The sequence below is a fragment of the Phocoena sinus genome, chromosome 5 (genome assembly GCF_008692025.1).
Source record: "Phocoena sinus isolate mPhoSin1 chromosome 5, mPhoSin1.pri, whole genome shotgun sequence".
Lineage (NCBI taxonomy): Eukaryota > Metazoa > Chordata > Mammalia > Artiodactyla > Phocoenidae > Phocoena > Phocoena sinus.
Window position 1 is genome coordinate 28,504,458 of NC_045767.1, and position 288,358 is coordinate 28,792,815.

Sequence of the window (288,358 nt, forward strand, 5' to 3'; positions counted from 1 at the left end):
ATGTTAGTTTTCTGGCCTAAGCTCGAAAGACAGCAACTTGAGTATAAGGACATTTTAAGGATCTCATACTTTGTTTTTACCTACTATGTTCAGGCAGTGCTTGACAAACAGTTCTGAACAGCTCTTGTTTGAGTGTAGTAGACATGCAGTGAGGATCTCACATCCACTGCATGTCATATCTACTTCCTTGCAGTGTAATGAGCTGTACAATTAGAGGAGCCGTTGTAATTATTTGTATAAATGTCTATTTCCCAACTAGGTTATGAAGTCTTTGAAGACAAGGATGTTGTCTTACTCACCCTCGAATATACAATGCCTCAGATCCACAGTGTCTTTTATTTTTTTTTATTTTTTTATTTTTTTCGGTACGCGGGCCTCTCACTGTTGTGGCCCCTCCCGTTGTGGAGCACAGGCTCCGGACGCGCAGGCTCAGCGGCCATGGCTCACGGTCCCAGCCGCTCCACGGCATGTGGGATCCTCCCAGACCGGGGCACGAACCCATGTCCCCTGCATTGGCAGGCGGACTCCCAACCACTGCGCCACCAGGGAAGCCCCACAGTGTCTTTTATATTGAACTACATTTGAGTGTTCTTGTCCATCTTTCTCTATCTTTTTGAGCCAGTGCTCTTGGCAGGGCTGTTCTTCAGCCATCAGTGTTGGGGCAGTAGACTCTGGGCTCATGTTTCCCGTCTGGCTTCATTTGTTTTCAACATAACCTAGGGATTCAATAGTGTTTATTGAACCAAGAAATAAAGATAGAAAGGCTACACTGCAATTATTTCCTCTTCCTTATGGCTAGAAATATTACTAAAGGGCCATCAAACTGAAGGTGAACCCAGAGAGATATGTTTGTCCCTCCATTGACTCTTAATTTGGTAATTAAGAAATGAATTCTAAAAATTTTACTCTGTAATACGGACTTTCAATATGGCCACATGTAATTGATGCTATACTTTAATCTGAAAGAGACCATTTAGGAGTTAGGTATGGAATGCTTTTCATTTAAGGACTCTCTTCCATAAAGATTCAAAGGATTAAGATTTAAAGGTTTAAAACTCCTAGCTAAATTGCACATGACTCATACTCTGAAATGTTTCCCATTAAGAATAAAACTGATCTTATAGGACTTGGACTTCTTTTCTAAGTTGCTTTTTATGCTTTCAAAAGCCACTAGTACTCCATTTTACTTTCATGTGTAACTTTGTGCTAACAAACTTAAAAATTTATCCACACTATTACAAACGGCTAGTAATTGCTGAAGTGACTTTCAGACAAAGAAAAATGAGAAATAATTGCTTCTCAGTTCTTGCTGGTCCCAAATACTAGTAAAAAAGAATTGGTATGAGTGTGGGAAAAGCTTATGCCAAAATATACAGCCTCAACAAAACCAGAATAAATTGAGAAAGAAAAGCTGATACCTTCATTTAGAAGGAACTGCAACCTGTACCCTCCACCGCTCTCTAACGCCATCAGCCAGTTAGGAGCTATCTTGAAGCTAGAGCTTGAGAAAATGCAGCTGAATTAGACTGGCTGTGTTAGTGGCCTGCAGGCAACCAGTTTTGTGACTTAGTTCAAGAAGGTGGAAATTGAGTGGTCAATTTGGTGTCGTAATTAGGTTCTTAGCTTCTTTTTCTAAATTTGTCTATTTTTAACTGAAGGTTTGTTGTCGCAGTCTACAAAACCCAAGAATGTATAGGTGGAGTTCTTAAATATGAGAAAAATTGTATTTTCTTTTTCCATTTCTTAAAAATAACTCTTATCGAGATTAATGTAACTTTGCACTAGGGAAAGCTTTGCTGTCTTTTGGAAATGCGTTTTCCCCAATGTTTCTATATTTAATCCTTTCATAGCATGCCGTTTATCTTCAACTTTACTTGTAAGAAGTCACTTATATTTTTCTTAAGATTCTGAGACTTACCAGATCATAAAGAATCATAGAAAGCTGTTTGTCAGCTTTTAAAGTCCTGGCTTTGATTTTGGGAACTCTGTTTTTTTTCCATTTCTCATTAACAGACTGATAAGACAGATATCTTATGATAACTGTGGTGGGAAATTTTTATTTAAGTTATTTAAGATAGTACCAAATAATTCTTTAAAAATTTTAATTACCTTAGCGCCATCTTGTGGACCAATTGTGTTGTCTGTACGGGTCAAACCCATTAAATGTAATAAACTATATAGTTTTTTTTGGTTATTTTTGTTACAATGAAGACCTTAAGTTTCTTTCGATAAGATGGTAAAATTCTTATATTCTACTATATTACTCAAAAAATTCTACATATTCCACAGTTAGTTTTAGGAGGCAATCCAAAGGTTAACCTGATAAATCTGAGATTACTGTAATAAATAATTCAAACTGAGACCAGCCAGTAGAAACAGATGGTGCTTCTGGAAGAACTTGAAAATTTTCCACTCTTAAATGAACATAAACCTTCTGCCTGGAGCTGTGCAACTACATGGACTTATGAGCATGCCTGTAAATCTATGTAGTTACTTTTTTTTTTTTGTGGTTTCGAGTCACATTCTTTTAATTTGATGCCTCTCAAGGTATGGAAAGCAGAAGCTAACTCAAAACACAAGAGAACAAGTTCTGGTTATTCTCAGTTTGTAGTGTTATCTTTCCTCTTCTTGTGATTGCTTCCTGCTTCTCTGTTTTGCATGTGAGACTCTGTGTTCCAGTAAAGGACAAAAGACATTTTAGCAAGCTTTTATTATACCTAAGCCTGGGTTTAACTCCCAAAATAACTGAATACGTGTATAATCCTATGGATTTCTTAAGATAGTAAGTTGGGTCTAGATGGATTATGACATTTTTTTTCCCTGAGTCTTTTCAAATGATTAGCAACACTTCTGTGGACAACTGTGTTTGAGAAGTAGCACTGGTTTAGATGAATAATCTGAAGCAAAGAGAAAATAAATCTGCAAAATGAAAGAAAGAAAGAAGAGAGAGAGAGAGAAAGAAAGAAAAAGAAAACTAACTGAATGCATGTGATAACACTGTTTTTATCCATCTATTCATGTTGGTATGTTGATTTCTTTTGACTGAATTTTTACTCAAAAAACACAACAAACTGTTGGTAAAGCTGTAAGCTTAAGATATGGTTGGTGAAGATGAGCTTGTCAAAAGCTTTTTTTTATGGAGAATAAGTCATTGACTCATAAAAGTTACGTTAGAGGACCATATGAAGTAATATAGTATGTGTAGTTGTTACCTAATTTATTGTTTTCAATTTTATTGTTTTCAATTTTTATTCTTAGTAACTGGCCATCTTTTATTTTTCTGTAATTGAACAAATCATTTCACAAGGAAATGGAATTGCACAAATACATTGCCTGAATATTTGTGTCCTAGCAAAGTGCTGACATTAAAAATTATAGTTGGGTTCACCAAATGCTGGCAAGGATGCAGAGAAACTGGAACACATACATTGCTGGTGGGAATGTAAAATGGTACAGCCACTTTGGAAAACACTTTGGCAGGCACTTTCTTTAAAAACTAAACATCCAACTATAATATAGCCCAGTGATTGCACTTCTGGGCATTTATCCCAGAGAAATAAAAACTTTCATTCACACAGAAACCTGTGCATGATGTTTATAGCAGCTTTATGTGTAATAGCCAAAAACTAGGGAAAACCCAGATGTCCTTCAACAGGTGAATGGTTAAACATACTGTGGTACATCTATACCATACTACTCAACAATAAAGAGAACAAACTACTGATATATGCAACAACTTAGATGAATCTTCAGAGAATTATGCTGAGTGAGAAAGCCAGTCCCAAAAGGTTATGAACAGTATGATTCCAGTCACAGGCATGCCTAGTTTTATTGCACTTTTTTTACCGAGCTTTGCAGACACTGTGTTTTTTTTTGTTTTTTTGTTTTTTTACAGATTGAAGGTTTGTGGCAAGTGCATCGAGCAAGTCTATCGATGCCATTTTTTCCAACATTATTTGCTCACTTTGTGTCTCTGTCATATTTTGGTAATCCTTGCAATATTTCAAACTTTTTCATTATTATTGTACTTGTTATGGTGATCTGTGATCTCTGGTATTACATTTTTTTAGACATAGCACTATTGCACACTTAATAGACTACAGTATAGTGTAAACATAACTTTTACATGCACTGGGAAACCAAAAATTAGTGTGACTTGCTTTATTGTGATATCTGCTTTATTGCATAGTCTGGAACTGAACCCACAATATCTCTGAGGTATGTAGGTTCTTGAATGACAGAATTATAGAGGTGAATAGAACAGTATTTGCAGTGGTTTAGCATGGGGGAAGGGCAGAGGGGAAGTGGGTGTGGCTATACAAGGGCAACAGGAGAAATCCTTGTGGTAATGGAAATGGCTTGCATCTTGATTATATGAATGTTACTGTCCTGGCAGTGATATTGTACTACAGTTTTGCAAGATGGTACCACTGGGGCAAAGTGTGTGTTATATGAGATCTCCTTATTACTTACAACTGCATGGGATCTACATTTATCTCAAAATAAAAGTTTAATTGAAAATATATAGCAGGGTTTACCAAAAGATAACTCAGTGTTGGATTGATGAATCCACACTCAGGATTGTTTCCTAAACCTTCCTATTTAAATTAAGTCTATTAATTTATTAAAAATTTGGGTCATTCCATACAGCATCCTGATTGTGAAAGATATATAATTCAATATGCTGTCAACATTAAAAAATAGTTTTTACTATATCACTGTAATATTTATGTTGTAAAAATGGTTGTCTTACTATTTGTAAAGAGAAAGAAAGAAAAGAAAATTAGTATCTCCTAATGCAAATAACTTAATTCACTAAGAAAATAAATACTGGTAATTTTTGTCTTGTATGTGTGTTCATCACCACAGCTTAATCTTAATAATATTGTTTTAAACTTTTTCAATAAATTCAGATGAAACAGAACTGTTCTCTAATTAACTTTTTAGTCAAAGTTAGCAAAGCAACCTTTTCATATGTTGAGGGGTATTTATTATCCTGCCTCTATAAGTGGCATTACCATGCAGAAGACCCACACTGATCTTTTGTTTTTTTGAAGAATTAATGGATTAATCCTTCTTTTAAAAAAATAATTAATTTATTTTTGGCTGCATTTGGTCTTCGTTGCTGCATGTGGGCTTTCTCTAGTTGCAGCAAGCGGGGGCTACTCTTCGTTGCGGTGCGTGGGCTTCTCATTGCGGTGACTTCACTAGTTGTGGAGCACGGACTCTAGCCATGTGGGCTTCAGTAGTTGTGGCTCCCGGGCTCTAGAGCTCAGGCTCAGGAGTTGTGGTGCCCCGGCTTAGCTGCTCCGAGGCATGTGGGATCTTCCCGGACCAGGGCACGAACCTGTGTCCCCTGCATTGGCAGGCAGACTATCAACCACTGCGCCACCAGGGAAGCCCAACACTGATCTTTTTTTTTTTAATAAATTTATTTATTTATTTTTGGCAGTGTTGGGTCGTCGTTTCTGTGCGAGGGCTTTCTCTAGTTGCGGCGCGCGGGGTCCACTCTTCATCGCGGTGCGCGGGACTTTCACTGTCTCGGCCTCTCTTGTTGCGGAGCACAGGCTCCAGACGCGCAGGCTCAGTAGTTGTGGCTCACAGGCCCAGTTGCTCCGCGGCATGTGGGATCTTCCCAGACCAGGGCTCGAACCCGTGTTCCCTGCATTGGCAGGCAGGTTCTCAACCACTAGCACCACCAGGGAAGCCCCTGATCTTTTTTGATCAAAGTTAGAAGAGGAATTATTTCCTACATCGGCAGTTATTTATTTATGTTTTTAGATTTTTAATTGGGGTATAGTTGTTTTGTATGTTGAGAGAGCCAGGGAATTCAAATAAGCAGGGTGTCTGCCATATACAAACAGAATTAAAAAGTGAAATAGTCAACTTCGAGTTAGCTGACCATGCTGTTCTATGTATCTAAGGAAACTGATTTTATTTTATCAAATAGTAGACTGGATATTCCAGTTGTCATAAACTAAAACACAATTCTCAGTGAACTTTTAATCTCAGAATTCAAAAAGAATCAAAATATCTTCCTAGCAACTTAAAGACACTGTAGTGTTTACATATTTAATTGTGTCCTGCTTGGTTGAACACATCCTTCCAACCATGGAGCATTTGATGGCTATTTCTTATTACACTACCCTACAAGGTCAGCTTAATTTCATTTGGGATATTAGCTGATATAAGAAAAACTTACTTCAACATTATACTGGGATCTTAAAAATTAAGAAGAAATATATTGTATGTGCAAATATTGAGGAAAATTCTAAGGCAAAAGAAGAAATGTCCCCAAATGGGTAGATTAGTTAGATAATCTGAATTAAAAAAAAATCTTCTGCTAAATTTACTCATTTATTTACAATGCTTCCTAACTGGCTCCACCCTTAACTGATGGACAGACTTGATGTCTTTTAAAGTATCTAATCTCTTCCTGATTTATTGGCATAAACTCCTTGACAGTTGTTTTTGTTTGTTTGTTGTGATCTGTGACTTTTGGAAAGGGTATACCCCTGGTGGCAATGGTGCTGTTATATTCAGAGCTGTTTTTCTTGTGGGATGTATTTCTTTACAAATACTAATTCTGTGATTCAGATTAGAAGAGTGAATATATATTCCCATATTTCTGTTCTAAATGTCTTATAGGACTTATGAGATTAAAAGAGTTAATATACATAAAGTGCTTGGAATAGTGCCTGACACATAGTAAGCGCTATATATCTTAGCCATTATTAATATTATATTTGTTATTATTACTGTTATTTGCTTGGCTCAATTCTTGGTGAATATTCCCCTGCAATGTCAGTAATTTTAACTCATTTTCAAGCACATTATTGCAATATCAGATAGCTATCAAAATCATGTTTTGAATTTTAATTAAGTTCTAATGCAGAAGGTAGTTTAAAAAATCCTTGGTAATTGTAAAACATAACACACATACAGAATAGTACACAAAATAAAAATATAGCTTAATGATTTATTGCAAAATGAGCATCCATGTAATCAATTCAGGTCAAGAAATAGTACACTGTCGCTCCCCAGAAACCCCCTTCCATACTCCCTCCCAATTATTGCCCCCTCTATCCTTCCTAACGTTAATTAATGTCCTGGCTAATAAAATCATTTCTTTGCTTTTCTTTATAGCTGGACTCAAGCACATGTCCATAATTCCTGCAGTTTAGTTTTGTCTATTTAAAAAACTTTATGTAAATTAAACTGACATAAATTCTTTTGAATCTGACTTTATCTCAACAGATTTGTTTGTAAGAATTATCCATGTTATTGTCAGAGTGAAGTTCATTCATTTTCATTGTTGCATAGAATTCCATTGTGTGACTATATCATAATTTATCATTTTTCATTGATTGCCACTTGTGCTGTTTCCAGTTTTTCTTATATTACAAATAATATTGCCATGAACATTCTGGAACATGTCTCTTGAAGAACATGTGCACACATTTATTATTGGCTGTATACCTAGGAGTGGAAACGGTGGGTCACAGGGTATGCATATCTTCAAATTTAAAAGATAATTCTAAGCTGTTTTCCATACTATTTCTATTAACATTACTCCTGCCATCAGTGTTAGTATTCCCAGTGTTCTGCATACTTTCAAACATGGATATTATCAGACATTCTCATATGGGAGGTTGTGGTATCTCATGGTGACTATCATTTCCATTCCCCTCGTTACTTATGATGTTGAATGCTTCATATTTACAGGCCACTTAGATATCCTTTGTAGTGAAGAACTTATCTAAGCCTCTTGCGCATATTACTATTGCATTGACTTTTTCTCATTAACTTGTTGTGAATCTGAGTCTGTTGCTCACTGTATTTACTGTAGTTATCTTCCGAGTTTGTGGCTTGCCTTCTCACTCTCTTTGTGGTGTCTTTTGAAAAACAGAAGTTTTGAATTTAATGTAGTCCATCTTATGAATCCTTTCTAACATGATCTTTTATGGTTAGATTTAATGTAGTCCAATTTATCAGCCCTTTCTTTTATGGTTTTTCGGTTCTGTTTAAGAGGTCTTTCTCTACCTCTATACCTCTAGAGAATATATTCTCTAATATTATCTTATAGAAGCTAGTATAATTTGCCTTTCATATTTTTGTACATGGTATGAGGTAAAGGTCAATTTTTATTTTTCCCCACAAAGGCATTCATTTGTCTCAGAACAAATTGTTAAAAAGGTCATTCTTGGGCTTCCCTGGTGGCACAGTGGTTGGGAGTCCGCCTGCTGATGCAGGGGACACGGGTTCGTGCCCCGGTCCGGGAAGATCCCACATGCCGCGGAGCGGCTGGGCCCGTGAGCCATGGCCGCTGAGCCTGCGCATCCGGAGCCTGTGCGCCGCAATGGAAAAGGCCACAGCAGTGAGAGGCCCGCGTACCGCAAAAAAAAAAAAAAAAAAAAAAAATCATCCTTTTCCTGCTCTTTTGCAATGCCATCTTTGTTATAAATCAACTCTCCACAAATAAGTAAACGTTCCTTAGCTCTATATTGTGTTCCATAGTTCTATTTACCCATCCTTTTGCCAATACCACACGGTTTTAATTATGTACTTTTATATAAATCTTGATATCAGCATAATTTTGGCCTTCATTATCTTCATATATTGTACATTTAGGATCAGCTTGTCAAATCCTACAAAACAAAATAAAGCAAAAGCCTGCTAGGATTTTAATTGAGATTGTATTGAATCTATAAATGGTTTGGGGGTATACTGATTAATTTCCAAGGTAAGGGTTTTTTTCTAAAAATTGTTAAAATTTATTTTACCTTAATTGGCCAGAAAACATACCATAACTTTCAGTTTGTTAAAATTTATTGAAATTTGCCTTTTGGTTTAGAAGAGAGTCAGTTTTTACGAGAGTTACACATGCTTGAAAAGAATGCATATTGTCATTGAGGGCAGTGTTCCCTGTCTGTAAATTGGTTCAAACTTATTAATTATATTGTTCAAATTTTCTGAGTTCTTACTGATATTCTGTCTGTTTATTCTAACACTTACTAAAACATACATGTTAGGATCTTCCATTATGATTGTAGATTTGTCTAATTACCCTTGTAGTATTATCAATTTTTGTTTTATATATTATGAGGCTAGGTTGTAATGTGTATACCAATTTAGAGTTATTATATTTCCTGGTGAGTTAAACTTTTTTTTTTTTTTAAAGAGCATTTATTTATTTATTTTTGGCTACGTTGGGTCTTCGTTGCTGCACGCGGGCTTTCTCTAGTTGCAGGGAGCCGGGGCTACTCTTCGTTGTGGTGCGCCGGGTTCCCTTGCGGCGGCTTCTCTTGTTGCGGAGCACGGACTCTAGGTGCGCGGGCTTCCGGGCTTCCGTAGTTGTGGTTCGTGGGCTCTAGAGCGCAGACTCAGTAGTCATGGCGCACCGGCTTCTTTGCTCCGCAGCAGGTGGGATCTTCTTGGACCAGGCCTCAAACCCGTGTTCCCTGCGTTGGCAGGCGGATTCTTAACCACTGTGCCACCAGGGAAGCCCGTGAGTTAAACTTTTATCATTATGAAATGTGCTGTTTAATCTCTAGGAATGCCTTCAAATCTGCTGTGTTTTATATTAGTATATTATGTTTTTCGGTTGGAGTTGCATGGCATCACTATCATTCTTTTACTTTCCATTTTCTGTATCTTTGCTTTAGGTATGTCTATTATAGAATATAATTTAAAAAAGTTCAATCTATGATCTTTTTCTCTTAATTGGAATTGTTTATTTTTCACTTACTGTGATTAATAATTAACTTGAGTTTATATCCAGATATGCCATGCAAACACTAACCAAAAGAGAGCTAGTACTCCTGGACTTCAGCCTCTTTCCTTTTACCTCTACAAGACTATCAGCAGCACTGTTCAGCTTCTTAGCTATTGAGTTGCTTCTTCTGGATTTGTCAATTCCCTCAGAGAATAAGTAGTTTAAAATGCCAGGCTCATTTCCTTGGTCCTCAATCTCCCCAAATCTTGGCCTGATTATTCTTCACTATTTTTTGGCTTTCCAGTGCCTTGGAGATTATGTTTTTTATATTTTGTTCAGTTTTTCTAGCTGAGTATTTGTCCAAATTATCTACTCTGTCATTACTGAATTCCTACAATCATGTTTTTAAAAATCCTATAGAGAATGTGGTTAATTTAGTCAATAGAAACTCTCTGAATATCAAAGAAGAAATTATATAAGATTGAAATTGTTTTTCAGAATTTCAGTAATAATAAATTGCAATCTTTTTGTCATGATCCTTTTGCAATCTTAGTGCTACAGAAGCCTTACTCAAAGATGTGAGATAGTCTATACTAGTTAAGCAATACATTTTAAGGTTACAGTATGATGACAGATGCAGAAATCAATGTCATAGTATAATCTCAGAAGCCTAGGGAAAATCCGAAGTGCATTGTATTTATTCTTAGGATATAACCAACTAGTCCCTTATAAATAAAATGTACACTGTGATGTCATATGTTTCACTGTGCGATTTATCACAAGTGCTTCTTTTTTATAAATTTATTTATTTTTGGCTGCATTGGGTCTTTGTTGCTGCACGCAGGCTTTCTCTAGTTGCAGCGAGCTGTGGTGCTCGGGCTTCTCATTGTAGTGGCTTCTCTTGTTGCGGAGCATGGACTCTAGGTGCACGGGCTTCAGTAGTTGTGGCACGTGGGCTCAGTAGTTGTGGCTCGTGTAGAGCACAGGCTCAGCAGCTGTGGCGCACGGGCTTAGCTGCTCCACGGCATGTGGGATCTTCCTGGACCAGGACTCGAACCAGTGTCCCCTGCATTGGCAGGCCAATTCTTAACCACTGCACCACCAGGGAAGCCCACAAGTGCCTCTTTTGTAAGAAGCAGTTCTTTAAATTTAAACCCCATCTGCCTTTCCTTATTATTCTTTTAAAATTTACATTATGAAATTTCCCCAAATATTTAATTTGTATATATGTTTAAAGTTATTTGAGTAAGAGCCCAACACACGTTTTGAATTGGATTTACCAATTATATTTTCCCCTGGCGTATAGCAAAATTTAAATGGAGTTTTTTCTTTCCCCTGCTAGGACACATCTTTATTAATATATAGCTTTAAGTTAAATATTAATACATCTCATTCTGAAAATCAGTATTCAACTTATGCTTGGGCACTTCCAAAATTGTTCAAAATATTTAGAGTAACAAAAGTGTAGGTTGATTGTAAATATTCTACATTTTCTTGAAATACCCAACAGTAAATGTTAGAGTCCTGATACTATTCAAGAACCTCCAGAGTGAAAACCCTGCTGCAATAATCCTGCTTTACCTATGATAAGTGCTTATGCTATCAGTGTTACTTTATGGGCTCTAGTGAAGACCACTTTTCCCATTGGTGGAAATAAGTCAAAGTTCTTTTTCTAGCATGGGCTTTGAAGTCAGACCAGTCTGGTGTTTCAATCCAGGATCTCCACTGTCCAGCTTCACTTTGGGTTCCTTAACATTTTTAAAGTTTGTCTTCTTATTTATTAAAATGGAGAAGTCTCTGTGTGAAGGGTCCAGAAAAAGAAAACACTGAGCCACAATGACTTTCACAAATTCCAGAACATCAGTTTGAGACAACCTGGGGTCTATGTGTTCTGTTACAGGGTTTAGGTGTAGATAGTGTAGCAGAGTTCTGGGTTTATGCTACATTTTACTTGGATTAAAGATTTAAGCACATTAATGTATGCTCTTTTTACTTTCTTTAAGAGATAATTTTTTGGTAACTTTATTACTAATTAAATTTTATGTGGGGGCAATATGGTAAGGGGTTTTATCAGAAAATCTCAAGTGGCTACTGGTCTAGAACGGAGGTCAGCAGACTACATCTTGAGGGCCACATTTGGCCACAGCCTGTACTTGTAAATAGAGTTTTACTGGAACACAACCCATTTGTTGTGTAGTATTATCTAGGGCTGCTTTTGTGCTACAGTGGCAGGGTTGAGTAGCTGTGACAGAGACTGTATGGCTTGCAGAGCTTAAAATATTTGTTATCTGACCTTTACAGAAAAAGTTTTCCAAGCCTTGTTTAGAGGATAAGAAATAAAGTCGATCTAAGGTTGGTTCTATACTCTTTCAGTGGATCCCCTATTCGTTCATTACTTTCCGTGTCTGCCCTTTCTTCTTCCTCTCCCAAGCAGAGTACTAACAAGATTGAACTCTTCTGCCTTGTGCTTCTTTATTTCCCTAGAAAAGAGAACCTGATCAATCACTTACACCTGACTGAATTGACTTATGTGTGACTGACTGCTTTTAGGAGCAATTTTGTTTTAAAAAAAGGAATTGAATAAAGTTTATCCAATAGCATGAGTCTTTTAAAAGTAGAACTTCATTTAAAAAATATTTTTACACTTGGCCGTGCCTTCTACTTGTGGGATCTTAGTTCCCCAACCAGGGATTGAACATGGCCCATTGCGTTGGAAGCTTAGAATCTTAACCACTGAACCACCAGGGAAGTCCCAGAAAGTAGAACTTTAGACTTTTTGGCATCTGGGCAGGAACAGTTTTTAAGGGTCAACAGCATCTTCTTGGAATGCTCAGGTAGGCAAATTGTCATTTCATTTCAGTGGTCAGGTTTGTTTCTATAAAGTTACCATCTTTTTCTAATGCACCTATTGTATATATATCTCTAACTCTGTAAGTATATAAGCTCTATTTGTCTATCTACCTATATCTTTATTCTTTTTAGCTCATAGCTCTACTTACGCATTCCTCAGTACTTTTTACCCATGTATCTGAAAACTGGCTTAACCATGTCTTTAAGACAGAGATTTGGCTTATACCCAAAGAACTATACAGTATAGAGGTCAATAATGTAGTTAATATGGTTATGATAATTTTACATTATTATCATTATCTTTATCATCAATGTTTATTCAGATCCAAATAAGCAGCTATTTGTAACAGAGGTATACATTGTTTTCAGCAATGTGATAATATTTGTAGTTAACGTGTTTAATGCTTACTATGTGCCAGTACTTATGGTTCCAAGTACTTAATATATATTTTTATTCATTTTAACTCTCACAATAACTGTTGAGATGGATACTCTTTTTATCAGCCCCATATTTTACAAATGAGGAAACTGAGATACAGAGAGGTTGGTAACTTGCTCAAGGCTACATGGTTGGTACACAGAGGAGTCAGAATAAAATCCTAGAAGTCTGGCTCTGAAGTCCCTGCTGTTAGGCATCGTGCTATGTTGCCTCCAGACAGCTATGTTCAAATATAATATTTGCTTACAAAAATTACACCGAAGTATTCCTCTGAGTAATTAATTTCTTCAAGGAAATTAAACTTTAATTTACATAAATTACATAAAATGTGTCAAATAATTTGTTTTATAAAGAGTATTGCATTTATAAAATAAATACTGGTCTCCTTTACCCCCTCAGGTTTTTTTTTTTCTTACCAATTTTCATTCTTCCTGCATTTTTTGATTTACACATGCACCATCTTTTAATGAAATCCAGAAAAGGGAACTAAACCAAAAGTCAATACACCTTTGCCAAGGTTAAAATGAATGGCTCTGGGGTGTTTTCTGTGGAATGACACTTAAGGATTTACTGCTGCTCTCCTAGCTGCTCCCTTATCTCTCAATGAACCTCGTAAGTTGGAAATCCACGCAAGTACCCCAAGTCATATGTTGAGTCATATGCTGAGCTTTTCTCAGTATTGTCCTTCAGCCGAAAAGAATACTGATCATTGTGTAAGGATGCAACATGGTGTAGTGGAAAGAACATTGGATTTGGAATTTCACATCCTGGGTTCAAAATCTGATTCCATTAGTTACTAGCTTTATAACCTTGCACAAATCACTCAACATCTGAGTTTCAGTCATCGTATTAGCAAATGGGGATAATAATATCTATATCGTATGATTATTTCTGAGGATTAAGTGAGATAGCAAGTGAAAGTGTGTCCTAGATATTAATTAAACTTTAAATTATATTTTTTTATTCTCCTTTTAAGATCTTGATGAGGAGAGCACATACATATCAAATGAAACTGTTTGTAAAATACAAACCACATAACTCATCACTTTTCTTTCATTACTGCATTTAAATATATATTTTACTTGGCAGTATCATGCCACACATGTCAAAAAATGATAGCAATGAGAATAATCTAACCACTTCCAGGATCAGTTTTGTTCAGAGTAACACTCAGATTCTGTAATATCCAGATGGAAGCCTGTTACAGATACTTTTTTCCTTTGTTCCTCATCGACAGTGAAGAAACCAGTCACTGTCTCAAGACAGTCGTGTAATGTTGTCTTTATTGCCTATGAAACTCATAAGACACACGGAAGATATTTTAGATATATCATGTGTTGGGTAGTTTTTGTATCCGAAGAGATAAGGATTCTTTAGAGACTTAAAAGTGCTTACTTTTCATTATAACCTCATGATGTAATCAGAAAAATATATTCTTTGCTGCAATTAATAAATTAAGGTGGCAGATCTGTTTAGAAGAAAATATTCTGGATGACTGTACTGCTTGTTCTCCGTGTTCATGGGTATTAGACTTGGTGAGTAGCAGGAGGTTAGGAATGATTGCACTTTTAGTAATGGTTGTGAAAATATGGAAAGAAAATCAATCTCTGATCACCACAGGCTAAAGACTTGTCATAAAATATTCTGAAGTGATATTTTCTTTGAGATGGTAATCCTCTGACATGCACCAATGAAGTAAAGTCATGGAGAAAAAAAAATATGGTTTTTCTGTATAGTAACCAAATAGTTAATAGATGTTACAGCCACTCATTCAGAAAGGAGCCTTTCTAGACTCTGCCAGATAGTTCCCTTGGAGCTCTGAGCCTTCACAGAGTTCCTTCTGTTGTTAATTCCTATCAAGGTTGTCATAGGAAAAATAATAATGTCTGGTTGTTAATGTAGCAGTGCAACTTTACTTAGGGAATCTTTGTTGTTTGACAGAAACAGGGAATTTTGTCCCTAATATTTTCAAAATGGCTTAATGTGCCAGTTTCAAGGTGTTACAAAGCTAAACTAGCCATATATAGCTTCCTTTCAGGGAGGGCTATGGTTGTGTCTACAGCTAAAATCTCTAACAGGTATACCTGAGATGCTAAAACATTATTAACCTTATGATCTTTTGCTGGGAGCTATGGTAATTTGTAACCATATCTTTCAGGAATTTGTTTGCATCCAAAATAGGGGAAAGGGCTATGTGCTGTTGAACCCCAATCAGTCATTAAATTCCTTGTAATCAGAAGATGAAGAAGTCTGAAATGTCTCCTCTTAGAATTAGCCAAAATAATGAAAGTCTAATAGATAAAGTTTAGGGCTGTAATCTTTGCCTTTCAGGATGGCTTCACATAAAATGACATCATCTTGGCTCACGTTAGACTTAGTAATTCAATTCCCAGCCTTGGATATTCCTTGTGTACTCTCTCTTTTCATAGTATAAAAGTTTTTTTCTTATGATGTATATTGCTTTTGCAGGTATTCCTCCAAGCAATTCTTTGCCTTTCCATAAATTTAAAGGGACCATATAACAGTTTAACACATTTAATAAACAGACTTTATATGGAAATAATTTTATGATTTGTAGCGAGTTAAAGTTTATCTTAAAAAGTTCTGTTTTAGGTTTGCAAAGCAAACGAATCATTAGGTGATTTAAGAGCCCGTGGTAATGATAATTTAAATAAAAACTCTAATGTAAACCTTCTGCTCCAATATTCATTCACTTTTCCTTCAAGCTAATAGGGAAATCTGGACTATGTACTGGGAGCAGTGTTTAATAAGACAAAATATCTCTTTATAAAATTATTTTGCTTACATTTGTAAAAGTGGCAGCTTAAGAGGATACTCCTATAACTAACAAAAGAAGAGAGGAGTGGCAGGTCAAACAGCTTTTAATAGGCCATGCCATCCTGAGTTTGCATTTGTAACTTACAGGTTCACATTTGTTTGAGTCCAAGTTTTTTGTATAACTTCTTCTTAAGTTTATTTATATAATTTGTTCCTACCAGTGCCCTGGGTCATTTATTACACCTATTAACTTCTCTCTCTGAAGAGAATTCCTTAACAACCATCTCTGAGTCTGTTTCTTCTCTCCTTAAATTTAAGATCAAGGGTTTGCTGGCCCAGTGTGTTTTGAGCCTGTTTTGCTGCTGGCCTTATTACCTTTTTCTGTGGATAAATAGGGGTACTGTAAGTCACCAAACTGGTCCATTTTGTGTGTTGAAGCACCTTTCAAAACTATAAAACTCAAAAAAAAGTTTTCAAATCTTACATTCAGTGTTAGCTGGAGCAGCTTCTTAATATTATCTTAGGTACTTCACTGACTTCTAAGCAGAGTTTTCATTTTATATACCGTATATTTTGTTCATAGGTTGAGATGAGCCTTCTTTTATTATCATACTTTTGCTTTTCTTGAGAAAACAGACTGGGAAACCTTCACTCTAACCTGTCTTTGGCTGTGAGTACCTGCACTCTAATTATCAGAATTCCCATTTATTCAAGTATGTTTCTCTCCTAACATAATCTCAAAATTATATAATCATATTGATTAGAATTGTTTCATTAAAATGTAATTTAAAGCAGAATAGGATTGTACAATAGACTCTTAAATGGTGGAGGTAGTTTTAAAATTACATTTACATGACACCAAATTAACTGGTTGAAAAAGTAAACATTTTTAATGTTAAGTAACAATTTAATATTAGTTCAGTAAATTTAATTAATGCTATTTTAAGAAAATAATGTTGAGGTGTTTAAAATGGCTAAGTCATTTTTTAATCGGATTGTTTGTTTTTTTGATATTGAGTTGTATGAGCAGTTTATATATTTTGGATCTTAGTGCCTTATTGGGCATATCATTTACAAATATTTTCTTTCATTCAGTAAGTTGTCTTTTTGTTTTGCCCATGGTTTCTTTTGCTGTGCAAATGCTTTTAAGTTGGTCTCATTTGCTTATTTTTGTTTTTGTTTCTTTTGCCCTAGGAGACAGATCCAAAAAATTTTTGATATAATTAACGTCAAAGAGTGTTCTGCCTATGTTTTCTTCTAGTTTTATGGTTTCTGGTCTTACCTTTAGGTCTTTAGTCCATTTTGAGTTTATTTTTGTATATGGTATGAGAAAATGTTCTAATTTTATTCTTTTACATGTAGCTGTCTGGTTTTCCCAGTAACAGTTATTGGAGAGACTGTCTTTTCTCTGTTTTATATAATTGCCTCCATTGTTGTAGATTAATTGACCATAGATATGTGGGTTTATTTCTGGGCTCTCTATTCTGTTCCATTGATCTATGTGTCTGTTTCTGTGACAGTACCATATATATATATATATATTTTTTTTTTATGTTGGGGGTAGGAGTTTATTTATTTATTTATTTTTGCCGTGTTGGGTCTTCGTTTCTGTGCAAGGGCTTTCTCTACTTGTGGCAAGCGGGGGCCACTCTTCATCGCGGGGCGCAGGTCTCTCACTATTGTGACCTCTCCTGTTGTGGAGCACAGGCTCCAGACGTGCAGGCTCAGTAGTTGTGGCTCATGGGCCTAGTTGCTCTGCGGCATGTGGGATCCTCCCAGACCAGGGCTTGCACCGTGTCCCCTGCATTGGCAGGCAGATTCTCAACCACTGCATCACCAGGGAAGCCCCAGTACCATATTGTTTTGATTACTGTAGCTTTGTAGTAAATGGGCAAGAGGCTTGGATAGACATTTTTCCAAAGAAGATATACAGATGACCAACAGGCATATGAAAAGATGCTCAACATTGCTAATCATAAGAGAAATGCAAATCAAAACCACAGTGAGATATCACCTCACACGATCAGAATGGCTATTGTCAAAAAGAACACAAATAACAAATTTTGGTGAGGATATGGAGAAAAGGGAATCCTAGTACACTGTTGGTGCGAATGTAAACTGGTGCAGCCACTATGGAAAACAGTATGGAGATTCCGCAAAAAGCTAAAAATAGAACTACCATATGATCCAGCAATTCCACTCCTGGGTATATATCTGAAGAAAATGAAAAGATTAATTCAAAAAGATACATGCTCCCCAATGCTCATAGCAGCATTATTTACAATAGCCAAGATGTCGAAGCAGCCTATGTGTCCATCAACAGATAAATGGATACAGAAGATGTGGTATATATATACGAAGGACTATTAGCCATAAAAAGAATGAAATTCTGCCATTTGCAACAACATGGATGGACGTAGAGAATATTATACTTGGTGGAATGTCAGAGAAAGACAAATACTGTATGTTATCACTTATATATGGAATCTAAAAAGTAAAACAAATGAATGAATATAACAAAACAGAAACAAACTCACAGATATAAACAAACTAGTGGTTACCAGTGGGGAGAGGAAAGGGGACAGGGGCAAGATAGGGGTAAGGGATTAAGAGGTATAAATTATTATGTAAAAAATAAATAATGCATAAGGATATATTGTATAACACAGGGAATATAGCCAATGTTTTATAATAACTTTAAATGGAGTATAATGTATAAAAATATTGAATTGCTATGTTATATACCTGAAACTAACATAATATTGTAAATCAACTATACTTCAATTAAAAAAATAAATAAGTGGTCAGGCAAATATGAATTTCTTATAAATTCAGCCACATTGAGAAACTTTTAAATAGTAAAATTCCTATTTGTTGGCTTTTAACACAACACTGAAAAGATCCTGCTTCAGAGGTCTATACGACTTTGTTTTTGTCTCTAGGATAGTCTGTATACATAAATTATTTGAATGAATTTAGTAAAAATCAACACTCCAATGGTTGAACTTAGTAAAAGCAGCTACATGTCGTATAATTGGAACTTTTTCAACCAGGTAATCTGTGTAATCAGGGATTGTTTGAATTGGATCTCCTTCCTTACAGAAAAAATGTTGAGTTATCAAGATAATTGTGCTTTTAATAAGTTTTCCATAGATTTCATAGATGTGTAATAGTTAATTACTAAAAATAGGAAACTCATAAGATATACTACAGTAATATATTTTATGTCCAAGTTTAGATTCTGTTATGTGAGGGTTGCTTCTTGCTGTTCTGGGCATTGGTTCAGACATATCGCCCAAATAATATCTTATGGGTTTCTTGAATTTGTACTGTGGATTACATACTATATACATAAAGGTTGCAAGAATCATAAACATACGTATGTGAACTATACTCCTTTTCAAATTTTTAGCTTTATGAGGGGAGGGGTACAATCATGGCTGTGTAAATAAAGATTAAGATTAAAGACTGGGCTTCCCTGGTGGCGCAGTGGTTGAGAGTCCGCCTGCCGATGCAGGGGACACGGGTTCGTGCCCTGGTCCGGGAAGATCCCACATGCCGCGGAGAGGCTGGGCCCGTGAGCCATGGCCGCTGAGCCTGCACGTCCGGAGCCTGTGCTCCGCAATGGGAGAGGCCACAACAGTGAGAGGCCCGCGTACCGCAAAAAAAAAAAAAAAAAAAGATTAAAGACTACTTGTTGACAGAGACTATTGAGCACAAAAATTTGTTCTCTCCTTCTGTAATAGAATTATAAGGTAAATTATAAGGTGAACTAAAGACTACACAACATTAGCTGGGATATGAGAGACTACATGTCTCAGTCTTTCTCAGAGGTGGGAGTATCCACGTGTGTAAATTCTTACCGAAGATATATGAGAAGTTACGTGTGACTCTTCTGGGCTTGGGTCTTAAGACATATCTAATGAGCTGAAAAAACATGTGTGTCTACAGCTTCTTCCAGGCAGAAGAGGTGCTAGTGGAGTAGCAAGGTGGAAGAAATGTGGTTCGTGGACCATGTGGACTAAAGACACATGTCAACATGGACTACTGCAGCTTTAGACCTGAATATTACACCAGCATAACCTTCACTCTACCTAATCTTTGGCTATGAGTGCCAGAAGCTTAATCATTTTAAATCCCTATTTGTTAAAGTTTCTCTCTTTCCTAAGCAGATCTGGGGATGGCTCACAAACTCTTCTCAGTAGCCATTGTTATTGCTTCTCTATAGCGGCCTGAGCCAATCTTTTTGCTCTGGCTTTAGTTCTGGTGTCCTGTTGTGTCTCCCATTTATAGGACCTTGATATATAGCCTTGAAACCTCTGGCTATTGCAATGATATCCCTCCTGCAAGCCTGAGTGGTCCTCATTTTTTCTCCAAGCATCGTTCTTTCTGTGTTTGCTGAGAAGGCTCTGTTCTCATTATGGTTCCATGATTTTAATAGACATCTCCACACTCCCTTCTCTCTCACAGGGCAGACTTGTTAGAAAGCTTGTATTTGACTCATTCTATCTGACAGTTAACTTAGGACCAGTTCTTTGGGGTAAGACTGGTAGTCCCTTGTCATCCCTCACCATCAACTAATGCTCTAACGGGGAGCCTGAGCCAGGTAGCTGCTGTGCTATGCTCAGGATTTATGTAGATGAATCAACTCATAATGGTGTCTTTTTACTACTTCATTAATTAAATTCACTCAGAAGGCATTCATTACAACTTCTTATGTAATGGATAGTGTTTCTAACCTACTAATATTATTTCTGTCTTGAAGAAATTGTATGTTGTGTTCTTGTATATTTTAAAATTAAATAACTGACTCTTTCTCATCCACTCTGAATAAGAAACTTCTCTTTTTAATGTTTAGGGGGAAGCATGATGCAGCAAAAGAAATTCAAACTTAAAAGTAGGTACTTAGGTATTAATCCCAGTCCTTCCGTTTACTTCCTGTTTGACTTTGAGCAAGTCAGTTAACATTTATTGGTTTTAGTTTCTTTACCTGTAAAATACTACTGATAATTCCTGTCACCCAGAATAGTTGTACATCACAGGCTAAATTCTGACCTGGATTTAGAATGAGATCTCTTCAGTCGCATTTATTTCTAGGTCATTTGTTTTAAAGACTAAATGATTTTTATGTGCAGAAATATTGTATTGAAATTGAAATTAAAAAAAATAAGGCTAAATGACTTTCTACTATAATTAACATTTCTATCTTACTATACCCTGTTGAATTATGTATAGCTTCCTGGAAAAGAGATTGTCCTTAATTTTAGGAGCGTTTTACTTTCACATATATTTGCCGTTTTAATTTTATCCATGTGTGCGTGTGCGTGTGCGTGTGTGTGTGTGTGTGTGTGTGTAATGCCTATTTCCACAGAAAAAAGCACAGTCTGCTCTGGATTTTCACTCAGTTTATTATAGCGTAGTCTGTTTTATATGGTACGTGATTTCTGATTCCTAATCCCAGGGAGCCTTATAGCTTCTATAAGATCCAGTAGAAATTGGTGGATGGTTCAGGGTGTAGGATTTCCCATTTTGCAACAAAGACTAATTTTCGGTAGCCGTATGGCTGAGCTACTGACCAAGTGGAGCTGATTTAGCTTTCTTAGCTTGAATCTACCCTGCTACTCTCTTGGGAGGATATATCCTAGGAACATACTCTACTAAGAGGTTTAGCAGGGAGGGGGCTGCCATTAAACACTTCTGTTAAGATTATGTTGGAATCAATGATCTAATCCTGGTAGAAGTGAGTTATTGACTTAGTGTATAAGGGAGGCATTGGCTCCTTAAGTTTGGTGCACTCTGCTTCTCCTCCAGGGAACAGGGATCTGCTAAAGCCTTAAGGAATGTGAGGAGTTACCTCTTGTGGGAGGAGGAAGTTGGCTCTTTGAAAGTCACAAAGCAGGTCAGCATTTTTTCCTTCTGTATTTTCATCATTTAGGCTTAATATTTTAAGTGTGTCATCTATAAAGGAAGCATTCATTTTACATATATTGGTCCTTGTTTGAAGACCCACAAGTATGGCAGTAACCCAGCAGATGAAATAAGAGAAATCTGGTCATAAGGTATTTACAAACTTGGATGACCTATGGGGGAACAGAGAAAGATGGTGGTGTCTTCCTCAGCTTAAGAAGAACATATCAAAGGCATTAATTCTTTTTTCAGATGGAAATTGTGTTATTTTATTTTTTTGATTTGACGGATAATATACAATTGTATAGAAAATTCAAACAAAATAAAAAGTATGAAGAGGGAAATATCAATAGCTCCCAATACTATTATTCAGGCTAATATTTATTGTTCAAGTTTTTGTAAAGATCTGTTCAGATTTTTTTAGCAAACATATGTATAATAGAGTTATATACATGTATATGATATATATATGGTTATATATATAGTATAAATATATACATATATCTTTATCTATGTATATCCTCATACTATACATTAATGGTTTATAACTGGGGACTATGCGCCCCTCACCAATCGAATTGAGAATCAATGACTCAGTGAACCACTTTTCATTATGGACTCTAAAGGCTGTCATGATCTGTGACGGCAAAAAGTTGAAAATCATTGTCTGTATCCTGCTTTGTAGTTAGAATTTATACTCAGTAATCTTCAGACCTCTCTATGTCAGTGAATAGATCACCCGTTTTTAAGGCTATATATTCATTCATTGTGTAGCTACACTTTATTTAAAGTGTATTCCTTTTCCTTCTCCTTCCCATTATTAGCAATGCTTTGAAGAACATTTTTGTTTATACATCTTTATGATTCTTTCTCTCCTTGGGATATGCTATTAGAGGAAGGATGTCTGCAACACAGAGAAAACATTTAACATTTATGCATATTGTTACACTGCCTTTCAGAAAGATTGTATCATTTGACACTCCATCAACAATTTATGAGTGCCCATAGAGTACTGATAATCTTTAGGATCATTATCAGTTGACCAGGTGGAAAGCAGTACATTGTTTTTGCATTTGCCTTGGATTAATAATGAGGGTGTGTAGTTGGTTAGGATCCCAGGCTCTGGAGTCTGTGTGAGTTCAAATCCTATCTTTATCACTTACCAGCTTTCTGACCTTGTGCCAATTATTTAACCTCTCAATGTCTCAGTTTACTCATCTGTAAAGTGGTGATAATAATAATATAATAATGTAGGATTGTTGTGAGGATTAAATGAATTAGCACACATAAAGCTTTCACATTTCCTGGTAAACTCACTCTCAGTAGATGTTAGCTATTGGTATATTTTCATGTTAATTACTATTTAATTTTTTCATTCATTAATTGTGTATTCAAGTTCTTTGGTATACTCTGTGATGTTCATCTTGTATTTACTGATTTGATAGAGCTCTTTTATCTTTATTTTATTTTGAAAAATACTTATTGAAATGCTAAAGTTACATATATTGCCTCAATCATTTCCCCAACAAACCTATAAAGGAGGTATATTGACCTTGGCATAATGAATAGGAATACAAATTATGTTGTCAGGAGACTCTCATCATCCTACTTACTGGCAAGTAGGACTTTCTATACTTTATTGTGAGTACAGCCATATAAAGGGCCACATTAATGACATTGGAGTTATTAAGCACTGAAATGATTATGGCAATCTCCTCTGTCTCTATGTACATATATTTCAAAATAAAACCAATAAATCATAATGATGACTGCTTCTGTTTGTGTTGCTATTGTTTTTGTTATGTGACTAGAGTAGGAGCATCAACTATCAAATTCTTTATTAAGAAATGAAAATATTTATTTTCCTTCTAATAGTGTCTGAAATGAGAGCTCATGGTCAATCTGCTGATTGTTGATAGAGCTCTTTTACTATTACAGATATTATCTACTTGTCTGTCATACATGCTACAAGTATTTGGTTTTTTGTTTGGCGTATCTTTGTACCATATATGTTTTTACCATTTAATTAATAAAATTTACTCATCTTTTAAGATTTCTGGCTGAAAAAGCCTTCCTCATCCTGAAGATTATAAAAAAATTCACCTATGTCGTCTTCAAGGAATTTAACTGTTTTATTTTTTACATTTAAGTCTGACTTATCTTGAATTGAGTTTGATAGCAGTGATGAAGAAAGGATCTAACAAAAGCTTTACTCTTTGAGGATGATAAAGTGATCAGTTTGAGCAGTACAGGGACATAAAATATAGTAGAACTTCTAATTTTCCTTTGGCAGACAAAATCTAAATTTATCTTTTGGGAAATCTTTTTCATGATCTGAGGTAGGATTTTAATTTTCTTCTATTTCCCACTCTCATTTTCTTTTATGTTTTTCTCTTCTTTCTGGAAAACATCTGCTCTTGGGACTGCTATGAAAGTTTAACAGAGTTCCTTCCCAGGAGCCAGTTATTCCCACCATATCAGGATTTCACATCGAGATAATTGATTTTAAATGTTGGCTTTTTACAAGATTTAAATATTTCCACATAACAGTTCCTACTGTGAACATTATTTGGACTGACACTGCTAAAATAGTTGCTGATCAAGATGAATGGCTTTTACTGCTGATTCAAGATCTCTTTGTAATTTTGACTCCTACTGTGCATTGGCTAGAGTGATGATTGCATCAATTAATCAACATATTTAATAATGTCCATAAAATATAAAAGTATCCATAACAAACTTGAATGACCTATTTATTGTGAACATAACACAGATTTTATATGTACATGTATTGGACATCTCTTATGTACAACTGCAGATCCATTTGGCCTGATCTTTCATTCCAGTCATGGTTTCAGGGAACACTTTTGCACAGATGTTGACCTACTTTATGTGTAACCGGAATTGCCTTGCCTTGGCCCATATTGCCTTCTCTGACACCTGCAGCTTGGGATGCTTGAACACCCATGAGCAACCTGGAAGTGTGGGAGAGTTTGTAACCCAGGGGGCACACCTTGACCAATGGGGGATGTGAGTTGACAGATAAATGCTCCCCGCCCTTTCATTCTTCCATCAGATGATTTGGAGGTACAGTATATTCAATAAGTCTTTTCAGAAAGTCCCGCAAATCTAGCACCCAGTAGTGGCCAACTCCGTATTGCACCTTTGTATTGGCTCTTCCTCCTCTATCCACTCTTGTCCTTCCTGGCCCTTGTCTCTTGCTCTTGTTTCTGCAATTGCAGTTAAGAAACCACTTGTGCATCAGACTTCTCTCAGACTCTCCTTTTGGTTTCTTAGGCTGAGAAATTATGTTAGAAAAAAAAAATCTTGTTATTTGTATGGTGGTTTCCATGAATTATTTTCTTTTAGCTTAATCTATGGAAAGTATAATTACTGGAGAATAAACCTTTGAGATAAAAAAAGCTGCTGAAAATGATCACTTTTAGTTTTTTTTAAACCAGTTTTTGGCCTTTTATTTCTTACTCCAATAGTGTTAACTATTTTTTAAAATTTAGCAAAAATCATTCTTAAATTAACTCAGCAAGAGGCATAGAAAATTTACTTGTATATTAATAATTTTTTTACTGTGATTTATTTGAGATAATACAGATGTATTATTTGTTTACTTAGACTCTTATTAAAAATGTAGGTTTGGGGGCTTCCCTGGTGGCGCAGTGGTTGAGAGTCCACCTGCCAATGCAGGGGACACGGGTTCATGCCCCGGTCCAGGAAGATCCCACATGTCGCGGAGCGGCCGGGCCCGTGAGCCATGGCCACTGAGCCTGCGCGTCCTGAGCCCGTGCTCCGCCACGGGAGAGGCCACAACAGTGAGAGGCCTGCGTACCGAAAAAAAAAAAAAAAAAAAGTAGATTTGGGAATTCCCTGGTGGTCTAGTAGTTAGGACTCCCCACTCTCACTGCCAAGGGCGCAGGTTCAGTTTCTGGTTGGAGAACTAAAAGCAAGCTGTGTGGCATGGCCAAATAAATAAAAATTAAAAAAAAAATTGAAAGAATGTAAGTTTGATTTAACTATTGATATTTAATCTAAAGAATTGTTACTTTTGTAGAAGTTAAACCCAAAGAATCAAATTCTATGATTCAATCCTGTACTCAGAATAAACGATGGCTTTGCTGTAACAATTATAATAAATATTTTAAAAATCTAAGTAGTATAAGAAGGTCATTACATCAAGCTCATAAACCAATGATTGATGCAAAAGTGAGTTGTAAACTGTGAAGTACTGTGTTAATTTAAAATTTCATTAGCAATGTAAGATGGTGAATATGCCTCTAAATTAGAACGCCTACATGCCGTATAAAGAATATCCACTAGATGTCATGGAAGCTCCATATAAGAAACCGAGGGTGGGGAAGAGTTGATGGCTGAATTGCCCATTTTAAGACCAACTGCTTTGTTGCACAGAGGTGTATCCTTCTGTATCTTATAAATGTCATTTTACAAAATGCAGCATCATCTTCAGACAAAATAAAAATCCAGCTAGTACTGTATCTTTTTATGTGGTGATAGAATAAATGTGTTGATTAAGAAAATTACAATGGTTGAAAACCATTTAAAACAAATTCTGCTTTTGGATAATGTTGTCATTGTTCAGTACTTCCTCTAAGTCCATTAAAAAAATCAAAACAACCCCATGAGCATTGAAAGAGGAAAGCAAAGAGGAAGTTTCTAAAAACCAACTGGTTATAGCAAGACATACCAGTATGGGAAAAACTGGGCACAGCTCTTGGGCAATCCATGCGTGAGTGCAAAGGCAATATAGCATGAGATTAAAAAAATAACATGTAGTTAAAAAGATGAATTTCGGAGTTCCAAAAGCCTGACTTCTGATGTGGATCTTCTCTAATAAGTACGTGATGTTTTATCTCCTTATCTGTAAAGAGTTTATAATACCTCAAAGAGTTGTTTTCAGGTTCAAATAGGATTGTGACTATAAAGCTCTTAGCACAGTATCCTACACATTCAATGAATGGCCACTCTCATTTTGAAGATGGAATTTCATACCTAATGTTTTAAAATGAAAAGCCCAATACTTCAAATGCAAAGACAGCGTAAGCTTTAGTCAGTTTTCTAGGTACAGAATAGCCCTTAAGTGGAGTACAATATAAACAACCCCTCCTGAAGTAAAGCTATCATGGATGTTGAATCTACCTGTGACTGTGGCCATGGAAAGGAATTTTTCATTGAAGTAGCCCTTACTAATATTTGTGATGGCGAGAGTCCCCTTTCATTATTATCTTTTGTTACAGCCACAGCAGTGTTCACAAGGGTTCTTGCTTTTCCATCTCCTTACATTCCACCTGGGGGTTGGCAGTCCGAGTCAGATGGCCTTGTGCTCGGTCCACCTGTTTCCACTCATTCTGACAGTGGAGCATTTAATGTGGAAAGGGCAGCAGGGCATAATCCCAAGACTTTGCCTTACATTCCAGAGGGTCTGAACCAGAGATGATCCCATGACACCTTCCTAATATGCATGGAATAATGTGATATTGGAGGTTCCAGGGCAGCAGACATCTGTCTTTAAATGTGGCTCTTCCAAAATGGTGATGTATGTGATACCTAGAAAATAACTCATATTTATTTATGTGTATTTGGATAATGACCAGAAATAAAGACTTCGGTATTTTAAAAGCTTTTCAGCACATCATATTAACACGACTATATTTTAGAGGGATGAAAGGGGTAAATAAGAGGACGGGTGTGGTTTGACTCCGGTAGGAAAGGCAAGATCAATGAAAAATGGTGGAGAGAGAGGCTTCGCCATCCATTTGTATGGCTTTTCTGGCTTCAGTAGGATTTAACAGTTTGTTCTTCCCCTGCTTGCTACAGCCTTTGGAAAACTTTGGTGTAAAATCTGAACAAAGAGACTGAAGATGAGATAAAAAAAGGAAAGTCTAGTGAATAAAAGGATTTACTTCAATAACTCCCAAAATCCTACCACAAGTGAAATGATCATTTCAAATACTAGAAAGCAGAAAATGAATCAGCCATAGTACTAACGATTACAGGATGAGACAGTGATTCATATGAAAGGCAGCATAATTACTGTGAATATCAGATTAGATTTCAAAATGAGGAAAGAACATTTTAGTACTTTCTTGGCTGAGGATAAACATTGATTTATGAATAATATGAGGGTCCAGCTTATCTGGCAAATATATTGTATTTCATGTAGAAATGAGCTTAAAGGCATTTTTCACATTTCTATGTGAAACCCAATATTCACATACTAGGGACAGGAAGAGGAATAGTGGCTGGAGCCACTGAGAGATGGCAGCTCAGCATCACACATGCCGGAGCGCAGCCCATCTGCTGCATGGCAGTGGCAAGATCAATGGTACAGCCCAGCTTGAAAAAATGATAGGCGATGGTTTATTTATTCATTTATCTAGTTATTTAAAATAAAAATCGGATTTACTAGAAAGAATGAGCATCCTTCTTCCCCAGAGGCTATTCTAAGAAAATTTCTTCAGTCCTGCTTCACAGGGAAACTATGCACCCATCTAGTCCAGAGCACGGCACAGGTACCCTTCTGAAGTCTCTGTTGCACTATGACATTCTCACCAATACTGTGTTCAAAGGGTATGTGGGAGAAATCACATTTGGAAATATTTTATAAATAAAGTTTCCAGGTCCTGTTAGGTTCTTTGAGTCACTGGTACTGGAGTGACTTCGTTAAGTGGGGCTTATTTACGGCTCTGTTTATTTGAAGCAGGATGGGATAGTGGTTAAGATCAGAGACCCGTCAGACTTCCTGGGTTTGAATCCAGGTTCTGCCAAGTATAAGCTGTGTGACTTTGGGCAAGTTGAGTGGCACCTACCTCATAGGTCTGTTTGATGATTAATATTTGCAAAGTGCCTGGCACAGTGCTATGTGTTTGCTAAATAATAATCATACATTTGATCTTTTCAATAATCCTGTGAAAAAAAGCAAAACATACAGGATAGAAGAAGTTTTTGCAGTTAAAAGGGATCTTAGACATTATGTAGTTCAAATCGTTCATTTTAAAGATTAAAAAAAAGTACCTGATGTTTTATTACTTAATAAAGTAATATAACTAGCATCTAGATACAGGTTTCTTAATTTTCTGGAAGTTTTTTCCCCACCACATCACTCTGACTTCTCCTATAAAGAAATGTAAAGAAGAAGAGTTCTTAAATAATTTTTTAGTTTGAGAAAATACTTTCTGTGATAAATGCAGTAGTAATATTAGGAATTGGAGTTGTATAAATTATAAAAAGGCATATCGATTTTTTAAAAAGTATCTGCTACAATTAGGTTTAGCTGCATATAACAGCAAACTTCAAATGTCTTAAATAAGATAGAAATTTAGTTCTCTTCCATATAAAAAAACAGAGAAGAGAGCTCAAGGCTTTTGTTATGGCTCTGTGGTCATCAGAGACCTGGGCTCCTTCTGCCATCTTATTCCACTATTTTGTGGATGGCTTTCATTCTCAAGGTCACCTCTTGGTTCAAGATGGCTGCTGGAACTCCTGCACTCATGTCAGCTGTCCAGAATGCAGGAAGAAGGAAGGGAGAAAGGACAAAAAGGTATTTTCTAAATGAGTTAGTGTTCTTTCAGTAGTCTTCTAAGAAGTTCCAATATCATCTTCCACTTACATCTCATCATTCAGAAGTTTGTCACATGTCATGATGGGCTACAAGGGAGACTGCAAAGTGCTTTCAACCAATTATCAGTGAAAATGTGGGTTCTCCTTTCCTCTTTGAGAAAAGAGGGTAATGTATATGGGATGGTACCTAACGATCTCTGCTTTAGACAGGGATAGTTTTTTCTACATACTTTCCTCCTCACACTTCCTCGCATCCATGTAGGAGAAAATGAATTTTTTCTTTCTAAAAGGATGTTGTATCTGTATATTAGGATCTTACTGTTGCAAGAAGCAAATCAGTTTACTTTGGACTAGGAGGAAAAAGAGAAATCTATTATAAATAACAGTGGTATTTTGTGGAACTCAAAGGTAGGAATGAAGAAAGTCCAAGAAGGACAGGAATTTAGAACATGTTGGAAGTACAGGTAGTGTTTACTTTCAATTTCCTGTCTTTGCTTCTTTCTGCACATGATTCTTCCTTCTATTTGAAGGTATGTTTCTTATGTGCCCATGTTCAACCTGCCAGTAAGGACTGACCTGGGATATGCATCCAGATCTTCTAATTTACACTTTATTATAATCATTATTTTAAAGTTCTATTCCTCCTTCTCTATCTATAGAGCAACAGAATTCCTTCTCCTTACAGATTCACCGTCAGCTCCTGATTACAGTGACTTTTTCCTTTCTTTCTTTTTTTTGTTTTGTTTTTTGTTTTTAGGCCACGCTGTGTGGCATGCAGGATCTTAGTTCCCCAACCAGGGATCGAACCCGTGCCCCCTGCAGTGGAAGCTTGGAGTCTTAACCAGTGGACTGCCAGGGAAGTCCCTACAGTGACTTTCAATGTATTTGAATATATTAACTACTTGTGTGGACCAGAACCTTGAAATCTGACTTCCAGAAATGTTTTACAAGGTCAGTAGTGCTACTTGGCACTGCATACTAAGCAATCTTCCATTCTCAGATGTCTTCTCAACCTCGGTATTTTCATTGATTGATGTCAGATGTTTCAACTATCACATCACACTGATGATTCCAAATACACATTTCCATTTTAGACCTCCCTCTTTGGCTCCAGATCCTTATTTTTATATAAATATTGGTCACCTTCGCTCAGGTGTTTCTTAGTATCCCTAGTACCTTCAAACTCAACATATCCATGATCTCATTTTGAATTCTATGTCTTAAGCTGCATCCACCTAGGCATCAGTAATCTTCTTTCCCCTTCACTTCTACTGCCAGTTAATTGCCAAGTCCTACAGAATCTGTCACCTAAAGCTCTTATTTCTTATGTGTATTGCCATAGGTAATACCCTTGTAATCTTGTTTTTGTACAATTGCAGCTGCCTCCTAAATCTTATCCTTATCTTCAGGCTCATCTGTTCTCTACATTGTCTCAAGAGTAATCTCTTAAATATATAAATATGGTTATGTCACTTCTCTACTTAAAATTCATCAGCATTTCCCTTTTACCTACAGAACAATGGCTAAATTCCTTACTGGCCATAGAAGACTGTTTATTATCTGATTTCTTTATATCGAGCCAATCTCATCTCCATCAATTCCTCCATACACTTTGGCTTCATAGAACTACTTGCAATTCCCTAAATGGAACAGCAAATGTCACATTTGATATTTTGATATCACTCTGTGCTATTGCACATGTTCTTATTCTCCTTCCCTCTAGATGCCTGTATTCTGCTCTGTGGTCTTCGTGAACTTCTACTCATCTTATGAGACTCAGTTCTTCTCTGAAGGCCTCCCTGATTAGCGTGCTGTCTCTTCCCTCATACTTCCCTCTATTTTCCCTTCCAAAGTTAGTTTCTTTTCTTTGTTGGATCACGTATTGCGCATGTTTGAGAAGCCAGACTAAGGCAGATGCTACATTGTCTCCCAATGTTTGGTGGGTCCTTATGTAGTAAAAGGATTTAATCAGGCATATGGCTGTCCAAATGAGAACTGCATTTTCCAGCCTCCCTTGCAGTATGGGTGGCCATAGGACTGGGTTCTTTGCCAATGCTTTGTGCACAAAATGGTGTGTGCAATTTCTGAGATGTGCCTTTTAAAGTAAAGGGTCTGCCCTTGCCATACCCCTTTATCCTTCCTATCCACTGACTAGAACATGGGTACGGTGAACCATTTTTGCTTATGCAGATATGAGTAACACCCTGGGATGGCAGAGCAACAAGGCAGAAGAGGCCTGCATCCCCCATACTGTGGAGCTGCCATATCCACTCTGGACTGCTTATAGTTAGTTGTGTGCCAAAGAGGAACTTTATTATTTTTTCAGCCCTTGTTTAGGATATTTATATACTAATACAAATATTCAGATGCAGTAGGTTTTATAGCCTAGCTAACACACCCACTCCACTATAAGACCATAAAAGGAGTTCAGTAACTTGGATTTATTAATCTTGGCACTCTTAACATACAGAGCTTAAAACACAGTATGTCATCAATAAAATGTTGTTTCTAGAAGACATAAAGTTGTAAATAGGCACAAGTTACAGCTTGTGTGCAAAAAATGCAATATTCTTTGTTTTCCTGGAATTAACATAAGCTTACTCAAATCCCCATTTTTTGTTGATGAGGGCCAACTCATTGTTGCCAATTTAAGGTAATTAGCACTTTCAGTTAAACTTTAAGTCTCTTTCAGTAACAACTTAGTTAATTATGATGCTGTAATCTGGCCCTCTTGGGGGATGGTGATAGTGATTATCTGATGTTTCTTTCTGGCATTAGAAGCCAGCCAACTGGCCTGCTGGACCTCCCGTATGCTCTATGGCCTCCATTGCAGTGTCAGTCTTTTCTCTTGGTCTTGGGTGTTGGCCTCTGTCCCTGATGCTGAGTTCACGCCTCATCATGGGCCTCCAGTTCTTACCCCACTACAAGGCTTTTCTAGGGCTTTTGGCGCCCAATCTTATATGTACTCTGTCAAGGTTGCTGGGTAACTCTTGGCTGATGCAGCCCCATCTATCTGGAGTGCAGAGACTCTTATGAGGAAGCTCTCAGACCATCCATCTAGACACCTCCTTCAGCCACTGCTATTTCAGGTACAGTGTTGGACGGGGGACTTCTCTACCCAGCTCCTGGTTACACTCTTTATAGCCAGGCAATGAACTTTCTGTTCTAGAATCTTTTCAAACTCATCTCAGATTTCTATCAGTATACTATCCAGAGATGCCTCCTTCCCTTCTGACATCCTTCCCAGTCATTATTTAGCATAAGGAGATGGAACACTAGACCTTTTCTCAAGCAGCTACAATATTTATACTCTAGCAAGTTACCTTCAGTTCTTCCTTTCCTACCCACTGGCCAACATATAATCTTCTGAATTGGGGAAACTTCTCTTCCTTCATGATTAAGTTTTCTTTACTCTAAGGCTTATGGAATAAACTCCATTTTAGTCTTCCAAGCTGTGACTCTTTATATGCAAAACCAAGCTTTTTGTAATTCAAGGTACCTTTTTATCTCTGAAAACTTCTTCCCTTGCTTAAAATTTTAAGACAGCTGCCTCTGAAACAAATTGAAAAAAATAAAAGGCTTCAGGACTTCAGCTGACTTCTTCCTTCTGATCTCCATTCCTATGGCAAGGAATGGCAATGCCAAAAAAAAAGTGTTAATAAGGAAAACTTCTGTTATTATCTCAAAGTGCCCCCCATCCCATTATATGGTTGTAGTAGACTCATATAAAGAGTTCTGCTTTTGTATAGAAAGTAGCCTGATATCTATTTGTGTATGAAAGATATACATAAAAATAAACTCCTTACTCTCTGCCTCCTCATTTTCCTTTTGGGCATAGAGGAAGAGACATATTTCCCAGTAGCCCCTTGTGTCCAGGGGGTACTGTGTCACTAAGCTCTTTGAATGGAAAGTGAGTTGAAGTGATGTATGCCACTTCCAGGCCTGACCATAGACAGTCCCTGTGGGATCTTTTCTGCTCTTTTCCCCCAGCCACACAGCAGGAAGAGAAGGACTTTGAGGTGGTGAAACATACAATGGAAAGAGCCTGAATCCCAGGTGGACCACTAGGAACAGCTGCCCCAGAGATCTCCTGGTCAGGAACTTTAGCTCTGGATTTTACATGAGCAAGAATGTTGTATTATTGTATTAACTACTGTGATATTGGGGGTTGGGGCTGCTTATTACAAGTCAATATGGAATAATACATTTGGAAAAATCAGTAATAGGAATCGGAAGGATTAAGAGCTGCAGTTGGAAGAAAGTGATTGAGAGGAGGGAGGAAGGAAGGAAGATTGGAGCCTAGTAATGTGGTCTTTGGCTGAGCTCCATGGAAGGAATAAAGTTGGATGGAGAGGGAGAAGTTCCTGGAGGTGTTAATGGCTGTCAGAATTTTAAGAACTGAAGCGGCTAATATTTAGTTTAAATGTTTTAACTTGTTACATATGAAAGAGTATATAGTGATATTTAATTTTAATAATAAACACTTGTGAACATACCATCCAGCCTAAGAACCAGAATATTATCTTCATTGTTGCAGCTGAAACTGTATGGATAAATTTTAGAAACGTAATAAAGCAAATCAAATCTCAGAAAATTATATACTAAATAACAACATTTTTTATAAAACTGACCCCCCCCCCAAATAAAGTATTTAGGGATACATACATGTTTAGTTTTTAAGTTACTATGCTGTATTCTTTTGTCCTAAACCTTCAATAAAACCGTGTGTTTTGTTGGTACCTAGGATCAATAGCAGGGTAGTCTCAAAAGGGCAACAGCATGGGGAAAAGTCATAACATGCATTAATGTTAGAGAGTTGTGAGAAAGCAATAACTGGGAGCCAGAGATAATTAGAATCAACATAATTCACCCCATCAGCCTGAATCCCTAATAGAGATGGATTCTGGATTGCCTATCCTAAGTGGAAGAAAGATTCAAATGAAGAACAGGCTGATCTAATATAGTTGGGAGGACTTGGAGGCATCAGGGAGCTGGCACCTGGGTTACATTTGAATGAATTTTAGTTCTTTTTAGTTTCATGCTGTTGCCACATTTAGAAAACAGTATTTTTGCTTTTGATCTGTGTTCTTAAGAATTCCACCTAGATTTCTGATAAAAGTGAAAGAAGAATGCTGTTAGTAAAAGCAACCTTTGAAAAACCTATATTTGACAAAGTTGACAATTATTTAACTAGTTAATTAATTAATATAACATTCAGTAAGTGTCTACTGTCTTGGAGTCACTGTGAAAATACTTTAACTCTTTCTTCTCTTCATTCTTGCTTTAGGTTTAAGGTCTTAACATAAGTGGTACTTAACAAACAGCTACAGTCTTTCTCTTTTAGATTGATAATGTGGTTAGGAGCTGGGATAATGTGCACTACCATAGTGAGATCTTTGTAGGAATCTTGAGGATGGAGGGCAGGCGGTCTTCCCAACACAGAGGGACTGAACACAGAGCAGCCAGGGTGCACTGACAGCCTTTCCAGAAAATTGGTGGCTTTGATGTTGCTCGGGGTTGCTTGGCTCACCCTGCCCTTCCCTGCAAAGGGGCGATTTTAAATCCAAAAGAAGAGGGTTCAGGCTGGCATGAAGTGGATGTAGGTGATCTCTATCATATGGGTACCTAAAATGAGGCCAAGCACATAAAATTGTGATGAATGGAACAAACTAACTGGTGACTCCATCTCTGTCTGTGTTATCTTAGACACATAACTTCACTTTTTGGAGTCTGTTTTTCCATCTGAAGTGTATTAATACTGATCATAGAATATTTTGTCACACATGAAATAAAATAATAGACATGAATAAACTTTGTCAACTCCAAGGAGCTCTACAAATGAAAGGAGCTTAACATTAGAAATCTGTGGGAGTATTGTACTGAGCAAGACATCAGTTGGACTACATGAACTTTGAAATCGTTCCCGGCTCTGATTTTTGTTCATTCACTCAGCAAATATTTATTGAGCATCTGCTATGTCAAGTGTTCTTTTAGGCAATTGAGATACATCTGTCAAAAAAAAAAAAAAAAAGGCAGCCACAGATCTATTTTTACGTCTTTTCGGTATAATGTGTGCAGAGGTTTAATTCTAGAAAATGGTCATGGAGTCCTAAAACTTTGACATAAACCTAAGGGGGAGGCATTCTCTCTCTCTCTCTCTCTCTCTATATATATATTTTTTTTTTAATAAACATATTTTTTTGCAGAGAGAAACAATATAAAATATTTAAGTCATTAGAATTCATTTTTAGAGAAATATCTGACTAACTTTGTTGGCCTCCCATTAATGTAGCTTTTCCAGAGTGGTCTCCTAGTGTGAAAAATTTCCAAATCCCTTCTTTTACTAAGAATGTTATGGAGAAACTGACTAGGATCCGATGCCCCATTGAGATGTATATTTTGTGTATGTCTCCCTAAGAATGAGTGAATAGATGACTGTTATGCATGGGACTGAGATATGCCAAAGAAAACTCATATTGGGACCTGACTTTAGATCTAGTTTCAGTTTTGAGTAATTTTTTAGCCAAAACAATCCCTTTGTCTTTTTCCTTAATTTACTTCACAGATTTCCTGATTGAGAACTTTGAATGCTGTGTGGAGCCCGACTTGTTGACACTTAGGTGACAGTTCCTCCATTCTATTCTTTCCTGTGAATTCCCCTCAAATCTTTTCCCTGCAGATGTTGTAGCTTTTGAGGTTGACTCAGACTTTCACTGGACCCCATTCTCTACAGTTATGGGGAATCATGGTCCTCTGCTTTTGGCCAAATTCTCTGGAAGAGGACATCTGGAATCATGCCTCTGTAATGATTGGCACTGATGGTAATGTGCTACACTCTTCCTAAATCAATCAGTCTTTTCCAAACTCAGTTGTATTAGTAAATAGCATTCATGGAATTCCACCATTTCCAAGATGTTAGCTCCTTTTCTTAACGAGTCAGCTGGAAAAATCCTTTGAACAAGAGGCAAAGTCACATTATCCCTTAAGATTTTGACGAGGTATTTGGTGTATGTGCTAAGAAAATTTCCTTCCATGTCCTAACACTACTATTTATAAAACTACTGAGCATTTTGGAACATATGTATACCTTTTACTAATGTGTGTGAAGATTCTCAGATGTCTGGAACCAACTTAAAAGTCTTCTTGGCTTCATTTAATCTAAGCGTCCTTTCACTGATATAGTAATTTTAGCAGCAGCCATCATCCCACTTCCTGGTATTCATGCCTTTGTGTAACTACCTCTGCTTGAGTGTGGGCAGGACCTGTGACTTTTCTTCTAGCCAAGTAGATTATGGCAAAGGTGACAGGACGTACATGATTATGTTACATAGTGGCAGGAAATTAGGGTGGCCTCTGGCTGACAGCCAGCAGGAAACAGGGGTCTCCGTCCAACAACTTGTGAGGAACCCAATACTGCCAACAGCCATGTGAACTTGGAAGTAGATTCTTCCTCAGTCAGGCCTCAGGTGAGACTGCAGCTTTGGCGGTTACCGTATGTATAGCAGCCTTGTGAGACCCTAAGCAGAGGACTCAGCTAAGCTGGCCCACAGAAACTGTGAAATCATAAATGTGTATTGCTTTAGGCCACAAAATTTATGGCAAGCTGTTACCTAGCAATAGATAATTAAGACAGAGGCTAAAACATTGAGACCGGCAATCGTTTGACAGATCTTCAAACACAGGAAATCTGGATTGAAAGATTGTTTGCTTAGAAGTAATTTAACTGAGAAGATATTTATAAATCGATGAGGGAATTTTGGAAAAACTACCTTAAACTCTATAAAAGCTATCTTCATGTAATTACCTAACAATGCTAAGTGGCAGTCCATGTGATAAGCATTGGAGAGAATTTTCACTACTTTTTATGTCACTATGAAAGGTATAAAAGCAGGCAGAATTTTTCTAGGCCTCAAATAATTGTTAGAAATAGATTAAATGGTCAAAGTGTGTGAGGAAGCTGTATCTCAGGTAAGATAAATAGCATAAGCAAGGGTGATTGAGGTAGTGTTGTTCAGAATGTATCTGAGAGAAAATGATCAAAATGCATGATCCAGAAGTTTCAGGAATGGAGACAGTATGAGGAAGATAGTGGTTAAGGAATACAGAGGTTATTTTGTAGAACACCTTCAATGCAAGGCAAGAAGCCTAAACATTTTCCTTTGAACCCATGGTCTTTTCTCCCCCTTCCCTATCTTAATCCAAGTAACTCTACCTGCATCTGTTTTGTGTATTGGGCTTAGAAAGTATTTTATTTAAACAAAAGTTTCCACAGCTAAAAGCAATATGTGAATTTACTTTAGAAAAGTGGAGCCTTTTGTGCTTTTTTCAACAGTCGCTATTAAATTTTTATTTTACAATTCATCTGGCTGTAGTTTTCAGGTGGGATTAAAGGGGGGATAAATTAAAGTTATGGGGACCAGTCAGAAGGCTATTGTAGTTATTTACCCTCTGAAATGGATTCACTGATGTAGGCAAAATAGGATTTTACAGTAGGATTCAGGGATTTAAGAGCAGTGCTTAACCCAGAGCTTTGCACACTTGAGACTCTCAATAAATATATGTTGAATTGTAGGGACTTAATAATAGGACTTAAATCCAGGCAAAACAAAAAATTGCTAGAGAAAAATTTGCAGGTTAACCACATTAAAAATAAAACTTATTTGGGTGTGGGGGGTTGGATGGAGATACTTTGTAAAGGTAGTAAGAGTTCTTGATCATTATGTTGAAAATGTGGTTAGAAGCTTGATATTATAGCCTCAGATCTTCTAAAGGAACAAATTATTTTGCTATATGAATTTTTCTAAATGGAATTTTTACAATAAACCATAAACTCTTTGATTTGTTTGACTAAGTAAAATCTGCAAAGTTCTACAAGATGTGCTGTTATTTTGAAAGTTACAGGGAATTAAATTATGCTTATTTGAGGAGTTTCCCCATACTCATTGAGAAGTGGCTCAAAAACCAAGGTTTGAAAGATTTACTTTTTTTCTAGAAACAGAAAATTTGCGGGATCAATAACCTTCACTAAGTGATACCCATCAATTATTTATTTGTTTGTTTAAAGGGAATAGAGGTTTACAACTTTTTAAAGGTAGTCCCTTAAAAATAAAAACATATTTTCTGGGGATTGTCAATATGAATAATGAATATTTAAAATCAGAATCCTTTAATCTTCTTACGTATCCTGGTTCTTTTCAAAGTAATTTAGAATACATAGGGATTATATTTTCTTATTTTCTTTAGTTTCTAATTAATGACAATGTTAACTTTACAAAGCAAATGAGTAAGCATCAGCTTCTTGAAAGTAACTTCTTTTTCACGGAGCTAGGAATAGTACACAGATATAATGAGAGCTCAATTCATTTGACTGACTGATGTTGGAAAACAGAAATAGATGTCAATTATGGTTGGAGTAATTTCTCTTTATTGAGGAGAACATCAAATACAATGCTTCATTTTAATCTCTCCGTTCTAAATGTTAATTTATTTCTTCTGAAACAAGCATTTTATAAAATCCATCTCAGAAATAGAGGAATATTGTTGATATTTACAATAAATTTTTTTCCTGTATTACTTTCTTTATGGTGTCTTCAGAAAACATCTATAAGTGCACAGCCTTTTCCAATTAATTATGCAATAGTTTTTGAATTTAGGTGACCCCCTGGCTTGTTTCTGCTTAATAGTGATTGCATGTCTCAAGAGGCTGAGAAGTTAAAAATCCCACTGACAAATAGATGGAAAAATGTTAAATATACAAAGATACATTCTGAGTCCTACTATGTGAAAAAAAATCCACATAAGGTATGCTATTTTTCCTTTAAGAGAATACTTTCTAAAATATTTTCCCCTTTGCTAAAAAAAAAACACATTAGTAATAAATTTAAAGGAAAATAATGGAATGCTGAAAGACTGGTGTACCCTGAATATAAAAATCAGGTATTTGAACCAAATTATATATTATTTTTTGATGGCTAAATTTATGTGACTAAAATAATTACCTTCCCCAACTTTTACACGTGTGTGCAGACATATACATACAATTGTTGTTGTTGAGTGCTGTTCTTTTTTTTTTTTTTTTTTTTTTTTTGCGGTACGCAAAAGGCCACACTGTTGTGGCCTCTCCCGTTGCGGAGCACAGGCTCCAGACGCGCAGGCTCAGCGGCCATGGCTCACGGGCCCAGCCGCTCCACGGCATGTGGGATCCTCCCGGCCCAGGGCACAAACCCGCGTCCCCTGCATCGGCAGGCGGACTCTCAACCACTGCGCCACCAGGGAAGCCCCTGTTCTTGTTCTTTACTAGACTTTCTTTTCACCACAGCCCCTCTTATACTCTTACAGAACTGAGGGTGTCAATAAGATTATCTTTATAGGTACTTCCCTTGAAATGTGGGAAATTGATCTGCAGTTCTGAAAGTCAGTAGGAAAGAATAACCTGGAAGCCAGTGAATACTACAGATATCTCAACATGACTGAGAACAAAAATATTAGATAACATCTAGCAGTGATGATCTATAATTATTTGGGGCTTTTCATTAGGAGAGCAGAGAACAGACCACTCCTATCCATTGGGTGGTAGAGAGATCATACCTGGAATTTAATTTGCTGCTTTGTGAACTCTTAGAAAAGAGACACTGGAGGAAATCCAGAAATGAGAAATAATAGTGGTAAAGAGAACTGAAGAATCGATTTGTGAGGAGAGATTAAGGCAGCTAAATTGTGTTAAGCGAAGATTAAGTGGGCCCTGGTAACACGTTATGCATATTTGTGAACCCTAAATGAACACAGGACATATTTAGCATAAAATGCCCATAGTTAAGAATATGGCTTTCAAGGAAATAAATTCCAAGGGACTTATTAGAAGATACCCCTCAATTTTTTTTTTTCCCATGGAAATATTGGTTTTGAGAAAGTAGTAACTGTAAAATGATTTTATAAAATGAATATGAGATTGTAAGCTTCTTGAAGTTACCATTCAATTTATATAGGTTTTATAGTTATCTTATAAATCCTTATTCTTGTCAGCCGGGAACTGTTAGGAATTATCGGACAGCATTGGATTACAGTAAAAAAAAAAAAAGAGTCTCTAAGGCAACAGTTCTCAAACTTTTAGTCTTAGGACTCCTTTACACTTTAAAGAAGTGTTGAGGTTCCCAAAGAGCATTTGTTTACGTAGTTATAGTGATGGATATTTACCATATTAGAAATTAAACTGAAGATAATTTTGATATATTTATTTATTACTTCATTAAAAATAGTGATAAGCTCATTACATGTTAAAATATAGAATATGTTTTTAAGGAAAAATAACTATAGAGGAGAAAAGTGGTATTGTTTTACATGTTTGTAAGTCTCTTTAATGTCTGGCTTAATAGAAGACAGCTGGATTTCTATTCAGTATTGCAATGTTTTGTTTTAGGTGGAGTATATGTAGAAAGTCCAGCCTCACACAGGTATGTACTTGGTGAAAAGGGAGTATTTTAATTGTCTTTTCATATAACTGTGGATATCCTTTTTGATACCCACTAAAACTTGACTAGTTGTAGGTTTTTGCAGGTTAGTTGCAATGTAGAATCTGATACCACACCAGTAAACTTTTAGTACTCTTTTACATTAAACTCCATTGGTCTGTCTTGTGTTTTTAATGGATCTTTTATGATTTTGTAACACTATTCATTGGTTATTTGGAAAATATTTTCTCTGACTTATTGAGATCTTCTGAAGGTTGACCTTTTTCATCATACAATATCAAAAATTCACATTTGTTAATACTACCACTGATCTCATCAAGAAGTCTAAGTTTTAGAAAACTGTCAAGCTCACAGTGGTGGATACACATTTTAAAAATGTTGAATTTCTTCTGAAAGCTGGAATCTTATCATTGGCCACACCTACTGTTCCATTGTTTTTCTCGAAGTGACATAATTTATCTGTCAGTCATGTTTTTAAAAAGTAAAAATTAGTGTTCCATGAAAAATAAGGTTAGCTCTCAGCTCATAACTCAAGCAATCACACAAGTGCTTTTCCTTAAGTCATTGTCCTTTAGTGTGTTGCCAAAGTGCTTTATGTATCCTTCCCATTTCATCACACAGAATATTAAAATGATGTGTACTCACAGGTCAAGGGTTAATATAATTCACATTTTTTATGGCTTCATTAAAAGCATTCTAAAGTGTAATTGGCACTTTTTGTTTTTTCTTATTGTGAGTGCGAGGAGGTGAAGAACATAATGGCTACTAGTATAGTTTGCTCTGATTCATGATAAGCCACCAGCAGTTTTATCTACCTTCAGTGCAAATGTCAACACAGTGAAAAAGTCAAATAATATCTTAGCATAATTGTGAAAATAGTTTGACCTCATATACCCCCGGTAGCAACTCAGGGACCTCTAGTTTTGAAAGGCAACGATTTCGATAATGAATCATTGGGTGTTGAGAAGCAACAATTTTGATAATGAATTACTGGGAATTAGAGTGAAGGCTGCCACTTCTCTTTTTATCCTTTGGTCCCTGAACCCATGTATCATTTCTATGTGAAAAACAGTATCATATCTGGGTGCGGGTTCAGAATGCACACCACATGCCAGAGCATCCCATACCTTGGGAGGCATTTTCTCACAACAAAGGTTGCAACTGAGTCTTCAATAGCCTGTTGTAGCATGAAGCCAATAAACAAACTCTGGGATGGGTAAGGGTGTGTAAATGGCTCCACTTTGCTTTAGGAGAAGGTAGAGTGGAGATTTATATTACTAACTGGTGATGCTGTAGGCTTCTTCCTTTCTTCCTTCTGCCTATCATAGGCATCCCTTTCATTCAAGAGGCCCTGGTTTTGGAAACTGAGTTAGAGCTGATAATTGGGTGAGGGGCCGAGACTTTCCAGTGTGGTCCAGTGCAAGTCAGTTCTGTCAGGTTTAGAGGTTTTTTTTTTTTTCTTTTTTTCCAATTCTACAGATGTTATTGGGTTGCTCATCTATTTTAGTCCTAAGAATCCAAGAAGGTTTAGAGGTTATTCCTTTCACCCCCAAATTTAGAAATGCACTGTTAAAGGACATACGAGCATCCTAAATTATCATAGTTGTTCTCACTAGGTTAGAGCTGAAGATGGGAGAGGCTGCCATTGAAAGAGCTTCCTGTTCAATGAGGATCACACAGGATCCAGGAGGGGCAGTTGCACCACTTACTCAGGTGGTCATAATTAGCTGATAATTAGATGGTTACCAGAGGTGATAACCAGATGGTTACTACAGAGATCTTTGAGAATACCTACTCATTCTTTAGTTTGCTTCAGGTTCCCTCATCATTAACACATCACTAAAGGCATTTTCTTTTTCTTCATCCTCCTCAAACTCTTTTACAGTATTCCAGTTTTCATTTGAAAAAATGTTACAATTCAAATGTGTAAAGAAATTTTGCTCCTTAATATTTCAGAAGAGTAAACAAGGGTATACTTTATCTAACTAGGTGTATATATGAAAAATTATATACTGATCTGTAGACCTATCTAAACTGATCACTTCAACCAAATGGTGAAATTCAGATTACTCAAATATTGCCTAAAGTGTGAAATAATTAGAGGTGTGAACATGAGGTATGAACTCAGAGACCTTTTTCTCACAATGTAGTCATCAGTTTCGTAAAGCCTGAGATGGGGGTTGCCAAACATTTTTTCTATAAAGGGCCAGATAATAAATATTTCAGGTTTTGTAGGCCCTATGGTTTCTATCGTAACTACTCAACTGTGCTGTTGAAGTAGGAAAACAGCCATAGGTAGTATGCAAATGAATGGGTGTGACTGTGTTTTAATAAAATTTTATTTACAAAAGGAGGCAGGACTTTAGTTTGCTGACCCTTGCCCTAAGCTCATGGTTTACATTTCAGCATCGACCAACTTGAATCTCATGTTTTTTTGTAAATCCATTTGAATGATATACCCACATTCTCAAGTTAGTAGTTATCTGCTCTCTTATTTATGGTTAAACATTTGATTCCTAATCTCTCACCACGGAAAATTTCCTTAATGATATTATTAATTATTTATCATATTGTTACTGTTTACTGGTCAAATCCAGTAACCTCTTGGCTTTGGAATCCTAGCTTACCTTGATATCCTAGCTGTTTGTTTGTTTTTTGCGGTACGCAGGCCTCTCACGGTTGTGGCCTCTCCTGTTGCGGAGCACAGGCTCCGGACGCACAGGCTAAGTGGCCATGGCTCATGGGCCCAGCCGCTCCGCGGCATATGGGATCTTCCCAGACCGGGGAACGAACCCGCGTCCCCTGCATCGGCAGGTGGACTCTCAACCACTGGGCCACCAGGGAAGCCCTATCCTAGCTGTTTTAAAAGTGGATATTATTAGGGTCAGAGTCAAGACTTGGCTAAGCCTCTTAACCGCTGTCCTATCCAATAGAGAGTATTAGATAAATTAATGGATGTATACAGAACTGCAGGCAGCTGGTCTGATTAGTATTTGAGTTAGTGGTCTCTGTCCGCCTAGTGTCAACAAGTAAGAAATCGATAATACCTGGGACCCATAAATAATGGGCCCAGGGGATATTCAGTTTACTCAGAGGGAATCGCTGATGATTTCCAGAAATTATGAGCAGGGGCATTGGACTGGTAAGATGGGACTCTCCTTAGAGGCAGGGAAAGAAGATAAAGCTGAATAGGCCAAGCCAGCGCTCTCTTTAGAGGTGGAGAATGAGGATGTGGGAGAGGTGACAAATTCTAGGAGTATAAACATGTTAATAAATTTCATTCCAATCCCAGTTAAATGCAGCTAACTTAAATGAAGGCTTTCATAATGCACTATCTTAATTCCTAAGTAAAATTTGACTACTGATTTAACATAATTTGAAAGATAAAATGCACTGTAGGTGTGATAATTTACTGAATTATTCAAAAGATAATTAAGCTAACACTCTCAACACTAAATGTAATATGATTTTTGCCATCTTCATTTCCTTTTTTCTTATGTAAAATTACACAGTTTAGCATGATCTGGATAGCTTTTTTCAATTTTGAAAGAAAAAAATATATTTTTCTATTTCCCTTTCCCACTTGAATAGTTTTTCCTTCCCACTGCCCATCTTTAATGTACATAATGCATGATGTGGTAAAAGAAACTGTCGAGAACAATTGGATCAAATTAAAAATATCCAGCAGAAAGTATCCATCGCATACTTTGTAAAGTGTGTGGCTTTTTCTGAAGTAAGTGTAAAACTAAAACAGAAGTTCTTCGTCTTTTACTGTTGAGTCCCTACCGCGTGACTTAAACAGATTTCTGAAGTTGGTTGTTTTGTGTTCTATCTTCCATGCATATTGAATTAATTTTCTTGGCATTTTGCTGATTGTTTCACTGCCTTTTCATTTGAAATAGAAACTCAGAAAATGTCATTTACTTCCCTTTTTAGAATAAATTTTAACATTTCTTCCATTTTGTGATCAATCAGCATCACCACTATATTCCAGAGTCCCCTGTTCTCATGTGATTACCTTGGAGATGTTTCCAGGGGCGAATCATGGTTGTTGTATATTCATGCAATGGAATCAAAGTATTTAAAAAAAGAACAATCCTAGACAATTCTTTGGCTGTTAGACTATGTAAAACAAAGTTTATGTGTTCATTTGTTTGTTTCCTCATTGACAAATATTATTAAATACCACTATAAGGAAAGTATTATGTTGAGATGGGGGTGAGGAAGAGATAAAAAGATACATATATTATCCTTGCCCTCTGAGTACCATAGAATTTTGGAGCTTGAATGCATGACCTGGATAACATATTTCAATTCTGAAGGACAGTAACTTATTTTTATTGTTTCCCTCTCCTATTTTAATAATTTTCCCTACCCACCGCTGCCCATATTTACTGTACAAAATGCATGGTGTGGTGTAAGGAAACAGCTTTCAACTAGAAACCTATATCAACCTTTCCATCAGACATGTGAGAAATCATAGCTCAAAGGTTTTAAATGGCATGCTTAATGTCATATGACTTCAAGTGGCTCAATTAGATATGAATTCACATTCTAATAGAGGAATTTTTAGTTTCTTAAAAAAATGTTATTGTAACTAGAATTTAAGATTGATATTGCATTAAATCACTCAGTAGGGTCTGAGAATTCGATTAAGAAATTCTGAACTTCATTATTTCTTTCCAAAGGCATTATGAAATGCATTGTTCTTTCCACAGAGAGGTAAAGAATATTAACATTGTGTTTGATCTATTGGTGGTCCCTTCATGACCATTAAATCTTAGAAGTAATAAATGCAAACTATTTCCAAAATGCAGAAATAGAATGCTTTATTTTCATGTGATAAAGGCAGTCAGGCTAATTTAAATATCTCCCCCCCCCCCCACCGCCCTACACCTCCCATTGATATAGAATGGTTTTACTGGTAATCCAGATTGATTAGAAGCTTTAATTAATAGCTGTCAATTATGGAATGTCTACTATGTATCAAGTGGTTTATGTATATTCTCTTTTAATCATTATAAGAGGAGGCATTATCGTTCATTTTTTTAAACAGATGAGAACATTGTAGCTCAGGTTAAGTGTCTCAGAGAGGCTAAGTAACTTGCACAATGTCAAATAAATATGACCTTAACAATGCCAAAGTCTGTATAATTATAAAGCTTGCACATATTCTGCTATTCATCCAACCATTCATTCATTCCTTATTTTTTTTTTCCAGAAAGAATTCAAGGCAGTTTGATAAGGAGAATCTCACAAAACATGGTATTAGTGGGGAAGAATGATAACTGATAAAAGGGTCCTTGGAAACCTTAGTATTAGTAGCTCCAGAATATTTTAGAGGGGTCCCTACTCTCCTAATGCTTCCATGTTAACAGAGCTTGCCAACAAGTTCATTTTGATCTTAGTTCTTGCCAGGTGGATAGGAAAGAATGTTAATTTCCCTTGTTCCTTGTGGCAGTTTCTTTTGTCTGCTAGTGGCATTCAGGCTGATAATCGTTATGTACTGATTTATTTTTGTATTCTTTACAGTCTTACTCTTAAGTATACTCAAAACATGGAAATATGCAGACAGCGGATCTGAAATAGGAAGGACCAAGATAAAGGGTTAACTAAATAAAGATAGGACTCCTTTAAAGTCAGTAACATTATAAAAATTCCACGACCTTGTGGGAATGACAAGGCGGTTCCCTGATCAAGCATAAACCTAGGAGAACTTGAAGGTTTAATCCAGCTCAGTAATTGACTTGCCTTGTTGTCTCTCTTAATACTGTCAACAGTAGTCTTCTAACTGTGAAGGACAATGATAGATGTAACCACTGTTTTGATGCCTCAGTTTCCTTATCTGTAAACTAGAAATCATATTATTAGCTCAACTCAAAAGAATGTGTGTGAGGCTCAGAAATATAAATGTTTAAGAATAAAAAATGGTAAAATGGCAATGGTAAATGTCTTTGAATCTCTAGATATACTAAAGTTTATTTATGTACTCCTGCTAGTCTCTTTTTCAAGCTGTATATAGTTATATAAGAAAGTAGGCAGTGGTTTGGACAATAAGGACCTTGAAAATAAACCAAATAGGCCTGATCTTTCCAATATTTCCCATCAAGTATTTGATCTTGATTAATATTGATCTCAATTGATGAAAATCTTCTTGTCAGCTGATACTGGTTCTCAAAAAGAAAAGTTTTCTATAGAAAACTGGTCAGAAAGGGAATTACTGCCTGTGAGGCAAGGATATAAGTAAGTATATTCTCTGAAAGTGGGTTCTACTGAGCTCCTGTTTCTGTGTAGCCTTCATTAGGACATGATGCTCTGTACTAGTCAGTGTACTTTGCTGGGGAGGAGGGTGAGAAGCCTGCCTGAATGAAGAGAGAAATACCTTATTTATTAATATTTGCAATTTACTAATTTTTCTATCTTAAAAATACAAAGCATCCTAGCTACATGGTAAAAGAATGAAATTAGAACATTCTCTAACACCACATCCAAAAAATAAACTCAAAAGGGATTAAAGATCACAATGTAAGACCAGATACTATAAAACTCCTAGAGGAAAACATAGGCAGAACGCCCTTTGACATAAATTGCAGCAATATTTTTTTGGATCCATCTCCTAAAGCAAAGGAAACAAAAGCAAAAATAAACAAATGGGACGTAATTAAACTTAGAAGCTTTGCACAGCAAAGAAAACCACTGACAAAATGAAAAGATAACCTACTGAATGGGAGAAGATATTTGCAAATGATATGACCAATAAGGAGTAAACATCCAACATATATAAACAGCTCATACGACTTGACATCAAAAAAACTAACAATCTGATTAAAAAATGGGCAGAAGAACTGAATAGACATTTTCCCAAAGAGTAAATGCCGATGGCTAACAGGCACAGGAAAAAATGCTCAACATCAAGAATCATCAGAGAAATGCAAATCAAAACCACAATGAGATCATCACTTCACACCTGCCAGAATGACTATCATCAAAAAGAATACAAATAACAAATATTGGTGAGGGTGTGGAGAAAAGGGAACCCTCTTGCACTGTTGGTGGGAATGTAAATTGGTGCAGCCACCGCAGAGAACAGTATGGCGGTTCCTTGAAAAACTAAAAATAGAACTACCATATGACCCAGCAATATGATTCCTGGGAATATACCTGAAAAAAACACTAATTTTAAAAGATACATGCACCCCAGTGTTCATAGCAGCATTATTAACAAATTGCCAAGGTATGGAAGCAACCTAAGTGTCCATCAACAGATGAATGGATAAATAAGAGGTGGTATATATACAATGGACTACTACTCAGCTGTAAAAAAGAATGGAAATTTGCCATTTGCAGCAACAGGATTGACTTGGAGGGCATTTTGCTAGGTGAAATAAGTCAGACAGAGAAAGACAGATACTGTGTGATATCACTTCTGTGTGGAATCGAAAAATACAAACTAGTGACTGTAACAAAAAAGAAGCAGACTCACAGATATAGAGAACAAACTAGTGGTTACCGGTGGGGAGAGGGAAGAGGGGAAGGGCAGTCTAGGGGTAGGGGGAACAAAGGACTATTATGGCATTATATGAAATCATGTGTGTGAAACTTTTGAAAATTGTAAAGCACTATAGAATTTAAAGAATCTTTCATTCACTTAAAAAAAATACAAAGTGTCCTTTGTTTATGGTATTTTTTTAATGGTCAGAAAACACCTTGAATGCGTAAAACTGACTGCAGAGGTAGTTGGAGAGAATAAAAATTAAGATGTGACTCTATCTTATTTGCACTCACTTTTTGTGAGAAAAAAAATGGGTAGGTGGATAGTTTCTTGCCTGAGTTAATAATTATAGAAATTGGACTTCCCTGGTGACGCAGTGGTTAAGAATCTGCCTGCCAACACAAGGGACACGGGTTTGAGCCCTGGCCTGGGAAATTCCCACATGCTGCGGAGCAACTAAGCCTTGTGCACCGCAACTACTGAGCCTGAGCTCTAGAGCCCGCGAGCCACAGCTCCTGAGTCCATGTGCCACAGCTACTGAAGCCCGCGGACCTAGAGCCTGTGCTCCACAACGAGAGAAGCCACGACAATGAGAAGCCCGCGCACCACAACGAAGAGTAGCCCCAGCTCACCTCAACTAGAGAAAGCCTGCGCACAGCAACGAAGACCCAAAGTAGCCAAAAATAAATAAATAAATATATTAAAAAACCTAATAATAATCATAGAAATTAAACCTTACTAGTCAGCCCCACTGCTGCCATTTTTGTCTGGACCAGCTGCGTTAGCATTATAATATTGCTATGCTGTGAAGCTATAGACTTTTAGCTGGGCGGTGAAGAGCTGTTGTGGTTTCTCCCTCCCTGCTTCCTTAATCTCCAAGACTGGGTGGTGGACAGTGATCTCTGAGTGACCTCTTCACTGATGAAAATCTTCTTGTCACCTCTTTAATCCTCTTCAGGAGTAGCTGTATCACCTTGTTCCTTGAAGTTGAGTTGGGTTCAGAACTGGGTGACTCGGCAGCATCTTAAAGACGTCAGAAGCCCAGTTCACAGTAAAGGTTTCTGGGTTCCTCCCTCTATTTCTTACTGCCTTGCTGGCTGAGTTTAGGCTTAAGTCCTTTATTCTACCTCAATTTGTTTTTGCCATTTTCTGAAAAGGAGTGTAATAAAACCTCATACTTGAAAAGCTTTAGACATATTGATTAGGAGGTGCTACTGAATTACAAAGTACGGAATTCTATATCTAGGTTTCAGTTAAAAACTTTCCCCTGTTTTTAAGTTTCCCCTGTTTTCTAAGTTCAGTTAAAAACTTTTCCTTTCTCCCAAATTTGAGTTGGTGTAGTGCCTAGGACAAAGGCATATCTTCAGGCGAATCTGAGTTTTTCATGTGGTCAAGTGGAAGAGTGTGGGCAGTTGGAGGCCGGTGTTTCCTTAAGATGAGGTCTTCTGGGATGTTTTGCTGTGAATTTTTCACAGAGTTGCCTGCACCTCTCATTTTATTGTAAGACTTTTGTATTCTTGGAGTGGGGAGATCTGCTTGTGATACATACCTTCCTTGTCTCCACTCATCCTATATTTGAGAAATGAGCTAAGAAAAAAAGTCCCTTGTGATTTTGGGATCTGGGTTGCTTTGTTATTCCTCAGTATTCTATTCACAGGAGATGATACTAGTCTTTCAGACTAATTTTTTTTTATTGGAAGAGAAGAACATATTTTCCTGGTGATATAATAGTGAGAAAGATAGAACAAATGAAAAGGGAACAAATGAAAAGGGAAATGAAGCCCTCACTTAAGTGTAGTTTTCAGTACCTGCAACATGTAGATGTGAGTTGCTTCGGTACTGGGTTTACGTGAGGAGGTTCGTGATGAGGGTGGAATATATAACCAGTTACAGAGTTCTTGCCACCACTGGGTACTGTGGCAATGATTGGAGTCTGTAATTAGGAAAGCAATCAAGACTACAGGATTAGACCTTCCACTTTAGAAAAGAAAGGACCTGGTTTTATTTACCATGAGCTCAGCTTGCAGATGATCATTTTGCTGTGGTTTTTAGAGAAGACCACCTTGGGAGAAAGGCATATAAATCACATTTCACTGCTAGTTAAACAAATCAGTGAAAGTTGCAGGGACAATCCCTCCCCGGAGTGAAGCCCTGCAATAATTACCAACTGTCTCCTGAAAGGAGATGGAGACACACATGGCAGGTATGAGTCCTGGCTTGCTTTTTTGGAGTAAAAGAACATTCGTTTGAAAAACTGGTTTGCTTTTTATTGTGTCAGAAAAAGGGATTTCTAACAGGGAGATCTGACAGGCTAGACAAAAGGCCTGGTTAAGTAATCAAATGTTCATGCAGGTGCTCGAGTTTTCCCTGCAGCACTTGTACATACCAGATGAACTATGTTCTGGCCTAATGCACATTCTCCTTGGAGTAAGATCTTTGCATGCAAACATTTTTCATTAATGACCTATTTTTATGTAGCTGTTTACTACATAGAATATAAACATTTGTTTAATTTGGAGGATGAGCAGTTTTTTCCATATTTCATTAAACAGGCAATGAACATTCCTTATGATATACTGTGGTCATTAAGGTTTATTTGGGGGCTTGCTGAGTGTGCCATCAGTAACTGCACTGTTTGGCTTGCCTGTCAGGCTGTAGAGCAAGGGGTCATCCCTTTAATCTCTCCGCTGTTGCCCTTCTTAGCAATATACTGCCTGTAATGGTACTGGGCTCCATGTGCCTTGCTCTGGTCCAAGGCCCAGTTTTAATTAGCGTTCTTTTTGTTGCAAGGACTAGAAACTTATTCAAACTAGCTCAAGTAGTAAAAGTGTGCTGAGAGAATATAATGACTTCTTTTGGAAATAAAACATAGGAAGTACAACTCATTTCAAAGGAACCAGAACATTGTCATTTAGTTACTCTTGTTTCTTGTCCCTGTGAGGGTGTCATTATCTATGTGCATGGATGTGTAGTCTGTTATGCTTTCTCTGTAGGCTCTTTCTGTGTGTACTTAGCATGCTCATGACCATCCGTAATGCCATGTTATCTTTCAGTTGACTGCCTAGTGCCATATAATAATAATAATAATAATTGTTATTTATATGAGAGAGAGAGGGAGAGAAAGAGAGACAGAGACAGACTGATAGGTTGCTGTCCAGACAGTGAATCATCTTCCCTTATTTATCAATTAGGTTAGGCTAGTAACAAATGTGCTCAAAGATGTACAGCAAGCTTCATTTCTTGCTTACACTGCATGTCAATTATGGGTCATCAGAGAGGCTCTGTACATTGTAGCCACTTAGGGACCTCGACTGAAAGAGCGGCCACCGTTGTGAACATTGCTGGTCAGTATGCTAGCTGGAAAAAAGAGCTTTGTATGGTCTTGCTTTGCAATTAAATACTTGGCCCAGGTGATGCACACCACTTCCTGCTCACAGCACGTAGGCCAAAACTAATATTAGGCTCCCTCTCCCCAGCCATGTGCTTAGAAGGGGCCTAAATGGGGAACATTTGGTGAATAGCACTAACTGCTACCACACTTTAGGACAAGGGGTCTTATTCTTGTCTTATTACCTCTTGACATTAATGTAGCCATAAAAATATTTAACATTTTCTCTTCTCCACCAGTGTTCCGTATCTGTGAAACTGAGCTTGATAGAAACAGTGTTTACAAGGTTATATTTGACTACAGTCCAAGCTATTCAGAGGGTAATGATAATAGACAATTATGTATCTATTATATGCCAGACTGCTCACATGAATTATCTATAATTGTTACAAGAATCCTTTGATGTTGGTAATATTAGTGCAAGATTGACTAATGTTAAGGTTGGTATTATTGATTCTAAATTCCATGTTCTTTTTTGTTGCTCACATCGACACTAAAGGATAGTTTGGAAAGTAAAATGTCTCTGAATTTGCAACTGAGACTTCTCCCATTACTTTTTGTAAATGTCTCTGCCTTAGAGGTTTATCAGAAAATAATGCAAACAAGTGTCAGGATTTAAAAAATCCTAGGAAGGGCTGCTGATAATTTGAGTGCTCCATGAAGCATAATTAAAGATCTGTTTTGTCTTGAATACTTCTGAACCATCTCTCTTTTGTTAACTTTTGTTTTCCTATTTGCAACCAGGAAAGAAACATACACAATTTAAAACATTCTTGGACATCTCTGATTAACAGCAAAAGAATAGGAACACTTTTGTTGTCTTTCTGGTCCCCCTGAGTTGGACATTGGAAGGAGTGATGATGTCCCATCCCTTTGCTTGTGAGTAGCTCCTCTACTACCTCTGAGTATCTTGACACGGGCCCTTCCTAGTCGGCTTTCACCTTTGGGAGCACATCAAAAGCTCTTTGCCACCAAGTTATATTTTGCAAAGGAGCTGTGGGGACTTCACTGATTTTCCATTTAGTTTGCTGTACAAATGATAAGTCAACAGCTGTCTTACCCTTTCCATGTATAAGGAAGGGCTAATGTCTGTCATATATTATATGAAAATTAGATTAGTTAAAACTATAAATATTCCAGATTGTATTTATTTGAGATGCAATTAAAGCACTCCATCCAGAGATGGAAACACTCTGATTTGTGTTACATTATTTTAATGCTTCCCATTGTTTCTATGTGATGACCTTTGGCGCTTTCCTTTTCTTTATGGGTTAAATGGTTTCCTATTAGACCCACATGTGGAATTCTAATTACTCTGTATTATTCAATAGGTCTCTTTACTCTTGCAAAGTGTAACCGTGAACTTTATGGCTGATTGTTTAATATTTAATCTAAATTTTAATCTCTATCACAGGTACACACACATATACACACAGTATATAACATTTTGTATATACATATACAAAGATTTGAAATAATAGTAGCGAGCTTATAATAACAAAAAATTCTGACCAGTCCCTACCCCACTTTTCTCCAATTCCCATTCTTCAAAGCCATCCACTTTGAATTTTTAGCTAATTTTATGCTGTTTACCTCTATATTTTAAAACAACATCCTTAGACTTGATTTAACAATTTTAGATTAAATACTGTAGAAGATGAGGATTTCACTCTTTTAACCTGCAACATACCCTTCTTCCCTGCCCACCTGCCTTCACCTCAGTATCCCAATATAGTTATATCACACTTTTTTGATTAAAGCAACATTCAGTGTTACAACTAAGTAAATACTTTTTACAGCTGAGTCAAGTTGTTTACTCTAATTACATCATTTCTTGAAGTTAATAATTGCCTCTCTTTCTCTCTTTATGATATCTAGAGACTTTCACTAATTTATACTCCAGCTTTCTGAGAATTATAAATGTCCTTTCAATTTAGTCAAACATATCTTTACTTCCTGCTTCGTCCCTTCCCTCTCCCCTTCCTTTCTTTTTTCCTTCCTTCCTTCCTCCCTGCCTCCCTCCCTTCCTTCTTGTCCATCTTTCTGTTTTTTCTTTCTTCTTGGTTATATCCTTTATGGAGCCTTCTGTCTTCTTTCTTCACTCTTGACTAGTTGCTTTCTAGGCTCAAACTTTCCTTTATCAACATCCTAGAGTGGCCCTAGTCTTTCTTCCATGTTGGGTCTCCTGCTTTCTGGATCTCATGTCTTTTTCTTGATTTTTACTCTCATTTTGTTGGATCACATCCTCTAGTAGATTTCTGAAAAAGGTGGTGGGAATTAAATTTGTTCTGGTACTTTGCATATTTTTAATTTTTCTCTTTAAAATGTCCTTAATTTGACTGGATTAAGAGTTCTTGGTAGGAAAATCTTTTTCCTGAGAACTGTGAAGGTATTTCTTCATTGCCCAGTTTTGCTCCTGAGAAGATGACTTTTTGATTCCCAAGCATTTTTCTTTTCCTCTGGTACGCGGGCCTCTCACTGTTGTGGCCTCTCCCGTTGCGGAGCACAGGCTCCGGATGCGCAGGCTCAGCGGCCACGGCTCACGGGCCCAGCTGCTCTGTGGCACGTGGGATCCTCCTGGACCGGGGCACGAACCCATGTCCCCTGCATCGGCAGGCAGACTCTCAACCATCTGCGCCACCAGGAAGCCCTGATTCCCAAGCATTTTAATGTAACTTGTTTTTTTTCTCTGGAAACTTTCATCCTATCACATTTTATTTTTGTGATCATGTTTTCATCTCCAACAGCTCTTTTTTGGTCTTAGAATCTTTCTTTTGTTGTAGCATCCCTTTCTTGTTTCATAGACTCAATATCATTTTTATGTCTCTTTGAGGCATTCATATCAGTTTAAACATTCATATATTTAGATGCTCATGTTTAAAATGTTTGTGTATTTATTATATTTAATAGGCAATACATATACATGGTAAACCATACAAACAATAAAAAGATATTCAGTAAAAAGTGAACCTTCCTTCCTCCCTAGACACCTGCCATCCAATTTCTTAACCCCAAGGTAGTCTCTTTTAGACTGGTAAGTATCCTTTACAAGAATTCCAGTTTCCTGCTGGGAGGTGTGTAAGCCTAGGCAGTCAGTGTTCTGGGACCCAGGTGGGCAAAGGGATTACAGGTTTCCAGTGTTAGGTAAGTCAACTACCTCTGTTCCTTATGACATCTCACTCCCACTCTTAGCTGTGTGATCTTAAAAGCTTCTTTGGATCAATGGCTCCAGGGAGGGCTATTACTTCAGTCTTATTCTGAGATCGGGGAGAAGTAAGTCTGCTTCTTATAGAGGCTTTCAATACAGCTGCCTGTTTTCAGCCCCAACTTTCACCTTACATTTTAGAGGGACCTGGTTCTTCTAATTTCTCAGTATTTCTGAGGCTGTGCAGCCTTTTGCATAGTCAGTTTCAGATGTTTGATCTTAGCCTTACTTTTAGGTCTTAAAAGGTCCAGTACAAACCAAAGGAAATTCTTTCACAGTCTCTCATCCAAATCAAAGCTTCTCCCCTTTCCCTGTCCAGTGGCTCCATGGCCAGCCGTGGGCTAGGGGGATCTGGTGAACTATTGTTCCATTCTTCTTGCTCCTAACTTTCTTCTTCTTGCTTCAGGTTCCTCCAAGGTGGGGGAAGAAGAAGAAGGGAGTAGAGGATGAGAGATAAAACCCTTTTCACTTAACATGGGTTATTAGTGCTTCTATTCTGGCTCTCAAATACCTTTTCTCATGGCAGGAGCCCAATGCTTGCTCTGCCTTATGGACCACTTTTTTGGGGTGTTTTGGAGCTCCCTCTGCAGTGTATCTTGACACTGCAGCACCCCCTTTTCTGTGCCTGCCTCCCTCACCTCCCTACCTGTCCTGTGGTCCAACCACAGAGCTTCTATCTGCTGGTATCTCATGGCCCTAGAAAGTAAGCATGTTTTCCTACTTGCTTTATGCCCATCCATCTTTCTTAGTGTCAGTGTAATCCATGGGAACTTGGCATGATTCCACCAATTTACTCTCTTTTCATCCAGCTATCATGGATGTTCTGGCTAGCAGCCCATCCTCATTTCTCCAGTTGAGGTTAGATATCAGTATCTATACCCCCAAACTCCTGAGAACTAAAGGCTCTTGCTTTGTGCCAGCAGTGGTATAGGGTCGACTATGAGCTTCTGTCCCTCAGCAAGAATACTGCTAGAGAGTCTGCCCTTTCGGAGAACATCTTTTCAGTACTTCTGAGTAGTTCTCTTGGGGACCCTTATTTAGCTTGAGAAGAGGGGAGGAGACAGGAAATTAGACAGTGCTATTTACACACTAATGCATTACAGTCTTCACCTGGAGAACTCTCCATGGTTCTTCTATTTAGATCACTGGAGATAAACATTGCTGGACCAGTTTAATAACTTGCTAACAAGTTCTGCTTGGATGTGTCTTTACCTTTTTCTTTATATTTTGTTTCAATACAAGATCTGTTCTTTGCCATTATCTATCTTGCATTGTACTTCCATGAGGCTATTCCCTACAGATTTTATTACTTGGATCCTCCTGTAGCTGATTTCTAACCTTCAGTTGGATTTTGCCAGTAGGAGATCAATGGGAGGATGAGAAGAAAGAGAGGTCAGAGTGTTTACTTCCTCTTCCTCCTTTATGTCTCCTATGGCTATAGCTCCTACTACATGGTCCCACCTCCTCAGTGTTAGATCCCTCTGGGCTTCTGGAACACTCTTTCCTTCCAGTATTGAAGTCTTTGGGTGCCTCACCATTCTTTGTTCCATGTATCACCATCCCTTAACCCTGCCCAAAACTTATGTAAATTCTTGCTTCCTCGGAGTCTCTGAATTTGAATGATTTGGGGTGGATCTGTTTCCCACCAGGATCCCAAAGGATACAATAAGGGGTGTTAGTATTATGGAAAATAGAACCATAGACTCAGAATTTGAAATAAGACTTTGTCACTAATTGAGAATGGACTGCATTGCGGGAAGGAAGAATGGGAATACTCAACAGCCAGATGCTGAGAGCCACCACGCCCGTCTCTTAACACATCAAAACAAAAGCTTTCCTTATAAGTACGTGCTGCCTAAGTGCTGTTCCAAGCATTGTCTTGGTGAGGCAAAGGCAAAATGTGTAATTACAAATTAAGACTTTCTTGACTTTCAAAGGGAAATGGTTTCAGTGTTTGTCCGGTAAACTGTTTAGTAGCTATCATTTTGTTGAGATGATTTTTTTTTCTCTATTGACCTTTGATATTGTTGAAGGACTGATATCTTCATAGTTCTCACCCATGTTTCTCAGCTTTGAGGGTCAGGGAAAGACCCAATTCATCTCCTAGTTCATCAGCAAAACTCTTGTTCCATGCAGGTTCGTGAAATTATTCTGCTGGGTTAAATTCTGTCAGCTTTAGAGAATCTCCCCACGACTTTGGATATTTGCATGAGGGAAAAGAAAAGAAAAGAAAAGAAAAAGGAAATCCAGTATATTGTTCTTGATGAGGGGAAGGTAGGGGGAGAAGAAACAGGACCAGCCACCTGGTTGTGCAGCAACAAGTCTATGAGGTTCCTGGTGAATCTTGAGAAAAATGCAGCATGTGAGGGAGCTGATCTCGCCTATTGCCCCCAAAGGACAGAACAGAAATGGCTTCAACAGGTGTTCAGTCAGAAGCTTTTGCCAAAAGGAAAAATAATTAGATGTTTCGGGGTAAAATTTTAGAAGCTATATACAAATCATCTTGTCTATTTCATGGATGTTATGAGCATGTGCTCTTGGAGAAACTGGTTTATTTTCAAAAGACTGAATTAATCATAAAGTTGTAATACAACCCGCATGCTTAGTTTATCTCAAATACAAAAGTTCATGTCAGTTGCAAAAAACCTTAATGTACATATCAGTGTTCAATAAGGACCTCTCAAATTCAACACTAAGTAAATGTATGTAAACTACAAATAAATGTCATTCATTAATGAATTTGGTGGGGGAGGTGACATTTATATGTCATTTAGATTATCAACCTATTGAGAGGAAAGTCTGTATTTTGTCTTTCTTTGATCTGCCTGTGAACCTAACACACAAGGAAGTATTCACAAATGTTTATTAGATGAATTTTTATGTGGTTCTGATGGCTATTTTCCATCATTCTTCCCATTAAGGTAATTTCTATTCAAGGAACTACTAAGATAGCTGGACTCAGGAAAGGACTAAATTTGTAAAAATTTTCTTGAGGACATGTTATTTAAATTGCTTTCTTCGCTGACTGCTTCAAAGATCTTCATAAATATGTCAAGATACTTTATTTATTTATTGTCAAATTCCTTGATTTAGGAGACTCTTGGCAACTAGTCAGTGAATTTAATAGTTCAGTAGTTATGGGATGCTTCTGGATTAGTGGACGTTTTATGATTCAGCCTAGCACATAGGGTTTGTAAAACTTCTTAACATTTATTTGCTAAGTGTCTTTTATTTATTCAAAATGTACATTTATTAGTAACTTAGTATGTGTCATGAACACTTTGACTACATGTTTGGGTTAGAAATGAAGGCCAAGAAGATAGATTTATGTTCTCATGAAGCTTAAAGTTGTGTGTGTGTAATAGGAGGGGGGATACAGATCAATAAAATACACATGGAATTACAGTGTAATGTGATGACAAGAGCATAGAGGAAGAGCAGGTTGCTAGGTACCAAGCCCATCCTCTAGGGTCAGAGAAGGCTAACTTCTCAGAGGAAGCCATGTTTTAGCTGACAGGGGAAGAGAGGGAGTTAGCCAGGCAAAGAGGGCATGGAGGAGGTAGGGAAATGATACACGTAAGGTCAGAGACTTCAGGATGCCTGAAATATATGCACAACTAAGTAAGAAATGATTTTTTGGTCAATGAGATTCCCACTCTCGGGGGCAACAATATTGGCAGTAATATTGACAGTGATACTGACAACAATTGTGGTGACTTTCAGAACTAATGGCAGCATTTACTGAATATTTTTTATGTGCCAGATGCTATGCTGAGTATGTAATATGTGTCATTTTATTTAATCCTCACAATAGCCATCTGAGGCAGGTACTGATATTTTATCTCTTAGGGAGATTCAGGGTCAGAGAGCTTAGGAAACAGGCCTAACATGCTGAAAAACTGTGGAGCCTGGACCCAGGCAGGTCCCTCTCATTCTAGAGCCCATTTCTCTTAATTAGTATGGCTAAGGTCTGTCCGGATCTGGAAACTAATAAAGCAGCTTCAAGCACAAAATTCACTCCCAGTTAACAGCTTATGGTTGAAAACTTGTAATTTTAAAAATCAGAAAATATAGATTCTTTTCAAATGTGTTTTCTCTCAGTCGGACAATTCTATCACATTATAATGAATAAATAATGAGTTGATTTCAAATACTAAATGTAAACACGTTAAATAATACAAAACATGCATGAACACAATACACGGTTTTCGAGTCTAAGGAAAAATTAATAAGACTAAATACATTGAGTTTGAATGATTATTGCTATATCTTATGGCTAAAGAAAAACTAATATGTTGTCACAGGTTTTTTAGAGAAGTCTCTCTGAACTGCAGTTATTTGAAACGAGCCCGATACTAAAAGGCCATGCGTGGTGTTATTTTCAACATTACAGGCACCCCTTGGCTTCTGTGTGTTTGACATCTCAAATCCTGTATTAAGTACCTCACTGTGATCCAGCTTGGTCCGTTTACCAAATCTAAATCTCTGGAAAATTTGTTCCTGCAGAAAGTCTAGAAAAGATGATTTATTTTGATGCTGCACATTTGTCATTCACCTCCACCTTCCCTTCCTAGGGTCTCGCCAGGGTTTCCATCATCAGGTCTGACACCGCTGGGAATATCCTTTCTCGTTTGGTTGCCTGTTCACTTTCTTCTGTCCTTTCTATTAACTCCTTTATCTCTATTCATAATTCTGGTTTATCATTTGTCCTTTTATACACATATCTCTGGCTTCAATCTTTCCAGTTCCATCTCCTTTCACCTCATTTTCCTCTTGTCTCCCCTTCATTTCAACCTTTCACTTTGAGGTTCACTTTTGGAAAATAATGATATATACAGATTTGCAGCCTGGTGTTATCTAATTCCTCGCCTCTTTCCCTTCTTTGCATAGTCCGACTAAGTTGGACTGATTCACAACTCTGTCCTCTTTTTTCTCCCCTCCTGAGCTATATTATCTCTTGTGTGGTATTACTGCTTTGGAGGAGGCTGAAAGATTGCCAAGTGACTCCGAAGACCCAATTGGTGGTCTTTTGTTTCTTAGCACCTGAGAGACAGTATTTAAATTTCATGGGGTGTGAGGTCTTATTTTGGAGACTGTGCATCTCCTTTGGCCTAGAAAACCTCTCTGGGAAAGCGGACATTGAGATGTTTAAACTACGCAATGCTGAATGTTCCCTCCTTAACTTTCTTATCTTTGTACATCTCAAACAAATCTGTCAATTTAGACATGTGGTTACTGAAAATGATGTATGGCATTCCTATGTGAAAAAATTAAAATTTTTCTTTATAAAATAATCTGTGATCATTAAAAAGAGTAAAAGAAAAAATAGGAAGAAATTTCTATAGTCTCTAGTGCAACCATTGTTAATATATTTTTAGTGTTTTATTTTTTTATTTGCTTCAGAGTTTTAAAAATTCTGTTTTGTAACTCAACTATACTTCAATAAAATTTTTAAAAATTATGTTTTAAAAAAATTTTTGGTTTGTGACTACTGTATAATTGTAAATATTGTGTATACAATTTTGTATCTTTTACCTCCACTTAGGATAATGACTGTTTTTCTTTCATGTTTACCAAAGTCTCTAGAATCATAATTTAAAAAAAAACCTGCATAACTCCATAATATTTCATGACGTTCTGGCCTAGAGTATAATTGATTCAATCATTTACCTATTTTTCCACACTCCCTGCTTTTTAATGTGTGAGATTTCACTGCTCTATGTGCTCAATTGACCAGCTTTCTTTCATCCTTCATTGACCCTCAGTCACTGCATCGGAGTCCTATGGGAGTGATGACTCAGAAAGTACGAGGAATGAATCAATTAAAAAAAAAACTCAGCTGTTACGAGCTTCCTCCCAGTGATATCTGTTATGACATGGTAGCAAAAACAAACTGTGAGAAAGCCGAGGATTAACTATGATGAGAAATAGTGGAGTAAAACACTGAACATTTCTGGAAAGGAAAAATACAGACCAACAGCCACAAATCTGAGAGAAAAGTTATTGACATTCCACGCCATGTGAATAAGGGATGTTACACTGGTACCAAGAGGGTGTTCTTTGAAAGGATAGAGTAGTGTAAGATCGCTAGAGGGAGTCTGATTTTACATGTGTGTGAGTTATGACTGCAAGTAACAGAAAACAAAATTAAACTAGCTTAAACAAACAAATAAATATTATTAGCTTCCCTGCTCAAAAATTCAGAGGAGGCTAGCTTCAGTCTGGCTTAATCCAGTGGCTCTGGCTGGTTCTCCAAAGTTTGCTCAGCTGTACTTTCCTCTGTGTATTGGCTTCATCTTCAGGCTGGCTTCCTTCATGGAGGCAAAATGACTGTAGTTACTTTAAGCTTCACAACTCTGTTTCATGACTTTCAGAGGAAGTGAGAACTATTTTTCTGGTGATTTTTTATTGAGTGAGAAAACTTAGTTCCCAGGAGTTCTATGTAAATCTTTCTTTGTATTTCCTTGGTCTAAATTAGATCATATGTCCATTCCTGAAATAATCCTTGTGGCAAGGGCAGTGCCCGGTGCTTACTGGCTTATGTCTGTATTCCTGACCCATTCACTGTGGCCGACTTGTTGGGATTACCTTTCTACCTGTTGGGTTCACTCGTGGAGCTCAAGATGTGGCACTTGTGCCTTTATGCATTTGGCCTTATGGGGTAGAGATGGATGCATGAAGGAAAACTGGACCATTATTAGGAAAGGGAAAAATGGGAATGGTTGTAATGCAAATTTAACCCATGATAATTGTCTGTCTGGAACTTGTGTCTAGTTCAGGGCTTGATCACTTGCAGAATGCTAAAAACTTAGAAAATGTCCACATGAAGAGAAAAGATAATAAATCCTGTGTGAGATATAATTATGATAAAAAACTGATGTTATTAAATTTTGGAGAAGAGGTGGTTAAGGGAATATTTTATGGTATGTGGCTCTGGAGACATGTTTTCTGGGTTTTCAATTCTCACCTCCCTAACTAGCTTTGTGATCTTGGGCAAGTTACTTAATCTCCATGTGCTTTAGCTTCCTCATCTGTAAAGTTGGCTCCTGAAATATCTACTGCATAGGGTTGTTGTGAGGGCTAAAGGAGCTAAGCTTTTATATCAGAGCCTTGCTCACAATAGCACTTGATAAATGCTTATTCTGAATCAAATTCATAATATACTCTGATCAAAATTCCCTCACTGTCCATTTTGTTTGTCAGTTATTCATGATACCATATTTCCATAGAAAATTATTTGAAAGCATTAGTTTTTTCCATGATGTGATGTAGAATTATTTTTTTTGAAATATCTGGGAAATGCACATAGAAAAGTGACATATTTTACTTTGCTCAGTGCGTGTGTGTGTGTAAGAGTGTGTGTGTGTGAGAGAGAGAGAGAGCGAGAGAGAGAGAGACATGGTATATGCTGATGAGGTTTGTCAACACTCAAACTTTATTCATTTTTAAGTCCTTTTTACATTACAAAAATAATATATATGTACTGACTGTTGTCATCCACTCTGCAGAGGTGAACCCAACCCAAAATTTGATTCTGATGTTGAGACCCATGATGCCACACATGCACCAAGAGGGTATGAAAAAATTTATTATTAACAAAATGAGCATTCTGCGTGGGCTTCCCTGGTGGCGCAGTGGTTGAGAGTCTGCCTGCTGATGCAGGGGACACGGGTTCGTGTCCCGGTCCAGGAAGATCCCATATGCCGCAGAGTGGCTGGGCCCGTGAGCCATGGCCGCTGAGCCTGCGTGTCCGGAGGCTGTGCTCCGCAACGGGAGAGGCCACAGCAGTGAGAGGCCCGTGTACCACAAAAAAAAAAAAAAAAAAAAAAAAGAGCATTCTGCAAAGAGCAGGTCCAGAGATAGCTTGAAAGAGTAGGAAAAGGAGACTGGCTCAGTCTTTACTGTAGTTTGGGATGGGTCTAGGGTTTGGGTTCCTGTATAAAGACCAGGGACTGTGTGGTTTGAAATTCCCACCAGTACCAAAGGAGGGAGAACCTAGGATTTCTCACCAGCTTGCCTAAATGAGGGCCAGAAAGGGATGGGTGGTGATGGGCCTTGAAAGCTATCAGCAGTCAAAAATCATGAATGGAATTAGACCCTTTATTACAACCATAGTAAATATGAAAGATATAGAAATCATAATGCAGAAGTGAAAGTCTTTGGTGATCGTCTAATCCAGATACATTTACATGCATATTTTCTGCCTGCATCATTCTCTATTTAGATTATTCCTGGCAATTTTAACATCCTAGAACATGATCTTTTTTAGCCACTCTTTAGCCATTATGAATCATCTTAAGCCTCACATTGTGCTTACTGAACCAAGGAAAAAGGCTAGTTGGGCTGTAAATCTTCTGGAAGAATCAAATTGTCTTATGGGCTTTCCTCTTTTAAATTTCAAGTCATTTAAGATTGTCCATAGTAATGCTTAACGGATAATATACGTTTCAGTGTATTAACCAAATGACCATATAACTTCTGTTCATGTCATGTTGGTCTGGAGCTAGAGAATCAACATCAGTCAGCCAGACAAAACCCATACTTAAATGATCTAAAGTGTTTGTCTTTTTTTAAACTTTACTGATTGCCCATTTTTAGACTTATTAATTGTGTTTCATGTTTCCATCTTTGGTACTTTTTTTTTTTGTTTTTTGTTTTGACTGGGCTGACTCTGGGTCAAATTGACTCTAGAGGACTCTAAATATAGTCTAGTTTTAACAAAACTTTTTTTCCTTTTCATATAACTGTATTATATAGCTTAAAAGTGTAAAAATATAAACTCTATGGACGTACATTCTAGCCACATCTCTAGCATGCTTGCAATAATCAGATGAAGCTTATAATTATGCCATTTAAGGAAAATTCTGCCATAAAATTATATTCACTCATTTATTAATCATTCATGATAGGGTGTTGGTTGCCTAGAACACAATGGCGGCTAATATATAGTCCCTGATTTAAGGAACTTTCACTCTCGTAGGAGTAGCAGACAATTAAACAGTCAAATGCAATGGAGTATGATAAACATCAGGATAGAACAAACCAGAACCATATTATTAAGTTTGCTGTAGCACTCGTCAGTTGATAGCACTCACTTTTCTTTTAGGTGTGTGACCTTAGGCTTTTCTTAACCTCCGTGAGTCTTAGTTTTCTCATCTGTTATATATGTCTGATTATACCTGATTCATAATTTTTTTTGGGTAAGGATTAAATGAAAAAAATATGCAGAGTACCTAGCACAATGCTTGTATATAGTAAGTGCTTGGTGAACAGTAGATATCATTAGTAGTACTCAAAGTCATGATTGTTGTACCACTATTCATCTTAAAAAGGCTTTAGGAATATGATCTTAAAATTGGTAAGGGTGAAACAAAATTTAATTATGATTTGATTATGTCACTTACTCCCTTACTCCAAGCTTTTGAGCGGTTTCTTTTTTCTTGTATAATAGAGGCCATATTATTTTTCTCGCATTTGGAGGCTCTCAACAATTTATCTCTTAACCTTGCTTTTTCAATAGGCCTTTTACGCACCTCTTCAGCTATTACTTAAAGCACAATCTATACTTCCCTGCTTCTCTTCCTCCACTCTTAGTCTATAATAATAGAAGCTAGTATTTATTAGTACTATGTAGCAGGAACTGGATAAAGTACTTTACGTGAATCATCTTATTTAATACTCATGGCATCCCTATGATGTACTCTTATATTATCCCCATTCATCAGTGAGAAACTAGACCAAGTCATAGAGCTAGTAAGAGAGAGCACCAGAACTCTGACCATCACTTTGTATTGCCAGTTCTTAACCATTGCACTCTTCTGCCTTCACCCAATCTGCCTGATGAGATCCATTCATCCTTCATGGCATCCGTGCCACTTCAACTTCTGTAGAGTTCTCCAGCTGTCTTAAAAAATTAACCTTTTCATCCTACATGTATCTAGAACTTAAGTTTAAACCTCTATTACAGTGTTCACCTCATTCTACTTTCTATTTCTGTTCTTCATGTAAATACCCCCTGAATGGAGTTACAGACAACCTGAGTGGGTGCTAGGTCTTAATTGGTTTTGTGTTCCTTGGAGGACTACACGATATGCTTTACACTTCAAAGACAATCAGTGGATGTTTTTGGAGTTATAATTCAGTTACCCTAAACTGTTTATCTGAGCTCTGAAAATATTTTATTATCCATATTAAAGTACGTTTAATGAGTGTGAACTCAGAGAGCAAAAGAAAACGTTAGAATTTAAGGAGGATTATGGTAACTTTTGTTTTTAAACACTTCCACTCAATAAATAATGTGTTCACAAGGTGGTTAATGATGCAAGGGCCATACAGGTTTTAACAGTACTCTTCTAGTTTCAGTAGTCCATACTGAGACAATTATTTTCTTCATGCTAAACTAGACTACAGTGTTAGATGGTAAGTTCTGAGAGGCATAGGCATACTTGTCTTAATTACTAAGAATCCCCAGTTCCTAGAACTGTGCTTGGATGCAGTAAGCTCTCAATTCATATTTATGTGGTTGACATTAGTGAAATGTTGAGCCAACTTAAAGCTTTTGAGAAGCAAATGGGCTATCAGTAAGTCAGATGATAAGTCAAACAAGGATATAATTCCAAAGACTCCATTGCTTAAAATGTGCCATTTAACTGGCAACTTGTCTTTCTTTTTATATTGTTCATTCCAAGCTGGCATGTTACATTATTATAATTCAAAACGTATATATTCAGTTTTGTTTCTGTGCTACTGTCAAATGTACAGCAAACCAAAATGGAATATATTCATTTATCTGCAAGATTGCAATAACTCTAATTCTATGACTGTACCTTTCTCTTTGCCTGCCTCCTATCTATAATCTGGAGCTGGCCTCTCAGTGTAAATCCTTATCTGAAGCCTACACTTCACCACCACCTTCCTTTGGAGTGAGCGTGGCAGCACCATTTCTAGTTGTGGAACTGACAGAATCCTGAGTGATAACCAGATACATCAGTTACTTCCCATCATTTATAAAAATAGGCTTTGGGGAAGAACTTTGCCAGGGGCTCAAAATTACAGTGTGAGGGCACAAGAGTACTGGGTCATTTTAATGTATTTCCTAATGGAAAACACCTTTGTTGGATTTATAAGCAGCATGATTTTCTCTTTGACAATACAATAAGGCTATGATTCCAGATAACAATTGTCCTGATGGAGCAACCACTGTTATCTGCTGGCTGGGGAAGGTTTCACCACCTGTCTCAAGTGAAGGTGGGAGGAGAAAGGATGGGAGGATAGTGAATAAAAAAAGAGCCGGAGGGCTTCCCTGGTGGCGCAGTGGTTGAGAGTCTGCCTGCCGATGTAGGGGACACGGGTTCGTGTCCCGGTCTGGGAAGATCCCATATGCCGCGGAGTGGCTGGGCCCATGAGCCATGGCCGCTGAGCCTGTGCGTCTGGAGCCTGTGCTCCTCAACGGGAGAGGCCACAGCAGTGAGAGGCCCGCGTACCGCAAAAAAAAAAAAAAAAAAAAAAAAAGAGCCGGAAAGATGAATTTCTGGTCTAAGAATCCCTGCTTTCTTTTTCCTTGTTATCTTGAGGTTTTTGTAAATGTTCATAAATAAGCACAATTACTAAAATATTTCACGAAGAAGACTAATGCAATGAGTTCATTGGAAACCCCAGGAAATATGAAATGGTGAAAGGGTTTCTCTCCTCGCCCTTTTAATTTGATATGTGCTTCCCTGGCTGGTGGCCACATACTGCCAAACACAGCCTCTTTGAAACTGTCTTGTGGGAGCTTTTGGGTCTTCAGTTTTCTGCTGGACATAGTCACAGGAGCCAGAAGAAGTGAAAATAGAACTCTTTCTAAGTCACTGGAAGCCCCCTAGCAGTCCCTGGTAATAAATGGGACAGAGCAACACTAGAAAATGGATTTCTTTTAAGGCAAACACTCTAGGAGTCATTAAAAGTTTCCATTTTCAAGCACTGTCATAAAGTGACTTTTGTTTCCTGCATAACATATATGAACTACCTATATTTTCATCAGGTATATTAAGGTTATGTTAGATATTCGCATTTTGCAGTACTTAGAAAAGTCATTTCTTTTACTCAGTGCTCTGCAAACACAAGGCTACTTCTCAGACCAGAGTATTTGTGATGGAAAACTGCCCTCTAAGATTTTAAGACTTAATCGTTTAATGAAGACCAATATAGTCTATTCAAACTGGAGTTAATGGATTCAGACTTTATAGATTTCCTGATGCTTTTTAATCTTCTTGTTTGTTTAGCTCATTTCTGATTTCCTTTTCTTTTTCTTTGTGCTTGCAGAGTGCCCATACCCATAGGCAACTTAGTGGGAGAAGATGGTCCTATGAAAATGATTCTGAACATTAACTTATGTGCTATCATTCTTTGAACATGAACCTTAAAGATTTTAGTTTTCTTTCCTTTCTATTTTATTTATTTTTTGATTTTTGGTGTTGTGTTCCCTTTAACAGAGACATGTCCCACTGACCTTAGCTTACATATTCCTCCACCCCCACTCCATCCCTCGACACCTCCTTCACCCCATGGAGTCTGCTGCCTCTATCATCTTTCTGTGGTGCTGAATGTATATAGCTTTGAAACACTTTGGAATGAAAGGTGCTATGAAATTGTAAAGTGTTTTTATCACAGAGTTCTGCCAATATGTCTCGATCCTGACGGGCAACACCTCTGCTATTTCAGTGTTGTGACGGGGACACACAGCTGGTCCCAAGAAGGCACCGTACTCAGACAAGCATGTGAGATTGCATTTGTCCTTGGGGGTGAGCCCTAAGCTTTAGAGCATCTACCATGTTAGATAATTGTGGGCAATGTCTGGAAAGAAGGTTAGTGCCTTGCTGCTTAAAGTGTGGTCTGTAGCATCTTGTAGGAACTTATTAGATATGCAGGACCTGTGGCCTTGCCTCAGGCCTCCTGAACCAGAATCTGCATTTTAACATGATCTTTAGATTATTTGTATCTGTCCTGCATTCCTGATTCTGGTAACCACGCCTCCCCACCCCTTCTTTTTTTTTTTTTTTTTTTTTTTTTTTATGCGTTACGCGGGCCTCTCACTGTTGTGGCCTCTCCCGTTGCGGAGGACAGGCTCCGGACGCGCAGGCTCAGCGGCCATGGCTCACGGGCCCAGCCGCTCCGCGGCATGTGGGATCCTCCCAGACCGGGGCACGAACCCGTGTCCCCTGCATCGGCAGGCGGACTCTCAACCACTGCGCCACCAGGGAAGCCCCCCACCCCTTCTTAAAAGAACTTCTTCCTCTTTCTACTCAGGTGATTCTGGTGGGGTTGCAAGACATAGGGCCCTGACTTTTTGGCCATAGAGGTGCTCACGTAATTCAAGTCTGGACATTTAAGCTACAACAATTGGTCCCAGGGTGGCCACATGGGCTACATGGCCCAAACTGGGCCAGTCAGGTCCTACCCTGTGTTTCTTTACCCTGAAATTGGAGGGAGAAGGCTTTTCTCTCTGGAGTCATGAACTTGGAAGGAGGTAAACTTGGAACTGTCAACGGCTGTTTTTCCAGTCGACTAGAGAGTACCTGTGTACCATATATGAGAAAGAAACTAACATCCAAAGAAAAGCAGAGGCAAGAGATGGAGATCTGGTGCCTGATCCCTACAGTGGTTTGGTTATATGAGCTCATAAAACATCCTTTCTGCTTTGCCTAGTTTGAGTTAGGTTTCTATCCCTCACAAAGGAAGCAAAGATTCTTCAGTCCATCCATAGACATAAGAAAAGGGGGATTAATGTGAGAGGATTAAGCTTGCAAGTTCAAGTACTAGCTTACCACACAAGAAAACTCAAAGCAAATTCTGTGATCTAACATTTTACAGGCTTAAATCCTCTAGCATTCTTTCTTTATATATAAGAAAAAAATCTTATAAGATTTTTGAAAGTTTTAAGTGAAAGAATGAATATGAAACACCTAATATGGTGACTGACATATGGCAGATGTTCAATACATGTTATCTACTATCATTTGTTGTTGTTGTTATTATTATTTTTAATATTGTTAGTAGTAGTACTGATGCCAAAAACTCAGCCTCTGTGTACTGGTGCCAAATAAAATCTTGGAGACAGAGTTTTGGGTGAAGTAGAAAAGAATAGCTTTATTGCTTTGCCATGCAAAGGGGGAAGCAGGTTCATGCCTCTCGAAAACTGTGTGTCCCAACCTGGGAGGATTTGGTGAGGAGTTTTATAGCAGTGGTTCAAGGGCAGAGTTGCTGATAAGGATTAGGGTGTGTGCAGGGCCTGCACTCCTTTAATCTGGCCTCAGGTGGTCTCTTGATGAGCTTCTCTGATTATCAAACTGTGATCTCTGAAATGAAGAATGCTAACATCTTCCATTTGCTGGGGGTTTTAGTTTTGTAAAGAGCTCAGAAGATAACTGTTGTGTGTATCCCTTGAGGCAGAACCAAGACCTTGCCCAAAAGCTGCACTATTGTTTCTTGACTGCTCCTCCCTTGTCTCTGCATCCCCTCCCTTCCCTGATTAGCAACTGTTCAGAATCTGCCCTTTGGAACTCAGGGAAGGTCAAAGAGGCTGAAGTCTATTCCCTACAAACAAGAAATGGGGGACACAATAAGGCTTCCATGGCTAGGAGCCCCACAGGGTCCTGCTCAGTTTCACTACTGCCTCATATAGCTCCTTTAATGGGGCAGACTCTGTCTAGGACAGGAATCTGAATGTGACTTTACCCTTCTGAGTCTAATGCAAATTCAACTAGGTCTTTTTTTTTTCTTGTGGACCTAATTTTCTCTGAGATGAGAAGAATAACCAAAGATACTCAGGCTGGGTAGGAGCTCTAGGTGCATGAAGGGTTTAGAGAAAGCAGAAAGAGCTAGAGGGCCCCATGCAATGAGGCTTCTTTCCCAACAGACATTATCTCAACTCCAGTGGCCACCACCACTAACAGTGGCAGTTCCCTTTGGGTTCTCCTATTCTAGGTCAGCTCTCTTCCTCTGTAGAGCACAGGGGCTGTGGATGTAAAAGCAACTCCCAACTAGAGCTCACAGTGACTCCTTTCTTGGTGTCATTGACCCCCTAGGAACATTCTCAAGTATTCTTTATTTCCATAGTTGGAAACCTCAAGGTATTTTTCTAGAATGTTGCTCACAAAGGAATCCTCCTTGATTGTTGGGTTATCAAATGTTCAAAGCAGCAACTCCTTTGGGGAAATTGTTCAAAGCTGTCTAGTCTTGCCTTGGGCGAATAGGCTTTGTGACACCATATTTCTGATCGTCACTTTAATTCTTTCTATGTTTCCTTCAGGCAGGTGTAAACACACTGACTCTTTGGCTTAAGTTGGACGCGTCTTCCCAAAGGTGTTCTCTCAGGCTGCTGTAGGGTAGGGTTTATCATCACCTTCAGCCAAAGTTTGAGCTCAGGTATTTGAACACTTGCCAATAGCCCCAAATCCCTCTTTATGGGTTCCTTCATAGGGTAATGGTGGCAACTTGGTAAATCAAATTAATATCTAGAGAAGATATTAGGTAAATTTTGATGCTATTTTGTGCTGTACTTTCCTCTGTTATAGAAGAGAAATGGTTTTAAAAATAGTGATTGTAAGGAAAATAGAAAAACATCTTCTGAATCAATAATAACTAATTAAAATTTGCTTAGAATAGTTTTATTATTGTGTGTTTATGATTATGTGATTGATAACCTCTGTATGGGCAATGGAAATTCTTTCTTTTAAATTTTACACACATTTGTTGATTGACTAGTTTATCTGAGGCCCAGCGCTATAGGAGATAGACACTTGAATGACTTGATTCTTGCCTCCAGATGTTTAAAACTTTGAAAAATTTTGCCATTTAACCAAGTCAGATCAGAGAAAGCTTACTCTAGTAAGATGTTGGAGGAGGTCATTGAGAGGATGTAACCACCTGTTAACCCTGGAGTTGGACCCAGGCAACTGACGGCTCCTCACCCATTCCCCTGTCCTTGGAATGTGTGTTCCACTTGAGTTTCCTGCACTAGAAGTTGTCTCCAGGACACAGCATTTAGACAGTGTTGTTGAGATCATCCGGATGGTATACATGACTAAACTCAGTTAAGGCCTCTATATAAACTTTTAAGATTCTGGTGGACAGGTGTGGAGATGTACTTGTCTTGCCAATGCACAAGATAAGCCTTGTAAGTGAGTTCCCTTGCTTATTAAACCTGCCACCTCCCAATCTTAAGTGGTCTGCCTTTTTCTTGGTCTTTCCTTGCCCTTCATGTGCAAGGGCTAATCTTAGATTTCACCTGGAAACTCCCAAGTTTGCAAACCAACAACCTACTCCTATGACGCTGGAGTAGCTATATAATAGATATTTATAAAGACTCTTAGATAATACTCTTTGGACTTACTATTTCCTCTCCTATCATTAGCATTCTGGGGACCTATGACATATATAGTACAACTCTGAGTACAACTTGGGAATTGTAAAATTGTTGAGAGAGCCACTTTCTCTACAGGTATTTGGTATAGTAGATAAAATGCAAGTGGTATGTGAGCAGTACACATGTTAACTCATTGTTAACCCAAATGGATGGAGACAGAACATGATATAGTAGAGTGTTTCTGGAACTTTTTTTTTTCTCACTATTGTACTTCTAAGTAGAAAAATGAAATTAAATTTTATCCAGTGAGAGAAATTAAAGAATAAGATTGTGTCGGCAGAGTTGAACTTTGGGGGACCACAGATCATTGTAATATCTAAGAATTTTTTGACCTTCAAGAACTAATTTTCACTTCCTTGGAGGTGATACAGCTTCCTGTGAAACTGTTTGGCATAGTGGAAAGAACAGGTCTTTTATTGTCAAACAGACTTGGGTTCAAGTACCAGCTCCACCATTTATTAATTGGCGGCTTTGGGTAAACGATCTAGACTTTCTGATCTTCAGTTTCCCTATCTATGAAGTAAGAATAATAATACCTACCTTGCAGGAATGCTGTGAGACTTAAATATGTTGGTAAAGTTCTCAGCATTTTAATATGTTGTAACAATTACTAGTAAGGTTAATTGTTCTGAATGTCATTCTCTGATCTTGTCAGATAATAATGGGATGCAGTAATTATTTATCTAATGCCCACATGGTGGTATGTTAATCAATATTCTTATAAACCAGTGATTCCCAAACTTGGTTGCACATTAAATCATCTAAGGATAGTTAAAAATTCCCAGGCTCAGACCACACTGGGACCAATTAATTTGCAACCTTTGGTGGTAGAACATAGGCATTGGTATTTTTTGAAACTCCTAGGTGATTCCAGTGTGAAGACAAGTTTGAGAATACCTGCTCTGAGCATTCAGTCTAAAGTCTGAAGATAGCTAGATAGCTGTAGCAATTCACCTCAGGGACATGTTACCTGAGATTTAAAAATAAAATACCATAGACTAGTTGAAGGAATAGCAGTTGTTTTGGATTATTCCAGCACTGAATAAATTGCTATTAGAGGGAAGCCTTTATAAAATTAAATAAAGATATATTTTAATAACATGTGACTTTAAAATAGGTAATTTTCAGTTTCAGAACACCATGAGAAGCAAGCATACTGGGTTCACAGACTTTGTGGCATGTGGTATTTCTCTTTGTGAAGGGAAAGGCATATTTTCCAACTTGAGGCATACCAGAGCCTAGACAGCATGTCACAGCTGAGAAGTAGTTTATGATTCTGTCCTTTTATTGAAAGACCTGTTACATGTCACAGAAGACTGTGGCTTAACTGTAACTAATTGGCCTTGACCAGGTGAAGGAAAATTTTCCATTTAATAAGAGTAGAAATACATGCTGTATTTTGCATGTCACATACAATATGAGAAACTAGTCTGTTTATTCTTAGTGTTCTATGATTTGGTTTCCAGAGTTTCAGTCAGAGATGCTTGTCCATGGAGTGATAATCTAATTCCATCAGTGGGCTGATGCTCTGTCAACAGAGGAATGTCGGGAGGATCTATTACAGAATGGACATCCAAGATGAGGTATGAGGCAGACAAAAATGTCTGTGAGGACACCCTGCAGAGTCTTCATTATAGACGACATGCTTGTCCATATAAGGGAGAAACAGCTTTAAACTCAGGCCTCCAAAGATGAATGGACAGAATAAGATATAATTTCAGAGATATAAGAATACATAAGAGAAACAAGATATATTTTTGATAAGTAGCATATTATACAAACTATTCTCTAAGATAGAAAATACTTCATCATTAAACAAAATCTGATGTCTTGATTAGTTTTCTGGTACATATCATGTTGATTTTTTTTTTTTTTTTTTTTTTTTGCGGTACGCGGGCCTCTCACTGCCGTGGCCTCTCCCATTGCGGAGCACAGGCTCTGGAGGCGCAGGCCCAGCGGCCATGGCCCACAGGCCCAGCCGCTCTGTGGCATGCGGGACCTTCCCGGACCGGGGCACGAACCCGCGTCTCCTGCATCGGCAGGTGGACTCTCAACCACTGCGCCACCAGGGAAGCCCTCATGTTGATTTTTTGATGGAATTTAGGGATTGCTCATGGGTTAGAACTGAAAGGGAACCCTTTAGAACTGACTAGCAGAGCTGGTGTGAGAATTGAACAAGAGGTCCTGACCCAAGATACTACAAGAAGGGTTGGAGAGGATCGTATAAATAATCTTCTGTTTATTGATAGATCTATCACAATGCTATCAATGCCTTCCAGGTAGCAACTCAGTTTAAAAATGATTCAGTGAAAGTTTCTGGTATATTACAAATGCATGTTTACAAACCAAATGCAAAAAAGCCTTATTAATAGGGGTGAGAATTAGTTTGAATAAGAGGGAAGCATTTTCAGTACTTGAGAAATTATGATTTCATGAAATTAAAAATCTGATTTTAATGCATGCAAAATGGGCAGTTTAAATAAAGGTCAATTTTCTTACCAGATCAATTACTTCTGATAAATATAAGTATAAAATATTCTGAATAAAAACTGTTCACTTTGGGTTTAGGGACAAAAGCTGAACATAGAAAACATAAATCACTATTATGTTCTCTTAATTTATTCTTTCTCTACTTGTTTTGCAATTATATCCTTATTTTAATTTACGTTTCTAACATTTACATTGAATTTTATACACGGGTAACTGATTTCCTTCTTACAATTTTTCTTACCAGTGTTCCGTAGCTTTTAAAACTAATTATTTTATTATTACTTCTCTTGCTGGTTGGTTAGCTAAAGGCCATATCATTTGAAATTGATTGAGCATCTGCAATTTCTGGGCACTTGCAGGCCTTTCATCAGTTGCTAATTGTTTTGAAAGATCTTTCGATGAAAGAAAGCCTTTATTAGTTGCCATGAACAGTTGTTCCACTGCCTTTTGTAGATGAAATTTCCTGAAACAGTAGGATGGAGATGATTAATTATGCTTCACAGAGAAATTAATTAGCCTTACTCATAGAAATTGCCATGCACAGGAGCTAAAGTAGACTGCACCATTTTATTACATGTGAGAGATACTGGAACAGAAAGTAACTTGGGTCTTTAACCCAAGAATAAGTCACTCGCCTCATTTAAAATGAAATATATCATCTCTGTTCCTTTATAATCCTATTTTCAATTTAGCTAAAAGTAATATTTTCCCAAGATCATTTACAATCCTTAATTACTTACAATCAAAATATGGTATTAGTAGACTAATTTCTCAGTGAGGCACATTTTTAAAAAACTTAATTCACTCTGCCCAGGAGCTAAAACACATCAAATGCATTGACACCTTCATGGAAACCCATGGTACCAATTCAAGCTATTAATTTATTGAAATGACCAAGATGGTATGAAATTTCAGGAATAGTTGTTGCTGATGCTGGTCTTTCTCTTAAAAGGTATGAGCTTATCAGGAGGAAGGACAATATATTACTTTAAAATGTTATTAGAAAGGGTATAGATCTTGTTCATTCATCGAACATATATTTATGGAGCATCTGCTGTCATTTGCCAGCTCCAGTTTTCAGATGTTCATTAAATGTCTTACTCCACGCACTTGGAATAAAACAAACACGCACATAAACTCATACTCCCCCCCCCGCCGCACCCGCCCCCTTCATACACACACATTTCTTACTGAGGTGTGCAGTAGCTGGAGAAAAGAAGGGAGCCTGTTTAGAGGCAGGGTTTGAAGATGTACTTTGGGTTGAATGTTCAATCTTTGGAAAAGATAAATAACTCTTTGGGGTATTATTTGATATGCCACTCTATTTTATTCTGAGTTTGATAGAAATGTCTCCCCAGTAGTAGCAAATACTGAGAACAGAGGAGAGAAATTATAGGAAATGCTTTTCTGGTAATTGAGATAGCTAATATTCAATTACTGAAAACTCTCTTCTTTGCCCCCAAAAGAAGGCTTTTCTAATCTGTTGCCTATGTTTAAAAAAATTTTTTTTATGTAACTTTAGCAAGGGACTTTTTCTCCTAGCACCTGAAAGAGGGTAGTTCTGGACGGATCCATCCTTGTCAATTAACTCCCCGAATGCAGGTCAAGTCCCTCCTACTTGTGGGTTTGTTAGGAATAGAAAGAAGACAAATACCACCACCACCACCGCTACTACTCCTGCTACTGCTCCTACTAGTGTACCTGGTGAACGAAATGAATCTAGAAAGGATATGAGGGTCAGTTCTAAGAGTACGTAGAATTATTTAGGGACAAACTTGTTTTTTCCTTTTTTTTTGTTGGCCGTGCTCCAAGGCATGTGGGATCTTAGTTCCCCCACCAGGGATTGAACCCATGCCCCTTGCAATGAAAGCCCGGAGTCTTAACCACTGGACTGCCAGGGAAATCCCAAACTTGCTTTTTCGTTAATGATTTTGCTTTGGGTTTTAGGTTAAAAACTTAAGTTCTGAAATTCTTCTTCAAACCTCTTAGGTAAGTGCTAGAGATGGTGCAGTTAGAGTCGTGAAAGATGTTTCATTTCTCTAAGGCTTACTCAGAAGTAAGGAGATCTTAACAAGAAGAACTGACTCAGTAGCAAAAAGAACTGTGGCGTAGGGATGTCACCAGCGTGAATCTCTGCATTTCAACTTGTATCTCCACAAGTCCCCGCAAACTATTACCTCTCTGGGGGAGTAGATAACATACTAAGATTTATGAACGATTAATTTCTCCGTAAATTGTTGATCAGAGGAAAATACAGTTAGACTGGTGTAAGACTTGGGAGACTATGTGGATTGGTGACATGTATGAAAGTTTCTTGGATTATAAGCAAAGAACTGACTCTGGCCAGCCTTAGCAGATGGAAGGGGATTGGGAGAGTTCTTACAGAATTGAAGGGAGTGCAATAAGCAACATGTGGAAAGAGTAGAAGGCAGGGTGGGTATGGGTTTCCTGTGGGACAGGAGTTTGTGGTCATTCTTCATAGGGTGTTGCCATCAGTGTGAGTCACTTCCAAGTCCCTGTGCATCTCAGGTTAGAATCTCAAATACTAAAAGAAAGAGCATTGAATGGTACAGTTTGGGTCAGATATCTACTTATGTAACAATCAGCTATTTCTAGGGGGTCAGGGTCATATAAAGATATGTCCTCTCATATCTAATACCTATGTTTGTGACTGTTCCCAAATAGGAGAGAATTTTGTAGTAAGGGATTATTCCTTGAAGTATCTACCACAGAAGAACAAGAGAGTACATACAGATTGGTGAAGGTGAGAGGACTGGTTAGGAGGCAGATAGGTCCAGGGCACCAACACAGTTCATTGACTTTCCATTTGCCTTGGAGATTCAGATTAATGGAACTGCCCCATGCACCAGACTGTAAGTTACTGTCAGGTGCTATGCTGTTTTTAACAGCTTTCTGTGGCTAGCGGCAGCTAGTACAGTTACTGACACTGGGTAGCTAGCTGCTCAGTGTACTCTCTCTCTTGCAAAGCTTTCGCTAATCATTCCCTTGTGGACTCGGTTACTTTCCCATGAGCTCATAACACATTGTGTTCATGTCCACCATTTTTCTTCATCGTACTACATTGAACTTATTTTATTTGTGCGTTGTCTTACTAGGCTGTGAGCTCCTAGGGGGCCAGAGCCCTGGCTATTCATCTTTACCCCTAGAACTGCAGCTGTCAAAGGATCTCATTACACATTGGTTGACTGAAATGTGTCAGATGTCTGTATTAGTTTACTTATTTATTTATTTATTTTTACTGGAGTCTAGTTGCTTTACAATGTTGTGTTAGTTCCTGCTGTACAGCAAAGTGAATCAGTTATATATCCCCTCTTTTTTAGATTTCCTTCCCATTTAGGTCACCACAGATCATTGAGTAGAGTTCCCTGTGCTATACAGTAGGTTCTCATTAATTATCTGTTTTATACACAGTAGTATATATATGTCAATCCCAATCTCCCAACTCCTCCCACCCACTCTTCCCCCTTGGTAACTGTAAGTTTGTTCTCTACATCCGTAGATGTCTGTATTTGTGATCTGTTACATTAGGTCAGTGGTTCTCATCATGTGAACTTCGTATGTTGAGAATATGAAGAACTAATGATTGAACTAATGAATGTCTTGGCCAGCTCTGAGTATAAGCCTATGAAGTACATCAACATATATTGTGAACAGAAATCAATTTCAAAACCACAGTCCCTAAAGTAACCTTGGGGATGATTACACGTATTTTTAATAGTATTTCTGCCATGGTTAATATTAATATGACTTCTATACTTTGGGAAAATTTTGTTCTTCAGAAGTAGCATGAAACAGTATTACTCAATTATAGTGTTGTGACACAGGTCAGCAGTGAGACATGTCATAAGTATTTGTTACTAAACACAGTTGAAGTACTGAAGCTTGCAAATAATTTACATTTAAAAATATATTTAGAACAACTTCAAGGTTATCTCTGTGGTAACATCACTCTCACTCTCTCCCATGCTGATATGCCTTTTAGGAGGAGTGAAGTGCAGTATATCTAATGCCAGAAGTTATGTTTGGGAATATGTTTTACATGTGAGACTCACATGTTGAGAACCACTGCCTAGGGTCATGGGTTACAGAGACAGTCATTTGATAGATCTTATAAATTGTCCCCTCAATTTATACACTTCTTGTTTTTTCAGGCCTTAAAAGCAGGGGTCTGATAACTGTAACCCAGGGGCCTGAGTAGAAAATATCTGTTGGAAAGAATGAGGCTAAAGGGGCTATGGTTGCTACTTCATCCACTGACTCCTTTGAGAATATGAGGGATTCCACAGTGGTGTAAACGTGGCTCTGTCTTTTCTCATTTCCCCTCATGGTAACAGCAACACATACTCATACCTTTTGAATACAATAATACTAGCTTCTGGCAGTGTGAATTATATAATTTTTACTAAGATAATCGCATGTGTATTGAATAGACACAACCCAAGATTTATTTACCTTGGAAAAGGTGTTACTGTTGCCTTACTTTGTCTGAGCACATATATCCATCCTTCCCTAATTTTGGTCATGATATCTTTCTTTCTTTCTTTTTTTGGTTATGATATCTTGCTTGAATCTATGTGAAGTCTATATTTTTCACTAAAGCTCATCAGTTGGTGAGTGATTGAGAAGTCTGTTCTCCTAGTCCTAATTTTTATCTTTTTCACTTTTCTTCTCCATCTCTTTTCCTTCTGACAATCATATCCTCTATTGTAGTCTAGAAGTTTGACCCTTTTTTTGTCCTTTAAAATCAATCATTTCTCCTTATCTCCTAACCCTCTCAGCCACTTTGTATGGTGGTATTCATATGGCCCCCATTTAACTCACTCAGATTGTGACGGTGGAGAAAGGATTCCACACTCAGTTCTGCAGGGATCCATAGCCCACAATAATCTTTATCATTTTGCCTCTTCTCAGAGGCTTCTACTCCTTTTTCCAACATAATGATAAAACACTGAGAGTGCTCCTGAGGGAAGAGGGTTCTAAAGGGAAAACAGTTACTTTGCTTTGTCTTCAGTGAGAGGAAGAATAAAAAGGAAATATTCTACAACCGGGGTTGGTAAACTTTTTCTACAAAGGGCCAGACAGTAGATATTTAGGCTTTGCGGCTTGGTCTGTGTTGAAGCTATTCAATTGTGCTGTTGTAGCATGAAAGTGGCCATAGATGGTAAGTAAACAAATGAGCATTTCTGTGTTCCAATAATTATTTATAGACACTGAAATTTGAATTTCATATAATTTTCCCTTGTCACAAAATATTATTCTTCTTTCAATTTCTTTCCAACCATTTAAAGATGGAAAAGCCATTCGTTGCTTGTGGGCTGTACAAAAACATGTAGCAGGCCAGATTTAAGGTTTCCAGACTCAGCATTTAGTATTTGGGACATATTTATACTGAAAAATTATTTGTTGTTTATCTGAAATTCAAATTTATTTGGGAATTCTGTGTTTCATCTGGAAATCTTAGCTGGCTTTGGTCTTCAAGCCATAGTTTGCAGACCCCTATTCTATAATTATTCAGTTCTTGCCAAATATTTCCCTGGTTCCATTTGGTAGAGAGATGAGGGGGTTTAAGCCCACGTATGCTTTGCCCATTTAGTTTTAAATAGTAATATGATCATCAGGTCTAATGGTGTTCTCAGATGTGGAAAAATATTTAGATATTCAGAAACCAGTGTTTCCAGAAAAAGGATCATAACACTGGAGCTTATGTTTGCTGCAAAGATTAATAAAGCCAAGTGAAAATGACCTTAGGTATTCAAATATGATAAAGAGGATGTTTCAAGGGGGAAAGAGCAATACTATATTGAGCTTTCCTTCTACTAGCTAGGATAGTGACCAATTGCTGAAATATGGATTGTAAATGGTTTTCCAGTCCTTTCATATTCAGGCATTCAATGAGTATTTATTGAGTGCCCACAACTTGCTAAGAATATTCTCAGAGCTGACTGTATAGTAATAAACAAAATAGATAGAAGCTTTTGCCTTGAGGAAGTTTACATTCTAGTGGAGGAAAACAAACAAATGTTTACGCTGTTGAAAAGGGCAATGGAGAAAAATGAAGCAAAGGAGAATAGGTATTGTGAGAGAGGGGAGGGATTATGCTTTCAATACGGGAGTCCTTGGGAAGGTTACTGTGGACCAAAGACCTGAAGGAAATAAGGGAATGAGCCATGTGGCTAACTGGGGGAAAAGCATCCCAAGCAACTGGATGGGGCTAGTGCCAAGGCCCTATGTTTGAGGATCAGTAGAGATGCCAGAGTGACTCAAGTAGAGTGAACAATGGGGAGAATAGCAGGATATGAGTTAGGTAACAGGGTGGAAGATGTGGAGAGTGTGATGTGGAGATTATGTAGGACCTTGTAGAATTGTCTTTTAGTTTGCTGAAAGGGGTACAATTTTAGGGTTTTTACACACAGGGAGGACATGCTTTACTTAATCATCTGAATGTTGTGTACCTAATAGGCTATAGGGATCAAGGGCAGAAGCAGGAGACCAGTTAGGAGACTACTGAGTAATACAGATGGAGATGATGGTGCCTTGGATCAACGCAGTTGCAGTGGAGACAGTGTGAAGTCAGATGCTGAGCGATATGGAAGGTAGAATTGACAGGATTGGTTGATGGATATGTCAGGAGTGAAAGAAAGAGGAGTCAAGGACAACTCCCAGATTTCTGACCTGAGCAACTAGGAGCATAAGACTCCTATTTACTGAGAAGGGCAAGACTGTGGGAGGAGAAGGTTTGGGAGAAAGATATGAAGTTTGGTTTAGGACAAGATAAGTGTGAAATGTGTGTTAGGCCTTTAAATGGAGATGTCAAATAGGCAGCTGGATATATGAGTCTGGAGTTCAGAGGAGTTGTCTGGGTTCTAGATATAAATTTGGGAATCATTAGTGGATAGATGATGTTTAAAGCCAAGTAACTAGATGAGGTCATAAGGGAGTGAGTGTAGCTAGAAGAAAGGTGAAGTTCAAAGAGGCATGTTTTATATGAGTTAGTAGAAATTGCTTGATAGCTTCTGTATTAATCATAGCCACAAATATAATGACTATTAGGAGTATTAAAATTATATGAAAACATTAACTGCATTATGGTAGTAAAGGTCTTTCAATTAGACTATTGAATATTCAGATGCAACTTTTCTGTAAACAAAATTAAAATGTTTAAAAACTATCTGGACTTTTCCATTGGAACATCTAAACCATAGATATAAGATTTGCCCAAATTCATTGTTTGATTCTTTGTAAAGCCTAGAAAGACACATATCTTTTTGTTTGGAAACTACTGGTAGATGAAAATAAGTTTAAAAGAAATGGAAACTTTCGGATTAGTTGATACTTTTCTACTTATGTTTTAAAAAATACCTTTTCTTGCTAAATTAAAAAAATTTAAAAATTGCTACTTATATATACTTAAATATATATGTATGTGTGTACCTATCTATCTATCTATTTATCAATCGATTGATGGATAGAGTCTCTCAAGTGCCTTGGTGGGTATTCCTGGGGACAGTTGCTCCTGGACCTAGAGCCCTCCAAGCAAAAAAAAAACAAAACAAAACAAAACAAAAACCCTACCTTATTATGAGACTTCTTCTCTGGTTATCAAACTATAGAGTTAAAGCCTATGGGCCTTAGATATGAAACTAGCTGAGGAATTCTTCATCAAACAGGAGTTGGAATTTAGACCCCAATATTATTTTCAAATGTGAAAATATCATTGGCCTTTTAATTTGTGATTTAAAGGGCCGGTGGGTTATTTTTAGCTTGGGAGCCTCAGGTCCTGAATGTCTGGCCATCACTAATGAGTGGGCAGCCTGACCCCTAAACACCTGGTCACTCCCAATGTGATAAAACTGCCTTATTCTGGTTTTCATGGTCACTCCAGTAAGAATTTGTATAAGTTGGCCGGCCCCACAAGAAGGAGGTCACATGACACACATCTGCCATCTTCTGGCACACGCATCTTCTGGGACCAGCTGAAAGAAACGCTGTCCATCTTCAGGAGAGGGAAGAAATGACTTGGCTTTCCTAAGGTCCCACAGCTATTAGGACCTCCCCTCATATCCTGCCATACTGACAGCAGATGAGAACCCTGCCTGGAGGGTGAGCATCCATAATTGTCAGAATTTCTCTTTGGTTATAGAGTTTTCTCTTTCTTTCCCACTGGGGTTCAGAAGAGTCATAGATGTTTTACTCATACTCTACAGTTCTGTATGAAGGCTCCACGCCTTATCAAGCTCTAAGCCCCATTTATCCAGAAGAAGCAGCACCTGCTGTCCTTCCCCTCCTGATACTTGAAAATTAGTCCCTCAATTGACTGGTATATAAATCCTTCCTAATTAACCAGTGGGTATAAAGTTGATCTCGTGATCTGTCGTTTCATTCATTTATTTCTTGTATTATGTTTATTGCTGCATAAAAAAAATCACCCCCAAACCTAGTGGCTTAAAACAATAAACTTTTTTTTTTTAAAACAATAAACATTTTAAAACACAGTTTCTATGTGTCAGGAATTTGGAAGCTGCTTAGCTGGGTGGATCTGGATGAGGGTCTCTCAGGATGTTACATTCAGATGTTAGCAGGAACTACAGCTATTGGAAGGCCTGTCTGAGCTGGATTAGTGAGGGGCATGAGATCTAGTGCATGCATATAAGGACTGATTTTTGATAGGAGCGTTGGACGATTCAACAATGGTAGCAGGCAGGAAGCAAAGATGTTTGCTGATGCAGGCATGTGGGTAGAAGTGTTGAAGGGAATATGTGGAAATTGTTTTCTTATTGCTTCTCTTTTTTTTTTTCCAGTAGAATTGGAAGCAAGGTTATCAGCTTAGGATAACAGTGGGAGAAGAGGTATTGAGTACTTGAGAGGAGAGACTAAAATGGCAACCCACATAATTTAAAGAGTGTATGGACTATAGACATAGAGTATAAATGGTGGGAACACTTGAGGTTTATGGTCAAGTATTTAAAGAAAGACCAGCCATCCGGGTTTGTAATTTCCTCCACCATGTTTAGCTGCATGGAGGAAGGCTTGGAGTAAGCAGAAACTTGGATTTAAATGGGACTCTAGTTTTGCAAAGCAAGAGCAACAAGAGGTAAGAGATAAGGTAGAGAAGTAAGGGAGTCAGTAATCATTGACAATGGAATTTAAGTTGGGTAAGGAGAGAAATGAGGACACTGAAGGAGTAAGGAGCAGTGAAAAGATGATAGGATCAATGACTTAGCAGTATCATTGATACGGAAGAATTGTGCCATGCAGAATACAGAGAGAATGAGATGAAATGTTAGGAGTTGATGGCAGAGAGTAGGATGTGTGTAATTAACACTAAGGAGAAGATGCAGTTGTTAACAGTAACAAGGTCTAGCGTAATGACCGTGGGAGTGAGTGGCTAGGTTGGGTAAAGGAAATGAAGGGGATCCTTGGCATTTTGGTGACAAGAACACTGAGAGATCATGGGTGATATAATCTGATGACAGAGATTCAAAATGGGTGGTTTTGGGGAAAAGGGAGGATTGGAAGATTGTCTGAAAGCAGCAATAAGGAACAAGGAGGACTAGGATAGATTCACAGAGGCTAACAGGGGTTCAACTGTGGGATCTGGGAGGCAGCCTGGGAGCCTAGGGGTGGCCTGACATAGAATGGGAGAAAGGGCATGATGAGATCAGTCCCAGGGGGTCCAAGGCAGATGGTGGTAGTGAGGCTGTGAGTGCTGTACAGGGAGAAAGGAGGGGTCTGGCAGTGGGGTGGGCTCTCTCAGGTTCTCACTGCCAGACCCCACTGAAGTTGGATTTCAATCCAGGGCTCCTGAGCTCCAAAGTAAATGCCCTTTCCTCTATACCCTTTCCACTTAAAGTGTGCACTAGAGTCTAGTCTGAGAACTTGTTAGGAACGTGGACTCTCAGGCCTCAGTCTGGATCTTCTGAATTTGAATATGCATTTTAACATGATCTCCAGCTGATTTATGTGCATGTTGGAGTTTGAGCAGCTCTGCTCTACACTACATATTTTTCAATCTCTTAAAAATGAGTTTTTCTGTGTCTACTCAATGAGATCCCATGGAACAACAAAGGGAATGGAACTTTTTGTGATGAAGGCTTTCTGACCCTTTCAAGACTTCCCAAAAAAGTTTCAAAGTAAAGGTGAGCAAAAATTGGAGACAGATGGCTATGAGATAAAAAATGATTGTCATATTTAGTTAGTTATCTGACAGATGACTAATCCAGTAAAGTGTGTTATTTTCCAGAGTTTTAGGGCTATGTGAGGAGAAACCCCCAATGCACTTGAGGTTAAAGTCTTTCTAGTTGGATTCTGCTGTGGCCACCAGCCTGATTTATAAGTGAGCTAGAACTATTAGGACAAGGAAACGGGAGGGGTAAAATGAGTACTCATTTTCTTCAGCTATTATTAACCTAAGCTCTGATGCTTGTACCAAAGAAAGGAATTATTTGTATTTATTCTTATGGCTAGCTTGCTAGCAATAAATTATGAAAGGAAAAAAATAACCATGTGGGATAATTGACTGAAAAACAAATGTCAGTAAAAGTAAACAGAATGGACTCCACTAAACCTATTTGCAAAAATGTCAAAGGAGTTGAGTTGTTTTCCCTCACAATATTTGTGCTGGTATAAAGGGACTACAGTTTAATTAAATGTCTACATAGAGACTGGGTATTCCACTAGATGTCACTTTGAGATTTTGCTCAATGAAGGACTGCATTCTGATTAAGTGATGCAACATTTGTCCTTGGTAATAAAGTGGTGACAATTGACACCTCTCTTCCCCAACCCTCCCATGCTAAACAAGCATCAGGAAATGAGAAACACTTGCCACTGAGCCAGGACTCCAGAGGCTGAGTCTAGTCCTGCTTTGGTCACTAACTAGTTGTGTGACCTTGAGGAAGTCCCTTAAAACCTCGAGCATATTACGTATCAGAGATCTTGCTTTTCCAGTGACATACGTTCAACAGTCAGTTCTAAAAACCTCTGGCTCTAAAAGCCTCTGGTTCTGCTGTATCGTGTTATGTGTTACACAAATATACAGTCAATGAAATTTAGCAAAACGAAGAGGAATTTGGGGGAATTTTGAAGACTGACAAACAATTTATTGGGCTGGAGTCACCAGGTAATTGCATATTACTCTAGAATGAGAAATTCGAAAGAGTAATATGTTTATCTATACTTTTTAGTCTTAGGCTTTCTTTACCTTCGATATTTAATTTATTGGGTTTAGAATGCTTGTAACACTGACCTTTCTTGATATTGGCCATATTTCCAAGCTATTTGAGAATGACAGACAAAGGGTGACTGTATGTTATTTTCTTCCTTTTCTGAGGGATCTAAGATTTGTGGGGGAGTTTTAGATATAATCCCTTTTTTTTTCTTAAGGCATCAAACTCAGATAATTATAGACTTAGAGGTAACAACAGGCATCTGGCTATATAGAATTGTTATTTAAAAAAAAATTAACATTGGTAATGCCGCAAAAACAAGTTAAGGTAATTTTGGTTTGTTTTTTCTTGTGATGTAACTTTTATGTGGGAGAAATTCGGAATAGACTTGTTCATGAAGAGAGAATTGTAATCTACTGCTTGTCAATAAAATAAAGAATTCCTCTCAGTGAAGTAATCAAAGTGGTCTTTTCCAGGCAAGTGTGAAATTTCCTTTTGTTTATTGGGGAAATAAATGGGAACCAGAAAGAAACTCTGTTCATAAGAGCTTTTAGAGACTTCCTTGGCGGTCCGGTGGTTAAGACTCCATGCTTCCACTGCAGGGGTCACAGGTTTGATTCCATCCCTGGTCAGAGAACTAAGATCCCACAAGCCATGCAGCGCGGCCAAAAATAAAAGAAAAAGAGCTTCTATGGTATGTCCATTCAGTTGCCATGTCACGTGAGCTAAACAGCTGGGTTTGGGATGTTCAGAAAACAAAAAAATGGCAAACAAAAGTGTAAAGAAAAGAATATGTGTGAACATTAAATACTTTTAGCTTTAAGTCTTGCTAATGGGTCTTATAAAATTGCAAGCTACATAATATTTGTGCTATAAACAATTATGATATTTGCACCTATGCTCATTTGTTTACTAAATATATGACAACGGAGCTCAATTAAAAACAGATTAACCACACAGGTAACAAAGGAATGTGTAATCTATTGAGCTTGATAAACCTGGCTTTGCTAAACCCACCTAGGTTTTTTCCTAAGGTGGTGTATCATTTTGGTTTCTTCTGCTATGAGGTAGAGAGGGCCATAGATTTTAGAAAAAGTGATAATTAATCATGTAACAAATTAAACATATTCCAGCTGTTCAAATATGGTGCCTGTGGGTGGGTGAAATAGTAAATTACTTCGGCTTCACAGCCAAAATATCTGCTGTTCATTTATCTGTTTGCTTGCTGTTTTTTCTTTTATTCCTGCAGAAACGATTATCTGAGGCCAAAATCAAATTTTCTTGAAATATAACTATTACTTTTGGGTAGATGCTACTCTTAGAAGGGAAAATATCTAAGGGTGTTTCCATTTCTGACTCTGATTGTGGTGAAGATGTTAGGCATTCCAGGAAGCTTGGTAAATTTATCTAGTGTTACCTTTTAACTAGATGTTTTGCTATTATTCTTGCACTGAGAACTTTGTACATATTTTCTGCTTTTTTGGTCTTTTATTTCACCTATTGATAATTTATAAATATTGAACGAATGAACAAAATGAACAAATTTTGACTTGAAGTGAAAATTCAGCAAAGTTGAAAGTGGGTAATGTCATTGAAGAAGGATGGAAATCTTTGAGAGAAACATTGTAACAAGAGTAAGAAAACTCCTTTGTAGGCAGCCACTGACTTATAGTAAATATATTTTAAGGACTCATATATTAAAAAAATAAACTTAATTTTTTTTTAATTTTAAAGAAAAAAAAGTTAAAATGTTCCGTAAAGTCACTTTTAGAAGTCAGACCAGGAAAGAGAGAATTTAGGGGGAGTTAGATAGTGGGAAGAGTCAGAGGGACTCTGGAGGGTCAGAGTGACATTGTCCTTTACCACTGCTCTTTGAAAATGCTGTTTAAGAATTCCTTCTTCTTTGCTAAGTAATATAGGTTCTTATTATAAGTTTAAAGTGCTTCCTTGAGGAAAGAAATAATTTCCCCAAGTAATTCTGTAAGTTTCTCCTGTTGGTAATGAAATAGCTAAAGATTTGTTTTGAAAGAAAGTGATGGTCCTTTTCCATACTTGTCATGTATTCATTCCTTTAGCACATATTTATTGGGCTGGACACCAGACAAGGAACTAAACATCTAATGATGAAGTAGGCATATAATTTGCCCTTAGGAAGCTTAAAGGAGTAGGTGGTGCAGCAACAATCTGGGGATTTCTTGATATATGTTGAAAAATAGTCTGTTTTAACCAGTGTTTCTCATTCTGTATCTAGTCATGATACACATAGAAAAAAATAATGTTTGCAATGCACACTGGGATAATCTTCAGGGAATTTATGATGATAATAATAAAATACAGAGGCATCTGGGAGAAAAAAAAATCAACATTTAATTTGCATAAAAATTAAGTATTTGAGTAAAGATAGATAAAATAATTTGAAAAATTTTAGTAAGACTTAAATTATGATCTCTTCAAATTCTTGGTAATAATCACTAATGAGAAATTATTTGCATAAATAGCAGAGAATATTTTTAAAATGTATTTTTACCATTTATGCCAGTTGAAATTATTATCTAAGAATATAAAAGCTTTTTTTTTTATAAGTTTATTTATTTTATTTACTTATTTTTGGCTGCATCGGGTCTTCGTTGCTGTGCGTGGGCTTTCTCTATCTGCAGCAAGCGGGGGCTACTCGGTTGCGGTGCGTGGGCTTCTCATTGTGGTGGCTTCTCTTGTTGTGGAGCAGGGGCTCTAGGTGCACGGGCTTCAGTAGTTGTGGCACGCAGGCTCAGCAGTTGTGGTTTGCGGGCTTTAGATCGCAGGCTGTAGTTGTGGTGCATGGGCTTAGTTGCTCCGCGGCATGTGGGATCTTCCCAGACCATGGCTCGAACCCGTGTCCCCTGCGTTGGCAGGCGGATTCTTAACCACTGCACCACCAGGGAAACCCTAGAATCTAAAAGCTTTTAATTTTCTTTCAGCAACAGATGTAGTGTTAAAATATCTTGTGATAATGTAAACAGATGTTGAATCTAATCAGACTTTTTCATATCAAGTATTTAAAATAATGAAGCTCTAATTAGTAGAAACGCATAGGTAGTTAGATCAGTCACCCTGCAACTCACTTATACTCTACTACAAAGGCATACAAGCAACATCAAAGAGAAGTATCCAGCAAAGGTGGAGACTGGGGGGCACTGCCTGAACATGTGCTTGCCAGCATCCCTCTCAGCTTACCAGCCAGACATTTGCAGCTGTACCTTGGGCTACATGCTATGCTCCATGGGTGCCTGCTATATGAACTCCTTCAGTAGCTCCTTGGGCTCCATGTCCGTGACTGGCGAAGTGTGCTGGCTACTGAAGTAGATGTTCAGGTAATATATCATACTTGGTTATATGTAGCATTCATGGTAGAACAGTGAATGGCTGGATGTGACTCTTAGTTTTTACTGCCCATGGGGACCATAGGCATACCACCAATCTTCAACTCTACTGGATCAGCCCTTTGTGGAGCTCTGGAAAAAGCTGTTCATGTTTGGAGATGTTTGGCCCAGGAACTTTGACCACTCCAGACTCTTCCCAGATGATCCAAGAGCTAATGGGAGAGATACACTTATAGCACACCTGTAATTCATCTGCAGCATATTGGATGGATACTTGCAGCCAAATGCATTCTTTATTGATATAGGGGGCAATCTAAAAAAAATGTGTTGCACCATGCACTTAAAATTTGAGAAGCTGCTTCTTTGACATTTTGGAATTATGAGAAAATTTGTGTTTTCACAAGATAAAAATTAGGATGCAGCAAGTTCTGTCAAAAGTTTTAGATTTGCAGCACATTAAGAACTCATGATTTTTGAAAAGAGGCAGAATTGAAGTATATCTTTGCACTGTTTTTTTTAAAATCAGTGCTTTTAATTTAAATTAAGCAAACTATTTTCAGTGTTGGGTAAGTTCTCATTATTTGGGCAGCTGTGCAGTCCCTGTCCTTTTACAAAGACAGTTATAAATCATGTGTCATCTGATATCCACCCAAGGGAAACTGAAGAAGATATGAGTGACTTTCCTTCTGGATAGAGTTTAGGTTGTTGGCGTTCAGGAATCTACTTGCAGAAGCTCAGTGTATTAGGTTTATCCAGAGAAACAGAATCAATAGGATATATATATCCCTATTTCTATCTCTATCATGTCTATGTCTAGAGAGATATTTATTTTGAGGAATAGGCTTCCGTGATGGTGGAGTCTTGCAAGGTCAAAATCTGCAGGATAGGGCAGCAGGCTGGATGCCCAGGGAATAGTCGATGGTGCAGTTCAAGTCCGAAGGTAATCTGTTGACAGAATTACCTCTTCCTCAGGGGAGATCCATCTTTTTATTAAGACTTTTAACTGTTTGGATGAAGCCCACCACATTATGCAGGGTAATCTGCTTTACTCAAAGTCTACTGATTAAAATGTTAGTCTCATCCAAAAAATACTTTCACAGAAACATCCAGACACATTTGACCAAACATCTGAGTACTGTGGCCTAGCCAAGTTGACTTATAAACTTAGCCATTACACTCAGCCAGTTACTAACTTCTTCTTTTAGCTAGTTATTAGCTTGAGTGTCAGTGACACAGAGAAAGTCTAGGTTTAATCCAAACCTCAATAGTTTTCTTCTAAATATGAGCATCTAGATCTCACAGTTCCCAGAAGAAACAAGCAGGGTTTTACTTTTCTCTCATTTGGTCGTGCCTTATTGATAATGCAACCACTTATCTAGTTATTTGAGAAACATCCCCTTTTCCAGTTAAAGAAATCAGGGTCACCACTTGGGTATTGCATTCAAACATTAGCACTTAGAGTAGTTGGATAGCAGATGTCAACTGGGCAGAATAAAAGTAGGTAACATAAAATACTCACTGTATGCCAAGCTCGGTTCCAAGTGAATGAATTAGGTAAATTAATCCTCAAAGAACCCTAGGAGTGAATCCAACTATCTCCATTGTACAGATAAGAAATCTGAAGTAGAAAGAGGCTCAACATCTCTCTTAGGGCCACGTAGCTAGTTAGTGACAAAGTCAGGACTCAGATCCAGAGACCCTGGCTTTAGAGTTTGTTCCTAACTGCAACACCATCCTGGGTGCTGAATGATGAAAGCAAGTTACAGAGTGCTCAGAGCAGAGCCCTCACACTGGCTGGTCCTGGGTCATGGAGCCACATTAACAGTAAACAGTGGCTGGCTTTTTTTTTTTTTTTTCAGAGCAGAATGGAGGGAGCAATCCCCCGTAGGAATCTACTGATGATAATTGTACTGGAAATTCACACTGACCAACATTATAAGCAGAGACTTAGGTGATGGTTCTAATATAAAAAAGCACTTTTGGGTGCTTTCATATGACATGAAAAGGACTGATGTATAGCAAAGAGGTCAAAGAGACATGGGCAGTACAAGGAGACAAGGAAGATAGAATATACCACAGACCTCAATTTTCATCACATTTGCTAAGAATTTTCACCTATTCTTAGGAAGAGATAATTGGAAATTTATATCTCAGCCTCACTGCATATAGATTGTAGTTTTGGTATATACACATAATTATGCTCAAGTTATCTATTAATTAGATATAATTATAAATAGACCTCAGTCAATACTATAGGTTTAGTGATTATTCAGTAATTCCCTTTATTTCTTCATTAAGCCTGAATGAAAGGATACTTCTGACTTATTTGCCTTGAGCTCCCCATCTGGCCTGGGCAGACCCTACCTTGACTATCATGGTCAAGATTCTGACGGTGATTATGGTTGATCTGCGAAGGTTGCCCCCTTTTATGATGAAGCCTGAGTGTGCTACCTGAAGTCTGTGTTGTTCACAGAAATTCGCGATTGTCTTCCCACAGATGAATGAAGTAAGTGGTCTTCCACAGTGCCTAGCTCCTGGATATCGTGTCTTAACTCTGTTTGGGTAGAAATATATATTCGGGGACTCTTGAACAAACCACTGATATCAGAAGCATGAAGAAGGAGGGCTGATTAGAACGAAGAGTAACAACAAGAGCTGTTGAGCTGTTTGAATACTTTGGCAGAAAAGATTAAAAAAAGAATACTTATCTGCAAAACTGATTATGTGGATAGTCTTCAGAATGATCTAGAGGCTTTTGAGTGATCAGGCCGTCACGAGCTTGGCTGTGGTTATAAGATGCTCACTCTGTTCTTTTTAATTCCTGGCTGAGGTTCAGAATTCAGAGAGGTGACAGGTTAAGGCTCTGCACTGCTGTCAGCATCTTTGTAGGCATCTGAGAGGGCACGGGGCCTGCACATGGCAGTGAGTCAGGCATGGTCCCTCCTTTCCACACTAGGGCTCTGGGTGAAATGTTAGTAAGGTCAGCATGGGGACCACAGCAAGGGCCTGTGCAGAGGGAGTACCTTGATTTCCACCTAGTGGTAATTGCAAATGGCTCAGCCATTCTTTCCTGGTGAGGGACATTTCAGACGGCCTTTCCAAATATGGGGCTCAGGATCTTCTGAACTGCTTCCTTAGGGACAGGCCAATTTCTGATTGTTACCAAAATCTATAGCCTAGTTGAGTGTACCTTCAGAGAGAAATTTTTAGTTTCACATACATAAACATTCAAAGGTATGAATTAATGATTAAGTGTTCTCAACCGAGGGAAAACGAAAACTTAATAGTAAAGTTAATTTAAGTTAATCTTAAAAGTTAAAACTTCATGTTTTTCAGTAATTATAAAGAAGCAGATATATGGCTAAATGCATCTCTGCTCTCAAAATTACTATTTTATTTGACTTAGAGTACCATGATACTATACTTTAGGTTAATTTATTGCATTTTAAACCACTTGCATTCATGAACTTATGTTACTTCACCTGGAAAACTAAGAAATTAAAATACTGATTTATGGGAACTCTTCCTTATCTTCTCATCTTTTCCCTTAAAGATTCATATGTAAAATGTACTCTCAGGCATAATTAATGAGAGTTCAGGCTATTTTTACTTTTTAGAAATTGTTTTCAACTTCTTTTAACTTAGAAAATCAATCCTTTATTTCTTCTTTTGCTCATTACTTAGCAACCACTTTAACGTCCTCAAAGTTTGGCTTCTGTTATGCAATTTAATTCTCTGGTTCTGAATATAATGTTCCAGTATAGCATTAAAATACAGTGAAACTATTAATTTTTTTAAAGATTATTTATTTATTTAAATTTATTTTTGGCTGCGTTGAGTCTTCGTTGCTGTGTACGGGCTTTCTCTGGTTGCAACGAGCTGGGGCTAGTCTTCTTTGCTGTGCGCGGGCTTCTTATTTGCAGTGGCTTCTTTTGTTGTGGAGGATGGGCTCCAGGCCTGTGGACTTCAGTAGCTGCAGCACACAGGCTCAGTAGTTGCAGTACACGGGCCCTAGAGCATGTGGGCTTCAGTAGTTGCGGCATGTGGGCTCAGTAATTGTGGCACATAGGCTCTAGAGCACAGGCTCAATAGTTGTGCACAGGCTTAGTTGCTCCACGGCATGTGAGATCTTCCAGGACCAGGGATCGAACCTGTGTCTCCTGCATTGGCAGGCGGATTCTTAACCACTGAGCCACCAGGGAAGTCCTAACACTATTAATGTTTGATTAAACTTTATATGTATTAAATTTCATTTAGTTATTGTTGAGATCAATAAAATATTATTCTATAAAGTAAAGGTATGATGTGTTTCTAGTTTGAAATGTGTTATGAGCATAATAGAATTATAAAAATTAAATTTAAATTCTTAGGACACATGGGTCAATATGATTGTTAAAGTATAGAGTAGGGCTTTAAAGTGGTATTTTAAAGGCAAGGAGACAAAATTGAGTATCAGTTTTGGGTCGGACAGATGGGCCTTGGGCAAAGAATGTGGCATCTTAGCTACAATTTTTTTTTTTGAAAGATTCAGATAATAAAATATACATAACATTCATTTGGTGATAAACTTATCCAATATTTGTAAAGCACCTAGTATAATGCTGCAAACACAATCTTTCAAAAAGGGTGATAGCTTTTGTTATGATGATAATGATGTGTGACAATAGGATTATATTTACTTCTCAGATAACCAATAATTGAGTTTTACATTGAAGACATATTGTTTGTAAGTGACAGTACAATAAACTTTTAATGTTTTTATCAATTTCTTTAGAATTGTATTAAAATTGATATTTCTCTTTCTTGTCTGCAAAAATATAACTAAATAAGCACTCCTATGTGATTATATTTTAGTTGACAAAAAGAATGACTACTCTTCTGACTTATTTTATATTTTTCTCTTCCTGCTTCTTTACTTTAGATTTTTGCTCATAAGAAGCATGATTTTTCTCAAGAGAAATAAAGAATTATCTATGACATGCCTGGACTAAATTCCATTGTTTTATTCTGATCAACTATAGATATTCTCAATTAAATACTAGTGCTTGAAATTAAGTAATTAAAAATACCACAGTTGATTACATTATTAGCCTATGTAGCATACAAAAATAATTTGTTGTTTCATCATTAATTGATGAAAAATTATTTCCCTACCATAGTTTTAAAATTCAGTGATTAAATTAAATTTAATGAAATACATTCAACTTTAGCTCTTCATTGAGAAAGGATCTTTTAGATACATGAAATTACAAATCATACCATCATTTCCACTGAGCCTTATTTTCTCCTTCTTTTTATTGTCTTATGCTTTTTCAAATGTCTCAGCTTATTGAAATGCCCATAGTATTGAATCTGGTCAAATAGACTTAGACTTACAGCTTTGGCTCAAGCAGTGCCCATTCATCTGAGAAGGATTCTGGTTGCTGATGAAGGAGTTTCAGTCGGCCAATGCAGAAATCACGGCACCTTGGATCTACTTGTTCAAAAAAACGTATTTACACAGTGTTGTCAGACTACATAAGTGATAGTGCTTGTTCATTCTCTGTTTTAGTCTTTACCCTCCTCATTAGCAGCAGAATCCCTTTCAGGTTGCAGAGCTGGTGCCGAAGCAGAGAGCGTGCTGTTGTGCCGCTCCCTTCACTCCCCACCTTTCTCCTTGTTCGTGACTATGAAGTCTGCCTATGTTGTGCCTGCACTGCTGGAAGTGGAGGCCCAGAGGTCTGTTTATTTCACAAATAACAGGGTAATGAGATTCTTTCTGCTATTTAAATTTGGGTCCAATAATTCTAGCTTCATCAGTGACTTTAATATCAGGCAGTGAAATATCATCAACTACATCTTGAAGAGACTATGTATAGAGAGATTGGTTTTAATAACAGCATTAGAGGTGTGGTTGGATTAAATTATCTTTGGTTGTCTTTCCAAACCTGAGATTCTATGATTTTTTCAGACCTTGTGTCAGATTTGTTCTGAAGAGCTGAGGCCTGGGGCAGCTGTTGTCTTCATATTTTTTAAGAGATTCACAACACTTACCCTGAATTGTAATACAGTCATTCCATAATTATCTGCATGAGAAGAATATTTAACATTTCATACCAGATATGATTCGTGTCAAATGCGTCTTTTACTTATGTAACCTTTATATGGAAATATCTTCATGGAAGCCATTATAATATGTTCATAAAACTTCTTTGGAAATTTTAATGATCAAAGTTTGTGACCAATCGTGGATTTGTATGCTTAACTGTATAAATATTTATGATTGGTTGTCTAAGTCACTCTGTGTTGCTCTCTTCGGTATGAAGAGCAGTTTTTCTTTTCTCTTGTACCCTGATTCTAGGAGTTGCTTGGCTTAATGAATAAATACGGTAATTTTCAGACATGTGAGATCTGAAAGCAGGTCTGTCTGGGATGTGTCTCATTCCCTGAGATAAGAAGTCAAATGACTTGCATAGGGGTTTAAAGATTAAAAAGTCAGGATTTAGAGCTATATTGGATTCATTTGCTGTGTATAATTCCTTCCAGCTTCTTTTTTTTTATGTTCTCTGACTTTAATAAGAGTGGGGAAAGGAGAAATGGAAAAAGAAATGAATATTATTTACCAGGGCGAAAAAAGGAGCCTCTTGCTTAAGTCATCTCTGTTTTGCTTCAATCATAAGCTTGTAAATGTTGTATTTAATAACTTAAACCCTAACAAGGAATTTGAGAAGTTGGAAGATAAAAAAATATAGTTTCTTCTAAAATTAGAAAATGAAGTTTAAAGAGTTCTTTTTCCTTTAGACTTCCTTGTTTAGAATTAACCTTAGGAGTAACTGTGGAGCTAATCTTCTCCCATTGGTGGGTCTTCATGCATAGATGTGTTTGAGCAATAAACTGATCTATGAAGAAATATTCCATGTGAAAGAAAATTGTAAAATTTTGTGTCTTATTCAATGAATTTACTCAATATGACATTTCCCATGCTAACACAGAACAAATCTGAAGAAGATAGTCAGCAGTGGAAGAACTATTAAGGGAAAGCGGGAGTTAGACACCTTTATAACTGAGCTCAGCGTATTGTGAATGGCCTGAAGATGGAGCTCTTTGCAAAGTTTTCATGTGGAGTATGCCGCCAGCACCTGGATATTGGTGCTTTTAAACAGCCTTTAAAAACTTACCTCTTCTCCAAGACTTTGTTTCGTAATCTGCTTGAAATGTAAACTTAGGCACTGTGTTTTTAAATGCCAAAGAATTAAGGAAAAAAATTCACAAAAGGTATGATTTTTTTGGTCATTTTGAAATGGTAGCCTGCCCACTTTATATTTTTAAAGAACCACCTTAGCAGTTGTTCTTATTTTGTGTTCCTCTAACTCTTCCATGACCTCATATTTGGTCATACTTATCGTAGTTCATTCTGTAATCTTCATGGTGGACATTTTCCATTAATTGTGCTTGATATCTCCTTTTCCACGGCTATCGTGTTTACCTTTCCTACTTATTTTCCTTTTAGATACGAGATACTACATACACAAATAAAGAAAACAAACCTATATTTCAATTATATATTAGCAATGTTTTAGAGCTGTTTTGTAATCCAAAGGAAACATTTACTGTGGCAATCTGCTATCTAGTTTTATTTTTAAAAAGAATGAGAGTCCATGTCCTTTCGTGCACATATATATATATATATATATATATTTTTTTTTTTTTTTTTTTTGCGGTACACGGGCCTCTCACTGTTGTGGCCTTTCCGGTTGCAGAGCACAGGCTCCGGACGCGCAGGCTCAGCAGCCATGGCTCACGGGCACAGCCGCTCCGTGGCATGTGGGATCCTCGCGGAGCGGGGCACGAACCCGTATCCCCTGCATCGGCAGGCGGACTCTTAACCACTGCGCCACCAGAGAAATCCCTAGAGTCATTTTAGAAGTGGAGACTTGTACTTATGTAAGACTTTAGAATGGGTAGGAATACATTAACTTTTAAAACATCTTGCTTATTTAGGATTCAGTGTGAACTTTGTTTATGAAAAGAAGTTGTTATGAATGTTTTCTCTGTCTCCTTTGTGTTTCAATCAAGCTGCCCTCTGAGCATTGCTTGAGATAATTAATTTTAATCATATCTGATTAACAAAAGCAGTACTTTTTTTTTTTTTTTTTGCGGTACGCGGGCCTCTCACCGTTGTGGCCTCTCCCTGGAGCACAGGCTCCGGATAAGCAGGCTCAGCGGCCATGGATCATGGGCCTCGCCGCTCCGCGGCATGTGGGATCTTCCTGGACCGGGGCACGAACCCGTGTCCCGTTTGTGCCCCTGCATCGGCAGGCAGACTCTTAACCACTGCGCCGCCAGGGAAGCCCAAGCAGTACTTTCTAATTCTAAAATTTTAGGTTACAAAGTTAGTCACTCAAAATCCCAGGTGCGACACTCTCCAACATGAGTAAAACACATCCTGTCATATCTATTTCTTAATTCATTGTTAGGTAATGGTTTAATTAAGATGTTCACTCAAGCTTCAGAGATGATATGGTAAGAATTAATCTTGTCAACCTTTCTGGTGATGAGCAAGCTGCTCCCTCCTTTTTTCTTTTAAAAAAAATTAAATTATAAAGACCACTGCATAAGTACTGAAAATATCATCTTTACTCCATTTAATTACAAAACAAATCCTAAAGCTTACTGTTTCAAAAGAAAAAAAAAATGTACATAAACCTCAGGGGGCATATTTTGGTGTAGTTGGTAACTGTCACTTTGTTATATTTGTTTAGATGTTTTTAACTATATATATGTGTGTGTACATATATGTGTAGGTATACATATATTGGGATGACATTTGGTCAGAATATTGGAAAGACTTTTCAAAAAGTTGAATAACAATGAATGTCTGATATCAGTTTAGTGCAAAAAAAAATGTAAAAAATACCCCATGAATGGCAGTATCTAATTTGTTTCTCCTTTTTTTTTAAATAAATGGAAAAACTAATGGTTGCAGATTGTACAATGAATATTTTTAAATGTGGAATTTTTCCAGTTTGATAAATAATTTTAAATGGCAATTTAAAAAGATTATAGTAATTATTAGTCTTTGTTACTATAGAAATGTTACCAGATTTAATAGTTTTCTTTGTATTGAGCTGAATCTTTAGGGAAGATCAACTCACCACATTTTCTTGAGAAAGATGTAGATATACCAAACACTGATGACCTTGGTTATACCAAGTGCTTTATTTAATGCGCCAATCTGACATTAACATTTTAAGTCTAGATTGAGCCCATTTGCTTTAATTTGAAGGGTGAAGGGCAGGAAATGTGGACCTCTCTGAAGTAATCCCTCTTTGTTCTAGCAGGAAGTCTTCTAGGAAACCTTCCTGAATTTTCAATCTCTCCCCATCCTTAGCCATTCTTGGCCAGGCACCCCTCAGTTGTTCCCACAGTATCCTGTACTTAATTCTTCCATAAATGTCAGTTTGAAAGTCTTTTTATTGGTAATTTGGCTTTTGCCAACTTAAAATGTGCTGTTAGTTTCTTCCATAGTAGTTTATCTTTACATTTCTTTTATATTCTACTGAGAATCTATTTAAAAATCATATCTGTTTTAAAAAGGTAATAGCTGATTGTACTATTAATTTGTCAACATAATATTGTCATGAATAGTTATTTTTATATGAGATTTGGAGAGATATAATGAGTGGTATTGTCATAGTAGTTTATGAATGAATGGAAATATGTTGTAAAACTGTCCATTTGGTTTTATGCTTTCAGTATTGTGGATTGTTTTCTCAGCACTGTGATGAAATCATCTGAAATCCATTAAAATCCACTTGGAGCCCATGAAATTCAGAGACAGAGAAATCATTTAATCCCCTCATGCCATGATGGAGCAAAAGTGAATCTTCCATGGTGCCAGTGATTAAAATCCCAGCCCAGAATTCTTCTCAGTCATTTGGTCTCTTCTTCATTTACTCCTACCTTTGTACATGAGACCCTTGAGATTTAGGTTTAATTATCACCAGTTTTAACATGACCCTAAAATGCCACAGAAAAATGCCCCATCCATTGCTAAATTGATTTTCCCTAGCTTAGTCACTTATTTGCATGTTTAAGAGATTATCCAAGGAACCTGCAAAGGTGTTTTTAACCCCCTCTTTCAAAATCTGCTATTCAAGAGCCCTATGAATATCTTAAGTTACTTCCTTTACCACTTTGCCACATCCTCTTCCAGATCTTTCTTGTCTTGGGTTCTGCGGTCAATTATCCTGTTTGAAACTGATGAATAAGAACTATTCATAGATCTCTCAGTAACCCAGTGGATTAAGAGTCTCTTTGGGTATTTCCAATGCTGAAAAATTAGTCTGAGTAGAATAATATTTAGTTGAAATTTTTCAATGAAAATTTTATATGTATATAATTTTCATATACATGTCCATATATATTCATATATATATATGTATATCCTGATAGCTGTGATGTGTTTGAACACTATAATATTTTCTCTTTTTAAAAAATATTAAAAACAAAGTTATATTTTATTTTGGTATGCTTTAGGATAACATGAGGAACCATCATTAGGAAAACATGAGTTAACAAAGATACAAAATGAAAAAGATTGACGTAGGCATTGCTATGCAGAAAAAAAGGTTTGCAGCAAATAGTGGTCTATAATTAGAATTTAAGTGAGCACTCATTACTAAAATGAACTATACACATTTTTACATGAAAACACGGTTGGGTTTTTAGAGTAATCCAAATCAGAGTTAATTCATGGTGGGTTGTGGTCGGTCTAGAAGAAAACAACACAACTAATTAAACAAAACAGAAAAACAATGAAATCATATAACTATTTGGGTTCTTTATTTTGAATGTCAGGGTGTGAAGAGAGGCAGCTTGGTATGAGGGGTGGGGTGATGTTGATGGTAACTTGACAATTTTGAGCATTTTAGATCTTGATGGTATTTATTTAAGAAATCTATATTCTATAACTTAGGATGTTTTCTCCTTGTGGCAACATGTCATTAGCTCACCAACACTTTGCAACAAGAATTAGAGCCCTCCCCGCAACTTACAAGTAAAAGAAAACCTAAAATAAAATGCAAAATTGATTTTCCTAGGGTAAACAAATAAGTATGGGAAGGAAGAAGTGAAGTGGAGGTTAAAGTACATATATATTTTCCTTAAAGAATATATAATATATGTTCTTAAGGACTATATATTAAGGAATATAATATATTGGCAATTTAGTTATCAACAACTTAAAATGCATATTTTCTTCCTCAGTAGTACATTTTTACATTTATTTGATATTCCATTTAGAATCTGATCAAATCATACAGTATGTAGCCTTTTCATATTGTCTTCTTTCACTTAGTAAATTGCATTTAAGTTTCCTCCATGTCTTTTAATGGCTTGATAGCTTATTTGTTTTTAGTGCTGAATAACCTTCTATTGTCTGGATGTACCAGAGTATTTTTTATCCATTCACCTACTAAAGGTTGTCTTGGTTGCTTCCAAGTTTTGGCAATTATGAATAAAGCTGCTATAAATACCCATGTACAGGGTACTTTTTGTGTGTCTATAGACATAAGTTTTCAGCTCCTTTGGGTAAATACCAAAGAATGTGATTAATGGATCATATGGTAAGAGTATGTTTAGTTTTACAAGAAACTGCCAAACTGGTTTCCAAAGTGGCTGTATCATTTTATATTTCCACCAGCAATAAATTAGAGTTTCTGTTCCTCCACAACCTCACCAGCATTTGGTATTGTCAGTTTCAGATCATGACCATTCTAATAAATTTGTAATGGTATCTTGTTGTTTTAATTTGCATTTCCCTGGGAATTCCCTGGCATTTCAGTGGTCACAACTCTGTGCTTCCACTGCAAGGGGCACGGGTTCAATCCCTGGTTAGGGAACTAAGATCCCGCAAGCCATGCACGGCGGCCCAAAAAAAATATTTTCATTTCCCTGATGACATAATATGTGGAGCATCTTTTTATACGCTTATCACAAATTCTTAACTCCTCAAATGAAATAGAAATAAACTGACAAGTACTTCAGAGAGAGTTAGTTTATACCAATTGATTATTCATTCACTAACTTCTTACGGAAGTTAACAACTGACTGTATGTAATAAGCATTCTAAAAACACAGACGTCTTTTTTGAAGTGAGTCACAGAATTTTTTTTTTCAATTGGTATATATCTCTGAAATTATAATGGAAGTAATGAAAAATTCCATTAGATATCCAAGTGCTATTTTGTATATGCTGCAAGCTATTTGTATAAAGCATCTATACAAAGCATTAGCATTTTGCATTCTATTTTATATTTTACGTATATAGATATGTAATAAAATAATATTAATTTAGAAGTTCTATGGACTTCAGTCTGTCTTTTTAGAAGAGCTCTTTTTTTTTTAATTTGTTTATTTTTGGCTGCGTTGGGTCTTTGTTGCTGCATGCGGGCTTTCTCTAGTTGCTGCGAGGGGAGGCTACTCTTCCACGCAGTGCGCGGGCTTCTCATTACGGTGGCTTCACTTGCAGCAGAGCATGGGCTCTAGGCAGGCGGGCTTCAGTAGCTGTAGTGCATGGGCTCAGTAGTTGTGGCTTGAGGGATGTAGAGAGCAAGCTCAGTAGTTGTGGCGCACGGGCTTAGTTGCTCTGCGGCATGTGGGATCTTCCCAGACCATGGCTCGAACCCATGTCCCCTGCATTGGCAGGTGGATTCTTAACCACTGTGCCACCAGGGGAAGTCCTAGAAGAGCTCTTTATCAACCCAACTAGAAAGCACAGCACCTCAAAGGAAGATAATCCATTGCATTCTTCCTCAGCTCTAATTATTAAAACAATTATTATTATTTTGGCCATGCTGCATGGCTTGCAGAATCCCTGACCAGGGATTGAACCCGGGCACTCAGCAGTGAAAGCAGTAAGTCCTAACCACTGGAGTGCCAGGGAATTCCCATAAAACAATTATTTTTATATTGAGTTACAGTTTCACAGTATCTTATATGCTCTTGGTTACATGGAATCATCTAATTCCTCTTCCATAAGGTTGGAATATATTTAAATAGTGATCATGCCCCACCTTGTCTTTCCCTGTGATTCCTTTGATGAGGCATTAATGATTAATTTACAGATTAATTTCAGTACCATCTTTTCGCCTTCTCCTAATTGACTCCACTTTGTCAAAATTACTTATAACACATGATCTGACGAGTACAGAACAAGGCAGGATTACTAGTCCCTGATCTAGTCTTTATTTGTACCAATAAAACCAAAGATTGCATTAGACTTTGAAACTGCCTCACCCTTCAGAGTCATAGTAAATCTGTTAATATAAGTTTGTAACACTGTTTTTTAATTGGTTGCTCTAATCCTGGACTTTAAATACTGAAGCGTGGAACCTAAATAATGGGCCTTATATTCATTAATCAATAAATGTTTATTGAGTACCTATTAAATGTCAGATTCTATATAATGTTCTGAGGATACAGTGCTGAGTAAACTGTCCCTGCTCTCATAAAGCCTAGATTCTCAGAGGATGAGCATGGAATTATGCTACTTTGTTCAAAGATTAGAAGTGAAGTGGGGAACCCTCCATGTATTTTTATTTTATAAAGATTTAAAAAAAAATCACCAATCTGAAGAGTTAGATAAATATTTGTTATTTTTATCCCTGTTCACTTACTTGTTGAGGTAATGAGAGTTTGAAGACTATAGAAAGAATAAACTAGGGGAATGGCAAGATAAAAAATCCTTTGTGGAAGAAAAGTAATATTTGATTTAAAGAATCTGGAAACATTGTTTTTCCCCTGCATTAGGATGTCCTCCAAAAAGAAAAAAAAAAAAAAAAAAGGAATGGAACATATTTGATTCTATTGTATATATTTACAAAGTCACTGAAGGGATTTACTGGGCATTTATTTGTCCATAGATTCTACAAAGAAAAAAATATATCTAAATAAATCTGACTAATATTAATTGGCCAGTTATGATATCAAACTGATGAGCATCAAAAGTCATTGGAATTTATTATAAGGTCCCAACTTCTGCATAAAGTTTTAGAATTCCTTTGAGTCTGAGTACAGTTGGTAATACTTGATTTGTTTTGGAGATTAATACATTGAAATAAAATGCAATTATAATTTTGCAAAAACTACTGGCCCAGTTGGCCTTTGCAAATATTTTTTAAAGATAATGCATAGCCATTAATTCTTCTCTGCATGATTGAAATATAGAAGAAAGCATAGTTAGGGTTACCCTATATCCTAGAATTGCTGGAATGTCCTGGTTTATACCTGTTGTAGATCAACTAATGCTTGTTAATTATTTCAGCACGCTTTTCACTCAAGTTCCAGTTTGGATAGAGATATATCCTTACCTTATTAATAGATTCAAGGGCTTAATTTTACCTAGACAACTAAATTAAAAAAAAAACACAATCTTTTTTTCCCCCCCACAAAAATTTAAACCGAATTTAAAACATTTTGAAAAAGTGACCAAACCCACAAAATCTACATATAACTTTTCAGAGTTGGATCCTGACTCAAGTAGTTAATTGATTCCTAGGACAATACGAAGATTTCACCTTTGATTCTTTAAGCCCTAATATTCTGTTTCAATTTGCTATGCTTTATAAAGCTTTGAAGGACCATCTTAGAATTTCTAAATGTGGATTTAGGAATGGTACTACTATTAATAGCAATCAACATTTTAATCAATGTATAGAACAAGCCAGACACTGTTCTAAGAACTTTTTATGCATTATTTCATTAACTCTTCAAAGCAGCACAGTGAGGGAGTAATACTATTATCCCTGTTTTACAGTTGAGGAGAATGAAGCTTTGAGTGATTTGTGTCCTTTCTATCTTCTACTTCGCTGAAGAATTAACTAAATAGATACATTCTAAATCAGCAAGGTAAAATAGGTATATCTCAGCTTTTTACCAATGAATATAATATTAGCATTTTCTTCCTAACGCTCATTAAACGTTTAGTAACTGCTGAGATATTATATTGTTATATTGGAAAGATTGCTAGCAGAAGATGTACTCTATTATTCCTTGAGGTATTCCAAATTTTACTCTTGCATCAAGCCATACCATTGGGCATTTTGATCATATTGCTTTGGAGCATTAAAAATGTGCTTTTTCTGAGCTAGGTTCTGGGTTATTCCCTGAGTTTGCTTTTAAGGGGATTATGAGAAGGTGCTACATTTTGTTGTTGAACGATGTTGTTGTTCATTTGTTTGTTTGTTTGTTTTTAAGACTACTCTTTGCTCTTTCTCATAAAATGTCCACTAGAGGAGGGGCCATGTTTCTTCTGAATTATTGGTATGGCTTTTATTTTGTGGGCATTGTGAATTTTGTTTCTGATTTTGTTGCTTTCTTTCTTTAGTTCACAGAAAATCAGAACCACGTTTATGATTCCCTTTTTGTATTAGACAAAATTTTCAATGCACATTTCTTGGGCTAACTTTAACTCTTGTTTCCTTTTCTTTCTCTATCTTTACTAGCAAGAATATGGATCTAGAGTCAGATCACCTGGGTTCAAATCCCAGTCTCAACTGCTCCTCAGTTTTGGAGATTGGAGTAAGTTCATTAGCTTCTCTTAGCCCCATTTCTCACCTGTGAGAAATGAAGATAACAATAGGTTGACCTACTGAGGTTGTTATGAGAAATAAATGAGATAATGCATGTGGAATGCTATCTGACACATAATATGATGTGTGCATGTCTGTGTGTGTATATTGTTATGCCATTACATTGCTCAAATATTTGTGGATCTTTTCAAATCCTTTTTATATTGAAGTTTAAAATAAGTAAATACTAAAATGTCTCTCTATATGTAGCATGAAACATAAAGTTATAAATACTCTTACCAAATTGAAGTAATTCCCAAAGTACATGTGAGACTGAATCTATAGCCACAAAATACAATATAGTTTATTATATGTTTATTTTGTTAATTTTCATAAAATATATACAGAATTTAGGCAAAAACCAGAGAACCTGTGTAGATGAATAGCTTTGAATGATATGTAATCAATACTCTGCAAACTTAAGAGAAACTGATTAAATAAATGTAAACTTCTGATTCTGCGAGGATAGAAAAGGAATCTATTAAATGGGCAATGTGAATCTTATAAAAAGGAAAACATATATAAAATATGAAATTTTGCAGATACTTGGCCTTTTCAAGGAAATAAAAGTATTTTCTGTTTCATTGTGTGGGAGAAAGCATTTGAGTTTCAACCACAAAAGCAAGCATGTCCAGGCAATAGAGCATATGCAGTCATGGTTGGCCAGGCCCCATTTCTGCAACATGTTTGTGAAAGATGGGTTAATTAGGTTAAAACTCCGGCTTATGAAAAAAAAAAAAAAACATTGAGGGTAATTAGTTCTTGTGGGGACATTTCATTTAACATTTCATTTTATTTCTTCAAAGTTTGACCAAGCTATACAGTAAGAAAACATTTTCAGTTGAAGCCTGGAACTAGTGTTAAATTACAGGGGATAACATTTGTTTTCATTTTCACTTTCTCTGAGCCTTATTATTAAGACCACTTGCATTATGCTTACAGAGTGTTAATGTTTATTTTGGCCTATATGATTTTCATTTGGCTCTCCATAAATACCAGAATTTTAGTGGTCAGCCTCACTATTCTGGATACCATCCAGGTCCTGCTTTGGACTATAGGACATGTCAATAGGAAGGTTTGATGGAAGACATTTTAAGTGAAAGATCCTACAAAGTGAGGTCTTCAATTTACTGAAATATAGAAAGAGAAGACCAAGTTGTGTAATAAGTGCTTGAAGGTCAGTTATTGCAGGGTACGGGAGCAGCACGGAGTGACTGATTAGCAAGATTAGAGGGGTAGGATGTATCTAGCATTATATCAGAAGGTAGAGTAGAGGGAGAAGGGAACTGGGAAAAAAAAGGTATTTATTGCTTCATATAAATGAGAGACAAACTGGGGACTAGTCTTGAAATAGGACCAAAGCATCTTCCTAGCAATCCGAGGTCCAAAGAAAGTAATCACCCTCTGTTTAAGGGTTAATAGCTAGGCTCAGTTAATTCATTCACTAGTTGCATTCCCTAAGATGAAATGAATTAACATCATCAACATGGCTCTTGTGTATAATTCTGATACTCCTGATTTTATTCCTGTAGAATCAAATCCAAAATTAAGATGCTAAGAATTCAGTGGATTTACATGGACTTCTAGGTAGTGGTAAGGAAGGAAAAAGAAGATGGCCCAAGAATACATGTGATTTCAATGCTTGGATTTTTTTTTTTTTTGGCCGTGCAGCTTGTGGGATCTTAGTTCCCTGACTAGGGATCGGACCCCAGCCCACGGTATTGAAAGTGGTCCTAACCACTGGACCACCAGGGAATCACCTCAATGCTTGAATTTAAAAGTGGTATTATAATGTCATTTTTCTTCTTCCCTTGAAATACTTTTCCCAGTTATAGTAATAAAGGCAAACGTTTACTGAGACCCTATTATGCACCAAGTACTTTAGTATCTCATTTAATTTAATCCACAGAAAAATGCTGTGATTTACTTTCTCAAATTAACAGATGAGAAAAGTGAGGGTCAGATATTTATAACCTTTTCAGGTTCTGCAACTAATAAGATTTTTCATAGCTACATTTTTGGAATTAAAGACATGAAATAGATTGTAATATAAATCCCATAACTTGGTCAAATGTTTACTTGAAATTGAATGAGTCCATCAAACCAATACATGCTTGCCTTGGGGAGCTATTTCACTCAAGAGTCCTTCTTAATTCAAATAGTTTCAGATAATGTAATTAAGATTTTTGCATTGAGTAGTCATCTTAAAACTGTCAGTAATATCTGAATATTTGTGGTGAATGGAGAACTAATCTCTGTTTTCACACATGATGACTGTCTGACTTAAAAGATCTTATATCCTGGTCCATATTTGCATACTTAGCCATTTATAAATAGGAATGCATGTCTGTATTCTTTACTATTGAATTTAGAAGAAACAATGAAAAGAATTGTCTGTATTTTTAAAGATTAAATTTTATCGGAGCCTGAAGTGCGCGTGCGCATGCGGGTTTGGATCTGCGCGTGCGCAAGGCGGCGGCTGTCTTTGCTGCGCGGTCCGGTGCGGGTCTGAGGTAAGTTTTTCGCCTCTTTGTGTGTTCCGCCTCTGTGCGGTCAAGCAGGAGGGTAAGACACCACAGAAGAGGCTTGAGGTCAGAGGACGCTGGCCTCATGCGCTGAGCTGGCCGCCCCGGCCTCCGGCCGGCGCTCCCGGGCGGCGGCCCTTCCCGCGAGAGCCCGGGCCCGCTCGGCCAACGGAGGTCCGGGCGGCAGCTCTGGGAGGAGGCGGGTCGTCCAGACCTTGTCTCCATCCGCGATGCGCCCAATTTCAAAAGGCTCCAGAGCAACCTTTGGGTTCTTTCTCCACAAGGAAAAGGAATAGCATCTCCGTGGTTTTCGTCACGGTGACTCCGGCTCCAATGCCCCCCTGTCCCCGGGTCCCGGTGAGCACTCGGTGGCTTTCCTGCCGTGGGTGTCGGTTATCGGAAGTTTGAGAGATGGCTAATGAACGATGCTTGATGACAGATGAGAAATGCCTCCTGCATAAAGATTGATGGTATGAGGCAAGACTCCTACTTAATCAAGAGGAATTGAGATTAATTTATCCATTAAATTCAGAAACTGTCTTGAAGAGACTTTGGGAATAAAACATGTTAAGGCAGATTTCATTAACAGATTCACAGGATGCCAGCCATTGACCTTTTCCCTTGTGATTGGGAGATTTGCCTTAATGCCAGATGGTCAGCACCTCAGTGGAATATTTTGGATGGGAAAAAATCCAGTGTGGTGGAAATGGTCTGCATGCTCCAGGCCAGGAGCCTGGTCAGGAGGGAGACACAAGAGGAAGAATGGCTGCAGGATTGCTGACAACCTGGTCACAGGACTCGGTGACCTTCGAGGAAGTGGCAGTGGACTTTTCACAGGAGGAGTGGGCACTGCTGGACCCTGCTCAGAAAATCCTGTACAGAGATGTGATGCTGGAGAACTTTAGGAACCTGGCCTCAGTGGGGTATCATCTCTGCAAGCACAGTCTGATCACTGAGGTGGAGCAGGAAGAGCTGAGGCCAGAGCAGAGAGGAATTCTCCAAGGTGCTTATAGAGACCGAGATACTCAACTTAAATCAAAAGACGCAATTCTTACACAGAATGTTCCTGAGGAAAAAACTTCCAATGGCATAAAAACGGCAGCAACTCACCCTGGTGAGAAACCAATGGAATTTAATCATTGTGGAAAATTCTTCAGAAAGAACTGTCACCTTATTTGTCCAAGATATTGCAAGAGAGAGAAATGCTACAAATATAAAGAATATGGGCAAGACTCTGGCCATCCCTTAACTCTTAGGAGTCATGCGTTCTAAGGACCCTTTCGCCTTCCTGAGGAAAAGATAGAGGCAGAAAGGAAAATGGCTGAGTGTTTGAGAAGTTGTTCTCGGGACTCAGTGACCTCCGCTGATGTAGCTGTGGACTTCACCCAGGAAGAATGGACTTTACTGGACCCCATTCAGAGAAAGCTATACAGAGATGTGATGCTGGAGAACTTCAAGAACCTGACCACAGCAGGGTTTCAATCATTGAAACCCACTCTGATCTCTTGGTTGGAACAAGAAGATGATTTGAGGACAGTGGAAAGAAGAGGAGTCCTCCAAGGCTCAGCAATTCAGCAGGATAATCTTGGGGTAGAAACATCTGTTGGGATGGAAACAGTAACATTGCTTTGGTTCCCCAGAAGCAGATGCCGATCCAAGGATTCACTTGCAAGCACTTTATTGGAAGGAGCAAGGACCATGGTATGTGTGTTGGAGAGAAGAGAAGTGATACAGGGAAGAAAGCACATCCAGTAAAGTTTACCTTAAGTCAGCCCCTGCAAGAGTGAGCAGAGTTTCCATCCTGTAGGGAAATTCTGGAAAATGGCACAAAATCCAAACTTCAGAATTATTCCAGCTGAGGGCTGAAGAAGATGGTACACCCCACACCTGTCCATCAAGAACTGTCCCTGGTGGGGCATAATTCTATGTCACGTCTACCATCATGCGTCGGGAAAAGTAGGTTCCACCTGGTGGTGACAGTGGGGTCAGGCTGGTGTGCAGTGGGGATGTGAAGGGATCCCAGGGAATGTAGGAGAAATGCTGACCACTTCTACCATGCCATCCTTCACTGCAGACTCAGTTCTATCAATATTCTTCTCAAAAAGTGGACTAAGTTCTGAATACATTTCAGAAGTGTGTAACTATCATTCCTGCTGGCACCTCCAGAGACATCCCTTCCCCCAAAATAAACCACATTAGAAAACAAAAAAAACAACAAAAAATTAAATTTTATCTTCGGAAAAGCTTTAACACTTTAAAGATGGGCCATTAGAAATTGTCAAGCGGTAAATAGGAGGAAAAATGAACTGGTTGGAAGATAATTATGGTACTTCTATGCCTTGCGACTTTTTATGTTTGTGGAATACTACATAAGGTAACAAAGTAGGTCTGACGTGAAGATATATATATATATATATATATCAGGCCATTAGTGATGACTTACTGATTTTAATTATCCTTTATTTTCTTCATATGTAGGAAATGTCAGTGTGGCCTTCTGCAATCTTTCCCATATCGCTTATTAAACATATATTTGAAGAATCAAAAAAAGTTATTTGAAGGGAGATTGAACATTGGTAGTGACTGCTGCCTTTCTATAAAATCTTAATAAGATATTTTATTTTTTTATAAATATTTATTTATTTATTTATTTTTGGCTGCGTTGGGTCTTTGTTGCTGCATGCAGGCTTTCTCTAGTTGCGGCAAGCGGGAGCTACTCTTCGTTGTGGTTGGCGGGCTTCTCATTGCGGTGGCTTCTCTTGTTGTGGAGCACGGGCTCTAGACACACAGGCTTCAGTAGTTGTGGCATGTGGGCTCGGTAGTCGTGGCTTGCGGGCTCTAGAGCACAGGCTCAGTAGTTGTGGCGCAGGGGCCTAGTTGCTCCGCAACATGTGGGATCTTCTCGGACCAGGGCTCGAACACGTGTTTCCTGCATTGGCAGGCGGATTCCCAACCACTGCGCCACCAGGGAAGCCCTAAGATTATATTTTAAAGGAGGATTTTTTTTTCTTTTAGTTTAAAATTTGTGTCCAGTGGTCTTGTGTACCAAAAGTTATAGAATAATACAAAACCTACTTTTGCAAACAGTCTGTGGCTTAATAAAATTAAAATTGTTTTCTCAACAGATCCTTATGACGTACTTACAAATAAATTGCAAGAGATTATTTCATACTAACATTTGACATAGTTTATTTTTCTGGCCTACAGTTTGGTGATGTCACTGACCTTTTATCTTGAATTCTTTGATGGGTTCGAGCACATAACATGCAAAAGATTTAGCTTACCAGGAAAACTAGACCTGGTAAAATTCAGTAGTCAGGAGTTGTCTCTGGGAACAGGGAGAATTATTACACCCAGGAAGAATAAGTATTTTCATAAGGATCAAAGTTGTCAACCAAAGGGATAAAATTCTGGTAATGAAATTTCAGATAACTGGCTCACTAGTGCAGAATTTTTGTGGGGGAGGAGGCCTGGCCTCTTTCCTGGAGCCATGAAATCCCATCAAGAAAAGATTATCAAGCTCTTCCTGTTTGGTTTAGAACATTTAGAGATATTTTCTTAGCTATTCAGTTGGTAGAGATAATACCTTAATTCTAATCCATGTGATGCTATGTAAAGTACAAATGAGCGCTGTCATTTTTACTTTTTAGAAATTATAGATCAGTTTGTAAGACCTACCTTAGAAACCTGTAAAGAGGGACAGAAATCATAGTATTTGTCAGAAAATCTATTTTCAATTGAGTAAATGCTTATTATATATCATTTCTTAGAGTCTCTGAGTTTCCTACTCATATCTTGGTGACACTCAGGTTAGGATTGCTTTATATTTGGTAGAGTAGCTACTAGTGTAATTCACGGAGAATTCAAAGGTAATATAATTAACTCTGGATTATTAAAGCTTATGAAGAAGGAAATTATCACGAGGAAGTGATTCTCCGGAGACAAATCTTTATTTTCATATCCACTTTTTTTCTTGGCAACAGATTTTTTCTTATTACAGTGCCTATTAAATGATAAACTCATTACTCTTTTGAAATCTGAAACATGTTCAAATCTTTCTTGCTCTTTTAAATGACTAAGGTCAGCCTTGGCTTTGCTTCAAAAATCAGATGTAGATATCAGCTAAGATCAGTCATACATCATGGGATAATTATCAATTATCAATTTCTATTGGATAAAATTTCAGAAGTATTCATTTAGGCTATTTGCCACTTCTTTCCAGGCTTTTTCAGAGACCACTGTTCAGTCTTAACTATCACATTAGAAAATAGTTAGCTCCAATATTTGGAAGGATGTAAAGTAAAGCCATCTAAGATAATAGAGATGAAATTATTGACACTTCAGTGCTATTGGGCTATTCTTACTTAATCAAATTCTGAGTTATTCAGTGTCTGACTTTTTGGTTTGTGAATTAACCAGTTTTGTCAATTTTCTTCTATCCCTTGTTATTGCTTGTGGGTACATTTTACTGATTATCCATTTCTCTAATAATTTTTTGGCCATTGTGGTCAATGAAGCAGTGAGTGTTATCTGTTGATTTTTATATTAGATAACATGGAGTTTAGAAAGGAGGCTTTTCAAGGCAATAAATGAATAAGTATCGAATTGAAGGGGAATTAATATGTATACTTGCAGTTGATAGTAAAAATAAAATGAATTTGCTTATACAATTAATTATTGACTTCAGGTAGTTTTGTAAAAAAAGGTAGAGCAGTATAGTACTGAATATTTATTTTGTGAAAGCATGTGACATTTTTCAGAATGAAAGTGCAAAAATTGGATGTTCATGTAGAGTTGGCATCAGGGCATGCCAAAGTCATGTCCAAGCAAAAAATTGTAAAGGAGCAGAAATACCTTGAAAAAGCATAAGAAGCTGGTCTACAGAGACTAGCTGGAAAATGGATCAGAGCCACAGAATCATGATTTTCCAGGTGTAATGGTGGCCAAGCTGTACGTTTAAAAATTTTCTCTGATGTCTACAAAATTTTGTATTTTACCCTTAATGAGTCCCATTTTCACTTGAGCTGGTTTGAGTGAATTTCATTCAAATGACCCCTAACAGAGAAATTGGGCATCCATGTTTAAAATCAAACACATCTTCCTTTCCACTTGAGCTCCCATTGCCATCATTCTTATTGTCACTCAGGTCACAAACATTGGCATGGTCTTTAACTCATTTCTCTCTTATTGCCGGTAGCCAATCATGAAGGTGTGTGATATACTTACTGGTTACTAGCACCGCAACCTAAGCAATGGTATTTTTCATGTTTTCTTAATTCATATCCTTCATTTACCTCCAAATTTTTAACTTATGTACAGATATCTCAAATTCATTTCTGCCTCTGTGCCTTAGTGACTATCTCCTTCCCTGTACTTCTTGCTTTCTTTTTATTTAGATTTTCCCTTTATTTTGAAGCCACTTCATGATTTTTACTTTTAATTCATCTTTTCTTTGAATTTTTAATGAACTTGTCTGGAATCTCACAATTAACAACTTTAAGATGAGATCTTCTTAGGACTAAAGACAGAATTATTAGTTCAATTCAGTTAAGCAAGCTTTATTGAGCACCAGCTGTTTGCCATGCACTGTGCTAGTTGCTGAGATATGAGGTACAATGAATTACTCATCTATTCAGCAAATATTATAGAATTTATAAAATATGCCAAGTCCTATTTTAAGAGCTAGTCTCTGCTCTCATGGAGCTTATATTCCAGTGGAGATAAGTAATTACACTGATGTTGCTTCATGCATGCTAATATACCTCCCCAAGTTACTTCTAAATCCCTTAAAGGAAAGACACTGATTGGTCTTGTTTATTTCCTGAATGCCTCCTCATTCTTCTCAGGCACCCTTATTTATGGAAACTCCTTAGACTAAAATCTCAGCCCTACTTTCTCTATTAGCATGTTCTTCAGTTGCAAAATCAGATATATCCACAACTTTCATTATTGCACAGTGCCCTTGTTTCTAATAGTTGTATATTCTGATATCTGAAAATGAGTTCTCATAGTCAAGTCCCTACTCATCAGTCACTAAAATCCAACATGCCTAAACACAAAGTCATGCTCTTCCACCACAGTTTCCTCTCTCAGTTTTACTCTTCATGGCACCATCTCTTCAGTCCTCTAGGCTTGAAACCATCCAGTCATCTTTGACTCATCATTCCTTTGCTTCAGTTCTTGCATCTAATTAGTCACGAAATTATGTTGATTCCTCAAGTTGTTTTCTGTATCCTTTTCTTCTGACTCATGACCACGTTAACCACTCTGGATTAGACCTTCATCATTCCATACTTGAACCATTAGATTAGTTTTCTAACTGGCCTCCTTATCTTCATCTTTTCCTCCCTCCATCTTCCTGCCTTAAGACATTCTTTGAATACTTCCCTTTATTGTCTTTCCTCCAGTTCAGAAATCTGTAGAAGGGCCCCATTGCTTACTACATCGAATTTAATTTTTCTTGAATTTTCAGGCACTCTGTAACTTGGTCCCAATCTGTTTATCCAACTTCATTTTCTTCCACTCTCAACAGGACTCTTCTGCAGTCAGGTTATTTTCACTCATGCCCCACTGCTCATGCGCTTGCTCCAGAAGTAGTAGGGAATAAAGGTTTGGCTTTGGGTATCCAAACAGACCAGGGCTACAATCCAGCTACTGCTTCTGTCCCAGCTCTGTGACCCAGGACAAATTACTTAGTTTCTTAAGCCTCAGTTTCCTAATAGGAAGTACTTCACTCATGTGTGCAGTGAGGAGTAAATAAGATGATGTAAGTTAAGTGCTCAGTAGAGTATCTGATAACATGTGCTTAATAAATGTGGTTGTTACTATTTTTACTTGGATATTCTTTTCCCTCTCCTGGCATACTTTTCTTCTATTCCTCAGCCAAGCCTAACTGGTCCACATATAAGGCTCTGCTCAAAGCTCTCATGCGCATGAAGCCTTAACCAATTTACTTGTGCTTTCTCTGAATTCCTAAAGAACCGGACAGATTACATAAAACTTTGGGGCCTGAATTACATATCGACAGGGTGAATATGAAGTGGTATGCGGGAACCCAGAAGGCCGGGAATCTAACGTATTTTCCCAATAATTAGCTTGAGATCATAGACATTATTCTGAATCTCAATTTCCTCATCTTTAAAATGGAAAAATGACTGACTTTTTCCACTTTATAAGGTTGTTAGAGGATCAAAGAATTTATCTCAGAAATTGTCCTGGATTATTACATGTATATATTTTCACTGTATATTGATTGTTAGTATTTTTGTTTTTGAAGCTTTATGGAGGTATAATTGACAAATAAAATTATAAGATATTTAATGTACACATCATAATAATTTGATATATATATGCATTGTGAAAGGATTCCCTGCATACAGTTAATTAACACACACATCACCTCACCTTATTTATTTATAAATAAATAAATATTTATTTATTTATTTTTGGTGAGAACATTTACATTCTAGTCTCTTAGCAAGTTTCAATTCTACAATACATTGTTATCTACTGCAGTCATCTTGTTACACATTAGATCCTTAGATCTGAACTTACAGCTGAAAGTTTGTACCCTTTTACCAACATCTCTATTTTCTCCATGCCCTAAGCCCCTGGCAACCACTTTTCTACTCTCTGTTTCTGTGAGTTAGATTTTTTTTTTTTTTTTAGATTTCACATAGAAGTGATACCATGCAGTCTTTGTCTTTGTCTAGCTTATTTCACTTAGCATAATGCCCTCAGGTTCTATCCATGTTGTTGCAAATGGCAGGATTTTCTTCTTTCTCATGGCTGAATAATATTCCATTGTATACATGATTGTTATAATATTTTGATAAAGGTTAGGCATTGATTTGTATAATGCTTATAGATTTTTGGGAAAATAACTATATAAAAATTATAATAGGTGCTATTTAACACACACATTTCTTTAGGACAACACTAAAATAATTCATTACGAAGAAATTCAGTCTTCTAAATACATTCTGTATTTTGCATTAATCACTTTTTATCTAAGTCCTTGAGAACTACACTTCTAAAAAGCATGGGGTTGAAAGCAAACATATTAACAAACTTTTGGCATCCTCATAATAACCAGAGAAGTTTATTATGCTTTCTTGAGTTATTTCAAAGTTTCCAAAAGGAATAAAGAAGACATTAAAAATAAACACTGATTAAAGTTTAAATTTTTTCTAACTTTAAAGTCTAACTTTTCCTCTTGCTTAAACTAATTTTATTTTTAGTTTGCCTGAAGCCCACACACCACCCGCCCCCATCCAAGGCGAAAAATTATTACTAAAACTGTCCAGTATGTAACATTACCCCCATATTGACCCCACCTAGGCTAATTGGCATTATTGAAGGTGGGTGGAAGGAATGCCGGCCACAGGGAGTTGCCCATTTTCTGTGATTCATATCTTGGAGCCACTGGGGTAAAATTTAGAGTGAATCCACTCCTATCTAAATGCCAGGTTCTCACTCCTGGACAATTATTTTTCAGTACACATTTTTTTTTTTTAATCTGGCCACACCTCTTGAGGAAACAGAAAACATGTCAAGCCATCACAGGTTGCATCTTCAGTCTTATTCATTCACAGTTTTGTTAACCGCAGACACAATGAAGAAATAAGATGTAGTAATTCAAAGTGGTTGTGAGCTGGGTTCTTTTATTTAGCCTCAGCTCTGGGAATTTTGTAAATAAAAATGCATGCAATAGAGGTAAAGATGAATTTTTTCAAAGAAAGAATATGGAATTTCTAGTTCATTCCTGTCCGTGCTGGTATTCTTGTATGTTGACGCTTTTGGAAGAAATAATATTCCAAAATTAATGTAATCTGTGAAGAAATCCTTGGGGGATATAATGCTTTCTAAACTGACTATTCAAAACACTTATGCTACTTTAGCTTCTTTGGTGACTAGAAGAACCAGTTATAATAACAAAATAAATAGGCTGAACTTTCCACTAGGATCTTTGATTAGGCTCATTGAACAAAGAAGTGAAAACAGTGAGCATAGGGATAGAAAATAATTAGATTTAAAAAGTGTGGTTTATATAGAATTAACATTGGCTGTCATCTTGATATGGGAACTTTTCCTTTTGTTTCATTTTTCTGAAGTGTGCAGCTAAGAAAATCTTTGAATTAATTTTTTTTTTTTTTTTCAGTGAAGACTTGGATTTGAGTGGAGTCTGAAATGAGAATTACCTTACAGTGATATATTTGCATTCTTCCTTTAGGATCAACATTTAAAGTTTGCTAATGTAAGAATCTTTGAAAAGTAGGACTTTCATTTTCAAAAGTTTTTTTTCTGGATAATTATTCCTCACTGTAGTTCCAGGCCTGTGCTCCAATAACAGGATGATGGTTGTTATTTTTTTGATTTGTTTGTTTTTTAATTAGTCTTTGGTTCTGGTATTTTTTCTGTCAGCTTATTTCAGATTTTCAAATGAAGTTCTTTGACTTAATGAACTTTATTGAAATAATTATATTCAACAGTCAAAATCCATTAATTCAACTGAATTTAATAATTCACCAGGAAACAAGACTGGGAGTTATTTATTTAATTGCTAATATTCCCTTGTGAATTGTGACAAGTCAAGTGGTAAAAGGAAAAGCAAGAAGCCTTTTTGTAAGACTCCATTATCAAACTATTGCTATGGCAGACTTCCTTTCTTTTTTTTCTGCCTCAACTCTAAATTCATAGATAAATCTTTTATTTTTCTTTTAGACAGTGAAAACACTAATAATATAGGTCTTTTGATGGATAGGAAGTTTATGGAGTTGAGGAATTTAGGAGTGAGTATGGGTTGTAATGTTAACATGGGTAATAAAGATAATATTTTTCAATATAGCCTCTGGAGTGAAGAGTTGCATCTTTTTGGAACCAAAGTGGAAAGAGCTAGATTCTAGAGATTACAGGAATCCAGGTCCAGATATATAAACAAATTTACAAATTTTAGTCATCTCCCAAAGAATATTTTGAAAAGCTGTCACTACAGGTGGCCCACTGCAGAAAAAATGAGTATTATTGATTGAGATCACTGCTATTATGAAAATTATCTGAATTTCATGCAGTTCCAATTACAGTTATGTGAATAAAAGCGATATTGCAACATTTTGTGTTGTGTTGGATCATTCTCATTTTTCATGGTAGCTATGTTGTCCTTCCCTGCTCCTGATTGCTACTAATTTTTCCTTCTAAGTGTCTACAATTCAGAGCCTATAGCCAAGGAGAGAATGGGAGGACAACCCCAGTATGAAGGGTATAAAAAATTAAAATGCAAATGAAGGATATCAATTTTTTTCAGTCTAGGCTGAAATCTAGATTGCATTTCATAAAATGAGAGAAGGAGTTGCAGGAAGGTTTTCCCCTGTTGCTGTGACAGGTCAGCATTTCTAATCTGAGGGTCACAGCCAAGTTCCCTGTTTAGTAATTGCTTGATTTGACATCTATCTTGACCTTTATTTACTTTAGCCTTTCTGGCTAGAGGTCACAAAAGCAAAAGAAGATAGAAGTCTTACAAATGCCTTGATGATGAAAAATGAGAATGGTGTCCCTTTGGCCCTATGTATGAATATATGTATAATGCGTTGAGGTGTTTTAACTCTTTGGTGCAATCCACAGTGGAAACACTTATAAATTTTTATCTGATTCTAGAGATGTATTTTGTAATGACTTTGGGATGAAGAAAATAGATATTAAAAATGGCACAATCTTGTTCAATCTAAATCTTGACTATAGGAACTAGAGGCAGGTTATCCTGGATTAATTATTTTTTTATTTGATCAGAATTCACAAGAACATAATTGTGGTGCACAAATAGAAAGTGTTACTTTCAAAATCCTCTAAAATAGGATTTTGATATGTGCTTTTAGCTGCATGCTCATGATGGATAGGAATCCACATAAGAAATGCAATATCATGAATAGATGTTAAATTTCTCTTTTCATATGTTGTTAGGTATTGATCAGGCATAAGTCTCAGCTTTTTCCAAGAACAAAATTATTATTTTTTCTTAAAATAAAAATAGTAAATAGAATTCATATTTTTCCTTCATATAATCAGCCCAGGAATATGAATTTGAAGTTGAGATTCTGCATTTTCTTTGCCAAATGTTATGTCCTCACCAGAGAATTGTACTAATAATCTTTGAGGCAATTATTTAGAAAATCTGAATGCTATAGCTGAGAGTCTATCCTAACATGAGATATTCTTTACAATGTAAATAACAATGACCAAAGGAGAAAAATTCTGATTTTTGATACTATGCAAATTTCTCTGTGTCTATAGCTTTGTGATGATAGATGAATGTAATGATATAGTAAATGATATAGTAAATGAAAAGAGTGAGTCACTGTGATTACCAAGGTGCATATATGGACATTAAAAAATATATATCAGTATTCAGCTGGGCTTTTCATAACAGTAGATAAGATAAAATTTCTTAAAAATAATTATAATTGGCTTTCTCTGAAACTGTGTATCATTACTTAATTTAATTCTTAGTGTTTAATAACTTGATATTTTATTTTATGCTATTAGGTGATTTATAAGGTTAAAACATCAGAGGTATTGTTTAAGTATCTTTCATTCTCTATCTTTTCTTCATAATAGTCACCATTTATGATTATATATTTATTTTATGATTTATCTCATGTTTGTATCTCAACTGTAAACTAAGAATAGGAACTAAGTCTGTTGTTTGCTCACTGTTGAATTCTCAGTACCTGGCTTAGTTTTAACACATAGTTGGCCTTCCATACTTATTCTTGAATACATGTGAAAACAGAATACTTATAATGAATGAATTATTCTTTGAGATGACTACAGTTTACCAAGGCAGAAGTGAGGTTAGTGGCAGGAATAAGAAATGGAAAAGGGAAGAGTCTTTACCTCTCTCAACATAAAGAAATGGGGATTATGACCTATGACCACTACTATTTTGAAGAGATTGTAGAATGCTGTCTTACCCAGGGCTTTTATTCATCATGGTTCAAAATTGGGTTTATGGACACAGGAAGGAAAATGGTGACATTTTGTGCCGGTAAACTGGCTCTCAGACAAATAAAGCCCTGATTTGTAACTTTTGCCAATTTCCATGGTGCAAATACTTTCACTAAGGATGGTTTCGAGATACCAAAGTGATGTTACCGAAGGTAAAGTTGGGAAGAGATATACACAATTGGCTCTCTCCAGCAAGACTAGCACATCATTGTGAGAATATATCTTTGAAAATATACTTTTTCAGCTTCTTTTCTTACCATTCTTTACATGTAAATTTATAGTCTAATATGCCAGACCTCTACTAGATTTACGTTTTTGGCAACATGGAGGTGCTCTGTTTGGAGCCCCTTCCAGGAAGGACTTGCTGCCCAGCTGCCTCCAGCTTTCAGCCACTTCTCTGTTTGCCTCAGTTTCAGAGTGCTGCCTTGCCCAAGGTCACACCATTTGGGCATCCTGCATCTGGTGACAGAGCCAGGCAAGGATATAAATGCCTGGCTCCTGGGATTCCCATGTTGCTGGCAGAGGCTTGGGCTTGGACATCTTGTGTCACAGTTCACTTTCCCCCTTTGTCCAGTCCTGCTTCTTTCTGCTCCTTTCCCCAGATACTGATCTTAATAATATCTTACACTTAGTGTTCACTTCAGAGAAACAAAATTTTGACCACACTTCTCCATTTCACTTTATTTTGCTCCATTGCTTGGGAGAACCTTCCCACCTTTCCTGCTGACCAGTTTCTTATCCATCTTGCCTGAAATTAGCTTAGGTCTATCTTTTCCAGGAAATCTGTTGAACAACTCTTGGATGGGCCAAGTGGTTTCACAGCACTATTTTCTAAGTTTTATAGCCCTCTGGGTGGATGGCTATCTCTTTTCTTACCACATTATGTCAATATTTGTTTATTTATCTGTCTCTAGATTGTAAGTTCCTTAAGACTTTTCTTTTATCTCTGTTACCCAATGCCTAGCACAATGATGACATGTAGTAGGCACTTAAAAAATATGTACTTGTTGAACGGAATTAAATCAAATGATTTGCCTACACTCATCCAGTTCCCACTGTGAGCTGATTATATAATAATTGGGAGATTCTTAATCCCTGTGCTGTTAAGGTGGGGTCCCATGGGAAAGCAATGACCAACTTAGTTCTTGAGGAGTTGGAAAGATGGTCACCTGAACCACAGTGACCTTCATCTTCTCTTGGTATGAAGGCAGTGATACTGACATATTTATAACATAAGATAGGAGTAAAAACTTTAAAGAGAAGGGATATGTCTCTTGAAAAAATACAAAGAGCCAATTTTCAAATGATATTTGGAAGGGGAATAGTCCTCTTTCCTGGTTTGTATACTTGTACAAGAAAGAAAAATTAACACTCAGATATGATTTCTGTTTATAAAGGAGTTATTTCATTGTCTGATTGAAATACAAATATCTTCTCTAGAGTATACATGAGGTTTATAGAATAAGTAATGTTTACTAATTTTGAAAGATGGTAGAAATCATTGGATATATTTAATAGTTTTTAGAAAACTAATTTCACATTGATAACATCCAGCTGTATGGTTTTATGACATGTTAAATCATAAAATGAAGTTTGATTATGTTTTGCCATTTAGTTTGATAGCAGTCTATTAACAGACAGCTAAATGTGGAAGTTAGATGAATTGTTTACCTTTGAAATCACTGCTTGAACTAAAACAAGCCTTTAAATTATTTAACATATCTGTGTCACTAATTTTTTGCAAGACTTATTGTGGGGGACAAATTTCTTGTATGAACTTGTACATAAAAAGAGAGGCCAGAGGATTGCATAAACTAGGGAACAGAGATAAAGGAAATCTAATGTTGGGATATTTCTACACTTCTTTGAGATATTGTAGTCTGTGGGTGGAAATAAAGTTTTTAAATGTAGCAATTAGGCAATGATAAATGAGGTAAAAGAAATATGTGAGGGTCATAAAGTTCTGTATTCAGTTATGTGAAGCTTAATCATAATAGAAACATATGACTGGGCTCTAGAGATAGTTGATTTTTGTAGCACATTGAATTGTATTTTTATGATTTTGTATTCAATTCATCCTCTGCATACAGACATTATCTAATTGTTTGTAACGCTATTTACTTATTTTATTCTGGATTAAGTTTTAGCAACTGGAAAATTTAAGTAAAGAGATCTAATTGCTGGCATGTAACTCAACTAGATGATTGAGAAAAATACCCCTTGAGAGTGATTGAAGACCTAGAATTGTAATATTTAATAATTTGCAAGGACCACAGTAACAGAGTGCCACGAACTGGGTGCCTTAAACAACAGAAATTTATTGCCCCAGTTTTGGAGGCAAGAAGTCTGAGATTGAAGCGTCACCAGAGGTATGCTCCCTCTGAATGCTCTAGGGAAGGATCTTTTTCAGGAATCTCTTCTAGCTTCTGTTCATTCCTTGGCTTATGGAAGCCAAACTCCAATTTTCACTTAGCATTTTCCCTGTGTGTGTGTCTCCAAACTTTCCCTTTTTATAAACACAGTAGTGATATTGGTCTAGGTCCACTTTACTCTGGTATGATCTCATCTTAACTAATTACAACTGCAATAACCCAATTTCCACATAAGGCCATATTCTGAGGTACTAGGGTTTAGGACTTCAACATACATATTTTGGGGGCACACAGTTCAACCCATAACAAGGACCAGTACAATTTATGGCCAGTTTTAATTAGGCTGCCTCCCATTGTTGACTGGTGTTATGATTTTGTTTCCAAAATGCTGTGGATTCAGAGAGGGGATACATTAATGGGATTCTATCAAATTAATATTATTTTTCATTGACTCTGTTATGGGGGAAAATTCCATAAGAATCTATGCTGAACATTTGACATAAGGAAAGATTTAGGGCATCTGGCAGCCTGCAATTTACAGTGTCTGGTCAAATATCATCATCATAGGCAATGTGCTTTTTAATGCAAATTTTTTTCACTGTAATTCATTCCAACACTTCTTTGGTGTCCATATTTCCTAGTATTGTTATTGTCCCTTTGAATAGCTTTACCTAGGCAATAGGAACATTTTGCAGGTGCTCCCAGAGCTAAGCTCTTTTCCTGTTAGAAGCAGTGTGAAACAATGTTTGGAATGTAGGCCTAGGAGCCAGAAGACCAGGGCCAGTCCTACATCACTTGGTGCTCTTGGGAAGATCACAGCCTTCTCTAAGGCTTTGTCTTCTTTTTTTTTTGCCATATAAGATTTTGAACTAGGTTAGAGTTTGTGTAACTGTGCTATTCAGAGCCTTAGCATTTCCAGGTCCGGTGAGAGGAGCATAGAGAAGTAGAAGTACCAAGGCCCTCATTCCCTGGCAGCAGCTCTTGGGCAACAGCTGCAGAGTAAATTGTCTATGTTCTGGGGATGGTTATGATTTTGATCTAATGTTAAACAATGGATTGAAAATCACTAGATTAGATTCTATGTTTCTTTCGTGTTCTGAAATTCTGACTTTATCATTTGAGTAGATATTATTATAAATCAAGACTGCTTACCATGGCTTAAAAAAGAAAGGAAACTTGTAATTTTATTGTATGAGATATCTACAGTTCTCAGAGATTTTCAAGGATTATAAAAATCATAAATACATTAAACCATATATATTGCCTTTCTTCAGCACTATCCTGGTTATCTTTCATTTAATCCTATTCAGTAGACAAATGTCCTATGTAAAAATAAAAATCTATGGTACACTTACTATGTGCCAGATCTAGTTCTGAATGTTAGAATTAAAAGATAAAAGCTCTACCTCAAACAGCTTATAGCCTAGTCAATGAGACAGACAAGTAGCCAGAACATTACACTATCACGTGGTTATGCACTGGATGTTATGAAGCTCCAAGGGAAAACATCTAACCTAAACTGAGTGGGAGTTGGCAAATAATCAGAAGGAGTGTTGTTTTTTTTTTTTTTTTAGTTTAATTTCAACTTGGAGACATTACAGGCAATGGGGAAAAGGACATGGGAACATCTTGAAAGAGGAGAGGCAGACCCCCAGTCCACCATCCCTCACCCAAGGAGATGACACTTAGGAGATCAGAAATGGGCAGAATTAGAGGGAACTCAAAGTTCAGCTCAATAATGACAAAATATTCCTTGAGTGCTTCGGGCCCAGTGCTATGCCAAGCAAGAGTTTAATCAGGAGATCATCAGAGGAGGGGATGCCAGAACTGTATGTTGAAGGATGTGAAAATTAGGAGGATGTGAGGAGAGAGGAGGAAGAAGTAGGAAAGCAATCTGTGCCAAGGTATAAAGACAAGAGACAAGCCAGCATATTTTGGTAACTATAGAACATTCAGTGGAGTGGGATGTAGTCTGTGACAGGGAGAGTAGTGAGAGATTAGGATGGAGAAGTAAGCAAGTGACAATTAACAAAGGGCCTTAAGAGTCCTGAGAAGCCTTTGCAGTTTATCCTGAAGGTTCTAAGGAACCATTTAAGGATTTTAAATTGGGATGACTACATAATAAGATGTGTCCTTTTGAGAGTTCATATTAATTGCACTGTTGAGAATGGATTAGAGATAAATTACAATGTAGGTAAAAATATCAGTTGAGAACTTATAGAATAGTCTAGAAAAGAAATTATGAGAGTCAGAACTAAGACAGTGGAAATGAAGCTGAAGAAAAGCTGGATTTGAAAGATAATAAGTAGAAGAGAAAAGATGTGGTGACATAAGATATGAGGAAAAAGGAGCAGTTAAGAGTTATCCCTGTTTTTTGGCTCTTGCAAGTGAATGGGGGTTATGTGCCATCCATGGTAGTAATGGACATAATGGTAAGGAACATATTTTGGGAGGTGGTGGAAATGATATGCATTTAGTTTCATATGTATTGACTTGAAGGCAAGTTGACCATATTGTTCAGAGGGGACACTTTGGTAAATGAAGGGGAACTTACTATTAATATGTAAATCATTTGAAAGTTACATAAGATGAATGTGTAGTCACCTAGTTTAAGGTGGAACAGTTAAATGGAGAGCTGGATATATGGAAAGCAGCCTTGTGTAGGGTAGAGCCCAAGTTTTAGAGTCAGATAGATGTGCATTTGAAATCCTGTTGAATAGAAGAGGGATTTGACTCCTGTATCTGTTCTTTGAGTCTGTGCATTTTGAGGATATAGTTTAATTTCTGTGAGCCTTGAACTCTTTATCTTTAGTATGGGGACCATAATACCAATCTCATAGGGTTTCTGGAATGTGAAATGAAAAAAATTAGGTGAGTACCTACTTGGCACTCAATAAATAGTTATCATATAAGGTAACAAGACAGATGAGGACTGGAAACTCTTGAATAGCTAGTGTGTTTACACAGGTTTGAAAGAAATAGAGTTCTTGTCCCCAAAGGAAATGGTGTAGGCAGTCTCAGGTAGGCTTATCATGTTCATGTTCTAAATCCTATAGAATCCTTGAAAGCCAGGTGTTTGTTTTTTATTCTTGTGGAAAATATTATTGGATATATTGGTATAACAATGAGGCTTACTCAAAATAGACTATACTGCTGTTCAACTTTAATGTCAAAATTTTAATCATGGAAATGCTAGCAGGTTCAAGGAATGATACAAAATGTACTTTTTTTATATAAATAAAGAAGAACTGATTGTGGATGAAATTCTTTAGCTGTGAAATCTGCTTCTAAAACTTAATTTCATGTTTCCCTGAAATTGTATGCAACTGAAACTTGTTCTCTGAAGTTAAACTTGGCACAGAGAGTGAAAATTTGGATGCTATTTAACCACTTCATGGGGTGTTTTTCCATCTTTGCTGTGTCATCTTTTAATTTTACTGTCATATAAAATTAGACAATTTTAGTAATAATAGTGCCTTTCAGTGAATAAGGCTTTCTTCTTTTTTTAATCACATCATATAATTAAGAAGCATTAACTACTGTTAGGGGATTTGGTTAAGTCATCTTTAAGTTTATGAAAACAAAATGAATGGCCTTCCATAATCTTTAAAAAGAATCATGGACTTTGGCAGGCAGTAAGAAGCTACTGTCGACAGTTCTTGGGTATTACTGCATTGTGTGATCTTCATCATAGATGTTTTTAAGACCTTATCCGAGTTTTTATGTAAACTTACTAAAAGGTCTTGGGTTTACAAAGCAACATTAGCTAGTTATAACAAGATACTCAGTTTTCAGGGAGATGCTATATTTTTTAGTAGTGATGATTTGTATACTTAAGAATGAATGCATTGCTAAATAAGCAGAAATTAAAACCTAAACACAACATTTAATGACAGTATTTAGAACTATGCTTAGTTTTAATTTAATTTTATTTTTTAGAAAGGGGTTAAAAGAGGGCTTTGTTGCTTCATGAGGCATGATAGACCTTTTTCCTTCAATTAAAAAAGTACTTTCTAAAAAGTTATTCTACTTGTATGGTATAACTTCCCTAGAACCAGTTTCTCCTCAACTTTCTTAAAGGAGAGAATTTCTTTCTCATTGTACTAAAGTGTTATAATAATATACTTAATTTTGGGTTGCTGAAGATAGTAATTATCGAGATAATGTATTTTGTTTCAGCATGACTCAATGGGAAGAATAATTGGTCAAATGTTGAAATGGGCTCAGAGAATATCTATGATGTCACACGACTGGGCAAAATGTTGAGGACACCCAGTCATTGCTATCTCTTCTACTGGTCTTTAAAAATATAACACAGTTCAGGGTTACTTCATAGGTCATGGGCAAGTCTGATCTTGGTGGGAAGAAAAAGTACAGAAGAGACACATGCTCTCAGTAGGAGGGAGGAGTCAGATGCCCAATCAAGGGAGAAATACAATTATTTATCACTTAAAAGCATAAGTGTCATGACCTAGTATGTGAACCCTACATAGCTCAAGGAATTCGAAATTTGTGGAAATTTTCTCCAAGGAGCAAACAAATTCTTCACATAGGCATTTTTGGTCAAGGTAAGAAGGTATCTTGTAAGGAGATGGTTCCTTTCAAAGTATCTTCTGGGTTGGGGTGGGGGTGGGGGACTTTTAAACAGACAAATTTTGAATCCTGAAAAATGCCATCTTCTCTCCAGTAGATGCTTGGTTGTATAATAGTCCTCTCATGAGTAACAGATTCCAAATGAAACTCATTGGATTTCTCCCCTATCTTCCTAGACTTGTGTCTCTCCTAGTCAGGCTTGACTTTTCTGTCAAACCTCCATATCCAATAAGTACCTGAGCCCTGTCAATTCTACCTCTATGTATTGTTTCATGCTCTCTCTTCCTTACACTCACTACTCCTGCTGTTGCTGGAACCTTCTAAAAAAGTCTTTCTCACCTGGATTTGCAAAATATTTTTCCTGCAGCCCAATCTCCTCCAATGCATCTTCTGTACCCTGGCCAAAATTATTTTTCCAAAATACTAATTTAGTATGTGACTCTTTTCCTTAAGACCCTTCATTGATGCTCCGTTGCCCACAGGATAATCTAAAAACCTTAGCAAGGCACATGAGGCCCTCCATATATTGGTCCCTGCCCACGCCCTTTGACAACTCCATCTCTCATAGCCCATGCCCTAGCAATATGCATCTGTCTGTGTTGTACTAATGGCAGTTTCAAGAATTTACGATGTTGTTTTGTGCCTCCATGCTTGCCTATGAGATTCCTTGTGCTTGCATGGAATGCCTTCTCTCTTTTTCCACATGCCTCCTCTCTTGCTAGCCTCCATTGTTCATCTGGCAAAATGATACCCATTCTTTCAAATTCATTCTCTGAAATTCAAACTTCTTTCGGACGGTTCCCCTTAATTTCTCCTCCTCTGCTTGTCAGCAGCAGAGGAATTATCAGCATCTACCACATTACTAGCACAAGACAATGCTCAATACTTGTTGGGTAATAATAATGGTGATGTCACAGAATATATACTATTAGATCACACGTAATTCTGTCACCTCAGTTTGGTTGGTTGATTTCTTTGTTGATTGAGAAGAATATAAGGGTTGTTTTATTCCCACTTGTTGCTCTTTTATCAACATTAAAAAATTCCTTTTGGTTATGCCCAAAGAAAGGAGAGGTCTATGTAACTTGCATTTAATTGAGCCTGATGTTAAATCCTGAGGTAATCTGATGGTTTGGACATTGAGAAAGTCTGACCCTTGAAGGTTGTTTTTTTGATTGATTAAGATGTTGGAATTTACAGAGAGATGCAGGAAGTCCGAGGATAATATTTTAGGATATTATTTTATTAAGTTCCTAAAACATGCTCTGTTATTTAGAAATAGTAAATTTTTGTAGATTAATTGTAATGTATATGTTTATCTACATATGTAATTAATGGAAAATAATTGCTTTGAGAATGACTATTATCCTTAGCACAGAACTGTAAAGATAAAGTATACTTAAAATATTTTGGGCTTTTTGAGTGTAATATGGTTAATGTTCTTTATTTTTGAGGAGACCTGCTTTAAGTAAATTATGTTTCTTTTTTTTTTGCGGTGCGCGGGCCTCTCACTGCTGTGGCCTCTCCCGTTGCAGAGCACAGGCTCTGGACGCGCAGGCTCAGCAGCCATGGCGCACAGGCCCAGCCGCTCCGCAGCATGTGGAATCCTCCCGGACCGGGTCACCAACCCCGTGTCCCCTGCATCGGCAGGCGGACTCTCAACCACTGTGCCACCAGGGAAGCCCAACTTATGTTTCTTGAATTATGATTGGTTTCCTTTCTATATTCCTTCTTTTTCGTGTAAATTAATTTATGTTAAAATTATTTATAATGGTGTATATTTGTATAAACCTAAATATACACCATGTAGTTGTGATATTTAATAATCATGTACTCAGATGTTTTTAGAACAACCAAAATAACTTCCACAGTGGGTCATTTAGACCTGTATAGCTTGATAAATTTTTATTATACATAGGTCTTTGAGAAATTGTCTTTTTGGTGAGTGGGTTCTAATATGATGATTTTCTAATCATATAATAGAGAGGCACTGGGCTACACACAAATAAAATCTTGGAGTTTCTTTCTCCAGGATCTGTTGGAACATTTCAGGTAGTCTTTCCTGGAAGCCATGTATAAATTAAATGATCTCTCTCTCTCTCTCCATGTATAAATATATACGAAATAAATTATAATGAAATAAGTAAGGTCCACAAGTGACATACGCCACTTTCATGCTGTAGTTTTGATGCTTCGTTCTCACCTCTCTTTCCTCTGTCAGAAACCCAGCACGCTCCACATAAGGGCTGCTTATTCAGACCTACTTCCAAAATAAAGAGCACATTGAGCAAAGCCACAGGACATCAATGTGATGAGCATAAATGTGAGCAAGAAATAAACTTTTATTGTTTAGTCCACAAGACTTGAGGTCATTTGTCACTGCATGATTTAGCCTAAGCTGGCTAAAACAGATGAAAATTTTAATAATGCAATAAAAATAGATGTATAAAAAAGTACCTGCAGATTCTTCTTTTCTCAAAGACTTCAAAGTACAGCTCCATGTCTTAATATAAAAAATATTTTCTAACGCACTGCTTTTGAGCGCCGGCGCGCGGCGCGGAGAGTCCGGCTGCAGCGCCAAAGCACGCACTTTAGCGAAACGGGGGCCACGTGGTCCCCGCGGAGGCGGCCCTTTTAACCGAGACCCAAGAGCTACTCAGCAGCGCCGGGCTGTCAGTCGGGTGCTGTCGCGAATCAGGCCCAGCCCTTAAAGCCAAGGTTGAAATTCCTTCGGGAGACATCGGGGATCCTGCAGTCTCTGCTACTTAGTGCCCGGCATATCTAGTGTCTTTCCTGTAAGTCCCAGTGTCATCTCTTCATAGGGATCAGTGCAGGTTCACTTAAAAAAAAAAAAAAAAAAGAATATATATATACATATATATATAACTTTTAAAGTTAATTTTTAAAACAGGTTTGTTTCAAAAAAGCGGATAGTACAACCCAGTAGGATCTCTGTTGTGTTTCAGTATCCCTTGAAAACGCAATTGGTTTCAAACTAAGGTAAAATTAATTTTGTGGTGAGGTGAAACAAGATTTTGAAAGACATTATTGGTTGGAAATTGGAATTGTATTTTACATTTTTGAATTCAGTGTAAGCACATAAAGTAAAGCATAATTTATCAATTGAAAATAGGTGCTATAATAAATAGGTAAGCTGACTTAATGGAAGTTTGTATCAGTAGTTTCTTATTTGAAAGTAGATATGTGAGTATGTGTGGAGAACATCAAAAAGAGCACAATTATGTAAAGATACTTCAAATAATACTGTGTAGTAACCTTGAAAACAGAAGGATGTGAGAATGAAGGTGCCACTCTGATGAATATGATAAAAGCCTAGAAGAGAGACTGATATTCCTTTTGTAAGTAGTATGTCCTGCTCCAAAAATCTGGAACATATTCTAATCACTCAAGTACCTACCTGCCTTCTTAGTATACCACCTCCTTAATTGCCCAAGAAGCCCCATAAATCCTTAAGGCTAAAGGGGAGGCTAGTCTTACTTGTAAAATTAGGCTTACAGCAAACAGGAAAGTTTGTTCAGCTCACTAATACCTTTGCCTCCCTCGTCCAAATGGTTTCAATGTCAGGCTTGTCTGCACTTTTTGCTGGATGCCTACTCATCCTGCAGGAGTGGGTGCCTATGCATATATGCTTAGTTACCAGTCACTACAGCACAGCCACTGGTCCAGGGTGACTGACTCTGAAAGGCTTCAATCACACGTTGCATCCAATATCCTACCTCCAGGAATGCCTTCAGTCCTTGTTCAATCTTGAGCTAACAGCATAGACTTCCCCTTCACTTAGGAATTCATTGCTCTTTATTCCTATAAGACCCTGGTTGGATCCACCTGGTCCTGGACTTCCTATGGAGTTACTCTACCATCTCCTTAGTAACAACGTTGCTTATAAAAAAATGGGGCATCTTTCACAAATGTAGTCAAAAAGCACAAGCTATTTTTCATATCAGTCTCCCAGGACCTCAGGTGTTTCCTAGATGGGATTCAGCTACCCAGAAGGCAACTGTATGTTGCATCTTTCTATTGGTAGAGACGAAAACATTAGGTTCTTGTGGCCCTTGAAGTGTTGCCTATGACTTAACAGTATCAGAATGCTCTTGGCTTGCTGAAGGAGTGTGGGCTGAAATGCCTGTGCCCTAAGCACGTTGTCCTCTCCATACATGGTTTGGCCAAAAGAGGTAAATCCTATCCTCAAATTCACTCCTCTGTTTATTGCCATTATTTTCTGGCCATCTGCATTTATGATACATTTCTGTGAATTTTTAGAGCTTTTCCTCTGCCTTTGTTCTTTGAGATTTTTAACCCACTGAGAAAAAATAGCTTGGGTTATTATTCTTTAGTGAATGACATGTGGTGATGAGCAGTATGCAGAACTGTTAAGGCTTGACATAGTCCAGGGCTTTGCTGCTAGGGATCCTATCTTGTGACTTGCTATCTAAGTGTGGTTCAGAGCAGGAATTTCTGAAACTGAGAGATGAGATGTGTCTTCTGTCACAGTGGCCAGGACCTTAAAAAAGTTAGAGACCATGATCACTCCATGGAACCTGAACTTGAGCTTCCTATTGTCTTTCCATAGGATATTGCTCTTTTTAATTCTGTTATCTACTTTCTTTGCTGCACTTGTAAGAGTAGCTCTTTATCTTTGAGCATCCTCCCATCCCTTTCTCAGTCTGAGGAGCAGCGTCCACAGTTGAGATTATATTCCAGTTTTTCTTAGTTCTTGAAGTTTAAAATTTGACAGCTAAGTACCTGGGGGAAATGCTTCTGAAAGGAATCTTTGGTCTATAAGAATACTAAGTTGGAATCATATATATGTATGTGTGTGTGTATATATAAACTTTTTGTCAGGAATGTTTTCTTTAATTATTGCATGTTTTCTACTGGACTTCCTACTTTCTGCAGGTTGAGGTCTTTGATTTTTTTCTACTGGGTTCTTAGTTTCTCTAGCATTAAAATTTTTAGTGGATTTTAGCTATGATTTTGGCTTGCTATGCTACAGTTTCTTCTTAATTACTGATTCTTAGTTCTGTTGTATCATTCTCCTTTTTTTCTGGTCTCATGCATGTTTCCTCTTCAACTCAATAATATTCACAAGTACAATACAACAAACTTACTTTGAGTCATTACTCACTGTGACCTGCTGAGTTTTAGCACCTATTTCTGGCATCTATTTTGGGGATATAATGTATTATTTCCCTGCCTTTTGGTCATTTTTTTGCTGACCAAGCATTCAGGACTGTTACCCCTGTTCTGGAGTCTATTCAGATTTTTCCAGGCAGATGGCTATGGTCTTGAGGCCCCAGACCCCTTTGAAAGCAAGGATTTTACACAGCCTTATGATTTCAAGGCCTAAGTAGTCATCTATGCAAAATACTGACTATTCAACATAAACTGCCTAAAATAAAATCCCATGACATAAATTTGATGATTTTTACATAAAGCAGAACATTAAAAACAGAGTTTAAATAACATTTACTTTGATTTTAATAAAGCTCTATATTTCATTAAAAATAGTAAAGATTCAGCACACTTAAATAGGGAATTAAAATGAATTGGGAGATTGGAGTTGACATATATACACTAGTATGTATAAAATGGATAACTAATAAGAACCTCTGTATAAAAAAATAAATAAAATAAAATTCAAAAATTAAAAGAAATATATATTTAAAGGGAATTGCCAGTGTTTTCTTGTACTCTAACTTTATCTAACTTTATCATGCCATTACTGAAAAGTTAGTAATCTGTAGTTTGCCATCCCTTAAAATATTGCAGAGGAGACCTTTTGGCCTACAGGTCCCAGAATTATCCTGGAGTATTTCTAAAAATTGGCAGTATTTTGAGATGACACTTTGACCTTGAGGTCTCTGGGGCCTCCAAGAATTTATTCGACTCCACTGGCCATCTGGATTTTAAATATTTTGTCCCACGAAAAAAATAACTGTTTTTGTTTTCAAGGTATTGTCCAGTAGGAAGGAACCCCCTAAAATTATATAGTTTGTTATGGTGATTGTCATTTAAAAATTTTGTACAGCTGTTTCCCACTAATACATCTGAAAATGCAACCAATTATCCAGTTTCATTACCCTTTTCTAAAAAATTGGATCCATTGTTTTTCTTAATTGCTTGTAAATACCAGTATATTCCAATCCTAACACTAATATATTCAAATAATGTGTTAAATTTATACCTAGTTATTGTCCTCATGGAATTATATAAATCTTTCTAATTACTTTGATTATTCTCGTACTCAGCACAAATATATTTTCAGTGATAATAGAATCAGCAGAAAAGATTTTATTATCACTAAACAATTTCTGTCCCAGTCTAGTGACCCTTAGTTTAAGAAGTAAGAAATGAAGTTAGAATAAATGACTATTGATTGATATTGGTCTCTAGTTTCTGAAGTCAAAGTAAAAGAAGATGCTGAAAAAAAAAATCATTACACACTAACACATTTATTCCAAATGGATTTATAAATTAGTGTCTAAATATTTATGGGAAAATAGTAGATAGTAAATGGTTGGGTTGTAGGAGTATTGGGCATCAAGTTATGTTCCCTGTCTTTCTATTTCAATTCATCTTAAAAATCTCTTCACTTAAAAAAGTGATTGCCTAGAGGCCTTTGAAGCCAGGGAGGATGATGAGGGGGCAAGAGGTTTATTCCCAGGGTCACGCTTCATTTGCATAAGCTAGTAACCATAGGGCACTGTGGAATGTCTGTAAATAGATTTGATTACAGAAGTTCAGCTTAAAGGGACTAAAATAAATCCTCAAGCAAACATTTTATATTGCTTCAAGTTCTGCTGAAAATATTTTAGTAACACAACATTCTATGAAGGCAGGAAATGAAACAGGAGGGTCTCCATATCTTTTTTTGGTGCACTGTTATGAAATGTTTTAAAGAAGACAAACACAATATTATTATTATTTTAATAAAATAGTCCTACAAAACAGGATCATGTCCTTCTACATGGTCGTCACAAGGTAGTAAGACAAATACAAATCTCTCTCTCTCTGTCTCTCCCTCCCCTCCAGCCCCACCGCCTGCTTTTCTCCTCTCCTTCTACCTTGGCATCTTGGCTTTGTCCCTTCTGAACTCTTACTCTTTCATCCTGCCAATCTTTCAGGTTCTTTGCTACAGGATCTGTCCAACAACAGCATGCCTGGAAATACTGAATATTGCATTCTGCTCTCCAAAGGAATTTTGGTCAGAAAACATGATTTAAAACCCATATACCAGATTTAAACATTGCCATCTCTGAAAAAGGAATGAAGGTGAAATATACTGTTTTAATTCTGACACAGCAAAAAAGGAATGTTCCATTAACAAGTCATAATTAAATGTGAATTTACGTGAAAACAGTGGAAGACATCAATATGCCCAATTTCTCAGACTGTAATATATTTACATATAAAAGACCACATATACTGTTACTTTAAAGCTTGGGTATCAGTTCTTCAAATAGAAATATGCTGCTGTAAATGTGATTTTAATGAAATTTATACCATTGAGTATACTTTCATGATTTTGCATGCTGGCTTTAAGAAACTGTGATAGTACATTTCAGACTTGTGAGCCATATTCTGTATTTTACCAAGACTAATATTTTGTTTATGTATTTATTCATTCATTGACCATTTACTAAGCACTCACTAGATGTCAGGCACTGTGCAGGGTGCTGAGCTGGGGTAATGCTTGGGTTCAAGTCTCAGAACTGGTTACCAGGAATCTGAGTGGTGCACTGGACTGGTCATACACTTTAGAATTGGGTTGACCAGGTTCAAATACTACTTAAGCTAGTTAGTTGAACAGTTTGTTCACATCTGTGGGTCTTAGTTTCATCACCTGGAAAAGGGGTCAGCAAACCTATCCTGCTGAATACTTGTGAGGTTTATGGAAAACTTAGTTAAAATGATGGGTACTATGTACATCATATAGATCCTGAAAACATCATAGCTGATTTTATTATTATGGTTGTATTTAAGTAGCTTAAGTAAGCAATTAAAAATATTTATCAGTGATGTGGGTTTACATTTTTAATGGTTCAAATTGAGTGGAATAGGTCTCAATAAAGTAGTGTCTATTTGCATGTATGTGAGTGCTACACAATCAAAGCAAGTTTTAATGGACTTAGCCATGTTATCAGAATATAACTTCGAGGAATAATCTGGAATTGGTATTCAGGAAGAACATCCATAAAAGCAGTAAGACATTTGTTAGTTTAGGAACTGTCAGACCAGGCTCTAAACATATAATGATATAGCGTCTCTTTCATTGTATATGCTCCAAATTTTCATTTCTATTTAAAATATCCCCACATCCCCACATATTTGATTATGAGAAGGTACAAGTTATAACATAGTCCTATAACAAAAAAAGGAGAGGTAAAATATAGAGCATATAGATACTTTGTTTTTCCGTGGAAATACTAGTCTTCTATAGTAATTTAATCAGATAATTTCAGTTTATGTTACTTTGTGTTTCATCATGTTTACTATTCTAATAACTACAATTATTCTCAGACTGACGTTACATTTTCCCCTTAGAATAGATGTGCTTAAATTGAAAAAATCCAATTGAATAAGAGAATGTAACTAGAAAATGTAATCCATCGTTATTAAAAAAGGCAGATTACCTTTATCTGGGTGTTAAATAGTACAAATCCATGAGAGCCAGTGAATGTTTTGAAGTCAAAACGAAGGGCATTACCAAGGCTGAAGTGGATTTGTCACAGAATTACACGTATTACCTCAGAAATAGGTTATTATATCTAGGAGGGGCAGGGGGAAATATGAAGGAATAAAATAAGAGAAAGACCATTTTATTTTCATGTCTTCACCTAGGTGAAATACTTGTGATTTAGATTTTTATCAGAATTTATTTAAGATAAATAAAATCCAAAGCATTTTAAAAGAGCTTTACACCTAATTTATTAAATAGGATATGTTGTCTAGAAGAAAGCTTCAGAAGAAGATGTCTTTGACTATCAAGAGCTCTTATAATAGCAATATAAAGAATACCAGCAAAAACACCAGGTGTTATGGAGGATGGCATCTGTTTTGACTGGGAACCCACACACTTAGCCCGCAGGATTCATGTTCAGTTTAGTGCTGTTGGTATGTCTTTAAAGTATTTATGAACCATGCCTTTCTTGTTAAAAGATGTGACCACTTACATGGCTTAAAATTTTTTACAGTGGTAGAAACAAATCAACATTACTTTAAGCACGAATTTTTAAATAAAACATTAAAATGTACTGTTTCATATATAGTTGTAGTGCTCTTGAATATATTTACAATGAAAATAACAAAAAGCAAAGAGAAACAGCACTTCAATGGATAATAGCACTTTAATATTATAGTAACCATAGCATGGTTTGGGATAAAATTACCTGATTAATTGAAAGAATTTCATCATAATGCGATTTCAACTATATATTAGACCCTACAGCACAGATTTTATGGACCCACTTAGAGCACTGTGTCAATGTTTAAATTACATGCTTTACAGAATCAAATTCAAATGTGTTTCTGTATGTCATGGAAAGTGGTAACCATACACGTGATGTGGTTTTAGGTAAATTGTCTTTCAGAAAGAAGAATTGTATTTGCCTTTGTATGAGGCGACCCAGAGGAGCTTGATTCATCTTAGTAATTCTTTTCTTAATACTTACTCATTCTGTGTCCTACTATCATTTCTTCTTTTATGCTCATAAGAAAAACATTTTGTTTACCTTTCTGCTCACCCTTCTGCACGTCTCTTTCCTGGTACTCCAGACAAAAACAAGGCACACTCATGATCCAATGTTGTTTCGATTGTAAGGATATATTTTTCTGTCTTTCAGGCTCTGGAACACAATGTATGTAATGATGCTGCTGCTATAGAATTTGAGCAGTTAAGATTGAGTAATGTATTTCCTGTAGAAAGTGTCTGTCATGATTCCCCACTGACAGAAGCTAGGGTCATCAGAGTAGGTATAGAGTGCTCAGGAACTTTGGAATTGATGTGTTGCAGGGTCCCTGAACCAGGGAAGGAGATGGCTTAATTAGAGAAAGAAAAATAATAATAGTAGCTGTTATTTTTTTGCCCTAAATAGGAGCCCAGCACTGTGCTTCCCACACAGTACTCTAACAGTCATACTGGAAGGCAGATATTATCGTCATAATTTCATAGGTGAAGAAACTAGACTTCATAGAATTTTAGTAACTTGCCCCATTCCACACAAACAGTGGTAGAGCTAAGATTCAAATGCAGGTTTGACTCCATGGTACAAGCAGAGATGGAAGAATGTACAGGTAGAATGAGAAAGGGCAGAGGAGTGAGTAGGAGAAGAGGTACTGTGATGTGAACGACAAATCCAATAATAAATGAATTAACTGTGCAGGATGAGGGTAGCAGGGTGGTCTCAAAGGCTAATGACAGGAAATCAGGTGTCTCAGATTTGTTGGTGCCCCAGGATCTGCTGGTGCTTTTGTAAGGAAGAGTACAGACAGGCCATACTGCCACACTGGAAAGCCATGCTCACAAGACTTTAGGGGACATTGCCTATATTTGAATAGGTTGAATGGATCTGAGGAGTACTTTGTTTTACAGGAATATTCAGAGATATATATATATGTCTTACAAAATAACATATGACTACAGTTTCATGATACAAATTTAACCAAAAAGACTAACATAGAATAAAAAGTGAGTCTTTCTTCTTTGTTCCCTCACAGTAATACTTTTCCAAGAGGTAATCATTTTTTAACAGATTTATGTGTTTTACACATATATATGTACAGATAGATATGTATATATGCAATTATATATATAATTTTTGAACATATGTCATGTATACTTATTACTGTCTTGTTAACCTTATGAGGGTCATATTCTAAACAATGCAGCTTGATTTTTCACTTGACAGTCTATCTTTGAGATATTGGCAAGGCTGTATCTACCATGTTCTTTTTAACTGCCAAGTATATAGCAAATGGGTACCAGCATTTGTCAGAACCATTCCCTTATTGCTAGATGCTTAGGGTGTTTTCACATTTTCACCACTGCAATTAATAAAAAGAACATTATTACAGAAGCTTTTTTGCACATGTGTAAATATACCTCAAGAGTATATATTTAGAAGGAATTGCTGGGTTAGAGTACATTTGCACTTGAAATTTTATTAGATACTGTGAAATTGAATCCCCCAAATCTTTACTGTTTTACCCTACTACATTAAAATACATTCATGTGTTGAGAAGATAGAGAGAAGAAGAGGTGGGCAAAAATAGATGAAAATAGGGAGAGTTGGTGTTCATAGGGAGAATTAGTAAATTCATAGTAAATTCTGTAAAGGAATGTATGACCCAATAAAGCCTATTCATATTTTGTGGGTTCTTAAGAATAATCTGAATAAGATTTTTAAACCTTTGAATACACTTGCAATTTTAATCAACTTTCTGACTTTTAAAATTACAAATTGCACAACATAAATGTGTAGGTTTGAACATTATCAGCATTAATAGTATTATTAATCTTTTACATTTGGAAAGCATTTTATAGTTCACAGAGTGCTTTGCCATACTCATTTTCATTTCATCTTTCTCACAACTCAACCAAGCATAGCAGATATAATAGAAAACTGAGACTTTCAGAGGTTATATGGCTTGACTAGAGTCGTAAAGATGTGTTTGGTGAACCTGGAAATAGAATATTTACCTTTTAATTTTCAATCTAATGCCTATTCCCTTTACATGGATATCTTTCCAAAAACATTCATAAACCTATTATGTGCAAGATAATGTTAGGTTCTGGGGATGCTAAATGATAAGAGTTAGCCTTCCATCATGGTGCAACGAGCTAGTAGTAAGCCAATAGTAGAATGTAGTAAACCAGGATTCCTCCAGTATCCTAGGCTGGAGTCCAAAAGAAGGTCATTTTTAGTAATAATCGTCTTTGTTTCACTGGTTCTTTTTCCTGCCTAATAATTTTGACCACAGTCAGCAAATCTTCCAACATTGGCTATTGCTGAAAATTCCCAAATGGTGTCCTCCATGAGCTTCCCGAACAGTTAATCAAGTACCCAGTATTACTTTTTCCTTACAACTCTGAAGTTCTGTTTCTGGACTATGCTTATGCCTATTTTCTTTTGGATAGATTTGTTTTTCCTTTAGAGGTTTCTGAGTCTCTTATATAAATGTATTTCTGGTGGGATTACCTAGGTATATTCAAAATGTTTTAACCCAAACTGGTAGAAGAAGAAAAAGATGGTAGTGACTTTCACTTGAGGAAAAAAATGAAAAGATAAAATGGATTGAAAGCTGGCATATGGCAAAATGCCAATTTAGTGATTATACCTGTCAGGATTATTTCAGTTTCAAGTGATTGGAAGTTGAATTCCAACTAGCAAAAATGAGATTTATTGACTCACATAATTAAAAAGATGAAGGATAGTATTAGTTTCAAGCTTCACTGAGACCAGAGACTCAAACAATGTCAGCATTCCCAGTGTTCCTACATTTTTACATTTTTTACATTTCCTTTCTATTGGTTTCATTTTCAGACAGACCATTTTCTCTCATAGCAAGATGAGAGAAAAAAGCTTTAGGCATAAATGCTCACAACCCCGTGTCAGTTGCATAAGACTGGAATAACAAGATTGGAGACTTGAAGAATCTCAAACACACAGCTAGTCTCTCCTCAAAACATTTGGCAAAATTTAAAGCTATGTAAAGTGGAAGACTAAAGGATCAGGATTTCTAAAGCTGAGATGTCTAGAAAGCAGAGCAGAAATTATAGCAGACTCTTAGTGTTCAGGAGATGAAGACTTTCTCAATTGAAAGTCCTGGAAGGCCATGCTGTATGGCTAGAGGTGAATCAAATGTATACTGCAGTCCAGACTCAACTCATCTCAGTCCCTGACTGGATAAGGTGATCAGCTGTCCATTCTGCCACCTACTGTATTTGCCTAGCCAAGGAAAGGCTGAACCACAAAAGATGAAAGGCAACATTATCAGATACACTTTCTTTTTTTTAATATATATAATGCCCAGAATTAACTTTAAAATTATTAGGAATGTGAAAGACAGGGATATATGACCAATAACTTAAAGAAAATAAGTTAACACTAAAAGGAGACCTTAGATGGATCCAGATATTGAAGTTAGTGGACAAGAACTTTACTATAAATATGTTCAGGTAGAGAGAAGAAAGTGTAGGCAAAAATCAATTAAAATAGAATTTAAAAATAAGTTATAATTTATAAATAGGAAATAAAATCTGAAACCACAATATTTGAAATTAAGAACACCATATATGCTTTAACAGCATATTGGTCATATAAGAAGACAGAATTAATGAAGTATAATACAGGTCAACAGGAAATATCCAGCCTAAAACAAAAAAAATCATAGGAAGTCTAGAACAAAGTGTAAGAAATGTGGTATATTGTGCAATGAGCCAGTATTTATGTAATTGGAGTGACAGCAAGAGAAAGAGAAAATTGAGAAATATATTGGAAAGGAAAATGGCTGAGTATGTTCCAAAACTAATAAAAAATACAAACTCACAGATTTGAAAATCTCAGTAAATCCCAAAGAGGATAAATACAGGAATCAAACAGAGAAAGCCAACACACATGCCAAAGTCAAACTGCTGAAAACCAAGGACAAAGAGAAAAATTTTAAAGAAAAAGCTTTAAGACTGACAGCTGACTTCTCAACAGAAATGATGAAAGTCAGAAGACAGTATTGAAAGAATTAAAAGAAAATGACTGCCAACCTAGAACTGTATGTCCAGAGAAAATATCCTTCAAAAATGAAATATGATAAAAAGATATTTTAAGCAAAACTGAAAGAATTTGTCATAAGAAGGCCTGCATTGAAATAAATACTAAAGAGAGTTCTTAAGGAAGAGGGAAATGATCTCAGAGAAGAAAACAGAAATGTAGGAAGAAAGGTAATTGTGTGGAAAAGATAATTGGGTAAATATTTACTGTGCAAAATTATGTCTAATTGAGTTTTAAATATTTGTAGAATATTTATTAAAAAAATAATTGAAAAGGCAGGAAGAGGTAAAGTTGGAATTAATGTGCTTTGCAATTTTAACATTTTTTCAGGGAGGTATTAGTAATTTATGTGAGAGTATCATGTTAAGTTTGCATGTTGTAATATCTATGGTAATGGCTAAAAAATGCATTTTTAACAAGTTTATGTCAGGAAATGGAATAATAAAAAAAAGTTTGTTGTGTTCACAAGAAAGCAGGGAAGTTAAAGCAAGTGTAAAACATAGATCAAGTAGAAAAAAAAGTAAGATGAGAGATATAAACTTTATTATATTGGTACATAAATTAATGTAGCTGGACTAAATTTACCAAGAAAAACACTAAGATTGTCACACTGGGGGAAAAACAAGCTATGTGATGCTTTAAAGAGATGCATCTCAAATATAAGACAAAGATTGAAAGAATGATAAAAGATATACAATGTATACACTAACAAAATAAATAATGCCAGAGAAATCCCAGTTTTAGGTAAAAAGTATTACTGGAGATAAACAGGGACATTTTATTATTTATTTATTTTAAAAATCCTTTACATTTATTATTTTTATATTGCTTGATTTAATTGGTAACAAAAGCAATGATAGTGACAGTTTTGCCTCATTACTGATTTTAAAGAGAATGCTAATAATATTTCACTATAGTAGTACAACTTTTACTGTTGATTTTTCAAACAGCTGTATTGAGATATAATTTACATATCATACAACTCTCCGTTTAAAGTGTATAATTCAATGTTTTTACTATATTCACAGATATACACAATGATGCCCACAATCAATTTTAGAACATTTTCATCACCTTAAAAATAAACCCTGACCCATTATCTATTACCGCACTACCTCCAATGTCCAATCCCAGTCACAAATGATCACTAATCTAGTTTCCAAACAGGGACATTTTAAATGATAAATAGAAACCCACCAGAACAGTATCACAATCTTAAATCTATATATATATATAACATAGTTTTATGGTGTTGGTAATTATAAAGCACAAATTAACCAAAAGAAAAATATAAATACACAAATCCACAATCTGGGTGGGTGACTTGGATAGATCTATAGCCAAGAAAAAAAAAAACAGTTGCAAAATCTTGCATATATTCTTTCAAATTAGTGGGGATAGTGCAATGAACAAATTTGACCTAATTAACATATACAGAACTCTGTACCCAACAATGAGAGAATTCAGATTCTCTTCAAATGCACATGGAACATTTATCAAATGTACTATAATTTGGACCATTAAAAGTCAATAAATTTCAAAGGATTGAAATAATTCAGAATGTATTTTCCCAAAGTTAATGAAATCAGTAATAAAAAGGTAACAAAAAAGTCCACAATTGTTTTTTTTTTTTTTTTTTGTCCCCGCCACACATCTTGCAGGATCTTAGTTCCCTGACCAGGGGTTGAACACAGGCCCTGGCAGTGAGAGTGCTGAGTCCTAACCACTGGACCGCCAGGGAATTCCCCACAGTTGTCTTTAAATTAAAATACTTATAAAAGTCTGTGGGTCAAGAAAGAAATCATAATAAGTTTTAAAAAGTATTCCAAGTTAAATGATGGAAACATGGCATATCAAAACTTAGGGAATGCAGCTAAAACACAGCTTAGATAGAAATTTATAGCACTAAATACATACAATAGAAAATAGGAAAACTTGAAAACCAATGTTCTAATGCTTCCATCTCAGTCAGTTAGAAAAATTTACAACAAATCTAATCAACCAGAAATATAAGAAGAAAATATTAAAGGTAAGAACCAAAATAAATAAAGGAGGAAGTAAACTTAAAGAAAATCAACAGTCAAAATTTGGTTCTTTGAAAATATTAATACAATTGAAAAGCTCCTTGTACGACTAATGAAGAAAAAGAGAACACAAATTATCAATATTAATGCAAAAGGCAATATTATTGCAGACATTAAAGGCGTTAAAAAGGTAATAAGAGGATATTATGAACAACTTTACATTAATAACTTTGACAATTATATGAAATGGATAAATTCCTCTAAAAACCAAAATTAACAGAAGAAAAAATAAAATGTAAGATGATTAAAATCTTGAAGAGTCAATTACCTTTAGTATAGCATGCCTGTTTATTTATTATTAACTATTATTTTCTTATAGCCCTTTGCTAATCCTCAAGGTTTTTCTTTTTTTTCTTACTTTTCTATTTCTGCTCATTCTTCATTGATTTGGGCTTCTCATGCTCAGATTATTGCAGTGGCATCCTTAATATTTAACTTTTTTCTACTTTAGATCTCTTCCTGACTCCAAGTATTTCCTGAATATTTATGGCCTTATTAATCTTTCCAAAACATGATTTTCATATTGGAGTACTTATGGTCCCTAAACAATTCTTGAACTTTTAAGCCTTAAATATTTGTTTAAACTATTTTCCTTTTCCTTTTGTATATAGTGTTTCTCAATTTTGGTCCTCAGATCAGCAGCATCAGCATCACCTGGAAACTTGGTAATGCAACCTCTAAAGCCCCATCCCAGACTTACGGAATCAGAAATTCTGAGAGTGCGAATTTATGAGTGAGATCTTTTAAATAAGATGTCCAGGAGATTCCAGGTGATCCTGGTATATGCTAAAATTTAAGGAATATTCCCTGATGTATAGGAAAAGAAATCTACCTTTTCAGTTTTCACTAGATGACCTAAATAGGCATTGTTTTTTCTTCTTTTTTAAATACCTATATGAATTTATTAACACATAATTTACTACTGCTCTGACTTACTAATCAATCCTCCATATACATATCTCACCTTACTAATGGATTGTATGTTGGGCAAGGTAAGGAAATATTTACTTGAATACAGTACTTTACATATGGCATGTTCTCAATTAATTAAATCAATCAGAATACTCAGGTGTATGTTTTCCATTGTGGCTGTAACAGATTACCACAAACTTAGCAGTTTTATTGAAAAAAATTGAGCTAACATTGGTTTATAACATTATATATTTCATTTTTACAACATTATAATTTGACTTATGTATACACTACAGCATGCTCACCACCAAAAGTTTAGTTTCTGTCTGTCACCATACTCTTTTTTTTTTTTTTTGTGGTACGCAGGCCTCTCACTGTTGTGGCCTCTCCCGTTGCGGAGCACAGGCTCTGGACGTGCAGGCTCAGCGGCCATGGCTCACGGGCCTAGCCGCTCCGCGGCATGTGGGATCTTCCCGGACTGGGGCACGAACCTGCATCCCCTGCATTGGCAGGTGGACTCTCAACCACTGCACCACCAGGGAAGCCCTGTCACCATACTCTTGACTGCCTTTTCCCATGTCACGTTTCCCCCATCCTGCTTCCCCTCTGATAGCCTCTACTCTGTTCTCTGTATCTGTGTTTGTTTTTGTTTCATCTGGTTTGTTTGTTTAATATTCCACACGAGTGAAATTATAAAGTATTTGTCTATCTCTGTCTTATTTTACTTAACATAATACTATCAAAGTCCATCCATTTCGTTGCAAATGGAAAGGTTTTGTCTTTTTTTATGACTGGGTAGTATTCCACTCCACATCTTCTTTATTCATTCATCCATCGATGGCACTTAGGATATTTCCATATCTTGGCTATTGTAAATAATGCAGCAGTGAACCTAGGGGTGCATATATTCTTTCAAATTAGTGTTTTTATATTCTTCAGATAACTACCCAGAAGTGGAATAGCTAGATCATATGGCAGTTCTATTCTTAACTTTTTGAGGAATTGCCATACTGTTTTCTATAGTGGCACCAATTTACATTCCCACCAGCAGTGTACGAGGGTTCCCGCTTCTCCACACCTTCTCCAACACTTGTTATTTCTTGTATTTTTGATAGTAGCCATTCCAACACGTGTGAGGTGATAATCTCGTTTTTATTTGCATTTATTTGCCTAATAACTAGTGATGTTGAATATTTTTTCATGTGCCTGTGGACATATATATGTCTTCTTTGGAAAAATATCTATTTAGATCCTCTCCCCATTTTTTAATCAGGTTGTTTGTTTTTTTCTGTTGTTGAGTTGTATGAGTTCTTTATATATTTTGGGTATTAACTCCTCATCAGAATATGATTTGCAAATATCTTTTCCCATTTGGTAGGGTCTTTTCTTTTTGTTGATGATTCCCTTTGCTATGCAGAAGGCTTTTAGTTTGTAGTCCCATTTGCTTATTTTTGCTTTTGTTTCCCTTTCTTGAGGAACCATATCAAAAAGATATTGCTAAGACTGATGTCAAAGAACGTACTGCCTTTGTTTTCTTCCAGGAGTTTTATGGTTTCAGGTCTTGTATTCAAGTCTTTAAAACATTTGGAGTTGATTTTTGTGTATGGTGTAAGATAGTGGTTTAGTTTCATTCTTTTGCATTTGACTGTCCAGTTTTCCCAGTACCATTTATTGAAGAGACTTTTCTTTCTCCATTGTATGTTCTTGGTGCCTTTGTGGTAAATAAGGCACATATATGTGTGTGTGTGTGGGGGGTTTATTTCTGGGTTCTCAGTTCTGTTCCATTGATCTGTGTGCTTGTGTTTCTGCCAATAGTATACTGTTTTGATCACTATAGCTTTGTAGTATAATTTGAAATCAGGGAATGTGATACCTCCAGCTTTTTTTTTTCCCCCTCAGGGTTCTTCTGGGGGTTATTCAGGGTCTTTTGAGGTTGCGTAAAAATTTTAGGATTTTTTTGTTTTATTTCTGTGAATATATTATTGGGATTTTGATAGGGATTGCATTAAATCTGTAGATTGCTTTAGGTAATATGGACATTTTAACAACATTAATTTTTCCAATATGCAAGCACAGAATATTTTTCTATTTCTTTGTGTCTTCACTTTCCTTTCAACATTGTCTTATAGTTTTCAGTGTACAGGTCTTTTATCCCCTTGGTTAAATTTATTCCTGGGTATTTGATTCTTTTTGATGTGATTGTAAATGGGATTGTTTTTTTAATTTCACTTTCTCTAGTTTGTCATTAGTGTATAGATGCACAAGATTTTTTAATATTGATTTTGTAGCCTGCAACTTTACTGTATTTGTTTATTATTTCTAATAGTTTTTTGGTGGATTCTTTAGGGTTTTCAATATATAAAATCATATCATCCACAAATAGTGACAGTTTTACTTTTTCCTTTCCAATTTGGATGCCTTTTATTCCTTTTTCTTGCCTAATTGCTCTGGTTAGGACTTACAATACTACGTTGAACAAGAGAGGTGAGAGTAGGCATCCCTGTCTTGTTCCTGATCTTAGAGGGATAGCTTTAAGTTTCCACCTTTTTTATGTTGTGAGTTTGTTACCAAGTTGAAGTAGCTATAGTTATTTTAATTCTTGTTTACTCCTTTGACCTTTATGCTAATAAGTGTTTAGCAACATATTCTGACATAGCATTATGATTTTCTGATTCTTTCTATTATTGCTTCACTCAAAAGTTTGTGTACTTTTGCCTTTTCAAGTCAGGTAGAAGAGTTTTTTTCATTATTTCTTGTAAGGCCGGTCTAGTGGTGATGTACTCCTGAAGCTTTTGTTTGTCTGGGAAAGCCTTTATTTCCCCTATATCTGAAGAATAACTTTGCTGGGTAGAGTATTCTTGGCTGAAATTTTTTATCTTTCAACACTTTAAGTTTGTCATTCCACTTTCTCCTGGCTTGTAGAGTTTCTGCTGAGAAATCTGCTTCTAACTTAATGGGGGTTCCTTTTAGATTACTTTTTTTCCCCAGCTGCCTTTAAAATTATTTCTCTATCATTGACTTTTGACAGTTTTTAACTTAATGTGTCTTAGAGAAGGTCTTTTTGCTTTGAGGAAATTGACTATTTGATTAGCTTCATGGACTTGTGTATCCTGTTTTTTCCCCAGATTTGGGAACTTCTCAGCTACTATTTCTTTAAATAAGCTCTCTGCTCCCTTCCACCTCTCTTCTGGGATACCCATTATCCTTATGTTGCCCTTTCAATGGAGTCAGATAGTTCTTACAGAGTTTATTCATTTTAAAAAAGAATTTAGTTCTCTGTCCTCTTCTACCAGAATCATTTCTATATTTCTTTCTTTAAGCTTGCTGATTCTCTCTTCTATATGGTCTGCCCTATTTCCAGTGCTTTCTAATGCATTCTCCATCTCATTTATTGAGTTCTTTAACTCCAGAATTTCCGTTTGGTTCTTTTTTAGAGTTTCAATCTCTTTGGGGAAGAGAGTTTCCTTCTTGTTATTAATTTTATTTCTGAGCTCAGTGAACTGCTCTTCTAAGTTTTCCTGTAGCTCACTGAGTTTCTTCATAAGAGCTATTTTGTATTCTCTATCAGTTTGATCACAATTCTTTGTGACTTTAAGTTTGGTTTCTGGAGAATTGTTATTTTCTTTTTGTGATGCCATGTTACTGTGGTTTTCATGGTGCTTGATGAGTTGTGCTTCTGCCAGTGCATTAGAAGTAGCAAACACCTTTCTTCTTTAGGTAAAGCTTTTTTTACTTGACTCTAACAATTCAACAGATTGGTAATTTGAGGCATTTCTTTTGTTTTTCAGTAGGTGGTGCTATAGCACAAGTTTTTGGTTTCTCTTACGGGAGCTGCCTCCAGCTATATTTGAGAATCTGCACTTTCCCTCCTCCTTTGCCTCTGCCAGAGGTATCACTGGTAGCCACATCATCACTGCTTGTGTCTCTGGAGTCGTTGGTGCCTTGCTGCGGCTGACGTCACACGGAGGGCACTGGGATGGAGGGTACCTAGTCCTTATTTGGGGGTGCTTGTGTCATGGGCACTGCTGCCTCAACAGTGGGAGAGGGAGGGTGAGTGGGGAGCTGGGGTAGTTGGTGCCTCAACTGTGTATGGGGTTGTCAGAGTCTCAAGTGCTGCTTCCACGGACAGGGTGCTGGAGTTGTGGGCACTGAGTGGCTAGAGGGACTGAGGTTGCAGGCTTTGCTGCCATACTGCTTGGTCCTCTGTGGTTGTGGTTGCCTCTATGTCTGGGAGACCGCTGTAATGTGTATCACCTCTGTTGCTGCTACTGGGTTCCCTGGGGCTGCAGGCTCAACCCGCCTCAACTGGGAGCCTGGGATTGTGGTCTCTTCCCCTGGTTCCCTCTCCTCTGTGTGTTTCAGTCTGCCCACCTATAGATGTACAGACGTGTGGATTTCTGTGGTGTCCTGGTGTGTTGGGCAGAGGAACATTTGTTGAGTTATGGATGTTTTACTGGTTGTAGATTGAAGATGAGAGACAAAGGGAGTATCTCATACTGCCATGATACTGACATCACTCTACCACACTTAGCAGCTTTAAATGACACAAATGTATTATTTCTCAGTTTCTGTAAGTCAGAAGTTATAGTGGACTTGGCTGGGTCCTCTGCTTAGGGTCTCACAAAGCTGAAATTAAGGCTTTGGCTGGGCTGCATTTCTCACTGGAGGATCTGGGGAAGAATCTGCTTCCAGGCTCAGTCAGATTATTGGCTGAATTCAGTTCCTTGTGGTTGTATGACTGAGATCCACATTTCCTTGTTAGCTGTCAGCTGGGGCCAGTCTTTGCTCCTAGGGACTGCTTGCATTCTTTCTCATGCCGTCCATGAGGCCCCCTTTAACAGTGGTGAGCTGAATCCCAGTTATATTTCAAATCTCTCTGACTTCTGTGGTATCTCCCTGACTACAGCCAGAGAAATCCTCTGCTTTTAATGACTCATGTGATTAGATTGGGCCCACCTGGAAGATCCATGATAATCTCTCTATTTTAAGGTCCATGATTTTAATTACGTTTGAAAAGATCCTTTTGCCGTGCAAATCAGCATATTGGCAGGCTTCATGAATTAGAACATGGACACATATTGGGGGGCCATTCTGCCTACTATATCAGTTGACTTAATGACTATATGCAAAGTGCTGTGATTCAGTTGAAAATGATAAATTCTGTGTTGCACTTGTAACCCAGGCACAGCCAAAACTAAAACAACAAGTTATAGCACTATGAATTTTACTAGTAGCCAGAAACATTTATCCTTACAAGCGGAAATGAGTAATGTAGGTAAAAGAAAAGACAATTTCTAGAGCCTTTAACATTTTCAATAGTTAAAAAAAAAAAAAAGCCCTAGCTTGTACTCTAGTACAGGGGTCCCCAACCGGGACCAGTACCAGTCCGCGGCCTGTTAGGAACCGGGCTGCACAGCAGGAGGTGAGTGGCAGGCTAGCGAGTGAAGCTTCATCTGCCGCTCCCCATTGCTCCCCATCACTTGCATTACCACCTGAAACACTCCCCTGACCCCCACCCCACCGGTCCGTGGAAAAATTGTCTTCCACAAAACCGGTCCCTGGTGCCAAAAAGGTTGGGGACCGCTGCTCTAGTAAAAGTGGAGACACATCTATGTATTTCAGTTGATACTGCCTAGTGTAGCTTCAAACACTGTTGGCAATTTCTGGAAGCCATCATTATCCATAATCTGCCAGCAGTGTTTGAAGCAACACTAGGCTGGGCCCTCCCCACTGGACATGTTGAACAATTATTACTTTCTTAAGTCAGGTTATCACAAACATACATGACAAATGTGGTGAAAATCTGTCTATTTTCAAGTGCCACTGTAACAGCTAGCAGATGGAAACTTTATTTGTATAGATTAAGACATAAATGCTTTGCACGGCAATTATGGTGCAACAGTCATGCTTGAAAAGCTTTAAAATCTCTAAAACAAGCATAAGGTATTATTATCATCAATAACAACAATTAAGTTTTACGATTTTCATTGTAAGCGCTGTCATTTTATTTGTGTCTATAAATAAGAAGGGATAAAATGTACTATCAAATATCTGTTTAATAGGGCTTAATTATTTATTTTGGGACTTTATAGTATATTTAATAAAATTAATGAGATTGTGATTACTTGAGCCTGCCACTCTCTTTAGCTGGAAAATCTCTTTGATAAGAAGTAAAGCAAGATTGTCAGTTTTCTTATGAGAATTACAGGGTTTGAGGATTAGTCAGCTGAGAATTGGTGAGGTCCTCCTCTAATTAATGTCTTCCCACCGATGTTTGCCCTAATCTCCCCTTTTATTACATTTATTACAATGCTTCAGTGGGATGTCTGTGTGGCAAGGAAGATCTATTAAATAAGGTTACTGTGTGTTAGTGAAATAGCAATAAAGGTCCTAATTCTGTATTTGTTTCTCTGTTAATTCCTTTTAATTTAAAGAGTCACATTGAGGGAAGTTGTTTTATAATAGGAAGAACAACTGGGCTGGAAGTGAGGAGCTCCACATCCAGTCTTGGCTTTGCAATTTTGGGCAGGTCATTGGAATTCTTGGCCCTCCGTCTCCTAAATTATAAAATATAGTGTTTGGACAAGATGATCTGTAAAACCATTTTAGCCCCCAAATTAAACAATTTGCTGATTTCAAGGAAACATTTTCAGAAATTGATGAGCAGAAACATTTTCAGAGTTATATTTACTTCCCACTTAGATTTTCACAATTGTCTCTTAACTGACTTTCCCGCTACGGTTATTTTAGTGCAGCAGCTATTCTGTAGTTCATTGCTAGATTTAGGTTCATAAAATGCTACTTCATTCCATGTTCAAAATCTTCCACAGTAAGTCTGAATTTCAAGGCTTCCTGACTTTTGATCCTTTTGTCCCTTATTGTCTACAAAATTCTCCTTCTTAACCCCACATTTCAGTGAGTTTGCCTACTATAACTGAATATGTTTATATTTTATCCTCCACATTTTATGTTATCCTATCTCCCGATACCCTTCCTTCCCCAACTCCACCCCCTTGCTCTCCAGCATTCAAGCACATATTTTTAGCTCCACCTACTGAAATTCTAGCTCATTCTTCAAGGTCAACTCAAGAGCTATTTCCTTTACACAGTCTCCCACAATTACTCCAACTGGAAGCAGTCTTTCCCCCTCTGAAATCCTCCAGGACTTAATATATTTACAATTCAATGATAAACATTTAGCACATATTTGCTTAATGTGCATGTTTTCTAGATACTGTCTTTGTCAATAGGGATAAAATAAAGAGGAAAAGTAGGCATGATCTCTGTCCTAAGGAACCTTACGGTTTCATGCGTGAGTTATCAATCATAATTATACAAATTGGGATAAGTTGGATGGCAGAAAAACTCTTACTTCACTTTTATTTACCTTTTTACTGTTTGAATCTCAGCCCCTATATAAAATTGTAAACTTGAAAAAAATAGTTTTTATAAATCTCTGACAATGTTAATTCATTTCTAAATAAATATTTATAGAATAAAATAAATGCCTGAACCTTTAGATTTGGGGTTTTAAATTAAAAATGGTTTCTAAGATTGTTCTAGACCAGAGAATAATTGGGCATTTTCCTCTATTTTCTGCTGCTGTTTTCAAAGTTGAATAGACGTTAGATTAGATTAAGTACATTAACAAAAACCATGCATTTAGTTTTAAATCTAGGAGATTTATTCTGTCCACCCTGTTTTAAGTTTTGAAGCCTTAAAATAATATTTTATTGTCATATTTTGAGTAACATGTCCATCTTCATTTTATAAAGAGGTCATCATTTTTCTAGTGCATATTTATAAATCCATCCATGTATTTAGGACTGTGGAATTAGTTATAGATGCTACAAAGTAGTAAGAGTTAGTTCAATAAACATTTTTTGAATGCACACTGGAATCTCACAGTGTGATACTTGGCTTTGAGCATGGATCAGACAATTTATACCATCTGAAAGTTGCAGTTTTGGTGGGGGAGACAGAAACAAATATTGATAATATCAAAATTTTGGATCCAAACATGGATATTTCTTCAGTGAATATAAGTTTATATAAATTCCAACAACAAAGTTCTTACAAAGGTAGAATTAAGAAGCACACAATGCGAAGATAATGAAAGTTCTAAGGAATGCTGTGGCCAGAGATTTTATCTCTTTGTGTCAAGTATCCGGTTTTTAAGATAATTTTATTTCTTTAGTAAAGGGAATGGAAATACTTTAGTGAAATACTTTGAGCTATGATGAATATTTTCAACTTAATTTTTTGGGGTACAATCCATTGATTACTGTAATCAGAGGCTTGAAAGTCTGGCTTTGTAGATTGACGGTAGTTTTCTAATACTAGAGAGGAAATTTATCAGAGTGGTTAAGCTCTCAACTCTAGATTCAGACAGGGTTGGGCTAGTATTAAAATCAAGCCTTCACTGCTTACTAGTAGTATGACAGTAAAAAAATAACCCTGTTTCTCTAAATCTCACTGTTCTTATCTATAAAATGGAGGTAACAGATCTACCTCACAGAAAGTGCTAATGAAATGTAGCTATACTTTATCTTCTTTTCAACCGAAATTTAATTTGAAAATGGAAGACCTTTATTGTGTGTGTAAAATACTTTCAATCTGATGCTGAAATAAGGACACCTTGATTTGGTAAAGCAGAGATAATTAAAATGGAGCTAAGAGTATTTGGCCCAAAGAACTAAAACTAAGGCACCTGTTTGAGTTTACACATACATGGTCAAATTACACCCAAACTCTTGTTACTGCTCAAAGGAGCATAAATTTTAAAGATGTGGGTTTCTTAATGATAGGGTTTCATTTGTTTGTTTAATTTTGCTTACTGAATCATCATGTGATGCTCTCGAAATGATATAGGATATGCCTATAGAGCATCTTTTTAAGAAAAAAAGGCATAAAAGCACCACAGTTCCAGAATTGTGAAGGCAAAAAGAAGCTATTAAATTTAGCATTACAGGAAAATAGACAGGAAACCTACTAGGCAAGAGAACAAAAAGAGAAGTAGATAAAAGAAAAATACTTTAAGTAGCCCTTAGTCCAATAAATTTTGTTTATTATTTTCCCTTTGTAACGTGCATTTAAGGAAATATCTCACAACCAAGTGGGAATAATATACTCTTTCCACCACTAATATTTTCTAGAATATTAAAATTATAAAATATAAATTTTGTTACCAACAGATTCAGAAGTCTAAAATATTAAGGTTATATAAATATCTGTGTTGAGGTGAAACTATACAAATTATAGAAATAAAAATGATTTTGAATAAGTACTGTTTTGGTAAGCCTGAATTGATTCAAATTAGGTTTTTGTCTTTTTCTGCTTAACGAAGGACAGAATAGAGAGGTATTAAAGTGAATTTATAAAGAAAATAAAATATAAATATTCTATCATTGGTTCTTAACTCAACAATTTAAACTCACTACCTGGAAGTGTAACCCATGATATTCAAAAATGTCATCCTATAACCCTGGGTTTTATTGTATTCTTTACCTAAGCCTGTGATGATAAATGACTGTGGGCAAATTTCAGATGGAAACAAATACCAAATGGAGAGAGAGAGAAAGTGCAGGTAGGAGCGAGGAGGAAGGAGGAGAGAAAAGGAGAATAAAGAAAAAATGACATCAAAAGCCCTAATAAAACAACCAGGAGGCAATATCAGATCACCGTATATATCATAGCTTCCATCTTGAGAAAACTAAGGGGACCTCTGTTTTCACGACAGTCCAGAAGAGATATCTTATTTTGAGGGGACAATATTTCCTTTTAAAATGTAAACTTAGGTAAATCTCAAGGTGACTAGAACAATATGAGAAATAAATTCTTTTAGGATCATACCCTGAAATGCTTGCAAGATTTTATTTATATGGAATCTTCAGATGCATGATATAATCAGTTAAATAATATGAAACTTTCATTGATAGAAACTATTAATAATGGTTAGCTTTGCAATTATTCACATACTGGTGAACAAATGCAGCAATATTGATTTGTCTTGATCATCCTATGTTCATACTTAAGCTAAGTGTAAACAATGTCCTTTGATTGAATAATGTGGATTGATTTAGAATTCAAAGATTCTTAATTCAAAGTAATATAAGATGGAAAAAGGCTTTGATTTTCATGTGCCATTACTTTTCCTTCTGTTGTAGTCTGTGTTGAAAATGGGAAAGTGGACTTCCTTGTGAAGTTTTCAGGTTTCCAGATTAAGGGACTACAGAATAACTTTTGTGAAAATAGTAATGAAGCAACCTGTTTTGTAATTATATTCCTCAGCTTCCTATTTTGGGGATAGCCAGATTTATGAAGAATATATTATTTAATACTTATAACGCATTTTGAAAACTTAAATCACACTGTTTCAACTAGGCAACTGTTGAAAAGTAAGTACTAGATTTATTAGCAGCTATTTTCACAAAGATTCTATTTAATAATGTTGGTGTACCCTCTGTAATTTATTTGATTAATAATATTTGGTTTGAACCCAAATGATGACTTTTCACATATATGACAGAACTAATGAACTGTGAAAGAAGAACCGTTCAGATGGTCACCAATAACCACTGCTTTGTTAATCCTTTAAATAAACTAGAGCTCACAATGTGTCCCTTTGAAGTCATAAATAATGTATATTTTTCTTTTGACTTTTAATAAGCCAGTAGGGTTCATCTCACAGTCTCCAAACACATATATTTTATTATGGGCCTCTGCAGTTTACTTTAATTAGTGTGTCTGAGTGCTTTGGGAGACTTAGCCCTACTGAAAACAAACAGAGTCTTACCATCTATAAAACATTAGCTCCCTTTGGTTTATCCTGACACAGCGGGGGAGGCTCAGTGAGAAACACATGGTGTAAGTAAACACTCATAATTACATTAGCATTCTCTGGTGGATTGGTAATTCAAGCTCTCTTCCATGATATTGTAAGAGCAGTTAGAACAGGTTTACCAATCTTGTGGTCTGCTGGGGATTTCATCAAATTCCATGTGAATGGAACTTTAAGTGACAAATCTACTGGAAACAGTATGAGAGTAGGAGGCATGCTATAAAATGGAAGCTTAGTATAGGCAATATAATTTTGTTTTATTTCCGATGTAGCTGTGAGGCTTTTCAGTTCTAGTTGCCATTTCTTTTCCCATGTTATTTAATATCAAAGTTGGTTTCAATCGGTTCTTTGGGTATGGCCACTCTATTGACTTTGATTGTACAATACTGTATAAGACAACTGATTGATTAAAATTTTCAGCTTTCAAATATCTGTTTTGATATAATAATACTCAAACATACTTGCTAATAAAATAACCATGTTACTGATTGTTGATGGAATGTATAATTTTTTAAAAAAATAATTAATTTGTAGTTAAACTTGTATTTTTTATAGAGGTATTTTGTATGTATAAGCCTAGTGTACATTATCAGTCTTATGCTTTTAATTTTAATCTTCTAGCAATTGCTTAGAATAATACATGGCTACTATATATGGAAGGGTTAACAGGAATGTAAGATGTTCCCTAGTGGGATGAATCTGATGGAGCTGGATAAAAAAACTGAAGCTGCATCAAAAAGCACAAATGGTTTGGCTATTTGAATGACTTCACTAGTAGAAAATTGTTCAGTTTACCTACTTTTATGGATCTTTCCATGTTTTGTGTTTTTTTGTTTTACTGCTTTTGGATTTACTTCCCTTTTGTTTTTCTTTTGGCTAATTTTGGTCATGTTAGTCAAAATAGGCAAACTAGTTTGCTTAGGGTGTCTCTCAGGCACTTCAGGAAAAAGCAAGTCACATTAAAATTTTGATTGAAATGACTGATTATTTAGTGCCATGTATACGCAGTCTACACAAGTGCTGTTCTGTAGAAATATAATGCAAGAAATATAATTTTACATTTTCTAGTGACCATTTAAAAAAAGTAAAAAGAAACATGTGAAATAACTTTTACTAATATATTATTTAACCTGATATATCCAAAATATTATAATTTCAACATGTAATCTATATAAAAGGTTTTAGAATATATTTTATATTTTTTGTACTAAATTTTTGAAATCCAGTGTGTATTTTGCCTTTAAAGCACATCTCATTTTGGGCTAGCTACATTTGAAATGCTCAATAGCCACATATGGTCAGAGGCTACCATATTGGACAGTACAAGTTACACCTTTTCATGCAAAAGAAATAAATGAATGGTGAAAAACAGAACTATGTTGAAATTTTTTAAAAAATTGCAAAAATCCATATTCTTTATTACAGATACATATCCTTAAGCATTATTCTTTCTCTAACTGAAATCCCTAGTCTGATTTGTAAATTGTAATTTTCCTATTTTATTCTGCCCTCTTTTCTCACACCTGATGTTATTTCATCATTTGCTTTCACTGTTTTATATTTTGAAATCTATTTGGATGGTATGAATTCTTAAGGATGTCATTTTTCACATTGATGTCTATGATGGCAAACTGCGATATTATTGGTATGAAACATTTACTGAACAAGTAATGAAATGAGTTATGTGGAAAAAATTTTCAAGTTATGTAGAAAAGAGACTATGTTTTTCAGATTTTACTGTACTGTTTTTGGATTGTTTTCATTGGTGAGGTCCTCAGTTTGGAGGCATGAATTGCCTGGTATTGAAACAGGGTGAAAGAGAAAATTTTGGAGCTTTAAAATATATTAGAGTAAATAGCAGAATACTATAAATTATTTTTCCTCCCCAATTTCCATGTTTTAGAAGTTAATTTACTTTCTATGTAGAACATATTTTAAAAATTTGTTCCACATACTACAGGGTCTAATGTAAACCTTATTGCTTAAGAAAAATTTCTTCAAAGTATCATTTCATATTTAAGGGGAAAAAAAAATCTAAGATTGAGTCTTACTGATAATCAATAAGTAGGCAAATCATAAGAAAACTTACAAGTTTCTGATCCATAATTTGCTATTTATGCAGAGATATTTCCATCTGGCTTTACCTGTTCAAACCTATACCTATTCTGTCTATGCCTATTTTATATGAGTTCAACTTATAGAGCACAAATATTTGACTATTTTCAAGTATGTATAGTGCTAGTGTAAAAAATCATGCAATATTTATGTCTTCAGATGATTAATTTTAAAAATGAAAATTATCAAAAGTATATTTTAGAAAATTTAAAAACTTATGTGGTGGTTTAGATTATTGTTATATAATTTTTTGAGCCAATTTTAATCAAAATGGATATTTTTATTTATCAAGTTTTGCTGGTCGCATTTCTCTATGGCTATGATTGATGCCACATTTTTAAATACCTGAGTGTCTTCAACTTCTTTTAATTTGTTTATATAATGTAAATTCAGATGTGCATTTAAAAATTTTATATATATCTGAACCCTATATAATATATAAATATACTTTACACATTATAGAGACTCTAAACATGTAAATAAAAATGTATCATTTATAAAGTGAAAGTATAGATTAAATTTAACTTGGAACACAGAGAGGCTTAAACTACATGTAATTTTTCATGTCAGTGATGTATTTTGAAGATTTTTTACATAAAATCTAACATGACATTCATTACTCAAATATATTATTATGTCATTATAAATATTTAATTGGCAAATTCTCTAATTTTATATTGATTCCTGGAAATTTTTGAATTACCATATTCAAAAATATATTCATATATAATCTTATTACATAGGACTCAATTTCTTAGAATCAAAAGCTTGATAACATATCTAATTCAATTGAATAAGTAACTTTTCTTAAACATGTAAACTTCTAGATAGGAAATAATTGTGTCCTATTTAAAAGGAAATTTTCTCATGAGGCTTACTAAAGGATATGTCAGTATATATGACATTTTTTAAAAGTCATAACACAACCTTAGTTTTGAAAAGATATTCTTCACATGAAGATTTAATTTGTAGAACAATCTACTTTATGTTTTTCTACAGTTTATGCAGACTCTTTGTGTATTATGATTATTAAAATCCCATGAAGGAAATCAATCTGTCAAAATTTTCAAGATTTTATTTGATAACTAAATGAACAATGCTAAATAATTCTTTGAATTATCTCTGTAAACTTGTTCGAAACCAGGTTTGCTTTGAAATTGCTCAATGTTTGCCTGCTGCCAAAGCTGAACTGCCCGCTAAGCATACCCACCGGCTTAAGCAAGGTGCCTGACTGACTAGAATGCTTGGTGACGAATCAAAAATATGCTTTAATCCAGTGTTCATTTTCATATCACAAAAGGTGCTACAGAATGATTGCCATTTGCAAAAGAAAAAGGCAAGCACAATTAAAAGCCAGGTTTCTAATCCCCTTTGCCTGGGTTTAGAACCAGAGCCAAAAGAAATAGTGTTTTAACAGGTACATATGCCTTCAGGGGGAAGCACACCCGACCACCTGGCTGGTGAGATGAAAAGGTACCACGATTGAGTTATATCAGTGGCCAACAAATTGCGCCCCAACTGCTGTGGCTGACAAGAGACCATAGAACTAGTGGGTGGCCAAAAAAAAGCTCTGTTTTGTGACAGTGGGCAGGCAAGTGCTGAGCCAATCAAATGCTACCTTTTTCTCTTATAGCTTCTGTCTTAGCAGCCAAGACATAGATCATCAGTATGTGAGAAAATCGTAAAGTGAGTGCCTGACATTTGTGTGGAAAGCTATTTCCAAGTGACTGAAGGGCAGTCTGAGCAGCTAACCACTAATTAGCCTAATTGACACCAAATTGAAAGGGATGACTCAGCTGTTGGAGAAACACTGCCTAATAGTAGTGTTGTGTCTTAGCTGCTCAAATGAGAAGTGATTATTAATTGTACTCTGTGGAAAGAGAAACTGTTGCATTATATTAATATTGGGGAAGTAGAGGATTAAACATTTTATTAATCTGACTGTAAGCTTGCCCCGCCCTGCTGGCACTCTTGTCATCAGGACTAGCTGACACCAGTTGGGTTAAGTGAGTTAAGCTCTATTATTTCTCCACTGAGCATTGTGCAGACAGGTTGAACTGTGAGCCAACCAGTTTTCTGAGAGCACCAATACTACTAAAATATATCTAAAATTGAAGACAAAGCCTAAAAACTCAATAGTGGGTACTGAATAAGTGCCCACTTGAAGAACACAAGTTTTTGTGGTATTATTTTTTGAACACAGCAAAACAGTATTGCAAATTAATCAGTAGAAATTTATCTTCTATCCAGATATTAATTTTCAATTGCTGAATATAATAGTTGGTCAGTAAGTGTCTACTGAAGGAAGGAAAGAAGGAAGAAATCTTGAAGGTACTACAAGTCATAGATTCGTGTATAACCAAACACTTGAAAAGTAAAATTGAGTTTAGTTGCATTTGTTTTCTTTTTTAAAAAATAAATTTATTTATATTTTACTTTTGGCTGCGTTGGGTCTTCGTTGCTGCACGTGGGCTTTCTCTAGCTGTGGTGAGCGGGGCTACTCTTCATTGCGGTGCGCGGGCTTCTCATTGCGGTGGCTTCTCTTGCTGTGGAGCAGGGGCTCTAGGCACACGGGCTTCAGTAGTTGTGGCTCGCGCGCTCTAGAGCGCAGGCTCAGTAGTTGTGGCGCGTGGCCTTAGTTGCTCTGCGGCTTGTGGGATCTTCCTGGACCAGGGCTTGAACCCATGTCCCCTGCATTGGCAGGCAGATTCTTAATGACTGTGCCACCAGGGAAGTCCTGTGTTTGTTTTCTTATATTGAGAAACTAAGTTTTGGAACCAATAGGAAGGAAGATTTTTGAAATGCAACTCCTATTATCTAGGAAGGCTGTAGTTTTCTCTTTCCCTGTAAATTGTTAAGGATTTCATTGCTTCTTTAATGAGATGTTGCCTGTGTTTATAGTTGTGGGATTGGAAGGACCTCTACAGGCTATTTGGGGTTGGGGCAAACTTAACAATAGTTGTAGGAACAATGGAGGAGCTTCTGCCTTCTCCAGTATGTTTGAAACTTTCGATTCTGAAGGAAGCTACTGAATTAAAATAAGGCACAATGGTAAAAACAGATCAAGACTTCAAAACTTTACTTAGAAAAGCTCATCAGGGAAGAAAAAATTTAATCCTACTCTCATAACAGCTACAACAGCAAAGTTCATAAAGATTTGGTTTAGTGGCTGAAAAATAGCATTATATTTTCTGGTCCCTAACAAGATGCAGAGTTGAATGAAATTATGTCAAATGTAGTCAGTTTTCAAGATGGCAATAAGATGTGTTCTAAGTGAACATTTTTTCAATTAGATTGGATATCAAAGTGCATTTAGATTCTAGAACAGTGATTTTGATCTTATAAGATCCATTTATTCATTCACTCATTTGTTAATTCAGTAGAGTTCCTTTAGCATGTATTCAGGTATATAAACCTCTGGGCTAAGGGTCAGATTAGCTAATCAGAGACAAATTAATTACATTAATTTGTAATGTAGATTAAATCAGTATATTTCCAAAGAAGATGGTAGAAAATAATAATTGTAATGCTGCTTGCAAAATAAAAGGATACAATTTGGAACACTTTTGTACATCTTTAATTAAACACATGAAATCATAGAATTTCCCCCTCCTCAAAAATCTCCTTATTTTCCACATGAACTCAAGGAAGAAGAGATCTACAAGTATAATATCGAAACCCATGAAAATATGAGGCTGGTTGTTGGCTTCCCAACTGGAGCAAGTTTCCTAGTAGAGATTATTTATTTCAGTGGTAACATGATTATAGTGCTGGTGAAGAGAAGAAAGGCAGGGGAAGTGTTGGGAGAGTAGAAAGAAGAAAAAAAAAAGTAGTTGAGTGCAATTCTAAGCCAGGTGCTTTCTTCTATTACCATTTTTCAGATGCTCACCTGGCCTTCTGGAGTATAGGCATGTTCTCCACAGTGAATCTGGGCCCGGAAGTTTGGAGCAATAGTGACAGTACAGACAGCAATGATTTTGGACAGTTTTAGGAATATAGTATTTTCCCTTACCTTCAGTTTAGCAATTTAGTTCTTCCCTTGATAAATTCAGAAACACTTCATAGCATTCCCTTCCATAAATGGCCTTCATATTACTCATATTGTATAATAGCTGAGGATACACTATGGAGGTGCAGTTATATTATAGACACTTCCTTCTAAGAGACTGTTCATAAAAGGGTATCACAAGATGGAGGGAGGAGTGAATATTCATTTACTTATTCAACAAACACATATCCACCCCTTCCCTGTGCTAGGCACTTGGCTGTGCACTTCCCATGTGAAACCATTCATGGTGACCCTATGGGTGAAGAGGTGGATAAGAACTTTGATAGGAGGCTTTGAAATCACCACAGCCTTGCATGTTGAAATGTACCTTATGGAATAGTTACAGTTATTTACCTTCCTCTTGACTCTAGTCCTGGTGCTAGGAAATAACAGCAGCTACTGCTCTGGGCCTAAAGAACAACCAGGGAAGTTGCCTTTTCCTTTTTTTTCCTTTTTTTCTTTTTTTTCAGATCATGGTGTTGTCAAGATGTGCAAAGGGAAGAGGGAGAATTGGGGTCCTTAATATCCTGGGTTCAGGGAAAGAGGTTTAAGATCAAAAGCTCAGCAGATAGTTAGACTCAGTTTTCCAAAGAGGAAGAAATGTTGGGAAGAGGAAAAGAAAGGGTGACAACTGGAGTGCTTTTGAGTTTTTTGGTAGTCATGATTGTGGCTATTTGGACTGAAAAGTTGGCATGTCACTGAATTTCAAAGTTATCTATTCAAGATTGCTATGAAGTGGCTCGTAGATGCTCTCAACAGCTGGTTGTGCACATCCCTTCCCAACTCTGAAGTTAGTGACCTCTTTCAGTATCTTGAAATTGGCCCTAGTGGGAATATTTACTCCCTGGAAATAGGAAAATACTACAAATCAGGGCTGGGCTTCTCCCCACCCCAGAGAGCTGGTTGTTAACCATTGACCAGCACAGCACTGGCTGTAAGAGATTTAGGATCTCAGTGAATCATTCAGCCTTGTACAACCACACTGACGATGAGTTTCCGCAATTAGCATTTACCTTTTGAAACAATATAAATCCCATCTAAATCACTCAAAGACACTAGGAAACCTAGCTACAGCAGTGGATACATCAATGATACACAGACCAGTAATATGGCAATTGTTAAATTACATCACACTCAGGTTTTTGGTGTAAGTAAAGACAAAACCACAAGTAGTTGAGAACTTGTAACATGAACAGAACACTTCATTGTTCATAAAAGCATCAATACTGGAGGAACTTGTTACAAATTAAAGCATTGCTAAGATCTTAAAGGAGAGTCATTTTTGAAACAAGAAGCAAAAGAAAAAAATGTATGCTGAAATTCATAATGCGCCCTTGTGACAAGCTGCAAACGGGTATTACTGGCATTGTTTTTGAAAATTTTACAGTACAGGCTTATCTGAGTCCTTAATGGTTAGGGATATTAGTAAACTTTATCTTCCCTGATTTTTTTTTTTTTTTTTTTTAGGTTTTCTGGTTTAGTGGCTTCCATGATTGTTTTTACTTGGCAAGGTATTCTAATCTCATTTCTGTAGAAGTTGCCTAGAAGAATGTAGAACTGTATACTTTGTATAAAGCTGTATACCTTGTATACCTTCTGTATACCTCAGGTTGGAGCTAACAAAAATGTATTTTGGACCAAAGATATTTAGTCTCTCTAGTGTTTCGGCTCTCTTACCATTTCTTGAGTAAGTTTAAAAATACTTGAAAGTTAAGGTATATATGTATATAACTACATATATATTGTATAAGCATAGAAAACAAAAAGAATATATATTAACATTCCAGAAATGGGGTAGGGGATGAGTGTGTTTTTTTTCATGTATGCATTTATGTTTTTTGAATTGATTACAATAAATATATATTAGTTAAGTACTTTTAGGCTTCATTTTTTCAACGCTCCCCTCATTCCCCCCCACCAATGCAGAAAGAAATGCAATGAAAGGAGTAAAGATAAGAAGAGAGTGCGGTATATAAATGGTTTTGTGGTTTCTGCTTTGTCAAAAGAAGCACACAAATTTTTTTATGCTTTCCAAGATCTAAATCATTATCATTTTTTGTTGTTTCTATTTTTACACCAATAAAAATAATCATTATATCTATTTCCCCAATGAGATTTTTGGCAAACGTATTTGTTCTGCTCTGCTAATGTGTTAATATTCATATGGAACTTTTTATTAGTCCAGTTTTGAACTGAAATTTATTATTCTGTCGAGAGTTCCTTGTCTTGAAATCTTAATGGCATAGGTCAATAAGCCTAACTGGAATAGTTTACATAGTCACACTTTTGTCTGTCATCTGGTTTGTAAAGCAAGGAAAAATACAGTTGAAATGGTTTTATTTATTCTAATTCCGGTGGATTACTAAAGTTTTTATATTGACACAACATGAATTGTGGAGGTAATATTTTTCCATTATTTAAAAAAATTCGAGTAATTCAAGTGACAGTTGAAAAAGGCAGTGGGGACACATCCAATAAAGGAAGACTCCAAAACTTACTATACTTTAAGCACCTTTTAACAAGATGAAAGTAACATTTTAAAGTTTTGGGTCAGAAAAACAGTTTGAGGTGTGCCATTACCACATCACCTCAGCTTTTATCATTCAAGAGCTATTTCAGATCTCTTTGTGGTATGTTTGGCAATACACTTAAAAGATTAATACTTAAGCTACTAATAATCTGGCTTCAAGCAATTGTCTGTCTGTCCATCCAGCTGTCTATTCCTTCTTCTGTTTTCAGAAACCCCCAAATGAACAGCATGAAACACAACAACAACAAAAAAGGAAGAAAGCATAATCCTGCTTGGAGTTTTTCCCCTGAGCTTTCAGACAGCTGTGATATTACTAGAAGGCTAATGTACTCTGGGCTGTATTTCAACACTCATTTTAAAGTTTTTTTTGGTGGGGTGGGATAGAGGTAGGGGACAGGAGGTAATGTGGAATGGAATTATTTTGAAATTTCCATGACCTCTTTCATGTTTTAATCTGTCCTTTTCAGTGTTTTAATTTAGATTAGGGAAGAGAGATCTCTTTAGAGTTTTGAAGTTTGTTTTTTGGTGGATTAACTTGATGGAATATTGCTCTCATGAGTCCAGTTAAAGACAGAACTAATTTGAGTTGTTGTAAAAGCAGAGACAATTTACAAAGTAATAGACATTTATTTAAAATCACTTGATTTTAAAAAGAAGTATAACATTCATTTAAATTATAAAAAAATAGAAAACATGAACAGTTAATAGATGATTCAATTCTATCATATTTGAATTTTGTTTGCTTGCACAGGCAGTCAGAAAAATATATTTTACTTTTCCTATTAATACTAATGTTAAAATTACTGAGTACATCAATACCCTAGCACTCTCTGACGCATGATAAAATATTCTTATATTGATATTTAATGAAGCCTTTTTCATTTATATTTTTTTTTTTTTTTTTTTTTTTTTTTTTTTTTTTTTTGCTGTACGCGGGCCTCTCACTGTTGTGGCCTCTCCCGTTGCGGAGCACAGGCTCCGGACGCGCAGGCTCAGCGGCCATGGCTCACGGGCCCAGCCGCTCCATGGCATGTGGGATCTTCCCGAGCCGGGGCACGAACCCGTGTCCCCTGCATTGGCAGGCGGACTCTCAACCACTGCGCCACCAGGGAAGCCCCTCATTTATATTTTTATAGCATTTTCATTTCATTGCTCTAAGATAACTAACTATACACCATATAGCCTATAAGTACAATACACAATACTAGCTATATATATGTGCACATATATGTGTAGGGAATATGTATATGTATTATACTTGTGTACACGTATATATCTAGTGTTATGTATATCAATAATGGTCCTAAACACTATATTTTAACCTTAAATATTAAACATATGAGGCTGGTTCTTCATATTTTTTCTACTTCTCTCAGTGCCTTAAACACAGGAGAAATATTCAGTTATATTTGATTACTTGATTGATTGAACTCTTGTCTCCAGTGAGCTGTGTGGTCTTGAGTAAGTCAAGTTTCCTCTTTGTAAAATTAAGGCAGTTCTATAGGATTCCTAAGATTCTTTTTTGTTTTGGATTCTCTGTGATCATCCCTAAATTAAGTATTCAGGTTAATGTAAATCAGTTTCTTGAAAAGTATGTAAATGAAATATTTGACCAGATAAAGATGAGATACTTAAGATCTCTAGAACATGACCAAAGCAGCAAAGACCATGGAATATAGATGGCACCAAAGAGAAAGACTGTGCAGTGTAATTTTTGTACTTGATCACTTCCCGTCTCATGACCCGTTGTCCCCTGATAAGTGCTCCCTCCCAAGGTGGCTTCTTTTCTTCTGCTCTTCTCTGGCTTATGGGAATCACTCATTTCCCAATTCCTCTCAGACCTGCAGTCTCTGGGAGCGAGAGTATCTTTTCATCCGCCACATACCTGGCCATCCGCTGGGCTGTTTCCCTGTGGACCTATCTTTTGCCAAGAACCTGCGGACTTCATAGGTCTAGGTTGTAAGGCTGGAAGTTTATGCAATCTGAGGGGCCCTTTTTTAGAAACAGAATACAAAATTAGGTACAAAGGGAAACATTTATTTAAAATGAGCAAAAGTCTAACAAATTTCAAAATTTGAAAATCTAGAAAATAGTATAATATTTTAATTGACTGCCACACATTTATACCTTTTCTCCACACATTTAGCTGCATATTTTTGGATTGCCTCTTCATATGATTGAGCAATATTATAATATCAATTTCTGTAGACTAAATGGAAAGATAATTTTGTCTTTTCTCTGGCATATAAAATTTTTTATTGATAGTTAAAGTTTCTTTCCACTTCACACCATGTTATTGGTAATCTGAAATAGATGTTTAAGGTTGTTAAATTTGAGAAAACCTCTATCAAATTTCTTTCATGAGTGAGCAGTAGAATTTCAGATGTGTGAAATTTTCTTTTCCTTTTTTAAATTTAATTAATTTTTTTATACAGCAGGTCCTTATTAGTCATCAATTTTATACACATCATTGTATACATGTCAATCCCAATCGCCCAATTCATCACACCACCACCACCACCCCACCGCTTTCCCCCCTTGGTGTCCATATGTTTGTTCTCTACATCTGTGTCTTAACTTCTGCCCTGCAAACCGGTTCATGTGTACCATTTTTCTAGGGTCCACATATATGTGTTAATATACAATATTTGTTTTTCTCTTTCTGACTTACTTCACTCTGTATGACAGTCTCTAGATCCATCCACGTCTCTACAAATGACCCAATTTCATTCCTTTTTATGGCTGAGTAATATTCCAGATGTGTGAAATTTTCTAGTGCAGTGACCAATGTTAAATCTCTTTGAGTTGATGACATTCTTTTTTTTTCTTCTTAAAATTTTTAAGTTGTAGTAGAGTTGATGTACAATATTATATAAGTTACAGGTGTTCAATATAGTGATTCACAATTTTAAATGTTATACTCCAGTTATAGTTATTATAAAATATTGAGTTAAAACTATATTCCCTGTGCTGTACAATATATACTTGTAGCTTATTCTGTATCTAATAGTTTGTACCTCTTAATCTCCTGCCCCTTTTTGCCCGTCCCTGCTTCCCTCTCTCCACTGGTAACCACTAGTTTGTTTTCTGTATCTGTGAGTCTGCTTCTTTTTGTTATATTCATTAGTTTGTTTGTATTTTTTTGGTTCCAAATATAAGTGATATCATACAGTACTTGTCTTCCTCTGTCTGACTCATTTGTTGCAAATGAAAAAATTTTATTCTTTTTTATGGCTCAGTAGTATTCCATTGTATTTATATACCACATCTTCTTTATCCGTTCATCTGTCGATGGACACCTAAGTTCCTTCCATATCTTGGCAATTGTAAATAATGCTACTATGAACCTGGAGTGTATGTATCTTTTTGAATTAGTGTTTTTGTTTTTTGGGGATACATACCCAGGAGTGGAATTGCTGGGTCATATGGTAGTTCTGTTTTTAGTTTTTGGAGGAACCACTATACTGTTTTCCACAGTTGCTGCACCAGTTTACATTCCTACTAACAGTGTCCCAGGATTCCCTTTTCTCCACATCCTCACCAGCATTTATTATCATGTGTCTTTTTGATGATAGCCATTCTGACAGGTGCTTTCTCATTGTAGTTTTGATTTGCACTTCCCTGATGATTAACGATGTTGAGCATCTTTTCATATGCCAGTTGGCCATCTGCATTTCCTCTTTGGAAAAATGTCTATTCAGTTCTTCTGCCCATTTTGTAATCAGGTGATTTTTTTGATGTTGAGTTGTATGAACTGTAAATGTATGTTGGATATTAACCCCTTATCAGTCATATCATTTGCAAATATTTTCTCTCTTTCACTAGGTTGTCTTTTCATTTTGTTGATGATTTCCTTTGCTGTGCAAAAGCTTTTAAGTTTAATTAGGTCCCATTTATTTATTTTTGCTTTTATTTCCTTTGCTTTAGGAGGCAAATCCAAAAAAAAATATTGCTACAATTTATGTCAAAGAGTGCTCTACCTATGTTTTCTTCTAAGAGTTGTTTTTTTTTTTTTTTTTTTGCAGTACACGGGCCTCTCACTGTTGTGGCCTCTCCCGTTGCGGAGCACACGCTCTGGATGCGCAGGCTCAGCGACCATGGCTCACGGGCCCAGCCGCTCCATGGCATGTGGGATCTTCCTGGACCGGGGCACAAACCCGTGTACCCTGTGTCGGCAGGTGGACTCTCAACGACTGAGCCACCAGGGAAGCCCCGTATGTTTTAATTTCATTCTTTTATGCATAGCTGTCCAGTTTTCCTGGCAACATTTATTGAAGAGACTGTCTTTTCTCCATTGTATAGTCTTGCCTCCTTTGTCATAGATTAATTGACCATAGATGCCTGGGTTTATTTCTGGGCTTTCTATCCTGTTCCATTGACCTATATTTCTGTTTTTGTGCCAGTATCATACTGTTTTGATAACTGTAGCTTTATAGTATAGTCTAGAGTCAGGGAGCTTGATTCCTCGATCTTTGTTCTTCTTTCTCAAGATTGTTTTGACTATTCAGGGTCTTTCATGTTTCCATACAAATTTTAAAATTATTTGTTCTCATTTTGTGAAAAATGACATTGGTAGTTTGATAGGGATTACACTGAGTCTATAGATTGCCTTAGGTAGTATGGTCATTTTAGCAATATTAATTCTTCCAATCCAAGAATACTGTGTATCTTTTCATCTGTTTGTGTCATCTTCAATTTATTTCATCAATGTGAATTTATTACATTCTTTATCCACGTTGCTAAAGGTCCTCCTGAGGGTGTTGCAAAAATCTCATGTGGTTATGAGGCCCAGAAGCTTAAATATCATTTCTTCATGGTAATTCCATCTCTGGTGATAATGTTGGCAAAGAAAAGACTTTGGAGTTAGATTACATGCATGTTCAAACTTCAGTATCATTACATATTAGCTATATAACTTTAGGAAAATCATTTATCTTCTTTGAGCTTCAACTTCCTCAGTTCTAAAATGGGAGTATTAACAGTATCAACCTCACTGGATTGTTTTCAGAATATAAAGTAATAGTGTGTTCTCTGAAACTGTTAGTTCCTTCTTTCACCCTCTCCTTTACAGTATTTTCTTTCTTTTTTTTTTTTTTTTTTTAACAGTATTTTCTAATCTGAATTTTAGTAAAGCTTTTTGAAAAGCAGGTGTTTGTGCCAAAATTGGATGAGATTTTTTATCATCATGTCTAGCTATTTCTGAAAGATATTTGGGGACAAAATTGGGACATTTGTGAAGACAATATACATAAATTTTTTGAGTGCTTAGTATGTATACCAACTGCTTTCCCATGTATTATTTCGGCTCACATATCTTGGACTTCCTTGTCTACTCAACCATATGTACAGACACACAGAATCACTTTCTCACATGACTCTATCTCCTTTTCTTATCACCACCAGGGTTTAATGGTATCTAAATATAGTTATTAATGAATAAATGAATGAGTAGTCTCTATAATCCTACAACAGCTTGGATAGAGAGGCTGACCTTGCTTTTACAAGTGAGGCCTCTGATATTGGTAATATAGGTAAATAGGTAAACTGACCTATGTATGTCAGCATAGTTCATGAGACCTAATCAAACAAGCTCTAATTTTTTCCTCTTTCTATTGCATCTTGCATCCTCCACAGATTTTGATACTCCTCAAGTGTCTCCTTGTAAGTAGATGCCTAGTCTGTACACTTTGGATTGGTCCTCCTGAAATACATTTTAGTCTTTAAGTACCTCTTTTTTTAAATATATAAACTTATTTATTTATTTTTTTAACTGTGTTGGCTCTGTGCAAGGGCTTTCTCCAGTTGTGGCAAGTGAGGGCCACTCTTCATTGCGGTATGCGGGCCTCTCACTATCGCGGCCTTTCTTGCTGCGGAGCACAGGCTCCAGATGCGCAGGCTCAGTAGCTGTGGCTCACGGGCCCAGTTGCCCCGCGGCATGTGGGATCCTCCCAGACCAGGGCCCGAACCCATGTCCCCTGCATTGGCAGGCAGACTCTCAACCACTGCACCACCAGGGAAGCCCTAAGTACCTCTTTTTGATACGTTCCATTCATTACTAGTCAATTATAAGAAGAACATCATGCATTTACACTGTAAAGATTTAGTGAGGTCTTTTTAAAAAATCATCTCCACAATTTTTATTACTAAACAGTTTTATTCAAATACCTCTCCACAAATATTACTCTCTGCAACTTTATTTAAATGAGAATTTTAATTTATCATTTACCTGTAATGATTGAGGAATGGGCATTTTTGTTAAAGGAAAATCTTGTTAATGTAAGACTTACAATTGTGCAGTTCATGGATTGCTACTTTTCTTAAAAGTATAATACACATTGCAATTACAGTGAATGTAAATTTACTTTGATAATGTAGAAAACAGTTTGGGCCCTCTTATTCCTCAAATAATCATAATGAGTATCTAATACTGTTACACTTCAGATACAGTAACAGATTGTTGAAGTAATGGCTTAAGTAAAAACAATAAAAAGCAAATTTTAAACTTTTTTTGTGCCACTGCCACAGTTTCTGGTAGAAAATGTCCTTTTCCTTGGCCACTTTGGTAACCTGATCTCTATCCCTTAACACTCTTGTGGGGTGACATCAGAACTGTTGTATATGTTTCAATACCTCATTCTTTGAGTGATGTTAAGGCTAGGATTACAAATGCAATCCTTGTAATTTTTTTTGCAAAGTTTGAAAATCGGCTACAGTAATGTGTAATATGAGACAGTGGTTATGTTAAATTTTAACAAGAAGCATCAGTATTTAAAAAATTTAAATGACCTTTTGAATGTTTTTTCTAAGTTAATAGCATTATACTTCTGAAATTATTAAAGCTTAAAACTACGCAAAGACTTTTGAAAAGCCTTGTATACCTAAGTCTTTATCTATGCATGATATTCCAATTGGGTTAATTAACAAAATTACCCGGAGAGTTTATTAAAAACACAAATTTCTGGACTTCCTATGCTCCTTTCCTCATCTTCCCCAGAAATTCTGAGTCTGTCAGTCTGGATGGTACCCGCAGTCTATATTTATATATCTATAAAGCTATAGCTGTCTACATATATCTACATATATCTCCAGGTGATTTTGATGATCAACTGGATATGGTAATGCCTGACCTAGAGTAACATTTCTTGATGTATATGTGAAAGAACACTAGTCTGCCAAAGTTCTCGATATTGAACGGTGTCCATAGTTAGAGAAATCAGGAAATTCTGGGTCCTATTTACATCTGGAATATTCACAGTGCACATTGGCATAGTATAGGATCGACAAGTCCTGTAGTTTATGTATGTGAAACTCCTTTTAACCCACAGTTTATCAAACTATTTGATCATGGAATCCCATTTTTCCCCACAGCAGCTGTTAACACCACTTTAAGTGTAGGAGCTGGCACGCTGCCTTCACTTTCTGTCTTTCTTGGACCACTGAAATTCATCAGGCTGTTATTCAGTAAAAGGGACAGATTATTCTTTATAGAAGACAGGAGTTCTGAAATATTTCAGTTCTTCCTCCAAGCCCAAGTTCAACTATACACCTCTAAGGTAGAGTTCAATTGTTATTATTTTTCTTAGAGATTTCCAGAGATTGATATTACTTTTTAAAAGAAACAAGTAAAGGTACATCTTCATAGTTTTTAAAGTATATTTCTAACGATAAATCCAGAGGATTGTTATGTTGTAAAGATATTGGGGGTGCTATCCTTTCTGAGGGTTAACATAAGCGTATTATGTTTACTATGTGCTCTAGGCTAGCCCTACCTTTTCTAAGTTGGTTTGCTAACAGTGGCATAAAGGGCCTTATTTTAAAGGTGGCTAACTTGGCTATTACAATAACATCTATTTCTCTCTGTTGCTTGTCACAGTGTGGCAAGATGAATTTTAGGAGTAATATGATCAAAACTCTCTCTATCTTCATACTCTAAAGAAAATTTGTCTCCCTATAAAAAATATTTCTGGTTTATCTGTGCTCTAGAAGCCTGTTACTTTCCCAAAAAAGGGTATGGAGACAAAAATGAGGCAGTAGTTAATTATTTTGGTACTAGTAGCATTTTCTTTCTCTGTCTCTGTTTCTGTCTCTCTCTCTCTCTCCCTCTTTGATTATCATTTTTGGTCTTAGGTTATCCACCATCATTTGTCCTACAAGGCCCCTCTCTTGTTTTATTTATTTACTTACTCTTATTTTTATTTCCCATTTACATACCTGTTCTTTAAGGGCAATCATTTTAATATATATAACATCTATTCTTTTGAACATGTTGATTGTTTTAAATCTATAATTTTCTTAATGTGTACATTGAGGATACATTAATGATTAAAAAATCACATAATTGTTATTGTGCTATTATCATTTTTGTTTGCACATTTTTTTCCCCACTCTATCTGGTGTGTTCATTCTAACTACTACATAGTACTTTGTAATGTTCACCATATTGTATCTGTCCACTTGCCCAAGGAAGGACATCCAGATCGCCTCTACTGCCCATCACCACCAGCCACACTATAATGAACATCGTCATGCTTTCCCACTTATAGATCTGTTGGAATTCTATGGGACAAATACCCAGGAAAATATTTAACTTGATTGGATACTGCCAGTGTGCTCTTCTCCAGGGTGGCTGACACACCAACAGTGCCTACTATGCCCTATATCACCGAATTCCCATCAAGGCTTGACTTCCTTTTGCTTTATGATTTTTGCTAGTCTGTAGCATTTAGACTTAAATTTCACTGGGGTTTAAATTTGCATATCTCTGGCTAATAATGAACTTGAACATCTCTTCATTTTCTTGTTAACCTTTTGGGTTTCCTGTTCTCTGAGTTGCATATGATAGCTCTTTATCCTTTTCCTATGGGGTGGAGTTGATTAAATTTGAAGACTTGTCTGTAGAAAAATTTTTTTTGATTAGATCTTTATTGGAGTATAATTGCTTCACAATACTGTGTTAGTTTCTGTTGTACAGCAAAGTGAATCAGCCATGTGCATACATATGTCCTCATATCCCCTCCCTCTTGAGCCTTCCTCCCACCCTCCCTATCCCACCCCTCTAGGTCATTGCAAAGTACCGAGCTGATTGTATCAAAAATTAATTCCTTTATGTTGTTTAGTTTTTTGAAGTTATCATTCCATCTTGTCTATTTTTATTTCAGTTTATTTGTTATTGCACAAGTAAATACTTTTTATTTAACCTTAAGTTTTAAGATATATGTTTTTTGTTTTCTACTTTATATAAAAATGATAGTAACTTAGGTTTTTCCTTTTTCCCTAATCTGTAATGGAAAATATCTATGGTATAAAAAAATTCTCTGCAGACACGTCAGTGAAAATATCAAGGGAGGTAGACATTGTAGAGATATTGCTCTCTTTTTACTTTTCTGCCAGCCAATGCTACTAGCATGTTTCCCCTAAAAGGAAAATAATGTAATAAAAAACTAAGGTAAGCCTTGTTGCTGTTGCAGTGTCCAGAGTGGGCATTCCATATGTGCTTGCTGAAACAGGGACCCTATGATAAGCCTTCCCTCAGAAAGGTTCAGAGATGAATGTTGATGTACTCCTCCAGGGCGGCTGAGAGACATGTGCAAGGAGGCTCTCAGCATATCTCCTTCAACTTTCCTAAGTCATTGTGATTTCTCTGACTGAGGAAGGCTGACATGACTGCGATTCAAAGATGTAGAAGAAAAAACAAAGGAATAACACCGGGAAGCCAGCATTGCGATCACACCCCTGCTTTCCTGATGTGGCAGTGCTGAAGGCAAGCGTGTCAGATGGGATTCTTGAACATTGCACCTTTCACTTTATACATATTATTTAATTTTTGTAGTGGAAGCATTTTGCACAACCTCTCTGTGGTTAGACTACACATTCAGCACGACTGCGAGCAATCTTTAGCATTTGAGTTTCTGTGAAGATTTCTGGGGCTCATGGTATTAATACAAAGTATTTTGTTGCATGTTTGCTCTTACTTGTGCAAAAGGTTAGGGATACAGCTTCTGTAAATCAAGCTGCTTATATACGATTGTTGGGGAAATTGAGATGTAGACAGATGAAGTATTTTGGCAAGGTTACAGTGTGTTAATCACAAACATATCAGGGTAAAAGCCACGTTTTCTAAACTCCATCTCTTGCCCTGTTAACTGGAGGCTGCTTTCTCGGTTAGGACAAGAAGTCAGTGACAACTTGACATACTATTGAAGTACTAAACTCAAACCAACAAGATGAAAGCTTATGAAGGTGACATTTTCATATTCATCCAATCTTCTTTGACTTCTGTAAATATCCATGCCTGACTCCATAAAAACACTCAGTACCACATAAAAGAACTTTACCTTACATTCATTGTTCACAGTCCTTGTTTTGAAATTTATCCTCAACCAATTTTTAAAGCCTGATTCTCTCCTGATCCTGACCGCCAACTATGTTGTGTTTTCTTTTTTTCCTGTCTCAGCTTTTCTTTGGAGTCAGTTCTCAATATTGTTTGCTCTTTTGTTCCCTATCCCACTGTGTTGCATCAGTCACCTCAAGTATTAAATCTTAGTTAAATTTGGCTCAGGAGCTTCTTACACTGGAACCACCATCAAGAGAGATGCTTTCATGGGTCGTGTCCCAGATATTCAGAAGGAATCAGACAATTTAAAAACTTTAATTAAGGGTTTAAAGGTTGGCAAAATATTTTAACAGACAGTTCAAAAAGGAAGATATATGAATGGCCAATAAACAGGAAAAGATGCTAACGTCATTAGTCAAAAGGAAAATACAAAATTAAAACCACAGTAGGATACTATTCTATACCTATTAGAATGGCTAAATAAAAAGACAAACAATACCAAGTGTTAGCAACCATGAAAAACAAGGAGAACTTTCATACATTGCTGGTGGAAAAATAACATGATACGACCATTTGGAAAATAGTTTGACAGTTCCATTTAAGTTAAATATATAGTTACTACAGGACCCACAATTCCACTCCTAGTTATTTATCCAAGCAAAAGGAAAATATATGAGCACTTTGTACAAGAATGTTCATAGCAGCTTTATCATAGTTACCTAAAACTAGAAGCCAACAAAACATCCTTTACAGGAAAATGAATAAACACACTGTAGTAAATCCATACAATATATTATCACTTGGCAGTAAAAATGAACAAACTTACTAATACAAAAAATATGGGTGAATCTTAAAAACATTATCCTGAGCAAACCATACACAAAAGAGTACATACTGTATATTTCCATTTATATGAAATTACAGAACAGGCTACTCTGTAATGATTGAAAGTAGATCACTGGTTGCAGGGGCCCAGGGGTAGGGGAATCGATTACAAAGGGCACCAGAGAACTTTTGGGGGAAAATGGAAATGTTTATATCTCGATTGTGGTGGTGACATTGTTACATGGGTGTACATATTTTTTAAAACTCATCAAAATATGCACTTAAAATGGACACATTTTATTTCATGTAAATCATACCTAAATAAAGTTGATTAAAATTTAAATAAAACTCAATGGGACCCCAGCAAAAAACCCCTTACTTAAGGAGTTGTAGGGATTTGGGGCAGTTTACAAAAGATGTTATATGATAACGTACAGTAAATTTGGCTGTGTTGTGACAAAAGCATGTTGTCTTTGAAAAGTGGAATCATTATCATTCCTTATTTGCCTTTTTTGTGTTAGGAGGTATTCGAGGCACTGTGTGACCTTTGTTTCATTTAATGATTAAAATATCCCTGTGAAGTGGATATTATTAGCCTTATTAAAAGATAGTACCTTCCAGGAGGAACAGATATTTTGAGGAGGATTTATTTAGACATAGGATGTAATCAGAGCATAGAAGGCCTGGTAAGGTATGTCCATATAATAACTAGTACATCCTCCTATTTTCCCTATAAATGGAAAAAAGATTTATATTCTTGAGTAATGTCATTTGTATCTGCTTATCAGAGTAAAACTATTGCAAAATATTTAAAATATTTAAAGTGTTTTTATTTTAATTTGACTAATACTTTTTACAGGTAGAAATTTAGTGCATTCATTATATTTAATACTTTTTTCAAGTGTCATTAAAATTTTTATTTTATTATGGTGAGAATTAACATGAGATTTACCCTCTTAAAATTGTAAGTGTACATTATTGTTTGCTATTGGTACAATGCTATATAGCAGATCTCTAGAGCTTACTCATCTTCTTTAACTGAAACTTTATGCCTATTGATTAGTAACTGCCCATCTCCCTCTCCTTCAGCCCCCGGAAGCCACCATTCTACTCTTTGATTTTATGAATTTGATTATTTTAGATACTTCATATAAGTGGAATCATGCAGTCTTTGTCTTTCTGTAACTAGCTTATTTTACTTAGCATAACGTCTTCAAGGTTCATTCATATTATCTCATATTGCAGAATTTTATTATTTTTAAAAGGCAGAACAGTATTTTATTGTATGTATATACTACATTTTCTTTATTCATTCATTATTGTTGGATAGTTAGGTTGTTTCCACATCTTGGCTATTGTGAATACTACTGCAATGAATATGGGAGTCCTATATCTCTTGGAGAGCCTCATTTCACTTCTTTTGGATAAATACCCAGAGGTGGGATTGCTGGATCATACGGTACCTCTATTTTTAATTCTTGAGGAAATTCTATACTGTTTTCCATAGCAGCTGCATCATTTTGAATTCCCAGTAACAGTGTGCAAGGGCTCTAATTTTCCACTAACAGTATGCAAGGATGACATTGTTGTCATCCTTGTCTTTGTTTTTTGATAATAGCCATTTGGACAACTTTGAGATGATGTCTTATTGTGGTTTTGATTTGCATTTCTCTGATGGTTAGTGACGTTGAGCATTTTGTCATACACCTGAGGGCCATTTGTATGTCTTCTTTGGAAAAATGTCTATTAAAAGTCCTTAGCCCAAAAGGCTCAATAGGAGGGCAGACAGAAGAAGCAAGAATAACTACAAACCTGCAGCCTGTGAAACAAAAACCACATTCGCAGAAAGATAGACAAGATGAAAAGGCAGAGGGCTATGTACCAAATGAAGGAACAAGATAAAACCCCAGAAAAACAACTAAATGAAGTGGAGATAGGCAACCTTCCAGAAAAAGAATTCAGAATAATGATAGAGAAGATGATCCAGGACCTCAGAAAAAGAATGGAGGCAAAGATTGAGAAGATGCAAGAAATGTTTAACAAAGACCTAGAAGAATTAAAGAACAAACAAACAGAGATGAACAATACAATAACCGAAATGAAAACTATGCTAGAAGGAATCAATAGCAGAATTACTGAGGCAGAAGAACGGATAAGTGACCTGGAAGACAGAATGGTGGAATTCACTGCTGTGGAACAAATTAAAGAAAAAAGAATGAAAAGAAATGAAGACAGCCTGAGACCTCTGGGACAACATTAAACGCAACAACATTTGCATTATAGGGGTCCCAGAAGGAGAAGAGAGAGAGAAAGGACCCGAGAAAATATTTAAAGAGATTATAGTTGAAAACTTCCCTAACATGGGAAAGGAAATAACCACCCAAGTCCAGGAAGCACAGAGAGTCCCATACAGGATAAACCCAAGGAGAAACACACCGAGACACATAGTAATCAAACTGGCAAAAATTAAAGACAAAGAAAAATTCTTGAAAGCAGCAAGGGAAAAAGGACAAATAACATACAAGGGAACTCCCATAAGTTTAACAGCTGATTTCTCAGCAGAAACTCTACAAGCCAGAAGGGAGTGGCATGATATACTTAAAGTGATGAAAGGGAAGAACCTACAACCAAGATTACTCTACCCAGCAAGGATCTCATTCAGATTTGATGGAGAAATCAAAAGTTTTACAGACAAGCAAAAGCTAAGAGAATTCAGCACCACCAAGCCACCTCTACAACAAATGCTAACAGAACTTCTCTAAGTGGGAAACACAAGAGAAGAAAAGGACCTACAAAAACAAACCCAAAACAATTAAGAAAATGGTCATAGGAACATACATATCGATAATTACCTTACATGTGAATGGATTAAATGCTCCAACCAAAAGACACAGTCTTGCTGAATGCATACAAAAACAAGACCCATCTATATGCTGTCTACAAGCGACCCACTTCAGACCTAGGGACACATACAGACTGAAAGTGAGGGGATGGAAAAAGATATTCCATGCAAATGGAAATCAAAAGAAAGCTGGAGTAGCAATACTCATATCACATAAAATAGACTTTAAAATAAAGAATGTTATAAGAGACAAGGAAGGACACTACATAATGATCAAGGGATAAATCCAAGAAGGAGATATAACAATTATAAATATTTATGCACCCAACATAGGAGCACCTTAAATACATAAGGCAACTGCTAACAGCTGTAAAAGAGGAAATCGACAGTAACACAATAATAGTGGGGGACTTTAACACCTCACTTACACCAATGGACAGATCATCCAAAATGAAAATAAATAGGGAAACAGAAGCTTTAAATGACACAATAGACCAGATAGATTTAATTGATATTTACAGGACATTCCATTCAAAAACAGCAGATTACACTTTCTTCTCAAGTGGACACGGAACATTTTCCAGGATAGATCACATTTTGGGTCACAAATCAAGCCTTATTAAATTTAAGATAATTGAAGTCATATCAAGCATCTTTTCTGCCCACTACTCTATGAAATTAGAAATGAATTACAGGGAAAAAAAAAAGTAAAAAAACACAAACACATGGAGGCTAAACAATACGTTACTAAATAACCAAGAGATCACTGAAGAAATCAAAGAGGAAATCAAAAAATACCTAGAGTCAAGTAACAATGAAAACACGACGATCCATAACCTATGCAATGCAGCAAAAGCAGTTCTAAGAGGGAAGTTTATAGCTATACAATCCAACCTCAAGAAACAAGAAAAATCTCAAACAATCTAACCTTACACCTAAAGGAACTAGAGAAAGAAGAACAAACAAAACCCAAAGTTAGCAGAAGGAAAGAAATCATAAAGATGAGAGCAGAAATAAATGAAATAGAAGCAAAGAAAACAATAGCAAAGATCAATAAAACTAAAACCTGGTTCTTTCAGAAGATAAACAAAATTGATAAACCATTATCAAGACTCATGAAGAAGAAGAGGGAGAGGACTCAAATCAATAAAATTAGAAATGAAAAAGGAGAAGTTACAACAGACACTGCAGAAATACAAAGCATCCTAAGAGACTACTACAAGCAACTCTATGCCAATAAAATGGACAACCTGGAAGAAATGGACAAATTCTTAGAAAAGTATAAACTTCCAAGACTGAACCAGGAAGAAATAGAAAATATGGACAGACCAATCACAAGTAATGAAATTGAAACTGTGATTAAAAGTCTTCCAACAAACAAAAGTCCAGGACCAGATGGCTTCACAGGTGAATTCTATCAAACATTTAGAGAAGAGCTCACACCTGTCTTTCTCAAACTCTTCCAAAAAATTGCAGAGGAAGGAACACTCCCAAACTCATTCTGTGAGGCCACCATCACCCTGATACCAAAACCAGGCAAAGATACTACAAAAAAAGAAAATGACAGACCAATATCACTGATGAACACAGATGCAAAAATCCTCAACAAAATACTAGCAAACAGAATCCAACAACACATTAAAAGGATCATACACCATGATCAAGTAGGATTTATCCCAGGGATGCAAGGATTCTTCAATATAATCATTCAGTGTGATACACCATATTAACAAATTGAAGAATAAAAACCATATGATCGTCTCAATAGATGCAGGAAAAGGTTTTGACGAAATTGAACACCCATTTATGATAAAAACTCTCCAGAAAGTGGGCTTAGAGGGAACCTACCTCGACATAATAAAGGCCATATATGACAAACCCACAGCCAACATCATTCTCAATGGTGAAAAACAGAAAGCATATCCTCTAAGGTCAGGAACAAGACAAGGTTGTCCACTCTCACCACTATTATTCAACATAGTTTTGAAAGTCCTAGTCACAGCAATCAGAGAAGAAAAAGAAATACAAATTGGAAAAGAAGTCATAAAACTGTCACTGTTTGCAGATGACATGATACTATACATAGAGAATCCTAAAGATGCCACCAGAAAAGTACTACAGCTAATCAATGAATTTGGTAAAGTTGCAGGATACAAAATTAATGCACAGAAATCTCTTGCATTCCTATACACTAATGATGAAAAATCTGAAAGAGAAATGAAGGAAACACTCCCATTCACCATTGCAACAGAAAGAATTAAATACCTAGGAAAAAACCTACCTAGGGAGACAAAAGACCTGTATGCAGAAAAGTATAAGACACTGATGAAAGAAATTAAAGATGATACCAACAGATGGAGAGATATACCATGTTCTTGGATTGGAAGAATCAATTTTGTGAAAATGACTATACTACCCAAAGCAATCTGCAGATTCAGTGCAATCTCTATCAAATTACCAATGGCACAAAAGACCCCGAATAGCCAAAGCAGTCTTGAGGGGAAAAAACAGAGCTGGAGGAATCAGACTCCCTGACTTCAGAGTACACTACAAAGCTACAGTAATCAAGACAATATGGTACTGGCACAAAAACAGAAACATAGATCAATGGAACAAGATAGAGAGCCCAGAGATAAACCCACGCACCTATGGTCAACTAATCTATGACGAAGGAGGCAAGGATATACAGTGGAGAAAAGACAGTCTCTTCAGTAAGTGGTGCTGGGAAAACTGGATAGCTATATGTAAAAGAATGAAATTAGAACACTCTCTAACACCATACACAAAAATAAACTCAAAATGGATTTGAGACCTAAATGTAAGACTGGACACTATAAAACTCTTAGAGGAAAACATAGAAAGAACACTCTTTGACATAAATCACAGCTAGATCTTTTTTTTTTTTTTTTTTTTTGTTTTTTTTTTTTTTTTTTTTTTTTTTGGGGTACGCGGGCCTCTCACTGTTGTGGCCTCTCCCGTTGCGGAGCACAGGCTCCGGACGCACAGGCTCAGCGGCCATAGCTCACGGGCCCAGCCGCTCCGCGGCACGTGGGATCTTCCCGGACCGGGGCACGAACCCGTATCCCCTGCATCGGCAGGCGGACTCTCAACCACTGCACCACCAGGGAAGCCCAGCTAGATCTTTTTTGATCCACCTCCTAGAGTAATGGAAATCAAAACAAAAATAAACAAATGGGACCTAATGAAACTTCAAAGCTTTTTCACAGTAAAGGAAACCATAAAGAAGACGAAAAGAAAACCTTCAGAATGGGAGAAAATGTTTGCAAACGAATCAACAGACAAAGGTTTAATCTCAAAAATATATAAACAGCTCATGCAGCTCAATATTAAAAGAACAAACAACCCAATCCAAAAATGGGCAGAAAATCTAAATAGACATTTCTCCAAAGAAGACATACAGATGGCCAAGAAGCACATGAAAAGCTGCACAACATCACTAATTATTAGAGAAATGCAAACAAGAACTACAATGAGGTATCACCTCACACCAGTTAGAATGGACATCATCAGAACATCTACAAACAACAAATGATGGAGGGGTGTGGGGAAAAGGGAACCCTCTTGCACTGTTGGTAGGAATGTAAATTGATACAGCCACTATGGAGAACAGTATGGAGGTTCCTTAAAAAACTAAAAATAGAATTGCCATATGATCCAGCAATCCCACTATGGGGCATATACCCAGAGAAAACCATAATTCAAAAAGACACACGCACCCCAATGTTCATTGCAGCACTATTTACAATAGCCAGGTCATGGAAGCAACCTAAATGCCCATTGACAGATGAATGGATAAAGAAGTTGTGGTACATATATACAATGGGATATTACTCAGCCATAAAAAGGAACAAAATTGGGTCATTTGTTTAGACGTGGATGGATCTAGAGACTCATACAGAGTGAAGTAAGTCAGAAAGAGAAAAACAAATATCATATATTAACACATGTATGTGGAACCTAGAAAAATGGTACAGAAGAACTGGTTTGCAGGGCAGAAATTGAGACACGGATATAGAGAGCAAACATCTGGACACCAAGGGGGGAAAGCTGCGGGGGGTTGTGGTGATGGTGTGATGAATTGGGTGATTGGTATTGACATGTTTACACTGATGTGTATAAAATTGATAACTAATAAGAACCTGCTGTATAAAAAAAATAAAATAAATTAAAAAAAAGTCCTTAGCCCATTTTTAAATTGAGTTATTATTTTTTTGTATTGAATTTTAAGAGCTTCTTATATATTTTGGAGATTAATCCCTTATCCAATATGTGTTTTTCAAATATTTTTTTCCATTCCATAGGTTACCTTTTCACTCTGTTAATTGTTTCCTTTGCTGTGCAAAACTTTTTAGTTTGATGTAGTCCCAATTGTCTGATTTTACTTCTGTTGCCTGTGCTTTTCGTATTGTATCTGTGAAGTTATTGTGAAGACAATGATATGAAGCTTTTCTCTTATGTTTTTCTTCTAGGAGTTTTACATCTTACATTTAAGTCTTCCTTCCATTTTGAACTTGTGTGTGTTTGTGTGTGTGTGTGTGTGTGTGTGTGTGTGTGTGTAGTGTAAGATAAAGGTCCAATTTCATTCTTTTGCATGTGGTTATCTAGTTTTTCCAACACCATTTTTTGAAGAGACTGTCCCCACTGTGTATTCTTGACAGCCTTGTCAAAGGTCAGTCGACGGTATATGCATGGATTTTTTTCTGGTCTTTTTATACTATTGGTTTGTCTCTCTGTCTTTATGCCAGTACTATAATGTTTTGATTACTGTAGCTTTGTAATATATTTTGAAATCAGGCAGTGTGATGCCTCCAGCTTTGTTCTTCATGCTCAGGATTAATTTAGTTATTCATGGTCTTTCATGGCTCCATGTAAATTGTATAATTGTTTTTGCCTATTTCTGTTAAAAATGCCATTGGGATTTTGATAGGGACTGCATTGAATCTGTAGATTGCTTTGAGTAATATGGGCATTTTAACAATATTAAGTCTTCCAATTCATGAACATGGGATATGTTTCCATTTATTTGTGTCTTTTTAAATTTCTTTAATCAATTTTTTGCAATTTTTAATATATATTTTATAATATTAATTAAAATGGCTAAATATACAATAAATGGGCACTCAGGGTTACAGAAGTAATTTAAAAGTTAACCTAAACAACTTAAGGAGTTATTACCTTTTGGGGAAGAAGGTAAAATTGTATAAAATTGTTACTTTTTTATGAGACCCAGGAAGGTCTTAAGATCTCTTAGCTCAGAAATATCTTCTTGGCACAGATTTATCCTCATTCTTGCGTGTAAGTGAACAGATTTTTCTTTCACCTTTTTATTTCTTGAACTCTTGTTACAAGTTCATTAAAAAAGAGGTCTAATATAACAAGCATCAAGTTAATAAATGATGTAGAAGCAGAAAATTCCCATAGACCTTAATATCACGATATTATGGATGCTCTTCCTTATATTTGGGGTTTCTGAATATATAGAAAATGTTTTTGATCGAGTTTCCCTTCTGGAGTTTCTGGTATCATCATGAGTTCAGTGTTCTACTCTCTGGGCTACATCCTCGTGGTCAGCCCTTTGGGGAAGCACTTGAAACTTTATTGTCCCCATATAATCCTCAAGTGTTTTTTCTTAGCTCTTGCATCACTCTGATCTTTGCTTGTCAACTTAAAAGAGGGGAAGAGGAAAGCTAATCTTTCTCTAACTTTTGACTTTAATTTTCCTGGTGATTCAGTGTCTCAACTTCTATGTCCCTTAATTAGAGTGTCGAACTCACCTTTAGTTTATGTATCTTTTAAAAGCTTCCCCAACTACCTACATACAAATTCATTCCCTTTTTTTAAAAAAATCCCTATGAACCTAAATAATAAAAATCAACTCTGGTTCAGTGACTTGACGGCTAAATGACATACATAGTTGGAAGCAGTCATGCGTAAAAAGCAGTCCTAACTTCAGTTTAAGGTGAATTATTTCTAATCTTTCATTTTTCTTGACTGTTGGTCTCCATTCATAACAGGAGCAGAAAGGATAAGATGAGAATGCAATATTTCATGAAATATGAGCTAATGATTTGAGTGACTTCTTAAAAAGATGAGCTGTGGCCTTTCCATAGTTTCCTGGGGCCCAGCTCACATATCATTGTCACTTAACTATTTTATTCTGAGCTCACTGTGCCTGCCACTTTACTGGATGGATGAGACGAGAGGGCTGTCCTAACATCAAAACCAATGAAAGATACAAATGAAGACATTCTAAAAATGTTTGTTTTCAGTCACTGTTTCTTTTTGGAGGATGAGATTCATTAGAAGAGAAATGTAAATCTCTTATTCCCGTAGTTTGAACCCTTGCTTATCAATTTGTAGGACCTGTGTAGATAGAACTTGGTTTTCTGAAAAAGTGTAGATTGCAAGAGTTTTTACCAGGTTATTAGAGCTAAAATAATAATGCATCTCATAGTTAAACAAATTCTGTTTTGCATACCATGTTCCTCTTAGGGCAAACTGCTATATAAATGGATTGATTTGTCATTCCTGCAGGAAAGAGAATCCGAACAACAGAATTACAGGCATCCTGTAGCTTAGAAATTTACTCTTAGGTATTTGTTCTCTATATTCTAATTACCTGATTTTGATATTTAGTTAACTCCTTTGTGGAAGATAGGACCTATATTTTGGGAGATGGAGGTAAAATCATGTCACAAAAAGCAGTTAAGTGTAAAGGCAGCACCTAACACATTTCCAGTGATAAACCCTTTGATATCTCTGTTTATAACTCCTGATTTCCAACTTGAGAGTCAAGAAAATAAGATATTTTTTCTAAAATTACAAAAAATTGATTACCATACTATATGGGATAAAATATATAATATTGAATGTATTAATATGTATACATGTGAACAATGACTGGAAAGTTAAAGACAAAAATGAAAAAGATAATCATTAGAATGGTGCGATGTTAATAGTTAAAAATTCTTTAATTTTATTGTCATATTTTCCTTCCATGGAGATGGTGATTCGTAAAGCCAGACTTACTAGTGAGATCTCTTTTATTTTCAGAAATTACAATTTGATTTGATATTTGCTAACCACAATGAATGGGGCAAGCAGCTGTTTTTATAACTGTTGATTGTTTAGCCTTAAGAACACTAGAGGTCACTGTAGCTAGTATTTGTGTTGATGTTCCAAAGATTTTGTTAAATTACTAGTGATTTTCTGTTTACTTGTTTTAAAGGAATCCCATCTTATGTGATAGAACAGTTTATATAGCTCTACATCTTTATGTGTTTTGAGAGAGCTATATTTATATTTTCTATTTTAGAAAGCGAGTAATTTTATAAAGGGAAATATACAAGACAGGTGAGAAATGCATATTTCTGTCAAAGTTGGAAAGTATATGTAGTTTTTAATTTGCACTGCATGTTCCTTATCTCACAATCTTCAATTTCTTGAATTATTAGCCTGTGACAAAATAAACTTCAGGTGACAGATTCACATGTCACTTACTCCTAACAGATTAGTTAGGGCCTGATACAATTGCAGACTCCCAAGAGAAGCTGCTTGGAGAAGGTACAGAGCAGGAATGCTGCTCACCAGTGCCTCTACATCATCTCAATCCAGAAGGAAAACTTGTGATCCAAAAGCTACATTGGAAACAGGTCCCTCAGCCACCCTCCTCAGGGGCTGTAGGAGAGTCCAGTCTCACTGAGGTCAAATGCTGGGTTTGCTGCTTTAAACTGTGAAGGCAGTGGGAGCAGAGGGCCTGGGTCTAATTGGTATTTATTGTTGCCCTTGTTTTGGATTGCAGACCTTTGATAAACCTTCCCCAGTGCAGCAAACCCATGGTTAACTCCACAGCAGTAGAGAAGCTATGGAAGCAGAACTGCAATTAACCTTTGTGGGCAAAACAAAACATAAAAAACTACAAGGAAGGCTCATTTTTTGCAGATGCAATTCTTCATGACAGCTGGCAGGTGAAAACAATATACCTTAAAATGAGAACATATTCGTATTCATACACAATAACCGGGGAACAGGCATTTATCAAAAAAAGGGTTAATTATTCATATTGAAGTGAAGGGAAAAAAGAAGAATGTAAAAGACAAAGTAGTTGTAATTAAAAAATAGATTGTTTCTAGTACTGGAATTCAAATATAAGTATTGTCAGGTAGCTTTTTATTTAAGTGACAATGCTCAAATAGTACGATAAACCTAACCTTTTCCTCAAAAGTTGTTCCATGTTGTTATGCATAAGAGGTAATGTTTATAATGGGAAATATTCTGTCTTAAGAAGCTGAAAATTCCAGGTAATTGTCAGCAGGCAAGACAGTTACCTGCTTTAAGCCTCAATTTCAGCATCTGGAAAATTCAAAGAAGCACCTTAACAGCCTGTAAGCTGAAAGCTCTGTTACATTATATTTTGAGACCCTTTGGGGCTCTAAGCTCTATGACTCTATAGTGCTTTGTAGTAGAGCCTCTTCAGTAATTTATCCCTTAACAGACTGCTTCCCATGTTAGTAATAGCAGGAGGCTGAGGAAAATTCATTAGAAGAAGATTAAGGGAAACAAAAGTCAGAGAGGAGTCAATCTCTAAACCTAGAAAAGAACAGTATTTGGAGGCAGGGCAAATTGACCTGGTACAGGTGGCTGTATTAGGGAGGAGAGGCCAGAGAGAGGTAAAATCAGAAAGAGAAAGGGATCAGAAAAGGGAGAAAGGCAGGGAGAGGTTTATGCATGCATTAGTTAAGGAGACGCATTTAAGAGGGGGGACAACTTATGAGAATTGATGAGTCAGGCTTGTTGGTAGGCGGGGTTAGCCTAGCATCCCTCCCCAGCTCTTAACTTGTTGTGAATTGTCTGTGCATAGTGCTTGTGGGCTGACTGATGCTGGTGAATATAGAGGCTTATAAATTTGGAAGGCAAATATATCTTCTCATCTTTGTTCCAAAGTATTTTCCCTTCTCAGAAACTATGCTTTGAATTTAGAGGCTGCTATGAAGGCTGAACCCTCAAGAGAACCAACGCAATGTTGTATGTGGGACATGGTTGAAACCTGGGTCAAGGCTGAGAAGTTTTGGTGCTATCAATCGCCAAATGACTGCCTGAAACCTTTGGGAGTTGCTGATATTGAAGACTCTCAGCTGGAATATATTCTGTACATTAAGAATTTTTTATTGTGTCGGTTTCCATTCCAAATTACTTGTCATTTTGGGAATAGTCTGGTATTAGCTTTTCCCCTGGTGTTCCAGGGGAAAAGTTCTTCTACTTTTCTAAGTCTGAAACTATTAACGAGATGCTATGTGAGTGAATGAAGCCTTGCTCCTGTCTCCTTCCTTGCCGTCTCTTCTCCCTAAAGTTTAGCCATGGTTTTTAAGCTTCAGAAGTTCTTGGAAATTTTATCTTGGTACTTGCGTTGCCTTAAATTGATTTGCTATACAAGGGAAGTCCTCCTGGATTTAACCTCTATCCGTTTTTCATCTCGTCTTTACATACACACCAGCTGTTACCAGGTGGTGAAGAAGATTGGACAACGGGCTTTTGCTGGCGGTAATTCAAAGCATCACTTTCCCCTCACTGTGTCTCTGAACTGGGCTGACGTTCTCAGTGGCCGCTGGGGGGAACCACATACCTGTATTCTCTCAGCCTTAAGAGTCCTTTTTTAAGAGAAGGCTGGGATCATATTTAGCTTGTGACGAATATGAAAAGTAAATTGTTTCAAATGCCTTTGGGAAGAAAGCAGCAATTCACATTGACAAATTTATAGGTTTAAATTTGAAGCAAATTTTTGACTTTACTTCTTTCTCCAGAGGATGTGGAAACTAATGAGAAAGATAATGCATCCTTAAGGAGAAATGCATATTCTCAAAGCACTGCTCTCCTGTCTTCCTTTTAAGAAGATTGTAAACACAGTGACTTGAGACCTTGATTAATGTGATGTAAACAGAAGGACCAGCCCTCTGAGACCCTTTAGCTTGGTTTTTCTGTGAGGAGGAACCCTCCTTTGATCAGTAGTCTTTTCATTTTCCCACAATGCACTTTACTGAGTCTCATAATCTAGTTCTGTTTCCATTTAATTGTGATATAATCAGCTAACTCTTTGAGAAATAATAATTTACAAATCCTGAAATTTTAATCGGATTATTACTGTGAACCATATGTTAATGTTCTTTATATTTGGAGAATCTTCTTTAGAAAAAAATTGAGAATATTGAAATCCTGTGACCTAAGAGACCATCTCAAAAAACCCTTTTGGTTTTTCTTAAAAAAAAAAAAAAGTCATACCCATGTTTGTAACCAGACTTAATTTTGGAAGTCAAATTTAGTTATAAATATAATTGGAAAATTGCTTGTTCACCACAATTATTGAGATACTTGTTTGTGTTAAGAAAGATACAGTATTGGTGAACCATTTTGGGGAATTACTTTGGTAGAAAACTAGCATTTGTTGAGGGTTTGCTCTGTACCGAGCATTTTATATACATTTGTTCATTTATTCTCCCCAATAACGCAATGAAATTACTATACATTCTACAGATTAGGAAACTCAAGTGCAGATGTTAAATTACATGCCCTGTTTGAGTAGTGCCAAAGACATAGTCATAACAGTTCTCTATAATACCAACATCTATTCTCTTACTTTAAGAAAAAATTTCTCTTTTAAATTTTGTATCATTAGATATAAACTCATATATGTTAATTTTTATAATTTATGTTTTGTTAATTTTAGAGTGATTTGGCAAAATAGTTTAAAACAAATCCATATTTTCTACTTGTGTCCACTTACACAGAAAAACTTGTACTGCTATTCTCTGAAGGCTGTGATGATAAACTGTTAAACTAGTTTCCTGTTCCTAGAACTCAGATTTTTAGATTTATTAACATTCTCACAGTGAAGAAATAAATGTAGGTATCTTGCTCCAGTATCTAATACTGCCTTACTGAGCTTCACATGTATAATCAAGTTTAATTCTAATGAGCCTCTTCTTCTAGTTTTAGTGTTGAGTACCATCTAATGATTTAGAGGTAGATGGAAATCACACAATGAATATCAGAGAAAGAATGAGAGGGAAAATGTGATTTTTATTTCTCAGGCAGCTGAAATATTCAATTGAAGCAGATGTTTATTAGACAATAGGGAGAAGAAGGTCATGGTGGAGAAGTTAGATAGGACAATAAAATCTGCTTTAATCACAGGTACTGAAGAACTATTTATAGAAAGCTAGAAAACAGCAGCAAGTGAAACATTCTTCTTTTATTTCCTTAATTAGTTTCTTGGACCAGTATCTTATGTTATTTAACAAAAAGCCTTAGTTTAACAAATGATGGCTTAGCAATAAATAGAAAGTAAGGGATACTATATTAGAGGAATAAACATTATTATAGTTAAGAGAAATACTTTTCAATATAGTGTTCAAGTTTTGCTGGACTAATATCACAGCTAGGCAACCAAATAGCCAATATGCCAACTATGTATAATAGATACATTTTAAATTAGAAATAACAAGAAGAGATTCAAAATGACCTAGGAAAAAATTTCCCATGAGCATATTATTTGCCATATCCTCATTTCAGTGTTCTAGGAACAAACTTGTCTTGAATAATTTAATCCAGTTTCCTAGGTCAGTTATTTGCAGTCAGCAGTCTAGCTTCTAAATCTAGATTACTAATTTTTTTAATCACAAAAGAAGAAGAACTAAAAAGCATGTTTTCATATTGTTTGCAAATTTACTTCTAATTTACTCAAGAATTAAGACAATCCTCATCTTCCTTCAACTTTTTATTTTGGAGAATTTCAAGACTCCAGGGAAGTATAAACAGTAGCACAATGAACACTCAATACCCTTTACCTAGATTCTGTGATTGGTAATATTTTGCCACATTTTATTTCTCTTTCTTTCTCTGTCTCTCTGTTTCTCTAGTTTTCCACATACCCACTCTTTAAAAAAGTCTATTTGAGAGTAAGTTTTAGATATCATGACATTTTACCTGTGGTTACTTCAGCATGTACTTTCTAAGAATAGAGGACTTTCTCATACATAACCACGAAGCTGTTATCACACTTAAGAAAATTTACAGCAATTCAACAATTTTAATTAATATCTAGTTCGTCTAAAAATTTCTCCAGTTGTCTGCCAGTGAGATCTCCCAGTGCTCTTGGAAATTCTTTGCAGTAGCTTAGCAAGGAACTTCTCAGTAAGTCTAAGTTAGTTCCATGGAAGAAGAGGCTGATACCAACCCCTGGACCCTCGGGGCTCCATATTTCTAGTGAAACCATTTCCTCATGTTGGGAACTTCCAGCGTTGCATAGTTCCATAGATCATTCCTTCCACACTGTAAATATGTACAGTCTTACCAGTAGAGAAGGGCCCCTCTCTACTGCACATAGGCCAGGCATTTAGGGGTCAACTATGCACAACCTAAATTATGAGATTATAAGCGTTATGGGGAATACATGCATTCTATTATTTCTCTGATTTAAGCAGTTCACTCAATAAACTGCATTTTGTATCCTAGGACTATGTGTCTGTGACCTCTTTGGATGGCATCCCCCAGAGACCTAAGCAATTTATTTTTTCCTATGCACAGTCCAGTCAGGGTTCACACAGTGCATTTGGTTTTGATCTCTGTTTAGATTTATCTAGAACCGGACTCCATTCTTTATTTTTATCCCATGCCAGTGACTTTTGCAGAGTCCAGGGTGATTTTCTCTTGGATGTCACACATTCTAGATTTGTCTGGTTGCTTCCTCATTGGTTTTGTTTAACTTGTTCCTCTATCCCCTGTATTTCCTGTAATTTGGATGTTTGGTTTAAAAGCTTGACTAGATTAAGTTCAAACATTTATGGCAAGAAGATTTCCCAGGTGATGATCCATATTTTGCATAACATTATGTCAGGAGGCATATAATACAAGGTTGTCCACTATTAGTGATTGGCTAAGATGCTGACCATCAGTGTTGGTATTGAAAAAGGCATGTTTTTTGCTCTTATTAATTAATATTTACTCTATTATCAATACTAATCTATTAATTTTTAATAATTTTTAATCTATTAATATTTAATCTTCTGTTAGATGAAATTTTGGCACTATGTGACTATACTGTTATATGACTACATTTCACCCAATGGTTTTAGCTCATTTTGATAATCCTTGCTGGAATCATTTATTACTTTGGGGTTGAGGTTTACAAAATAGTGATTTTCTAATTCTGTCATTTCTTCTGTATTTATTAGATGGCACTCTTTAATAAATAAGACTGTTCTTCCCTTCCACTTTCCATCTGTACTTTTCTTTTCTTTGTTTTTTTAGAGAAGAACCAAAATTTTTATTGGATCAAGTATATGTGTAAACTTTCCATGGAGACTGGGTGAAATATAGAATTGTGAAAGTTAATTTGTGAGTTTTCAAAAAGGAAATATAGATTTTCTATTTAAAATGACAATCTGAGTCCAAATAATACATTTCCCTCACTTAAAATTTTTCCTCCATTTTTTCTAATAGCTATAGACTCACAGTATTTTAAAAAATTCATTGCATCATAATACATCATTATAGTTATTTTTATTGGTGATCAAATTGTCCTAAATAGCCAGTTCAATTGGAGTCCATTCAGACTTGTTCCTTTGACCTCTGACATGATCTGTGTGATAGGCAGCCATTAGAATGGCTCCCAACGATCCTTGCTTCCTAATATTCATGCCCTTATATAATCCTTCCCCTTTAGTGTGCTTTGACCTAGTGACTCACTTCTAACAAATAGGATAGGGCAAAAGTGATGATATGTCATGTCTGATATTAGGTTATGAAAAGCCTGTGGCTTCTGTCTTGGTATCCTAACTCTCTTGTTTGGTAATGCTAATGGAAGCCAGACACAATGTGTTAGCTTTCCTATGAGGAAGCCCACATGACTAGAAATTGAGGGAGCCTTCTGATCAACAGCCAGCAAGGAACTACGCTTTCAGTATAACAGCTCATGAGGAAACAAATATTGTCAACAGCCACATGAGTGAGTTTAGAAGTGAATCCTCTCCCAGATGAACCTGAGAGGACTGCAGCCTGGCTGACAACTTCATTGCAGCCTTGTGAGGAACCCTGAGTCAGACAACCCAGCTAAGCCACCCTCATATTTTTGACCCACAGAGCTGGGAGATTATAAATATTTATTGTTTTAAGGCTGTAAGTTTGGGAGTAATTTGATTTACAGCTACAGGTAACTAATACAGCCCCACTAGTCTTTTATTTCTTTTATTTCTTTTACTAGTGCAACAAGATTTCTGATTCTACTTTGTATTTTCCCTGACTTATACCTGGAATAAGCATTTCTCCAAGTTTCTCTGGTTTCTTTTAGTGGAGAATGGTGCTTAGAATAAAAGACCTGGGCACAAAATATGCTCATTGTTGCAGCGATGTCATTGTTTCTAGATCCATCCAGTGTATAGAGCTAGAAAACACATATAAAAAAGCCTCAAGCTCATAGTGATACTTCCAATTCACATTTAATATTACATGGCTTTTTCTTACCTTCCTGAATTATACATTGTATCACTTTTCTCTTATAGTGAAAATCTTGATTCCTTACCTTAACAGCAGAGGGTTAACATTACAAGGAAGTGGAGTAGTGGGTGTCACAATTTTAGAAATGACAGTATGTGCTCTGGCTTTCTGGAATGTCTTCCTTTTATAGGGCCTTCATTTCTACCACTTGAGATTTATTTGTTTGACTTTTGAGGGCTTTTTGAATATTAGAGTTCTCTTGTCAAAATTTTTTAGAATTATTTTCCAACTTAAAAAAATGATCCCGAAAGAACAGAGTAAAAAAATTGGAAAGAAATGCAGAAAAATATAAGTAAAAAATTCTTAGTGATAAACTTGTGGAAATTTTTTATTTGCTTACTTTAGCAAAAAACATATATTGAGCCTCTAAGATGTGCTGTTTACTATGTAAGGCTCTGGGGTTCAAAGCTTCTGTTTCTGGCTAGAAGGACTTATGTTCTGGGAGGGAGTCATATAAATGTGTCAATATGATTGGTAAGTGGTAACACAGAGATACACAGCACTTTCTCATGTAAAATGTTGTCTAAAGGACATACACTATTTCAGTAATAAGAAAACATAAAAATTTGTTTTAAAGGGAGCAAAAGATCAAAGGGAGATGAAAACAGAAGACTTTCTTGAATTGGAAAAAATGTCAAAGGCAAACTAGTATATTTCACAATTTTCATTAAATTCTGGTGAATCTAACAAGAGGATTTCTCAAATAAACACTTCTTGTTTCAAATTAAACTAAATTTTTATTCTGCACTTTGATCAAAAGTAGCCTGCATATTTATAGCTAACTGTCATGTTGTTGATTAAAGAATATGAAAAAAATATCAAATAATCTACTAATTTTGTAATTTCCTTAGATGGTTAAGTTCTACCTCTATTTGTCTGTTTTTCTAAAAATTATTATTTTTAAAAATTTCTGCTTTAGCTAATCTCTCAGATGAAGCCTTTTAAAAATTTGCACAACTGTAATTCATGCTCAGGCTGCTGAAGAGCAAGAGTCAGACCATTATTGCATTAATCTGTTTAGTAAACTTCATAGAAAGCCTTGGAGAAAGGAGAGAAGTGGGCAGAGAAACAGAAAAGGAAGGCAACTAAAATGGCATTTACATTTTTAACTTTCGTTGTCTTTGGCAATTTTGTTTAAACTTATCCATTTCAGTTTCTTTTATTTATTTATTATTGTTCATATTGGTTGAATTGATGATAATCCTTATGGAGGCATAAAATATGCTATAAAATGAGTTAGGTAGAAAATCAATCAAGGCTGACATTTTAAACCTGTTTGGTAATAAACATGCACAGCCGCAAAACTTTCATTAGTGTCAGAGACATTAATTATGGGGAAGTGCAGTGTATTTACAGATGATAGCTACCCATACTTTATGAAGTTCATGCTAGGCCAGTGACACATCAGGCTTTGCAGAGGCTAACCATGTATGAGTGGATGAGAGAAAGCCACTGAGGTTGGATTCTTATGGGTCATTTACTTTATAAAAATCTTTACTAAAAATGTAATTTACTAAGCTCTTTTTTTTTTCTTTTTAAGTTCTATTTTTAGCTCATGAGCGTTGCCATTGGAACAATGAATGTTCAGATGAATGTTCTCCTACTTTTAGAGGAGATATTTCTGGTTTGCAAAGCTGAAATGGAAATCAGAAATTGCTACCTACTGGTTGCCTTAGGTATACCACAGATACAGAGAATGATAAGACAAAACCCCTGTTTTAAAGCAATTCTCAACTTAAGCCCACTTGAATCATTACTTGGACACAGACATCTATATTAGGAGTGTTTTATAAAGAAGTGTCAACCAGTGAGGCCCATGGGATATCACTGGAAATACGCAGTTAAGAAAATACCTTATGGACTATGTGAGCTCTTCTGTCCTTTGTAACACTTGAAACAAAATGAATTTATGTAGTTTCTGTCTTGCTTTTGTGTGATAGATAACAGTGAGGTAAAGGCTGTGAGGAACTAGCCTGGTTCCAAGGCCTTGTAAACAACAATCAATTTGATGGAGGTGTCCACGAAAAGTGGTTGTGAGTCATGGTTAAGTGATTGTGACACATCTGAAAGGCAAAAATTTTGTCACAGAAAAGAAGAGCTTTCTGGATAGATGGTTACATATCGTTTTGTAAAGACACCTGGAAACTCTGATCTGAGAGAGACCACATCACAGAGAAACTGTTATTGTCTGAGAGCACACTGGTGATAAAAACCTTTAAACTCATATCTTAACTAAATCTTATATATGCTTAAATTGCCACCTGTTTTGTGCTCACTGGAATAAACAGTTTAATATGCGCCTATGAAGTACTGTGCCAGACATAAGGATAAGTAGATATTCTAGAAATCCTTGGAAAGGATTATTTGATATCTGATATTTGATTTTAAGTTTATTTTTAATATTCAGTGAAAGTATGATAACGTCAATAAATTTCACTCAAGATTTTCATGTTGTAATTCCATTGTCCTTGCATAAGACTATAAAAATGATGGAAGTTAAAAAAAAAAGGTATTTAAGAAAGTTGGAAGGAAAGATGCTCATGTATTTGACACAGAGTGTAGCATTCTCCATGATCTAGCTTCTGACTTTCCATTTGAATTCTGCCATGTCCCAGTATACATTTTTTTCTTCTTTATTCATCCAAACCAATCCAGTAGCAAGAATTCCCTAATGTTCTAATTCTTCCTCTTTGCTGTACATGTTGTCACCTCACTTGTCCCTTGTGTGCTTTTTATTAATATCTGCAGTAGACTAGAGGATATTACCAGAAGGAAAATTATATTGCTGTTGATCAAGTTCATTTCAGGAGACACCAGTTTCTTTTTCCTTCTGGCCCTGTTACTTTTTTGGCCCATATTTTTCGGGGCCTTTTTGACATCTCTCGTGATGGGTGGGTTCTCTAGGAAGTAGAAATGGAGACTGAATAGAAGTGCAAAAGGGGAAGGCGGCGGGGTGGGGGGGAATGGAGGCAGAATTGAACAAGGGGAAGCCGTCAGACTGTGATGTTGACCTGATGACGCCCAATAGGGAGGTCTAGAGCAATGACTGCCTGGTACAGGGTTCCCACACTGGATGGAAATAGCTAGCCCCTGTATCACTCTCTTGTTCAGCCACTGGCTAGCCCCCCTCCACCCTCAGAAAAGAGTAACCTAGTTAGTTGGAAAGCTGGGACAGACCCTGATATAGTTGATGGCTGGAGGCTGTCAGTCTCACACATGACTTGCAGCTAGATGGCCTGACCCTTCTTGAAGAGGAACATCCTGCCCCCCGGGATCCCAGTTCCATGCCTGAGATGCAGCAAAATCCTCGACACCCCCAATTTCTGGTTCCCACAGGGGGTTATTTTCCTCCTCTATGTATTAGGAAGGGGTCTTAGATTTTTCAGATTTAAGATAGTAAAAATAGATAATCCTTTCTCTAGCTGATTTTAAAGAACCCCTCATATCATGACTGTGTTTCCAAATTTGAAGACTCCATCTCTTTACTGTATCTCCTTGGTCTCTAACATACCGGGAGAAGAAAAAAAGAGATGAGCGAGAAGAATCAATCAGATGAAAGGTGACCTTCTTCGTGAAAGTCTTTCCAACACCTTCCTCTAGGCTGAATTCACTATTTTTCGACTATACTTGCACATATGCTGTAAATATCTCAGTTACAGCACTTAGCACACTGTATTCTCACAGTCGACTTTCTTGTCTGTCTCTTCATTAGCCTGGACACTTGTCAAGGGCAAGAATATTCCTTGTCTGTGTGCTTGTCTCTAACACTTAAGTTTGTAATAGATACTTCAGTGTAGATTGATGTAAATAGGTTTAAACTCTGTGCTGGGACTGTAGTGACAAACCCACTGTGATATAAAGTTATATTTTAAGTGTTTTCATTAGAGATTTCTAAACCATTGAAAAAATATACTCAGTACTCAATCAACACTCTATAAAATATTTATAGTACACACATATTATTACAAAATTTAGAAAACACTGAACAGTTTTTTAGAAAAAGTAAAGCTTTTATAATTGTACTACCTAAGTATACTCAATATTTTACTTCCTTTGAGATTTTTAATTTGATTTAGAATTTTTATTAGTTGACATGTACAAATACCCATACATTTACACCTAATATTATATTAAAACATTTACCATGTCATTTTAATATTTTTCAAAAACAGTTTAATTATTTTTCTATTATTAGAAGTTAGGTTGTTTCTAATATTTGCTTTTATGTATATCCTGTCATGAACTTTCTTCAATATAAATCTTTATTCTCATCTCTGAGACTCTTTCTTTTAGGTTAAACAGCAGTACGTTTACTCATCTTTGTTCATGTTGTCTAATTATTTTCCAGAGAGTTTACACCAGTTTATCCCACCAGCTGAGTGTGAGAGACCCTTCTCACGACACTCTTGGCAGCACTGTTGACTTAAGAAAAGGACAATTGGACAACACAGTCAAGGCCTTCTCTCCATTTTAGTCGGTATGTCTATTTATTAATAACTTAAATATTTTATATTTTGTTAACCATTTATATGTCATCTGTGACTTTTCTCTTCATATTCTTTGTCCATTTTCAAAAGTTTTAGAGTCCTTTTTACAAATTGAGTGAGTCTTTAATATTGCAAATATTATTAAATGCCTGCCATTAATATAAATAATTCTCTCAGTTTGAATTATCTTATAATTTTATGAGGTTTTGCCTTTCAGAGGGCTTCACCTTCTATATAGGTAAGTTTAACAACATTTCCCAATGATGTTTTCATTTGTGTCTCTGTTTAGAAAGTGCTTATCTATTCTGAGATCGGTTTAATAGTTGTATTTCTGTCTTCTGCTTTCATTTTTAAACGAAATTTATATGAGTGAATGACAGTTTGAAATTGTGATCCAACTTAATCTGTTCCTCAAAAGTATAATTTCCCCCAAATCTTTGGATAATTCCCCCATGTGCATTAGTTTGCAATGCTTCTTTTTCGTCTGTTATGATCTTTTTTATTTTATTGGTTTTAAGGTAGTCTCTAATCTTCTGTTGATTTGTTTTCCCATTCTTCAAACAATATTTACAAATGTTTTATGGATGCTTGAAAAGAAGATATATTCCCTGTTAGTGGGAGACATACATACATGCATCCATATATTCAGCGTTTGTTTCAGGTCAACACAAACTACCTTTAGAAGTCAGGTAAGTTATACGAATGTGCTCAAAGGCCAGATGTCATTCATTAGGGTTTGGTGCAGATGAGGTCGCAGGGAGAGCACATACCAAGACATAAACTCAAATATTAAAAAAAATAATAATTGTACTGATACACTTCCTCAGCCTCAGCTTTGTCTGTAGAATAAATTTGGCTTATCGTCTCTTCATTTGTGTACTCTGGCATGCCTAATTGTATTGGATGGGTGTGGCTTATTTAAACCAAAACAAAACAGTTGTCATTGTTTTGCTTCCTGAGAGGAGGCAAGAACGATGTATATGTTTTATTGGGAAAAGAGATTGGAGTGGGAGAGAAAGAAAAGACTGAACTTTCAAAGCTTCTATTAATTTTTCTATGTTTAACTCAAACCATTGGGTCATTTGCTTATCAGAGCATATGATCTAACCCCTGGACTTTTGGAAAGCTAAATTACTGTGCAAATAAATAGTAGTGAGTATTGGGGGTGGTAACTTGGGTGAGTGGAGGGAGAAATTAGAGCGAGACCTTGTCTTTGTTGAGAAGTAAGATGAAGCAAAGTTTGCAACAATATGTATTTAATTTTAAATAATATTTTAAAAATAAGTAGACTTTTATCTGAAGGGGAAAATGCTTGCATTAAAATAAAACAAAATCTGTAGAACTCTAAGTACAAGTAAAGTGAAATCAGATAAGCCAGTTAGCACCAACTTGTGTCTGTCCTAGAAAATAAGTGTTTGGTTCTTTGCACTGTTTCATTCCACAGTATACAATATCTTTTACACGGACTTGGAAACAAATCTACTAACAGTAAAGTTATCACAAAGGAATGATTATATAGGTGCCAGATGAGATAGCCTAGGACCACTTACATGATATTAAGACATGCCAAGGAAAGGACTTGGAGGTAAAGGCTTGATCTCCCATGCCAGAGGATGGCCACAGGATAGGGTGAGTAACTCACACAGAAGATCTCCATGAGGGATGAGCTCATTCAGTGCCGTTCACACGAAGAGGCCATCAGCAACAGCCTGTAGATATTAGCCAGAAGAGTAGCATAAACCAGCATGAACTGACAGGGAGTCCTGTCACAGTGTGGGAACACTGAAGGGGAATTGGGGTGGAGAGAAAAAAGGAAATAAAAGAAAAAGGTTTTGTTTTAGTTTGTTTCTGTTTTGTGTAAATCTAAATAAGCACAATTTAAGGGGTGAATCTCAACTGGGTGGAGAATAAACATGAAAAGCTTTATTTTTCTCTAATAGCACTTTTAATGTTTATCAACTCTTGCATTTCATTCTTTAAGGATGTTACAGACAGATTCCATAACTTTTGGACACTCTCAGATTTAAAAAACTCAACCCAATCAAGTTTAAAATTTCCCTCATACTTGGTCTAAAGCTTTTCCATTACAAATCACCTCTTGAAATCATGATTCAAGGGTCTTTAAGTGGAGAGGTTAACGTTGCACTCCCTTACTAGACTCCAACTCCTGTGTTTGGGGACAAGAAGAAGAAAGGGTTGGCTGAAAAGTCGACCTGTTTTAATTGGACATAGTTGTGCTTCTTCCTTTGTTGGTTTGTGCTGGTTTATGCTGTCCCTCTGGGTAACCTAACAGGCTGCTGATGGTGGTCTATTTGTGTGAAAGGCATTGAAAGAATTGATCTCTCAGGGAGTGGCATGGGTGAGTTCTTTGCCCTATACTGTGAGATCTCCCTGTGACTCATTTCTCTGGCAAGGGGCATCTTCTTTGGCACAAGCACTTCTAATTCCTTCTGCTCAGTTTTCATCTACAGTGGTATATCACACGGCCTCCCTGTTTTGGAGTCCCTTAGCCTAGAGGGTAGCCCTCTTGGATGGGGCACTGGCAAAAAGATCTCAAGATTGGCTCCTTTTCTGGTGTTCTCTGGACCTATGAGAAACTCACACACCCTTAGCAGAGCAAATGATAAGAGTCTTGACTTCTCCATTGTCATCCTCTTCCTTAGCCTACCATCACCTCTCTTTAATTCACAGGGACAGGTCAGTAAGTCTTAGCAGATAGTCATTCTCCAACTAAAAGACCAGTTGCTCCTCTTGGAGGGACTAAAAAATTCTATTCAACAATCTCTAAGAGAATCTCCTCCTGCCATCTTGACTTGAAGGCTAGGAAAGTAATTTTCCATGAATACTAACTATATTCCCCACAAGCCCAGTGACTTCAAAACCTGCTCTTCTCTACCTCCAGTCATCTCCGTATACTGGTGGTTGGGGGTAGGGGAGCATGGAAGGGGGATGGGCCTGGATGGGAGTTATAGCCTCTTTTCTTCTGCTTTTCATTAGATCTTGTGAGAGATATTGATCCCCAGAGCCTCTCTTTAGAATGTGGTTTAATAGCCCCTCTTTGTCCTGGAGTCTGAACTCTAGTCAGGTCAGTATAATGAACAAATTAAGTTAATATATTATAAAGTTGCATGTCCATGTTGCTTGAATTGTTCTACTCAGTATTGTTGCATGGGGGAAAATTACGGACTAGAACAGGCAAAGTGTCATGTTCCTGTGGTCTGTGTGGAATCCAAGCAGTGAGATCATCATGTTGCTTGGTGTCCTCTCCCTGTTCTTATTACTGCCCTAGAGGGTTAGGCTGGTTCATGTGGAAGGGAATCAAAAGACTTGAATCTTTGTTTGCACATCAAACACAAAGTTTTATAGAATGTATGTAGTATTGTGCTGGTAAACTGGTCTCCCAAACAAACAAAAATCCCCCATCCCTACCCCAACCCCAAACCAAACCAAACCAAACCAAAAGCACTGATATGTGTAGTGTTGGATGACTTCAGGGTGTAAATATCCACTATGCAGATTTCAGCCTACTGATGTGAAGTCACTGAATAGGGAGTAGGAAGGAGATTCACGTAATTGGCTCTGGTAATAAGGTACAAGCTGGCTGTAGTGCATATTGACTCTATGTTTGGCACGGCTCTACGGAGTCTGATAGAAATTACAGTAACCCTTCTGATATGTTCTACCCAAGCTATCTGTTGGAGCTCTTGCTAATTAAAAAAAAAATGAGTAAAAGTTATTTTCTGAGATGAGGCAAAATGGAATGGACTTGAAAACAGAGCAACAGGAAAATGTTAGGGCAGTTTTCTTGGGGGGAAGCAGAGCTAGGTAACAAGGCAAGAAGCTAGATTTCCCAGAAAAATGGGTGAAACTTATGGTAGTGGAGTAACCAAGCACTAACAACTTTTAAGAACAGGCTGCCTAGTATGTGTTAGTAGTTTTCTTGTCACTGGCCCAAACTTTCAGTTAGGTTGACTATAAACAAAAAAGGCCTTTATGAGCTGTTGTTAGATAAATGAATAAGAGGGTCTGTGTCCCACATCTGGACCTATGCACGGTGGATAAAGGAGAACTAGACAGGAGGCAAGAATCTAATGGGGTTCAGAGGGCAGGAACAAGACTAGAGGGAATCCTGAGAAGGAAAGACATGGGGTTTCCTAGAAGCCTTGGGGAGGCCATTGAACCTTTGCCTGACATGTAATGGGGGCATTTGCCAGTTTTATTTTTGACAGAAAGATGACCTTAGTTGACATCTGGATGTTATTTATTCTATTATTTAAAATAATTATAAATTTATTTTTGTTTATTTGCTCTGGCAAAGGTTGTAACTTATTACTATAATTGTGTTTCTGTTATTTCCTCATATATTTAACGGTCCTGTTTTATATATGGTTTTGTTATACTATTAGAGGCATCAGAATTCATGGCTGTTAAAACGTTTTTGTGTAAATTTTATTAGGTAAAATTTCTTTTTGCTTACCCAAGAACATGGTGTGCTTTTTCATTTGTTCAGATATCTTTTAGTATCTCTCAGGCAGTTAAAAAGTATTTCTTTGTAGATCTTAATATTTCTTCTTAAACATTCCTAGGTATGACAGAGACTTGTAGTTGTCCCCTAATGTCATTTCTCCCCTTCTTTGTCTGCAGTGGAAGCCCTGAATTTTAGCTGGCACTTGGCTGCCCAGAATGAAGGCTTTATTTTATAGCTTCCCTTGTAGGTTTTGCACAGTGGGATATAAATGGAGGTGGTGTGTGCAGTTTTGAGGAGTGTTCTTTAAAGGAGAAGACATGTTCTTCACTCTCCTCTTTCTTTTGGTGAGAATGGGACATTATGGCTGGAGCAGAAAGCTGGAAGGAGCCAGGACGCTTAGGGATCTGTGGAAGTGCTATTCTAGTCTTGGACTCCTGACCAGTGGAATTTTCATATGAAAAAATAACCACTTGTGTATCTAAGCCCTGTTTATTTGGGTTTTATGTTGCATGTAGCTGGGCCTAATACTAATTTATATAGAAAACATTTTTTTAAAATCTCTTTTTATTGATATTTTAAGTAAAGTGTTTTTCCCACTGTATCTTCTAATTGATTATTATCTCTATGTATAAATTGATATATTCACTTTTTGTCTTACATGACTGAATTTTCATATTGTTTGCAGTAGTTAGGGAACAAGGATGGAATACAGAATAAAGGGAAGCACTGGTTTATGTGATAGCTTTAGCACTTGAAAGGTATGGGGGACAATGTTTATTATAACAATAGTAGGGATGATTTTCATTTGTTAACTGCTACAGAAGTTTCACAGAAAAAGAATGACAGGCTCAGACAGAGACTACTGACTACCTAACTACCAACTTAGGGCACTTCATGAAAGCCAGAAAGCTTACAGAGCAATATTTAAAGAGAGCCTCATCTCCTGCAACTAGAGAGCCACCTGAGCTGAAAATTCAGCCTGCAATTTGATTATAAGACTGGCAGAGTTACAAGAGGTTGAATTAATAGCCCTAACTAGTCATCTACGCTAAAGCCAAGGACCTGGAACGGGGACACTTGGGTAGATGCTCTTGAGAACCACAAGCTCCCAGGCTGGTTAACCACCTTCCCTTTGCAGGAGGATAGCAGCCTCCCAGTGCATGGAGGCAAAGGCCTTTTCTGAAGCAGATTTTTGGAGAAAGATATTTATCCACCTCATGATCTTTTACTATCTCCCCTTATTTGTTCTAAGTCAGTAGAGCCGGGTCTCAGTGTGGTCTTTCCAGGGAAGCACTCCTTGTCCAGGAGGTGTGTGCTGGGGGGTATGGCTCATATTTACCAGCAGGAACCAGAAAGCCTCTATGGAAATGGACGTTCAAGATGCTCAGCTAGGTGGGGAAAAGTAAAAAGCTGAGTAGCAGAGGGCTTTGCCTTTCATCTCTTTTCTCCTCTTTCCATCACTCTTTTTGTTAAATATGTTATTTGTTTTTATTTTTGGAATCTAGATGTTTGGTTTCGAAATCAGGTGTTTAAGGTGATTGGGATTTGGCAAGAGTGCTGTGAAAGAAAGGAGATTGCTTATATGTTGGAAGAGCCGTGGTAGATACATCCCTGGGCTAGTGGTCTGATGAGGCCAAAACACTATTTGGGGGGAGATGTTGAACAAGTAAGGTGGAAGGAGAAGAAGTTGTGCTGAGCAAGCAGGATACCTGAATGAGTGTTTCTGGAGGTGGAGCAGTTGTGGATGGTGACAAAAACTGGGCTACAGATCTGGTTGTGGGTATCTGAGTTGGAAGTGGAAGAGAAGGTTACTTGGAACTAGTACACCAGGGAACTGAAGGGCTGGGTTTTGATGCAACACTGAAGTCCTTCAGGCTGATGGCAGCATTTAACATGGAGAGGAAGACTGTGGCAGAGATGACACAGGCGTTCCTTTCATTTGTTTACAGTAACAAAAAAGGGACGGAGAGTGTAATCAAATTGTATGAGTCTCAGAGAGTGAGTTGTTTATGACAGGGGTGAAGTAGTAATGGTCTCGAAGCAAACAAACATTCTGTAGAGTTCTGAGTCCATAGGAAGACAATGAAAGAGAATATATTTTCTTGCTGCCTTCTTTTGGGTAGGCAAATATTTCTCTCTCTATCCAGTTAGATCAATCTTTTTGTAAAAATTCCTCCCAAATTCTAGCAATATCATTTCTGTCAGTATGAATACATTTCAAATGGGAAGTTGTGAGAGGTCAATTCGTGGGGCTGCCAACCCAATGCCATCTGAAATGGAAGTTTAAGTAAAATCTTTATTATATATGTCAGCACATTATATATATATATGTCAGTGAGAAGCCATTTCAGTTTATATAAATTTTAAGATTTTATAATACTCTTCTTCAGCTATTAACGGCTTGAGGCAAATTGATCCCAATGCAACTAGACAATTTAACTAAAAATTTGATAACCAATTAAAAAAAAAACCAAATCTGTTCAAAATGACTGATCTGCTGATTTTGATACTAGTTTAAAAGCAAACATTTCCACCTTTCAAAGTTTTCCATGACAGATGTTTTCTTTTATTTGTTTCTATTTTTGCTTGTTACTCCATAGAAAACAATAAACATAAACTTCTAAAACAGATGGCTACTATTGTAGTTTGTAATTTATTAAAAAAGAATATAACCCAAAACATCTGCCCTAGTCTGGATCTAGTTCTCAGAAATGATTTAGAGTTGATGTTTCCCAATTGGAAATGATAATGGTATGTACATAGTGACGGGACAAACACTAAGGTGAGCATTGTGCTTCTGTGGAAGCATTTGAAAAAGCTCACAAGGATTCTGTTCCCCTCTCTGTGGGAAGGTATTCATTATCCTCCACTAGTACCTCCTGGGCTTCTACAAGCAAAAAGCACCCAAAGCAAGATTTTGAGTAATGTGAGAAACTCGCTCGTAGTGTAGAAACCCAGTGACTTTATTAGCATGAATTAAATCATTAGCACAATTCTGTGCATGCCGGCTGTGCTTTTGAGGGGTAAAGTTTTTTCCTGCTAAGTGTTATGATAATTGTCATTGTTGTTTAAAAGAATAACATTTTTTTTTTTCCTTTTTAACTCAATCAGTTTAGTCTTAGGTAGTCATACAGTGTTGGAATCAAACTTGAAATCTGGGTTAGAAGTTGTGAATGAATTGAACCTGGGAAAAGTTTGATGGTGGCATTCTTGCTGCACTTAAATGTGATGAAACTATTATAAAGGAAGACTAGTTTCTGGATTCAGTTTTGGTGGGACATTTCTAAAGCTCTCCTTTTGTCTCCCCCATTTTTTAAAGTCTCCAAAAGGAGATCACTCTCAGAAAGCTTTTTTTGGGGCGTATGCGGGCCTCTCACTGCTGGGGCCTCTCCCGCTGCGGAGCACAGGCTCTGGACGCGCAGGCTCAGCGGCCATGGCTCACGGACCCAGCCGCTCCACGGCATGCAGGCATGCGGGCATGCGGGCATGCGGGCATGCGGGATCTTTCCGGACCAGGGCACGAACCCGCGTCCGCTGCATCGGCAGGCAGCCTCCCAACCACTGCGCCACCAAGGAAGCCCCTCTCAAAAAGCTTTTAAATGGTGTACTTAAGTTTACGCTTTATTCTACCCTATCCGTTCTGTCAGAATGTCTCCTTAGAGTATCACTTTGACCAGGTAACTCCACTGTTTGGTGTCCATTACCCAGAGAATATAGTGCAAACATCATAGCCTGACTATTAGGGCCCTCTGTAATCTGGGTTTATTAAACTGTTGATATATAGTTAATTGCCTTTTCAAGTCTAGTGACATTTTTGCCTAAATATTGGGAACAATATTCATATTGCTTCCAACAATCATATTGCTTCCACAGGATATGATTTGATTAGATCAGTTATATATTTCTGGGATATGTATTTGTAAAAAAAGTTATTATTTAACTTTTTCAAAGTATAGCAAAGTCTTGTGCATGAAATTGCACCAACTAGATCCTGACTCAGTGCATGCCTGGGACCAGCAATTCTGCTCCTTAGGTATGTGTTCAACAAAATTAAATGCATATTCCAACCAAAAGAGATGTACGAGAATATTCAAAGAAGCATTATTTGTAATAGTCCAAAGGTAAGGTAGTCTCTTATAGCTATAGATAGAATTTGTAAACTCTAAGTTGCTCATAAAAGCAATTGTCCTTCAATTATAAGTGTCCATTAATAAAAAATGGGTATAACTGTATCTTGGTATATTTATAAAATGCACTATTATACAGCAATAAAAATAACCAAATTACTGCTACATGCAACAACATGAATACATTTTCTAAATATAACACTGAGTAAAAGAAGCCAGAAATATTAAAAAAATACATGCTATAAAATTTAATTTGTATAAAGTTAGAAAATAAGGAATGGTGTTAGAAGTCAAGATAGTGAGTAAGAGGGGCGGTGATTGGCAGGTGGCAATATAAGGTCATCTGGCTGCCGGTGGTGATCTAGTTTTTGCCCTGGGTAATAGTTGCATAGTATGTTTATTTTGTAATAAGTCATCAAACTATTCACTTATGTGTATTTTTCCGAACTAGGCTATTTTTAAAATCAAGTTTATTAACAAAAACTATAAAAAAAGTCTTGATTTCTATTTTTAGGAATCAAATTTTGTTCAGAACATCAAAGATGAACTAGAGTGATTTGAAAAATATGTTTCAAGAGCATATTGATATCATAACAAGAGCAGAGGGAAATTATAAAAGAACAAAATAAGGAAATAAGACTGACTAAATTAAAAGAACAGTGGTAGTTCTGTAAGAGAAAGCCATGATCCACAAAGACACAAGGGACGGAAAAGAGGGAAACATAGGATATTAAAATCCAGTTTAAGTTGGAGAAAGGGAAAAACCAGAGGAAGCATGCCCAAGAATAAGTTCTCTTAAAGAGGGGACGAGAAAAGTCAGAGGATGGGTAGATTTTAGTTGTTACTCATCAGAAACTATGAATTTGTCCCAGAGAAATTTAACAGAGAAATAAGGTGAAGATCATGGAGAGTAGACTGGGATGGCTTCCAGTAGAGAGATTAAGGGGATTAATGTAAAGTGGTCTCTTAAATTTGCACACACCCTTTCTAGTATTCCTCATAAAAGTAATTATGTTAAACATAGATTGCTACACCATGTGGTTATAGACTGGGGAGAAGGTAACTTGAAGGATCAATGTAAAATTCTCAAAGAATATCCAGATGAGTTTCAAGGTAACAGTTATGGCAGGTGACTCTGCAGGTACTAGCTGTGTCCTGTGGGACACGTGGGAACGTGCCTCAAAAACTGTGGAATCTAAGAGGAAGCACAGAAATGATGAGGTTTATCTTCCAGCAGCCTGTTAGGTTAAAAATAGATCAAGTTGAGTTAGATCTTGGTTGGGTGGGAGAAAGCCTGAGTGGATGACTCCAAAGTGATGGTGGATAAAAATTACATAAACAAGTGCTTTGGGAAGACAGAGAACTCATTGATTCCATAACTATCAGAATATGAGTGTCCACATTTTCTGAAAGATGAAATCTAAAGTACTGTATTTGAGAAACACAATATAGTCACCAGAATGCAGAGGGAGATAGACAGAAAAGAAGGCTCTCAAAATCAACAAACAACATTGGCTTTACTTGTAGAAGGGTAGGAAAGACTCAGCTAAGAAGATGGACCTGTTACAAATTCAGCTGAAAAGCATGATAGTGGTTTTCAGTGGTGGTTGCATATTAGAATCACCACAGGAATTAAAATATATTGAGGCCTGGGCCTCACCACAAGCCAATTTAACCAGAGTATCTGGTGAGTATAATGTGTACTAGGTGAAGAACCACTAGAACAGGAGGTCAGGAGAGGTTAATGCTTAATTAGGACTCTGCTTATGGGCAAATGGGAAATGTTTCAGTCCTCACTAGGCACTATGGGTCACAGACTTCAGAGGCATCAGTAGATGCTTCAGATAAGGATTACTGGATGGTTATTTTCCAGCTGAAAAAAATATTTTACATATGGAAAAACTTTCCCTAGGAGGTAGGTTTATAGGCCTAAGCAATTCCACAGCTAGAGGTAGTGGCGACAGAACAGGAGCACGTGAAGGCTCTATCAAGAGACATAGGCCATGCTCAGTTACAGTGCCAGGAAGCGGACAACACAGGCTCAGGGAAATTAGGAAGTTTGAAATAAGTTAGATGTGGCGGAAGGGTGGAATGTAAGGCTTCACGTAAGGCTTGCTGCCTGGGTTTACTACCATGGCAAATGCCTGTGCAAGAAGACAAGGCTTTCTCAAATGCCATAATCTGAGAGAGGAGATGTTATGCGCAGGTGGATTTTCTTCTAGAAATAAACAGAATTAGCCTCTGGATGGGAAGTTTATTTCCCTTTCAAGTTCACAGGACATGGATTTTGATAGTGGGCAGCATAGACTGACGACATCTGGGTGAGGTTGAAACTAAGGAGGCTGGGGTTTAAGGAGCTCCAGCAGCTCTTCAGTGGGTAGCCAGGCCATTTTCTCGTAGAGCAGGAAGATGAAATGAACATTCAGAGATGAGGTCAAGGATAGAGAAACTGTTGCTGATGAGAGACAGGAATTTTAGGGGAAACTTATGAAAATTTAGTGTTTCTTAACAGATAAACTTGGAAATTTAAGCAAGATAATTATTATGGTGCATAAGCTGTACAGGGCATGGCAGAACATTAGCATCTCTGGCTCCGGCACTAAAATGCCAGTAGCACCTTAGCGTTTACCCACTGGGAGAATCAGGTAAGGGCTAAGGGCTTGATTCAGATTTAGGTGACCTATACAGCTGTGAGGGGATGAGTCTGGGAATTAAGACAGCCTAAGGAATGTGGGACTGCGTTAACCGGGGCTATAGGACATGATGGCATTAACCTTAAAGGTCTCTCAGGAAGATATAGATGGTCAGATCTAATTATATTATCCTTGGAGGGATTGTTTCTTAAACAATTGCATTGGTGAAGCAGGGAGTTTTGGGGGTGGAGCGTGCAGTGACTTCACTGGGACTCTGGAGCTCTGGGTCCCTTGTAATTTTGTTGGCAGTGCTGAGGGAAGGGAGCAAGGTCTTATGCAGAACGCTTGGAGCTCTGTGGTTCCTCCTCCCAACCAAGTCTTGTGTGGACAATGTCAAGGTGAGGAATATGCCTTGGATCCTATGAAAGGGAGTTGTGGCTAGCGGTGGCCCATTGTTGCTGGGAGGAAATCTAATTCCTTACATCAACCGAGTGAACAGAAAGCTATGTGCTTACAGCAGTGAATGTCAAAAAGACACGATAAAACCTGGCAGCTGTTTCTTATCTAGAGACTGAGTAAACAGAAAGAGAACAAGTTAATTTGGCCCCAACAGTAAATAACGAAATAAGTGATACAATATTAAGCCATTTCCATAAAAATCAGGAAAAATATTAGGATACTTTCATCCCAACGTAAACATTTTTAAAGAGGTTTTAGCTAATGCAATAAGTGAAACAATCAATGTAATTATTAGATCAATTTATCTCTATTTCAGATGACAAAAATCCAAAGGCTTTTCTTAAAAATTGCTAAAACTTAAAGAAAATTTGGCAGATTGGCTAGATAAAAAAAAAAAAATCAATGTACAAAAATCTATAGAAATTCTTTGGATTGGTAAGAAGGATTTAAAAATGGAAACAGAAAGAGATCTCATTTGAAGTAGTGATCAAAGAAATTTAACAAGCAAGCCATTTCCTATTTGAAAAAAATTAAAAACATTATTGGAGGATGTTATATAAAGTCTAAACTAATATAGAGACATAATATGTGTTCCCAGGGGAAAGGAGAACTATTTTAAAATTATTAAATTTCATAAATATATCATCTTGATCAAACTTCCAGTGGGGAGGAATTTTCTTTTACTGGAATGAACTAAAATGAAGTAAAATTTCATATCAAAGTACTATTGTCTGAAATTAGCTATGCCAATTTGAAAAAGAAGAGCCTAGAGTACTTGATTTACTGGATATAATTGCTACCATAATTCAGTAATTTGACTGTTCAGGTAGTGTAATTGCTATAACCAGCAACCCTCGAATTTTAGCAGCCAACACAATTAGTTCATACTCTTGAAACAGCTGGGGAGGGCAGAAGGGTCTTTTCCAGCAGTCAGTCAGGGATATGCTGTATCAGTCAGGAGGCCAAAACTGTACCACTAATTTGAACAAGGACAATTTCAGTTGGAGATCTGTTAACTAAGGGGATAACTACTAAGGTGTAGAGAAAACTCTAAAGACTAGAGGAATAGCAGATCTGAGGAGCAGTCACTACCTCTAGGGCTGAGGCAGAGTACCCAAGGAAGAAATAAACTTGGGAGAGCCACCCATCACCACCCCCAGAGAGCTGAATCAGAGCTCTCTGGGGAGGTGATGGCTGTGGCCCATTGGAAGGTGGGAAGGTCTGCTGAGGAGTCACAGGCTGGGGCTGGCAAGCAGGACACTGCCCACTGTGCTGACAAGACTCACTGAGAAGCTGCCTGCTCGGGTGCCAGGGCAACTTGTAGGGAGCATGAGAGCCATTAGGTGTCTGGCATGCTGCCTGCTGCCATGTGCTGCAACCATCAGTAGGAAAACCCACCTTGGAACCAGGATGAGAAGCTCCTTCATCTTAGCATCCTTCTAACACCCTCTGCTGACAAGCTTAACCTCATGCCATCTGCAAAGAAGTATTTGTTTATACGATCTGGCTCCAGGATAGCAAAGCAAGGCAAAGAGGTAGATTTGGCATTGAGAGGCAACACACTGATAAACCAGCACACCTGTGTTCCTTCTATCTTGTGGCTCTTCCTTCCTCCTGAGAGTTTTCACTTATCCAGTGATTGGTGAAGAGATGGAGAAGTCCCACTTTTTCTAAACATCCTTGGTGGGTCGTCACTAATCATGTGGTCTCACCTAAATGCAAGAAGAATGAGAAATGTCTTCTAGTGGTGTACCCAGGAAGGCGAGGAAAACACAGACACTGATGAGTACTTGTCATCTCTACCCCACCATATAATCCAAGCAATATGTTACTGGCCTAGGAAAAGGCAACTAGACCAGGCAAATAGAATTAGAGGACAGATAAGTGCATATTAAATAGATCAATTTCACGGTTAGAAATAAATATATTTATTGGCTCCTTGAAAATCTAGCTTATAATAAGAAATAAAATCTCCATTATATAAAGGTATTTATATAAGGGTATTTATTGCTGAATTCTTTTTTTTTTTTTTTGTGGTACGCGGGCCTCTCATTGTTGTGGTCTCTGCCGTTGCGGAGCACAGGCTCCGGACGCGCAGGCTCCGGACGCGCAGGCTCAGCGGCCGTGGCTCACGGGCCTAGCTGCTCCACGGCATGTGGGATCTTCCCAGACCAGGGCACGAACCCGTGTCCCCTGCATCGGCAGGCGGACTCTCAACCACTGCGCCACCAGGGAAGCCCTGAATTCTTTTATAATGATTTCCAAACACATACACAAGCAAAATACCCCATGAATGTCCAAGTTGAATCAATTGTGGTATATTATATTAGAGAATATAATTCTGTAATATAAAATGAATTAGATCCACATTTTATGAGCTGGAGGAACGTTTGTGATGTGTTAAATGAGAAATGTGACGGATTTGGTACAATTCCACTTCTGTGCAAAAAAATGCTAAGAATCCTATGTTCATGTATACTTGTATATATTTGTATGACCCAGGAGAAAAGTGTTAACATTGGCTACCCAGGGTGAGGGTAGAAGGAGAAGAAGGAAAATCATTAACTCTTTGTGCATCTTAGCTTGTTTCGTTAGATACCATTTACGTGAATTTCTTTTCTAAGATAAAATAATAAAATGTCAAGTAAAAGAGTAAACCTTTATCTGTGTCACACAACAAATAAACAAATGTCTTAGGTCTGGAAATCCAGACAGCAACAAGCTGCCTCTTCCAAAATGCTGACAGATACAAATTTGAACTAGTTACTTAGCTTGCCCATACTTTGTCTCACAACACCTCTCCAGCTGCCTGTCTTTGAACACATGCAAGAGAGAACTGACCTTAACAGTTGGATGACATTGCAGACATAGTACCATTTGGGTGATAACTGTTTTTAGCTGAAAGAATGTGTCAGTATATTTATACTGAAGGTGTGGGAAGGCAGTTTGGGTATAATGAGAGTTTAAGTTTCTCTATATCCAGTGTGTAATATTCAGATTATACTAATATTTAGTAACTATATATCCATATATTATATATATGTAAAAAACTGACACACAAAAAGAAGCAGAAAGATTCAGTTTAATAATTAAAAACACAAAAGGTAGTATGTTTGCTTGGAATGATCAGTGCTTCTCATATGTTTCCCCTAAAATAATCCTAGAGGAAAATGAACACCTATGCATAGTAACAGGGAGAAATTCAGCATAAAGGACCCCCTTCATGTATGACATTTCTTTGAAATTTCATGATTTCTCTATTTAAAACTTCATGTAAGTTTTGCATTCTACTCCATATTCAATTTTACTTTATGCATTTAAAGTTTTAGATTATATACAAGTTAAATCACTTAATTCATCTCTAATTTTACCCCTACCTCAGTACCCCAGCCAGTTAAGATATTCAGGAAAATGCACAATATTTATCTTGTGACTTTAGCCTAGAAAAACAATTTGGTACCCCTAAGAGCAAATGCATCTCTCCTGCAGAGGGAGGAATACCTGACACCAGGGAGCCATCAAATAATCAAAGAAAGGAGATAATCTGCTTTCTCTCTGTCACTATATTCTTGGAAGTGTTCCTTAAGGGATAGGAGACAACTTTCTCCTAGGTTACATTTGTAACGGAGACTGACTGGATGCCCACCAATCTCCTTGCCTCTTCTGGGCAGATAGTAGTACTGTGTTCAGCAGCTTCCCTTGCAGGCAGATTGGAACCATGGGATCAGGATCTGGTCAATGGAATGTTCTTGGAAGTGTTGAACTCCATTTCCAGGCCTTGCCACAAATCTCCCACATGATTTTCCTCACTCTCAACATTTTTGCTGGTTGAATGCAGAGGAGCTTGTGGGTGACTCTGAGGAAGCTGTAGTAGATAGTGGTGCAATGAGATAAAAGGAACCAGTATTCTGAATAGCCATGTAAAAGGATGTGAAGTGAACACCTTGTCGTGTATTGAGCCACTATTATCCTAATATATGTATGTTATATATATGTGTGTGTGCATGTGTGTGTATAATCTTATAGCAATCTTTATAGCAGCTCTAAAAGGATAGTTTTATAGATGAAGAAACTAAGAGACTAAGTGCTTGTTCAGTTTTTCATAGCTAATGGTAGAACTAGAATTTGAATTCAGTGCTTTCTGATTCTTACATAATGAAAGATTCTTACATATGAAAATAGGCTACCAATGGGATTTCAAGTAGGTGAGGACTCTTTTTATATTTAAATTTGCTGTTAGAAACACTCATTGGGAAATTTGGTTTGTGTACTGAGACCAGCTTTTTTAAAAGGGGGGCGCTATTTTACAGGTATAAATGAATTTTCTTATCATGCTCCCATATGTTGATTAAAACTATCTTCTGGCTAGAATAGGCTAGGTTTTTAAAATTGATTCTTTAAATTGTGGTGAAATATGCATGGCATAAAAATTTTAACCATTTTTAAGTGTACAGTTTAGTGGCATGCAGTACATTCACACTGTTCTGCAACTACCACCCCATTCATGCAGAACTCGTTTCATCTTCCCAAACTGAAACTCCTTACCCATTAAGTAGTAACTACCCAATTCTCTTCCCCGATCCCTGGCAACCACCATTCTACTTTCTGTCTCTATAAATTTGACTGCTCTAGGTACTTTATCTATGTGGTATCATAGAGTATGTGTCCTTTTTTGACTCACTTATTTCGCTTAGCATAATGTCTTCAAGCTTTATCCATATTTAAGTATGTGCCAGAATTTCCTCCCTGTTTAAGGCTGCATAATATTCCAATGTGTGTATATACCATATTTTGTTTATCTATTCATCCACTGATTGACATTTGGGTTGCTTCCACATTTTGACTGTTGTAAATAATGCTGCTATGAACATGGATGGGCAAGTACCTGTTCAAGTAGCTGCTTTTAATTCTTGTGGGTAAATGCCCAGAAGTGGAATTGCTGGATCATATGGCAATTCTACTTTTAACTTTTTGAGGAATCTCCACTCTGTTTTCCATAGCAGCTGCACCATTTTATATTCCAGTCAGCAGTGCACAAGGGCTCCAATTTCTCCACTTCCTTGCCAACACGTGTTATTTTTTGTTTCTTGGATAAAAGCCATCCTGATGAATGAAATGGTATCTATCGTGGTTTTGATTTGCATTTTTCTTAAGCAGTAGTGATGCTGAGCATCTTTCCTGTGCTCATTGATCACTTGTATATCTTGTTTGGAGAAATATCTGTTCAAGTTTTTTGGCCATTTTTTAATTGGGTTGTTTGTTGTTGAGTTGTAGCAGTTCATTATAAATTCTGGATGTGAGCTCCTTATCAGATATATGATTTGCAAAGATTTTGTCCCATTTTCAGTCCTTTTCATGCTGTTTAAAATGTCCTTTGATGTTTTGTCATTTATCAAATGTCATTTGATCATCAAAAGTTTTTAATTTTGATAAAGTCCAATTTATTTTTTTCTTTTGTTGCCTATGCTTGGTGTGACATCCAAGAAATCATTGCCAAATCCAATGTCATGAAGTTTTCGCCCTGTTTTCGTCTAAGCAGTTAGGTCTTTGATCCATTTTGAGTTCATTTTTGTATATGGTGTAAGGTAAGTGTCCAACTTCATTGTTTTGCATATGGATATCCTGTTTTTCCAGCACCATTTGTTGAAAGGGTTATCCTCTCATGAAATAAAATGATGTCGGCTCATATAAGAAAAAAAAATTAAAAAGTCATCATTGGACTTCCTGGTGGCACAGTGGTTAAGACTCCGCCTGCCAATGCAGGGGACATGGGTTCAAGCCCTGGTCTGGGAAGGTCCCACATGCCACGGAGCAACTAAGGCCCTGCGCCACAACTACTGAGCCTGCGCTCTAGAGCCCGCAAACCTCAACTACTGAGCCCATGTGCCACAACTACTGAAGCCCGTGCGCGTAGAGCCCGTGCTCTGCAGCAAGAGAAGCCACTGCAATGAGAAGCCTGCCTATCGCAAGGAAGAGTAGCTCCTGCTCGCCGCAACTAGAGAAAGCCTGCGCACAGCAATGAAGACCCAACACAGCCAAAAATGATAAATTAATTAATTAATTTTTTAAAAAGTCAGGGCTTCCGTGGTGGCACAGTGGTTGAGAGTCTGCCTGCCAATGCAGGGGACACGGGTTCGAGCCCTGGTCTGGGAGGATCCCACATGCCGCAGAGCAACTAGGCCCGTGAGCCACAACTGCTGAGCCTGCGTGTCTGGAGCCGATGCTCTGCAACAAGACAGGCCACGGCAGTGAGAGGCCCGTGCACCGCGAAGAAGAGAGGCCCCCGCTCGCCACAACTAGAGAAAGCCCTCGCGCAGAAACGAAGACCCAACACAGCCAAAAATAAATAAATTAATTAATTAATTAAATTTTTTAAAAAGTCAGTTATTAGGGGCTTTTTTTAATTTTAATTTTTTAACATCTTTATTGGATATAATTGCTTTACAATGGTGTGTTAGTTTCTGCTTTAAAAACAGTAAATTTACATTGATCATATAAAAATAAATGTTTTTTAATTTTAATATTTTATGGCTGGTGAGGAAGAAGTAAGAACTAATACATTTTTTATCACATGTCACATTCCAGATGCTTATATATACTATCTTATTTAATCCTCATAAACCTATATATAAGTGGCCAAAATGGAATTTGAACCCAGGTCTAACTCCAAAATTTTGTTCATCCCACTATAGCATGGGAACAATTTTTAACATTATATATGTATATGGAGAAACCAAACTATTAAACTTATTTTAAACATGAGATGTACCTCTAAAATACAACAAATCAATTCCTTTTTGGGAGTTTTGCGAGGTTTGGGGGTTTCTGTGTTAAAGCTATGCTTTCCAAGTGGCTGCAGTATTTAAAACATGGAGTCTTGCTTATTTTTCCCCTTCTCAGATTACTTTGTGACCCTCTTTCTATTCCAATACATCATGGATAATAGCACTAAACTGGAACTAATGGGAGAAAGGGAAGCTGAAACTGCAGTGTTCCTAGTTAAAGGTGGATCAAACACAGGCCTTTCACTTGAAGTAGTTGATGGAGCTTCAGAAGTACAGTCTTCAAACCTGACTGCCAAGTGATCTACTCACAATATATCCCTCAGTTTATCTTCAGCTCTTCAGGCACTAGCCAGTATATTTATGGGCAAACCAAAACAAAATGAGTGCCCTTGATTTTTCAAGTATGGGTACATTTAGACGATTCTTTGAAATTTATTCTTATCAATTTCTATTGATAAAAAATTTTTAAGAGAAAAAGCAACTTGAGTAAAGATTTTGGTATCAGCCTTTTTTTGAGTGTAGCATTTGTGTCAGTCTAAAGGGAAGAAATTGTTCAGAGGCTTGTCTTAAAAGGCTAGATAGGAACACGGTGCCATTTAGTGCTAGGCTGCACTGACAGATTTACTGCCTGCTTGGAGCTGAGGCCGCATTGTGATGGAAGTGGCAGGTGAGGGCTGCAGAGAACAGGATTCCCATGCTCCATGCATATGTGTAACTGGCAACGTCCAGGGTCACGGAGGGGCAGGCCTGTGTTTTCAGTCAGGATTTGTGTGTGTGTATTGTGGAGGGGAGAGTTATTTTTCTCTTATCCCTCACAGCAAAGAACTCTTCTCATTGCTTGGTTAGTACACATTCCCAAATGACCAAAGCAAAGATGAGCACTTGGGCTTTAGAAATCGTGTAATGGTTATGTCTTACAAAAAGTTCTGTAGCGTGGAAAAAATCACAACTGCCAAAAAATTAAACTAACCTGTTTGCCACCCATTTTAAATAAAAGCCACTAGATGTAAACTAATGGCAATTAGGGCATGGGCATGATGTCTCTCCTTTCTATAAGTAGCACTGATAATAAAATATAATATGCAGGATTTCAAACTCGGTTCATAATGAATTAAACTTCACTTTTTTTTTTTTTTTTTTGCGGTACGTGGGCCTCTCACTGTTGTGGCCTCTCCCGTTGCAGAGCACAGGCTCCGGACACGCAGGCTCAGTGGCCATGGCTCACGGGCCCAGCCGCTCTGCGGCATGTGGGATCTTCCCGGACGGGGGCATGAACCCGTGTCCCCTGCATCGGCAGGCGGACTCTCAACCACTGTACCACCAGGGAAGCCCCAAACTTCACTATTTTGAAGTAATTGTTAGACACCTACTGCAGAAGTACAGTCATGCCACCTAAATTTATTAGAAATTGTAAATGCCTCTAGTCTAGAGGAAAAAGTGACCATTTAAGGAAGTGGAACTACAGATTCAAGGGATCTCTTGGACAGAGGGATCATATGTAAGTGTAGAGAGACCGAAATTGGAGCCTATGTGCCAACATAAAGAGAATTCTGCACAAATACTGCTGGAAAGCACTTCCTTCAGTATGTGTTGACATTCTAAGAGGCTCCACACACTACTAACTTCCCTTTAAAAAAAATTTCAACTGAATTAATGAGGGAGCATCTCCACTGCCATCCACTATTAAAACACATCTTCAATATTTAAAATTGGTAATTTGGTAACTAAATTGGTAGTTAATTTTTGGAATATAAAAATGCATTCAGTGTCTTAAATTGGTAGCATTGTGTAGTCAGATTTGCTGGTAACTATTTGTCCCAGTTTCTTTATTTTAATATCGATTGTTAATCCTGTACAGCATTGACCAGGTCTCATTCCTTTCTGAATTCGCAGTACCCAGCCTGGAGCTTGGATCCTGTCCCATAGGTGCTTAGTGAGTGTGTATCAAATCTTAGTGTGTTTAAAAGGAAACTCCTCAGGCACTCATGCCAATTCTTTTGTCTTTTTGAGTCCTGGGCTCCCAATGCTCTCACTTTGAGGCCCACTTAAAATGTTTATGTTTGCTTTGATGTGCCCAGAGAAGCAGCAGAACTGACTTTGCCTACTTTGATAGGTGGATGTGTCTGTGGTGGAGACAGTTTTGAAATCATCTGATAATGACATTGAGTGCGGCCAGAGTATTATAAGTTGATGAGTTATGAGGAAACTCCTAGACACAGAGGAAAAGATCTAGACACAGATCTTTTAGGGAAACTACATTAATCTATCTCTTGTTTAGTACCTATAGTAAAATGCAAAAACCACTAATACAGCACTTTTCACACTGTATTATAATTATCTGTTTATGAGTCTGTCTATTTTTTACAAATTTTAAGTATAGTTTAATTACTTTATCTATTTATTTATTTATTGAGTCTGTCTCTCGTAGTAATGTGTCAGATTCACAAAGTCAGGTAACATGTCTGATTTATCTTCATCTAGTATTTAGAGCTTGTTACCTACCAGATCCTTAATAATTATTAATTAAACTAGTAAAAACAAATGAGTGCAAATAGAATCTTCTTATAGTGCATACTGGAAAACCATATATATGTGTGTGCATAGCTTTACTTATATATATGTATAATTTCGTATAATTATATATATTTTAATGTAGTATGCATATATGATATTGATGTATTTTTTTTCTGTTTGGTGCATAACAATCAGTGTGATGGGCTGGTTTAAAATTTTTTTTTAACTTATTTTTTTGTCTGCATTGGGTCTTCATTGCCGCGTGCAGACTTTCTCTAGTTGCGGTGAGCGGGGGCTACTCTTCGTTGCAGTGCACGGGCTTCTCATTGCAGTGGCTTCTCTTGTGGCAGAGCACAGGCTCTAGGCAGGCAGGCTTCAGTATTTGTGGCTCACGGGCTCTGTAGTCGTGGCTCACGGGCTCTAGAGTGCAGGCTCAGCAGTTGTGGCGCATGGGCTTAGTTACTACGTGGCATGTGGGATCTTCCTGGACCAGGGCTCGAACCTGTGTCCCCTGCATTGACAGGCAGATTCTTAACCACTGCACCACCAGGGAAGCCCTAAAATTTAAATGAAGAGAAATTCAAGATTAAGTGTCCAAAGAGTTTTGAGAGTTTGTGAGCCTGATGTACAGTAAAATGACACAAAGGTTTTCTAGCCCACTGGTTTTAGTGGTTCTTGGAATATTTATTCTCTATGGAAATATTGTTGCTCCCATATTTTGAAAAAAGAATTGAACAAATCTTATTCATTGAGAATGACTTCACTGTTCATGAGGGGAGAATGGAACTTACCTTAATGTGAGAAGAAGGCTCAAACCATCTTACATTTTGTTTTTCATGGAAGCTAACATTATATGGCATCACTGTATCAGCCTCCCCTTTCTCCCCCCATATACACACATGCAAAAGGAATTCAAAACTTAAAGCACAATAAGAGAGTGTAGATGATCTGACCAGGATATATCTGCTCCTTAACAGGCTTCCTGTTCCCAAAAAAAGAGTTAAGCTTGTTTCAGCATGTTTCTTTCAGAACCTGAGGAAATGGAATGGAAGATGGCCAGAGAACCTGTCATGGACCTGGGGGGCCCAGAGCCCCCCTTTTTTTATTGCACTAGTTCAGCTGCCTTGATGCTTTATCCCTAGGTCCTGAGCAAACTTATACATTTCCTGAAAATTTTTTTCTTATCACATTACATTAGATGATTTTTCATTATCAAATAGTTTACTTGAGACTTCATCAAAGTTACAAGTTGCTTATTTTATCCATGTTAGGGATAAGTTGAATGGAATGTTCATAATGTATACAGTTGGAATCACAACAGGCACTTTTTGCTGAAGCTGTAACTTATTTCTGCATTTGAGCAATAAAATGTAAATATTTTGCAATAAGCATGGGGGCCTGTTAAGTTTTGGAATTTGATATGATAGCTGCCAGTAATTTAAAGTCTTAACTATTATTAAATACTACATAGAGCAACTCTCTGATTGTACATACAGTTTCTACATATAGAAACTGTAATCATATTGCATAAAAAGGAGTTCTGTGTGTGTTTTGGAAACGGGAATTCAATCCTCTGTAGTTCAGAGCTATTCACAGCTCCCCCATCCCCCTTTCCCATGAAGGGGAACTAGTTCTCAAGTCCATTTATTGGCCTTAACAATGTCAGTAGTCAATATCAATTTTCCAGCAAGATATTAAAGGTAAATGAGGACTCTCCTCTAGGTCTATTTATTAGAAAGATTTTGAGAGAGCTATTGAATAGTTTGTTGGGAAAGGCCTTAAAAAATTTACCCTGTAATTTGAGATGTATTTATTTCATTAAGATCGTGTGCATCCATATTGTCAGCATAGTGACATGTAGTATCATTTTCCATCATGCTAGCTGGTGATGTCATAAAGAATGGTGTCTAGTTCTCAATACTATCTGATTTATACTTTACTATGCACAGATCTCCCCTGGCATTTTTCTAATAAGCCAGAAGATTAATAAGAAAGCTAACTCAGGAGCTGATTCCAGGTTCTGGACAAGAGCATGTCCTAATCACTTGACTTTTACAAGAAGATCTTCAGTAGAAATGTATTGATACGGTACCAGGTCTTAATGGAGGAAAAAAGGAATTTCGGTCTATTAATAAAATGCCTTATGATTTTCATGTTACAGGATAATAATTTTGGGTAAAATTGAGCCAAGTAAAGCAATTCTTCAAGATATGGACTTGAGCCTTGAGGGTATTTTAAAGAGACATGGGACACAGTCATGAGTAGATCACTTTCCTCGTCCAAGGTTCACTTTGGAAAGCAAAGTGTGTTATTTTGAGGGACATTTGAAGAAAATGATAACTTTAACATTACCATGGAAGACTATGTGTGTAAATACTACAAATAATAGTTCTGTTTATTAAAGTACCATATTTTCTGGCTTTCTTTAAAATAAGTCAGTTTCACAGAGAATTACATTTTCCCACAGTCCTTAAAAGTTTTAAATTAAGTGTTTGAATTTTGTCCAAAGAGCAGTCTCAAGACTATAATTTTTGTATTTTTATATTTAATAGTAGTGAACTAGATGAGAGCGACTGGTATTACAATTTGCCTTCACTACCAAAGCTTGGCGTCCCTCTTGATTTGTTTCGTGTAAAGTATACCACTATTTGCCAAATATTTCTATTAAATACTGAGTCCAGATTGATTGTCATTGGTCAAAACTTTATTGAAGAAGCAAGTTGATTAGTAGGATTTAAAAAGCAAAACCAAGAATAAAGTCAAATTTCCAAACAGAGGAATTGATCTCTACTAGAAAGGCAGCCTTTTGAGACTTGACAAATGCGTCTTTGAGGCACTCTGCTCTTTCAGCTTGTTGAGCACAGCAGTGTCTGGTTGGATAAAAAGTCTCACCACATCACGTACATGCCTTGTGTGGTAATCCCTGCAATGATCTGAGAAGTTTCTGCTTACTGTGGTGGCATGCCATGTTCAGCCTTGCTGCAGTCTTATGCAGTGGGTTGTATTTTATTTCAGAAGACTTGTTGTTCATGAACTATTTACTAACTACTTTGGCACCTACTACTATAGTAATGTTATTCACTTATATTTGTTCAGTATTTTAGAGCAGTTGTCCTCCAAGTGTGACCCCTGGTCCAGCAACAGCATCACATGGGAACTTGACAGAAATGCGAATTCCCAGGCCCAACCCAAGACCTACTGAATCAGAAACTCTGGGGATGGGACCTAGTCATCTGTCCTAACCAACCCACCAGGTGATATTGATGCATACTGGAGTTTGACAGCCACTGGCTTACAGTTTTCAAAGTGTTTTCACTTTCCTATTAGACAGTAGGGCACTGATTTTGTTTTGCAGGGGAATCTAAAGCTTAGGGAGGTTGACTGATGTGCTCAAGTTCACTCAAATCTAAGTGACAGAATTTGGACTTGGATCATATTCTTTTTGCTCCAAGTCTTACTATTTTTCCCATCCAGTGCCCTGCTCCCACTTGTCAAAATGACTCAAATTTTGAGAACTGAGGTTTGGGGAATAGACGCAGGCTCTTGCCACACAACTTGGTGATGGTGAATGTTGTCTGGATTTAAGGAGTAACTAGCTTAAGGGGCAAGATTATTTTACTTCCCTTCAGTGGGCAGGCAGGAAATGTGAATTTAGCATAGCTGTGATTCCTGTCAAGTCCAGGGAATCAAGTCACGGTCCTGGAGACGCCAGACTGGAGATGCTAGTTCTCTAGGGAAATATGCCCACCACACTGGCCATGTTATTTATTACCACATCCAGGATTTTCTCACTGCAGTGACGATAGGGTGTAAGGGTCATTTATGGCTCCCTACTTAAACTGGGTGATAGGACACAGTGCAGAGTATTAAAACAGGAGATTTAATTTATGATGTACAACATTTATTTAGAAAAACTGATTATAATTTGCTTTCTGTGCTGAGAAACATTCCTGAGAAGTTCTAATTATAGCTAAGTTTCCCCAGTTATTCTTTCCTTTTGATTTCTTTTAGGAAAAGAAAACATTAAACACTAAGGAGAAAGGTAATCAAACTCCTCTCCTTTTAAAACATCAGCTGGTATAAAAGTGCTTCAAAAACAATCTGCACTATGCTCACACACTGTTCCCTCACTCTTTTGCCTCCATAATGTATATCTTAAAATGTGAAATACCTGAGTTTCTGAAAAATAGTATTTTGGAATGGAAGCAGAGGACCAATTTTTACTGAATTTTAAGTCACAAAGTTTTGATTAGTATTTTAACCAGATGCAGTTTTCTCCCATCTCCTATTTTGTAACTTCAAACCTAATTTCAGAAAAATATATAAAATAATCTGGAAAAGAATAACATTTTCTTTTTTGTTCATTCTTTGTCATGTGATATTCAAAATGACACAAATAATTATATAATTTAATATAGTGTTTTTAAATTTTTCTAATTTCCATCTACATATTTTTGTTTAATTCTCAAAATAAAAGTGTGATTTAATTTTTATTATGTCTTATTTGATAGGTGAAGATACTGGGTTTTAGGGAAGTGAGGTGAATTTTCAAAACTGAGTAGCAAGTCAGGCCCTCTGACTTGAAATCCCATTCACTTTCCACCAGACTGAGCCCGCCACGAAGGACACAATGATGTGTGCTTATGGGCTCTAACTAATGGGAAAATTTTACTGGTAAATATATAGGGAATTTCTTTCCATCTATGATAAAATTTTATTTAAAAAATTATAAAATAATCTCAGTTTAAAAAACTATAGTGTCTTATTCCAGTTTGTCCTTAAAGTAGAGTAACTATTTTGTGGAGAACCTTGATAATATTCACAATCCTTGTAGTTTGAAAATTGTGACCATTTAGTCAAAGTAAATTGCTTCTAATGTGAGTTCAGGGACTTCCTGGCGGTCCAGTGATTAGGACTCCACGCTTCCACTGCAGGGGCACGGGTTTGGTCCCTCGTTGGGTAACTAAGATCCCGCAAGCAGAGCGGCGTGGCCAAAAAAAAAAAAAAACCTTTAATGTGAGTTCATATTTTTAAAATATCACAATAGAATAAATGACCCTCAAAATTTATTTCTTCCATAATATGTTTCTTTGTTTCCTTTTACCTTCTTTTCTTCCTTCCTATGTTTCTACCTTCCTTCCACATCCAACAGTTGAGCATTTTGAATTTCAGGGACAATTATGAAAAGTTAAAAACTCTAAAATTTATTCCATTTTTAATATTTTTGGAATTCCGGTTTGGTTTTCTCATATAACTGGCAAAGAGGAAGCAATACCACTATTTGACCAGAGAGATTTCCTGGTATCCAAGACTGGTAGCCTCACTCCATATTGGTAGAATCTTGGATTACTGAGTTTCAGTGAAACTCACAAAAGTCTAAAAATTAATCAAAGGGATGTCTGGCTTATGCAGAAAAATTTGAAAAACTCTATGAGATGATTTTGCATTTTATTGAGAGCAGTGAATCCTTCATCTGTTGCCAGGGTCAATTTTAAAAAAAACTTCAGAGGGAAAAATGTGTGTTAGTTGAATTAAGCTGCTATTCAGGTAACCGTTGGCTTTGGATGCTGCAGCTCCTGGCATGGCCAGCTTAGGAGAAAGGGTTAGCAATATTGGAACTGGCAAGTCGGACATTGCCAAGCATCCATTTAGTCTGATGTCTTGCGTCTATCAGAAATCTCTTTTGAGTGCTGCTAAAAGACCTCTTTCCATAACCCCAAAGAGAACGATTTTTAGCAGTATGTCACGTGGACTATCTCACTATTTTCTTAAGGCATTTAAACATAATTAATTATCCCAGATTGGCCTGATGCTTTCAATTCTAAGACACTTAAAAGAGTTCTGTTTTTATTCAGGCCCTGAGTATTATCCAGCTCATTTGACCACCAGCTGGCCAATAGGAAACAGAGACAGGTGTGACACCTCAGTTATCAAGAATATAAAAGCTTGGCACCTTTAATTTGAAGCTCTGAATGTGTGTGTGTGTGCCACATTATCTGTGAAATAGATGTGTTTCATTTCTCCTTATGGAAAAATAAACAGAAGTCATTCGTTTTCCTTTCTCATAGGGAGTTGTTGCAGTAGGTGGGACTGCCCCAAAATAGCACAAGCATTATTTGTTGGTCCCACATGCTCTTCCACAACCTTGTCAGCCCCCATCAAAAAGTGAGGTCTATTTCCTCACTTCTCTTGAAACTAGATAAGCTTTTGTGAGACTCTCCATAAAATGCAGCGGACTGATATGACTTCAGAGTACATGACTTCTGAAGTGAGGTCATAAGGATGGTGAGGCTTCCTTCTGGCTTTCTCTCTTTTGGGACTCTTGTCCTTGGAAATTAAATACCACGTTGTGAAGAAGCCAAGCATCTGCGTGGATAAGCCATATCTAGGTGTTCAGGCCACAGTTCCAGCTGAGGGCCCAGCCCACAGCCAACATCAACCATCAAATATGTGAATGAAGGGGTCTTTGGAGGATTTCTAGACCCCAGCCTTCCAGCCACCCCATTTTATGCTAAGTGAATAAAAATGAACTGTCCCCACTGGGCCCTGCCTACATTGCAGATTCATGAGAAAATGAATATTTGGGTGATTTGTTTTGTAGCAATAGAGAAATGGAAGGGTGCATGCTCCAGGAAAATATTTACACAGCATTTCATATAATTGCAAAAAGAGAAAACAGTCTGTTGTACATGTACAAAATACTTCTGGAAGCCAGGCTTCATAAACATTTAAAATTCTATACAAGGGAAGGAAAAATCACCATCTCTCAGCATCTTCTTTTTACTGTACACACCAGTGCCCAACAGCATCTTAAAGGTATTCACCACTTCCACTTCCAAAGTCCCAATTCCACCAGTCCTTTTTGGATTTCCTGTAAGTCCGTGTTTGTGGCCAGGATGAGAAACAGTATTTCCAAGAAGATGACTGATCTCATGATGTTCTTTCTGGAAGATCAGCACAAAAAATCCTGGATGTAGATTTGATCTAAAATGGACTGAGAAGACAACCTAACTGAAACAAAGTGGCCTTTTCAGATGCCACTGAGTTATTTAAACCGATCAGCTAAGCAATGTAGTTGATTAGATGGCTGCTTTATTTTTCTTTTAATGTAAAAAGTTTATCAGTGGGTGAACAACTATCACAAAAGGGGCTAATGATTGTGAGGATTGAGAGTTAATTTATTTAAAGCACTCAGAGTAGTCCCTGCACCAAACACTATTTGTGTATGTATGTATTATAATTACGATTGTCAAATGTCTTATTATTTATTTAAATATTAAAGTGATGCTCACTTGTGATTCCCTACTATGGATCAGGAGAGAATTAAAAAACAAAGTAGTGCATTTGCTTTTCAGGTAATTAGAAAATAATTCCATACGTTTTCAAAGTAAATGAGAAACAGTTTAGGGAGACGGTTTTTCCAAAGTTGTGAAGCCCTGGTTTTCTGTCAGCACTGGAGGCACTGCTGACAGTAAGACAGAATTTCTGGAAGCACCACACAGTCAGTGTAGCCAATGACAGGATATACAGGAACCTTCTAATTTCGGGAAGTTCTGTTGCTCACTTTTTTTTTTTTTTTTTTTTTTTATGCGTTACGCGGGCCTCTCACTGTTGTGGCCTCTCCCGTTGCGGAGGACAGGCTCCGGACGCGCAGGCTCAGCGGCCATGGCTCACGGGCCCAGCCGCTCCGCGGCATGTGGGATCTTCCCAGACCGGGGCACGAACCCGCGTCCCCTGCATCGGCAGGCGGACTCTCAACCACTGCGCCACCAGGGAAGCCCTGTTGCTCACTTAATTCCTATGTTGCAATGGCCTGAGTGTCTGTGACTCCCCTAATCCCACCCCTCAAATCATAGAAGCTCTGTACAAAGTTAGGGAACAGCCCATAAGACCATTCTGATACCAGCTGCAGAACTTGGGGGTTCAGAGACTACGCTCGGGTTTGCTAGTTCACTAGGAGGATTCACAGAACTCACTGAAAACTATTATATGCACAGTTACAGTTACACGGAAAGGATACAGGTAAAAAATCAGCCAAAGAAAGAGATTCATGGGGCAGAATTCAGGAAAGTTCTGAACAAGGACCTTCTGGTTACCCTTTTCCTCGTGCAGTCAGGGGCTGTGTTACTCTTCTGGCAATGAAGTGTGACGATACACATGGAGCACTGACAACTAGGGAAGTTCACCTGAGGCTTGTGTCCCTAGTCTTTATTGGGGTTTCATTGTGAAGTTGACTGCCTGAGTGTCTGACCTTTAGTCTCCAGCCCCTCTAGAGGTAGTGGATACAGCATGGCCCAAAGCCCCATTATAAGTCACATCGTTAGAATGTTTGGTGTGGCACAAAGCCCCCAAGTTAACAAAGACACTCTTCCTAGAGATCATCTCCCGGGAGACAAGGGGAAAGAATAAACCTCTCTTTGGTAAGGTTAATTCTTTCCTACGTACTCTGAAATTGGACTCTTTTAATTGACTGAATAACTGATCCATTTCTTCTCCCTCACTCCCTGGTAAGGAGGCAAGTTGGTCCCGATCACCTAAGAGGTTTTACAAAATATGTGCCTTATTGCCTCCTCTTAAATAGTTGCCATGTGTTGAGATTAACTTCCAATGTTTTATCAGTTAGGGAATGATGCAAGTGTGCAGCAGCTTGGGTTCAGCTTTTCAGCACAGATTGTAAGGTAAATGTTCTGGTTCTCATGCAGGAACCTGAGGCCCAACACAGTCAAACTGTAGAGTTTCTCTTTGTCTTCTATATATTACACTAGGCTTGTCCTTATGCATCAGTACTGCTTCTTTTCTTTCCCTAAACATTATCATCTTCTCTGCTCTTCCCATCACTGGTTTAGAGGGCATAAATGTTGATTAGAAAATAATACATCAAAAAAAAATATATATATATTTTTTCCAGAATGGGCTTGGTGAATGACTTGACTCAAAATTATTAGTATTGAATTATTTGAACTGAAAGTTTTTGCTTTATCTTGTTCCACTCACTTATTCATTCAGAGTTTATTAATCTCCTGTGATATGCCAGGTTTACTGATGTGCAAACAAATATGAATGCAATATATCTCCTCCCTACAGTGGGGAACTTTGCAGAAATACACATGACCTCTCTTCCTTTATTCTCTACTCTCTACTTTCCTGTGTTCTGTTAGTGTTTTAGGATGGGATAGGAAGTGCCTGGAAAGTGAATGTGTATATACAAAGAGGTTTCTAAATGATCCACTCACCTCCTCTCCAACTACCATTAAGAACTGCTATTAGAATTTTACAATGTAAAGAGGGGCGGGGGGAGACATAAATAAATAGTCACAACCCTCCAGGTGAAATACTAATAGGGATATGTTCAAAATGTTACTAAATGCATTAAAATGTTTGACTAACATTGTCAAAGGGAAGAGACAACATAGAGAAATGGCCTTATTAGATTTGCCAGTAGACAACAGATTTTCAGGCAAACTAATTGAGGAGAGAACTGAAAGGAGAGAAAGGTGTATTCAGTCATTTTTAAAGTTTACACTTTTTGTTGTTGTTGGTCCTGTGAGTTGATACTTGCCAGGCATTCGGCATGGGACATTTTCATGATTAAATTCAATGGCGAGTTACTGATAGGGATGGGTGTTCTAACCATAGACTGACACATAGTTCCAGAGAATAAAATTAGGTGGCTTCACAGCAGTAGAAATTTAAAAATGCAATTATTAATTGTATAACGCCATTCATAGGCATTTTACTGTAAGCAGAAAGATAAACCGTTTTTTCGTTTTCATTAAAAAGAAATCTATATAGATGTAGCCTGGAGAGGATGAAAGTGTCGGTTTTTACATTTAAGGATTTGTGCTTTATGAGCCTTGATATGTTAATGCTTCCTCTGGGGCTTTTCTGGATGAGCACATTGCACAGGTGGGCCATTGAATTTATAGACACAATAACTGAGCGGGAGAAATAAGAGGCCAGAGCATTTGTGGCACATGGGATGCAGCTGGCTTGGCCACTTAACAGCCGACATAAGTTTTATGTGATGCAGCCACTTACTGAAACACAGGAGACCCTCTTTTTCCTTGGGACTCCAACCTGCTCCTTTTTTCACTCTCCCCTTCCTCCAGCACGGACCATGGAAAACCCTGAGAGCTGCTTTGTCAAACTCTGAAATGAGCAAATTAATTTATAATAATTTATGAAGTTATGGAACTCCTTGAAATGAACATCTGTTAAATGCAACTTCACTTTGTAACATTCTAAAACTCCATGAGTTAAACAGTTTAGTGGCATGGAAAGTTGAAAAAATTAAAGTGCCTGTGTCTAAAATAAATTTGAAAAAGCCAGAGAACTAGCTTTTGCAAAATAAATGATTATTTTCTCATCTAAATTATAAACACCACTTGGGGGTGAGAGATAGGGTGCTTTGACCAGTGTATCCTCAAGACCATTGGAATATCTACTGCCAAACATTGTTGAGAATAAAAAAGAAAAAATTATTTTACATACCCCCACCCCCACATACATACACACATAAACACAGAGTTCAAAACTGAAAAGACATGGAATTAGTTATGGGCAAATACTTCTAAAGATTCCTAGCCAGTTTAATCTAAGTTAGTGCCATACTCAACATGGAGGTGCTTTAGAGCACCACTCTTACAAGTAAGGGGTATGGGCTCTGGAAAGAGAGACGAAAACATGAAAGAAACAGAATGAAGTAGAGAAAGAGTAAGATATGAAGCAAGTATAACTGAGAAATAGGGAACGATAGAGAGAAAAGAGGCAAAAATTCTGTTTTCCTTACCTTTGTGCATTATTTGCAGGCAAAATAATTTATTAAGAGACTAATTTATTTTTTGCTTTTCCTGTATTATGTTTTCCCCAGGTCCAAACTTGTAGGCAGGCTCTGGTGCCCTCGGGAAGTTTGTTTAGAGGGCAAAAGTAGAAGTTATTTGAAATAACCTGTGTTTTTGGATTTTGTTTTCTAGAAGCTTGAACTCTTTGAGGAAAGAGAGCTGGGAGCAAGGACATTACTTGAGGCTGGGGTGGGCCTGGAAGCTCCCCAGCTGGTGGTAGAAAGTCCTTGGAGGGCAATCCCTGCCACATGGGCCCTAGAGGTGGGCCCTTGGCCTCTGGTTTCCAGCCTCAGCCGAGATTCTCTTGTGTTTTCCGTGGCACAAGTGAAGAAGTTGCCAGGGCACCACGTGAGCTTGGACAGGGGACATCTGTGCACCAACCAGTACAGGGAGAAGTCCAGAGGAGTCTTCCTCATGTACTGACACTGCATGGGACTTCTGGGAATCCCCCCAGTAATGACCGAGGGAAAATTCCCTGCCTTCAAATGGGATGAAGGCTCAGATTAGGGTTTTTAGTGTCACATTCCTCTCTGCTACATTTGTTTTGTGGACTTGGAATCTTTTTTTTAATAACTCCCAAGTCCACCTTACTCGCTTCTGCTGTCTCATTTCTAGCAGAAAAAAAATGCTCACAGATATTTTAATCTATGTACACATGTATATATTCAGTTATTTTTAACCTGCCTTTTCCCACAAAGGATTTTAGACAATGTAGAGAATTTGCTTGTGAATATTATCAATTCAATCATAATCTCCTTTCCACATTGAACAATAAAATATAGCTAAAAAAATCATGGACCAACTGGTTTGAAACAAGAACTAAATTTAAATTTATCCATGTGATATTTTCATTAGTCAGCATAATGTAGCAGTTAATGAACTTCAGCTTGGAGGCCAGACATACCTGAGATTCAATCACAGCTTCTCTTAATGTTAGAATGTTGGGCAGGTTAATTTATTTTGAACTCAGTTGGACAGGGGTGTCGTGAGGATTGACTGAAATGTGGGGTAAGGCACTTGAGCAGTGCCTGGCATAGAGTTGATGTTTAATGTTTAATAATAGTAGCTGGTTTGCTTGCCACTAAATAGTCCTGCTTTCAGGAACTTAGGATCTATCTATGTGAGGCAAACAACTGATATGTTCATAGCAAGTCATGATCCTTGGTTCATTTAGGTTAGACTCCAGAAGTAGCAATGGATTGCACTAAATTATTAACATAGTTTTTCCAGTTTTCCTTGTGACTTTTTTTGTATTAGTGTGTACGTGTTTGCCTGTGTGCATGTGCCCATGTGCTCACATTCGTGCGCTTAAAGAACCTAAAGGTACTTAATCTCAGTAGTTTAGTGGGTGCTGATGTTATCACACTGGCCTCATAAGCATTATGCACCAATTTAAAAACTAACCAATTCAGGCTACATAAAATCTATGACAGCATTAGATATTGCATTTTTATAGTATTTTTAAAGCAATACATGACGTATGCTGATAGAAATAATTTTTCTTAAGGGGCATCCTATAAAGGGTGATGCTTTCTTGTTCTGTGGGGTGTTTTTTTAAATATAGTCTTGATTTGAATAATAGTATAGCTCCTACCTCATATTTTTGAGAAAGAGGGATTTTTACTTGAGAATTTATTACAGCTCATAAAAATTATTAGCTAAGAATAATGGAACATGTTCAATAGAGTAAGAAATATACACTGTTAATTAACAGTTGATTTAGTGTGACCATAAAGTTCACAAAATACAAATAACCAACAGGGTTATTTGGTCCTACCTCACTAAAAATGGTGGAACTCTTGGCCAGATGGGGCTGGCAATATGGGCTCTTCATTGACTCGTCTGCATTGGAAGGTTTGTTTCCTTATTATAAGAATTGAACACAAATCGTGGAGAATTCTGTTTCTCCTCCTGCAAGTGTTTAAAAGTCTGTCTTTAAGCTTTTCTCTTTGCTTCCTGTTACCTTCCAGACTAGGCAAAGTTTGGATGATAAGGAGATTTGCTCTGATGACACATGCTGTCGGTGAAACATCTTCTGTTTACCCTGGAAATAACGACTCTCCTTGAGCCAGTTTGTTTTCTGTCTCCTGGAGTTCATGGCAGAGGTGGGAGGAACTCAGCATGTTCTAGGTCAGGATTTTACTGAAAAAGAGTTTTTTTTTTTTAAGTCGTGGAGGGAAAAGAAGGAAAGGGATGCAAAGTTGCAAAGTAAACTGTTTCAGTTGTAAATTGCCTCAGGTGTTTCCTTGAGGTTCATAGTTTGTGGCAGCAGAATGAATGACTCAAAAGGTCAGTGTCCAGTAGATTTTTAATAGAGTTTTAGTAATCTAGGTAGTATATTATTCTATTAGTGAGCATATCTAATTGCGAAGAATAATTCATTGATTAACCCTGCTTAAAAAAAGAGTTTAGTTTATTAGCAGAGTCAAATAATAGGCTTTTCTGACTTCTAAGAATTTATCACAAGAGTATACGCATGGATTTGACCACATCAACTTGATTGCTATAGCTTTATAATATGTTTCACTAGCTGATAGAACAAATTTCCCAATATCATTCTTTTTTAAAAATGTCAATTATTTTGTAATTATTCGTTCAGAAAATCTATAGCTCTTCGACAGATTCCATCACCTTCACCATAAGCTATATTTTATTTAAATTACATTAAATATACAAATAAATATAGGAGAACTAAATCTGTACAATTTTGAGTTTTTCGTCTAAGAATATTGAATTATTTTTTAACTTTAAGGAAGTGCGTTATATCTAATGATGTTCAATTTCATATTTGTATTTTGGGCCCATTTTTATCCCTATCAAGATAATTTTTTGTCTTGTTTTAGCCATTCACCTAATATATAAGTGTATAACCTAATCTGATTAGCTTCAACATTTTTGATGAGGATGCCTTTAGACTTTCAGCAAAATATTGTTAAAAGTGTTAGCAGGACAGAGCCATGTACACAAGCCTGTACTAAATTTAATGCTGTGGATTTATGATCTATTTAAGAGGTTTAAGTAATCTCTAACTGTTTAACATAAAAACTATATTTTTAAGATACAATTTGACATATTTTTATTTTTTTTAAACATCTTTATTGGGGTATAATTGCTTTACAATGGTGTGTTAGTTTCTGCTTTATAACAAAGTGAATCATCTATACATATACATATGTTCCCATATGTCTTCCCTCTTACGTCTCCCTCCCTCCCACTCTCCCCATCCCACCCCTCCAGGCTGTCACAAAGCACCGAGCTAATATCCCTGTGCCTTGCGGCTGCTTCCCCCTAGCTATCTACCTTACTACGTTTGTTAGTGTGTATATGTCCATGACTCTCTCTCGCCCTGTCAAAACTCACCCTTCCCCCTCCCCATATCCTCAAGTCCGTTCTCCAGTAGGTCTGCGCAATTTGACATATTTTTAACACAAATTAAAAAAAATTATTTAAAATCATTCAGGAACTCTGAAGAACTTTATTGTCTCCATATCATCATTTTATATGCTAATGATTTTTATACCATTCATATATAAAAGTATTGATTATTGAGGTTTATGTTTGGCAGAATGCCCAATAATCAGGTTTTACTTCCTAAATACAGCATGAAATATCACTCCTCCCCCACAAACTCCACATTCCTCTGCTCCCTTTTCAAAATCTCACCCTCGCGCAAAGGCTCTAATCACATCCCTTCTATGTGTCCGTTCCTGCTTGTCCAGTTTGTACAATATTTGGCACAATTGCTGAAGCAATGAATGTCAACTCTGACTACTTATTAAGGACCCCTTATGTCCTGCCATGAAGAAGGGATAAGGAATCACTCACTCTCTTACCCTCAACTTTGAATCTGGTGTTCAGCGCAGCACTGATAGTTCACCGGCTTGCCTTTTGCTCAGCGAACTCCATGTGGATCCCACAATTACTAGATTGTAGTACCAGTACTATCCAAAACAAAATCTTGCCCTGAACATCAGGCTGATTTGGGCCTAGCCCTCCCTAACCCTTCATTTCCGAGAAGTTGAATTCTGTACTTAACAGCTACTCACACTGGCTGAGGCATTGCCTCGCTCTATCTTCTGCTTCTACCCCAGGTTTGTGACACTACTTGCCTACAGACAGGTATTGGCACTTTCCAGATTCACATCATTATGACCCTGCCTTCTCAGATGCACTTTGTGTATTGTCAGTTTGAGTGGAACTCCCATTCATGAGCCTCGCCTTAGGCATTTAGTTTGGATTGTTGGTAATTATGCTTGGGTCCAACTCCAATCTCATTTCACGATTCACAAACTCAGAATTACCCCAGTTCCAAATACCTGCTTTTTCCTGGCAGCCTACTGTTCAGGTAGCTTCAGACATTTTCTATGAGACTATGAAGATCATGAAATTATCATGTCTTCCTGGACAATTCTAGTTAATCATTAAGTTATTTTTTCATGCAGTTTTCAATTCAGTTTTAAACGTCTGAAGGGCAGAAATCAATATTCTCTATTGTAGTAACCTCATGTTTTGTGGAAAAGATCCAGATAAATGATTTGGTAAATTCTAGTATATTGATAGGGTCAGAGCATGGATTATTTGAAATAGGGCCTAAAATTGTATTCTGAATACTATGGTAATCTTATTTCTAGCACAGTTTCTTTCAAATAGTGTTCAAAATTTCTTTCTTGGTTAAGAAATGGTGAATGGTATATGAAATGCATTGTGAGAAGAAGCATTTTTTTAGATGGTTTAAAATCATAATTATTATTCTCAGAGCACTTTTGAATGAATTCCTACGTTGAAAATTTTCTGTAAATTCTTAGCATTCATGTATTGTGTCAGGGGGACCTTTCCCACTCTGTGCATAGAATAGTCTTTTCAGTACAGCACCTGAAGAGGTCACTCATGCACAGGACAAATACTACTCTCAGTGGAGTAGACTCTTGATTTGAATAGCGAAATGTCTTTGAGTGGTGGTAGAAACATTTTGTGTCACTTCTGAGGGACAGAGCAATTGAATTCTTTCTGAAAATAAAGGTTGTTTCCTAATGAGTGTATTGAAATGTAGGATTTTAAGGGATATTCTTCTTGTCAATTCTGAAAAGTTTTTATTTCCTTGACGTTTTCCTAGAAGCTTGTTTTAAGGATAGGAATGAAACCCAGAGCACATAAGCATTAGAGAGATTAGACTTTCAAAGGCTTTGAAGGAAATGAGGGCACAGTTTTTTCAGATTTTTACCCTCAATTCTTTTCACGGAGAAAGGATTTTTTTAGCAACAGGAGAGGAAAGGGTTGTAATTGCATAGCATATTTTTTTCCAAACATAAATTTAATTGTATTTTTGTTATCCAAAATACAGCTCAAGAAAGTATCCTCTTGCTTCGTGGTTTATTACTGATTTCACTCTAGGCAAGAATACATGAAAAAAAGCAGCTCTTGGCAATTAGGTATTGCTGTGATAAAATATTTCATAATGCTGAGTTTTTTTACCTTTAAAAAATGGGATTGATTAATTTCACACAACAGGAGATTACCTTAGGAATTCTGTCACTTGTATGATTGTCGTATGCCTGATTTATTACTTAAAAAACTTCGTGTGCCTAAAAATCCTGGCGCTGTGAATATATGATAAAAGTTCTCACTGCTTTTGAAATACTTAAAGTCCATCTATGACTGCAAATTAGGTAGAAACTCCAATTTTTTACCTCTTCTCTGAGTAGGTTTTTTATTTCTAAATTTAAATTAAGGTTGACATCTTAAAGTAGTTTTATAGAAAAAAGTATGGTCACATTTCTAGATTTCTTATGTTTGATACTTGCATTTTTTTAAAGCAAGTGATACTCATTGATTACCTAGAAAGTTTCTTTATGCTTTGTTAATTTGATAGACCAGGCAATTTATTAGGTGTTTCCTGTTTTTAACTGTAGTCTGATTCTGAAGGAAATGAGCAGTGTCTGTGGCACAGCAGATGAGTCTGTGTCTGATGAGAGCCATGTGGCCCAAACCCTCATTTTTCATAAGTGCTGTCATTTTACAGATGGATGACCTTTTTCTTCTTTCTTCAGAGGAGGAGAGACTGGGGGAAGAAGATAATACACAGGGTTCATTTGAGAAACTCTTGTAGGCAGATACACAAATCATGTCATGTAAACCAGAACAGGCTAAGGAAACCTCACATCTCTTTTCCGAAGACAATAACAGATAGGACAGAGAAAGATGGAGTCAAAGATGATTAGGAAAACAGGAATGGTTAATGGATAACAGCAACGCGGCGCCAAGCTGTTCATTCCATGTCATAAAGATATGAAGCCACACATACAGAGGCCAGGTAAAAGGTCTCTGAATGCATATCTAGTCAATGCAAATGTACATTTGTGCTTTGGGACTATTTGATGGGGAATAATATGAAGTGTGGAGAAGTTACTTACAGCAAAAACTAAGTTATTCCCTCCAGACAAGTTGCAGCACACGCAGGGCCGCTTCACGGTTGTGTGGTGTGACCTGTGCAGACACACAGGACTCGGCACTTGGTTTAATGCTCTTCTCTTGCCCCACATTTTCATTTTGCACTGGGTCCCGCAAATTATGCCGCCAGTCCTGAGCGTGCCCGATACATTTTAGACCTGTATTTCTTGTGTTTTTAGCACATGACACTTTCACTTTTAAATTCTGAAACCACAGGTTCACATGGTCCTTGAAACCAAGGGTGATTTATATGGTCATCGTGGTGGTCAGCAGGGAGAGATCTCTTAGGCTCTTTTCATACCTAATATCTGACCTGCCTTTACTTGCTCTAGGCCCTGGGGGGCCGATTTAAGCAGGGCCAAATCTGATGGAAAGTTGAGATCATACCTGTAAGACTTTTACATCATAACTCATGTTTGAGATAGAATGAAGAAACAATTTATTCTTACTTAGATTGAGTTCCTAAGTAGAAACCTTATTATGTTCTATAAACTTGATCAACTAACACATGCACACAAACATACACGTGCACACATCTGGGAATAAGTTTAGTGATAAATATAAATTATTTTAAAATCACAATTTTACTTTATAGTATGAAAACAGACTGGATCAAGCCTAAAATTTTCATATGTATGAAGCGATGCACCTCCATGCTATCTCCTTATGAAAGTAAATCTCTACTGTATCAAGTCTTCATTTGGAATAAATTCTCTAGTGTTCATGGAGAAAACTATTTGTTTTCACTTCACTCTTGTTAAACTGATTTCTAATATTGAGCTAGTAGTTTCTTTTTTGTAAGCATTTAAACTAGATCTGACAGTGAGCCCTGCTGCTATATTTCTCATTTTATTTTGGAGATCTTTTTTGTTCAGTTCAGTATTTTGTCCTGGGTAGGACCTCCTGAGATCTGAGTGTAGCTGATGAAAGCCCAGTGAATTATCTCATCTGGGGTTTATTTGACTTCATTATTGAAGGGGATTCTCTAATCTGAGTTTCTCAGGAGCAGCCTCTACTGCACGTCCACTACCAACGGCACTGGGAGCCTTTCCTCATCCTCCTGTCTCTGATGCAGGAGTTAATGTTTATGTTGGGGGCAACTACAAAGGAAGAATCTCCTTCGTGTTAGTTGATCTTTTTCAAAAAGAAGATAACATGCTATGCAGCTACACAGATTGTATCCAACGATAAATGTGAAGAGCTACTCTGATATCAGTTAAATCAACTTTATACGTCCATCTTTAAGAACATTCAATCAATCTAATTGCTTTCCTGCAGTGTCCAAGCGGACCATTAAATGACAGTTGCCAAGCAATTTTTATTTAAAAAATCAATTCCATACTAAATTGAGTTATATGGTTAAAACACTGAATTTATTACATAGGTTTTTAAAAAGACCCTTTCCCCAACCCAAACTGTTAATTATTGCACAGTCAAGGCTGCAATTAAAGGCTGGAGATTTGTCTAGTGAGATAACAGAGGGAGGAAAACAAGGACAAAATCTCTGTGGGGCAGTTACATCACAGTTGCTAGCTTTCTCATGGATGCTGTTGTGTTTGTTCCTTAGCAGAGTGAATGTCCTAGTCAATAGATACATAGAAATAAAGAGTAATTGAGATGTACATCTTCCTGATTATTGGAAAGGAATACACTCTGAAAGGCCTGAGAGATTCTCTTCTATCCAAACATCTCAAGCTCAATCTCTTTAGTTAATTTCTCAGGAAAATGTCATTGACTGAAATATAACTATCTAATCACTTATTTATTCTAAGATAAGGGACTGTAAATTCACTTAAGATAGACATAGCAATTATTTTAAGAAACAAGATTTCCTCATAAGACTTAATTTATCCGCCAGAATAGAGCTAAGACTATAGAAAGATATTTAAGGGCAAAGATAATTGTCTTATACGATATCCTTTTATTTCCGTTACAGAACTTACCATTAAAAAGCTCTAAGGTGACTCTGGTTTGTTTCAGGCATTATTTTGAAATCTTTTCCATTGCTTATAAAAGATTTATTCCTTAAATTTTCATCTTCTCTATTTCAATTAAAAAATCATGTATTGCAAAATGTAAATTTTTCTTCTCTTTACTTTCTCTAAATGACTCTTGTCATAATCATCTGAAGCCAAGGCATTTGAAACTGGGTAAATCAATCCTTTATTTCATTTTTTACTTTTCTTTTGAATTGTCTCTCACTTATCTAATCTCTTTTAAGAATCTCCATTGTATATTTATCTTAGGTACACTTACACATATCTTTCAGCAACGCTATCCATCTTGATACGGGGGACACTGATTAAAATCTATCTAGAAATTAAGTTTTCTTCTTTTAATAGTTACTGTATTATAATATAGCTTCTATACTTGACATTAGAAATAATATATTTTCATCCATTTGTTGAAATCTCCATGAAATATATAAAGAACTACAATGATAAATATATCATGGTGATGTTTTTAATTGAGTCTCAAGTTAGGTCAAAAAGATACTTAACATATTTTTTGATAAATATAACTATCATAACTACATACTTATATGGTCTTACAACTTGAGGGAAACGATTTTCCTTACCATAAAGACTGAACATAGCCTAAGAAAAGTAAGACATAGCCACAAAATAAAGTGTTGAGTGGGTAGAGGTTGGGAGAAGTTGGGGCTTATGCTTAACTTTCTGCTTGTAATATTTCACTGTGATTTAGTTATGTTGAGACTCTAAATAATGTTTTCCCTTTTACTAGTTCATAATAAATACAGATAATTTTTAAAAAAACAGCCATGGAATTTGAATGAAAGTGTTTTTATGTGAATCTAAAAACCCTATCTGTAAGCATTACAGTAGAATTGATCCTTCCTAAGATTTTAATCTTTTCAATTAGATCTGATGTGCATGTGTATAGACTTATGTGAAGCCAACACTGGGCTCTCCTTCTAGGGCAGAATCTTCTTGAACCATTTAAATATGAATCACTTAATCTTTCATTTATATAGAATCTTCAGAAAGGCCTGCAGATCCCAATTTAAGGCTTAAATTGCTACCCACACAGACTCTGAGTATTAGGAAGCTCAATATTATCATTGTGATAGAGCATATTCCAGCTCTTCCTTCTTTTTTTCTTTTTTTTGCGATACGCAGGCCTCTCACCATTTTGGCCTCTCCTGTTGCTGAGCACAGGCTCCGGACGCGCAGGCTCAGCGTCCATGGCTCACGGGTCCAGCCGCTCTGCGGCATGTGGGACCCTCCCGGACCGGGGCACAAACCTGTGTCCCCTGCATCGGCAGGGGCAGGCGGACTCTCAACCACTGTGCCACCAGGGAAGCCCCTCCAGCTCTTCCTTCTTAACAAACGCAATGACATAATCTAATGGGATATTGAGAGTCCCCATTTTGTGAGATAACTACCATGCATCAATTCTGAGTTGAAATAATGTAGCAGACTTTCTGTACTGATCAGCAATGTTTGTAATCTACAATTTTTAGGCTCTTTGTGCAGGAATTAAAATCAAAATGCAAATAGTAGGTCTGTTATGCTTAACCATGGGATTGTAAAATTTAATACTCAACCAACATGCAAATTAGAAAATAACATTTTAGGAACCGGTCAATCAAAAAAATCCCGTGATTAAACTATTTGTTTGATAAGCATTCAAAGAGACCCCCCATATTCTTTCTCTTTTGGCACAGTTGTTTTCCTCCTTCTCAGGCCTAAGGGGTTTCATTTGCATTTTATTTGCATTTCTTTCTTAATGGGAAAAAAAGAGAAAGCAAGGAGATAAGAGAAAGAAAGAAAAAACAGTTCCAGATATCTAGCAGTAACCAATTCCTTGGTGTTAGCCTGTGCTTTTGAATATTTTATAATTTATAAACTGAAAACACATTATGCTCTGCTTTTCAAACAGGCTTTGTCAGATGCCTTTCCTAAACCTTTTAAGACATAAGGCTTGTGACGGATAAGAAATATGCATTCTTTATTTCTACATATCTCCTGCGGTGCTACACTGTGGGATTGGAAGAATAGAGGAGGTTAGAAGGAGGTTTGAAGTGCCTGCATCATTTACAGAGGCAAAACTGATTTTTAACTTGTGACTTTTATTGAAAACAAAGTGTTGATACTTAAAAAATATCAAGAAAGCATATGCTTCTTAAAGAAGTCCTCTTCCTGACTTCTTAATCATCATCTGGACACATATTTTTAGAGATGCCACTGAGAGATTTGTTGAACCTTATTGAATTAAGGTCAACTCATCAATTCTTTACAGGAATATAAATTTAAGCTGATTTCTAATAGCTTCTGAAATGTAAAAGAAATGCTGACCTTTAGTCTAGATGTCAATGGAAGCAAAGTCAAGAGCCAGAGAGTTTTGGTAAGACATTTATACGTTGCTGATAAGAGGTGGAAATTGTCTCTGTGTTTCATATGCAGGAATCCAGAGGTGCTGTTTCTAGTTCTGCTCTTGTAGGACCAGGAATGGTCATTTAACCTTCCTGTCTTTTATTTGCTTTGCGTGCACGAGAATTTATGTTGTCATATTGCTTTTCTGGAGATAAAATGAAAGCTATATTAATGTAGCATATTAACCAATTGCTGCATGTATAATATAAACGATTTCAATTTGCTAAAAGGAAAATCCTAAGTTAGCTGAAGACCAGATCTGGAAACACAGGGAACAGAGCCTGGCTGTTCTTTGCAAAGAGTGGCCATGTGCCATGCAGCTTCCAGACAACTGCCCAAGAGCCAGGCAGTGCAGGGATCCTGTAAAACTTCAGCCCTTGAATTCTGCAGCGATAAGGCAGGCTCTCTGGATTAACAACCCTGTCAAGGGTAACCCTCTGAAGTGCTTATTTGTTTAGACGAAGAAGCTCATTCATCATCAGGGAGTGATAGAAATGGGGGCTCTCTGACACTATATCTGAAGGCTACCTGGATATATGGGCTCTTTTGGCACCATGGAAAGGAAGAGAAGGAGAAAAGACACCATTGCTATTCAGTTTCAACATAGTATTAAAATGTAATGTATTAAAAAAAATGAAATGTATTATACATGTTCAAAAATACCATTTTTTCTGATGCCGATTTTATCCCTTTTCATTATAAACCTCTTTGGGGAAAAATTTATCTTAAATAACAATCGGAGATGACAAGTGTAGTTATGGTGTTAACTAATGTAAAAAAAAAAAAACCCAAAGAGAAAAGTAACACTTCCATAAAATCTGAAATTAGAATTGCAGCTTGACTTTTATTTACTTTATTATTAGATTCTTTGAAACCTATTTTATCAATCTGTTCTTCTAGTCAAGCATGTGGATCTGATATTTATTTGCTACAATAACTAGATTATAAGCCCAAATAAATTTTCTTTTTAAAAATGCTGCAGCTGAAATAGTGACTTTAAGAAGTCTTGGTATAATTTCAGATTTTAAAAATAATCTAGAATTTATAATGTTATAAAAATGGAAAAAACTCAAAAGCATATATTATCTGAGGAAATGAATAAAAATAACTGATGTAAAAATTGAGTGCGTTGAGTATAAATAAGGATAGGATTACTTGCTACGTAGGGGAAATTTTAGGTACTATACTTATTAGTTATGATTGACAATTAAAACCAAATTCTGTGATTTTTGAGTGTACATATAACTAATGAGGAGATTTCAGTTTTTTATTTAAAACAGAAATGACATACATATATTGCAGTTACTAATTTTTACTTATATAATATGTAATTCACAAATACTATATAGTGATATATTCATATATCATAAGCAAGAGAACATGTATATATAGATGTAACCTATAAAATATAAAGCATATCTGTACATTCTAATATAACTATAACTTATTGAGTATTATTTGCTAATAATCATCTCTTTCTTTATAACATTCCTGCAAGTAGATACTGTGGTCTTAGTTTATAGGTGAAGAAAGTAAAGTTTAGGGAGGTTAAATAACACGTCCAAGGCACCACAGCTAGTATGTGACAGAAGCAGGGTTGGAAGGCAGATCCACTTAGGTTCAAAGCCCTTGCCAGGTACTTGTAGTCACGTTGCCTCCATTTTAATATATCTCCATTTTAATATATCTACAAATATCACTCCTATTTCTGATAATGCTGTGTATACTGCCTTTCTCAAAAGATTTAGTTACCCTGCTGGCCACAAAGGGAAAACCAAAGCAGTACAAATGCAATGGTTGATACTTGTTGCCCTCTAAGGATCAAACCCGACGTAAATAAGTAAATTTTGGAAGAAAGCAGGCTGACGCACACAAAAAAATGTGCTATAGGCAGTATGTTTCTGATATTATCTCACTGCTCGTTCTGTCTACTCCATTCCTTCCCAGCCCTCCGCGTTTCTACTTTACTCAGATCTGACTTCCCAGGGACTTCCTTCCATTTTCTCTGATTTCTCAAGGTCTTAATATTTCCTGAGTGACTATGGGTAAAAACAGATTATCCTCTTAACTTAGTTAATGTGGTGGTACCTAATTCTGAGAACTGTAACAATAATAATACAAGAATAAACAATAGGGGCTTCCCTGGTGGCGCAGTGGTTGAGAGTCCGCCTGCCGATGCAGGGGATGCGGGTTCGCGCCCCGGTGTGGGAAGATCCCACATGCCGCGGAGCGGCTGGGCCCGTGAGCCATGGCTGCTGAGCCTGCGCATCCGGAGCCTGTGCTCCGCAACGGGAGAGGCCACAACAGTGAGAATAATAATGACTACCAAAACCAGTTACCCACATACACATCCTTTTTTTTTTTTTTCTTTTTCTTCTTTTAATTTTTCTTACAAACCCTTGCGTAGAGGGCTGACTTTCAGTAGATCGCAGTGAGGGAGCTGCTCTGCTACCACATACACATCTTGATAATGAGGACTGAAACTACCTATCAGCCCCTTCTACTTAAGCCTCCCACCCCAAAATATATATCTACTTTAACATGACTGCTATTTCCTGAGACTTTTGTCCAGGCAAATGATTTCATTGTTCATTATACGAACTTCCCTGAAGACCTACCAAATCTTCCATGGAAAGAATCAAAACACAGTTAGGGCTGGACAGTTGTATCCTAATCTTTATTTAATTTTAATCAAGCCCCCGAACTGAAAAACCCACAATAATCCAAGCTTTTAATTCTCAGCAAATTTTGAGCACAAGATTAAATTTTCTCCCTTCGAGACGCAGTCTTTTCCCTCCTTGAGGTAAGCAATAAAGTCAGCTCTGTCTTACTGACAGGTTGTGTTAGTAATATTTGGGGAGATAGCATTTGAGAATCATAACAACCAATATTTACATAGCACCTAGTATGAACTGGGTACTGTGAGCACATGTACACACACACACAATTTAATCCTCATAACAACTCTATGAAGTAGACATTAATATTATCCTTATTATGCATGAGGGAACTGGGGCCCAAAGAGGTGTTAAGTAGTTTGTCCAGATAACACAGCTTCTTAAGTGGCTTTCTAAACTGGCTCTTGTAATATACCATACCAGAGGAATGTCTTTAACAACTGTTAAAGTGAAGCTTATGGAACTATGATAGCAAACTCAGATAGTTGTTAACTGGCTATTAGCTTCAAGTTAGACTAGCTGTTATCTTCGTCCATAGGTGGTGCCACGCTTGCATATGAGCAAGTCAGGTGGAAGGAATTAGTGTGGCATATCACTGAGGCAGGAAAATTGTTTTAGTGTCTGAGTGCAGTATGATTAGCATAGATAACAGTCTTCAATAGATGGTTTCCCACACCAGCTCTGTCTACAATTGCAGAAGATTCTTATATCCACCAGGCAACTCTGGTATGCTTACCTTTAAGAGAGGACTTACTCATGGGAAAATGACTAGAGGCACAGAGGAAAAGAAGCTACAGATAAAAAGCTCACAACTTCATACTCTTGAGTTATGGATCACACCACTGCAACATAAATCAGCATGATTCATTAATAGAACGATGGCTGGGTTAAATCTTTTCTTGATAGTTTATCAATTCTCTATCAATGAACTTCTAGGTAAATGACACTGGTTACATTCCCTCCACCACTGTCTCTCTCTTACCCAGTGTTCTCTGCCAGTACTGTCATCCCCTGCTATCAGAATTCATCAAGTTCCTGGATTTGGATGGCAGAGGACACCTATATGTTTTTTGCTCTGTTCTCTCACACAAATTAGCCTTTCCATCTTGACCCTTGCTTTTCATGGTGCTATCAGAGTTTGCATTGGGTTTCTTTAGGTGCTGACTAGGTTGATGTATGTTTTGTGAGCTCATCATGTAGGCCTCTGTTGAATTGCTGTTTGAAAAAGTGTTGCTTGAGAATGACACTCCTGGGACCATTTAGTTTCCTGAAAACTAGGAGCAAGGAGTTTTGATATGTTTTAGGAATTAGTACAAAAGAAAATACAGGATAAAGTACAATGCATTTAAATACTTCTTAAATTATTTATCCTACATGATTGTCAAGTGAACTACCTCAATAGATTTCTATAGCCCTCTTTCTAAAATAACTCCCATGCTCAAACCCTTACTTTACCATCCTTCATCTGCAAATAAAATCTGAAATGTGTTCTGGAGCTCAAAGCCCGTATCTCTACTCGTCATGCTCTCCTGCTATAGTTTCTAGAATAGGGCACCTTAAACATGAATATGGATACGAACCACCTAGAGATCTAGTTAAAATACAGAGTCTGATTCAGTAGATCTAGGGGTGAGGCCCAAGGTGCTGCTGCTCTCACAAGCTCACAAGTGATGCTGGTGATGCTGACCCCTGAACCACAGTTTGGAGCAGGGAGACTCTAGATTCTAGAGCCTTGTTACATTAGCAAACAGCCATTTGTTCTACTCATCACCCCTTTTAACAGTCTTTGATTTTTCTGCCCACTTGTCTTTGTCTGTGCTCTTGCACACATTCCTCTCTTCTCTGAGATCTGTTTTATCTACAGAAATGTAAATGAACCTGATATTTTACAGGTACGGCCACCCTTTAAAAAACCACATCTCAGTGCCTTTGAAGGAGAATCCCTTGCTCTCCAGTTTCCTGAGCAAACACATTTCTTTGAATCATGCCCTTGCCCAGAATTCTGAGCACATGGAAAGACTCCGTGCCTCTTTGAATGTGGCCATGCCACACTGTGACACAGTGTAAGTCACTGAAGGAACGGGCACAGGTTAGGGATACAGTTTTCGGTTGAGAGAAATAACACTTACTATAAAAATATTGATTGAGAAATGTATCATAAGTGTGCCTTTTTCTACTAAGGAAAACACTGCAGCCTCAGGATGGACAAATCTAATAATTCTGGCATTTAAGAAATAAGGCGCAAGCCAGAGCATCCTCACTGATTCTGTAAGTTAGAAATCTTTCTGATTTCTGCTTCAACTCTTCTGAACGTGTGCACTTATTCAACATGATTTGGGAGTGATTGTGTTAATATTCAGCGACCCCCTAGAAAGTGCTAATTAATACACAGAAGAGTCCAGAAACATTTATACTTTTGGCATCCCGGTGCTTTGGCCGCGCGGACCGTGGGCTGCAGGCACTGGAGCCGTGTCTCTTGAGCCGAAGTTCATCCCCACGCTGAGTGTGAGCTCATCCGCACGTGGGGCCGATAAAGCTCTCGGCCTCACGGTACGGACTTCCTGGCAGAGCTACAGTTTTCTTTCGTTCCCGAAGTGAGACCCTCCGCTCACCTGGTTAAGCTGATTGTCATTTAACAACTCTGAGGCCCTCCAGCAGGATTCCGTGAAAATCCAGAGGTAAATGAGGCCTAGGCTAAGTGACAATGAACCAACAAAAGATTTAAAAGTGGACAGCAAATTCTTTACCTAAACTGAATTTTAATTTCTTTCATCTGAGAATTAAGGTCCTCCTACCTCACTTCAAATGATGATGTGTGGCCTTTAGACTTTATACAATGCAATGCTACATGACTATTTAAAAAATCAGCCAATGAAACAAAAGCTGCATTTTCTATTATTTTTTTCTGTCTTTTTAAAATTTACTGATGACATTACATAGCTCTTAAAATTCTCATTTCTGTTTGAGGCTGGATATTCTTGCTTCTCATTTATCTATTTAACAACACACAGTTTTGAAATGTTTGTGTTTTGTTATGAAAAGAAGCATGTACTTTTGAACATATTTTCCTCACTCTTGTAATGACATAAAAGTAATATTAAGGCTCCTATAAGAAGCTCACAAATTTAAGAAGCAGATCTCTCTCTACCCATCAATGTTCTGATTCAGTAGTTCTAGAATGAAGCCAGGGATCTGTATTTTTATTAAACCCCCCAGGTCATTTTGATGCACACCTAAAATTATATTTCTTATTGAAGAAAGTTTCCTTTTTTGTTTAAAATTTTCTTTTATGAAATAAAAGAGTAAATGACGGTTAAATAAGGCTCAGTGTCGGGGAGGGCATTGTAGTGGTGCCTCAGTGACAGGAGTGACACAGATGGCTGGTGGACCACCACCCCTAGTGGCTCCACCACACAGAACTGGGGCTTGGCGGGAGCACATCAGTGCGGAAAGATTCAAGGGAAGAGGGCAACTGGGAGTTCTGATGACTGATTTTGAAAGGAGGGAATGATTTGAGTGGAGGCCACATGGTTTAACTTACAGTGAACCTGCAGGTTTTGAAAATTGCATGCTGGATTTCCTCATAAACATACATCAATCTCAGGGAACAGGAGGCTCTGCTCTTTGGTATGCAATCTTTTGGGAGTTTTTTCTCATTCAGTACAAATACATAGAAAATATACATTGGAGTTGAGAATTAAAAAATGCAGAGAAATAAAAAAAAGCTTTCAATAATTTAATAAAAAGCACCTGGGCAAATGTGTGCTCTAGTCACTTTCTATTTAAATTATGAAACCTTTGAATTTACTTTTAGGAGCATAAACACAGTGTTCCTTGGCATTGTCTCTCTCTCTCTTTCTATTTTTTTAGAAAAACCTGCACGTAAAGCAACTATACTCCAATAAAAATTTAAAAAGCAAAACAAAACCCTGCACATCATTTCAGAATAAAGTGGTAGCAATTATTCTCAGGGACCCAAGCAAGCAGTAGCCTTGAATAGGAAGAATGATGCATGGTACAGGGTGAAATTGGGTTTGCCACCCAAAGCTCAGTCTTAACGCATTTGTCTTTTCCAATACACAATTATACAAAAAAAAAAAAGAAGTACAAACACCCAGAGTTATAAAAGTATATTTTTGCTGGGTTTTTTTTGGAATTAATAAAATACACAAAATCTCTGGTTTATCTTGTAGAAAGTTTAGCAAGTTCTTAGGATTAAATGGCTTTCCTCTTCTGCGAAGGGTCTGATGTAAACCCTTGTACCAAGGCTTAAAGTCTTAAGGCTGTTAGAAGTTTCCATCAGTCAGTCTGTATGTCAGTGGATAAAGTCACTTATGATCTAACCTATTTATTGCTCTCTGGAAAAATGCATCAAACTACAGAAGTATTTTTTTTAATGATGAAGGAGGGCTGGGGAAATAAAGGCTTGTCAAATGATAAAATGTGTTTTCTAACTGGCAACATTTTGGAGCAACATATTACCACAGTGCTTTTTAAGTAATTTTAAGTTTTGTATTTGATGAAGTGCTGGAAAAAAAGAGATCAGTTGTCTTTGGTAATTTATCTTTAGTTACTTCCAGGAACTGAAATTATCTCTCATTTCCATGGTTAGAAAAGTTTGTGTTCCATGTATAGTCCTCTTGAAGTAGTTGATTTTGAACATTCAGTAACAGAAAAATTAAGCGAAATTATATAAAATTTGCTTTACTTTTCCCCACTTTGTTCTCTTTTAGTAAATTTGATGTACATTTAAAATACTTGAAATATCTGCATTTCATGGATACCATATATTATGTGTGCACTCTGTAACAATTATTTGACACTGCATGCTGAACTGTGTACAATGCTCAGGGAAATGTTAGCAAAGGGGCAGACAAGGGTAGAATGCAGATAAAATACCACATCTGGCCTTGGCCTTGGCCCTCCAGGGGTTTATGTAGTATATTTGAAAACATATGAGTGTAGACCTTAATAAGCTTGGTTGAAGGCATGCAAGTATACATACGCTTTGCGTGCTGGTGAATTTTTAATGGGCTGCTCTATACTTCATGTCAAGAAGTTCACCAAAGGAATTTGCTAATGATTTAACAATGTTGTTGAAATTACTGGGTTACTTTTCAGTCTGGTTAGACTGGTAAACTTTCTATGAAGCATTTTAATCACCATTATCATATTCAGTTCCAGTAATGGGGTTCCCAAAAGATTGGTCAGCTTCTCTTTTGTTATTCTGTTTTTACTATTGCTTCCAAAGTTATAGTACATTTATCAGATTTTCTCACAAGCCAATTATGACTATAAAAAATTAGTTAACTAATATGTATCTAAGGAGAATTTTGATATTTTCCTTCAGTTTAAACATCTGTGTCTCAGAACTGATTTAGTCTGTGTCTGAATGGCCAGGCAGATAAATGCTAATATTATTCATATTTCCAAAAGTTATAACTAAGTTTTTGACTTGAAAATATATTGAAATAAAGTCTGATCGTGGGCTTTAGAATAATACAAGTGTAATAATACAAGTTTTTGTATATGAGCAAAGGTAACAACAGAAAAATGACAGACTTGGCTTTTCAAGTGAAATGTATTGATTTGAAGAAATTCCATCCCTTTTGACAAATACAAAACATAAATATGGTGGGTTTTGCAAGTCTAAAATTTTCTTAAGCCAAATCCCAAGAATAATTCAATTACTGTTTCAGTCTGGAACTTTAGGAAGGTCATCAACTCTGATCGGGCCACTTGGATATTATAAAAGTGGCCAGCACTTCTCAGGAGAGAGGCTCTTTCATATGTAGCATCTGGCTCAACATTTGCTTCATTATATTAGCATTTTCTTTCTTTTAAACCTGGTATTAATTTCCTGCTGCTACTTTCTATCTCAGTTTAGATGATTTTTGGACTTGGGATATTGTATCTGCCTTCTTCCTTCCCTCCTCTCAAACCTCCAACCCAGATGTTGAAAAACATTTTATTTGAATATAGAAAAGCTCATTTACTTTTTCTCTAAAAGGAGCTTTGGTAAAAATGTGAAGTACAAGGAAAAAAAGAAAAGAAAACCTTATTCAAATTTATCAAAAAGTTTTAGATATTAGATAAGTATAGAAATCACCCTAAAGCTTAAAAAAATTAAGCACTAAATGTTAGCCCAGATTCTAAACAATAGAATAACTTACTATCCTATCATAGTAGGTGAGAGACATTTCCTCATTTAGTTTTTAAACAATGCTTTGACAATAGATCTTGCCATAAATGCCAGTCATTTCAGTCTTATGACTTGACTTGATGGTCCAGGGGGTCAGGAGTGCATCTCATCTCATCATGTTTGTAGTCCAAGAAAACAAGCCAGTAAAAGTAAAAGTTAGCTAGTAAAAGTAAAAGTTAGCTTGGTTAATTTTTTGTAGCTGATACTGTTAGTAGAATGTAGAGTTTATTGTTTCAGGGAGGAGGGCAAAATCATGGTAGATGGAAACATATTAAACTCCCATAGCACAAAAACAAGCAAAACCAAACATTAGTCAATCACATAAGAAAATATCTTCATGAAATCGCCCTGAGCAGGGATGACTTTGCTTTGCTTTGGAAGAGGATGGACTGCCTTGTTTATGGTAATATAACCTTGTTAACTTTCTTGAAACTTTTACCCTAATATTTTCCCAGTACTTTTATCTTAGTCAGTAATATTTATATTGAACATTTTTTGGGGGTAGAGTAATTACTCAAGGCTTAAAATATATTTGGGTTTATGCTAAACTCTATAAAATATGTGGGAGGACATTGGATCTTTACTAACATCAAAACCTGAATACCTTATGACTGAGGAGATTGTTCCTAAGATTTTATTCTAATAAACTCACCAACAAATATTTTACAGACCAAACTAGAACTTCATCTGTTTATTGTTATTTACCATAAAATTGGCTTTTGGTTAAAACATCTGAGTTATTACAAAGAATATTACAAAAGAAAAACTTTAAATTATGTGAATGATTGTCAAAAAATATTCTTGTGTGCTTTGGCTGTCTGCAGGAAGAGAGATACCTTGGCTTCAAAATTTCATTAATCATTTTCCTCAATAAAATTTTGTTATTATAATGCCAAATAGAAGCAACAAGTGTTTTAAAGTTTCCTACCTAAATGCCATTGATAGAATTTTAATAATCATAACCTTCCAATGATGAAGTGTCCTATAGATAGTTTCCTTTTTTCCTCTAAAATAACAAGAATTAGTAGAGAATTAGGGTCTGACTACACATCTTACTACATGTATAACTTTGGTGTGGAAAGTACCTGATTTCCAGCCCCAATTCTCTTGATTTTGAAAAGGGAACTAATAATAATACGTCATATTTGTCACCTGCTTATTCTGCTTTAAGTCCTTGATTGACTTTTCACAACAACACCATGAGTATGTTATTTCCATTTTATAGTTGAGGAAACTAAGACAAGAAAAGGGAAGTAGTTTTTCACACAATTAATAAATGGCAGAGCCAGGATTTGAACCCAGGAAATACTACTTCAGTACATGTATTTTTCATCATTTAACCCTTTTGCATTAGAGTTATTCTGAGCATGTATTAAGGAATAGGATAGATGTTCCCATAAGTAATAGATGCTTCATATTTATATATAAGTTCAGAAAAATCTTATCTGCTTTCATAATTTTCTTTAGCTTTTTAGGCTTATATTAAAAATAATGACATATGATATTAATCCTGGTGAATTTTAAAGATGTGTAACAATTGAGATCCTTCCCAGTTAAGCTGAATTTCAAATTTATTTTCATTAAGCATAATTTATTTTAAGCTTTCAGATTCTGGACCTACATTAATATGTATAGGAATAGTCAACAGAAAAAAAAGGAATGTTGAAAAGGAAAAGAAAATATGAATTTATGAACTTAGTCGTGAATTGCATATAAGGATATTAACACTTAACTGATGCCAGTCGTCCTTGGGTTCACATAAAACCAGGTGGATGTCAACAGTAGGCATGCATGGTTGTCAATTAAGTGTCAGATATTAAGATGTTGATTTAATAGCTTTTTATTGAGCACCATATAGAAATACAATTTTTGAAGTCTCTGACATGGATACTTCATAATATATTGCATTTTTATAAGGGAATAACACTACATTCCACCTTAAATTATTGAACTTCTTCTAATACAAAATTATATTGGGAAGAAATTGCTTAGTACACATGGATAAGATTGATGAATACAGAAATTCTTATTAGTGTGTTCTGTCATTTTTAGAACACACACATACACATATGAGTGAGAGAAAATCTGTATCTCAATATGAGATTGAGAAAATAAGACATTGAGAAAATGAAGAAGATAAAAAAGCCTTTAATACTTCCTTTTTTGTGAAAGCCCATTTTCCCACATGGTGATCTTTTAAGAAGGTTAACTAGTGTTACATTCTTCAGACAAGTTAAGTCAAAGAATAATATCCTAATATAAACCATCACCCCAAATGCATTCTGTTTGATCTTGTCTGACTTCTTCTGCTAAAGTGGATATATTTTTTCTGACATTTATGGATGATTACTTATAGTAAGGATAAGAAATTTATTCTAAGCTATGTATTTAGGGGAACACCTTATTGAAATTTTGAAATAGGCAAATTGTTTGCTTCTTTATTTAAAAATAGTGTTATATTTTCGTCCTCTTCTCTGATCGCTTGCCTGCCCTTTCCAGTTCTCAGTGTTCTTGGGATGCATGCAACTCCATTACTACCTGTGGAGGATTTTTTTAAAAATTGTAATAAAATATACATAACATAAAATTTCCCATTTTAACCATTTTTAAGTGTACATATTAGTGGCATTAAGTACTTTTACATTGTTGTGTAACTGTCACCACTATTTCTACAACTTTTTCATCATCCCAAACAGAAACTCCTCCACCCACCCCATTCCCCTTCCCTTAGATCCCAGTAACCTCTATTCTATTATCTGTATCTATGAATTTGCCTGTTCTAAGTATTTCACATAAGTGGAATTATACAATATTTTTCCTTTTATGCCTGGCTTACTTCACTTACCATAGTTTCTTCAAGGTTTATCCATGTTGTAGCATGTATCAGAACTTCATTCCTTTTTAAAGGTGAATAATATTCCATTGTATATATATACCAGGTGAATAATATTTCTATTGTGTGTATGTACCACATTTTGTTTATCCATTCATCTGTGTATGGACACTGGGGTTGCTTCCCCTTTCGGCTGTTATGAATAATGCTGCTATAAACAGTGGTATAAAAGTATCTATTTGAATCCCTGCCTTCATTTCTTTTGGGTATATACCTAGGAGTTGAATTGATAGATCATATGGAAATTCTATGCATAACTTTTTGAAAAATCACCAAACCGTTTTGCACAGGAGGTATAGTATTTTGTATTTCCACCAACAAAGCGCAAGGGTTCCAATTTCTCCACTTCCTCATCAACACTTATTTTCTGTTTGTTTGTTTTTGATACTAGTCATCCTAACGGATGTGAAGTTGTATCTCATTGTGGTTTTGATTTGCATTTCCCTAATGACTAGAGATGTTGCTTGTGAAGGATTTAAGTGTTTTGACCAAACTATAATAAACTTTCCAAGAGCTGCACTGATAATTCACCTGTCACAGCTTGTCAAGTTATTGAAAATCAAAACTTTTTCTTAAAACTTTCATCAGCACAGGAAGGGCTAACTATATGGGAGGCACCAAAAGTGACATAAAAGTATGATTTCTAAGTAAGCAGAGACTGAATTTAAATCCACTCCCTCACTCGCCAGCAGTAAGTTCTCGGGCAAGTTTCTGTAAAATGGAAACAGTTACTGCTTATGGGATATTATGAGGTTTACATGGAACTATGCACCTATATTTGTCCTCTGCAGCATCCCTAACACTTATAACATCACCTGGTATATTGTAGGTACTTAATAAGTATCTGCTAAATGAATGAATGAATAACGCTTTAACGTTACTCAATTAATTATATCTTATTAGATAAGAAGAAGCCTGAGCCCTTCTATTTAAACAAGTTTAAATGGAAGATTTCAGTTTGCTTATTTTTATGATTTTAAGTATATCAAGTGTATGTATAATATACTTATATAGGCACACATATAAATGTATTATCAAAATATATCTCAGATAAATATATAGCTCAGAAAAATTTCAAATTTACAGTGCAATATTAAATTTCAAAACTTTTCACAGGACCAAATACTGACAACTGAAAAAAAAAGAACAATAGAACCTACTTCAGTTCATACTGCTTAAATTTTAAAATGATTTAGGATATTCCTTAAATAACAATTTGATTGTTTTCTAGTAATCTAGGCAGTGTGTATGTTAATAAGATCTACAGGCACCCCCCACTTTTCAAAAGTTTGTTTTATGCCACTTTGCTTTTACGGAAGACCTTCATCAGTACCTGTTTTCCATAATGGAAAGAAATTGGAAGAGGATTTTCACTTTTACGAAAAAAGCAAAAATAGTGTTTGGCCTTTGGTTTGCAATGAGCTGTTAGAGAGGCAGCGGACACCCCTAGCAGTGAGAGTGGTACCACCAACTCCTTCCCCAGGATCTACATTCACCATCTCAGCATCAAGCTGCGATAGCTTTGACCTGTGTCTGTGAGCATCTGTGATTTTTCTCAATTTATTTTGTGTGTCCATTAGCAAGATGTGTTCGAAGGTACTGCTTCTTTGCTTTACTCCATTTTGGCTTATGAAAGGTTGCATGGGGATGTCCTACTTTTGGATATCAGGGGAAACCTGTACTAGAAATGTTTCGGGGGAATATCTAAGTGAATTGATTTGGGTATTGCTATCTCAGTATGCACTATTCATTCTTATAAAGTAAATTGTTTAAATGTCTTCACAACTAATATATAGAGACACGCTAGATCCCTACCTTTTCCCTTGGTTTTTCAGATATTTTTAGTGATTCCTTTGGTATTTGTCTGTTTGATTTTACAGTTCGTGTCATTTTAAAGCCAGAGTAAATGGAGTGTCTTTGTACTGTATCATGAAAACGAGGTAAACTGACCAATATACTACAGATAATTCAACCTTCTTTTATTTGGTAAACATGATGCTATATAGTCATTTACTTTTTAGACAGCTAAAACAATTGGCTCTCATGCATTTATTTTACACGGGCTTAAGAGCACCATCTTTAAAAATTCCTGCTTAAAATTAAAAAAAAAAATCTCTTGATAGATTCTATTATACAAAATTATTAACAGAATAACCCTTCACCTCAAGTTAAGGGAATACTTAATGGCTCCTTTTTACAAAATGCTGATTTCTTCTAAGGGATGATTTCTCCTTGGAAAATTTTTACATTCTGAGATGTGAAATTCTGACAGAGGCTTTCTAGTTTTATATGAATTATACTTGGAAAATTACCACTGTCTGTATGTTCTTTTCTCTCTCTCTCTAGATGACAGCATTTGCCTTATAGACTATCTCCTTTTTTCTTTTTTGGACCACCTTCTTTATGAAGGTCTACACCTGGGGAATAAAAATGCTGACTGGAGATGACCAGACTGACTAATGAATGACTACATGGCTTCTTGTGAAAGTTTTGATTATTATTCTGTGAATCTTTTTTTTTTTTTTTTTTGTGGTACGCGGGCCTCTCACTGTTGTGGCCTCTCCTGTTGTGGGGCACAGGCTCCGGACGCGTAGGCTCAGCGGCCATGGCTCACGGGCCCAGCTGCTCCGCGGCATGTGGGATCTTCCCGGACTGGGGCACGAACCCGTGTCCCCTGCATCGGCAGGTGGACTCTCAACCACTGCGCCACCAGGGAAGCCCTATTCTGTGAATCTTATTTGTGTGTTTTCAACAAAAAAATTGTATTTCACCAAAATCAATTCATGCAAACTTAGGGGAAAACTTTCCAAATGAAATGAATAAATCCCAAATCGGAAGGCTTTACTTTCCCCCACCCCAGTATGTTCACATTGGAGATACTGGAACTCTTCCATTTTAGAATAATATTACTGAGATATTTATCAACCTGGGTGAGGCCCAAAAGCTCATGAAATGTAAAAAAAAAAATCTTAGTCAAAGTAATCTGTGAAAACATATACCTCCTTAATATATGGAAATAGAAATAAAAGCTCCAAATCTGTTGAAGTTTGCACATCTCTGGTGCAGACTGGTGGTAGGAAATGTGATTATAGAGCATAGGATTTAGAAGTTAGCTGAGATATGCCACCATTCAAGGCTGCCTCCACAAATATCCCATCTGTGCAGCTGCATAGAGCCCTGCACTTAGAAGGGTCTTGAACTTGGTTTCATGCTCTACTGTAACTGTCTAGAAATTCTTCATCCTTTTTAAACAAGAGACCTCACATTTTTATTTTGCACTGGGCCTCATAAATTATGTAGCCCTTCCTGCTGCAGTTTTACTAAGGGCAAGTATCTCAAGTTGACAATAACCTACATAATGAATGATAACAGATAATTCCTATTTAGTCAATGAAGTGTGAAGTAGACCAAATGTTATATGATAACTAAAAACTCTAGGTAAAAGAGAAAGCACTCAGGTTTTTAGAATCTTTAAAATCACAATTTTGCAAAATTAGTAGCAAGGTTTTCTAAATTCATGTCAATAGAGGAAAAATAATGATCAATGGAAATAGTGTTCTTTTTTCCTTTAAAGAAAACTAAGTATATTTCAACACATCTGTTTCTGTAGTTCCCATGGAATTCAGAAATCCAATAGCACATGTAAAAGAAGGAAGACAGAAATAACTAAATTTACTTCATTTATGTTCTTTTGGATAAAGCATCTCATAAACTGTTAATATGGCTAAAGAAATGCAGTGAGGATATGGTGCTCCTACAAAAACAAAGACAACAGGCAGTCAGTTTTTAACTATGAGAGGGAGTGAAAAAAAAAAAGGAAGTTGAGACTATTTTTTTCTCCCATAAGCTTCTTAAAGCAAAAAAAAAAAAAAACCAACAAAAACAAAAACATTAATTTATGGCTACTCTGGAAAAAAAAAAATCACATACTCATTGTCATCTTGAAGTAGTACTGTGACCCAGAACATGTATTGACTTATCACTACCTGAATAAAATAGTTGTCTAAACCATTTAAGATATCTAAGGTGGAGGGGACCACTGTTAGTGCTGCCAATTTCAACTTAACGGCTGTGTGAATTCAGCTTACATCATTGACATCTAAATATGTGTTTTTATAGTGGTTGACTTCTGGATGTTGAATAAATAAAGAGCATGTAAGCAACCCAATAACCCCCATCAATCAAGGAAGAGTGCAAATAATGTCCAGCCTCCTGTTTATCCCCATCAGTATATTCCTAGATACCAGGGCATAAGTCAGAATGGTCCTAGAAAGTCACGTAATCCCTAGAGAAGCTTGAAAGCACAAGAACTTAATATAAATGAGAAGAAAAGAAGGAGGAGAGGGAAGGAAGGAAAGGAGGGAAGGTAAGAAAGTAAAAGGAAATTTTCTACGTATACATAAACTATGGACTTATTGGGAGTAAGAGGATTAGATTTACAGTATTCTAGTGTAGAAAGGAATTTTAAAATTTTACTGTTAATTCCTAGAGCTGACTATGGTCTCCTCCAAACTTATAGACTTAGTTAAAAATGAATATAGAGGGAAATTGCACACAAAGGTTGCTGAGTGAGGGGGATATAAGAGTCATGCAGTCCTCCTTTGGTCTTAAACCTAAAGACAAACCACAGTTCTCTGTTTCAGGGATTAGTACACAATATTCTCATTTTATATTGTTGAGTGTCTTTGACTCTATTTTTAAAGGTAAAACTTTTCATTCAGTGAGTCAGTGATAAACCCTGAACTAATACCTAAAATTACAGAGCAAAAACGGTGCTTCTCACATAATAGATACTCATACATGACTTGTTCAGTGAAAAAAATATTATGTCTCAAGGCTTTTAAATACTTTGAAAATACGAAGTGACTATAAAATCAGGAGATTGTAAAAAAGAGAGAAAACAGTATTTTGTGCTAAGTAAACAAGAAAAAGATACTTTCCTAAGAACGTTTTCTGACTACATGTTTGGATGGAGGTAAGAGAGTGGTATGAGTCTCTGTCAGTATTGGAATAACTCAAGGAGATAAACAAAAGTTATCTGAACAAACAAGTTATAATTCTATTCCATGATGACATTTATAGGAACAGTCGTTTTTTCCCCAAGTTCATAGAATATCAAGCAATACACAAACATTGAAATAAATTGAATCTTCTAGATATATGTGAAAGGGAAAGGCATCTTTGTGTAATTAGGCACATATGCATCACACATAGTTTCTTTCTGAGCTATAACCCTGTCTCCTTTTTCCCAGTTGGGAAGATACATCTGTTTCTTCTCCCTCACTTGATATGATCCAGTAAAATCCAAGCTTTGGCGCTGCTTGCCTGGAACATCAATGATTACTTGATTTCTCAGCACATAAATCTCACTCCAATCCTTGTTGGGCAGATATTAGTAATGAGGTAACTTAGCCTATGGCATCTCCTGCCCTTTGCTTCTCTCCACCAGGAGACTCTTTGTAACCTGCCACTCCAGCACTGTCAAGACTGATGTCAATTGTTTTCCCAGATCAGCATGGTGGAGAAATATACACTGCTTAAAGAAAAACAGAAGAGCCTGTGGTGGTTTATAGTATTTCCGAATATCTATGCACTGCCAATATGGCATTCCAAAACATGATGCCCAAAAATCTCAAGTGGAACCTGGAAGCCCAGTCTCTGCCATTAGTACCTGCATGGACTCCTCCCCCAACACACCCATTTTTTTTCTTTACTTGCCATGTCTTCCTTTTTCAAAAAGTTTTACAAACTAATAACTCTCTTCAACAGACTAGAACACATGCATAGATATATTTTTAAAATACTGCCTTAGTGTTGGAACATGCACCAGCTTTGCCAAAAGGCATGAGCACCAGTTAGCTGAGGATGAATTCTTCTGTTGTAAGGTAATTGTCTTTTTGTTGGTGCAGTGGGAGTGAAGATGCTTTTGTTTGTGTTGCTGAATTGACTAAAAAGGATTGAATTAACAGGTTACCTGTATACATTAAAAAAACCGTGCCTATGTAGCAGTGCTATTGAGCATATGTATTTAATTGCATTTTACATATTGTGTTTTAGATTCCCAGCACAGCCATGTATATGACACTGAAGCAGTTCCACAGGACTTCACACTTAGCGGGGCCTTGCATTTGCCGTTGCTGCCTTGAAATTCTTTTTTTTTAATTTTTAATAAAATTTGGTAGAGGAACCCAGGATTTTCATTCTGCCTGGGACCCACAAATTATATGACTGGTCTTGACTCCCAATAAAAATTTCTTTCAGATTCTAGGTGTCTAGGTACATTGCTGCTGGTAGGGAGAGTGGGTTCATTGTCCATGAGAACATACCTGAGACTCAATAAATTGTTGGTTTAGACAGAGCCTGATTTTGGAAGAAGGATGTAGGTGTCCAATGATTGTGAAAGATTGTTCATAAAGAAAATCATATATATTTTTCCATTGACTTTCACTGTAAAAACAAAGATCTCTTCTTATGGACAATTCTGTCAGTGGACAAGTTGAAATACTTTGGTAAGGAAGAGTTTAAATTAAGGAGCTTGCTTTGTTCTTCATTGGCGCTCTAGGATCTGCCTGTAGTTTTTCTTACGTACTTCAGTTTGAAAAAATAAAGCAATTTATTCTGTCTCCATAAAAAATTAAAATGTAGCATAGGTTTGAAGCCCCAGCTGCCATGCCTTCTGGCAATTTAAGATTAGACTAAATTTTTTTTTTTTTAAGCATGAGCACTGAAATTTTATTTAACTTAATCTCATAGCATCATATAAAACACACAGTTTCCAGTTGAGGTATTCTCTTACCTATGTTTTTGCAATGAATTTTTATGCAGTAGTTGTGAAATTTAGAACTTTCTTTCCTGCACTACCTGAAAACATTACCTCTTCTGAATATTGGAGGATCTTGTTACTGCCTATCCATTTGTCATGACTTTGTGTTGGATGGTGGTAGCAGGGGCTGGCCAAGAGATGGCCAGGATAAGAACCCAAACACACCTGGTGAGATTGCAGGGATTTGCATATGGGAGTAGAAAAATGTCAATTGTTTTCACGTTGTCACTACTGGTCTAGCAATTTTTAACTAGTCATCTAAAAATTAAAAATGATCAACATGAGAAAGGAAGAGGTGAGGTGCAAGTACCATTGGCAAAATAATCAGTTTTAGTCAGAGACTCAGAATGTCTATTAAAGAAATTCCAAAATAGGTAGCCAGCATCGAGGAGAACCAATAGCAGTGTTTTAGGACCAACTCATGGAAAGGCTGGATTATGGTCAAGAAATTCTGTTCCAGTAGAGGTTGAGATAATCAGGAGTAAATTCCACTACTATAAGAGGTGGAGAAATGGGAATCAATTATTGAGGAAAGAACAAAGGATCTAGTTTATAGGGTGCTGTAGCCCCCAGATAGACTGTCTCAAAACTGAAATAGGATATTACTAATGTAGGGATTATAAAAAAGTAAAATTTGCCATATCAATACATTTGTGATGTGTTGCTGTTGCTTGTAAAACTTCTCTGGAAGCCTCTTGAGCACATGTGGAAGCTGGGGGGTGTCAGCTGGAGCCACAGACATTTTTCATCTAGTTCCTATGGACTATCCATTTACTCTTTGATAAAATGTAGTACTATTAAAAAAAATAGATGGTAGACTATTCAAGGAAGTAAGAGAATATGTTTACATAATTATAATGATGGCTTCCTCCTTCCATTCAGTGAATACTTTTGGGGGAAGTTATGTTTACTTTTATAGTTGTCCTGTGAGTAATGATTATAAAGTCTTTTAGAACAACAGAGATCATATTTAAACCCTGATCATGGGCACAGTGATAGATTTAATCTCTGACTACAATAAAGCCAGGCATTTTGACATTTTATTGTGGTAACAGGAATGTTTGGCTTTATTTTCTGCAGACTGGCATGGTGCCATTGCTTTATATCCCCCTGAAATAACACTTTTAATACCCCTGCCTCCTTCCAGTGCTCTTGCACTGATTCAAGGCTGAGAAGCAGTGGCCCAGTGCCAGCTCTAATTAACCAGTAAGACACTCCAGGCAGTATATTTCTAGGGATTATTGCATGCCTGCCTTAAGTGCACCACTACTCAAGGAGGGCAATCATCCTTTAGAAAATGCATTCTCTGAAGTGACTTATTACCATTTGGAAGGGAACTTTTATAAGCTAGAAAGAAGAAAGAGAGGAGAAGAAGTATTTCCCATGCACTGGATGGCATTCTCTGTGTGTGTGGCTTTCTTATTCCTTTGAAAGGGGGAAGGGCTATTCACCTGAGAACATTATAGTCAGCCATGAGACATTCTATCTAGATCCGATCCAGCCAACGGACACATGCTTGCCCAATTGTCTTCTCACTGGAGGTCAGTACACACAATGGATATGATTTTTAATCATAGATATTTTTGCCTGTTAGATGAAAGTTTCCTCACCAAACAATTTTTAAAATAACATTACTTCCTCTCTTGCTTTGAGTTTAAAAAGACAAGAGATACAAAATGAATTTTGATGAATTGAAGACAGTCAAATGCTTTAGTTTTCTTATGTATGAGAGGCATGTGGTACAGAGTACCGGTTATGAAGCAAAACTCTCAAGCCAGACTGCTGGGTTTGAATGCCAGCCTTGACACACTTTAGCTATATGACCCTGAGAAAGTTACTGTAATTCTCTATTCCTCATTTTTCTCATCTGTAAAATGTGTATAATAAGCATACCTACCATATAGGGTTGTTTTACAAATAAAATGGGTTGACATATGTAAAGCAATTAAATAGTATCTGGCACGTAGCAAGGCAAAACGGTATCTCCTGACTTTTTGAAAATATTTATTACATTAAAATTTTTTTTAACATCTTTATTGTAGTATAATTGCTTTACAATGGTGTATTAGTTTCTGCTGTATAACAAAGTGAATCAGCTATATGTATACATATATCCCCATAACCCCTCCCTCTTGCGCCTCCCTCCCACCCTCCCTATCCCACCCCTCTAGGTGGTCACACAGCACTGAGCTGATCTCCCTGTGCTATGCAGCTGCTTCCCACTAGCTATCTGTTTTACATTTGGTAGTGTATATATGTCAGTGCCACTCTCTCACTTCATCCCAGTTTACCCTTCCCCCTCCCTGCGTCCTCAAGTCCATTCTCTACATCTGCGCCTTTATTCCTTTCCTGCCCCTAGGTTCATCAGAACCATTTTTTTTAGATTCCATATATATATATGTGTTAGCATACAGTATTTGTTTTTCTCTTTCTGACTTACTTCACTCTGTATGACAGAATCTAGGTCCATCCACCTCACTACAAATAACTCAATTTTGTTTCTCTTTATGGCTGAATAATATTCCATTGTATATGTGTGCCAAATCTTCTTTATTAATTCATCTGTCGATGGACACTTAGGTTGGTTCCATGTCCTGGCTATTGTAACTAGTGTTGCAATGAACACTGTGGTACATGACTCTTTTTGAATTATGGTTTTCTCAGGGTATATGTCCAGTAGTGGGATTGCTGGGGCATATGATAGTTCTATTTTTAGTTTTTTAAGGAGCTCCATACTGTTCTCCATAGTGGCTTCATCAATTTACATTCCCACCGACAGGGCAAGAGGGTTCCCTTTGCTCCACACCCTCTCCAGCATTTATTGTTTGTAGGTTTTTTTTTTTTTTTTTTTTTTTTTTTTGCGGTATGTGGGCCTCTCACTGCTGTGGCCTCTCCTGTTGTGGAGCACAGGCTCTGGACACGCAGGCTCAGCGGCCACGGCTCACGGTCCCAGCTGCCCCGTGGCATGTGGGATCTTCCCGGACCGTGGCACGAACCCGTGTCCCCTGCATCGGCAGGTGGACTCTCAACCACTGCGCCACCAGGGAAGCCCTGTTTGTAGATTTTTTGTTGATGGCCATTCTGACCAGCCATCAGAGGTGGACGGTGATACCTCATTGTGGTTTTGATTTGCATTTCTCTAATGACTAGTGATGTTGAGCATCCTTTCATGTGTTTGTTGGCAATCTGTATATCTTTTTTGGAGAAATGTCTATTTAGGTCTTCTGCCCATTTTTGGATTGGGATGTTTGTCTTTTGATATTGAGCTGCATGAGCTGCTTGTAAATTTTAGAGATTAATCCTTTGTCACTTGCTTCATTATTGAGCTGCATGAGCTGCTTGTAGATTTTAGAGATTAATCCTTTGTCATTTGCTTCGTTTGCAAATATTTTCTCCCATTATGAGGGTTGCCTTTTCATCTTGTTTATGTTTTCCTTTGCTGCACAAAAGCTTTTAAGTTTCATTAGGTCCCATCTGTTTGTTTTTATTTCCATTCTCTAGGAGGTGGGTCAAAAAGGATCTTGCTGTGATTTATGTCATAGAGTGTTCTGCCTATGTTTTCCTCTAAGAGTTTATAGTGTCTGGCCTTACATTTAGGTCTTTAATCCATTTTGAGCTTATTTTTGTGTATGGTGTTAGGGAGTGTTCTAATTTCATTCTTTTACATGTAACTATCCCGTTTTCCCAGCACCACTTACTGAAGAGGCTGTCTTTTCTTCATTGTATATTCTTGCCTCCTTTATCAAAGATAAGGTGACCATATGTGCATGGGTTTATCTCTGGGCTTTCTATCCTGTTCCATTGATCTATATTTCTGTTTTTGTGCCAGTACCATACTGCCTTGATTACTGTAGCTTTGTAGTATAGTCTGAAGTCAGGGAGCCTCATTCCTCCAGCTCTGTTTTCTTTCTCAAGATTGCTTTGGCTATTCAGGGTCTTTTGTGTTTCCATACAAATTGTGAAATTTTTTGTTCTGGTTCTGTGAAAAATGCCATTGGTAGTTTGATAGGGATTGCATTGAATCTGTAGATTGCTTTGGGTAGTATAGTCATTTTCACAATATTGATTCTTCCAATCCAAGAACATGGTATATCTCTCCATCTGTTGGTATCATCTCTAATTTCTTTCATCAGTGTCTTATAGTTTTCTGCCTACAGGTCTTTTGTCTCCCTAAGTAGGTTTATTCCTAGGTATTAGAGTCTCTCAGATTGACTGCTTGACTGCAGCCTCAGGAGAGATGCTGAACCCATTAAGCTAAGCAGTACCCACATTCCTCATTACAGAGACTGAGGTGATAAACATTTCTTGTTTTTATCCACTAAGTTTTGAGGTAATTTGTTATGCAGCAGTAGATAACTAATACAGTCAATAAGCTAACAAATGTGGAAGGTACTGGACAAGCACAAAATGTTTGTAAAATTGAGGCATTAATATTGTTAATAGTTGCCTTAAAGTAATATATGCAAAAAGACTAATAAATTTTATTACTTTATTTTTTGCTCCATATGTATTTGTATCATTCATTAACAACAACAACAAAATGTCTCAAGAGCATCTTCTTTGTGCCAGGTACCATTATAGGACTGGTAATACAGCAGCAAAGAGAAACAGACAAATATCCCTGTCCTTTTGAAGCTTACATGTGGGTAAATAAATAAAAGACAGGGAATATTAGATTCTAGTAAGTGCTTACAAAACTTAAGCAAGAAAGCGGATAGGGAGTGCTTTTATACAGGTTAGGTGTGTGTGTGTGTGTGTGTGTGTGTGTGTAGTTTTAAAAAGATTGGCTAGGAAAAGACTCCATGAGAAAGTAATATTTAAGTCAAGATCTAAAAGGGCAGAAGGAGCAAGCCATGAGGACATGAAGGGAAGAATGTTCCAGGCAGAGGCCATAGCAGGTGCTGAGTTCCTGAGGCTGGGGCTTTTCTGGGCCTTTGGGAACATCAGGAGACAAGGTAAAAGGGGTATAGGGAGTCAGTGCAGGTTCCTATAGACCATTTAAAAACATTGGCTTAACTCTGAGTAAGATGGGAAATCACAGAAGGTTCTGAGTGGATGTTAGCGTGATCTGATTATGGTTTTGCAGGATTTTTGGCTGCTGATGGAGAATAGGCTTGAGATGGGGAGAGACAAGAGTGGTAGCCAGGAGGCCAGTTATTGACACTAGTTTGAGTGAATTAATAAAATGTGTTTTACCTTTGTGGTAATTGGGAAAAGATGATCTAAAATTTTCTTTCATTTATAAATATATTGTATTAACTTGGCTAAATTCTCATGAGAAAGACAATGTATTTAAGTATTAAGACAGAAATAAGAAATGTTTTTTTACTCATGCCACTTGATAATACCTAGCCTTAGGAATAATATTATGAATGTGCATGTTAACTAACTCCTAAATGGTTCAGCTACATATATATGTGTGTGTATATAGGTGTGTATATATATCATATATGGAAACACATGTATAGTTGCAAAGAGTAATATATATGAATGTATGTATGCAGACATACACATGTGCACACATGGGATGAGAGACAGCATGCAAATATGATAAAATGTTAGCAACTATTAAATCCAGGTAAAGATGTATGGATGCTGATTTACCACTCTTGCAACTTTTCTGTAGGTCTTAAAACTTTCAGAATAAAATGTTAGAGGAAAATGCATCAGAATTTCACATTTGTTTAAAACTGATATTTTTGCTAAATATATAAATATACCATGATAAAAATTAGAAAGAAAATGGGATTATGACCTTGAGTCCTTCACTTGGGTGTTTATATACTAATTAGACTAATCTAAACACTATACAGTTAAATCAAATTATGAATGCTGGGAGCTCTGGCCATCTTCTACCTGATTATTTTGTAACTTTACACTTACTTTGTAACTTTATACATACTTGCAAGAAACCTCATTTACTTGCTAAAATAATTAAATACTTCATAAAATTTGCTAAGGGGGAGTGGGTAGATTTAACAGTGTGGTGTTGCAAATAAATGACTCACTTGTCCAATATGCGCACGGCTTAGAGAAATGATTCCATATGCAAATCTTAGGCAAGATATATTTATTGTCTCAGAAACACATAGCCAACTGAACAATCAATGTGGACAGTAATTCTTTAGTGGTTTGATGCATGAAAATTGTTATTGGTCTGCTGCCACTAGTTCTACCATGATCCTATTTATTCTTATTTTTGTCTATCAAATATAGTGTGGAAGCATTTAAAAAATGTTTATTTCAGTTTTATTGAAAAAAATGAAAGTAAATGGAATAAATAAAATGTAAAGGGACAAAACAAAAAATATTTATTTTAGGTCACAAAAAATGCAGAACTTTTTATCACAAAATAAATTGAAGCAACATACTGTTTTGCTGTGATAAAATGAAAGTTGTAGTAAGAGCACTCCTTTATTATCTTAAAATATTTTATTTCTCTATCAGTACCACTAAAAACATATTATTACGTTCTCCTGTCATAAGATTAAAAAAAAATTATTTATTTGGACGCACCGGGTCTTACTTGCGGCATGCGTGCGGGATCTAGTTTCTTGACCACGGATCGAACAGGGGCCCTCTGCACTGGGAGTGCAGTCTTAGCCACTGGACCACCAAGGAAGTCCCTCCTATAATGAGACTAAGGCCTAGAATATATCTTTTACTTGAACTAATTTATCTTTGTGAAAGCACTTTTCCTTCTAATTTTGCAAATGAACATTTTGTGATAGCTGGCTATCAGGTTTGTCCCCCCCTAACAATATCACTGTTTGAAGGGTCTTTTCCCACATGAGCACTGGTCATCCTCAGGTGCTCACCATTGCCTCAGGTAGCCCATGCAATGTTGAATAGTGTGGAATGGGGAAATCACCAGGGCTTATTAGCCTCATCACCTAATGATTGGATTACCACTATAGCCTCTTTCCTCATTCCTCTCTCCCTAGACTTTTCTCCTTTAATTCAGCCTACACGTGGTTGCTAAATCAATCCTCCTAAAACGTGGCTGTCATCACATTAGTGCCTTGAAACGGCAGGCAGAACGGAGCAGAGGGGGATAAACTGGGAGACAGGAGACCTAGACTGTGATCCTGGCTCGGCCACTGCCAGCTGGGTGACTTTGGATGTGTCCTTCTGCTCTCCATTTCCTTCTAGGCAAAATAAAACTAGCGGAGTCATAAAGTTCCCTATAACTCTAAAATCCCATATACCTGTGATAAAAAATCTGCAACCTTTTCAATGAGTTTATACAAAATCTGACCTGTGTATCCCTGCCTTCTAAAATCCCCTGCATTCCTTCCTCACCTGAGTGACCCACACATTCTCAGCCCTCCTTCCTTACGGTGATCATAAAACTTGTGGGCAGTGATAGTTAATCCTCTGAAATATTACATGTGCCCATTTGGATCGGCTCATCTTTGTGAAGCTTTCCCAGATGTCTTCAGTTTTTACTCTACAGTTCACACCTTTGGAGCTCATACCTTTTTTCCAACTTAGCTCCTTCTTATGGATCATATAAATAATGGTGACAATAATATTAGCTAAAATTTATCAGACACTTATCAAGTATCAGGCAGTATATCACTGCTTGTTTTCCCTATCTCATTTAGTCATTCCCAAGGTACTGTTATTATTCCTGCTTTACAGATAAAGAAACTGAAGCATAGAGAGGATAAGACATTTTCCAGAGTTTTTCCTGCTGGTAGATAGTGGAGTCCTAGTTTCTAACCAGATCTGCCAACTCCTGAATCCATACTCTTAACCCAGACCACACCATTGATGATGTTGTCTCTGTTTTGTCTTTTTTCTTCTTGTAAATTAAAGTATATTGTCAGAAATTCTATCTAGTACTTCTTGTTGAATACCACACTAACCTGTTATGTGACAGGTACACATAAGTTCTCAGTAAGAAAATAAGCTATTAATAGAGATTAGGCAGCATTTTATCAGGGCTGGGAAGTTTCTAATTGCGTTGTTAAAAATAATGTGTTATATCTATATGTCTTGATGAGGAAAGTTGATAATAATATGCTATTAATTTTAAAAAGATAGAATATTGTGATAAAAACATGTATATTTATATATTTTAAAAACTTTAAGAGAACCTGTTTTCATATTTATACAGTTTAAATTAGAAATTAAAAGAAGCCTATAAATTGATGTGTATATACTTACAAAATTATATTTAAATTAACATGAAAAAGAAGTGAGAAGGCTATGCACTAAATTTTTAATATTAGGTGCTTCTGATGAAAGAGATTGAATCGAAGGAAGCAGAGGCTTAACTTTTCTTTATACCTCTTATTGTTTGAATTGACACGGGGGGCATGTAAAATTTTTAGAATTTGAGAACAGAGTAGAAAAAATAAAATTTGAAACTTGGACCCTAAATGATTTTTTATCTCATTTGGGATTTTTAAAATAGTATTCTTTCCTAAAAATATTCGTTTTCGTTTTATGTTTATCATGCACTTGGCTGATTTTCAGCAAGTTGAATGTGGATTTTTATTACTATTTATTATGAGAAGAATATTACATTGTAGTAAGTGGACGAATAGAGAATTCTTTGGCATGTTTCTTCAGCATAGCTTGTCAGAACTTCATACTAACTGTAAGGTTGACATTCAGGATTGTGAACTTTACTTCCAAATTCAAGCATTCTCTTCTTAAAGTGTTGGGTACTGAGATCGCTGTTGATTTATTCATCACATGAAAGATTTGATATTAATCCATTAATTAGTAGAAGAGACTAGTCATATGAAAATATTTCTGAATCCTTTTACCTATCATTTTTCACTAAAAGAATGCTAGAAAGCCAATATTTGAAGACAGGAGCTAAAATGTTGAGATGCAATATTCTTAAACATTGGCTGTGAAATCCCTATAATTAGCATGACCCTTGGAGAATGTCATTGGATATTTGATGAAACAGGGCATGAACTCTGTCCTGCCACCCTGGGGGGTCTGTAATACTACCCAGAATGACGCCTGGGAATTTTAAACTACCAGATAGTTCTTATCTAAGAAATTCAGGGAGAAAGGCATTTGTCCACTCTAATGACTTCTGTTAGCAGATTTATGCCACTTAGATCAATATATTTCCACCTTCCCACCCCCTAAACTCTACTTCTTAGCTTTAAAAAAATGAAAGAAAAAAAGGAAGATGTGCCTGATCTCAATTTTGATAACTGAAAAAAAATATGATAATTTCCCAGAAAATCACTCTCGTTCATATTCTTTGTTACAATGTTTTTAAACATGCCTGGAGATACACATGCAAACACACAGAAAACCATTGACTTTCTTTGCAGAACTAATCACATATTTTAAGAAAACAAGTCGAATTAAATTGAAATAATAGACCAAAGAGGTTCTTTATTAAAAACACTTCAATCAGAAGTCATTACTCCCTTATAAACAACTTTTCTAAGTGGTCATTGTTTTAGTAATTATCAGACCGTTATCTTTCTTCTTACATCCATCTTGATGTAAAGATCAATGAAAAGAATAAATGTCTCCTTTATAAAGATAAAGACTGTTGGAGAAAGGATGTTTTTTAAAAAATCGCCTGTTAGAACCAAGGGTTTGCTCTTTGATTAAAAGTATCTCTAAAACAAATAACCTGCAGGCGTATATGTGTGTGTGACTAATGCAATTAATCTTCATGCTAGATTAACTTGATAAAATATTGACCTAATTTGGGATTAAAAGATTATGAGTAACATTTTGTGCTGAAGGCTGCAACATGCCTCATGTCAACGCAGTAATGACAGAATTAACCTCCCAAGCCCTCTTCAATTGGGGCATTTCTGAGCTGCTACTTGAGTAGTGTTTAGATGACCTGCAATGACTGGTGCACAAAAAGCCCAATGATGCTATTTTCTCAGCCAGCTGAGCTGCCTCTGTGATTCAGAAGCGTGCAAAGGGAAAACATATTCAAAAGACATTCTAGAAACGTCCAGATTCTGCTTGTCAAATAAATGTTTTAATTTACTAGTAAAACAAGTTGTCTGGAAGTACTTAAAACATTTTATTTTAGGTACAAAAATGCTATTTGTAAACATGGTATAATTGCTTACAAGTGTTAGATATTTTGCCATTAAATTTAAAGACTTGAAGGTAGAAAAAAATTTCCCCGTGGCTTCATTCTCTTCCTGATATTTTGTTTATAGTTTTCTGACAGTTAATGAAGAATTCCTACTGAGGGTTGTATGGATAGAGATAATGGTGTCTGACTCCTTTTTCTCATTGGGCTAACTGTATATATATAAAATTCTGATCTATACTTAACCCTCAATTGCCCTTGGGAATTAAGGATGAGGTTGCATAACAAATGAAACACATAGATGATTAAAAGGGATTTTTTTTTAAGTAAAAAAGCAATTATGAGAGAGAAAGAAAAGCAGCATTAGTGCAATCTGTAATTATTGAGTAGAATAGAATAAAACTGGCGAATGAGCCTTACATTCTTGAATTGATCATAATCTTCTTTTAATAGAGTTCCTAATTATCTGGATCCTGATTTCCCTTATTTGTATAAATACACTAACTTTGTGCATGGAACAGGGATTGAAAAATCTCCATTCTATCCACTTGTGAATTAGTTAAACTTGATATATGTGAATATGAGAAGGAAGGCTATCTCAGGCTGGACCGGCCTTATATGATGGCACATAATAATGATGTTCACAGGGGGCTTTGAAGAGTTGGAGGTCAAGTCTTTATTATAACAAATGTGAACTAATATCTAATCTTTCTACCATTAGAGCTTCCTTCTGGATTTCAGCAATCAAAACCCTTCATGTGGAGAACACATACAGTATGATTTTTCTCAAGTTGTATAACACACTGTGGATCCTCCTTACAGGAGTGACTTCCAGAGGAGAATTTTTGACCCATGTTATGACCAAGCTAAGAAAACCGTTGTCAATGTTTCTTAGAAGAAGTGCATTTTAAAAAGAAATAAATATCCTAATGCGTTTAATGAGCTTTTTATGGAAAGCAATATGTTAATTTGGAAAATGTGAAACAATAAAGTATATGAGCCAAATCATGACTCATTCTTTATTGCTTTTTCCTAAAAGTGTAAAATTCCTATCATCAATTAAGCCTATATATATTAGTGTATGTATATATATATATTCATATATAAATGTTCATATATAAATCTATATATTTATATATATATAAAATGACATATTGGTAGTTCAGTAGATGTGTGTATATGTACTAAAAATACCTCAAAAATATTTGTTACCAGGGCTTCTGATTCACTATGGATGGAGGGCTGCAGAGGCTGCTTTTTCAACAATTTCTTGCCTCTTATTCTTTCTGTATCATTACTCATTTCCTCTCCTTGTTTAGTGGTGTTTTCATTTGAAAGTAACTCAAAACCTTTTTGGAGTCTACATGGCTCTGCCATTTTATCTCTGCAAATATTTAGCACATTGAACCAGTCTTCATTGTTTTTCATATATAGAAACTCAGAATAAAAAGAAAAAATAACAGAAGAAATTGCTATTTTCTCAGATTCCATTAGTCCAGTCCATTGAATTTGGTATTTATGGCACCTTATACTTAAGATGTTTTCATAGATAAAAAGAGTTTTAGCTACTCTTGTCTTTCAGCAGGTCAGAAACAAAGGGTAAAAGAGATTGTAATCTTTCTGTCAATGAGTGAAATTGTCTCCACAAAATGATTAGTGCTTACATTAATAAATGAATAGCCAAGCACAAAACTGGAATTTGTACAATGCGCAAAAGTATTAATGTATTCCAAAGAAAAGAATGAAAATTATGTTTTTTTCTGACAGAAGTTTCCTTTATACTGTTAATATTATTCAAAGTAGCAGAATTTATTGATAAGTGTTCCATAACATTTGTACTAGTTTCATACAAAAAAGACCAAGGACTGTGCTAAAAGCAAATTGACTTTTTCTGTTCACATCTCCTTGACCTGTCTATGAACCTGTGATTCTAGACTAGCACCTCCTTCTTAAAACTCTTTTTATTTTTCTTCAGTTTCGTGGTGTGTCATTACCCAAATTCTTCTAGTACTTTGATGACTCTTACTACTTTCTTTCCTTTCCTGGATCCTTTTTTTTTTTTTTAAAACATACCCCTACTTACTCTGTTTTAGGTCCGTTTCATTTCTCTTTGGTAAACTCATTCTCTTGACTGCAACTATCAAATTTAAACCAATAGAATCAATAATTAACCCTGGTTATTTCTAAGGAGTAGTATTATGGAACACTTTCTAATCTCTAAAATATTTGATTTTTTGCAAATAGTATTTATTACTTTTAAAATTACATGTAATGAAAACATTTGTTTGTCAGCTTTGAATGACTTAAATGGTAGCTGAGGTCTTAGACCTCAAATTGAACTGAATCCATGATTTGAAGGTTTAGTTTTGGATGTTAGGGATGGTTGGAATTTCATGGTTGTATTTTTTTTTTTAATTAATTTATTTTTGGCTGCGTTGTGTCTTCATTGTTGCGCACTGGCTTTCTCTAGTTGCGGCGAGCAGGAGCTACTCTTTGTGGTGTGCGGGCTTCTCATTGCGGTGGCTTCTCTTTGTTGCGGAGCATAGGCTGTAGGTGCGGTGGGCTTCAGTAGTTTTGTGGCTCGCTGGCTTAGTTGTTCTGCGGCATGTGGACCAGAGCTCCAACCGGTGTCCCCTGCATTGGCAGGAGGATTCTTAACCACTGCGCCACCAGGGGAGTCCCATAGTTGTGTTTTTATTTTAAAGAGATCATAATAATATTTTTTCTTCCTTTGGAATTATTATAGTCATAAAAGGTAGTACTTTTGGAGTGTGCCAGCCTACAGAGGTTTAAAAGCTAAAACACGTGTCCTGTGGAACGCTTGTTGATTTCCTGCTCATTTGTTATTTTGAAGGAACAGAGCTGTCCCCTAACTTGCAAGTATCTGAGGTGCCCGCTCTCTCTGGAGTTTCTCAGATTCATCTTATTCTGCCTTGGTGGAATCATGAACCTTTTTCAAAGGTGGGTGCAGGGGTGGATTTGGATGTCACATTCTCACATTTTAATTTTTTGTACTCTGGGAGAAGTTCCCAAGGAGGCTCTGAAAACACTTCTGGTCAAAGAATAAATCACTTTACAAGTGCATGTCTTGATGGTGACTCCTTTTTGCAGTTATGTCCCCTTAAAAGTTTATTCAGGGACTGAATAGTTTTATTTATTGAATTGGACAGGAAATGATTTGACATCACTCGTATTATTCCATGTAATTGTTTCAGAATCTCTATGGCAAAAAATTTGGAAGGTATTTCTGGATGCATTTATCAGACTTCATATTTGAAAGTCAAATATTCTTCCTCTAATACCACCAATTAGAACAAAAAAATGCCGAGTCCTTGAATGCCAGTATTCCCCAGCATTTTGCCTTTATCTTTCCTACTCCATGCGCCATCTCACACACTACCCAGATTTTTAAAATCCCTACTATTTGTGCCAGTAGTGCCCATTTTCTTGTTTCATGTGGCCCCTCCAAGTCCCTAGGTTCCTCCTCTTCTCTCATTCTTTCCCCCCAGGCTGGACTCTGTGACTGGTTTCCCAAATTAATCTCTTACCAACATCCTTGATTCTTGTGTATGCCTATTCATCATCTACCTACAAAGTCCCCATCCTAGATTGTTGCCATGATCCACGTTCTCTGCCCCCATATCCAGGCAGCTGAACCTACCAAAGAATAATCACATAAACTTGGACATTGACCATTATAAAAATATGGTCCCCAGTTTGACCAGTCATTGTAACATGGTCCCCCATTTCAATATATTTTCCCAATCTTTTCAAAGAATGTAAACATCTGTCAGATTTCTCATGTAACTTGTTCAGCCTTTTCCTCTTGCCAGGGAATGATCTCTCGATTTATTGAGAAAATTGTGCCCATCACAACTGTGCTGCAAACTCCGCTACCTATAAGCTGTCTACATTCAGACCAGTCTTAAATGTTTTTTCCCTAAAGCTGGTGGATGGATCCATCTACCCTACCCTTTGGTTCCATAATTTCCCCATTTCACTGCACTTTACTCCACTTTTCAGGGCCCCAACCCTGAAAACTTCAAACTCACCGTTTCTAAAAATTCCTTTTCATGAGCCTCTAGGGGTACTCAAATCTCTCCCATTCAAATAAAATGTCCCTTAACCCTGGGGTCCCAGTAGTTATTATTCATTACTTTTTTCTCCTTTTCTCATCTAAATTTTACAAAAGAGCAGTCTTCACTTTCTATCTTTAATTTTTCAGTTCTCTGAAATGTGATTTCATCCCTGACCACTATATTGAAACTTCTTTTTTTAAGGTAACACATATATTTTAGTTTTCCAAACCCAACAACCATTTTTCATCCTTTTTTTAAATTGAAGTATAGTTGATTTGCAATGTTGTGTTAATTTCTGCTGTACAACAAAATGACTCTGTTATACACATTCTTTTTATATTCTATTTATATTCTATTCATTTTTCATCCTTATGTTACTGGAGTAGACACTGGACTTAAAAAGACATATATAATTGTTGAATTGCTTTGCTTTTTAGTTGGATTTTATTTTACACTAGAAAATTCACAATAATTTAAATCACTATAATCTGATGTTCTTATTTAGGTTTGCAAAGATATAAAACAAAAAGAGTTGTAAAGATACAAAAAAATAGATCACCTACAACAAAAACTACAAAACTACCATGGGAGTCCAGGTAAATTACCTGGGCTACCTGGATTCTGTATGAATTTCAGGAGAAGCTATTGTCATTTTTGAAAACAAGAGTAATGAAGTAATATTATGCCTTTGATGCATTAGGAAATAGTGATCTGGTTTAAGGAGCTAAGAGACTCTTTAAATGCATCACTTAATTTATACTGCTTCCTGTGGAGAAGAAAGCAAACTCTTCTATGTTAGAAAAGATAGAATTCGTTATTGAAATCATAAAGGAGAGCATAAGAATCCTGCTCTGTTACTGTTAGAGTCTATGAATACTAGCTCCTTGCACCCATAAAACTTCATTTTTGAAATTATTGTTAAGTAATATTCATAATGTAGCCATAATCCAAAACATCTGGACATACTAATTTTTGCTGTTTTAAAAACACTTAAATCTATTTCTTAGTTTCAGCCGAGCCTAAGCAGAGATTTTTTCTGATGATAAGGTAACTTTCACTTTAAGAAACTTGTAAGAAAAAAATGACCCAAATTATTTTAGAACATTAGATTTGTTAGTAAATGGAAATTGAGTAACCTTAATTATTTCACAACTATTTTTTAAAGAATTTTAGTAACACCTATATTGGAAAAATGTAACCCCCTCCTATAGGGACCTAAATTTGTTTCTATTAAATATACTTGAGTATTCACATCTATTAACTATCTCAGTTCTTGGAACTGATGCTCAAGTCCTTTATGGAAAAAAAAAGAGAAGAAATCCCACAGCATATTTTATCATCATAATAAATAGTATTAATACTATCATGATTACGGTCATGATTATTTATTTATTTTTGTCTTTAAATTTCATTAAGTAATACCATTGTCTTGGAAATTTATTACAGAGGGAAGAAAGCAAACACATGTCATTTGGCTATCTCAGCAATGTCAAAGTTTCCTTTCATCCTGGGGGCGGAGTGGGGGGAAGGTGTGGAGGAAGCCAGAGCAGTGTTAGGAGAATAAAGCTCCATCTTTCTTGGAGGTGCGGATATTATATTATAAATCCAATTTCTTATCTATCTTATCATCTGTCACTAGACAGAAGAGATAGAGGATGGTGGCAAACTCATGTTAAAAAGGCTGTCTTGGGACAACAAGGAGAAAAGTTAATGGACATGGATTTACAAATTATTAATGATTTTTCTTGTCATTTCTTGAAAAATGAAAGTATGCACACTGCCTCTCTTCCCAAACAGATTGCATTTTATTTCTCTGCAGTTTGTCCATCAGCCTTCACTCTGACAACATAATCCAGAACTAATCCAGAGCATTCAGTTTTCCTTGTTGGCTCTCAGGCAGCCTGCTCAGACAAATCCTGCTACCTGTCAGCTCTCCTGGGGGTGCCAAACCGGCTGCCAGGTTAACTCCTGGGGAAGCAGGAAGACCTGCTGATTTAACCCCAACTTCCCTTCCTGTAATCCGCAGTAAATAGGGAGGATGTGAGCAGGCTAACTCTTTTAATCAGGCCTGGATTCCTTGAAATCTGTTTCATATACAGCTTTAAGAACTCAGGTTATGAACATCCCGATGTAAAATCACATGGCAGTTCCTCCAAAATGTGGGGCCTAAAGAAGCAGATGGATCAGATACACTGAAAGGTCTTAATCTTCTAAAGTAGTCTATAGAACTATATACACCACTGTCCCGAGTCACATGATGCCTTGTAAATTCTTCATAACTGTCAGGATGAGGTCAAAATTGATTTAAGGGCAAAAAAATGGAAAAATAGCCATTTGGTTATTATAAAGACTCACACTTTGCTAATTTTTAATGCCTTTGCCATAATTTACCTTCTCTTTATCCCTGGCCTCTCCATTGTATGTCTGTGCACACACGTTAATTCTTGTTGCACGACAGCGAATTTGGATATTGTTTACAGATTGGTCTCAAATGATTCCAATATGAGCAAATAACTAGGCAAAGTTTTCAAATGAGTAAATGTAAACTAGTGTTGCATGGCATTTAAATGACTCACATTAAATTGATCAGGAATAAAAATGGAGCACATTGAAGTAAAAAAGCCTTTTAAAAATACTCACTTTTTATGCAAAAAGAATAACAACACGCCCCTTTCTCCTTGTTGGAATTCAAGGCACATCAGTCTACCTGCTCCTGCAGCATCAGTAATCCACCGCAGGAAAAACTTCCATGAACACGGCGTTCCAAGGCACACTTAAAAGTTCCACTAAGTTTAGCATTCTGAGAAATGTAATAAAACTTCAGTCAGCTCTTTCAGTATTAGGAAGGTAAGGTATCCAGGCTAATAGGGAGAAGGGAAGCATAGACCACTCCCCAGAGAGAGAAGCAGCCCTCTACCACAAGCAAGTGGTGGGAATCACTGTGATTCTAAAGAGGACCTTTACTTTTCCTCCATTTAATTGCAGGCTTTTCTTTAAGAGCAAGAAAGACAAGGTTTGACCCCTCCCTACTTACTTCCTCCCACAGGGCAGAAGATGACAGATGAGGAGATTCGTTATGCAAAACACCAAGATATGGTTCAGTGAAGTGTGAGTGCACTTGTACACAAATAAACATACGTGCCACTCACTTGATGGTTTCTGACCTAACCAGTTTTGAAATTAAGAATTTTATTCCTCTTCAATCAATGTGATGATGGATGTCTCTTTGTATGAATGGTCATATCTTAAAACTTATGCAGTAGAAATGAAAACAAGCATTTTGTTTTTTGGATACTCAACAGGATTTTAAAGTAAATCTTTTACTTTTTTCTATTTAACAGGTAATATATGTTTGTATTTATTTGAAAATGAAGATTTAATTTTTTTCAAACTTTTGTTTGGTTTGTTTTAGTTAGCATCCCTTTCACCTCTCTCTTTCCATGATCCATGTTCTTTCTTTCCTTCTACCCCTTTAAATTCCTATTTATTTTATTGGTGGTAAAGTTTACTAGGGTATCAGACAGTAATTTATCACGAAGCAGCTGACTTCCATAGTTAAGAAGAGAACAGGGATTAATTGTCAAACAACGCCATGTAAGATAAGGCTTGTTTTAAAGCAGAGCAATTCCTTTATGTTCTGTTTGATAAGTAGGCAATTATTAAGCTGAAATTTGGAAATAAAATTTGAAATCAGAAAGACAAATGAAATTGAAAAATTTGGCCACTGGAGTAAAAGTCTTCAAAGTCTTATATGAGACTATATTTATCACTATTAAAAATGTGTTTGAAAGACATCTTTATTACAGCAGTGACTCTAAGTTCTGCGATAAGATGCACTGGGGCTATAATCTTAGGATTGTCGAAGGATGATAATTGAGTCATTCACTCAGAGCCAGAGGCCAAGAAATAAGGACTTGGATAGAGGGAGATGGGTAGACAGGGTAGGGTTAGAGGAAAGCCAGTTGATCTGGGATGCAGCTCTGAGGGGAAGAAAAAGTAGCACAAAAGAGAAGATGGAGTGAACCTTCTGGGAGAAAAGGAACTTAAGGAGTCTATGTAAATGAGTCGAGAAGAGATGGGAAATTGAGAATAAAAAGAGAAAAAAGAGGCAGGAAAAAGTCTGTGACAGCAAGTTTACATCTGGATAGACTACATATGGACTGAAATAATCACAAAACTTTCAGAAAATAGCTTTAGCAATGCAATCTTTGTGCCACATTTAAATCATTAGAAATTTTAAAGGCACATACCTTAGCACATACATGCCAAATATAAGGAAACTCCCTGGATAGTTATACCAAGGCACAGAGGTTAAGAGTATGAACTGTAGGGCTGGGCTGGCTAGGTTTGAAACTTAGCTCTGCCACCCAGTAGCTAGGTACGCAGGGAGGTACTTATTTTCTATGTTTCATTCTCCTCTAAAATGGGAACTACCTATACCATAATGTTGCTGTTCAGATTATTTGAAATAATATATATAGTGTTTAAGATGGAGCCTGGCCTAGAGAATGAGCTTAAGGCAGTGTAGCAATGACTCCAGAGTACAAATGCACTTAAACCGCATTTAAATTTCCAGGGTTAGAACTTTATAGTCAGGAATCATAGATTGATATTTTGTTAATGAAAATATTGAGTTGTTTAAGGTTCATATTGGATGGAATATTTAGAATCTCTATATCAGAATTTTATCCAGAGCTTTAGAGCTTTAGAAAAGCTCAAATCCTTTGGGATACTGAGTAAATGGATTTTAAAACACTCATATACTACTTTGACCTGAGATTTTTCAGGGCTTAAGTTGACCTACTTCTTGTTTGTATTTGACTTATTCACTCAGTGAAGAACACACTATTTTCAGAACGGTTGTAAGTAAAGTGCCAGGATGCAACGTTAAAGCTATATATCAAATAGAAATACAAAAAAAAAAAAAAAAAATCTATAGCCACACTGAGAAACGCAGCTTTGTGGGTTTCTATTTGGTTTTTATGATATAAGGCAACTTCAGCTTGAGCAGTCATGCTTTTTAAAATACATTGACTGCTATACAATTAATTGATCAATATGTTGTAAACAAATGCTGAAAATGTTAGGTCATTTTTGATCATCTTTCCTTTCTAAAGTACCAGCTGTAAGATGCTATCTGGTTATCGATCATGTTTCTTATCGGCTCTGCACATTATGGTATGTTTGTAGTTGGTACATAATCTAAACAATACTGGCCTAATTCATTGACCTTTGAAACCTGGGTCTAAATGGCAGTAAAACAAGAAGACTGATCACATTTAAAGAAGTCTTTAACTTGGTCTGTCTGGCAAAATTTGAAATGATCATAGCCCAGAAAGTAAACTAGAGAGTACAATTTACCTGAGGAAAAAAATAGTGTTCAAATCGATGGATGTGAATAGAATTTGAACTTTGAATTTTCAGGTCAATTATTTTTTCAGAAAAGAACTATACTCATTTATTAGAACAGATATGAGACCAATTTCTGTCAGAATTTTGCCTCTTCTTTCAGTCAAGGGATAATGGGATAATGCTAGGATGGTCTGAATAAATTGTGGCTGATTTTAATTTGGGATGAACTATCTCAAAAACTTAAAGTTTTTGTGGTTTTGGCTTTTAGGACAAGAATTTGTCTGATACTTGGAACACATATGATTCAGTGAACACACATAAATCTTTTTACTAAATGAATTTGAAGTTCGTATTTAAATGATAAAAATAATCGCAAATTAAAAACAGAAGAGAGGAAAGACTAAATTAAGTAGAGCCAACGAACTAATGGGAATCTTTAATGAACACATTTCTATATTCTTCACCAGCTCCCAGCATTTGGACACATATCTACTTTGGCTTTTTTAATGAGTGTGCAGTACTCATATGTAACAGGCTTCTGCAACTTGTCCTAACATGATTACTTTTATTACCTAAAAGTATTATTTTGTATAGATGTACAATCAATATTTAACCAGTCTTCTTTGAAGGATACGATTGTTTTCAAGTTTTTACTATTTTGACCATTCAGATGCATGATATCTTTATGCCATTTCACACTTATTATTTTCTTATGATACATTCTCAGGAGTGAAATGAAAGGTTAGATAGTATCCATGTTTAAACTTCAACATATATTCTACACAACCTTTTAAAAAGTGTATTAATTTATACTTTAACTTCCTTTGCACATTATTGTTAGCTTTCATATTCTATTACGCGAATGATTTTTATTCTATTTTATTGTTTTTTAATCTGACAGACAAAAAAAGAGATATATTATTTTATTTGCACTTGTTTGACTATGAGAGTGACCAACTTTTCAAGTTTGTTGGCCATTTTATTACTTTTTTGACTGCTCTATTTGCTATTGCCCGCTTTTCCAATGAGTTGTGAAACTTTTTCTTATTTTTGAGAGCTTCTTATATAGTAAATATATGTCTGCTTCACTTATATGTAAAATAAATATATATAAATTTAGATAGTAAATATCATTTTACTATATACTGCAAGTATTCCCCCTTTTTTGTATTTCATGTTACTGTGTTTTTGATTACTAAGTTTATTGCATTATGGCCAGAGAATATGGCCTTTAAAACTTCTGCTTTTTGGATTCTCTTGCAGTTTTCTCTGTGACCTAATGTATAATTATTTTTTAAATAAATATTTCATGAATACTTAGAAAAGAAAATAGGTTCTCTGTTAGTTATAGATTGAATCCAATACAGTAATCCTACATTATTCAGATATTCTATATTTTATTCCCTTTTTATTTACTTAATCTGATTGAGTGTTAAATTAAATCCTCCCACTGCAATTATATATCTAAAAATTTCCAAAAGACTAAAAAATTTCTAACAATATTTACATTACACATTTTGATACCATTAATTACTGAAAGTTTATCTCTGTTATGCTTTTATTTATGAAAGATTATACTGCTTTTATGTTAAAATAACCCTCTTAAGCAAATGTAGTATTTTTCCTTAAATTATTCTTTTATTAGTATCGTTTGCTAGATCTATCTCATCTCTTTGTTGTAATGCATCTTGTCTCATTCTGATATTTGGTTATTTGTAAATACTCTTTTTCATTTACCAGAATTCTGTCCCTTTTATTGTTAATTCTGTCCCTAGTCTTAATTACTCTAACACTAATACCATTTTGGTTTATAATTCACTATTGTGTTATTTTAAATATTTTATTCCTCCTGATTGGAATCTCACACATTGTATTATGAATCCTGAAGTTGACACTTGTTAGCTGTGTGATTTTGCACAAGCTACTTAAACTCTCTGAGCCTTTTTCCCATGTGCAAAATTCAAACAATAGCACCTACCTCATTAAGTCGGAGTTAAAAGTAGAAACTATTACAATGTGTTTAATAGAATGTTGTAGCAGAGTGGTTGCTTTAAAAGTAAGCTTCTGTTGATACTGTTAATGTTATATGAAATGATTATAATTCTTTAAGTTGAATGCTTGGTTCATTTATTTTTATTTCATAATGATTACCCTTAAGGCTATGCTTCTGTCTCTGTTAAGTTGTGGCTATGTCTCATAAGTGTTGAAATGTAGTATTCTCAATTTTATTATTTCCTGAATTGCTTACTGTGACTTTTAGCATTTATTATATAACTCAATGATGATTTAGATGAGCTTTAAAAAAATTCCGGTAGGGCTCTTTTTCACTTAAAATTTGTTATTAATTTTCCATTTTTGTTGTATTGTCAGATAGAGATAATGGGGCTTATATAATCTCTGAAGTTAGGGATTTATTGAGATTTTCTTATGGTTCAATATGTATATTTGTGTATATATGTAAATATGTAAATCATTTGTGATATACATACATATAATACTTTGAAAATGTTCAATGGATATTTAAAGAAAAATTAAATTTAGGCTCTGTAGGGTACACAGTTATATTATGACATTATAATAATATCTAATTTTCTTTGCCCTTTTATAGTATTTATGTATTTGCTTTATTATATATTTAAAAAGTAATAAGAAAGTTTCCCACAATTATTGTTCATGACATTTCTCACTATTTATGAAACTTTCCTTACCTTTTCTCAAAACAGTAAGTTTGCTTCATGTTATTAATGTGAATTTTAAGTTGTGATTTTTTTATTGAAGTATATTTGATTTGCAGTATTGTGTTAGTTTCAGGTGTACAGAAAAGTGATTCAGTTTTATATATGTATTTTTTTCAGATTATTTTCCATTATAGGTTATTATAATATATTGAATAGAGTTCCCTGTGCTATGCAGTAAATCCTTTTTGCTTATGTATTTTATGTTTAGTAGTTTGTATCTGTTAATCCCATACTAATTTATCCCTCCCCTGCTCCCTTTCCTTTTTGGTAACCATAAATTTGTTTTCTATGTCTGTGTGTCTGTTTCTGTTTTATAAATAGATTCATCTATAATATTTTATAAGTGAATATTAAATAATATTTTTCTTTCTCTGACTTACTTCACTTAGTACGATATTCTCTAGGCGCATCTCTGTTGCTGCAAATGGCAATATTTCATTCTTTTTTATGGCTGAGTAATATTCCATTGTAACATATAACACATGTTCTTAAATCATTCATCTGTTGATGGGCATTTGGGTTATTTCCATGTCTTGGCTATTGTGAATAGTGCTGCTGTGAATATAGTGGTACATGTACCTTTTTGAATTAGAGTTTTAATCTTTTCTGAATATATGCCCAGGAGTGGGATTGCTGGATCATATGGTAGCTCTATTTTTAGTATTTTAAGGAACTTCCATACTGTTTTCCACAGTGGCTGCAATGATTTACATTCCCACCAACAGTGTGTGAGGGTTTCCTTTTCTCCACACCCTCTCCATCATTTATTTTTGTAAACTTTTTGATGACAGCTGTTCTGACTGGTGTGTGGTGATACCTCATTGTGGTTTTGTTTTGCATTTCTCTAATAATTAACGATGTTGAACATCTTTTCATGTGCCTGTTGGCCATCTGTATGTCTTCTTTGGAGGAAATGTCTATTGAGGTTTTCTGCCCATTTTTTTTTTTTTTTTGAATGAGTAGTTTGTTTTGATATTGAGTTGTATGAGCTGTTTATATATTTTGGATATTAACCCCTTGTTGCGCTCACTGTTTGCAAATATTTTCTCCCATTCTGTAGGTTGTCTTTTTGTTTTGTTGATGGTTTCCTTTGCTGTACATAAGTTGTGATTTTAAAAGGTAGATTTTATAGCTAAAGAAACTTGTTGCACTTCTGACAACTTGTATGGACTTCCTAGCCTTTTCTGTCTTTAAAACAGGGTACTTGATTCATTTGCTTTTCAATTTTATGTCCCAGTGACAAATTCTAGGACAACTGAAAAATTCTACTCTATATCCCGTTGCATTAGATTTAGGTAGTGCTACAAATTTTCTTTTTTCTTTTTTTTTTTTTTTTATATTCTATGAGATTTTGAGAGAGGCTGGTTCAGAGTAAATGAGAGACAAAAACAAAACAAAACAAGCAAACGAAAAAGAAACTTGAAACTAAAGGTGGATTTGTTTCTTTTTAAAACTGAAAACCACAACAAAACTCTCCACTAGGAGAATGAGATATTGTGGACCTAAGGAGAAAAGTGGGAAACAAGACATGCAGTTGTGAAAACTAGTCTCCTCATTTTAATAAAATAGAGCATTCTTCAAATTAATTCTATTCATATCTTTTATGAGCCACATAAAGGCCATACTTCCATTCATTTATTAATTATTAATTTATTAAATCATTCATTTATTTATCTGAAAGCATTCATCTGCAAGAAGCAAGGTATTGTGGGTTATGCACGTAGTGCTGTGGAGTATTTAAAGATTATTATGACAGTGACTTTGCACTTACAGAATTTGTCATATACTGGGGAGACAACAGGTTGTCACAGCTAAGTAAATACTGATGTGGAGAAATTTTTATTTTCTTAGCAGCTGGTATAAAACTTCATTTTATGAAGGAACTCCTGCCACCCATGCCTCCCAATGATGTTTTGATGATAATTTGATAAGGAGTCTTTTAAGTCCAGCTATCATCTGGTAGCCAGGCTTTCTAAGGATGAGAAAACCCTCTGCCTAGTAGAGGGACAGTTAGCCATTGCAGTGACCACTCTGGTTAGCTGAGCACTCACTGTGCAGGGAAAGCATAAGAAGATAAGAATGCCTGGGGCAGACCAGCTGAGACAGGGACTTAAGGAAGACAGTAAATAGCTAACAGGGATTTAAAAGGGATTTTAAAATTGTTTGTTGAGGGTTGTAATGTAAAATACTTGTCCTACAAGTTATAAATTTCTCTGTAAAAAAATTTGTTTCTCATTAGCTAATTAATTATTAATTTGTCAGATGTACTTTTTGGGAAATGTTAAAAAGTATAGTTTTGCAGACAAGTCAGTGCAAGGTGAAAAGACAAATGGTTGATAGATTTTGAGAACCAAAGAAGAAAAGGAAAGCTGACGTTTGAATAATAGCAAATCAGAATTTTTGATGTGGCATAACTTATCCACAAAATTACACGTCCCCCCATAGAAGTTTAGAAAAATAAAAAAAAATATTCACCACTGTACAATTAGAAGATCCATGGAGACAGGGGCATTTGAAATGGGTTTCTTTGGAAAGTGGGTGTGATCACTAGGGAGATATGAGGACAATTTCAGTGGGAAGAAGGAGGTGAGTAGGTTTGGGAAAGTAGACAAAGAAGAGGAGTTTGTAGAAAGGGGAGTATTTCAGTTTGTTCAGACGTAAAATACAATGTAGGAGAGTCGTAAAAAAAAAATGTTGAATGTGCATAAATGAAAAGACTTAACATGTTCCTAAATGTTACATTAATTACCAAATATAATAGTAGTATGCTCCTTCCCAAATTACCAGATATATTGACGGTAATTCTTATGAAAACCTAAGGTTTGTTTTAATAAACAAAATGGTCCTAATACATAAAGCTATGTATAGAAATATAATAGCTAAACCATTAATTTATATGCATCTTATCATTTAATCTTTAAGACAATCTAGGGAGGTAAGTACTCATGTTACATATGAGGAAACTGAGGCTTATAGTGGTTAATTAACTTGCCAGGAGCACAGAATTGGTCAGTGGCAGAGCTAGGACTTGAACCCAGGCAGTGTAGCTCCAAATTCCAGGCTCTTAGCCACTGCATCATGTTGTGTCTGCCGTTCACTATGTGTTGAATCCTCCTTATTTGTCAAGATTCAGTTAAATCTCACCTTCTCTCGGAAGACGTTTCCAATCCCTCACCTGGATTTACTCACTCTGCTCTTTAGGCTCTCAGTAAATTTTACGTGTACCTTGACTATACCACATGTCATACCACAGTTTAATCCATCTTATAGTTTTAAAACAAGGATTGTAAATTGCAGACTAAATTGAGCTGATAAACTATTTTGATGTACTGGTACAGTGTTTTAAAAATAATTGGTTTTGAATGCCTCTGCATGGGGCACACACTCTACAGTTTGTTTAGAGTTCCTGCCACTCCCTAATGTCTTACATTTAACTAGTTCCTGACTCTGTGTTTCCTGCCTGTCTTTTCAAAGGTTTGCAGCTGAACTCAGTGGCTTGTGTGTTTTAGTTGCCCCTCTGCCTATTCTCCCTTCCACTCCTCCTCTATCACTCTTCCCCAGACCTCACCACTAGATTAAAACCTCTCTGAAGTCAGATCCTATGTTTTATTCATCTGTTTATTTCCATCACCACATGCCACAGTGCCTGGCATATCTTTAACATTAAATAAAAGCTGACTTTTTAAATCTCTTAGCCAGTTTTTCTCAATGCTTAGGGTTATATAAAACTTTTATAAAAATAGAATTGCTCTAATTAAATGTTTCCAAGAAATTTTTGAAGGGACTTTATTACCATTAATCTTCACATACACCATTTTAAAATAGCTTAAATGATACTTGTAAATCATTCCCTTAGAACTTGCTTTTGTTTAAAAACACAAAAACAAATTAAGGAAAACCTTTTCCTTCAGCAAAAGTGTTTACATTTAGTCAAATGTCTAATAATAATCTCACCAAATAGCTATCTGTGGAGCAGTATTTTTTTCAGAGCACTTTATAAGTCTAGATATAGTCATATCTATATATCGTATCTAATAATGGTTGAAGTCATTATTTCCTATCTAACAGCATGTTACTTTCCTCACCTATGGTAACACTCAGCTTGGAAAACCTACTAATACCACTCCGTTATCTGTAAATTAAAAATCAAGTCAAATCTTTTAAAAGCTCATGCAATAATTTTCACATTTTTTTTTCTTTATTGGAGTCTGAGTCAACATTTTTAATATGAAAGTTGTTAATATCACCCCATCTCCCTTGTTTTTATATGAGAGGCAGAGTCAGAAAAGATTATAAGATTAAATTGTGTATCATCATTTTTTTTTTAACCCTGGGATCAATTATTTAGAACATTCTAACAATAATTCTGTTCTGAAGTAAATCTATTTAGTAGATTATGTTCATGATCCAGTTATACTTGAATATAAGACTATTTCAGTTAAACTAAGTATGTTTTGAATGTGTTACTTCTAATAATCTATTATTTGGTTTGAATGATTATTTAGTTATTGGACAAAAGCTGAATTTTTTGAAATATGATGAGGACAATATACTGAAATAGAAGAAATGGAAAATATTATATGTACTACAGTTGAATATGGGCAGTAATGTTCAATCAAATCTTATCACATAACGTGGAATCAAGAATTTTTTTGCATGTTGATTAATAACATCCATATGCAGTTTTTGGTACTACCAGCTTTATTTACTGTAAACATTTCATAAGATATTCCGCAAAAGATGACCTGACTTCTGTGGCGATGTAGCAAAGGTTTTAGTTCTAAAGTGATGAATGCAAATTCCTAAGGCCTGTACCTTGGACATACTCTTATCAGTTTGAATTTAAATGAGATCTATTTCACTGTATTTATGGATAGAAATGAATCATAATTTTTTCCTAAAATCTTGGGGCAAACCGTTTAAAAAATATGAAATTAAAGCTGCACAGTGACTGAGTGATTGTCATGCACGGCTGGAAGCGATAACCACTTCAGCCTTTGAAATATACTGCGACTGGTGTTCATGCGGATTACGTTTTAATATTATGCTGGAGCTTAATTATAAAGGATTATTAGCAGATCATAAGAGGACTACAATGAAATAGGGTCGTTCAGAGTGGAATATTATTAGCTGTCTAATCTTCAAGTTGTACCTTCTTCTCAGGTTGGCATCTTTCACTGCGTTTATAAGAGCTACCAGTTTTTATTTTCCCCTGACATTTTTAACAAGAAGTCTGTCCGTGCAGTATTTTTGGTTTGAATTGTTTATTGTCTGATTATTTGGTTGGTTGGATTGCTCCTACTCGTGTTCTGTGATCCTTAGAAAGTGAACTTCATAATGTGATCCCTCAGAAGCTACTTGTGGACCTAACTGTATCACCTAACAAGTATTATTTGATAAAAGATGAGCAAGATATAGGATAAGCACATCTCTATTTTATTTCTTTGGCAAAGACAAAAGTGAAATAAATGGATTTTTTAAAATCACCTGGGATCCCCACTTAAACTCTTGTAAAATCTCACATTAAAACTGCAATTAGGCAAAGAATCAGTGCCGCCTGTTACGCTTTTCAACAGATGATAGGAGTAGCCAGGCATAAGCAACTCTGTCTTTTATAATGTGGGTGCAGCATTGTCTTAAAATAGTACTTACGTTGACTTTTGTCATGTTAACTGTGGGAACTTTGGGGGAAATACATTTAGGTACTTGAAGACTATAAGTTAAAAGATAAGGCCAACTGATATTGTGAGCAGCGTGCCTGAGAGGTAAATTGCATGGAGAAACTAAACATGACAGGCTTAGATAAAACACTTATTATGATTAATACCAGAAGTAGTAACAAGCCCATTTCTTTCTGCAGCTCCAGGAAACCTCACTTTTACCTGATAATGTTTATGGCTCCAGCTCACTCACCCAATGCCCCACACTTTCTTAATGGCAGGTTACTAATCTGTGAGACATCAGGACTTGAGGTATTCTCGTTTCTCTGATTTTCACCTTTCTTTAGAAGATTTACAAATCATTACTGTCAAAGTCCCATATCAAGTGCTTAAAGGAGGTAGGCCAGGGGTCCAATATTCACTGAAACAAACCAAGATGGAATATCATTTGTTTCCTTAAACATAGTTGGATGTCATTGCTCTTGGTTCTTGGAGCTCGTACAGGAATATAGCAAAGCAGTTTTCTCTGAGTTACTACTGCTGGGAGGAGCAGATGAGGTAGACTAGTCAAATAAATATTTGGGAACTTATTTTGGGCAAATGTGAGAAGCAGCAAGAGATGCAAACTCACAGCATGAATAACATCCACAGAAGGCAGGCTCATTTGCTTTTATTTATATCATAATTGTTGACATCTACATCTTAGAACGATGAAGTTCTAAAGTTGGGAGAAAATGTAAAGGTCTTATCATCTGCCCACTACAGTTCTACTGCATTCCTACATTTTCACCTATAAAAATGTCATTATCACTTGAGGAAAGTGATTTTCTAAACAGCTTTATTCTTGTCCAGTTCTAGTTAGTATTGATCTAACATCTGTCACTTTATAACGTTGGCCTGCTTGGTGTAGTTGGGCATCTTGGCATTGTTCAGAAAAAGTAGAATTCTTCTTTGATAAGGCAGTTCTTCAAAACCTATCACAATTTCTCTAAGGCATGTCTCCTATTTGTGAAAAATTTCTGGTTCCTTCAACCATTCCTCCAATGAAGTGGTCTTTGGACAACTTATTTCTTTAAAAGCATGCATCATTATTCTAATATCTTACTTAAAATATAGCATTCAAAGTGCAATGGAAACTGTACTTTACCTGATGAACTCTAAATTGTACATGACTTTTCATGTTGTCATTTCTTCGTTGATTCATATACAGTCAAGTAGAGAGACATCAAATAAGCCCTGAGGCTTTTTAAAAAAACATATATTAAGATCTGCTGCTGTTAAAATAGGCCTCCATTTGAGTTGTTGATTTAAAAAAAAATTATGCCTAGGACTTTAAAATTAATCTTGTTAGTATGGTCCAAATGTTCCAACCTATTGAGATCTTATTTAGTCTTCTCTCCAAGTTCATATTAGTGCATAAATTACCAGTCTTTGGTTTTAATTGTAATCTTTACATAATCTAATCAAGTACATATTATACTTCTTGGCACACAGCAGGCATTCAGTAAACATTGTGTGCAAGCTGCATGAGAATAAGGACACCTTATTGGTCTTTTTGTATCTTTAGCTCTTAGAAAAGCACTGGTACCTTGGCACACAGTAAGCACTCAATAAATACTCACTGAATAAATGAAAAGGTGCATGGAAACTTGTAACATCATTAAGCTCTGAATGTGGAAACTCACAAATAGTGTTACAGGTAGAAGGAGCTAAGGCCTAGAAAGTAGATGTGTCCAGGTGGGTGTGATCTCTCCCATTGCCAGCGATGTTAAGTTCACTTGAAAGATGACAGTCCAGAGAGATGGTTAACATCAGAAGTGTTAAAGAGGAGGTTGTTGGTGTTTTACTCTGTTTGTTTCCTTTCACTCAGTCATGACATGGAAGAGATCTTAACTCTCTTCATAATTTCCCCTGGCTTAGGAGTAATAGGAAAATTCCCACATAGCCAGTAGGAGATGGAAGCTTCAGGGAGAGCTGACAGACACTAGACCACGTTATTTGGGTTCCACCAGCTTTCCATTTATACCGTTCTTCTGTTCCAGGATTCAGTCCAGGACACGACACTGAATTCAGCCATTGTGTCTCTTTAGTCTCCTCTGGTCTGTGACTCTTTCTCAGTCTTTCCTTATTTTTCATAATCCTGACTTACCTGAGGAGTACTGGTTAGGTATTTTGTAGAAGTTCTTTCATTGTGGGTTTGCCTGATGTTTTCTTCATGATTACACTGAGATTTCATTCTATTTTAGTATAAACATTTTAAAATGTTTCTTGGCAATTTTATGTATGTTTGATATCACTACCTTTCCCCACAGTAGCTTATTTCTTCCTCCCTATGTATATTTTTTTCTTTTCTTAGTTGAAATAAATGCATTAAATAATGCCCAATCAATTAACCAACCAAACAAAACAACAAACCAGCATGCAACTCTCTACCCCCTATTCCACAATTATTTTTTTGTTCCTAACATTTTTCACAAGACTCAGTGCTGTTTGGGTTTCAGCTCTTTTGCTATTTGTATTGAGAGACTTAGGTCATGAGAGGCCCCTTCCAACGTATGTACACAGTAACTCCTGTGCATTCAGATAAATTTCTTTAGCTGTCTCTGGTATAAAGATTACTTTTACACCATATATAACTTTTATGGACTTTTATCTTCCTTGGTCATGTATTGTTTTAGAATTTCTAGTTTTATCTACCTTTTAGTCAATGTAAGAATATAACATTTTAGAGACCAGGACACATTATTTACTATAGTCGGCATTTCTTTTTTTCAGTTAAGTAGGTTTTGAGGTGAGAATTCCTCTTTGCCAACATTCTTGCCAATTTCATTTGTTCTCTTGCCCTTCATTATGTTCATTTCTTCATTCACCAAATATCTATTGGGTAGCTGCTGTATGTATAGTATGTGCTAAGAGCTATCAGGATACAGAAATGAATCAACCATGTATCATACCCAGAAAACTTACCATCTACAAAGGGAGATTAGATATATGCAAAAATAAATTGTTCGACATGATGATTACTTTCATCATCAGTAAATATAGAGCATTGTATTGACAAAATTTGTAATGGATGTAGAGATTGTTGAAAACTGTGATGAAGATCATGTTTGTGGTTGGCTGTGAAGTGCTTGGACACAGGAAGGAAATGGCATTCTGGTTCAAAGTAACAGCAAAAGAATAATAGTAGTGTGAAAATGTGTCCTTTATTCAGAGAACAATAAGTTGTTTATTTTGGCTGGATTGTAGAGTGAATAAAAAGAAGTAACAAGAAAACAGTTTGCAAAGTTATGTTGGGATCAGACGAATGGTATGTCTTAGTGTTTAGGCTAAGAATTTTGGGTTTTGTATTGATGATATTGGAGAAACATTGAAGATTTTGAGCTGGAAAGTGTCACAATCAGAAACCAAGATGGATAAGAAAATGGAGACTCTAGAGTCTGGAAAAGAGGTGGAATGTTTTTCAGGAGGTAGAAACCATGAGACTTATGGTTTAGGTTAGGTTGTTTAGGTTAAGTAGCAATGAGTTTCAGAAGCAAAGAAGTGTTCCTGGGTTGTAAAGTAAGGGATGGATTCAAGAGATAAGAGGGGAGAATTATCAACAAACTGATACGCAGCCATTGTATAACAGTATGGGTATAATATTGTCATAGTGTTGAAATACTTGTTGATAAATACTCCTTCCTTGAGACACCCAAGTGTCCCCCTGATTCACTGGGTTCTTGTACCTCTCTCCAGGTCCAGGACACACACAGTTCAACAGCTACGGGAGTAACTGCTGAAGCATGGAGGGCCTCTAGGACCTGACTGCTTTGTGCCTGACAGTACTGTTTATGAAGTAGTTTGAGTATCACCCTTGATATGTAAGATTTAGTAAAATGAAGTTCAAAATATTATTTCTCCACTCTTGCCTCCTTAGCTTTCTGAGAAATGAAATTATCAGCAAGTCAGAGCAAAGCAAGGCAAGGCAGGGATTTATCACGTGCTCTGCTTTTAGCATAGTGAGACTTCCAGATGACATTCAGAGGTTGACATTTTTAGTTATAAATTCATCATGCTATGTGTCAGCTTTGTATCAATTATGTGTTCTATCCAATCAGCTCTGTTGACAACTGTAGTAGATTAGTCACCATAATACTAAAAATCTCTGTACCAGATGTGATGTCCTTTTGTCTTTGAATAGGAAATTTTAGAAAACAAAATCAAATTTATTATAATGATTACATGGGTTTAAAAATTCAAGAAGCTACATTATTTGTTGCAAGTTTAGTTGTTAAATTATCAGAAGATACTAAATGGGCTAAAAGCCAAACTAAATGGACTAAGAACCAAAGACTGCAATTTTTTTCTGCTTTTTTGAATAATCTTAAACATATTTGTTATTCTCTTTGGGTCCCAGTTGTTCCTGTGAAATATGAGTGGTTATTACCTGTTAGATCAATGCAGAAAAGAGTACTTGAATAGAAGAGGAAAGTA

At 36.5% G+C, this 288,358-nt stretch overlaps 1 protein-coding gene and 1 non-coding gene across 2 annotated transcripts; both read left to right on the plus strand.

Moving 5' to 3' along the window:
* The first annotated feature begins 107,170 nt into the window (after positions 1-107,170).
* Positions 107,171-107,680, plus strand: LOC116753916 (zinc finger protein 177-like). Its single transcript, XM_032631958.1, has one exon. The coding sequence runs from the start codon at positions 107,171-107,173 to the stop codon at positions 107,678-107,680; it is 510 nt and encodes a 169-aa protein (XP_032487849.1).
* A 20,221-nt stretch (positions 107,681-127,901) lies between these two features.
* Positions 127,902-128,024, plus strand: LOC116754842. The gene has a single exon (XR_004350178.1). It is a non-coding gene; the product is annotated as a small nucleolar RNA SNORA76 (small nucleolar RNA).
* The last annotated feature ends 160,334 nt before the right edge of the window (positions 128,025-288,358 follow it).

Excerpts from the sequence above, each read along its gene's own strand:
- LOC116753916 (XM_032631958.1), top strand. The coding sequence starts at position 107,171 with ATGGCTGCAGGATTGCTGACAACCTGGTCACAGGACTCGGTGACCTTC.